The following is a 243,793-nucleotide window of genomic DNA, read 5'->3' as shown; positions in this document are numbered from 1 at the left end:
ATACATTTTTATCCCATTATATTGTTAAGTTGTTTGCATATTTGATCTAGATGGTCAAGAAGCCCTAGAAGTTGACTGTAGCATTGAAAGGAGGTCTATTTTCAGTTTGGCAACTGACCTGGCTAGGTTACAAAATGAATGTAACTTGCCTTGAGGCACAAGGAGTGGTACATTAACAAATCACTGTAGCCACTAAAATGGTCCATTGCATACGGTTTATTTCACTAGATTGCAATTTTATACACAGTATGAAGGGGTTTCCTGATAGCACATATATAGTTTACTTTCTGTACTGCTGAAGAACCAATTGTTTTTTACATTGTATCATAATACCCTATCATTAAAACATTATTCAGTGAATTTTTTCCAACTACATATAAACGGAGATTTACCACACACATTCTTTACCATGGTGCAAGAATGCCTTTATAACATATTTGAATCACAAAATGTGAGTCTAAAATACATCACTGTAATTAAAACACTACTTTAAAGTTACAATGCCCCATGTTATAGTAGCCAGATTTGATTAATCCCTGTATAAATCACAAAGCAATTTGGTGGATAATGTCTTGGCTAACTGGCAGCAGCTTTTAACCGTGATATTAAAAAAAAAATTCTTTAATTAAGAACCAGACTTTCACAATTTAGAAAACTTCTTCCCTTATATGTCAATATTCTCAGTCAAAATGGGATATTTAAAAATTTGTAGTCTCTAAAACAAGGAAAATAAATCCAACCCTCCCTTAGCTGAAAGGATGCGGTTCTAACATTAGGTTTCGTAGAAACCTAAGAATAGCATTGTACGAGGAGTGGAAACAAGTCATAAGAAACATAACATTTCTTTTAAAACCTCTTAAATTCCTCTGCCCCTCCCCATCTCTGTCAAACACAGAGAAAGAATACTGCATTACAAACAAAGATGTGTTTCCGTGAAATGATGTAAACAAGTCAGAGAGAAAGATTTCTTCATTTTCCTATTTTGTGGAGTGGGGCAGTGGGATATCAGTTAAATAAGAAATAGAGCTCCTTAATCAAAGAACCACTTCATTACACACAAAACAGCTCGGGGCAACTGCTGAAAACTTCTCCTGTGTTTCCTTTCCTTTTCCCCAAAGTTTGAGAATGTTTGAAAGTTCAATAAATAGTAGAAAAATAATCCTTTACTTAGAAATTCTGAGATGCATCGTTTAGAGCATAACATGAGTTCCATACAGCAACTGTGGTATCCAGGTACCGCTAAGAAACAAAGCGAAATCTTCAATGCACACATTTGTATCTGCATGTGCCACATTCCAGTCTCTGGGTGAGCAGATTTTTCTCTCTTCCAGTTAAGGAGAGCTGAATGCTTCTGGCTCTTTGGAACATTCCTCTGGCTCAGCTTCACTTGCAGGTTCCGTCTCTGTGTTTGGAGGTTCGCCTTCTGTTACCTTCCATTAGTGTTATGGCAGGTCTGTTCATCAGGCTTATTTCCCCTCCATTTCAGAACCAGCCTCACATCTTCACAAATGTGACTGTGTTGTTGTTTCTCTCGTTTTTAACCATGTCGACAGGCAGGAAATGACTCAAACAACTCTGCACAAAGCACAAACACAAGGGAGGTCTCTTGCTGTGGGTTTTAAGCCGGTTCTTTTTCTTTCCAGAACATTCTGTAGCTCCCAGATCTCATCTTGGCGTGGAGGTGAGGAGATTGTTAGCATTCTGCATCGACAGTGTGTACCGTGACGGCCGCCTGTAAGTGGTGGCTATGATGAAGTGTAGGGTGGTGTGACCGGTAGTGGTGGAACTTGTGACTTAGTAGGGCAGCAGTCTGAGGGGGGGTATCCAGGTCTAAGTCCTCATCATGGTTTCCCACATCGACCCCGGCTGACAAGGGGTCATTGTTGCATGGAGGATTTTCACTGTCCTCCTGTGGGCTCATGGTGCTGTAACCTAGAAAAAGAACAAAACAAACACACAGCTGAGAGCTTCAAGACGCAGACAGAAGATTTCACCTACAATTTCTAGGGCACTGGGAGGTATTCCTGTCTTTGCAATACATAGGTGCAAACACTGGCAGACTGTCAGCAGATGCTAAAGTAATTTATTTTTAAAGAGATTTAGTGATAACTCTTTTTTTCCCTTAAAAAACAATGACACAATAAATACATAACCACTTCAGACAGCTGAGAAAGTACAGAGGAGAAAAAAAAAATAAACAAGAACCCTTATCCCAAATCCCCAAACCAGCAACACAAAAATGAAAATCACACTACATCCCATCATCCATGGCGAGCCACCACTGGGGACCTATCTTTCTACACTTTTACCTATGATAAAGATAATCTTTTTTATTAAAGAAATCCAAAAAATGGACAGCTTCAAGAAGAAGATCTGAACAGGATTCAGATCAACTGGGGCTGGTGCGGAAATCTGGGCTTCCGCCTGAATGCCTGAATGTGACGCCACAATAGAACAAAAAGAACCATCACCATCACCTGCGTGCTTGCTTGGTAGCAGGCACTTGTGTCAGGCAATTCTTGCACACCAATGGTGATATATTTTAATATACATTTTACAATTCAGGGAAATGATGATCAGAGAGGTTAAGGAATTTGCCCAAAGTTCTAGTGCCTAATGAAACACTAACTCCACATATACCCAGGGCAACTAGCTGTGCAATCAGCTATTCTCTGTGTTAGCTGCCCCCCACCCCATTTAAATTTAATTTCTTTTGGTATTCTAAGTAATACATGTTTCAAAGGCAAATGCCCTTGCTGATCAAAGGATTCCATTCTGAGATTCCTGGCATGTTTTTAAATATTGCAAAAATCTCCTTTAAACATTTTAAGAAGCAACAGCTCATTAATATTTCCATTGCATCTACAGTTAGCGTCAATCAGCACTTACCCGTGGGTAATGCTAGTCACATTCATGGCTGCAAAATTGATGTTCTTGCATGCAGCCAAGCAGGAGTCATTGGTGGTTGAAATTGTATGCTCTGTGCAAAAATTCTGTCCTCAATGAAACATTACTCAAATGATAGAATTATTTAGCTGTCAGTCCAACTTAACAAATATTTACTGCGTACCTATAATATACAAGTCACTGTGTTGGGCACTGGAAGACATATAAAGATGAAAGCCTGGTCCCTGCATAGGGAGCTCAAAAGCTAATGTTTGAGAAATGAAACAAATATCAGCATTGGTCATTCACTTATTCATTTATTGGAGACCATTATGGGGCTGGAGCGGGAGAAGAGGAAACACGAATAAGAGACGTCATCTTTCCCTAATGATTTTACAGTTGAGTTTGAGACAGATGCTCACAAAACAAAGCCTCCTTTTACACAGATAATGGTAAGTGCTATAACTGAGGTATAATTAAAATCCAGAAGAGGGAATATCTAATTCTGCCTGGGGGAATAAGGAATCTTCAGAGAATGTATATTTTAGTTGGGCTTAAGTGGATGAGTAGGAGTTTGATAAGTGGATATAAAGAAAGGAACAGGATGACCACAGCCATAGAGGTGTGGATATAAAGGCCATCCCTGTTCCATGTGGCTTGGATGAGTGCTAGCAGGTAGCTGGAGGGTAGGGCAGGTGGGAGGCATGAAGTTAAGTCAAATCATAAAGCCCGTGCCGAAGAGTAGCAAATGGAGAGACCACACAAGATACTGAGCAGGCCAAAAAATGGCATGATCATTTGTGTTTAGAGGATGGTGGTTTGGGAGATGAAGCGAAAGGAAAGACAGGGAGCAGTTAGGAGGTTATTTCAACAGCCCGCGTGAGGGATAGAGAATTAAACTAGGGCAGTGGGATTGGACAGATTTAAAAGCTATCTCAGTGGTGGAGGCAAGAGAAATTGGTAAGTCATCAGATGTGGGGGACTGTGGGGGTGAGGAGTAGTGAAAGGTGACTACAACTTCAAGTTATAAGGATAAGAAAGGACAACTCACAGATTGAGTCTCAGGAAAGAAGACACATTTTGTTTATGCACAGCTTGATTTTGAGACTCTGTTGGTCACATATGTGGAGATGTCTAGCCAGAATCTCAGAAGTGTCATCTGCAAATTCAGGGCAGAAGAGGAAGTGTTCACTGACATATGTGTCCACCATAAGCATGGTCGGGCCTGGTTAGTACTTGGATGGGAGACATGTGTGTCCACCATGACTGAGTGCCTTCTTGGTGCCAGGTGCCAGGCTAGAGGCTGGACAGGAAAGGGCTAAGGTGAGGCCTCAGCTCCTGAGAGGCCTACCTTAGGGCAAGAAGGGGAAACACCCATGTGCTAAAACAGAGGCACACAAAAGGAATTCCAAAGCCAATGGACTTGGCTTAGATCCTTGAGGTGACAATTGGGTAGACCTGATGGGAGAAAAGGGGCTAAGTAGGTAAAGACAGGGGTGTAAAGGTACCTCCAGCAGGGCCCAAGCACATGCAATGGTACAACAGCTGGAAGGGCTCTGGTGGCTTCTGGGAATGGTGAAAGCTTGGTGCTGGGGGTTGGGGCGGTGGGAGATGGCACTGGACAGATAGGCTAAGACCAGGTCAAGAAGGCTGGCTGAAGCTATGAGCTATGATCTAGTAGTGGACAGTGGGAGTGGTCAGGGGGCAATGGGGAGGCTGGACAGAAGGAAGGTGGGATCAGAGGCTCAGAGGACAGGGTGCTGGAGCATGGGCCTCGAGGAGATGGCAAGGACATAAAGTAGGGCAGTCGCAGTGTGTGGACTGTTCAAGTGCACAGTAGGCTGGATTTGGTGACCAAATGGACTTGCCTGGTGAAGATGCCAGGGAGCTGACATCCTTGGAAAAGGTCGAGGTTTCTAGGTTCAGATACTGAGCAAATAGTGATGCCCTTACCCAGGATTAAGAGACCAGGAGCCAGAATAGGTTTCTCAGCTTTAGCAGTGCTAAGTCTGGAGTGTTAGATTGGGTGCTAGGCTCCAGAATCTAAGTCACAAACTGCTGTGCATATTAAAACCACCTTATGCTATACATGTAAAGGATTAAAGTAGAAAACAGGATTTTAGCAAAATCCCAGTGATTATTCAAACACTTCCTGGATAGCTTCCCGTCTCTGCTCATTTACAAGCACCCACACACTAACTGATAATTCATGTTAGCATTCGAGGTGTTAGATTCATGGTGGCCCTTCTGCTTGGCTCACCCTCCCACCTTCCTCATCTTGCTATTGTGCCTCATGCTTCAGTTGGAAAGTCTTCTCTGGGAAGCTTTCCCAACCTATTTCCCCCACCCACCTCCAGTCCTGCCAGCCCACATGGGGGCTGGTGCTCCTTCTGTGATTTTACATGCATTCTGTGCACATCTCTTATATTTTGCCATATTATAATAAAAAATATAAGGCTATCTATTCATTAGCAAATTCTTTCTTAAATTGTAAGTTCCTGTTTATCTTTGTATCCCTAGTATTTAACACAGTGACTCACACAAAGCAGGAACTTAAAAACAACTGCTGCCCCACCCCCCACCAACGCACACTATACTCTCAAAGCAACAGCATCAGTGAATTTTGTAGTTACCTGTGGCTTTGCCTGGTACAACATTCACTAGTCTCATCTAATAATGCAGACATTCTAGGATACACTGGACTCTGTCCATGGGTTATGACAGAGTCCAGTGACACTCTGAACCTGGCTGGTCACAGGTCCTGGGTTCACATCCAGGACGGTAGTGATGGTGCAGCTGTCTCCAAGGCAACTCAGGAGGGCACCCATCTCTTCATCTCAGGATGGCACCCCCATCTCTTCTGCTACTGCTTTCTGATAGGAACCTCAACAGAGGTGCTTTCAGAGTAAAACTCTCATACTAAGGGCATTCCATTTAATTTCCTTACTATGATACCATTGCTCAACTCCTCTGTAACTTCCTCTTATTTCAATCATTAATGGAAATCTGAAGAGGTCAGGGGAGAAGGGAATAGCAAGTTGTGGAAAAGCAGGAGAAAGACAAACACATTTTCGTATTCAACAAATTAATTGTTTACTCAGTGCCAGGCAGTTCTGCTGAGCACTGGGAAGGGTGATGAATTAAGACAGACATAGTCCCTGACTCATGGAGGAAGACGCACTATTTGAAACACAAAGGATATTTGCAAACACTTTCAAGGAAAAATTTATTTACTATCCAAAGGCTTATGTAGCAAAGTGTCTGCAAATACAATCTCAAGTGGGAAATGGGCTTTAGAAAGGAGGTCAGGCATCTATCAAAAAGAGCCGAGATTAGGTTTTTGTTCTTTGACAGTCTGCTTATATATTTATCTGATAGTTCCTAAGAAACTTTGTTTGATTATAAGGGGTGTGACGTCCCTCTGGGGACTCACTCACCATCTCGTGGCCACAGAGAGTAACTGCAGGAGAATGTTTGTGCACCTCTAGAAAATGGTCTTACGTTCATCTACAAAGTTTTTTGACCAGGTTTTTAAGGTTCAGCATTTGCTTTTTAAGTATTTTGGAATTTGCCACAAACTAGGGAGAAATCTTCCTCTACAAAGAAAAAAATGTTGCCTAATATACACTTACATAAAGTTTCTGATGAGATAGTAACCAAAATACAAATTCACAAGGAACAAATAACGTACAGGTGTTTTTTGACTTAAAAATAAGCCAATAGATGATTGGACAGAACATGATATTTTTAAGAGAAATGGGCAAAGCAGATAGATAGTTGAAAACACACACAGGTAGTAATTGTTTCTAACCTCCACTTGTGAGGGTAACACTGCTGAAAATCAATCATTCTAAGTGGTCTTAGACTATGGGCCAAAATGATTCTACTTTCAAAAAACATTCTCAATTGGAGTAGTTTTTCTTAAGATACAACAATTAAAATTAGATTCTTTTGAAAAACGAAATTCTGTTGGCCACATAAAATATTTCTAAATAAAAATACACCCTAAAGTTTCTAAGTTTAGTTTGGTAACATTCAATTTTCATTCAATTCTAGGATCACAACTCTGAACTCATACCATGAGAGCCGAGGCCGTTGTGTAGTCATGTATTTATAGACTTAATTCTTTTGAGTTTCCTTTTGTGTAACACACTCAAGGATTCACATGGAAATACGCTTATCAGGGAGCAGAGAATCATGACGCCACAATCCTACCAGTTCAAGGGCCAGTCAATGCCATGTTCCTCCATGGGGTTTCCCATAATTTACTCGCAGATAAAAGTGAACTCTCACCCCTTTCCTTCTTTGTTTTACTCTTTTAAGGAAGCTGTCATATTCCACCTTTTATCAAGCATATGAATACATGCATTCATTTATAGCTTCCTCCTAGACTGTAAATTTCTTCAGGGCAGGGTGGGCACAGAGGTAGGGAGGTCAACCCTGAGCACCGTGCCTATCATATGTCATTTCATTTCATCCTCATTGCAACTCCACCCAGCATTTTTTTTTTCTTTTTTTTTTGAGACAGCCCTGTCTCAAAGAGCTCAAAGAGTTCTTGGCTAGAGTGCAGTGGTGCTAACATGGCTCACTGCAACCTTGACCTCCTGGGCTCAAGTGATCTTCCCACCTCAGTCTCCCGAGTAGCTGGGACTACAGGCACGTACCACCATGCCTGGCTAATTTTTTTATTTTGTAGAGACAGGGTCTCACCATATTGCCCAGACTGCAGTAAAAATTTTTAATCCTACCTTAAGTGTTAGGAAACTCAGGTCTAAGGTAGCTCACTAAGGTCTCAACAGCTTGTGGAAAAAAAAGGGGGAGAAGTAGGCTTCAAAGTGAACTGGCTTTACCCTATCTCCTAAGCTCTTCCTCTACACCAAGCTGTCTTGAGGAAGTAACAACTCCCATCTGTAGCCCCCTCCACCTCCACAGTGTACAAGGGTACAGTCATGTCTTGTGTAATGACAGAGATACATTATGAGAAATGTGTCCTTAGGTAATTTCATCATTGCACAAATGTCACAGAGTGTACTTTCACAAACCTAGATGATACAGCCTACTACACACCTCGGCTATATGGCATAGCCTATTCTTCTAGGCTACAAACCTGTGCCACATGTTACTGCACTGAATACTGTAGGCAACTAAAACACAATTGTACACAATACTGTAGGTAATACTATAGGTATTTATATATCTAAACATAGAAGAGGTACCAGAAAAATACCGTATAAAAGATTTTTTAAAATGGTACACCTGTGGCCGGGCGCAGTGGCTCACGCCTGTAATCTCAACACATTGCGAGGCTGGGGTGGGCGGATCACCTGAGGTTGGGAGTTCGAGACCAGCCTGACCAACATGGAAAAACCCAGTCTCTTCCAAAAATACAAAATTAGCCGGGCATGGTGGCATGTGCCTGTAATCCCAGTTACTTGGGAGGCTGAAGCAGGAGAATCGCTTGAACCCAGGAGGTGGAGGTTGTGGTGAGCCGAGATCGCACCATTGCACTCCAGCCTGGGCGACAAGAGCAAAACTCTGTCTCAAAACAAAAAACAAAAAACAAAAAACAAAAAAGGTACACCTATATAGAGCACTTACCATAAATGGAGCTTGCAGGATTGGTAGTTGTTCTGTGTGAGCCAGTGAGTGACTGGTGAGTGAATGTGAAGGCCTAGGACATCAGTGTACACTACTGTAGACTTTATAAACACTATATATTTAGGCTACTCTAAATTTATTAAACTTTTTTCTTTCTTCAATAATAAACCTTTGCTTACTGTAACTTTTTTGCTTTATAAACTTTTAAACTTTTAAAACTTTTTGACTATTTTGTAATAACAGGTTAAAATACAGACACATTGTACAGCTGTGCAAAAATATTTCCTTTTGTTATATCCTTATTCTATAAGCTTTTTTCTAGTTTAAAAATTTTTACATTTCACTTTTTAAACTCCTTCATTAAAAAACTAAGACACAGTGTCTCCAAAAAAAAAAAAAAAAAAAAAGAAGAAGAAGAAGAAGAAAAAACAAAGAAAATCCACGAATATGACTAAATGGCGATAAAATACCAAAAAAAATTTTTACCACAAATGAGATCCTTGATATGTAAGGAATGATACAGTTTTGAAGTGCAGTGAGCTGAGATCGCACCTTTGCACTCCAGCCTGGGTGACAAGAGCGAGACTCCGTCTCAAAAAATAAAGCACACACACAAAAAAACTAAGACACAAACACACACATTAGCCCAGGCCTACACAGGGTCAGGATCATCAAGATATCACTAGGCAATAGAAATTTTTCAGCTCCATTATAATCTCATGGGACCCCTGTAGTATATGCGAAGTGTTGTTATGCAGTGCATAACTGTGCATAGCAGATGCCAATACATCCACCAAATAGGAGAGTAGAGCATACACAGATGAGCAAGAAGTGTGCCAACAAAACAATTAGATTTCCTTGTTTAATGGGTGTATGTAGCTTTGCCTCTAGGCATCACAGGGACATTAACTCAATGTCACCATTTTTAGTGACCCACGTACTGGTTCAAAGGATGCCAACACGCATTTAAATTCTATTGATTTTATGATGCATTTGGAATATGGGGAGTGTCAATGCCTTCCCCTTCTTTTGGTGTTGCATTCTGTCTGCATGAGAAACTATTTTTCATACCTTGGGGATAACATGGATCCAATTATGGAGAAAAATGAAAGGAACCAAGCCCTTAGCTGGATGCCTTAGTGTTCAGATACTGACACTGCACCCTTCCTTTTATCTAAGCTGTTGCTTCATATGCCATTTTACTGAGACAATGGGAGAGGCTAATGGAACGTCATAAACATCACTCAGAATCCTAATTTGGTATTGATGCAATTCCTATTGAGGAACAGAGAGAAAAAGGATTCAGTATTTCAGAGAGAGAAAAGGATTCAGTATTTCTGCTGAATAAGAAATTATTTCTGTTGAACTTTAGTAGCCTCAAACCTGTTTTATTATTCAAACGAGAAGGCACAGAACTGCCTGGCAGCAGGAATTTATGCAAGTTCAAAGGTTTGTAGAGAAAAAAGCAAAAAAGTCAAAGAAACTGAGAAATTTAAGTTCTGCTGTGGTTCTCCATAGAAACCTGAAGTTTCTATTTAGTTGGTGGGAATAATGTCATTCAAAGCCCAAATTAACAGTCTCCAATTTATAAAACAGAGCTTTAGCTGCTCTTATTTGCCAAAGGGAGTTTGAAGACCTGGCTGTAGTGTAAATGGTGACGTTGGTTGCTCTGAGGAGTATCTATTTTTGCATTTTTTAGTGTAGATACAGGGAATACAAGGTTTGAGGACTTTTTTTTTCCAGGATAGGTGTGGAAAAAGCTAAGTCAAAAAGGCTTAAATACACTATTTATGTATTTAAAAAAGGACTTGATTCTAGGAGGAAAATACAGATTTCTGGAAAATTAAACAGCTATCTTAAAAAAAAAAAAAGATTTTACAATGGCAGGAAAAACACTACCCACATCTGTTATATTTTTGTGGAACTGTGGCAGTGATGCTTATAGACTGGGATACATCTGCTGTTCTTTGCAACAATGAGCGATATGGACTCTGAGAAGGAGAGAAGCCATGTGGGATGGCCAAGTCTTTGGCAGAGTAGGTGGATTTCATAAGTTACCTAGCACTCGGCGCCTCTTCATGATTTGGCCTTGACCCTTCCTGAGCATCTTACAGGCACTTACACAACTCCATGACTTTGTAAACACTGGTCCTTTGGCCTCTAATATTCTTTGCCCCTACCTTTTCTTTAATCACCCCCTCAAGGCTCAGTGCAAATGTTGCTTCTTGCTTCTTTGGTGAAGCCTTCTCTGAGCTCCCCAGACCATGCCAGAGGTCAGGGCAAGAGAATGCTGGAGGACAGCACAGATTCTTGTCATGCCCCAAGGGGACATGACTGAAAAAGCCCTTAAAGATCCTGCTGTTTGCCAGCCAACACTGGAGAGCGGGACCTAAGAGGATGCTGATTTTATGGAAAAGCAAGTGGGATGGCAAGCAGGCTCCATTTAAACAATATGAATCCTTCTGTATGGAGAAAAACTTGAAAGCAATCTGTGTGCCCAGAGGAGTGCTGAGACATAAGTAAAACTGTCCTCGGGCTCTTATAAACCAGTGGCATGCTGGGGTGTGTCTTTTTGGAAAACCATGTCAAAATAGGGTGTGAGCATCATCCCACAGGAGTACATGAGGTTCCTTGGGTCTTCAAATGCAGGAAGCTAGACCTTACCATGATCACTTTCTGTTCCTGATCGACCCCAGTAGCGGCGCCTTCTTTCTGGACTGTGTGCATGTCGTTCGATGACCGCAGCTATAAACCGAGTGTTGCTGACTGTAGGAAGCCAAGGACAGTTAATGTCACTCTTATGCCAGTATCTCCATTGTTTCAAACACATTTGCTCTGAGAGGGCTCATTTACATGCTGGGAGAATTCTCTTTGGAAAGCCAGAATAAATCATTTTTTAAACAATTCTGGGGATTGGGGTGCTGATTTTAGAACTGGTGCAGTGAGAGGTATTTAATTATATATCTCCAACGTGCATCAGGAAGCTATGGTCTAGTAGCTGAAGGCCAGGGTGTCTTAACACTAATGGAAATCTCTTTTGATAAAGAAAATGCTCTTTTTTCCTCCCTGAGTTGTACATACTAGTTAAGGGATTTTTTAAAAAATGCATACCTGAAACTTCCTTTTCTAAAATACTATGGTTGGAAAATAATGAGCAAGAGAAACAAAGGAAAGGGTGAGCTGTTTTAGGCCAACACACTTAATGCAAAAAAAAAAAAAAAAAAAAAAACACAATAAAATCTTTTGAGATTCTCTAAAACAAAGACCTACACGTACTCCTAACAAAAAAGGATGGAAAAAAACAACTAAAAAAACCCAGCCACCGTGTCAAAGCTTCTTAAATTTTAATACAAGCCAAAAGGATATAAGAAAGAATATTTATTCTGGATTAGCCTCCTGCTGACACATTCTGCAGCAAGGCAGCTGAATACTCACTGATGCCTCTGTCTTCGTGGCTGTCGTCGTCCCTTTCATCTCTGTCATTCTCCAGGTTGGACATACGCACTGACATTTCTACCCATCATTAAAAAGAGAGAAACATGACTATTTAATCAAACAAAATCACCCGCTTTAATACCCTGCTGAGCACTTGTTTGATGGCTGGGTGACAGCATTCCATCAAGAATGAATCCCATCTTAGAAGGGAATGAACTGATGCCCCATGTTTTTTTAAAGGAGGAGGGAGCAGGAATCCAAACAAGAAGAACAAGTAATCAAGAGACATCTGAAATTCATTTCTGAGAAAGGAGGAGAAAAGAAGTTGATTGAGGCCAACAAATCTTTAATCCTCTACTAAAGTACTGAAACAGAAGGAAAGGGATTGAAAAATGACTGACTGTGTTGGTGAAATGGTGCAACAAAAGCCTCCAAAAGGCCAGGCATAAGCTAACACTGGATGACGGTCATCCTCAGTCTAGCTGAATCTCACCAAGGGAAGCACATGGTGATTATCCCTGTTACTAAATCAGGTAACATTACTCCATGATTCCCCTTCAGGCTTGTGGCCATAGTGAAATGCTTTAACATCAACCTGTCATTACAGCTGTTAGAGTGAGCTAAGTGGCCAGGAAGATGAGTTAACTTCACCTCCAAAAAGGTCAGGTCAACACATCCCCGGGGACTGGGGTTTTAGGAAGGATGGAGATGGCCATTAAACAGTTTTGTTCCCTGCAAACAGAGTACAGATACTGCACTTAAACAGAGTATAGATACTGCACGTGGTATTGAGGCCATGATTATAGGTGAATCATTTTGTACTTGGCTTCGATGACTTTTTTTTTTTTCAGATGGAGTCTCACTCTTTCGCCCAGAATGGAATGCAATGGCGCGATCTTGGCTCACTGTAGCTTCCATCTCCTGGGTTCAAGCGATTCTCCTGCCTCAGCCTCCCAAGTAGCTCAGACCACGGGTAGGTGCCACCGCACCGGCTAGTTTTTGTATTTTTAGTAGAGGCGGGGTTTCACCATGTTGGCCAGGCTGGTCTTGAACTCCTGACCTCAAATGATCCACCCACCTCGGCCTCCCAAAGTGCTGGGATTACAGGCATGAGCCACCGCGATTGGCCGACTTATCCTGTTTTAAGAGATGTGATTATTCAAATGTGTGTTTATTCACACTACATAATGGCAGCTGCAATCGAACAGATTATATTCTTGCCATTAGTGATCTGGGGTATCTTTGATTTGCCTGTCTTTTTGGAATTGCAAGGGCAGCACATCTAACAAACAAAATTTCCCACTCAGCATCCCAGCTCCCCTGACTGGCTTATTGCAGAGGCAGGCCACTGGGGGCTAATGCTGGTAAGGAGAGGATCCAGGGATTTTTCCGGGGATCAAAATAGAGCTTGTAGGGTTTAGGCACTGAAGAAGAAAGCAGGCTTTGGGAACTTCCAAAATGACTCCACAGAAGCTGAAAGTATAGCACTGTTCTGACAGTTCCTTAGAGGCTTACACAACCCGCCACTGTCCTTCTAGCCTGGCTGCTGCCTCCCCTGTGGGGTTCATTTTGAGCTCACCTTGGGCAGCAAGAGGAGACATATGCTGATGGCTCCGGCGATGAATCTGGTGGCGGTAGGCATACACCGCCAGGACCAAGACCATGATGCATCCCATGATCCCTCCAGCCACAGGACCCACAGGGGCGCTTTTAATCATGTTTAATGTGATCACCTCATCACCTTCAGTGAAAGAGCAAGAAGATGTTTCTTGTTAAGATTTCCCAAGTGGGGAAGAAAGTAAGGATGGTGAGATGGGAGGGAATACAGTGGGAAGGGGGTTGGCGGAAGATAAACAGATGCTTAGTTAGGCTTTGAGTTCCTCAAACATGACGCATGGGAACGTGGGAGCGGAGGCTACATTTAATTCCTGGTTCTCCAGTGTTGGTTGCTAGGCAGAGCAGGAGCACAAATGGCAAGGACTGCTGGGAAGAGTGAGCAGACCAGAAGAATTGCTTACACAGGCAGCATCCAACACCAACAGAGTCCTAGCTCCCTGGGGTATGAGTTACTCTTGGAAGAGAGGAAAAGTCACCTAGTACAGAGTAACCACTGAAATAAAAGGCACCAGGTCCAATAAATATGCGCTAACCGGATCAAGTTTCGAAGCTTATGGGTTTCCTTTAAAAGGCCATTTGTGCTTTCCAGATAGGAAACTGCAGGTGAGCATAGAAAGTGATTTCTCAGAGCCAAGTCACTTTCACATATGTACCCTCACCTAGTTCAGCAGTAACATACAAGCTCAAAATCCTTCCCCACATATGAGCTTTTCTTCTAGACAGGCTGATGTAAGTGATGTTAAAAATCAAGGTATTAACTAAGGATTTAAATATTTGACTCTACTGCCATCTAAGAATTAGGCCTTGGTGCTAATTCTGGAAAGACTGAAAAAAAAAATCTCAGGTAAGCAATCTAATCTTGGCAGTATTTTTGAGGTCTTGGAGACTGATCCCAGGGGCTGTCCACCCTGTGGTGTCCTTGTGCTTCATCCTAAGCTGTCCCAGATGCACTGGGTAGCTCTGGCTTCTGTTGACTCCAAGGCCCCAAATACTGATTTGTAGCTATAAGACTTCTACCTTGCAAAAGTTGTGAGTGAAGGTTTTAGCAGGCACTAGACATACAGTGGTCACTCCGTACACGGCCCTGTGCTTCTGACAGCTGGCGTGCATATCCAAACAGACTCCAGAGTTTGGCCATGCAGAAACCAGTCCTTATATTTATCAGAACAAGCTTTATGGGAATGAATTCCAGGCTTGTAAAATTTGGCAGCACAGATGGCCACTCACTCTCTCTGCATAGAATATTTAGCCAGTTCTGAAGGTAATTATCTGCCTTGGTTTTGTAACTAAAGACTACCAGCAAAGGAATCAGGGAAGTTGGGAAGAGGATTATTTTAAGATGTCCTAGCATATAGGCAGGAAATTGTATATTCAAGAATCAAATTGTTGGGGCATCTAACAAACATACCTATTGCTCCCATGTCATCAACGTAGGGACTTTTGGCTCCCACAATCCCCCCGAAGCATTCTTTCTGGGGGGCACAGTAGGGTTTGTCCAGGTGAGTCTTTCCATCACTGTCCACCATGCACCATTCACAATCCAGCACCCCAAAACAGTCCCTGCCAGAAAAACAATACTTAGTCTTCTATAAAGCAGTGTGGGGCAGGGGACAGCACTTAAGTGTGGGCATCAGACAGTTCTCAGGATCTCCATTACTTACTAGTGCTGTGAATTTCTTGAGCTTTAGTTTCCTTTCCTTATAAAATGAGAATAGCAATAGACTGCCAGGGAAATAACTGTTTTATGCCTCTTAACAACTTGGAAAGGAGAGAAATAAAACTGCTCTCTGTGAATTAAATAATGACATCCACACATCATGGGGCTATTCAAAATCATCTTACAAGACCAAACAGAAATGACCCCAATGTTTGTTAGACTCTGGCTTAACATCCCCCAAGTGTGGGGTCATTTAAAAAAATAAAAAAAAAAGTCCAATAAGTTTGGAAATACTTGGCCAGTCACCACAGGTTTCCTCACTGCCAATTTCTCAGAGCCTTTAGTGTATTACATGCATTGTGACTGTCTCAAGAGAATATATGCAGTGTCAGCATTTCCCAAACTTAATTGACTTGGGGCTACTGTATAACATCCCAAATTAATCAGTTTGATGCCACAATTCCTTTGCTAAAATACACACGCAAAGCAGAGTAAGCTATCCCTCTAAACACTGTTTAATAAAATGGCAAGCTACAGCTACAATAAGCTAAAAACCAACTCCCCTTTACTTAGTCTACCACAGCCACTATTTCCATAATGTCTAGTCCCAAACTCCTAATCCCACCTGAGGAGTGGGGAGAGAGCGGGGAACATGTAGTTTTTAGTTCTCAAAACTATCATGAAGCAGATGTGTTTCCTAAGAAAGGAAAATAAATGAGCTTCAAAATATCACACCTAGAGCCTTGACCACTGGGTTCTGCTTCTGGACCTCAGGGGTTCCTCCTCCCTTGCCCTGCTGCTTCATGCCATGGCCCCTCACAAGTCTTTTATTTCAAGAAAAACTCCCATTCACAGATGAGGCTACTAACATATGGTACACACGCTAAATACGGGTAATAAGTGGGAACGAGACAACATTTAATCTGGTGGGTAAAGGCTTATGGAAATCAGTTTCAGATCTGAAAAACTGACATACCTTTTTAAAACACGAAGAGTAGGAATAATAAATATTAGCTGGAAAACCTCAATTCTTTACTAGATTCTGCTTACCCACTTTCCAGCCTCTGACTGCACCTGCTGTTGACACACTGGTGAAGAGCATCTTGCAGGCCAGGGTCAATAGCTGTGTATGTCACCGGCTCCTGGTGGACCTCGCAGCTGGGGTTTCTGTGCAGGAGGTAAGTCTGGAGGTTAAGACGACCACCGCCCACATTCCAAACTCATGCTCCTGGTCCTTAACAGCAGTCAGACAGATTTGGGTTTGAATCCTGGCTTTGCCACTTAGTGTGTAACCTTGTATCAATCACTTAACAACTCTGAGCTTCAATTTACTTATCTTTATATACAGTAGAAGTAATACAAATAACCTAGGCAACATGATGAAACCTCATCTCTACGAAAAGTACTACTACAGCAACAAAATTTAGACAGGCTTGGGAATCACATGCCTGCAGTCCCAGCTACGAGGGAGGTAGAAAGGTGGGAGGATTGCTTGAGCTTTGGAGGTAGAGGTTGCAGTGAGCCATGATCGCGCCACTGCACTCCATCCTGAGCAACAGAGTGAGACCATGTCTCAACAAACAATTATACACACACAATACAAACACACATGACACTCTTAATTTCTAGAGAAGGGGTTTATTACAATTTATTTTCCTGGTGTTAAAATCTGTCACTGATATAAATAATGCTGTAGAACACATCATACGTGTGTAAAAAACACTTGCATATTTATCACAGGGTTAATTAGAACACTAAGTGACTTAATGTGCATAACGTACTCAACACATGGTAGACACTTAGTAAATGCTTGAAACATTCTCACATTTTTTTGTATGTAGCACATACACTCTTAATACTTTTACAGCAGTTAAATTTAAACCTTGAAACAGGCATCATTTTATGGCACTACGGAGCTTGAATTCTGGCTCACTGAACAGTTAGTTCTATCATTAGAATGAATCATCTTTATACGCCCTAACTCAAAACAAATCTATAAGAGACTCACAGTATTACATATGTATTATTATTATTATTATTATTATTATTATTATTATTATTATTATTAATTATTTTACCGGTTCTCTGCATTGGTGAGGTTGCCAGTGCACTCATTGACCTCTAGAGGGCACTCACAAGGACATTCACATTCATTTTGTTCCATTCTGAAAAGCAAAAAGAAAGTTACTATGCAGAAGGTCAATGGCAAACTGTAAGTTGTACATGTGCTGGGGAAGCAAAATAATGAAGCTCTGAGCTAGTTTAAAAGAATAGTAAAAAAGAAGTTACAGCCAAAGGTTAAATACATAAATGGCCTTAATCCATTGTTCTTTGGACAAGGATGCTGCAAACGGCACAGCTCTAAGTGGCTTTGTAACTGTGACTTTTCTTCAGGACACACACCAGCACTTTCTGTTTATTTTGCACTTCAAAATGCCTGACATCAGTTGAAATATTAAACAGTGTGGTGAACACAGAATATGACCCATTGCATTTTTACCGGTGACAGTTGAGACAGAGTCGGTCCACCATGCTGCAGGCACAGAAGGCAAGAGAGTCGCAGGTTTCGTTGACAATGCCAACAAACGCGTTGGTTCCTGGGATCCTTGCTAATCTGTATTTGGAACAGTGGCTGCCATGCACAAGGTTCGTCAAATCCCCCTACAGAACAATCAAGGTATCAGAAATGACAGACAGCAATGCAAAGACTCAGCCCTACCTTGGTGAAAACAACTCTTCAACTACCTACGAAAAATAGCTTAAAATAAAATGTTTCTGATTACAAAAGTCACTGTTAAAAAATATATAGTCACTGTTAAAAATTTAGAAAATAAAAATTATTCATAATCAGAGATATCTCCCATTGAACAGCTGTGTATATATTATGAATTCTTTTATCTGTGCTTATACAAATGTAACTTTTATAACTGTTATTAAAATCTGTTTTTTCTTAACACATAACAATATACCAGGAAAATGAATACTTCAAGAAGCAATAAAAGACAATTTTCAGGGAAGGAATAGTTTAAAATTTATTCACATGCAAACCTAGTTAACCACAAATTGTGCATTCCCCTTTCTTTGGGTGATGAACCTTTTTCCTTTTATAATAATAAAATTATTTAAAAATCAAACCTAACAGGCAAATTTCTGCTTCTAGAATATTTAAATAATCCAACTAAAACAAGTATCCCTTTTCTTCATTCCATAACAAGAAAATGTGATAGCAAGTTTCTTGAATTGCCAATTTTGTTTATCATATTAGAAAATCAAAGATTCCAAAGTGGTATTGTAGAGTTGCATGTAATCATTTTTCTGCATGTGTGTCAGATACACTAGGCAAATTATTTCACCTCAAGCTTGTTTCATGCCATTCACCCTGTATATATGCTTGGTGAGGATTAGCTTAGTTCTGAGAATCATAGCACTCAATGGGTTTTTAGAGGTCTACATGAATTTCTAACTGTCTGGAAGACACCCACCTCTAGAACATAAGCAGTAACATAGGCTTGGAGTCCTGACAGCCCCAATACCCAGGAATGCTCTAATTCCATTTGGGGATAACTTGGGCCAATAAATTATTCGAATTTGCCTTTTGAGAAGTATCTACCTGAGTATCCTGGCATTGTGTGCTGAAGACTCCAGAAATCATTGCATAAATAATAGAAGATACACAGAATAAGTCAGACTTTCCTATGACAACCTTACTTGGCAGTCTCATTTGTCAATGTCTCCTTTAAAAACAGTGCTTCTCAAAATGGTATGGGGTCTGAACAGGGTAATAATGACTTCCCTTGCTTTGAACACACCATTCTATTAACATATTCATGTTTTAAACTACTCTTTTCCACCAGATAATTGCTTTCTGCAATAGAGTTTTTGAGACTCAGTTTAGGATTTTTAATTTAACCCAGTACATTTTAAAAATTAATTACATACTTAATGACTGACATAAATGCCTATTCTAAATAAAAAACCTACTTCCTGTAAATAGCTTTTTGAATGTTCTTTCATTCCCCATTTTAGCTTTCTCCCAACTAGGATTATTTATAAATTAATGAGAATGTCCTTAAGATCTTTAACCATAACCAGGTAAATTTGCAGCAACTCAAACTATACAGAGTACTCTAAGCTAAAAAAAGACATTATTTTCAGATGATTTACATAAGAGTTCCCATCTCATAGAGCAAATGATCAAGAACTGACCTAACTTGGCCTTGGGAATTTAAGGAGCCCGAGTGATCTCTAGAAGACAGGAAGAGAGGAACACATGGTGCCACATATATTTATACAAGACTGTGGGAACCAACTTCAGCAGATATTTCAAAGGACTTACATTGGGAAAGTCTTTAAACAAATAAAACCAAAACAAAATACCAACTGAGAGACCTTAAAACTTTTACTTTTCTACTCTGAGCTTTATATCTCCCAATTGTCAAACTGGGAACTGGAACTAAGCTCCTGTCTCCTCCTATCATTCTATAGTTCTAAGGCGATGAAACAGGTAGGAATAATATTCAGACACTAGCCATGATTCCAATTCATGTTCCATAATGGGATGGAAAAATGAGAGTGTTAAGGAATCAGATCAACTTACCGCAAGGCTGGTGTTGAATTTATAAAACCTCTGGACCGTTCTGTCACTGAAGCTGTTGCACAGGTTTTTCTTTACAAAGTTGGGGTGGTTGAGGATATCATTTGCTACCAGGGGCTCCTACCAAGGCCAAAGAGAACAGAAGACATATGCCATGTAGTGAGCTGCAGGAGGTTGGAGAACTGAGCAGCTCAGCTTTGTGACAAATACCTTGTGGGTGATGTGCTGCTGCTCCACAGGTGCATGTCCTTTGGGGTCGATGAGAGTCGGGTGCGCCACCAGATAACCCCTGTCCTCCATTATGAAGCACCTGTACCAAAACAAGTTATGCCCCTCATTCATATCAGCTGTTTTTTTTTTTTTCAAACGTATTCAGAGAGCATTTATCTTGCTAGCCCTGAAACAAACTGCATTTATCCCAGGTTCTCAATAAATACTCATTGGAAAAATGAAGGGAAGCTGGCAGGCAGGTAGACAGGTACATGATTTTTGAGGTTGCGGGTCACCTAGAGTAGAGGTTAAGGTAAGAGTTACACCTGACTCTGTGGTCACCTACATAGTGTATACAGAATGCGCTCACCCAGTCCGAGTAAGATGGACTCAGACCTTTTGCAAAGATGTATGAATGGGAAGTTTGTTCTTTTTTTCCAGGCAAGCAGATCCTAAAGGAAGTAGACTTGAGTATTTCTACTGACAGATTTGAAGTAAAGCATATAATTTCTTCTTTCAATGATAAATATACACAAAATAACAACACGCAGGGGATGTATAAAAATATACAGTAGTCCTTCTCCCTTATCTGTGGAAGATATGTTCCAAGACCCCCAATGGATGCCTGAAAGTGATGATAGTACTGAACCTTACATATACAGGTTTTTCCCTATATATATCTACCTGTGATAGTTTAATTTATAAATTAGGCCCAGTAAGAGATTAACAACATTAACTAATAATAAAATAGAACAATTATAACAGTAATAAAAGTTATGTGAATGTGGTCTTTCTGTCTCTATAAAAATATCTTATTGTATTATGCTATGGGTAACTGAACCCTCACAAAGCGAGACCAAAGATAAGAGGGGGACTACTATATTTGATCTATATTTGATAGAAACAATAAATGAAGCTAGAACTGCTTTAATCAAGACTATATTTTGCTTTATTTTACTTTACATTAGTGATATCAGTTTGCCAGGAATTCTGCATTTCCCCATAAGGGCCAATGACACGAAGCATGAACCATGAGGTGGAACTAAGAAAGCTATTTTTAAAAGCAGCCTGCATTAAATCAAGGGTATGCCCTTGCTTTGATCAGACAAGTTCTTTTGAAATTCAGGAGGCAGAGACTTTTGGTTCCATGGTCTCTTTCTGGGGAAATGTAAAAGGAACAGTCTAAGCAGCTGAAAATGTCACAAAGACTTTGGTTTAATGACAAAGTTAACATCAAAAGTCCTACCCAAGAGTCCTCTCTGGTCTTTCTAGTACCAAAGATATGGGAAGCCTCTAATTACTGACTTCCAGGGAAACAAGAGCTTTTGGTGCATTCCATGCTACAGTTATTTTTCTTGTTGTGTGCTGAGTCTGTCTAAATCATAAACAGTATGCATCTCAGAAAAACGAAAGAAGAGAAAAAGAACAAAAACCTTCTTAATAGGACACCCAGGCCATAAATTAGATTTCTATTCCTGACCATAACTATGCGGTTCCCATTCAACTAGAGATACCTGACATCTATTTTTAAACTGCAGCTAGAAAGGAAATAGCATCCCCAAAGCACTTACCTTATTTTGTTGCCACCATCTTGGTTACAGACAGGTAATAGGTCCATCAGAACTTTGTAGAAGTATCTGAGTGTGAAGTCAATGCCCATCACAGCCACAGTGTGCCCAGAAGACAGCTGTGTACTTTAAGTGAAAAAGATCAATGAGAACAATAGGCATGGCTTATTTAAGGATAAAAGCTATGTTCAGTCACAGGGACATTGTTTGGTATTAGAAATACCTTCCCACTGTTCCTCCCTACTTTTCCCACCTACAAAAATGATCAACTAAGTGACTGATTTAACACAACATGGAAATTTTATGAGAGAAAAAAATTTAAGACTTAATGTAGGACTGTATAAATAAGAGTGGCCCAAAACCTGAGCAGCTGTGAAATATGACGTTCAGAGAGTGGCTCGACTGACAAAAATATGGGCACAGAGGCATCAGGTGGGAGGTTGGATGCATGACTACTACAGTTACTTCCAACAAACCTCTAGATAAAAAAAAAATCCCCCTTAGCAACACCCTTATTATTTACTTCATTTTTTAGATAAGAAAACTGAGATCTCACAAAGGTTAACTGAGTGGCTAAGGTCATACAAAACTTAGGAGGAACAATGTCTAGTCCAGTTTTTTTCCCACAACATTAAGGTTGACTCTACTCAGAGCACAGCTCATATTCTAGAACAAGACTCTCCTGGTCCATAGGCCAGTGCTTTCTCCATTCCACCCTGCTACTCTCAACAGCCAAGGAAGAGAAAATTGGGCAGTAAAACACGGTGCTAACTTGTTTGGCTCTGGAATCAGCAGATCTGAAGTCAAATCTTGGCCCTGTTGCTTTCTATATATGTGGCTTATGGAATGCTGTTTCACCTTTCTAAGTTTCAGTTTTCTCACCTGAAAATGGATTCAATAATAGTACCTACTTTATAAGGCTGTTATTGGGATTAAATGAGATGGTGTATTTACAGTGAACACCTAAAAAAATAGAAGCTAAGCTAAAGAAAACTAAACAGTGAAGTTGAGCCCTCAGGCATGAGTTGACAATAAACTTATTACTCTTTCAGAGAAAACGCACTTCAAGAAATTGCTAGGTGTGTCAGAAGTGTGGACTTCTCACTTGGAACCTTGGCTGTTTTTAATCTATGCTCATGGGTAACTGGGAGGGCATGTGCTACTTGACCAACGAACTCCCCATACTCTTGTGGCTGAGAATTTGCAGTTTACCCAACATAGGACTTTCTAAGAGCCTATTATTTAGCATCACCCACCTGCCTAATTTCTTTAATCACAAAAACCTTAATTATTTCTCATAGCAATCTTAAAAGGCATTATAATTTCCAGAAAACTAAAGCTTGGGGAAATTAGTTATTTGGCCAAGGTCACATAGTGAATAACTAGTAGAAGCAGAAATGTATTTATCATTTTTGTAAGAGATGGGGTCTTGCTATGTTGCCCAGGCTAGATTCAAGCTCCTGGGGGCTCAAGTGATCCTCCTGCCCCAGTCTCAAGTAGCTGGGACTACAGACACACAACAATGGGCTGGTGGAAGCAGGGCTTTAAACTTAGTGTCTTCAACTCCAAAGCATATACCATGAAGTTGTACTGCCTTCTTAGATCTGCAGAGCATTCAAGCGTTTCCAAGCAACTTTACACTATTTAACTATCTGTGAAAAAGCCATAAAGGAATCATAGTTCCCATTTTATAAATAGAAGATTAGGCTGAGAAGGGCAAAAACACATAAGATAGATTAGACCAGTACCCACACCTGGCTCTTTCTACAACCCTACAGCTACCTCGGTGAAAAATAGCACTTAGGTGTTTTGGTATAAGGTAATTTTATTTCTAAACTTCTCTTGTATAACTGCCATCTGCTTCAAAATGATAAACATGCTAAAGCAACAGCACGTATATTGCCTACATAAATCTAGGATTCATATTTTCACCTGCATTTCAGATGGGTACACTGTTACCATAGCAACTCATAAAGAATGATACTGGAAAAAAAAAAATCACACCAAACCTATATTTCTAAGTACAACAGACCAGGCTGTTTGCAATACTTCCGTGAGATTTTCACAGCCAAAGACACATCTAACCAGTCCTTTACTCAATGATTGTACTTCATCTCTAGCAGCACCACCCTTCTCCAAAGAATGCAAACCCAGATTCTCAGGGCACTAAAAATGTGTATGAAAGAATCACAAGAAAGCTTACTATGAGTAACTGATAAGTGAGTGTTGAATTAGAAAATGCCTCTAATTCTCAGCCAAACCACTGAAAACTGAGTTCATGGGACTGCTTCATGACAAGCTGAAGATTAGCTTAAGCTTTCTCTTCTGACCTGCTAAAATGTCAGAACTTTAAAACAAAAATAGCATGATAAAAATAACTGCCATTTATTTGGGACTCGACCTCTTAAGTACAGTACTAAGCACTTGACATGCATGCATCATCTCTAATTCTCATCCTATCAGTTCAATGCAGGTATTACAGCCTCTGTTTTACATATGAAGTCAGCGAGGTCACAAAACATTATTATAAAAGTGCTTAACATTTATTGAGCCCTTACCAGATACCAGGCACTGTTCTAGGAGACTGACACATATTATTTAATTTAATCTTTAAAAATAATCATTTGAGATAGGCTCTAATATCTCACTTTCCTAAGTGGGGAAACAAAGGTGAAAAGGAGTTTGTTTATAGTCATGCAAACAGTAAATGGCAAATCTACTTTTTGGGAGTAGAACCATGTGTTAGGAGGGATGAAGTTCTCAAGCTGGCACCCAAGGCCAAAATCATCAGTAATCATTTGAAAAAAATACCTTTGCAAAGCCTATCTATCCGTGCATCCATCAAAGTCATAGTTACTCTGAGCACCATAAGAGGTAGTTGACTTGCATTTTAAACTCTGTTGATTGAAAAATACACAGCTCTAAATAGTAAAATCACACTCTGCTAAGCAAAATATTCAAACGACCAGGTGCGTGGGATTTCATATTGCACAGGGCAAGAGCACTTATTCTGGGGAATATACACTCACTGAGTGACTCAGGAGGCAGAACCCAGGACTTCAACTGCCATTTCTTGCTCTTATTATATTCTAGTTAAACTTGTGTAGGTTCAACCCATGATGTAAAAGTAACCAAATGAGGGATTTGAATCTGGAGTTTTCTCTTTTTTTTTGAGACAGAGCCTCACTCTGTTGCCCAGGCTGGAGTGCAGTGGCACATTCTTGGCTCACTGCAACCTCCGCCTCCCGGGTTCAAGTGAGTCTTGTGCCTCAGCCTCCAGAGTAGTTGGGATTATAGGCATGTGCCACTGCATTTGGCTGAACCTGGGTTTTTCTTTTTTTCTTTTTCTTTTTTTTTTTTTTTGAGATGCAGTCTTGCTCTGTCGCCCAGGCTGGAGTGCAGTGGTACGATCTCGGCTCACTGCAACCTTCGCCTCCCGGGTTCAAGCGATTCTCTTGCCTCAGCCTCCTGAGTAGCTGGGATTACAGGCATGCGCCTCCATGCCCAGCTAATTTTTGTATTTTTAGTACAGACGGGGTTTCACCATGTTGGTCAGTCTGGTCTTGAACTTCTGACCTCATGATCCGCCTGCCTTGGCCTCCCAATGTGCTGGGATTACAGGCATGAGCCACTGTGCCCGGCCTGAACCTGGGTTTTTGTAACTTGAAAGTCCATCATATTTCCATTGTGATTCACTTGGACCAACACGATAAATATTTGTAAACAAACCAAATCAAAATTCTTCCACCCATTTGAATCCCAACAAAAACATGTAAACGTACATACACAAGCATAAACATCTGCCCCTACCCTTGCCCTCTTGAACAAAAAGAATATGTCTAGACAGAAAAGCAAATGGCTCTTGATGATAAGCTGCCAGGTGAGAGGAGTCAGTTGGGTCACCTAATGACTAAGGCACACCTGGGTTTTGATTCCCTGCACTATAACAACATCTTTAACAGCCCAGTTCTGGCCCATTTCATTGTAATCAAAGACCAAGGTGACTGCTTCCCCTCAAAAGAAACAGTCTTTGTTTACTTTTTCTCAACCCATTAGAATATATGGGAGGCATGACAAGTCACTCTATTTAGACATCAGTAGGAGTGTGCTTCACACATGGTCTGTTAATGAGAACACTGAGGGATGTGTTCTAAGTAAGTGTTTACTTGTTTGCATATGAAATCTTATATGATGGGAGAAGCTGACAGATTCAGACAGATACCATACCCTACAAAGGAGTCAACATTTGGCTGGCTGCAGGGCCCCGTTTTCCACGAGACATAGGCCATGATATTGAAATTCCACACCTATGGCCTCCCAATTCTTGCTCCCAATGAACTTCCGTTAAGAGGAATTTTACTGAATGTCAATCATTTGACACACAATGAGCACCAGTGAAAAGCATAAACTTAAGCAAGAAAATCTGCCTCCTATAAATGTTAAGGCATCATTACAGGTACCAGTCAAAATATGATCTTTCTTGGTTGCTAGGAAAAAATAGCTATTTGTATAATGAAGGGATTAAAACAATGTGTGTGACTTGCCTCCCCACCAAACATTTCCCTGACATCTGTAGCTTAAATATTGAAACCTTAAAAGCAGGAAGCATAAAGCACTCTAAATATATTTCCAGTGATATTGATATAGCATTCTGGGAAAATCAATTTTCAAAAAGCCTTTTAATTTTTCAAGAGATAGTTTCAAGGACAATTTTTTTTTAAAGAAGAAAACCAAACAAACAACTTATTTAATTCTAAAGAGTTAGACTCAAATACAAGAGGCAGTAAGTTTGATATCTTGGTACTTTTTCTTTCTCGTTTTTTTTTTTTTTTTTTTTTTTTGAGACAGGATCTCACGCTGTCACCCAGGCTAGAGTGCAGCCTCAAACTCCCAGGGTGCTAGCCTCCTGCCTCAGCCTCCTGAGTTACTAGGAATACAAGTGTGCCCCATCATGCCTGATTAATTATTTTATTTTTGTAGAGCCAGGGTCTCGCTATGTTGCTCAGGCTGGTCCGGAACTCCTGGTCTCAAGTGATCCGCCCATCTCAGCCTCTCAAGGTGCTGGGATTACAAGTGTGAGCCAATGAACCCACCCCGTTTTTCTTCATTAACAATCCTCCTTTTCTTGGGAAACACTCTCTGGCAATCATAATTGTCAGGCTCCTATTGATATTTCTTTCATCAGTTTAAAGTGGATATTTCTTCAAACTGCTCTTTAGACTCCAACATCTTTTCTTTTTCATAAACATCATCATGGCTGCCAAGAACAGGGCTAACAGCCTTTCACTGACTCAGTTTACATGACAACCATGTGAGGTAGGTATCATTCCCATTTTATAGACGGCAGGAGAAAGCTACGGAATTGAAGGTGACAGAAAGAGAAGATGTTCAAATCCCAGCTGGCCTCACTTTAAAGGTCATGCTTCTGCCTCTAAGCCTTGGTGCGCGTACTCTTCTATTCAGATTTCCAAAATATCCTTGATATATTTAAGAAATGACTATAAAGTTAGTTAAAATATTACCTGGATGAATGAATTGTGTGACTGATTGTCACAACATAACCAGCTCCTCCAACATCTAAGTAAGGACCAGTCAAAGAAATCAACCCTGGATTAGCTACTGCATGGAGATACCTAATGGAGACCAAAGAAAGTCATGTTATTTTATTTTTTATTTATTTTTTTTGAGATGGAGTCTTGCTCTGTCGCCCAGGCTGGAGTGCAGTGGTGCGATCTCAGCTCACTGCAAGCTCCGCCTCCTGGGTTCACGCCATTCTCCTGCCTCAGCCTCTCCAAGTAGCTGGGACTACAGGCACCCGCCATCATGCCTAGCTAATTTTTTGTATTTTTAGTAGAGACGGGGTTTCACCGTGGTCTCGATCTCCTGACCTCGTGATCCGCCCACCTCAGCCTCCCAAAGTGCTGAGATTACAAGTGTGAGTCACCGCACCCGGCCAAGTCATGTTATTTTTAAGTATGCACCTCTACTCTGTAAATTTCAAAGAAAAGTGAGCTTATAAGTCTAAAAATATTTAGGATGAATTTTGTTTGTGTTACACTGAAATGCAAAAGGATTCTCATCTTTTGTATCTGACTGTAGCATCAACACAAGTAGTAAAGAGAATCTGAAATTCCTTCTTACTTTAAAAAGAGACATTGAACTCAGTATATATCTGGGCATTTACTAAGATATGTAGTATAGTTGTTTTTTTTGTTTTTTTGTTTTGTTTTTTGACAGGGTCTCATTCTATCGCCCAGGCTGGAGTGCAGTGGTGTGATCTTGGCTCACTGAAGCCTCAAACTCCTAGGCGTAAGCAATTCTCCCACCTCAGCCTCCTGAGTAGCTGGGACTACAGGTGTGTACCACCACACCCAACTAATTTTTGTATTTTTTTTTTTGTAGAGATGGGGTTTCACTATGTTACCCAGGCTGGTCTTGAACTCCTAGGCTCGAGCAATCCACCTGCCTTGGCCTCCCAAAGTGCTAGGGTTACAGGTAGAGATGTTTTAGAGGCTAGGTAGATTTTCTGTTCTTATGTCCAGTTGACTCCCCTGCTATGCTATAGCACATTGTTAGCTCTTGCTTTTGAAAATTAAAGTAAAAAAAAAGCCTAGAAGTAAAAGAATGTTTTTGAATTTGTGTGTTCATTTTTCACAGGTCATACATAAGCTGTAACTTGATTCCATAATCATGTGTAGTAAAATGAAGTCTATCCAGTAGGGACACATTTTGCATAAGGTAGGAATCAAACAAACCACTAGGAATTAAAATTGCCAAGCATAAAGAATTTCAGGCTCAAAATTTCAATGAGATAAAAACATTTTAGATAGAAAAAACCCCACAAAGCTGTTGTTAATGCTGCACTGAAAAAACTATTCAGGAACATTTTTCACCACCATGAAAGTATCTTCTTTAGTTTAATGCCCTGAAGTTGCTTTATTGTATGTACTTACCATGTCTCTCCAGGATTTGGGGGAGAACCTTTGATAACGGAAGCCCCTAAAACTCACCATTGTCTCCTAGTGGGATCAAATGCTTTGTCCATGAGGGAACCAGGATAAATTCTGAGGACGCCATTGGGTGTTGCTATGTAACGGCGGACAATGTAAGTGTTCAGGCTACTCATTTCCATTTGTGTCATCCATTCATCTGTGACGTGGCTGGTAGCCATTACTTCATTTCTGACAGAGAACTGGGAAACAAAGGAAGACATAGCAGGGATCCTTTAAAACTCACATGAAAAGAGAGTGGGCTGCTGGCAGTGTTCCCAAAGCTCTGTTGCAGAGAAGCCAAGCCGAATTACTTTTTAAAAATCTTTCCACAGCAGATGGATGCAACCAAACTTGGTGAAAATAAAAGCTTGCAGAAATACAGTCAGCAGATGCGTGATCACTCAATTGTTCACCCTACCTAGGCTTTCTGAGTTTAAGAAGAAAAATCCTATAGCGAGTCATTAATATACACATATATACACACTAACCCTAAAGCTTTGTTCCTTAAACTTTATACTTATATTTATCTCGAGAGACAGCAGGGGCACTTTACTTCTTCCTCTGGGTAAGACAGGGCTGGGAAAGTTTCACTAGTCTCTAAATCACATCCCTCTAACATCACTGGAAACCCCCAGTGCTTCTAAGGCCTGTAACAGATTCTCCATGTGGCCCACGGGGCTTCTTCATCCATCAGAAGAGTCACTGCTGACCAGCCTCCCCTGGGCCACACACTCTGCAGCTCTCCAGCTGAGAGGCACAGATGCAGAGCTGGGTTTCCTACTTCAAAGGTTCACTGCCAGCACCCCCTGCTGGGCCTGTGGAGGGGGACACCAGAAATGGAGCTCTGCGCCAATGCTTACTTTGAGGCCCGGGTTAGCAATGAGGCGGGTGTTGTCGCTGAGATAGGCGGTGTAGTGCTCTACCATGCGCTTTGTCTCTGGCTGGCTGAGGTGCTCATAGGGGGAGGAAAAGCTGCCAGCAGACAGCATGATGGTGGGACTTTCTGAAAGAGAAGCAAACAAAGCAGGCCTGAGAATGCGGAGACTCTATCTCATCCCAAACAAAGGCATCACTCGGGCTCTGCCAATCTGTCAGCTATGGTGGCTTAATGTCTTTTTTTTTCCTTTTTTTCTTTTTTTTTTTTTTTCAGATGGAGTCTCGCTCTGTGGCCCAGGCTGGTGTGAAGTGGCGCGGCTTCGGATCACTGCAAACTCCGCCTCCTGGGTTCCTGCCATTCTCCTGCCTCAGCCTCCCCAGTAGCTGGGACTACAGGCAACCGCCACCACGCCCGGCTTATTTTTGTATTTTTAGTAGGGACAGGGTTTCACCGTGTTAGCCAGGATGGTCTCGATCTCCTGACCTCGTGATCCACCTGTCTCGTCCTCCCAAAGTGCTGGGATTACAGGCATGAGCCACTGCGCCCGGCGGCGGCTTAATATCTAAAGGGCCACATTCTCTCCCTTCAGGGAGCTTACAGTCCTAAGAATGAACCAGTAAAGACATGCGCCAATAAACACAAGTGCTGGGAGTAGAAATTCTTCAAACTATCTGAGATCTACATATAATATCTTATGAGGAATGAGGGGACAGCTTATGACACACATGAAACCAGTCTGGATTAAAGCCATTTTCTGGCTGTGTGATGTTGGGCAGGTTATAATACATGTAGTGTTTCTCTCATTTGCATAGCAGCAATCTTACAGAAATACGGTGAGAATTCAATGAGTTAATATTTGTAAAGCAAATGAGTATTAACTATTATTCATATTAGTAGTACTATTTAAGAAAGAAAGATGGAACAGTGAAATCAATGCAAAAATCAAATAAAAATTATTCACTCAGATGGTGGCAGCAAAACTTGACACAAACAAAAGCTTCTAGAAATATAGTAATTAATGTATACATGTTTCATTATTGGTCTGATCTAACAGGAAAATCCTAGTTCTCTATTTAAGATAAAAATTCTCACAGTGAATCACAGTGCAGAACAAAAACACTAAATCTTCGTCTTTGAGATTTTCTACCATTCAACCTTATAGTATTTTTAAAAGCTTTAGAAAGCATGATCATGTGTCCTATCTCATTTAATCACATAGGGCATCTTCTACTCCTTTTGTTAGTTCTCACACGTCATGTCTTGTCTCCTGGTAGCCTGGTGATCTCTGATTGTGCTGGACATTGCACTTAAAAAGTAATCTGTAGAAATAGCTTGAGGCCTAAGAAGATGGGGGATCCTTCTCCAGAGAGGATTGTTGTTTCATCCTGTCCGGTGCCACACTGCAAGATGTAGCAGGTGGGGTGTTGGAAACAGTTCCCAATTAGGAGCCAGGATACTGACCTAAGCACTGCATGACTTCAACTAATCCTATTTCAAAGGCTAATGCTTGAAGTTCCCCAAACCACTCAGATGATAGGAACCCCAAGTCAAGGCCTGATTTAACTTCAGGCCTTCCCCTAAAGATGTAGTCTTTTAGAATCTCTGCCAAAAGCATGTATGTATGTGGGGCTGGGAGTAAAAAATTTATTAGAGTCTTCACCTTTTGTGGACCCTGGATTTGATTTTTGCTTCTCTTCCTTGCCTGAAGTAGCTACTTAAAGCACTGTTTAATTTCACAGCTGTTTCTTCTGGATTGGTAGACATGTGCATTGCAAAAGTGGCTTTGAGTGTTGGCTCTCTTCTCTGGGTTCTTATTTTCTCTGAGATTTTTGCCCAGTAATTCCTCTCTCTCATGTTAGCTCTGATGCTTTCCAAGATTTTAATCCAGGATTACGTTTCAATCCAGGAATTTTATTAAATAGTTGTCCTCAGTAGGTTGGGTTAGAATTACCTAGTCTGCCATTCCCAGAAAACATTAAATAATGTTATGTTTCATTTAATTCTGATGATATCTTCATTGGCTACCCTGGGAGATTATTATTATATTAATTAACCAAAGCAAAGACAACCAGAGGCTGGAAAAGGTTAGGGTGCCTAGCAGCATGCTGTGGATTCATGTATATATTCTTTTGCAGGCCCTCCATGCAAGGACCTGCCAAAAAGAGAGAGGGTAGTTCCTGAACTCAAAGAAGTTAGGATCTGATTGGAGTGACAAGGAATAAGGAAAATAGAGAAAAATAACAGTGTAAGAATAACACAATAATATAAGAAGTGTCAAAGGCACCCACTTCAGAGACAGAAGAGTCACCACGGGGCTGGAGTAAAGAGAAGAAGAGGTGGCTTGGGGTCTCTTTTGTAGTGACAGAGACTGGCGTTTTAGAAAAGGCTAGTGCAGTAAGATGGGGTGAGCACAAAGAGACAGAAGGAATCAAGATACAGGACCCAAAGCTTTGTGTCTAGGAGGTAGACATGCTTATTTATACACACATATACATATTTAATTGCCTTAGATGATGCACTCTTAAAAATTTTTTCTTTGTCTCTTTGTGTACCAAGAAAGATGATGTCCTTCTATCAGCTCACTTGAACACAGGTGACATATATTTAAGACCTGGCCTCTAAACCCCCACATCACTGAAATCAAATGGAAACCACTTCTTTGCCATTGCTTCCCATATTTCCTATTCCCTTTTTATTGTATTTTAATTACCTTGGTTCATTTTCATTGCCAACTGATCCTAACTAAGATGCCCTTGATTACCTCTCCACCTTGTCCTGGGGCCTTACCATCAAGGTGAGGAAGGGTGCCAAGACCTCCCAGTGAAAGTCAGACACTGGCCTATGGTCTGCTTGTTAATCATATATGAAATAATTAAGTTCATACATTATCTGAATAATCTCTATGAGGCAGTGCTTGCTGTCCAACTGAAATGCAATGCGATCCACAGATGTAATTTAAAATTTTCCAGTAGCCACATTAAGAAAAGCAAAAAGTGGCTGGGCACAGTGGCGCCTGTAATCCCAGCACTTTGGGAGGCCAAGGCGGGAGGATCACCTGAGGTCAGGAGTCAAGACCAGCCTGGCCAACATGGTGAAACTCCATCTTTACTAAAAATACAAAAATTAGCCGGGCGTGGTGGTGCGCAACTGTAATCCCAGCTAATCAGGCAGCTGAGGCAGAAGAATCACCTGAACCCAGGAGACGGAGGTGGCAGTGAGCCAAGATCGTGCCACTGTACTCCATTCTGGGTGACAAGAGCAAAACTCCCTGTCAAAGTAAAAATAAATAAAAAAAAAAAAGCAAAGCAAAAAGTAGTATTAAAGTAATTTTTATAATATGCTTATGGAATCCAGTATATCCACAATAGCATTATAATTTTAACATGTTATCAATATAAAAATTAAGTATGAACTTCACACTTACCATACACCTCAATTTGGATGAGCCATATTTAAAGTGCCCAATAGCTACACGTGGCTAGTGGCTGCCATATTGGAAACTGTAGCTATGGGAGATATGCAAAGGAAATAAAAAATCTAGGCTTGAGCTTCTTTTTCATCAAGAAAACTATTGTAATTTATTGTCTCAAATTTCAAAACAGTGACCTAATTTTCACCAGCAGTAGCTTGCTCACACAGAACTTAAAAGAGGCTTCTACACATCAGTGTTTCAGTAAAGCATTTCTTAAAAATATGAAATTTTTAAACATACTTTTTTGTATAAAAACAAACAAAACCCCAAAGACCAAATCAAAACAAAGAAATATAAAATCCTGCCTTCTTGGATCAACATCACTGGCTCTATCCAAATTGTCAACACTGCTGGGAGGTATCCCAGAAGAGACCACTTAGTCCAGCCTGCTCTTCTGATCTCATGTCCAGGCAGAACTCTCGAGGATGGAATTTAAGAGAGGAACACAAACACGAGTGCTATCATTTGGAATCTAGAGACTGCAGACTTCTAGCCTTGATTTTATTCCCATCTGTTCCCCTTCTTCTCAGTTGGCCAGTTGTGTGATGATTCTTCGTTATTAACTGCTTTGAACCCTAAGTCTTTTCAACAGTGAAAAAGAGAATACCTGTTTTACTGTACTGTCAGTATACTGTGGTTTGGTGACAACATAGACCACGAATGCCTAGTATGTGTCTGGCACATGGCAGAGCAGAGGTGCATGGGTCAAATCTCAGCTTTGCTATATTTTATGTTATCTGGGGGAAAATTATCTTTGGTAAACCCAAATCAATCACATGTCAACTCAGGTGAAAAATAAAAAACATCTGGTACGTAATAAATGTAAATTCCTTTTTGCTTCCTTTGAATTATCTTCGAATTCCTAAGCCCTTTTGAAGATAGGAATCTGTGGTAGATTACTGCTGATATGCTACATAGATTCCTTTGGAGGCCTTTTACTGTTATTCTACCCCACCCCACCTCAATATCCCCATACTTACATGTTTACCTTTAATGGGCTGTATCTGTGCCTCTCTCTATGGACTTAGGGCTACTGAAAACTCTGTACCTAGCACTAGAAGAAAGTTGAAAGTGACTAAGAAATGTGAAAGTTGAGCTCTCTTTAGAGTCTGGGCAAACTCTATTGGTGTAATTTACACTCCAGAGACCCCCTAGAAGACCAGGCTGAACTTAAAACTTCACTCAACATCAAACTTGTCTTTTTTGCCTTCCTTGTCCTGTTTTTCTCACTTCTTCACTGGTTTCTCAAAGCCCATCCTATATAAATCGCGAGCACACGAAACCTTGTCTCAGAGTCTGCTAGACGATCTGATTTGAGGCCAGGCTTCAAATCGTTTTCATATTTGTATCCCCAAACCAGCTGACTCTGCAGGCATTCAGTATCTTTTTTGGAGGGGTGGGGTGGATGGTATTCAAAAGGATATTTACAGTGAGCTGCTAAGAGTAAGAATGTGAAGGAAGTGTAAGGGCTTTACCTAGGGTTGCCAGCTGTTTGAAGTGGAGGCAAGCACTGGGCTGGCCAAGGAGATCCAGCCGGTGGTACAGCAGCTTGCTGCTGGGAACAGTGTTGAGGTTCTTCAGTTGTTTCACAGGTATTTCTGGTTGTATCACCACAATACACAGAATAAAGGAAGTGTCTTGTACCTGTAAAAATCAATAAAGAATTTCTGACCTAGAAAATGAGGGTTCCATGGGGACAGGGACTTTGCATACATTATTTTCTACTGCCTCTACCTTCTATCTTCACGTGGAAGGTATTCATTAAATATGGGATGAATGAATGAAGACATGAGGATAGGGTGATAGAAGGTATCTAATTTTGTATTTTCTGTTTTCTTTTCTTGTTGAGGAGACCTGAAGTATGTAACAGAAAATCATGGGGCTAACGAAAGGATAAGAAAGGAGTCCCTTTGAAACTGTGACCCTAGTCTTTTTTTGCTAATGTGGGTTAATGAGCACAAGCTAGAACAGGACATAATAATATAACACTTATTTCTATTTGGATTTGAAATGCACTTAAAAATACATAATTGGTTTTGCAATAAGTGTTCTGAGAATTGACTATTTTTCAAGCCAGTAGTGAATTCTCACTTTAAAAGAAAGGACTGAGGAGCAGCCAATACAGAATCCAGTTCATTCATTCTATTCCAACGAATGCTTTCTCTTCTCCTGGTTGGAAATGACCAACATCACTACTTAAACTCATGAAAAACACAAATCCTATGGCATCCCTGCAGAGTCAGCCTGATTTGTCATTGCAGACCATGGTAGGCAAGTATGCCATAGCTTAAGTCTAACTTATTAAGCTCATATGTAGAAACAGTAGTATTTTCAGATTCACTTTGTGCCTAGAAATGGATGCTTCAACAAAATTTAGTGGGGACAATGTCCACCACAGAATCAAAAGCCAATCTACCTAGTTCTAGCCACTTGAGAAAGACTTAAAAGTAAAAGAAATTTCTCGATTATTATCCTATTAGAAGAAAGACTGAACCTATTTAAAGATGGTTTATAAATAAATGAAGAAGTTGATGACTAGCGAAATCAGAACTAAAGAACGGTGCCTTATAAAGCAGCTCATGTGACTTACTTAGTGAAATAAAAGTAAAAGATGAAGGATAAAATTTTAACTAGGCAGGTTAGAGTTAAGTGAAATTTAGGATTTGTGAGGATGGTTGTAGACTCTTAAACACAGAAGCAATTTGCATCTTCCTGGAATTGCTTTCAAGTACTGCTGGCAAAGATATTCAATTAGATTAACAAATTTAATCCTTTTCCTCCATTCCCCAAATTATAAATTGACAAGGTGCTCTGAAGTGGCATTTACTATTTTCTCTCTTTTCAATCTCACAGTCATCTTTTAAGTTTGTTTTCCTATGTTGTGTGTTCCAAGGAACCAAAAGACAAAACCCTACCAGAATGACTAGAAAATAATTTTATAATTGGGTCTATTCTGTAAGAGAAAAATAAAGTTACCGTAAGCTTCTAAAAGTAGCACTTTATAAACAGTTCTTAGGAAAGCAGATTTCAATATAGGTCTTTCTGTCATGTTCTTAGCTGAAAAAAATAGTCTCTACATTAAAAGGAACTCTATTTCTAGAAGGGCTCTCTATGGGTTGGGAGTGGGTTTTTTTCACTGATTATAACATGGGATCCATGTTTTGAAGTGAAGCAGGCCTGTGTAACATGGGAACATGTGAATACCTTCTAATAGTCAGTACTTCTATCAGAGCAAACAGCCTCCTAAAGTGCTAAAAAATGCACTTGGGTTACACAGTGATGGAGTAATCTCTTAATGCTGCTAACATAATCTCTCAAGTTATATTTAAATTAATTCAGTGAAATAATCCCTCAATATCTGCTATATCTATGAGTGCTAAGCAGTTTAGGCAATTGTCCTTAGGATAAGCTAACTCTATTTGGATTATATTAGAAGAAACCATTTTATTTTTTAGGACAAGATAAGTATCTACCCTCCTCCCCAACAAAGTAACTAAAGAGATCTTAAAAATATTTGCCCTTATTACTGGGTAACCAGCCTAGCCTTTTTTTTTTTAAGTCTCCAATCTCATTATTTATTATCTCCTTAAGTTTTCACTTACAGGGATCTGCTCAACAATTTTAGAACTCAGAGAAAGCTAACACTGCTACCTGAAGTGACTACCTGATTACTACCTCGAATTTGCCTAAGAAGAATAACCAGAATTTACTAGCATCGTTGAAAAAAACCCCACTAACATTGAGGCTCTTTACTGTATCAAGAAGGTCAGACAAATGCCTACATTTCCTTCTTTCCCTTTTAATGCCAGCAACCATGCAGATATTTTCCCAGGATGTAACTGAGTTGCTTTCAATCAGAATATGTTGGAGGTAAACAATCTCTAATTTCAAACACAAAAGTCTGTTTTCTAATTGAGAATTTTGGTGGCCGGCTCACCCTTTCTGATATGAAAATTAAATAATTTATCTTTAAAAATGATATAAATATAAGGGCAGATGGTGCTATCATTCTAAAGAAAAATCTGAAAATAAGTCAGCTAAGAGAATTTCAAAATAGGCTTTGACCTTCCTCAAATGTGTATTACCAAACAACAAACTACCAGTAGAATTAGGCTTGTAAACATAAGTTTCTCAAATAGTTTCATTTATTAATTTGTTTGCTTCATTTGCATTTTAGTAATTGCTATTGCCATAATGATATTTTAAGAACCAAACAAGAAGGTTGGAAGAGACTCCTGCCTAAAGGCATTCTGGCTACTCCCAATTCCTATCTTTCCTGATCCAACTGATACAGGCACAGACACTGTATCGAGTTGCTGTTTGTCTGCATCCACCACTAGGCTCGATGCTCTATGAAGGCAGAGAGAGTGTCAATCTTCTTTATCCTTCTTAGTACACAGAAAATGTTCAATAAGTAGTTTGTAAAGGGATGATTAAATGGATCTATTTGGAGTCAACAGGTTAAACATCTGATTTGTCCATCCAAGAAAAATCTCATGTATGACTGCATTTTATGTTCAGCGATTAAAATTTGATGATAAAAGTAAAACTCTACTCCCCTTTTGGTCAGTTATAGTATTTAGGGTCCTTCAACAGCACTGCTATGCTACATTGGGAAGGAAGAGGAGAGAAGAGAAACACAGGTAACATGAACAGTGTGTGTTAGATACGCTTTCTCTATGATTCTTTGAAGCCTGGTGTCTGAAAGAATCTGGTAAGAGAAAGCAGAAATGGGTGCCACAAGTTATGGCCAAACTATCCATCTGCTTGTGTTGAACATGAATAATCCAATTTCTAATCTAAAATTTTCTTTTCCTTAGAGAATGTCGGAAGGTACTTATGCTTTCATGTCTCCTTTTAAACTCCCAACCTCCACAATCTGAGTTGAACTGAAAAAAACCAACTGGATGTAATCTAAATGTGCATTAATAGGGGACTGTTTAAAGAAATTTGGGTTATCTACACAATGCAATCCTATATAGCCATTAAAGCCGTGGGTGAGCGTATACACACACACACAAATATATATACCTGCCTGTATATACACATTTTCTGGAAATTGATTTAAGTGGCTACTTATGGGGAATGAAAAGTCAAAGGAAGGAAGGAAGTAGATAGTTTTGGTGCTAGCATGGCTCACTGCAGCTTCAACCTCTCAGGCTTAAGCAATCCTCCCACCTCAGCCTCCTGAGTAGCTGGGAATACAAGCATGTGTCACCACGTCTGGCTAATTTTTACATTTTTTTATAGAGATGGGATTTTGTTATGTTGTCCAGGCTGGGCATAGTTTACTTTCTACTTTACATCCTTTTATATGGTTTGATGAATTCATCATGAACAATTATCAGTTTTATAAACAAAAAAGGAAAAATAATTATACAACACCTGTGGAATGTCTTCTTTCCCAATCACTTTAAAAACTGATTAGTCACATTACGAGACAAATTATCAGACCCAAGTGCCACCCCCTGGCTGAGAATTCCAACATGAAGAAGAGCACTGTACCCTGTAGCTCTTCAAGCAAACACAACTTCCTCTCACTCACCATCTTCCAGGCATAGCTAACATTGTAGGCTTCCTTTCCAGTTTCTCTCAGCTTGTTTATGTGCCAAGACAGGGATGAGTTCACAGGGACTGCGATAATCTGGCTGCCCAGAGGGAGGCTGTGTTGGCAAACAGAATTAAATATTTCAGGCAAAAGATAAAATTAAGCACTTAATTAAAGGCAAGGAAGAAGCTGTTGAGTCAATGGCCACCTCCTGATTTCGAATACCAAAGAAGCTCATCAGTTTTGAAAGGATAATGTGAGATTTTCAATTGCGTAAAAGCATTATGTCAGCTCTGCATTAAAAACATCCCTTACTCTCCATCCTTGCTCCCCAACTCTAATTCTTTCCAGAGACTAACTTGTCTCAAATCACTCAGTCATTAATTTTCAACCAATGAGCACAAAGACCCATTCCTCTACAGGTTACCATCTGCCAAAATAATGTATCACAGTTGGAAAAGATCCAATCTGTTTTTTATTTGAAGAAAAAACAATGTATAAGATTGTGCTGTCAACTTGGAATGGACGCTACTTTGCCAGGCTATTTTTTGGCAAATGCAACAAAGCTGGTCCTCAACTTAGCCTTTTATTTTGCCAACATTTTTCAATTTGGTATCATTGGAACTTTTTTTGAAAATGAGATGAAATATATCTGATTTTACAATGAAAGTCAATGTGAACATAAAATTTGATTTACAAGACATTATCGTCAAATAATAGTTCTAAGACACCTTATCTGTGATACAAAGTAAGCAAAATCTTGGGTGCTATTCTTACGGAAACATTACTGAGAATACTTTTGATAACATTAAAATAATTTATACACTTGTTTTATACTCTGTAGTAAATACTCGTATGTGGCTTTGATGGGTCCCATTCTCAGGGAAAAACAATCCTATGACCCTCACCTTTTCCTTACCTTAGGATATTTTGCCGAACTAATTCAAATTTTGGAATATTTTCATAATGTATGATGTCAGTATGAAGTGGGGGCTCTGACAATAAATATGGCCTGGTAAGAGATGGGTGCATAAGTGTATATCCTGCAATAAGAAAACAAAATGCATGTTAATAAGAAACATGTTGTAGGAAGTTCTGAATCACTGTTTTGAAATATGGGGTACTCTGGGCTGGCTGCCCGATACTCAACTTCTCATTCTGCAACTCACCAGTCCAGTAAAAACTGAACCTGTTTTATATGTGCTTACATAAAACTCTTGAGGCGTAGAAAGATGTCTTAAATTATCAAACATCTGTCTCATCAAGAGTATTTTGGAGGTATTGGTTGTTTTGTTGTTTTATAAAACATTCTAATCTACCACATAAATCTTAATGCCAATAAATCTAAGATAACAATTTAATAAAAAAAAGATCCAAAGGATGACATTCTTCTTTTTTTTTTTTTTTTTTTTTTAACTTCTTTTAACTTCAGGGGTACATGTGCAGGTTTATTATATAGGTAAGCTTGTGTCACGGGGGTTTGTTGTACAGATTATTTTGTGACCCAGGTACTAAGCATAGCACCCAATAGTTATTTTTTCTGCTCCTCTCCCTCGTCCCGCTTTCCACCCTTAGGTAGCCTCAGTATCTGTTGTCCTCCTCTTTGTGTCCATGTGTTCTCATCATTTAGCTCCCACTTATAAGTGAGAACATGCAGTATCTGTTCCTGAGTTAGTTTGCTAAGGATAATGGCCTCCAGCTCCATCTGTGTTTCTGCAAAGGACATGATCTCATTCTTTATTTATGGCTGCATAGTATTCCATATGTACCACATTTTCTTTATCCAGTCTACCACTGAGGGGCATTTAGGGTGATTCCATGTCTTGGCTATTGTGAATAGCACTGCAATGAACATACAGGTGTCTTTATGAGAGAACGATTGACATTCCTTTGGGTACATATATACACCCAGTAATGGGATTGCTGGGTCAAATGGTAGTTCTGTTTTCATCTCTTTGAGGAATCATCACACTGCTTTCCACAATGGCTGACCTAATTTACATTCCCACTAAGAGTATTCAAGTGTACCCTTTTCTCTGCAACCTTGCCAGCATCTGCTATTTTTTGACTTTTTAATAATAGGCATTCTGACAGGTGTAGGATGGCATCTCATTGTGGTTTGGATTTGCATTTCTCTAATGATCAGGGATACTGCGATTGTTTTCATAGGCTTGTTGGCTGCATTATTTCTTCTTTAGAAAAGTTATCTGTTCAGGTCAAAGGATGACATTCTATGTGTCATTCAATCCTCCAGTCTAATTTCCTGATGTTACAAATAACCGTTCCCTACCCCTCAAAGAACAGAGAAACACATGTGTAATTTGGAGATCCACTCTGCCATCTTTACGGTGTTCTACTACAAATGAGCAATCTTAGTCACAATGCTCTTCTTTACACTATCATTTTCCTATTTTGTTTGTAGAATATCTATACCTTATTTTCTTTAGGTTTCTAAAAAAGTATTCTTAGGATGAACATTTAGCAGATTACCTTTGTCGTCTATGAGAAAAGTATAGGAAGCCAAAGAGTCTTGGTAATACGTCACGTCTTCAAGAATGTAAGCCAGATTCACGTCCACACCTACAATTCCCAGAAGTAGGTTTCCAAAATAACAGGGTTTACTCACAGTCATTATCAAACCTATGGGTTAAAAACAAAATAAATCTAAAGACCAGCAGAGAAGGAATTGGACAAAGACTGGAACTGTGCTCCGGTGAATCATGAAGGCTTCTATCAGCTGTCTCAATTTTGTTTGGAAGAAAAGTTTCCCATGTGGTCCAGTAATCAAGCATTGCCTTTGCAGACAGCCTAATAAATGAGTTAGAGTGGGAGGGAAAGAGCGTCCTTTGGCAGCTCAGATAGCGCAGTTAATTTAAAAGGAGGCAATTTCTATGTTTTCCACTACTTTTTCACCTAAAAAGATAAGACCTTCCAGATCAGTGCAAAACATCAGCAACACTAAATACATTTTTCTATTTTGTGAAGCAGTTAGATTCAGCTGAACTTGAAAGATCAATGGACAATGAATCTAAAAACTGTACTTAATAGTCCAGCTGTACCCCTTTTGTATTGTACAGGTGACAATGGATATAACTACTCTGAGCCTTGGTTCACACATCTGTTAATTTTTTTAATTTTAATATTTCGAGATGAGGTCTCACTCTGTCACCCAGGTTGGAATGCAGTGGTGCGATCATAGCTCATGGTGGCCTCAACTGCCTGGGCTCAAGTGATCCTCCCTCCTCAGTCTCTCAAGTAGCTGGGACTATGGGGATGAGCCACTGTGTCTGGCTCACACATCTGTTTAAAGGACACAGCATTAACTGCTTTACTGATTTCTAGGAAATGTTAGATCAAAAGAGACTATGGATAAAGGAATGCTTAAAAGGTATTATTACTATACCCCATTAATGCATCCTTTAAAAAAAGGTGAAAACAAGGGGAAAAAATTTAGAAAGGTACAGTATCTGAACATACAGAACTTCAAGCAGCTGAAGGAGAAATTAAGTTTCCAAAGGAATGTATTTCCAGTCATTCGGGCCAGGAGTTCCTAAATTTTTATGTAAGGGGTCAGACAGGAAATATTTCAGGCTTTGTGGGCTACACAGTCTCTAGTGCATAATTTTTGTTGTTGTTTTTTTATAAAAAATAACCTTTTCAAAATATAAAGACCGTACTTAGGTAACAGGCCATTAAAAACAACAACAACAATAGGATAATTAGGGAAAGGGCAAAGCACACAGGAGGAAAATGTAGAAAGAGAGGTGGGTCAATGCATGGCCCCGAGATCGAGACACCTGGTTTCTCCTCCTGGCTTCCCTGCTGGGTTTGGTAAGTTGTGCCACGTCTTGGAATGAGACTCTCCATGCATCAGATGGCTGGGGTTGGGGGCGGGGGGAGGTGAGATAAAATGATCTTTACGATCCCCAACAATTTCACAATCCTATGGCTCTAAAGAAAACTCTAAACAAAAAGATGGATTGTTTATCTTTATCTTGATTTTGTTTTTTCCTGCGCTTGATGTCTATCAGCCTATCAGAAAGCCATTCTTCTAGAAACCCCCAGGAAAGGGATTTAAAACTCCTGAAGGCTTCTACAAAGAATGAGCTTCTACACAGAGAATTGCATATGATGTCCACTTGAGGTATTATTGAGTTGCTATGGTTGCATAGGCCAACTAAATGCATCACTTGATAGGAAGAAGTGGATACATCACTGAAAAAGCATCTGAAAAGTCATGCAACGGGTCTCTATTTTGGTCTCAAAAGCATTTTTTAAGCAGTTCACATTTAGAATGCTATCTGTTTTAAAATGTTTAAAAATAACATGTATTTAAGGAGGTTTTAGAAATGCATTTTGGAGAAGGTTTTTCCCAGGTCTCCCAGGATAAATAGGTTGTAAGCGGCAGGAGCAGGCTGTGAGGACCAGCATGGAGACAGAGGTCACAATCTGCCCACCACAGTCCCCTGAGCTTTAGTCTAGGATTAAAGCCATTTTCATAGATCAGTAAAGTACAACAGAAATACTCTGTGACTGAGATGCCTGCTCGCTTCAAATTTCTATTCTCCTCTGGACAGGTTGAGAACAAAGTCTTAAAAAAGAAACACAATCTTACTTTTCAATTATCAACTGGGACAGAAGACTCTTGATCCCATTATGGCAAATAAAGTATGCTAAGCTCCTGTTATATTGACAAAATCCTCAATCACTCTCTGTACTTTAACCTAAAGCACATAGATTTACTTTTTAAAAAGAAATATGTTCAGTAACTGATATTTTAATCTGTGTAGGTTTTGAATTAGAGCCACATAAACATGGGTTTCCCTAGAATCAAGCCTCATGTCATGGAGTCAGAGGATGTGGCACTCAATAATTCTAGGGACTGAAAACACAAAGATGAAAAGACAGACACACTCTAGTAGAGGAATTCAATAGATCTGCAAACCAATCACTGAAATCCACTGCACAGGATTCATAACACAGGCCCCAAGGAGCAAAATTTGGATGGTATCAGGCAACAGGTGGCCAAAGTTCTACATGTGATTTGGTTTAAAGCATTCAGGGTAGCTCTCTGGATTTAGGAGGGAGTTCCACTCTACCTGATACCACTATCAGTAAGAGAATTTGGCTATATGATCTGAGTTTGTGAAAAACTGGATCTCTACGTCATCCTTTGTCCCTTTCACACAGTATTAACGGGAATTACTGATTTGTCTTTCTCTTATCAGACTTACGCTTACTGAGGGTAGGAGGTGAGCCTCACTCATCACTGCCTGGCACAATGCTTGGCTGGCACTCAGTAATGTAAGCTACATGCATAAAAGGTAACTTGCATTCAGGACTTCATATTTTCACTAAAAAGGGAAATAACCTTATCTAAAAGTGGGAGTTTCCATTCTATATACATCTGTAGTCCCTGACAGTAATAGGAGTGATTAAAAAAAGCAAGGCTGGGGATGGTGGCCCACAACTGCACTTTAGGAGGCAAAGGTGGGAGGACTGCTTGAGGCCAGGAGGTCGAGGCTGCAGTGAACTATGATCACACCACTGCACTCCGGCCGGGGTGAGACAGGCCCTGTCTCTTTAAAAATAAAAATTGAGACATAATGGCAGTTGGCTTATTTCTTCCTTATAGAAAGAGAATGTCTACCTAGTTTCTAGAAAACACCTTCTCTATAGGCTTGTTACTTTTTACACGTGAGTTTTAAAAAAAATCCGTATTTGTAAGAGTTCCTAGCTAACAAAACATAAATATAATATCTCAAATGGCAATGGTGTCTGTCTGGCTAATAATTAGCTACTTCTTCAATTTTCTTCTGTCAAGGAAGGAGAAAGGGGAGGATATAGAGAAAAGGAAAAGTAAGAACATGGAGGAGGAAAAGAAAAAGATTGTGCTTTTACTAAAAATATACTGTTAGTCAGGCATTGTTCTAGATGTTTTATTATTATTGCATTTAATCTTCACAACTGCCTTGAGGAAAATGTTGTATTTTCTGTTATATTTTCCAGATTCTATTTTATAGGTCAGGAAATTGAATCCTGTGAAGGTTCAGTACTTTACTCAACATCCTGTTATGGGTAACTTAGGCATCAGGATGACGGTGATGCTGATGTTAGTAATAATAACAATGATAACAACAAAGGTAAAATACATTTAATAAATGAAATAAAAACAGTAATTATAACTGAATGGTATGCCGGTCATGTGTTATCATAGATTTTATAATATCTAGGTAATCCTAGATTAACTAGATAATGACAGGTCATATATGTTATCTAGTTAATCCTAATAATCTGAAAGATTTACTATCCCATTTTACAGGTGACCAAATGGAGAATTAACACCATTAAATAACTTACCAAGGACAACACCTCAAGTGGAAGAATGGAATTTGAAAGCCCACCTGAGGCCAGGCCCATGTTTGTGCGATGATGCCACGTTGCCTTGTCTCTGAGGCTGAATCCTCAGCACTTCTGAGCTTCATTTCCCATGTGCCATGATACAAAGCTACCCTTTAGTTCTAATTCACAAACTTTTGGATATTCGAGAATCCTCACAAAGCCTCCCCAGAGGATACATCCATTATGTGTACTATGGCCAGGGTAATAAGGAAGAACCTGGGCTGGGGATTTCTGCTGTACAATACAGAGATATAGGACAGGTGGCAGGGGTGCTAAGAAACCCTATGATCCTGAGAAAGAGGTGCCATTTCTATCTGCCCAGTTCTTTTCCCCTTCCTTTAAAATGACGTTTATCCAAACTCACCATCTCCCATCTCATCAGAGAAGGGCAGGCTGAAGACGGCTTCATCAATCATCCGGTTGGGAAGGTTTGTGTAGAACCTGCCCACTGTGGTCTCCAGGTTGCTCAACTGATTCAGCACCATCATGCTGCCCTTAATCACAGGCAAGGCCATCCGGTCTGGCACACCGTACTTCCCTGAATTCTGTTCAGCTAGATCCCTCAGAAAAGCCAGCTCTTTCAAACCAGTCACCCCATCTAAAATGGAAAGCCGAGAGAAGACCACGGAAAGCAAAATGGTTTATATCCATTCAACCTCTTGCCATTTAGATCAAATACGGGCATGGATGAGGTCTTGTAATACCAAAGGGGTTTTTGCAGAGACCACATAGACTCTGGACACAAATACCAGTTCCTGCTGAGGAAACAAAGCCTGAGGCATAGTCTTTCCTGAAATAGTCAAGAGGGGAAAGGGACTCTTCACAGGGCGATAATGAAAAACAAATGAGCAAATAAAGGAGTCCCATTCAGTAAGAATGTGTTCTCCCCAAAAGTTAATTATAAAATGAAAATTCATTTTCTGCATTTAATATTTAAAAGCAAAAGTAATAATCAACACGTCTGCATTTAATTTAATGTAGTAGATGAAACTGTAAGAGTTTTAAAGAACAGAGGGTGATCCTTTCATTCCTTACTTCTTCACCTATAAAACCACTTGCCAAAGTCTAGCTGCCATGCAACTAAATGAAAGAATTATGGATTGCATTTACTGATGCCTCCAAACCCTGTTTCTTTAAGCTCATTTTAATTATAAACATATTCATGCTTGATATTGTTAGGATAATACTGAACTTGATTTACTTAATACAAATTTTTTTACATTTAGAGGGTTTTGAAACTTTGTACAAAATTTAGGCATACTGGGATGTATTATTCTACAACATCTGTAATTTATAGCACAAAAGTAAATTTAATACACTTTTTTTTTTTTTTTTAGTTTGCTATTGTTGGAACATAGTCAAAAGGATTAGAAACTGATTGCATATGGGGACTGTTGTAAACAAATTCAAAATGATTTCAGTCACTACTGAGATTCTACCACTGCCTTTTTAAAAGGTTTTGTCTCATGTTCTTGCAGATTTCAATACCAAACCATGAACTATTCAATCATTAAAAAGAATCTGAAGCTTTCATGGTTCATCTACCACATATGTCTTTAGCATTTCTACATAGAGAGTGTACATACTTGTAGCACTGGAAGTCCACTTCTAAAATCATGGCAGAATAAAATAAATATTAATTTCTTTCTCCCACCCCCCACCTTTTTTTGAGACAGTTTCCCTCTGTCACCCAGGCTGGAATGCAGTGGTGCAATCTTGGCTCACTGCAACCTCCACCTCCTGGGTTCAAGCGATTCTCATGCCTCAGTCTCCCGGGTAGCTGGGATTACAGGCATACACCACCATGCCTGGCTATTTTTTTTTTGTATTTTTGGTAAAGACGGGGTTTCACCATGTTGGCCAGGCTGGCCTCGAACTCCTGGCCTCAAGTGATCTGCCCACCTTGTCTCCCAAACTGCTGGGATTACAGGTGTCAGCCACCATGCCTGGCAAATCATTTCTTTCTTAAAACACATTATATTTAAATAAACTTGACTTTTGCTCCACTCATGCAATGCTAAAGGAAAGCAAAAAATACCTGGGCCAAATTAAGTCAGAATCAGATTACTGTTCCCTTTGCACGGCACAGAGCTGAGATGGGGAGTGAGGGGTACACTCCAGAGTAAAAGTTAACACCAAAGACACGATTGGTACCTGACCTTATATCCTTGAGAAGCTCACAGAAGTAAAACAATAAAAGAAGAAAACTCGAGCAATAACTAAATTTCCCTTCTTTGTCATGTATTGCTTGAGTCTCTCAAAACATAAAAGAAAACAATATCTACTAGGCAAAGAAGAGTAGCGTGGGATGGAAGGTTATGGAGGATTGAGTATGAGGTGTTACTCCATCATGAGATGTTATGTAGGGATGGCAGGAAGGTCAGTAGGGTGGCTGATTGGTAAGTACGCTGGGTTGCCTATTATCAACATGGTCATGCTAGAAACTACATTTCCCAGGATCCTCTTTTCTTGTATGCTACCAGGTTAAAGGTGCAAAAAGTGAGGGCTGTACTGCGAGATTTAGGGGACAGTAAGAAGTGGTCAGAGACAGACACTGAGGGGCCAGAATGCTCCAGTTTGTCCTACTCTTCTCTGTGTTCAGCTCCCTTTCCCAGCTGCTGACCTGCTCACTGATAGCAACCCCAGCCATGTTCCAGATGCTTCACTGAGCATGCACGGGGGCTGGCAGCCACAAAAAGCCAACAACCTTCCATGGACTTCTACACCAGGTCTCCTAAGTAATCTTCCATGTTCCTAGCTTCTAGACTTCCCAGCAGGCCCCAACCTGGTTACTAAACTTTCTGAGATGTCACCTCCCCATCTTGGGTCTTTTATTTTTTTTTCTCCCACAGTTTCTCCCAGTTTCTCCCACAATTGTGTGCATTCTAATTCTGACAATAAACTCTTTTTTAAATTTAATTTTTATGGGTACATAGCAGGTGTATATATTTATGGTGTACATGCGATGTTTTGATACAGTTGTGCAATGTGTAATAATCACAGCAGAGTAATCGAGGTATGAATCACCCCAATCATTTATGATTTCTTTGTACTATTAGAAACATCAAACTTCCACTGTATTAGTTATTTTAAAATATATAATAAATTACTATTGACTACAGTCACCGTTATATTATCAAATACTAGATCTTATTCCTTCTATCTAACTATATTTTTGTTAGATAGAATGTAACCATTACCAATGATTACCCATCAACCATTCCCAATCCCCCCAACTTCTCTGGTACCCTTTCCAGTCTCTTATCTCCTGTAGTTCAAGTGTTTTATTTATTTTATTTTTTGAGACAGAGTATCACTCTATTGCCCAGGCTGTAGTGCAGTGGTGCCATCTTGGCTCACTGCAAACTCTGCCTCCCAGGATCAAGCGATTCTTGTGCCTCAGCCTCCTGAATAGCTAGGAATACAGGCATGGGTCACCACACTTGGCTAATTTCTGTATTTTAGTAGAGATGGGGTTTCACCACGCTGGTCAGGCTGGTCTCGAACTCCTGACCTCAGGTGATCCGCCTGCCTCGGCATCCCAAAGTGCTGGGATTACAGGCGTAAGCCACTGAGCCTGGTCCAAGTGTTTTAATTTTTAGCCGACAACAAATTCTTTATTCCAGTTCTCTTAGTCAATCTGTTTCCCTATTTGTAAGTAAGGTTAATTGTGTCTACTCTAGTGAATTACACTTAGAAATAGGGTTCTGAGAAAGAGAGAGAAAACTGGCAGTGAGGATGTGTGTCTGGTTAGATTAAAGGAAGAAAGAGAAGAGAAAAAGATGCTGAGATGGAAGTAACTAGAGACTCTAAAGTACGGAATTACTGTAACAGAAAGTGTGTAAGAGACTCTGGTTGAAGAATTTAGGACCAGTGAAGGAATGGGTGACAGCAAGGAAGTAAAGAAGTATCTGCCCAGGCAGACCTTCAAATCTAATGGAAGAGAAGTGATCCCTTCCTTTTGGGCCTCCTTACTCCTCTACTATTGAATTTCATTCATCTTCCATGTCTACCTATCTTCCTCACTGGGTCATAAGCATCTTGCAGACAGGAACTTTGTATAATACAGCTCTGAAACCTCAGTACCCTGTGTTGTACATGGTAGGTGGTCAGTAAATTTTATTTTCCTCCCTTCCTCCTTTTCTCCCACCCTTCCTACCTCTCATGAATGAAAGAATCCAACACAAAGGAGAAAAGAGCAACAGGTGGTCAGAGATAACACTGATGGGCACGTGCCCAGGCACCCTCACCCACTTCAGCTGCTTTCAGTCCTGTGCTAAGCGCTCAGAATGCAAAGAAAACTAAGACATAGTTCATGCTTGAGAAGTTCACATTCTTGTGGAAAGTGGAGGGAGAAGAGAGAGAGGACAGTATGTGAGCACCTTACTATAGTATAATGGGAGACATGCTTGTCAGAATTAGGCAGAAAGTGCCAGGGGACAAAGAGGACTGGACAGAGATCTGGCCCTGGATGGCAGAGCTCCACCTCTGAGCTATACTGTCTGAGACAGGAAACCATATAAGCTTTCATAAACTCCTTATGCTGGCTTTGAGGACCATTCTTTTGGAGTCTTGCTCTGTCGCCCAGGCTGGAGTGCAGTGGTGCAATCTCGGCTCACTGCAAGCTCCGCCTCCCGGGTTCTAGCCTTTCTCCTGCCTCAGCTTCCCGAGTAGCTGGGACTACAGGTGCCCGCCACCACGCCTGGCTAATTTTTTTTGTATTTTTAGCAGAGATGGGGTTTCACCGTGTTAGCCAGGATGGTCTTGATCTCCTGACCTCGTGATCCGCCCGCCTTGGCCTCCCAAAGTGCTGGGATTACAGGCATGAGCCACCGAGCTCGGTCTTTGAGGACACTTTCTTTACCAGGTACTACATTAAGAACTTTAAACACAATCATATATTGCTTATTTATTATTACAACAACCCTATGCAGTAGATTTTACTATTTTTCATTTCACAGCTAAAACTGCAGTCTAAAGAGATTAAGTAACTTGCCATAAGCCAAACGACTAGCAAATGTGGACAGCAGCTAAGGACCACTAGACATCAGAACCTGTGTTCTCTCAAGTGTGGTCTAGAAATCATTTGGAAGAGAATCACCCTGGCCAAAAAGTAGATTCCTGAACCCCTCCTAAGAGGATCTGAATAAGAATCTGAGAGCAATGCCTGGAAATCTGCATTTTAAAGCCATTCCCCAAGGAACCCTTAGCACATCAGAATATGAGGCCCACTGTCCCTGAACCACATGGTTCTGCATGGAAATTTCACAGTTGACAAGAGAAACAAAAGATAGTAGGTGGGAAAGACTGCTTGATCAAGACATGGCTTTTTTTTTTTTTTTTTTTTTTTTTTTTTTTTTTTAGACAGAGTCTTGCTCTGTCACCAGGCTGGGGTGCAGTGCTGCAATCTCAGCTCACTGCAACCTCTGCCTCCTGGGTTCAAGCGATTCTCCTGCCTCAACCTCCCGAGTAGCTGGGACTACAGGCGCACACCACCACGCCCAGCTAATTTTTGTATTTTTAGTAGAGACGAGGTTTCACATTGTTGGCCAGGTCTTGATCTCTTGACCTCGTGATCAGCCCACCGAGACCTCACAAAGTGTTGGGATTACAGGCGTGAATCACCGTGTCCAGCCAAGACACGGCCTCTTAAACACAAGAGAAGATGGCCACTTTGAATACTGAGGGCAATGGGCCTAAAGATGTCATGGGAGAAAAGCAATGTATTAACAGGCGGAGAGATACAATACAGCTAGAAAACTGTGCTGCACTCAGACTAGCGGACAGGTTGAATAGCAGAAGGGAAAAAATGTAGTAGTAGCTTGAATTTACCAATTTACTAAACCCTTTTACATTCTGTCATTCGACAGCAGCACAATCCATTTTAATAAGTTGTTTACTGTACATTAAGGCTAATCCTCACAACAACACTGCAAGGTAGATAATGCTTATCTCCATTTTACAGCTAAGGAAGCTGAGGTGGAGAAAGTGGCAGAAGAGGCTTCAGGTGGTGATTCTGCAGGAAAATGTGATATTCACAGATTGGGTTGTGCAGAAGAATCTAGGTCAGTGCTTTGGCTTCCTGCAGCTTAAACCAATGAGATAAGCTAAAACCTTAGATAATCCTAGAATATGAAGGAGAACTGAAAAAAAAGGTGGGGCAGGGGGACGCTGTATAAAATCCTCTGCAAGACCACGTAAGTGGAGAAGAGGTTTAGAAACAAGCAGTTCACTGGAGAGACAGATGAAGAGAAAGGAACCTCCTTACACACCCTAAATACCAACATCAGGTAGAGAAAGAGCCGCCTGGTTGCCTTTTCCCGTAGCCTTCATCCAAGCACACTGTTATGATTCTTTTTCTTCTTTTTAAAGCAGCATACACTTAGAGGGATCTTTGATCTGAAAGGAATATCTTGAAACTCTACCTACCGTTCATGAGGGCATAGGTGAGAATCATTACAGAGTTGTTTAGAAAGCTATTTTCTTCATTGATGACTTGGAGAGTCGCTTTTTTATCTTCTTCCGAAGAGTCCTTTGATGTAATGCCAGCTGACAGGTAAATGATGACCATGTCTGTATCTAAACAAAAACACATCAATTGAATGCTCTCTTTGGATTCCAGCTAAAGGCAGCAGTTCAGTTTCCTGTTCATGTCCTTGGACTTCCCCACCTCGAGGACTTGCCTAGCCCACGGTTCCTAGTCCCTCCTGTTTGATGCTGTGGCTTTCATCCCCCTGCTTCTGCCTTTCTTCCATTCCACCCTTTCTGGACAATGAGGCCACATTTATGCAGCATCAGGTAAGGAGATGTTCCTAATATATTTATCAGATGAAAGGAGGCGATTTCCTTTAGGCACCAATGGTTATAGTAATTTAAGCCAATCCAAATGGAAATCTCTCCTGCCTTCTGAAACAGATGATGCAGAACGCGACTTATCCTTTCCTCTGTGATGCAGGAACATCACCATGAATGCTCGTTTCTTGAGGACCAGGCTTTAAAATGATGACTCTTTCGGGCTCTTCAGGCACATAATGTTATTTGCTCCTAGACTAAATATCTTTAGGTAATTTTCATTTAAAAATCTCATCAGTAGAGCAGTGAAACATGGACTTAGAAGCCAGGTAACTGTGTTCAAAGCCCAGCTCTGCTACTTACAAGCTGTGTCTGGGTAATTGAGGCAAATTTCTCAACCTCTCTACAACTAATTTTCTTTGTCTATAAAATGGGAGTAATGACAGGACTGACTTAGTAGTGTTGCTGTGAAGAATAATTGGTTATTTTACGTAAAGACTATCAGCAAAAAGGTGATAAAAAAAGAAGGTAAAAGAGAAAAAAAAGAAACTACAACACACACACAAAATGAAAACAAAAACCATGCCATTGGATTGAAGGAGCACCCCTGAGTTAGAAGTGAAATTATTTTCCAAATAGGGCTGCGAGGTAGAATAACTGAGAGTTAATTTTGGTCCCGTAGAACTTCTGTCAAGTGGGTTGACTAAAAAAAAACAAAGGTGATTAATTTCCTACAATTAGAGATAAATAAGCAGAGGCTAAATGACCACAATAAAAAGAGGGAAGTCAGAGAGCTGGACTTTTACATCTTCTTCCTAATCTGTAATTCTTTGATTTAACATATATATATATATATATATATATAATGTTGAGAGTGTGTGTGTGTGTGTGTGTGTGTGTGTGTGTGTGTGTGTCTGTATATATATATATTTTAAGACTGAGTCTTGCTCTGTTACCCAGGCTGGAGTGCAGTAGTATGATCTCAGCTTACTGCAATCTCCTCCTCCAGGGTTCAAGCGATTCTCATGCCTCAGATTACTGTAGTGGGACTACAGGCACGTGCCATTATGCCTGGCTAATTTTTTGTATTTTTAGTAGAGATGGGGTTTCACCATGTTGGCCAGGCTGGTCTTGAACTCCTGACCTCAAATGATCTGCCCGCCTTGGCCTCCCAAAATGCTGGGATTACAGGCGTGAGCCACCACGCCTGGCCTCAATAAAAATTTTTAGGACATCCTACATATTTATCTTTTTACTGAGAAATATTTATATAATATGTTATACACTTACTTCTTCAGGTTTCTGTTATTGTGTTTTAGTTGAGGTTGCTCTAAAGTGACTGCGGCAGGCAACCTCAAACTTGGTCCCTTAGTGATTCCATGTCTTGACATTCATTCACCTCCTGGGGTAGCTGCCTCCCTTGAGTGTGGCTGGATTTAGTGAGTCACTTATAATGACTAGAATGCGGCAGAGGTGATGGGACATCAAGACAAAGACTAGGTTACAAAAAGACTGTGGCTTCTGCAAGGGGGGCTTTCTCACTCTGAAGAAAGCCAGCTGGCAGGCTGTAAGCAGTCCTATGGAGAGGCAAGGAACAGAGGCCCCTGGAACTGAAGATCCTGCCAGCAAAAGTGTGAGTGAGCTTGGAAGCAGCTATTTCCCCAGTAGAACTTTGAGAAGACAGCAGCTCTGGGCAATAGGCTGACTGCCGTCTCAAGAAACTCGTTGGGCCAGAGGCACCCAGCTATGCTGTGTCCAGATTCCTGAAGTACAGAAACTATGAGACAATAAAGATGTATTAAGCCACAGAGTGTTGGAATAATTTGTTACACAGCAATAGTTAATGAATATAGCTACCCTTTAAAAAATTATCCTAATGGTGAAGACACAAAACTTGAATTTCCTTCAAATTATACATTTCCATTTTAGATTTAAGTATTCTTTATTAGGCAGAATTTAACAGTTAACTTATAATATATGAATGTCATAGATAACTGAACTGAGTTTAACAAAATTTGACTCTAAGAAATAAATGCATTCAAAATTCCTCTTATTTACTCCTAATACTTAATACCAATTTTGATACCTGAACATTCTCTAGTGAACATTAACTGCACATTTAAATTTCACTATTTAGTTATCAGAGATTAGGAAGTGAATGCTGATGCAAAAAGAAAATCCACACTTTAGGAATATTCTTGTCTTAAATTAGATGTCAACAAACCAGATGTCAATATTTTTTCAGTTGTATATACAGTTCAGTAAATTATTTTATAAGGACCCTAAACAGTTCATTTAAACTTCAGACTGAAAAATACAAAAACAAAAATTGCTTGAGTCCCTAGTTGGAGGGAACATATATACATAGATACAGCATGAGGAGGATCTATGGTATGACACAAACCATCTCCTCATGGCAAAAGTATATGTGTGATAAATTCCTGGACACATCTAGGGTGACCTAAAAGAGAACCCTAGTCTCTAAGTTGTCTCACTTAGCCTTATGATTCTGCATAAAATACACTGTCATTTAGAGCTGTTTCTAGGGCAAAGGTCCATGTCTGGAAGGCCAGAAAGCTAGCAGCCCTTGAGCTGCTTTGGTAGCCAAGCACATTTTCTTTCCATTCCAACAATAAGACATACACTCTGTAAGAATCCTCGCTGGCTCTGTCCAACCCCTGACTCCATTCCCACCTTATCCTCAAGAAAAATTGAGTTATTTTTCCATTCTTATCAGATCTGTCAAATTTGGTTTGATTTGTTTTTTTAATGCATTGGGATATTCCCTTTTTAGTCACCCACTTAGAGCAATTTTAGGGGCAAGCAATTACAGGGACTTGGGGTAGAGCAGAGATGCAGCATGTAACTGGAAGAAAATGTAATAGCTCTCCATTTGCTGAGTCTCTCTATAAGCCACCAGGCATGTCTTGGGGTCAACATCAAAAGGGGAAGAGCGACTCATATTTAGGCTTTGCCCATACCATTAGATCTCCACTCTTAACCATCTTTAATTGAGGTTCATTATGATCCTCAACTAATCAGCTCCAAAACAAATTCAGAAGAAACAACTCCAGGATGTTAATGCTGTCAGTTAAAGATCTACCATAAGACTGAAAAAAGGGTCAGAATTGGACAAAAGTTTTAGACCTTCTGGTTGATATAAGGCAAATTAGTGTCAACCAACAATGATTTATGACATGTAGCTTATTTTTATATGGCTACCAATGTGGGCATACACTTTACTTTCATGTACAGACTAACCCTTACAACAATCGTCAAGAGTAGGTCTTATTATTTGAATAACCTCACATGTGGCACCTAAAACAGCACCAGATATACAGTAGACATTAAATAATTGTCTGTAGAGTGAAGAGAAATAGTGATGTATAGAGTTTACACTAGAATAAACTTCTAGGAAGTGTATACAGACCCCTTGCTACACTGTTGCCTAGGCCTTGGCCATCTTTGGGCCTGAGGTCAACTTAGGACATCTAGGGCATCTGATCTAGTTTAGCTGGAGCTAGAAGTCTTATAGGAAACTGAATATCATAATAATCACAGGAAATATGCATTGGATATTTATGATGGAATCCTGGATATTATCACCCCTCCATTTACAGGTGAGGAATCCAGGTCTGGAGAAAATAAAACAATATAGACAAATCCACAAGGTTAGAAAAATTTCAGAGTAGAACACTAGTTGAAATCTATAACCTGCATAACTCCTGGGCAATATTGCCTGAGAGTACCCTGGGACTGCTCCTTAATAAACTGGACAACGCTCATTCCTGAAGTCTTTTCTTTATACAAACTAATCTAGGTTATTTTTTCTCTAAACTGTCAGTAAAAGCTATAAACTAGAGGCCAGTGAGCTAAGCCTTAGAAACATCTTACTTGGGCTAAAAAGGGCTCCTCTGAGTATTTAGAAAACTGTGCCTTCAAAATTTGTCCAAGTCTTTAATGGTCAATCTTCTTGCCATGTTTTTGTTTGCCAACATTAAGAAAAACAACACAGAAAAATCCAGAGGAGAAATGCCTCTCATCAAACCAGCCTCCTGCTCATGTGCAGTGCAGGAATGTCTGTGAGAAGAGATTTAATGAGGTCTCTATTCACAGTTTTAAAGCTGGAACAAATGTCAACATTTGAAAATCAAGGGATTTCACATGAAAATCCAGATTTCTGGCATCTCTTGAAACAGAAGATCTGGCAGCACTGGGCAGACATTCCTGCTCAATGGACTGAACAGAGGAGCAGCTACCCTCTGGATGGTGCATGTGTCCATGTGACCATGTTCTCCAACTCATCCTCATTACCTTCCCCCAGCTCACTTGACTCAAATGCGCTGCCTGGCCACTGTGGACATCTGAGTTTGCAACTGCTAGTCTAACATTTCTCTCCATTATTTGAAAAGTATAATAATCAAAACTAGACTTTAAAGATGGTCTGATGACAGAAGAATTTGGTAGAAAGAACACTTCTAGTGAGGAATGCTGACAGGTGGGTGGCATTGACAAACAGGCCAATCTGCCTTGAGTACTTGAATTCAGCCTTGTTAACTGACCTTACTGAACCAAGGGCAACTTTACGCTCAGCCACCCCATAATATTGGCTTGTGGATAGCTGATGCTTGCCAAAGCTGGTAGGCCAAATTCTAAGATGATCTAAATGAGCAACATCCTGTATACTGCTGAATATACAGGATGTCCTGTATACGGGACATAACCTGTAACTTGCTTCTAAGAAGAAGAATATGGCAAGTAATGAGCCATTACTCCTGTGATGGTGCTTGCAAAGATGGATGGATGTTTGCCGAGGTCCCTGATAAACTTACATTGAGTTAATCACAAGCGAGAGTAATCTGATTAAATAAATCAAAAGGGAAAGTGGGGCTGATCTAATCAGATGAGCTTGTTAAAAGAGGGCCCAAACCTTCTCTGAAGCCAGGGATTTGAAGAGATGCTCTTCTATTGGCCTTGAAGAAGTAAATGAAATGAGTTTTACAGTTGCAAGGAAATGAACTCTGCCAACAAACGTGTGAGCTCATGTTTGTTGAACCTTAGCATGAATGAACCTTAGCATGAACAAACCTTAGCATGAACCTTAGGACTCTGAATGAACGGTAGTCCCACTGACACTCTGACAGTAGCCTGTGAGACCCTAAACAGAGGACTCAGCTAAGCTGTACTTGGACTCCTGACCCACAAAAACTGTGAGATAACAAATGTATATTGTGCTAAACTGCTAAGTTTGTGGTAATTTGTTATGCTGAGACATAAAACTAACACACCATGTACCATCATTAGTTATAATTACAGTAGCTTCCTTCTTTTGAGGATCCATTATGTGCGAGGCACTATGCTTTGCATTAATCAGTGCTTAGTTTAAACACAGACACAATGAAGGGCTTGGAAATGTATTCTTTAAATTTATCTCAATAGGATACATTAATATTTTCAAACAAAGAAAAAAACTATAAACAGATTTTTTTTTTTTTTTGAGACTGAGTCTCGCTCCGTCACCAGGCTGGAGTACAGTGGCGCAATCTTGGCTCACTGCAACCTCCACTTCCCGGGTTCAAGCAATTCTCCTGCCTCAGCCTCCTGAGTAGCTGGGATTACAGGCGTGTGCCACCATGTCCAGCTATATTTTTGTATTTTTAGTGGAGATGAGGTTTCACCATGTTGGTCAGGCTGGTCTTGATCTCATGACCTTGTGATCCACCCACCTCAGCCTCCCAAAGGGCTGGGATTACAGGCATGAGCCACCGCGCCCAGCCTATAAACAGATTTTTGAAAATAAAAGGGAAAATGAAATAGATTCCTTCAAGTAGTTTCAAAGCATGAGCCCCATTTCAAATATCTTTTCCCTTACTTTAGGATGCATCCTAATTCCAGATTTTCTTTAATACATAAAAATTAAATTAGAGGCCAGGCGTGGTGGCTCACACCTCTAATTCCAGCACTTTGGGAGGCCGAGGTGGGGGATTACAAGGTCAGGAGTTCAAGATCAGCCTGACCAACATGGTGAAACCCCATCTCTACTTAAAATACAAAAATTAGCCAGGCATGGTGGCACATGCCTGTAATCCCAGCTACTCAGGAGGCTGAGGCAGGAGAATCGCTTGAACCCGGGAGGTGGAGGTTGCAGTGAGCCGGGATTGCGCGATCACACTCCAGGCTGGGTGACAAAGTGAGACTCTGTCTCCAAAAAAAAAAAAAAAAAAAATTAAATTAGAGTGCCTTTGTACATCTGAAGGGCCATGCTCATCTAAATGACAGCTGGTTAGAAGAAGGAAGGATCAAGGCAAGAATTCCTGCTGCCCACTTCACGTCCACATGTGCACAAGCAGACTTCCACTCCAAGTCAAAGAGGAAGCAAAGCTGACAATCAGCATTAGAAAGGATGTGGAGATTCCCTTGGGACATAAGTGCAGACATGATCTAAATAAAGGGGCAGGAAGGGGAGGCTCTAAGAGTCAAGAAATTGTACAGACTGACCATCTTTGATTGGAAAAGATGAGAAAAACGCAGTTAACACTCTATAATTAGATGATGACGAAGACAACATATGACAATTTTATCCCAAATCTTTTTTTTTTTTTTTTTTTTTTGAGACAGAGTCTTGCTCTGTCACCCAGGCTGGAGTGCAGTGGCATGATCTTGGCTTACTGCAACCTCTGCCTCCTGGGTTCAAGTGATTCTCCTGCCTCAGCCTCCCGAGGAGCTGGGACTACAGGCAACCACCACCATGCCTGCCTAATTTTTTTTGTATTTTTAGTAGAGATGGGGTTTCACCATATTGGCCAGGCTGGTCTCGAACTCCCGACCTTGTGATCCGCCTGCCTTGACCTCCCAAAGTGCTGGGATTATAGGCGTGAGCCACCGCACCTCGCCCCCAATCAATTTTTTTTTAATCCCTCTACGCTGGTCGCGGTGACTCATGCTTGTAATTCCAGTACTTCGGGAGGCAAAGGCAGGTGGATTGCTTGAGTTCAAGAGTTTGAGATCAGACAGGTCTCAGCCAGTGAAACCCTTTCTTTACCAAAAATATAAAAATTAGCTGGGCGTGGTGGCATAAGCCTGTGGTCCCAACTACTTGGGAGGCTGAAGTAGAAAGATTGCTGGAGCCCAGGAAGTCAAGGCTGGAGTGAGCCATGATCACACCACTGCATTCCAGCTTGGACAGAGCAAGACTCTGTCTCAAGGTAAATAAATAAATAAATAAATACATACATAAATAAATAAATAAAATCTCTCTAAACATCATTGTGTGATCAATTTACAATATATTCCTATTGCCATCTTTATCTACTATGCCTCTAAGTCCTCTGAGAGAACGCACTCACTTGCTTGGAACTTTGTGTTATTGTTTGTACTTCGAATCAGCTGAAATGCCTTTTGGAATCCCACTGCGTGCTGGGTAGGACTGTCTGAAGACTTCACGCTGCTAACAAAGGTGGACATTTTCCTTTTTGTCTCACTGGTGGCTGGAGACAAGAAGGTCTTATAGCACTGGTCTAGTGAGCAAGTCCGGACGGTATCTGCCACAGTTAACACAGAAATCTGCAGGAAAGAAAAAAAAAAAAAACCACCAAACTTGTTATCCTACCGTCTAAAGATTTATTTATTTATGTAACAGAAGAGGCCAAGGAGTAAGAAGGCCTACAGAACAGATTCTGAGAGTTTCAAAATAAATCCCTGGAGCCATCCATCTATCAAATTTGAAAAGGATCCATAAGGATTGGTAAAGTGGGGAAACCCCTAGAGTTTGGTTTTTGTTCCAACATGAAGTGGTAGTATTATGTTCATACATAACATTAAACACACACACAAACTATTTTATGCAGAGAAAAGTCATAGCAAGAATGAACTATCCTGTTTTTCAACCTGGAGGTGAGGGGTGAGGGTAAGAGAGTGAGGTGTGTGTGTTTTAAGCCACTAGGTTAGTGAGCAAAACCTCTGGAGTTGGCAAAGTCAAAATGATGAAGCAGAAAATGTCCACAGGCAATAGATTATCATTAGCTGTACCCACACCTCTCTCTGAGGTGTCCCAGAGATTAGTCAGCCACTAGCGGCTTTCCCTTCTTCCTGACTTCCCAACAATCTTGCAATAAAGTTCAGCCATCCATCAGCATCCAAATCTCCCACCCCTCTCCTCCTCAGCGTAACCTCCAGTGTGAAAGTCATGGCTAATTAGAAACCTTACCATGAGCCATAAAGAAGTATAAGACTAAGCTTGGTGGTAGTTACGAAAGGGATTTTTGGATTTGTGGCTGCTTCCTCAAATATTAGAATAATACTCTTTTCCCAAAGTCTTTTCTTTTCCCAAAGTCCTTTTAAAGATGGATTTAAAAAAATATACAGATGGTCCCTGACATACAATGGTTTGACTTTATGATGGTGAGAAAGCGATAGGCAGGCAGTGAAGCTGTACTTTCAATTTTGGATCTTTTCCCAGGCTCCTGATACTTTCTCATGGTGCTGGACAATGGCAGCGAGCCGCAGCTCCCAGTCAGCCATGCAATCATAAAGGAGAACCGCTGATATAGTATTCTGCAGTGTACTGTATTCAATAAATTCTACGAGATAGCCAACACTTTATTATGTTATAAAATAGGCTTTGTGTTAGATGATTTTCCATAACTGAGGGCTAACCTAGGTGTTCCGACTGTTTAAGGTAGGCTAGCCCAAGCTGTGATGTAGCTCAGGTGTATTAAATGCATTTTCAACTTATGATGGATTTATCAGGATGTAACCCCATTGTAAGTCAAGGAGGATCTGTATATCACAAAACAATAAAGTACTTTAAAAAAGGCATTCAAGGAGAACCTGATGCCATAGGGGTCACAAGGGTCATGGTCACCTTGTCATGTTCATCGATGGCGCTGAGGATGACCTGAGCAGCGTCCTTGGCAATCTGAAGCTGAGTGTCTGTGACTGAAGCCCCGTGGTCCAGAATCACTACTATGTGCTTTGACTGCGGCCGGACTGTAGAGACGTAGATGGGTCTGGAGGGAGAAGAAGCTCTCTGGGGTCAGTCTTGGTTTAGGTAAAGGGCCTCAACTTAACACAGCTGTGAACACTACAGTGCATGGGCATGTTGGTCTCTGTGTTCTCCCAGGGATGGCACAAGGATGGAGAAATCCACATGGAAGGAGAAACCATATTGGTGCATTGAAAATAATACTTAAGACAACAAGGTGTGTCTGTAGAACAGGGATGGGTAATTTATGCCTTTAAAGATCAAAGCAGACAAGAGAAGTTTTTCAGGAGCAAACCCTTTCAGAGGTTGGCTTTTTCAGCATCACTAACATCCTGCTTTTCTCTCTTTTTTTTTTTTTTTTTTTTTTCAGAAAAAAGCAGGATGTTAGTGTTCTTTAACCCAATGCTTTCTGCACAGCTTAAAACTTCTAGTAGTTAAAATCCTCATATAAAATATGCACAACCTCTGCTTGGTATTGCCCAGTGTACCTGTTTTGCTAAAGGATGTGGATGTAGTGGTCCCTTGGGCTGAGAGACCAGCCAAGGAGAAAAAGGTCCCATCACCAGGGTTGGATTCTCCTCTGCAGACTTGCAGAGTGGGGCTTGGTTAGAAGTGAGGCAGCCTATAACCCGTGAGCATGCTGAGCAGCTTTGAATGGCAGGTTTGGTTTCTCTCTTCTCATACAAAGGCTCCTGCTAAGAGGCCCCTTTCCTTTCTGGACTGAAACAATTCACATAGGTCAGCCACCAAAAGGCCCCTTATCTGAGCATTTAAAACTGTGCCATCAAAATTTGTCCAAGTCTGTGATAGCCACTCTTCTTGCCAGGTTTTTGTTTGCCAACATTGAAAAAAAGGGGGTTGGGGGCAGCCACAAAGGAGAAATGCCTCCCATCAAAGCAGCCTTTTGCTAATGTGCAGTGCAGGAAGGTTTGTGAGAAGAGGTTTAATGAGGTCTCTATTCACAGTTTTAAAGCTGGAACAAATTAGAAGGAGTTTAAGAAAGCAAATCAGCCTCAAGAGAATTCTCTCCTTTACTGACATCCTTAAAACACTAGATTTTCCTGTGAAATGTTAGATGCCAGCTGAATCACAAAAGCCTGGGCACAAATTAAGAAACGCAGGCAAAGTACCAAAAAAACTCAAAATCTGGCCAAATTTACACTAGTTGTTCTCAAGCCCAAAGTCCTGCAGTAATTACTAAAGTACCACTATATTTTCATGAGTCGATACCATTGAGCCACTAGGGAAATGCAATAAAAAGAATCCAGGAGAGGTGGCTACAGAAATGAAACAGAGTACAGAAAAGAAGGAAAATTTGATCATCTCAACACTGACAAGTAGGTCAAATATTTAACTTTTTAGATTCTCCAAGCTAGATGGGTGGATTTTCTTTAAAATGACACACTTCCTTTGTTAAAATTCAATTCACATAAATGAAACTTGGGATATGTGTTGGCATTGTCACATTAAGTTGTTAAACGCTGCTTTAGTGGGATATATAAATAGTGATGTTAAATGTACAAACTGGGGGGCAGTCCTCATAGAATGACTGGTATCTACCACTTCCTTTCTTGTGTTGCTATGTCCTGAAATCCATTCCATACTTCCAAAGAATGTAGAGAACTTGGAAAGGCATCATAGGAAAGCAGTTAGGACAAGAAATGTGAATCGCAGTCTATCAGAGAGAAATGTGGATCATTTAGCCAAGGGAAAAGAGGTTCAAGGGCTAATTAGTGCAGATTTAGGGTGGAGATACATGAAAACTTTCCGAATTGCCTTGTGTAGGTGAATGCTGATTTTGACAAGGTTTCACTTTCCTTTTTAAACTTTTCTTCACAGGTGCTTCGTTAAAATCAGCATGCCATCTAGCCCATCTCTTCTTAGAAGCAAATGAGAATTAGATGGTTCATGGTGGCCTTTGTTCTCGTGAGAAGCCATGATCATGGCTTCTGGTCCAGTCTCCAAGACACCCAAGTCTTCACCAGAATGTGTGGGGAGGGAAAGGAAGAAACCACACACACAATAAAAATATCTTAGGACGACTGGGCACGGTGGCTCATGCCTGTAATCCCAGCACTTTGGGAGGCCTGAGGTCAGGAGTTCGAGACTAGCCTGGCCAACATGGCAAAACTTCGTCTCTACTAAAAATACAAAAATTAGCCAGGCATGGTGGTGGGTGCCTGTAATCCCAGGTACTCGGCAGGCTGAGGCAGGAGAATCGCTTGAACCCGGGAGGCAGAGTTTGCAGAGCTGAGATCGTGCCATTGCACTCCAGCCTGGGCAACAAGAGCAAAACTCCATCTCAGGAAAAAAAAAAAAAAAATCTTAGGAAAAGCACAGATGAAGTATTTTCCTTGGGGAAAAATTCTAGATAAAATTTAAAGTGAAGATGAAGGGAAGCTAAAGTAATTGTGTAGACTCCAGAAAATGGTGTGAAAAGTGGGTGCCCTGCACTAGAGCTCCAGATGTTTTGGCATCAAACATCTAACACTGCAAACAGGAAACTGTCAGGATTAAATAGGAAAGTATATTTGCTTCGGGGGGGTTCTATAATTAATGAGTCTTGTCATACAAAGTATCTCACCATTATTGCCCTTCTGGCTACATGGTAGAATCTCAAGTCATGTCTGTGAGAGAAAAGCAGGATGTTAGTAATTTTTAATCCAATGCTTTCTGCTCACCTCAAAACTTCTAATAGTTAAAATCTGCATGTAAATTTCATGCAGTATGGCCAAGCATGTCATCATAGAAAGGGAAGTTGAGTATAACAAACTACTCTGAGATATGTTATAAAGTTATGTTCAAGGGCTGCACTATAGATAAGGTACCATCATTTACATTTCAACAAAGAATTCTGAAACTCAAAACACTCTAGGTGCTTCACACAATTTGACTTCACGAGTAAGTACCTTTTTATATTTGGCATATTAGATAGCTATAGGAAAGCTCTGGGTTTTGTAATTTGCCCTTGCCTGGAATTTCACATCCACATATACTAAATGGTGAATTCATTTCAGAACAAGTACAAATTTCTGAATCCACAGCTTAAAGGCATAGCCATGAGTAGAAATGAGAAGTTTTATATTTCATGTAGATCACTCTTAAGCAATAATTAAAAACTTTAGCATGCAAGTCAACATACCTACTGCGGTGTTCGTAGCTGCCCTTACACCGGAACTTGTGTGCTGGGAAAACAGTGAAAATTCCTTCTTCTGAACTGAAATATTGCCACTTAATTCCAGGGTTGGATTTCAGGTTGTCTGCAAGAACTAGAGGTGTAAGGAAAATGAAATATAACCACCAAATCCACAGGTGCATGCAGGCACTGCTCCTCAGGCATCTGTTTTGCATAAACTGCTTCTAGTATGAAGAAATCCCACTAGATACAAGATTGTAAATTTTCTATGAAACATTTGCTTTCTGCCCCTTAAAAAACACCCCAAGAACAGAAAATACAATGTTTCAGCTAAGTGAAGTTATTACTCTTAATATTGTACCATGACATTATATGTCTTGGATTGTTTTTCCAGTACAAATGATTCATTTGCATTAATCTCTCCCTGCACTGAGCTGGTCCCTGTTGGGCTAGCACACACTAGTTGGCTTGGGGTACAGTCTGTAACTGTAGAAAACAGTGATGTTAATAGGCTGATGTTAATAGGCCTCATCACCAGAGGGACTAGACCTGTGACCTTAACCTTGCCTTTACTTTGCAATGAAGGAAACAGCATACATGGTACTTAAAAAGACAGGCCATAATCATTCAGTAAAGCTGTTACTTATGGAATGATTCCTCTGTGCCAGTGCTGGAATATAGGCTTCCTTATGTTATCTCATGTCATCCATAAAGCAACCCCAAGATGTGGGTGGTATTGTTATCACTACTTTGGAGTCGAGAAAATATGCTTAAGTGATTTATCAAAGACCTCATCAGTAAATGGCCAAGCTGGGATTCAAACCTGGCTGCCCTGACTCCTGTGTTCCTTACATCATGCTATACTGCCTCCCTTCATCTACACAGCATCCCTACCACTGACCTGCGTCTGCCATTCCCTCAGCCCAAGTGCCAACCACCTTGTTGTGTGCAATCCTGTCCCACGACCTCCATGAAGTCTTTCTTACCCTCTCCCGCAATCAGAATTTCCTCTTTTCTGAGCTCTTAGGATCTTTTGTTCTGCTCCATTCTGACTCAGCTATTTATTACACACTTACTATGTGCTGGTCACTGCTTTACATTTGGCAAGATATACAAAGACGAGCACAAAACAAGCCCTATTGTAATAATTGATATACAAGCAGACTTATACAGATGGAAATGGAACAAAAAGAAATTCAGTGGGGGGAAGATTCCGAGCTAAGGTAAAAAGGAAGGAATGCATGAGGTGTATTTGACCAGAAAATACATTAAGCTTTAAACACCCATGTGATCAAATAAGGATCTGTTTATATGACTATAAGGGCTGAGATATGACTCTAACAATGATGATGGATCTTCACCTCTACTGTAGACAAAGAGCTTTCACACAGGATATTTAAGTTGCACAAAATAATACATGATATGTGTTCTTATCTTCAGATTGCATTGAAGAAACTGAAGCTCAAAGAAATTAAATGGCCCTTTATAACACTGACACATTTTATTTTCTTCATAGCATCTATCACCATCTGAAATATCATTTGTTTAATACCAGTTAATTCTTCTCTTCTCCCTCCCCACCCCCAGTTACATTTTAAGGTCCATGCAATGAAGAACTTGGTTGGCCTTGTCCCCCGTATAGCCTAGAAAAATGCATGCACAGTGAGTGTAAATAGTTCCTACACAAATGAATATCCACAGCTAGTAGGTGGTAAGATCATGTCTTGAACATAGCTCTTCTGACTCTGTGTTTCTCACTAAATCCCTCGGCCTCAAATAAAAGTGGGTGGACTAATTACGGTATTATGTTTTTATACCATATGTAGCATCAGGAATTACATTATGAAATGGGAGCTGCAAAGATTTGCAGGATATTGTGGGGGTGATGGTTCCCTGTGAACTCAGGTGCAACAGTCATGTGCCCGCCTCTTCTCCTCTAGAGCATCATGAACTCCAAGAAGGTAAGACGATGGTCTACTCTGTCTCCTTGGCACTCAGAACAGTGACTGTCCTGTTCTGAAGGTTTGTTATATTAGCAGGACTGAATTCCTATTCTATTTTTTTATTTAAAAAATTTTTTTGAGACAGGGTCTCACTCTGTCGCCCAGGTGGGAATGCAGTGGTGTAATCACAGCTCACTGCAGCCTTGATCTCCTGGGCTCAAGTGATCCTCCTGCCTCAGTCTCCTGTGTAGCTAAGACTATAGGTGGGCACCGCCACACTCAGCTAATTTTTTTTATTTTTGTAGAGACAGGGTGTCACTGTGTTGCCCAGGCTGGCCTCAAATTCGTGGCCTCAAGTGATCCTTCTGCCTTGGCCTCTCAAAGTACTAGGATTACAGGCATAAGCCACCATGCCCAGCCCTGAGATTTTATCTGAGACAGACAGGCCTTGCTTCCAGTCTCTGCTGTCTCTAGTTCACTGTATTTATATCCACTATTATTCTGATGTCTGCTTGGCTTTGATCAACTTTTCATGATTTGTTCTTGGCCTACCACAGGCAGGGAATGGCTTTTTGGAATGGAGGTAAGGAGAAAAAAAAAATACTAAATCCTTACCTACAAGAGAAAGACTAATTGAGGGAGATTGGAAATACACACTAAACTTTCAATTAATTATCACAGTATCTGATTAAGAGCTTGCGTGAGGTACAGAGAAGGGCTATGGAAATCCAAAGATAGCAAAGATCTACCTGTTGTCATTGAGATGGTGTTGGGAACAAGTGCTGAGTGAATGCCTGTGACCCTCTAGGCATTATGCTAGGCGCCTTCTACAAAGTATGGTGGACTTTTGCCATTTGGGTATGTACCTTGAAAACATACCCACCTCCCAAGATGACCAATGTGCAAGAGGAGGGGAGTGAGAGCTTTACAGCAGGGTAACTACAGAGAGTGCTCAATTAGCAAGACAGGAAGCCAGAGGCCAAGTTCCTCTCAATGACTTATTAAAGGACAGTGTACATAAGTGCATAGCATTTGCTGTTGCCATCTACATATGATGTAGAGTGCGGAGTGACAATATATTCAACTCCTTTCCCGTTTTCCATCCGAGTGAGGATCACCATTTTTAATGTTTCATTTACTTTGCAGAGGTCTTTCTGCCAGTAGCAATATGTTATCTGAGGACTATCTTTTTGATCTATGGCAAATATTTTGATTGCTTTCCAAAAATTAACACATGTGACAGCCATTAAAATTTGTGGTTGGCGTTAAAATGCCAGTTTCGTCTTTATTTCTAGCATGTACATACTCAGGTATGACTTTAGTGCTGGCTCCGCCTGTCACTGGAACAATTTCAAAGCATGAGGCAAAGATAAAGACATTGGTCAATAAACCTCATTTTAGGCTAATTGTTAACAATAACTTACATAGAAGAAAATACTGGAACAACATGTGACTATTCCATAAAAGTGCCCCATGGTGATGCCTCTGTCAACCTGCCCACTCCCAGAAACTTATGCCCAGAGCCAAACAGGGTTATGCCTATGTGGGGACTGATGAAACATAATGGAGACTCGACTCTAGCAAACATCTCGACTTAGCAAACATCTACCTGGCATCTGCATGTGACAGCTTTGTGCTAATGCTCCCACATATAGCATTTAATTCTCACCTCAACAAACCAGTCTTTTAACATGCACTAAGGTTTCAGGTGTTTAAATCAGAATAGAGCAAAATCCATAGACATTTAGGAACACTTTAAAAAATTTTTTTTTATTTTTATAGATGTAGGGGGTACAAATGCAGTTTTGTTATGTGGATATATTGTGTAGTGATGAAGTCTGAGCTTTTAGGGTAATCATCACATGAATAGCGTACATTATACCCATTAGGTAATTTCTTTTTCTTTTTTTTTTTTTCTGAGACTGAGTCTCACTCTATCACCCAGGCTGGAGTGCAGTGGTGCAATCTCGGCTCACTGCAACCTCTGCCTCCTGAGTTCAAGTGATTCTCCTGCCTCAGCCGCCCAAGTAGCTGGGATTACAGGCATCTGCCAACATGCCCAGCTAATTTTTGTATTTTTAGTAGAGATGGGGTTTCACCATGTTGGAGAGGCTGGTCTTGAACTCCCGACTTCAAGTGATCCGCCTGCCTTGGCCTCCCAAAGTGCTGGGATTACAGGTGTGAACCACCACGCCCATCCCCACTAGGTAATTTCTCATCCCTCACTCCGCCTCCCACCCTCTCACCTTTCCAAGTCCCCAGTGTCTATCATTCCACTCTTTCTGTCCAAATGCACACATTATTTAGCTCCCACTTATAAGTGACAACATTCAGTATTTGACTTTCTGCAGGAACACTTTAGAATTCCCACTCATCCCCTATCCCTCACTGCTTTAAATGACCAGATCTCTGTATAGAAACTTTCCTTCAGTCTGGTACAGTGATCGACCAACTTCTGTAATGGGCCAGATAGTAAATATTTCTGGCTTTGCAGACCATAAGGTCTTTGTCATAATGACCCAAATCTGTCTTTGAGAGGGCAGACATAGACATTTGTAAATGAATGAATGGGCTGTGTGCCAATACAAGTTTATTTACAAAAATCACTGGCAAGCTAGATTTGGTCAGCGGTCCTCTAACAAAGATATGCAAAATATACTACACATAGGACTTAAAGCATTTCCAAAGCCTTAGACTTTTAGCTATTACATCCCTTGCCCTCCCCAGGTCCCTCATGCATACCAAGGGGCTATAACACGTTTTATCCTCACAAAAGTCCTAGGAATAAAAATTATTATCTCCAAGTGACAGCTGAGGAAACAGGCTCAGGGAGCTTGTTTTTGACATGCCTGAGGTTTCACAGTGGGCAAGAAGGGGCCATGAGAGTCAAGGCAGTCTGTGACCACAATGCCTGTCTTCTCGCCTCTCTGCCAGGAAACTTGCCCTTTGTGAGACATCTGGCTGACATGAGTGTGTGTAAACATGGAAGAGGCTTTTTCTCCACCTAGTCTCCTGGGGTCTGAAGCTTTAACCTTGATCTCACATTAGCACTGTTCTCCAGACAGCCCTGCCAACCCCTTAATAAAAAGGCAAACATTGCCTTTGGAAGTAAAGGAAAGCTCAATGACCTCATTTAAAAGTAACATCTGTAACAATAAACAGGCTACAGAAACTATTAAAAGGGGAGCCAATGGGAGCAAGAATGTTTTAAAAATAAATCAGAACTCATATAGTGCATGATACATTTAGTCTCACCACAAAAGATCATTCTGGTTCATTATAATCATTCCAACACTATAGCACAGTTTCAGGCAAGGTTTCTCCAATTCTCCTGCTGAGGACTCCTTTGGCATCTGATTAAATTACATCCATTATTTGGTACTAGCAGAAGATGATGGATATGATGGTAATGAGGCCCCGTGGGCCCAGAAGTAATCTATCAATGTGCTGTGCATCCCAGGCGGCCCCTCTCTGACCTAGATGTGGAGGTGAATGAGAGCCTTATTATCCACACAGGCAACCCAGAGGGGGCTTCCCCCATTCCTATGAGTCAGTTAGGTGTCTAGCCACCGGATAACTTGGGCTGGTGTCTAGCCACAGGGTCCTTCACACTCACTCTTTCCTCAGAAATGTTGGAAGTGGTCCAGGAAAAAAGCTGGGCAGATGCCCAACCCATTAAGCGGTGATGCACAGCATTAGGATTTAAGTGATTAATGGGCAGGGTCTGTATCTGTCTGAATTGCTCTATACACCTACACCTACCTCAGACAGACACATGTGCAGGAGGCAATAAATGGTTTTTTCCTCAGTGAAGTGCATCCCCAAGCTAGAAGTTACTGCACCCTCTTAAATCCTCCTCCGGTGTTTTACCTCTTCCTACCTTCCACTCCGCATTATCGGTGTTATAGGTACGTTCCAGCTCCTCCATCCCTAGATTCTAAGATCCTCGAGGGCAAGATCTATACCTGATTCATCTCTGTATCCTAAAGCAGAGATTCCTAGTTCTTTTCACATTGAGGCACACATTCTCTGAGAGCTGCAGGATTGGTATCTGTAGCACACAGGCCACAGGCTGGGATGATCTGTATGTTTGTGTGTTAAGTTCTAAAATCTTATTTTCTTCTAATGCCATTTTTTTTTTTTGAGGCAGAATCTCACTCTGTTGCTCAGGCTGGAGTGCAGTGGCATGATCTTGGCTCACTGCAACCTCTGCCTCCCAGGTTCAAGCGATTCTCCCACCTCAGCCTTCAGAGTAGCTGGGATTATAGGTACCCGTCACCATGCCCAGCTCATTTTTTTATTAGTAGTAGAGACGGGGTTTCACCATGTTGGCCAGGCTGGTCTTGAACTCCTGACCTCAGGTGATCTGCCCACCTCGGCCTCCCAAAGTGTTGGGATTACAGGCATGAGCCACCAAACCCAACCTACTGCCAAATTTAATTTAAAAAATTAAATATTGTGACATCAATATAGAAGCAATGATAATTTTAAATATGTCTTAAAACCTAGACACTCCCTTCTCCGAACACCACTGCCTTGATTAAGAAAGTTTGCCAATGCAACCAGCATAGAAATAGATAAATGGAGAGATAAAAAGTCTGCTTGTGTGATTTCATGGGTCTATACATGTCCAAATCTACTAACTGCACATGTTAAACATGTGAAGTTTATTGGATGTCAATTATACTTCAATAAAACTGTTTTAATAAAACAGTGAAAATGTATTGAGCATCATACAAAACAGTTTCACATATGGTGTACTACTTTTCACAATTACCTTATGGGTTTGTTATTTTATTCCTATTTTATAGATGCAGAACTAACATGCTCAAGGTGGCAAGAGCACAGCATGATTTGATTGATTTAGGTGTGCTTGCCTTTAACACTACATATAGTACTTCCGTATTAAGAAATACATGCTAGATGAATTAGCAATCAACAGATAAAAAACTTACTGAGTATTCTTGAGAGGCAGAATAAATATATAAACATGCAGGGGTTTCTCAATCAAAATAACAGATTTATTAGTTTGTACATACAATGTAAATAAGTACAATTAAGCAGAGGTGTAACAAAACGAAATGATTTCATAATTGGAATAAAACCTAAGGTGAAACTGACCACTTAATCTTATAAAGAAAAACAAACTGCTGAACGGCTAAAGCTGGCAAACATTAGCTGGGTAGTTCAGGCTGGTTTACCTGGAAAATCGCACAGACACAAGCTACTGCTTAACAGGCAGAGCTGATAGTGCATGTATGACTCTGAGAAACCTTAAACACTAAATAGCATATGTTAGATAAGAGATGGGGTTTTTATATAACTGAGAAATGGTATAGTTGTGATCTCTTAATTATTTTGAGTTGTTCAACAGGTTAGAGACATGAGCCTTAGGTGGCTTTTATTTTTCACTGTCAACCTGAGCAAGTATAAGGAAGCCACTTGGAAAAGGCCTGGTGCTATTTTGCATTTTCTATTTAATTCGGATTGGTACTTATCAACTAGAAAAAAGACCCTGGTAAATCAGAATGGACTGGGAATGAAAAGCCACAGGTTCAAGTCCCATCTCTTAAGACTGGCAAGCTGTCTGACCTTAAATTTACTCAATATATAGCATCCAAAGGCTTCTTTCTAAAATGTAAATCAAATCCCCTGTTGCTTTGCTTAAAACCTTTCAAAGGTTCCCTACTGTACTACACTTAGCATTAAATTCAAACTCTACAAGGCCCTGCATGACCTGGCTCCTTCCTATTCTCCAACCTCACCTCTTCCCCCTTCAACTCAGTACACTGTACATCAAGAGCCAATTCTTTCAGTTCCACAAATGTGCCCTTGGTACAAGGTGATCCTTAGGCCGGGGAAAATTCTTTCTTCACTTTTCATAAAGCTCTTTTTTAATCCTTCAGGTTTTGCCTGAAATTCCACCTTCTAAGAGATCCTCCCCTGACCACTCTCGATTCTTATCCTCTCTTATAGTACCTGGTATTTTCCTTCATAGCAAAAACTGGTAACGTCCTGTGTATTCTTTATGTAGCTATGTGTTTAGTATCTCTTACATAGGAAGCCTTAAGCTCCATGGGGAAGGAAGTATACAGATTTACAAATAGAGAGGAAGAACAAACTTCCAGCTGGCTTTGATCAAGTTTATACAAAAAAAGGGGAAGAGGGGAGCATCCTCACTCCTACTGACTTAGAAGATATAAGTCAGCACTATGAGACTACTATCAATGGCCCAAGACCATATATATGGAATGTCCCAGTGGTACCAGGGAAAGGTTATTTAGACGAACATATGGAAAAAATTTAATGTCAGTCTTTTAAAAACACAGAGCCATCACAGGTAGCTCACTGTGACCACTGATGAGCAAGGGCAAGAGGAAGTGTTTTCTCATTTCAAGTATTCTCATTACAAGCATTTCAAGTATTTACCATTTTAAGTATTAATTATCAGAGCAACCATAAAATCTTTTACTCTAAAGCCCTTACAAGCAGGAATGATATCTAATAATTTAAGATTATTTGGATAGAGCCCAGCAGACTATCAGTGGGCCAGTGGAAGGTGAATTTGGTCCCACTAAAGACTGTGTAGTGGGAATCTTTTTAGTTGGCTGTAAGTTAGGGCCATTCCTCCTCCAACCAACTCTAAGGCACAAGATCTTAATAGTTTCTGTTCCATAAATGCATTGGTAGTCTGGAGAAGACAGAATCTTTGTAAAGCATACAAATAAAACATTTAAGATTACAAAAGAAACCTATTATAAAAATAGTTTCCAAAATATTACAAATGTAAGTTTATGATAATATATGTGCTTCCTATTAATGCATTGAGAAAGATTAATGCATTAAGAAAGAAAGAGTATGGTAGGTCTCATACCTTCCATGATTTGGAAATCATGATGAGTATACACGATATTTCAAGACATTCAACAACTGTTATGTGAGATGAAAATGGCCATGATTTCTTTGATGGCAAACATCGCTGGCATGAAAAGTACACTGTGGATTGTTACATTAATTTATGATTGAATTAGAGATCAATTAAAATAAAGATCTAGTTTATTTAACATCCAAATGGATGAATCTCTTAATTCTATCTGTGAACCCCTTAGGAGGGGATGAGGTCTGTCTCTAAGGGACAATGCACTCCTGTTGATATTAATATTCATATGAATTAGAAATCTGCTTACAAAGGATGTTTCACTGTAAGGATAGTCTCTGTGGTGATCACTATTAAGTCACATTTCTAAACAGCTACATGTAGGTAGGGAGGGAAGATATATAGATATTCACTGTTTCCAAAGTCAATATGGTCTCTATTTTATATTAACAAAAGTTCACAGCAGCTCAGAAAAATCCAAACTGCTTTAAAAAATTAAAACATTGAAGGCCTATGATGCCTGGATGAAAAAACTGATAAGATATGGTGCTGCCAGCCCACTTCTCCTTCTCTAAACCTTTACCAACGAAAAATTCCCAGGGTGCCAAGCAGATAATAAGTAAAGAGGGAGATGAGATTTAGATAAAAATAACAATAAGAGACCAGGTATCATTCTAGATATTTTGCTTATATATTTTTGAAATCTCTTAACAATTCATTTTATAAAGTCAATATAATTACTGTCATTTTACAAAGCAGAAAACTGAAGCTGAGACAAGTGAAGCAACTTATCTATGTCCATACAGTTATTATAACTAGAGGAGGCAAATTCTGATCAATGGATCTAGTAAGTCATCTTGCTTTTTCCCCCTCCTTCTTGCCTTATCAAATATTTATTGAGTCCTGACTACGTGTAAGGCACAGTGCGGGGATCACGCCCTCTGCTTTTGGGTCTAGAACACTTTCTACTAAACCAAGGGAAGATTCTTGGCATGCAGCAGTTAGAATACAGATGAGGGTACCTGAGAGAGAGGTGCTCTTAGATCCGACCTCCAGTGCCTACCACCATTCCAAGATGCTTTTGCCCAGAGCATCCCAGTATGTAAGGCTCTGCAATACAGGTTCTATTTGATCTCCATACTATAAAATACTGACAAAGTAATATCATAAAATGCAAGGAAACAGTTCTTCTGACAAGCTCTATTTCCTCCATCACCCTCCGTGTAAGGACTTCAACAAACTGACTACTTCTTAGAGTTACTATGCTAATTCTAAGCAAACCCCCACAATTTTGTAATAACCATTGGCTTATTTTTCTTCAGCCACAGCACACAAACTGTTGTCAGATACGCAGCTGAAAAAATATGCCTTCTCCATTTCAGGCATTCTCACTTCCCATTTGTTGAGTCTCAAGACCCTCCAGCATATAGTATACTAAACTCTCCATGAATAATTCTAACAGATGGGCCCCAGATTCTCTGACCCCCAGACGTTGTCCTTCCAATTTCACCATCTACATCTAACTGGTTCTTATGTCATCAGCCTCTGCAGTCAAAACAAAACCAACCATGTCCCCCAAACTCCTTGCCTGCCCTCTTTAATTCTTAAACCACCTCATCTATGGGAAAAAGATGGATTTTTGTTGGGTTGCGACTTCTGTTTTTCTCAACAATATTGTCCACCAGAGGTAGGGACACACAGAACATGTTTGTAATGGAAAGCTTATTGCCTCCCACCTCAAGGAAATCTGGGCTTCCTGATGACCAGCCCAACACCACTCAGAAAAACACACCAAGCTGTCCACCTCCCGCGCTTGCCAAATAGAAAATACAAGAGCTATCCTAAATACACAGAGACACAGACAAACGAAAACACACATACTTCCTCAACAGAACAAAACTGACTTAGCACCTCTCAGTAATGTTCTGTACAACAGCAAACATTTTGGAGGAGAAGAAAATAAATTAACATTCTGAGGATTCCAAACAAAATTTCTGGCATCATACTGTGTCCCACCTTCCCAATTCCCACTTCCCACTTACATCTTGAGTATTGTTTTGCCATATACTATTCTGCAGGGGCCATATATTTCAGGGATCACTGGATACTCTTTATGCTGCTCCAGGGGTGGTAAGCATATTGAACACTTGACCATGTACCAGGTAAGGCTTTTATCTACATTACGTCAGTTAATTACTACAACAACCCTATGAGAGATTTTAAGCAGGGGAGGCAAAAGAGCTTTATGGAAAATGGAAGGAAGTGTAGTTAGCCTGGAAGAAGGAGTACCTGGGACCACACTATTGTGGAAAGGGGCCATGGCATAAACAAAATGACTAGATGCAGGTTGAGTGGGATGGCAAGAAGTAGAGAATCGGTGTAGACCACTCTTCTTAGTTGTGTAGCTGAGACAAGGGGAAAGATTACTGATAACTTAGGATACAGGAATGCCTTTCATTGTTATTGCTATTTGTTTTGAGGTAAGTTTTATTATCCACTGTTATTGCTATTTTTTTTAATCTATGAGGTAGGTTTTATTTATTATTCAGGAAACCAAGGCATAGACAGGTTACTTTTTTTTTTTTTTGAGACTGAGTTTCACTCTTGTTGCCCAAGCTGGAGCGCAATGGCATGATCTTGACTCACTGCAACCTCTGCCTCCTGCATTCAAGTGATTCTCTTGCCTCAGCCTCCAGAGTAGCTGGGATTACAGGCACATGCCACCACACCCGGCTAATTTTTTGTATTTTTAGTAGAAATGGGGTTTCACCATGTTAGCCAGGCTGGTCTTGAACTTCTGATCTCAGGAGATCCACCCACCTTGGTCTCCCAAAGTATTGGGATTACAGGCATGAGCCACTGCACCCAGCCATTATTACCACTTTCTAAGCTGAGGATATTCTGCTTCAGAAAGGAGGGAGTGACTTAAACCCTGTGACCTGAATGGGACATAGGCCATGTTGCTCAGTGATCTGCCACCACATTGATCATGCCAGTTAAGGCCCATTGCAAAAGTTAAACTAATGACAGTTGACCAAGCCTGTTCCTTGGGGCAATTCAATAATCCTTTCCTATCTCCTTGTTATTATTTTAGTCTAAGACTAAGGAGCAGGCATCCTCAAACCCCTGATTGTGTTCTGAGCTCATAGCTCTTTGTGTCCATTTTAGGTTGATTATATAATGCAAAAATAACCAGTCCATTCTGTCCTTGATTCATTTGAGACAGCCTGGTCATGGGTTCAGGGAATCTAGAATAAACTTCTGGGATAAACTTCTGGGCTCCACCACTCTCTCTTCTTCCTATCTAGTAGACCATTCCCAGAGGACCCAAAGGTCAAGGTGATCTTCAAGCATTTATAAAAGAAATAACAGAAAATTAACAAAAATTTAGTTCTCAAGCCTAGATGATCATCACAGTTTTTAGAACCCACAGATTACCAAGCCAACATTCTGATTCACTAGGTCTGCATGGCGGCTGAACAATAGTTTTGCTGGTTTTTTTTTTTGTTTTGTTTTGTTTTGTTTTTTTTTCACAAAGCATCCCAGGTGACTCTGATGTTCAGTTTGGTTTGGGGCAACTAACCTGAGACATTAATCTCCATTTTCCCATCCGTTTGCTTCACTTCTTTCTCTGTCTTTGGCATGTAAACATTTTTAAGTTTCTCTAACTTAAAAAAAAAAAGCAATAATGATGAAAAACATTCCTATATCCTAAGTTATCAGTAATCTTTCCCCTTGTCTCAGCTATGCAACTAAGAAGGGTGGTCTACACCGATTCTCTACTTCTTGCCATCCCACTCAACCTGCATCTAGCCATTTTGTTTATGCCATGGCCCCTTTCCACTGGCTTCCTTTCACTCTTAGATGACCTTAATGGTCTGGTCCCAGGTACTCCTTCTTCCAGGCTAACTACACTTCCTTCCATTTTCCATAAAGCTCTTTTGCCTCCCCTGCTTAAAATCTCTCAGTTGGTTGGCTTCAGGGTAAAAAACACATAAAACACAACCAGACAAACCCAAACAAAACACCTCAGACTGATATAAATGATCCATTAAAATCTGGCTTAGCATTACTCTTATTTTCTGATACTCAACTACCTCTTAAACAATGATCCATTCTGCATGCATATTTTATAGATTCCAAAATGCATGCTTGCCACAAGCACATCACCTGGGTAATTCTTACCATTTTTAAAAGACCCAGCTCAGAGCTCACAACCTGGGTCAAGTGCCCAGGGTTCACCTTTATCATCACAGCACTTAGCATGTTATCATAATTGAACTTGTCTGTTGATTTTTCTCCTCCTCTCCCCTCTCACCAATACACTTCATTATCTTGGTGTCTGGCACGGTAACCACCACATGCTTGTCACTTGAGAGAAGCTCTTCACGAGGGAGAGCCAGGAAGGAGTCAGAACTTATTCTGGGTCTCAAGATTAGGTAACTAGTAAAATGAAGCTGCTGTTAATTGACATACAGAACATGGGCCAAGGAGGAAGTCTGGGTGGGTAGAGAGACTATTTATAGGTATGGTTTTAGATACAAAGAGTTTCAAGTGTCAGTAGGCAGAATACAGTGATGGAAATACATCTCTTCATCTTAAGCAATCTATCTCAGGGAGGCCATTGACTAGGAGTCAGGACACATAATGTTAAGCCACGTCAATACCAACAATTGCTCATTGACTTTAGGTAGATCAGAACTTCTCATCTGTAAAATGAAGCTTATAACTGCCCTTGGTATCTATGGTAAGAATAAAATGAAAGTATAAAATGGTTTATGAGGTACTAAGAAGGAACGGACTGATTGTTTTGGATATATTGTGTGTCTGGGCTCATCATAGATGGTTTCATGTGACTCTGGAATACATTATTCATTTGTATAGTCTGTGTCACTCCACATCATGGGACATTTATGTGTGTTGATTTGCTGCTTAGCTAAGGAAACCACTGCCAACTAATAGCAAATCACAATCACAATCCTTTTTTCACCGAAGTCCTTCAAAAGTCTTGGTTATTCCATTATACAGAAGAGGAAACAAAAGCACAACAAAAATCCTAGTGACTTTCATTCTTTCTTTCAATAAGAATTTACTGTATACGTGCTATGGGCAAGGCACTGGATTGGGCACTTGGCATACAATAAATAAATAAAAATAAGCACAAGGTCAAGTAGGCATCTCACTTAAAAAATCAAAAATCTGCAGTAAGAATGTGCCATACAGTAAAGTCATAAAGAGTCATAGCTGAGCCAACACAACCCTGGAAGGCCACCCCAGCTTCCAAGCAGTCCTGGGGTTGGCAGAGGCCTTTGCTGACACTGTGTAGAAGCCCTGCTCTCTCCCATTCTCAATTCTCCTTTCCTCCCTTTCTTCATAGGCTGCCAAGGTCCATCTCAGAGTCTGCTTACTCAGAAAGCCAACCTGTTACAACAAACAAGAAATTCTTATCTAGAAGGGTGAGGGGAGGTGACAAGGAAGCTGGATCCTTAGGAATAAGCAATGTTTTACATGTCAGAGGCGGCTGGCAGCGTGCTGTAGGATGAAACAATAATGTGATCAAAAGTACGGAGCGGTGATGGAGGTGGGTGATTCTGAAGAAATGAAAGGGATTTCCTGAGGCTAGAGCCTGGAGGACTCAAGGAAAAGGAGCAGAAGATGGGGGTGCAGGGTCTCCAACGTGAGCTTAGATGTAAAGGGAGCCATCAGAGGCTTTTGAGAAATGCAGTTACAGAGGAGATTTTTTCAAAATACTCAGTGTGTGTTTAGGATGTGTGGAAAAAGAGGGAAGAGAAGCAGGGAAACCTTTTGGGGGGTCTCTACGTTAATTATTCTTCTAGAAGAGAAATGAGGATCTAAATTTACCACAGTAGCAGGGGAAAAAGAAAGGGGATTCAAGACTCATTTTTAGCTACAGAATCTGAGCCAAATTTCCTTTTCAATGAATAGAGGACAATGAGACCTATGTCACAAGTCAGTGTACCAATCAAGAGCCACTCATAGGCAGATGCCCAGCCGGTATCTAGACCAAACAAGAGCAACACACAGGCAGATGCACAGCCGGGTATCTAGGCCTAACAAGAAGAGCAATGCACAAGCAGGTACCCAGCGGGGTGTCTAGACCAAACAAGAGTAACCTATAGGCAAACGTCCAGCCAGGTGTCTAGACCAAACAAGAGCAACCTATAGGCAAATGTCCAACAAGATGTCTAGACCAAAGAAGAACAACCCATAGGCAGGTGTCCATCCAGGTGTCTAGACCACAAAAAGAAAAGCAACACACAGACAGGTGTCCAGCCAGGTGTTTAGATGAAATAAGAAGAACAATGCATAGGCAGATGCCCACTCAGCTGTCCAGACCAAATAAGAAGAGCAACACATAGGCAGATGTCCAGCCAGGTGTCTAGACCAGGCAAGAAAAGCAATCCATAGGCAGATGCCCAGCTGGTGTCTAGACTAAAGAAGAGCAATGCACAGGGAGATGCCCAGCCAGGGGTCTAGTACTTAGTGAATACTTGACAAATATTCACTTATTTATTCATACCCTTACGTGGACAATGACTCGTATTAGGTCAAAATGGATAAAACCTGGAGAAGTACTGAGCGGAAAATGGTGAGGAAAAATTCCCAGTGTAACCAGAATGAAGGTAATACTGAATATGACAGGGAACCCAGACTGGGGAGCAAATTCAAAGGAAAGTTTGTTTTGTGGTACCTACAGGAAAATCACAGTGAGATGTGTGTCCTGAAGGTGGTTATTCAATAAATAAACTCAGAAATAGACCAGGTCTGGAGCTAGAGATTGTGAATTCACCAGCATGTGGCAGGAGCTGGGAAGCTGGCTAAACTTAGAACATTCAGGAAGATAATGATTAGTGAGGTGAGGAGGATGGTAAGAGAGGATATGTGGGGACATCTACTCTGAGCTACAGAATAAAGAAAATGGAGCCCCAGAGGAAAAATAAGGATTAAACAGAGACATAAGAGGATAAATAGCAGAAAGTAATTTTATAGAAACCAAATGATAAGAGAGTTTCAAAAAAGAGGTTTACATGTCAACTACTACAAAATAGTCAAGCAAAACTGTAGAGGAGTCACTTGAAACCCTTCCAGGGAGCAATGAGAGCCTGACTTTTAAACACGTAGCCATACCTTGGAGATACTGCAGCTCAGTTCTCGACCCCTGGAATAAAGTGAGTAAGGCAATAAAGTGAGTCACACGAAGTTTTTGGTTTCCCAGTGCATATGAAAGTTATTTTTACACAACACTATAGTCTTTTTATATTTATATTTTTATTTTTTTATATTTTTATATTTTTACACTACACTACACTATAGCTGCTGTTTCATCAGCTAAATTCATGTAATATTCTAAGTCCTTTGTTGTTATTTCAACAATGTTCACAGCATCTTCACTAGGAGTACATTCCATCTCAAGAAACTATTTTCATTGCTCATCCATAACAAGCAACTCCTCATTTGTCTAAGTTTTATCATAAGATTATACCAATTGAGGCACATCTTCAGGCTCTACTTCTAATTCTAGTTTTCCTGGTATTTCTACCACATTTGCAGTGACTTCCTCCACTGAAATCTTGCCCCTCAAAGTCATCCATGAAGGTTAGAATCAACTTCTTCCAAACTCCTATTAATGTTGATATTTTGACCTCCTTCCATGAATCCCAAATGTTCTTAATGGCATCTAGAATGGTGAATCATTTCCAGAAGGTGTTAATTTACTTTGCCCTGATCCATCAGAGAAATCACTATCTATGAAAGCTACAGCCTTATGAAATGTATTTCTTAAATAATTAGACTTGAAAGTAAAAATCACTCCTTGATCCATTGGCTGCAGAGTGGACACTGTACTAGCAGGCATGAAAACAACATTAATCTCCTGGCACATCTCCATCAGAGCTCTTGGGTGACCAGGTGCACTGTCAATGGGTAGCAATATTTAGAAGGGAATCTTTTTTTTTGAGGAGTGGGGCTCCAGAGTGGGCTTAAAATATTCAGTAAAATATGCTGTAAACAAATGCTTCCAGGTTTTTTGAAAAGAGGGAGAGAATTAATTCTAAGCAGAAAGCCAAATGCATGTGACTCATTTTCCCTGAAAACATCTGAGTATTGTTCTATATACTACTACCTAGACTTATCCTTCAATGACCTAGGTATTTTCCTTACATACTCATTATAAAATTTAGCAACAACGACGATAAGTAACCACCAACATTAATTCAATAAACATTATATAAGCACCTATACAGTGAAGACTGAACAAGATGGTTGCTCATGAGGATATAAAGATAGATAAATGCTTCTGTGATCTCACAGTATGATAGAAAAGGTAAATGCATACAAAAATGGTATTGATATATGGAATCCTATAAAAAAACTTCTATTAGAGATACTTTGTATTAAGATAATATAATAACTTTCATTTGAATTATGCTTTTATGGTTCATGATAGGTTTTGGCTCTGTGTCCCCACCCAAACCTCATCTTGAATTGTAATCCTCACATGTTAGGGAGAAACCTGGTATGAGGCAATTGGATCATGGGGGCAGTTTCCCCCATGCTATTCTCATGATAGTGAGTTCTCACTAAATCTGATGCATTAAGTGTTTGGCAGTTCCCCCACCCCAATCCCCTCCTGTTGCCATGTAAGACATGCCTTGCTTGCCCTTTGCCTTCCAACATGATTACAAGTTTCCCGAGGCCTCCATAGCCATGTGGAACTGTGAGTCAATTAAGCCTCTTTTCTTCACAAACTCCTCAGTCTCATGTAGTATCTGTATAGCAGTATGAGGATGGATTAATACAGAAAATTGGCAATGAGGTAGCGAGGCACTGCTATAAAGATACCTGAGAATGTGGAAGTGACTTTGGGACTGGGTAACCAGCAGAGATTGGAGGGCTCTGAAGAAAACAGGAAGATGAGGGAAAGTCTGGAACTTCCTAGAGACTTGTTGAATGGCTTGGACCAAAATGCTGACAGTGATATGGACAATGAGGTCCAGGCTGAGGTGGTCTCACATGTGGATGAGGAACTTATTGGGAACTGGAGCAAAGGCCACTCTTGCTATGCTTTAGCAAAGAGACTTTTGCTTCTGCCCTGGCAATCTGTGAAACTTTCAACTTGAGAGAGATGATTTAGGGTATCTGGCAAGGAAGAAATTTCTAAGCAACAATGCATTCAAGAGTTGACCTTGCTGTTTCTAAAACTGTATGCATATATGCATGAACAAAGAGATTATCTAAAACTGGAATTTATATTTAAAAGGGAAGCAGAGCATAAATTTTGGAAAATGTGCAGCATGACCATGTGGTAGAAAAGAAAAACCCATTTCCTGGGGAGAAATTCAAGCCAGCTGCAGAAATTTGCCTAAGTAACAAGGAGCCGAATGTTAACAGCCAAGACAATGAGGAAAATGTCTCCAGGGCATGTCACAGACCTTCAGAGCAGCCCCTCCCATCACAGGCCCAGAGGCCTCAGAGGAATAAATGGTTTCTTTGGCCAGGCTCAGGGACCCACTAGTCTGTGCTGCCTCAGGATGTGGTGCTCTGTGTCCCAGCCACTCCAGCTCCAGCCATGGCTAAAAGGGGCCAAGGCACAGCTTGGGCCATGGCTTCAGAGGATGCAAGCCCCAAGTCTTGGCAGGTTCCATGTGGTGTTGGGCCTGTGGGTGTGCAGGCGACAAGAGCCGAGGTTTGGGAGCCTCTGCCTAGATTTCAGAGGATGTATGGAAACACCTGGATGTCCAGGCAGAAGTTTGCTGTAGGGGTGGGGCACTCATGGAGAACCTCTGCTAGGGCAGTGTGGAAGGGAGATGTGGGGTTGGAGCCCCCACACAGAGTACCCACTGGGGCACTGCCTAGCAAAGTTTTGAGAAGAGGACCACCATCCTCCAGACTCCAGAATGGTAGATTCACTGACAGCTTGCACTGTGCACCTGGAAAAGCTGCAAACACTCAAGGCTAGCCCGTGATAGGAGCCAGGAGGTGGGCTTACCCTGCAAAGCCACATGGGCGGAGCTGCCCCAGGCCGTGGGAGCTCATCTCTTGTATCAGCATACCCCTGGATGTGGGACATCTAGTCAAAGGAGATCATTTTGGAACTTTAAAGTTTAATGACTGCCCTCTTTGATTTTCGACTTGCATGGGGCCTGTAGCCCCTTTGTTTTGGCCAATTTCTCCCATTTGTAACAGGTCTATTTGCCCAATGCCTGTACCCCCATTGTATCTAGGAAGTAACTAACTTGCTTTTGATTTTACCAGCTCATAGATGGAAGGGACTTGCCTTGTCTCAGATGAGACTGTGGACTTGGACTTTTGAGTTAATCCTGGAATGAGTTAAGACTTTGGGGGACTCTTAGAAGGGCATGATTATGTTTTGAATTGTCAGGACATTAGTTTTGAGAGGGGCTGAGGCAGAATGATATGGTTTGGCTGTGTCCCCACCTAAATCTCATCTTGAACTGTAGTTTCCATAATCCCCATGTGTCATGGGAGGGACCCAGTGGGAGGTAACTGAATCATGGGGATGGTTACCTTCATGCTGTTCTTGTGAAAGTGAGTTCTCAGGAGATCTGATCGTTTTATAAGGGGCTTTTCCTCCCTGCTTCACTCTTCACTTCTCCTTGCTGCTGCCATGTGAAGAAGGACATGTTTGCTTCCCCTTCAGTCATGATTGTAAGTTTCCTGAGGCCTCCCCAGCCATGCTGAACTGTGAGTCAATTAAACCTCTTTCCTTTATAAATTACCTAGTCTCAGGTATGTCTTTATTATTAGCAGCAAGAGAGTGGACTAATACAATATGTCTACATGTGGGAGCTTAAATAAACAAATTAAGATTTGTTTTATTGATTTTACTGCATAAAATCTTATTTTATGAAAATAAAAAAGTTCAGGATACATTTGCTAAGTTAAAAAAAGGCTATATCCATTATGATATGTAGTATGAGTGTGAGTGTGTATATATATTTGTATTTATATACATATGTTGTGTATATATGTATATATGCCAGTATATGGCTAACAAAATCTTCTGAAGTCAGTGTAATAGGGTCGTTATGAGAAACTATAAGAAAGACCAAACTTTGATATAAGTTTGCAGTATAGGAATAGAGTTTGAAGGGGGAAGCAGGTAAAGAAAGAGACCTTGTTTGTTTAGTTCCTTAATTCTGTGTATGCATATACATAAGTATACACACATACATACGAATATAAACTGAATCATACAAGCTCAAGAATCTACATTTCTGAGTGACTAAACAGCTTTTAAATGTTATACAACTAATTACATATTTTATGACACTAATGCAATCATGAAGCTGAAGCAATTGGGCATAAAAAGGAATGAGAAATTTCTAGCTTGGTTGATTTTTCTTCTTTATTTCAGGTAGAACATGGCCTTTTCATTGAATTGTTACCAGGATAACTTTTCTAATGCATATTTAAAAGGTAATTTTCATGGTATTTTAAAGAGAAAAACCTATAGCACATAGTACATAGCTACTCATTATCATTCATAGAAGGAAATGATGAAGCCACAACAATCGACAGCCTCTAAGGCCCACCTGTACATCCTATCCTATAGCATTTACCTCTGTAACATGACTTATAAATGCCCCTTACACCCCGTGAATCCCGTTTCTCAATGAAGACTGCAATGTTACCAAGATCGAAGTTTGCGACTTCAAATGCTCTTTAAAATCAAACGCAATAAAGAAAGTCCAGACGCTTTTTCTTTCAGTGAGAAAGACTAACTCCTACTTCACTCTCACCTCAATTGCATAACTCAAGAGAGCAAGAGGCAACTTCTCTTGGACTCTTCAAATAAACTCTCTTTAGGGATCAGGCCATGCACAAGAAAATAGCTCAGCAGGAATTTAAAAGAAAAAAAAGAGAGAGAGTGAGAAAGTAGGGATAAAAGCAGGAAAGAACCTGAGCAAAACATTACCAGAACCATAATATAACACATGCACTGTCAAACTTTAGTTATTTGAATAGACTCAGGGACAAGGAGTCAATTTAGAAAGTAGGGATCTGGCTGGGGTGGTTTTAAGAAAAAGAATACACATATGTGTTGGATGAATGGACACACGACCCAGTTTTGGACAAATGAAGTTAAGAATGGTTTATAATTTATGTGAGTCTGCTTCCAGCTAGTCTGAGAGGCAATCTGAAACTGTGTTATCAATTAGGGGCCCATTGATGAATTATATACAGTATGAAAGAGCCTAAGGCTGGACATCTTGCAGATGTAAATATCAGACATGTGATAACCTACAAAGTACATTAATTCTGCTCTGAAAAGGGGCATGAGCTGTACAGGAGGAAAAGGGGGAACTCTGAGGTCACCTTTCACCATGTCCCACTCCTCTCATATTACAAATAACTGCTCAAGTATGTGGACTTTGGGATGTAGCCACTGCCTAGTAGAATGTTGCAAAACTTCAAATGCAAGCAAGTCAGTTCTTAAATACCTGAATATTGCCAAAATCTGCTTGTAAATCTAGCTGTGTCAACTGTGCTGAGAACAACTCTTGTTATGTAGTAGGTTATACTTGAGACATGCTCACAGAAATATAAAAATTCAAGATCTGGTCTTTATATTCTACTTACCTCTGCCCTCTCCACACTCTTCTTCCCCACCCTCTGAATTTTCAAACTATCTGAACTCTCTTCCTTCACAAATAAACACTGAAATACATCAGCATTTTGTTGGGATTATTTGTGCACTGAGTTTCAGTCTAAACCTCAGTAACAGGAGGTAATCTTAGTACCACTAACAGGTCTTTAATGCTTATTCCCTGGTCCTCACTCTCAGCTGATGATCTTGCTTTCTAATTCTCTGAAAAAACAGAATCACTAAGAAGGGAGTGTCCCCACGTTCATACCCATCATCATATGAGCATCTCCATCCATGTACTCTTCCTTTCCTCTTCTTGCTATGAATGAATGCTCTGTGCTTCTAGGTCCTCTACTGGTGATGCAGTATCTCTTACCTAATCAGGGAAAAAGCTCTAGCAATCTTCTCCCCTTGCTCTTGTGTCAATCTCTACTGGATTATTCCCTTTGGCACATAAACTGAGTATAATTTCTCTCAATTAAAAAATATCTTCTTGATCTCATCTGGCCTTCTAACTTTCCTTTGAGCAAATCTCAGGAGTTCAAGTCCTTATTTCCTCTGACTCCTCTCCTCCGTTCTCCAGAGCTTGAACCCTCTAGGATCAGCCTATGCTACTATTCTACCAAACAACCCTTGACAAGCTCACCCATAGCCTCTACATTGCTAAATCATATGGCTGGTTTTCTGGACCCTCAGCATACAGGGACTAGGTGACAAAGTTGATCTCTCCCTCTTTCTTGCAACACTTTCTTCACTTGGCTTCAGGGAGACAGTCCTCTTGGTCCTCTTTCTACCTGCCTGACTGCCCTTCTCAGCTCCCTTTCCAGCTTCCTCTTCATCTCAGTGTCACCTCAGCAGTAAAGCACCCCAAGACTCAGTCCCTGGAGCCCTTCTCTTTTCTACCCACAGTCACTTGCTACGTGATCTAAATGAGCCTCATGATTTTAGTACTACCTATACACAATGAATCTCTAGCCTTGGCTATTACCTAGACTGCAGACTTGTATATCCAACTGCTTATGAGGCCCTTCTACTTAGATATCCAATGAGCATCTCAAACGTAACTTTTAATAACCTGCCTCTCACACAAACCTGCTCTTCTCCCAGCATTCCCCATCACAATAAATGACAACTCTGTCCTTCTCCTTGTAAGGCCAAGGATCTTAGAAGTCTTTCTGGACTCCTCTCTTACTCTCACATACCTGGTCCCCTACCCTGCCCACCATCCAATGGACCAGCAAATCCTACTGATTCTACCTTCAAAACATATTCAGAATTCAACTGCTTCTCATCACCTCCACTGTCACTGCACTATTAATGCTATCATCATCTGCTGCCTGGATTTTGGAGTAACTTTCTAAGTTGTCTTCCCCTACTTCTACCTTTGCCTTGTCCAGTCTAGTCTTGGCTCAGTAAACCTTTTAACCGAAGTCAAATCATGTCACTTCTCTATGTAACTACCCCACCACATGATGGCTTTCTATCTCATTCAGAGCAAAAGCTAAAGTCCTTATAATGGCCAGTAAAATAAGGCTCTTGGTGACCTGGCCCCCGACTGCCTCTCTGGCCTAATCTACTCCCAGCTCTTTCACACCACCACAGTTACAGTGGCCTTCTTGCAGTTTCCAAGCACACCAAACAGTCACTCAATTCAAGGTCTTTGCCCCAGATATGCTGCCCCCAGATAAACCCATAGTCTACAATCCCACTTACTCAGATCTCACCCACAAACCCTTAGATGAAATAGTAAGTCATCTGCTCCTCCCCCCGACAGCCAACCGTATTCCCTATGTCTCATCTCTGCTTTACTTTTCCTTGATAGCATTCATCATCTTCTAACATATCACTTGTTTCTATGTCTCCTGGCCCCTGGCCTCCAGATTATAAGCTGTGTGCGTGTGTGTGCGTGTGTGTGTGTGTGTGTGTGTGTTTACAGCTCCTGACCTAGAACAAAAGAGTACTTACTATGCAGAAGGCATTTAATAAATATTTGTCAAATGACTTCTAGTTGTACTTATTCCTTCCACTTAACAGGTAGGAGACCATTCTTCCAGGTTATGGCCATATACTAGAGAGGCCACTCCCCAGATTCCCCTGTGTAAAGTCTCCCAATGGCCTTCTAACTCATTCAGAGCAAAAGCTAAAGTCCATAACCTGGAAGAATGGCCTGAGTATTCACTAAGAAAAAGTAACACTACTTCTAACAATGAAGCCAGATCTCAACAATGTGCTCATTATCAGAAACAATACAATAAATAGACAAAAAATAAGGCAATGAGGATGAGGCCCTGGCTGCCACAGCCTCCAGATCCTCCAAGATCTGACCGACCCACTGATGTGGGTGGTCTTGGCAGGGGACCATCATTCTGGACCCCAAGTGAGCACACCCCCCACTCAGTCTGCCCAAGCCTGCCCTTTCCTACTGTCCCAGTCACACAGCCAGGAGGTTAATGGAGCTTCTAGAATCTCAACACCAGACTTAGGATCTATTATCAGAAATACGTTAAGGAAGGTACTGTCTACTAGAAAGGAGTGAAAATGCATTTGAAAGTCGTCCATAATTCCTTCTTTTTTTATTTTTTCCCTGATTATAAAAACAGCAAATGCTTAATTTAAGATTAAGAAAATTAATAAGGAAGTAAAAATATCCCACTGTTTCATCATTAAAAAATAACTATTAACATTTATGTGTGATCCATCTAGATCTTATTTAAATACACACTAATATTTAAAACTTAATTATTGTATAAATGCACACTAATTCTTAAATCTTGGTAGGCACGGTGGCTCATGCTTGTAATCCCAGAACTTTAGGAGGCCGAGGCAGGTGGACCACCTGAGTTTAGGAGTTCGAGACCAGCCTGGCCAACATGGTGAAACCCTATCTCTACTAAAAATACAAAAATTAGCCGGTCGGTGGTGGGTGTCTGTAATCCCAGCTACTTGGGAGACTGAGGCAGGAGAATCGCTTGAACCCAAAAGGCAGAGGTTGCAGTGAGCCAAGACTGCATCACTGCACTCCAGCCTGGGTGACAGAGCAAGACTCTGTCTTTAAAAAAAAAAAACAAAGAAAAAAAAGAAAAAAAGCCTAGGCGAGGTGGCTCATGCCTGTAATCCCAGTACTTTGGAAGGCCGAGGCGGGTAGACCACAAGGTTAGGAGTTCGAGACCAGCCTGTCCAACATGGTGAAACCCCATCTCCACAAAAAATACAAAAATTAGCTGGGTGTGGTGGTGGGCACCTATAATCCCAGCTACTTGGGAGGCTGAGGCAGGAGAATTGCTTGAACCCGGGAGGCAGGGGTTGCAGTGAGCCATGATCACGCCACTGCACTCCAGCCTGGGCAACATAGCAAGACTCTATCTCAAAGAAAAAAAGAAACAACCCATGAGTTACCATGACTTGTAAAAAATTTAACTACATACAATGTTGGATTACAGTATGTATTTTTGGAACGCTTACATCTGATCCTATTCAGATTGCTATTTCAACCTCAAGTCTTCAGAACAAGCAACATCTCTCATGTACCTGGGAATGTTTTAGGGAAAAAACTGAATTTGGGAACCTGGAGACTCGATTTCCAGCTTTGCACCCTGTGCCAGTTGTGGAATCCTCCCCGTTAATTTACCTGCCCATTCCATGCCCTTGTCTACCCTCTTTTGTTATTTTTGTAATGAAAACCATTCTCATTTAGCTTCCTTTCTAGTAGTAAACCTCACTTGCTACAGAGGGTTCCAGATGATCTGACCAATGAAAAATGATATGCCTAGCAGATTTGCAGATTTAGGTTGGATCATTTATCTAGCAGCTATAGTTTTATTATGCCTAAGAAACATGCAACTTACAGCTTATTCTTTTCAGACCTAATAGATTACATGATTTGTGTATACAATTCCCAAAGATTACAATTTCTGCCCCAAACTGAGACCTACTGGGGCCCTAAAAGTAAATATTCTGGTCCTCTGCCTTTCTCTTCGGCTTTATGTGTCTACATGAGACCTGGAATTTGGGAAGTATGGTTCTTCATGTTTAAGGATGCTTTGTCTTTCCAGCAATAAGGAAAGTCTTTGGGGGGGTTCCCGTGCTTTAGATTTTTTTCTTGGTAAAATCTGAGGATTGGAGATGGTATTATTTCTTAAGTTCCTTCCAGCTCTTAAACGGTGAACCCTCTAGGTTCTGAGATGTATCAATCAACAAGAGTACATAAGACAAAAAGAAAGAGAAATATGGAGTGGAACTCTAGGGCAAAAAAGTGGAGATATCAGGTCACTTTGGAGCTAACCAGTAGTTATATAAATATGAGTACCCAGTAGTTATTAACACCACCTTCAGCTGAGTTCCAATGAGAACAGGAAGAAAGTTCAACCTTGGTATATGGTATTATGGCCCTAAGTTTATTAATAGAAAAGCTCTCACAGCATTTTTCCAGAAAAATCCCAAAACAGATTAAAAATTGTAACTAGGGAATGCAAAGAAAATCCAATACCTCCTATTGCAAAGATAACTGGGTCTCTAAAATAACCTTTAAAATAACAGATGTAAAATTCATGATAAATGAGTTAATAGATTGAAGAGCATAGAAAGGTATTTGGCATGTACCATATATAGCTATCTAGTAGAAGCTTAAGATATTGGCCGGGCGTGGTGGCTCACGCCTGTAATCTCAGCACTTTGGGAGGCCAAGGCCAGCAGATCATGAGGTCAGGAGATTGAGACCATCCTGGCTAACACAGTGAAAACCCGTCTCTACTAAAAATACAAAAAATTAACCGGGTGTGGTGGTGGGCGCCTGTAGTCCCAGCTACTCGGGAGGCTGAGGCAGGAGAATGGTGTGAACCCGGGAGGCGGAGCTTGCAGTGAGCCGAGATCGCGGCACTGCACTCCAGCCTGGGCAACAGAGTGAGACTGTTTCAAAAAAAAAAAAAAAAAAAAAAAAAGATGTAAGCTTGATTTTTTCTTCTTCCTCTCCCTCTCTTGAGGGTTAACTTTCCAGCAAGAAATATCCAATCTTAAGTATATAATACTTCTCTTCAAAAATTAAAAAAAAAAATTGAAGCAATATGTTTATTCAACTTGAATGCAGTAGAATACAGTTCATCTTTATAAAGCCAATGGATTACTGACCTGAATTTAAGTCTCGTCCTGGATTGAAGGCCCGGCTATTAACAGTAGTAGAAAGTCGATCACAACTAATTGTTCTAGACACATTGGTATTAAAGTTCCCATCGAATCTGAAACAATAGGAGAGAATTAGCAATACTTATTCAGGCCAGAAAAACCAACCAACAAAAATAATGGTTTACATTGTGTACAAGATAGGTCAGCCCGTAAACAGTACAACTATGATTTAGATTTAAATATTCAAAAAAATAATTTCGGAACTCTGTGTGTGGTGGGGGGAACACCTGCCTCTAGAAGGTTTTAGAAATCAAATTCAATTCAAAGATAAAAACAACCATTCTTCAAATCGACTTTTCTCCAATGAACTTAAGTCAGTACTACTGATAAAATCATACAGAAAATAGATGACAAAATTCAAAATAGAGCTACAAAAAAAAAAAAAAAATCAGATGGGAGCTCTGATGTTACATGTAAAACAGAATTCTTTAAATTATCCTATTTGAAAACCAATGACCAAGTACAAAAATAGACAGTAGTGAAGGTTGAATGGGTGTGGAGTAGGAATGGTCTAGATGTGAAACCCTGCTCTGTCACTATTAGAAAGATTATTCAATTTTTCTGGGTCTCAGTTTTCTTATCTGAAAAAGATAATAAAACTTATTTTCCAAAGCCATAAAAAAAATTAAAAATAATGTATGGAAGTTCCTCTTATAGTACATGACACAGCTTGTACCTGCTAGGCTGTCATGCAAATAAGGCAAAAGTCTTTTGATTTCCAGTGGTAGTGTAATGCTAGTACTAGAGCTAGAACAATGCTATTATTCTAGCTAGTAGCTTATCAATAAATATTAGTGGAATCAATGATCCATTGCTATAGCAACCAACAATCTGAAAGAATATAATAGGAAAACATACCAGCTTATTTACATATAGTCATAAAGAGTATTTTTAAGTGAATTTCATCCAGGAGTAACAAAAGTGAAGGATCTTGAACTTCTAAGTAAACTATTTAGGATTTCAGACCCTGAGAGGACTCTCAAAGTTTCTAAGAGATCCTCACATAAATGCAACTTGAAATAAGGTTTTAAAAAAATTTGTGTTAAAATGTAAACTTCAGGAACCACTAATGCAACTCCATGAACCCAAATAGAGAAGCTATAAAGCTAGGAGAAATATTCCTAAAAAGCAATATCCATTTGACCACTGGCATGAACTTTAATTATCTGTTGATCACATCTCCTAACACATAAGAACACATAAGAACACGTGGAACTGATTGTACAAGCAAGGGGACTAGGTTTTCACATGGTATGTTGGTTTCAACAGCAAAAGCTAAAAACAGTCTTGCTTTATTTCATACCATCTCAAAGAAGGAGATAGCTGGATTTTACTGTTAGTCCAGGCTCTAACCTAGTGCAGAGTTACACCGACAATGTCAACTGTGCCTCAAAGGACACAGTTGCTTCACCAACGTGGCTGCCCTTCCTTGGACCTGCTCCAGTTTGTCTAGACGAGAAGACTGCTGCCTCAGAAGCCACAGATGGAGGGAAAATAAGAGATTAATACAGCAGCTGCTGCTGTGTCCATGCTGGCAAGGCACTATCACTATAATCTCACTTCTCTCTATGCTATAGCTAGCCACACTAAGTCTATTCCCTCCCTGATGTTTTTATAAAAGGATAGATAATAGTTTAGGCTTTGTGGGCCATAAAGACTGTTGCAACTGCTCTGCCATTGTAGTGTGAAAGCAGCTACTGAAAATACATAAAAAATTGAGTATGGCTGTGTTCCAATAAAACTTAATTTTCAAAAACAGGTGGTATTCCAGACCTGTTTCACCACTGCTGGTCTAGACCAGGGCAATCCAAGAGAAGTCTCTGGGATGATGAAAATGTATTATATTTGCACTGTCCAACATGTTAGACACATGTGGCTACTGAGCATTTGAAATGTGGCTAGCATAACAGAGACACTAAATTTTCTATTTTATTTCGTCTTAGTTTGTAAATAGTCACTGAAGAGTGGCTACCATATTGGAAATGGAAGGCTAGAAGGTTCTCCTGATTACTTGTCTAGTAATCCTTCAGGTCTCTCTTCACGTTTCCCTTCTTCAGAAAGGCCTATCCTGATTGTGATGACTTCCCAAGTCTATGTCAACTGCCTCCATATTCTGTCAAGGCATGTGCCATAATTTTAAAATTATTGTTCTATTCATGTTTTTTATAGATCAGATTCCATAAATAGACAAGAGTGCCATGAAGGGAAGCACCATGTCTTGTTGATTTTGTTCACCACTGCATACATTGCTTAGCATTGTTCTGGTCATAAGTAGGTGCTCATATTACCTGGTCTTTTATGACCATCCACACCATCCAGGGTACCTACTCCTGTTCTGGGCTCCCCTGAAGGCTCCAAGAAATCTTGGCAAGTGAGGACCATGACTCAGTCGAATGGTTCCAATACTAAAAGTCTAGCTACTTCAGAACCACCTGGGATGTATGTTAGAATGCAGATTCCTGGGATCCACCGTTAAGAGAGTCTGATTTAGTGAGTCTGGGGTGAGGCCAAGGAATCTGATTTGCACAGGCTCTGGAGGAATGAGAAGTACCCTCCAATCCTGCTATGCAGATTCTTTTAGAAATAAAGCAAAGTAATGGCTTTCTGCATGAGCACTGGTACTTCCCTGTAGGTCTCAAAGAGACCGAAGACACCGGATCTTCTGATTGGATTTAGATGAAGAGAATAGGGTAGTTCTGAGGTACATCTGCAGCTGACATCTGGACTTTGCTCTCCAAGTTATGAACCCTTTCTCCTACCCATTTCACAGTTGAGAAAAATGACACCAAAGATCACATAGCAAGTCAGGGACCTAAGAGAGACTTAAACCCATCACTCAACTCCTTTCCAGAGACAAACCACATACGATTCTGCATAAGTGATAAATAAAGAAGAACTTGCAACTCAAGAGGGTTACTGACAAATCTTCCCAGGAAATGTATAAACCTGGAGAGAGCCTTTGTCTATCTGGATGAAGTCTCCACAGAGAGCACGTCGCTTTCAGCATCACCCCTTGAGAGAGCTGAAGTCCAATGCTGAGGATACATAGATTTTTCTGGACCTTTGTGAAATGCAGGCTGGCTCGTGGGACCAGGGACATCAGGGAACTATTATTATAGGTTGTTTTACTTCCTTTGCTGAAAAGGTAATCTCTAACAGCATTAAAGAAAAACATTTTTATAACAATAAAAATGACAGTGACTCATTAACAAAAGTAGGTGCTTGATAAACATTTCTCCATCATAAAGTAGTTTCACCATGTGGTACTTGTCAACAATAATCTATCCGACCTTCTCTTCCCACCAACTCCTATCCTACACTTCTAACGAAACTGGCCCCTCCCTATGTGCTCTTCTGTTCGACCCCAATTGTGATGCTCTCCAGTGTCCACTCCACCCTTTCTTCAAAGCCCAGCTCAACTCTTCTTCCTCTTTCAAATTTCTCCCTAGTACTGGCCCATGATGAGTCCTTCCTCCTCCAAGCTGACTAATGCCATTCTGCTTCTTAACTATATGCCTATGTCTTCTTCCTATTTTTCTTATTTTGTAATCAAACAACATAATATCACAGTCCTATCTATTAGATATAGATTTTTTTTAAGATTCTGCTTATACCAACAAAACACTAATCAATTGTCTTCGTCCATTTGGACTATAAACTAGCTGGTTCATGAACAACAGAAATTCATTTCTCACAAGTCTGGAGGCTGGGAAGTCCATGATTAAGGTACTGGCAGATTTAGTGTCTGGTGAGGGGCCACTTTCTGGTTCATAGATGTGGCCTTTTCACTGTGACCTCAGTGACAGGGGTAAGGCAGCTCTCTGAGACCTCTTTTGTAAGGGCACTAATGCCATTCATGGGGGCTCTGCCTTCATGATCTAATTATTTCCCAAAGGCAATGATATTAATATATATTAATATTAATATATAATAATATTAATGATATTAATATATCTAATCATATTCCTCCTAATATGATCACATTGGTGATTAGTTTCCAACACATAAATTTGGGACAGAGAAGGCAAACATTCAGACCATTGCATCAATAAAATTTAAAAATAAGATTTATTATAAATAATGAACAAATTATCTTATTCATTTTGCCTTCCCCCTATGCCAAATACATGTGTGTTACAGTTACATGGGGTTGAAATTCCAAAAGATGATTATCATGGAACCCCTATTTGACTAAACCCTATCCATGTAGCTCTTGAATTCTCAATTCTCTCTAAAACCTTTTATGCACTTGAGAAATTTTAGCTTCCCCCAATGGGACTGTAGGTTACTGGAGGATTTATATTTCTCTCTCACGTCTAGCACAGTTGCTGGAAGGTGGGGCATTCCATAAATTCTTACTGGTTGACTGAGTAACGAGAAAGGGCAGAGAGTTAAGTCACCAGAAAGCTCTGGGCATTTTATTTCATAATATTCATTGAACATCTACTGTATTTCATAAGAGTCTCAACTGCCGTGAGTTCTCTCACATGTGCTGAATTTCAGCCGTGCAGCATTCACTCGCCAGTCAAGTTAGCATGAAAAGCCTAGAAATCAACCTCACTCTGCTGCTTTTCTCACTACCACTGATGTGCCGGTCAGATAAAGAAGGAGGTGTCAATAGGGGCTTAAGATATACAGGGCTGGTGGACTGGCTAGGCTAGCAGGAGTAACTACTGGAAGCAAAAGTGAAGAGTGCTTATCTTTCTACCCTTCACTAACACTCCAATGCCTGCCGCTTTTTCTGGACTCCGGACTCCACACGCAGGGATAAAACATGCTCAGCCATCCTTGTTACTTTAGCTACCTCTGGTCCCCAGAGGAAGAGTCACCTTGCCAAAGACAGGAATGCATTTTATGCCCATATGCCTTTGAGAAAAGTGACTTATAAAAAGAAACATGCTATTCGCCCTGATTTGGAGAATGTGAGAAATATAAAGCTCATACTTAGGACACTTTATAAAAACATGTCACTTATTCTTAGGGGTTACCTAAAAGATTTTTCATTAAGAAGTACATTAGCTGCCAGTCACATTTATATAATTCCGGGTTTATGGAAAGGCCAAGAAGTGGTAAAATCATAGATTTTCATACAAAATGAATGGGCAATTCAACTTAAGAGGTTTGGTTTGCTTCATTCCTCATGCCTGTGCTTTTAAAAAGTTAGTAATGACAATAGAAAACTCTGATCTAAATCTCCTTTAGACCCTGACTCTATAACTGCATTCTATGCTCATTTTCATAAGATAAAACCAGTGTCTGAAATTCAGTTTCAAGAGAAATAACTCCATCTCTCCAACCCCTGTAAGTTAAAAAAAAAAAAAAAAAAAAAAAAAACAACAAAAAAAAAACTTCCTTCTGGATTTACTTTCATGAACAACTGATCGAAACTGCATCCCGAGGGAGAAAACAGAACTGTGACTCCCACTTTGATCTCTTCCCCATGGAGAAATTCACTCCCTGCCTGGCTTGCAAGATGTTCACTTGATTGACGTTTGCTCTGATGTGCAAACTGCTTTGAACTTCAGACATTTAATTCCCATCAGGCTGCAGTCATTTTTATTCTCCTTCAACAGGATTTACAAGCAGGAGATCAGCAAATGTAGAAGATAAAATAAATTTGCAGAAGCTTTGAATCTTACATCAAAACAGTGTTCAAGTGAGTTCCAATTGGATTTCATTCAGCCTCGATTCACAGTGTAAATCAACTTTTCAGTGGAGTCCCAGTTTAGAAAGAAAGAGATATAAAGACCCCGCCTCCCCTCCAGCACCCCCCCACTCACACACCAGTTGGGGTTTACTTCCTTTCTTGGTCTTTGTTTAAATTTCCTAGGGAAGGTGATTTGCCAGGCAAATCACTCAGAAACCTGGGTTTTTCTCAATATTTCCAGAGAAGTCTGCCTCATTTATCACATAGCATATAAAAATCACACCCACAGTGTCAGTTCCAAGGGCAGTGATGAAATGTGGAATTGTTCATGGATGAATTTTTAAGGTAATGATTAAAAAGCAAATCCCTGTGGAAACTGATCATCAAGTCCACACACAAAGCCAATGTAATGATAGCTAATAGGGTAGGGAATATTCTTTACTTGTTTGCTTGTTTTTAATCACTGCTAAAATGCTGAGATAAGTGCAAAAGGTTAAAAAAAATCATTTCTTCTGAAAGCAAAACTTGGTATCAGATCAGAAGTGGGTATGGAAGAAATGCTGAGAGGCTTCTGATGGGAGGTCACAACACAAGCAGGCCTTTGCTGCCAGTGCCACTGAATTACCAAGCTTTGTTTTTAGAACAGCACACGTTTTTCTGGAAAACAAAGGCGGCAAAAACCCTTCACCAGTAGCTGCAGGAGCTGCTAAAGGAAGGTTCTGGACACTGAGAAACACTCAGGCCTACTAAGCCCCTGGGCCCTAGTAACAGCCTAACAGGGTCTGGTTTACTGTGATATGACACGGAGACATATCTCTTCACCTCTATTCAACCAGGTTCCCGCTCATTCTTTCTGGGAAGCATCTGCTCTCCAAATATTTGAGCAACACCAGTTGAAAAGAATTAAACAAGAACCTCCTTATCGTCCACTTAACCACCCATGAGAATAAAGTTAAACAAAGAAAGAGCTAAGATAAAAATCAAACATCTGCACTGGCAAATATTTAAACTCTGTTTGAATGGTAGAGGAAAGGGGCAAGAGCAGGATCACTTCAAAAAGGAACTATCACATTTATAAAGTAAATAATACTCAACCCCCCCCTCGACTGAGTTTACTTATTCAAACACCTAAATAGATGGGCCAACCAAAAAGCTGTCAAATAACATGTAATCACATTCCGAGAAATAGTTTTTCCTTCCATCTCTGCAGAGATTGGAGTGATAAGTCACATTCTTTCTTTCTTATCAGTAATAAGGATTAAACCTTCAGGGTTCAGCAACTCAGCCAGATTGGAAACAAGGGCTGGTTTCAAATGCCCTTGGAAGGTAAGGCTTTCAGAGCAATAAAGTGTCTCCCTCTCTATTAAGTCTAAGTATCACACAGACCAACCATATTTCTTTTTCGCCATTTCCCTACCACAACAGATTATGGAGAGAAGGCCCTGCTGTGACCTTGTGTCTCACTTCTATATTCAAACAGATGGTATTATCATTCAATTCACTTTCTCATAAAAGCTTGGAAAATTGCACAGGTGACATCTAGGGTGAATTGGAAGTGGGCGCACAACCACATTAAATATTTATCCTTATCTTCCTCATCACCAGGTTGGACTGGGGCACATGAAGAAAGACGGGTATCTGGAAAAATCAAAGAGAGAACAGGCTGGGGAGAGCAGCTTGGTGGGGTCTGCAGGCTGCCTCTGTGATGTTCCATAGCACCCCTGTCCATCCTGCCACTTGACCTCTAATAGGGACTTGACACACTTTACAGTTATTTATTTATATACCCTTCTCCCTTGCTTGGTAGACACAAAGGGAGAGGTCTTTTCTTATGTTTCTTTATACCCAGGGCCTAGCTCAGAGTCTCCTTGTGAAGAGCAAAAGTTTAGTCAATGTCTGCTGGATAAATACACACAGAAAGCCCAAGAGGTTGAGATTTCCCAGGACTAGAGACCGGAGACTGTAAATTGGGTGTGTTCTCTCCCCTCACACATACTGAGTATTCAGTACACAGCAGACAACTGTGAGTGGTATGACACAGACACAAAAGAGAGGCACTAACAACTAAGAGTTAGCAGATGACCTTGGAGATTAACTGGTTCCATCTACCAGCACACATGCACCGAGGAGGGAAGAGTCCTGTCCATACATCTCCCTGTTCTGTTAAAGAAACAGAAAAATATAAGATGCAGAATACTTATGGCTGATTCTACAAAAGGAATACTATCCCAATGTTAACAAGTTAATAAAGCTAGAGTGTAAAGACAGATATCTACATCATCGTACCAGATAAGTCAAGTCCCCAGAAAGAGATTATAGATAGATTTTTAAATCTGGGCCTTCTTTGAAATTGCTTTGGTATTTTTCACAATAAAAATGCACAAAAAGGTTGCTTTTCAGCTAAGACAGGTTCTATTTCTTAAAGCTGGTATAGTCTGCTAGGCAGTTTTCTACAGAGATCAGATTTTAAAAAGAAAGAAAAATCACAAAACCATCTCTATTTAAAATCCATAAAAGGCAGCTGGTGAAATTCAATAGCGTAAGCAGTGAGGCAGGTTTCCCATTCTTCCTTCAATGAAGGTCACACGAAAAACGCAGGAAGCTAGATTCTCAGCAGATCCAAATGCAGGCGCTTTCTGCTATAAGGGTACTCATCAAGACTCCTAAAGATAAAGACATCTACCTAATGCACACACACAAGCACACACAGGGAAATGGCACAAATTGCTGCAGGTCAGCCAATTTAGCAACTTTGGAGGGTCATCTAGTTACCTCAAGTAGAATTCTAAGAAGGAACACATAGTTTAGCATTTCACTTGGCAGATGAGCCATTCTAATTTTACTACTGGTCAGAGTACCATTAAAAGAAAACAGCATTTGGAATCAGAAAACCTAAATTCCAAACCTGGCTCTCCAGTAAGTCCTGCCATAACCTTTCTTTCTTTTTTTTTTTTTTTTAGACAAAGTTTTGCTCTTGCTGCCCAGGCTGGAGTGCAATGGCACGATCTCAGCTCACTGCAACCTCTGCCTCCCGAGTTCAAGCGATTCTCTTACTTCAGCCTCCCAACTAGCTGGGATTACAGGCGCCCACCATCATGCGCAGCTAATTTTTGTATTTTTTGTAGAGATGGGGTTTCACCATGTTGGACAGGCTGGTCTCGAACTCCTAACCTCAGATGATCCCCACGCCTCGGCCTCCCAAAGTGCTGGGATTACCCTGCCATAAACTTTCTAAGCCTATTTCCTAATCTGTAAAAGTGGGGATGAGGGAGGTGGGCAGAGACAGTTTCTACCCCACCAGGTTGTTCAGAGAAACATATGAAGAATGTAATGTAAGTAACACATTGTTTAAAGAGGAACAGGCCTAAAAAAGTATTTCACTGAAGTATAAACATATGTAACTAAGTTTTCATAAATACAAAGCTTTCTGTAATATCTTTGTTAAATTTGAGCTCAACTCCAGTCCTCTGGTACCAATATCCAGAAAGGCTATCAGTAACATTTAGTCGGCCTGCAGGTAATAATAATTTTTAAAGGCATTGGAAATGGAAGTGTGAGATAAGGCAGTGAAAATGACTTGAAAGACTAAGACTTGCCATACAACACTTCATTGGGCATAAACACAAAACATATCTTCATGGAGAAATAATATGACTTGCAAAAAATTTAAACTCAGTTGTTCAGGACCAAGCTTGTCACATTATTTGACCTTGTGACACAGAGATAACAAAGGAACAAAAGTTATAAGCACCTAAGTCACATTATTTTATTTCTCATAAAAACAGTAATAATAAGAAATAAGATGTATATAAGGTTAAACATTTTATATCATATTTTCCATGTGCACTACCTTAAAATTGGATTAGAAAAAAATAGGAGTTGCCAACTTATGGGTCAGCTGTATGTCTTGAAACATCATTCTACACAAAACTGTACATTAATACAACATTAAAAGTAGACATCTCAAATTTCACCTTCACCTGAACTGCCATGCACATGACATAGTTACAGGCGTAAAAATATTAGTGGGATGATAATAAAATGGTGCTGCAGGTTAATCTCAGCTGCTTAGCAAACATCTCCCAAGAATGATCTACGTGCAACTCCAAATCAGCATGTTTATACTGGATCCATCATTTTTCTCCTAAAAGTTTTCTTTTGCTCCTCTTTTCACCCTTTAGTTAATAGATTCCCATCTCCTAAAATGCTCAATTTAAAATTTGGAGCTGTGATTTCTAATCTTCCTCCTTACCAAACTCTCCAAGAAAACCTAGTTGCCAGATTCCACATACTGTACATCCCTATTTTGACACTCTATATAATACACCAGCCCCTGGACGTCTTTGCTTTTGTACCTTTGTACCTTAAGGTGTCATTACTTTGTCTGTGATTATCTAACTGGCCCAACTTGACAAGCAACTTGCCCTTCTACCGTAATTTATTCTTCATTTGCCAACTAATTAATTTGCCCAAGACCTGACCACAGCCGTTCCTTGCTTTAAAACTACTGCTTACCGAGAGAAATTTGTGTAGCTGACCTAGTGTTTCAAGCCCACCATGGTGTTTCTCTTTTCCATTGTGCCAGCTGGGTCTTCCACCTCCCCATCCTCAATTGCTATATGGACACTTGCTGTTTTCTGGTCTGAAGCATTTTTCCCCTAGATCTATCTGTGGAAGTTCCACTCTTCAAGGCCTTGACTACCACTTTTTCACCAAGCTTGAGCATTACGAGGCCTTTGTTCATAATCTCTTCCTCCTCTAAAAGTCTTTGGATTTCTTTTATGACATTTGCCACAGACTGCCTTAGCTTACTCTACATGTGTCCTATGAGCTCTTGGAGGTACATACTGTGTTATTCATCTTTGTCCATCAGACAGTACCTAGTACAATGTCTTATACATTAACTGCCTTGAAGATGGTACAGACAAGTTGAGTCGAAAATGATATACATGTATGTCAGCATTTGGGAATGTATATTTTTTAAATTCATCATGCATATAACAAAACTGTTAAGCATAACTGATAACTGAGATAACTAAATCAATATCAAACATGTTTCACATCAGAGCTTGTAATAACACTGTTCAGATTAAAACAATGACTATCATGAATAGGCAAAAAAGTATTTAATAATATTGTTCAATTTCTGCCCAGAAGGTAAGTAGCTTGTTAATTCTGACAGCATCATAGTGACTGAGACTCAAACACTAAAAACAAAGTCAGTTTTGCTACCACAAACTAACTCCTTTGGCAAATATTTATCGAGGACCTATTTAAGCAAGGTATTGAATACAGTTGTATCTGACAGGGTCCCTGAACTAAAGTAACTAAGAAAGATGAGAGAGTACATAAAGAACAAATATGCCTTAGCACCTGGTACCATCACTCTCAGTTACCCAAAATCAACTTTGGCCACCTATGATTCCTCCCTCTTCCAAAACTCAAGAAGTAGGAGCCAACATCCAAGTCCAGGCCTCCTCTTGCTCTTTGCTTACATAAATGAAATCAGGTTCTAGTTACTTCTAGTTGTTACATGATTAAGAAGTGGAATTCCCTTAAAGTTCAGGTCTCATCATTTTACTCCCTTTCTCAAGAACTCATAAATTAATTCCCTCATTCAAGCAACCAATATTTATTGAGTGTCTACTATGTATTAGACCATAGATACAGAAGCAAGAGAAAGATAGACATTGTTCTTTACTTCACTTATGGAGCCTAAACCCTACTGAACAAAGTTTAAATTCTCCAGTCTAGCATTTGAGGATCCTTATGATCTAATATTGATCCAACTTCTTAGCTGCCTCTTCCATCATTTGCTCCATATGCAAGTCCCTCTTCAGTGCTCCTGGTCATTTCTACGCTTGGGGTTTCTTCATATTGAGCTTCCTCTCCTGGAAAGCTCTTCCTCCATATCTCCATATATTCAAATCCTCTTCCTGCTTAAATACCCAGCTGAAATGTTTCTTCCATAAACCATTCCACAAGCCTTTATTTTTTCAAACGAATGGATGAGTGAGTGATTTAACCTCTGTAAGTCTTGCTGCATATCATCTTTTATCCCCCCATAAGGTCACTCTCAAAAAGATAAAAACAAACTCTCTCATGGAACCCAGAATTTATTAATTTGAGCAGTAGGAAAAGTTGCCTATAATGGCAAATGGCTCCAGTTTAAAAACAAACAAACAACCAAACAAACTTCTAAGGAGTTTGAGGAAAATTATATCAGTCTTCAAAGTTGGAAGAGTCTCTGAAATATAGTTCAAACTGCTCATTTTACAGTTGAGGAAACTGAGGACCAAAGATGTTAAGTGAACGTCCCAAGATTACATGGCAAAGTGGCAGAGTGGAGGCCCATCCACTCTTTGTACTACATGACTCAGGTATAATTTACATCACAACTGAACTTACTGCTTATGATACTTCTTTTGCACCATAGTAGCTGCAAATAAAATAAAAAGACTTGCCTCTTCTTAGAAATGATAGAAGCTCATGCTTGAGTTCAGTTTAAAAACAAATAATTAAAAAACAAAACAAAACAAAACAAAACAAAACCCTTGACTTGAAGCTAAGTCCCTTAAGAATGGAAATTGTATCTTTTAAATCTACTATAAATTCCTAAAGAGCTAAGTACAGGAATCTGAACATTATGGGTCAGCATGTTAATCATCAAAATTAAAAACAACCCTCTGAGTAAGTTACCTCTGGCTCATATGACGTCAATAATACTTAAAGAACTTGAAATCCTATTATAGAAATGTATACAACATCTAAATCATGCCACAAAATACACAACCAATTTACAGGGAAAAAAGAATTACTCAAATGCTGAGATTCCTTTCCAGGCAGCTCAGTTACATGAGCATTAACTTTTTTTTTTTTTTTTTTTTTTGAGACAGAGTCTTGCTCTGTTGCCCAGGCTGGAGTGCCGTGGCGCCGATCTTGGCTCACTGCAAGCTCTGCCTCCCAGGTTCATGCCATTCTCCTGCCTCAGCCTCCCGAGTAGCTGGGACTACAGGCGCCTGCCACCACGCCCGGCTAATTTTTTGTTTGTTTGTTTTGTTTGTTTTTAGTAGAGACGGGTTTTTACCATGTTAGCCAGGATGATCTCGATCTCCTGACCTCGTGATCCGCCCACCTCAGCCTCCCAAAGTGTTGGGATTACAGGCGTGAGCCACTGCGCCCGGCTGAGCATTAACTTTTTTAAGAGAAGCTGTGTAGGAGAATACGGTAGAAAGTTCTGTGAGAGTTTAGCCTTCTCCAGTCTAAATCCGAAGGTTAACAAAACCTTAATTTTAATGATAGGTTTAGTAGTACACTTTTCTATCCTTTCTAAAGATAAAAGGGGTAAAAGGGCAGGAGGGATAACTTTATATCAACTTGGCTGGGCTATGTTACCCAGATAGGTTTGGCCAAACACTATTTTAGATGTTTCTGTGAAGAAAATGTTTTAGATGAGATTAACATTTAAATAATAGGTGATGAGTAAAGTTGATTATTCTCCATAACATCAGTGGGCCTCATCAATTGAAGGACTTAGTAGAACAATGACAGACGTTCTGTAAGCAAGAAGAAATTTCCCTAGCAGACTGCCTTTGAACTCCAACTGCAACTCTCCTTTGAGTCTCCAGCTTGCCAGCCTACCATGTATTTTGGACTTGTACCTCCACAATACTAATTCCTAACAATAAATATCCATCTCTCTGTATGTACACACACACACGCACGCACACACACACACGCTATTGGTTCTACTTCTTTGGAGGACCCTATCTAACACAAGGTTATAACGGTGCTATTCATGAGAATTATTATAATCAGGAGCCTGTGTTCTTGTATCAAAACCTAATGCTAATTGCTTTGTCTGCAGCACAATACCCTCAAGAGGTTGAATAAGATGGGATTCCTGAAATCATATAATTCAAGTGGGTGCCAGCTGGAAATGCACTAAATTTGTGTTCTTAAAAGATGAGATGAGTCCTATCTGCCTTCCACAGTGACTATATCAATCTCAGTGGATGCCCCAACTCAAAGAGCTCCCTGTAAAATAGCAGGAATCCAATTTGACAATGGTTCCAAGAGTTTCTTCATTTTTGGAATCAGTGAAGCTTTTTAAGTTTCCCCTGAGAGAATATCTATTCAGCTGAAGTCTTCCAGCTCCAGGTGGCTGGCTTCAGAGAACCTTGGAAACAAGTTGCTTACTTACTCTAACTCCATCAGAGCATCCATTTGCTCATCAAGCCAGACAGATGCCTTAATGCCAGTTCTAACCATGATTAGCCAATTAACATGCATTAACTAAATGAGGATAACAGCACTGAACCCCACTTGGAGACACAAAAAAGAATAAAAATCTAAATTCATCTTTCCAGTATTTCCTCCGTAGCTTATGCTCCCCTTTGCCCCCTTCTTTTTAAATAAAGACACCAAAAATTAAAAAAATAAGAATACCAACAGGTAGTAACGTCTATAGAAGAAATTGGGGAAAGAAATAGATAAATCAATTAAGTGATGTGGACAATAAAAGTATTGATCTGGGCCCAGCATGGTGGCTCATGCCTGTAATCCCAGCACTTTGGGAGGCTGAGGCGGGTAGATCACTTGAGTCCAGGAGTTCGAGACCAGCCTGGCCAACACAGTGAAACCGCTTCTCTACAAAAATACAAAAATTAGCTGGGCGTGGTGGCGCACCTGTAATCCCAGCTACTCAGCAGGCTGAGGCATGAGATCGTGCCACTGCACTCCAGCCTGGACAACAGAGCGAGACTCTGTCTTAAGAAAAAAAAAAAAAAAAGTATTGATTTGTTTATATAAAAGCCAAGGATCAGTATGGCCTGCTGAATAAACAATAGCTTTAGAAGCACACATCAGAACCTCATCTCTGTGGCAAGCTGGGTTTCAGGGATAGCTATTCTTAGTGTTATGCCTAAAGGAGTTATATTCTTTAAAACTTGAGAGAATGAGAATGGACATTTTTAAGTTGGCATAACAGGGAAGGCACATGGATAAGACATTTTTCTTAAGTCAAATCTATTAATATCGTATGGTCTTTTAAGGTCAGGAATTGCAAATTCACAGCTAAGGTGGGCCAAATAGTGATATAAATCAGGAAAATAGGTTGGGTATAACACATCAGGTCAGGAACTCATCCCCTGTCCTGAAAGGGGAGCTGCTCTTCATGAAAGCAGACTGTTACCAAGTAGCAGTGTGGATCCAGTATTGCCAAATCTTCTGATTTTTCAAGAGAGGAGAGATATTTGGATTTCTAAATTGCTAATCTTTCAAAGTTTAAATGTTGGCAACAGATTTTAAAATTTACAAATTTAAAAACCTTTAAAACACTGAGGGCCGAAAAAAATATGCCTGTAGATCAGATATAGTCCATAGGTGTAATTATGCATTTGTTCACTCCTTGTGGGAGAGCCCAGGATCTCCTGTGTCCCTAGCACCTCACCTAAAGGAACACAAAGGGAGCTGCGAATTAAATTATATAAATAAATGAGCCCACTCTCAAAACTATGTTGTTTTAAGTGATACCGTTGAAAATGAGTTTGTTTTTGATTAAATTTAGCCTATTTTTTTCCATATTGAAGAATGCAAATTCTTTAGATCATTCCTTCAACAACAAACATTGACAGAGTACCTAATCACTAGGCAGCGTCTTGTGCAGAATAATTAACTTCTAAGGCTCCTGTGCAAGAATTTTAAGAGTTGACTGGTCTGAGAAGGAAAGTATGAAACCCGTCTGAAAAATGAATTTTCTGCCACTTTGCAGGTTCTCTCTGTTGTCGTCATACTATAGCCTAATGCTCTGTAACAAAGGTCTTTAAAGCTCCTCTCTCTTCAGAACTAGGCATTTTATTTTTAAAAAATATGTACTATTAAGCACTACTGGAGAAAACCAAATATGGATTATAATCATTAAAAATGAAAAGTTAGGCCTGAGACAAAAAGTAAAAATTAGCCATTAGTTAAAATTACTTATAAAAACATTGTCTAGTTCTAACTAATCTTTAGTATATTTGGAGAAGAAGCAAGGTCAATAGGCCACAGGCACTTAAAATGTTAGTAACAAACAGCCATCATACCACTGGGTCAGTGCTGAGTTTAAAAAAAATGTTCATAAGGCCCAGATGACTTAAGAATGAAGAAGATTCAGAACTAAGACTGGAGGTCTCTTATCTGAGGTCCAACTGCTTATATTTATTATAAAGGCAGTATTAATACATATACATATGGCAAGATACAGTCCATAGGCATAAACGGTTTTAAAGCGTTTGCCTCATAGAACTACAATATCTTACAGTTTGGAAGGACTTTAGCAATAATCTTGAGCCCATTTTTCATGAACTTCAGTCACTACTACATGTCTATCACTTTCAAACATTTGGTCACATTCACTTAATGTTTTCATTTAAAATAATTCAATTTTATTTAGCTACATTTACATTAAAAAGAAACTTTGTTATTGCCAGTAGAGAAAAAAAAACTGTTGACATAGTAAATATTGAAGTAAATACTTAATCAAATTTAAAAAAATGTCTAAGTATAACCTAAAAACATCTCCTCTATAACAACCATGTGAGGTGGGTACTCTCATTATCCTCATCTCACTGATGAGGAAACTGAGGCTCAGAATAAGTGACTTCCAAAGGTCCACATATGAGTTCATGAGATTCAAAACCAAATCTCCCTAGTATTAAAAAAAAAGTTTTTAACCACATCCTTAGACTGCTTCAAAAGACTAGGAGATCTTCCTTTCCTCACCTAACTCCAACATGAAGTTGTTAAGATTCAAAATAGAGACATTTTTGGAAGGATTGGAATATAGGAAAGTGTCAGCTGGGTGCAGTCGCTCAAGTGTGGCTCAAGCCTGTAATTCCAGCACTTTGGGAGGCCAAGGTGGGTGGATCACCTGAGGTCAGAAGCTTGAGACCAGCCTGGCCAAAATGGTGAAACCCCATCTCTACTAAAAATACAAAAATTAGCCGGGCGTGGTGGCACGCCCCTGTAGTCCCAGCTTCTTGGGAGACTGAGGCGTGAGAAGCGCTTGAGCCTGGTAGATGGAGGCTGAAGTGAGCCGAGACGGTGCCATCACACTCCAGCCTGGGTGACAGAGTGAGACTCTATCTCCAAAAAAACAAAAGGAAGGCGTGAACTGAAAATGTGTTCAGCAGGCACCCCAGCTGTTAGAATATGCAGATAAAGCACTTTCTGAGGGGTTGGAACAAAGGTGGCTAGCTGAGAATTTGTACCCTTGTTCACTGCAACAACATACTACTAACTCTTTCCATTTTTAAATCTTCATTAAAAAACTGAGGAGTTCCTGTAATTTTACAAAGTGCTTGTGTTCAACCAAAGTCTAGAAAAGTATCAGCTCAGGGTTCACTCCCAAAATTCCTTCACACATTTCACTGGAAAGTGGGCTCCATTCAAAGCCAAGTAGACACAGTATAATTGAAGGGAGTCCTCACAGGCCACTTCCTGTTGCAAAAGATCTCTCTGTTGTCAGGTATCTTTAAAATTTGTTGAAGGAGGTTCATTGTATTGCTTATCTGTACATTCTCTGATTGTTCAGCTTTACCTTCAGAACTGCTTTGGTTTTCCAATATCCACCCCAAGCAGTTCTTGGCTCTGTCAACTACTCCTGGTCAGGAGAGAATACTGCATCTTCAGCATTCAGTGCAGAGGTCCCACCTCTGAAGGAGGAACATTCTCTCCTACTAATCTGCTTACTTGGTGTGTATTTTTCTAGGGGTACAGTTAAGGTCTCATGGATGTTCAACTAACTAAATGAGAAGTTCCTAAAGGACAGAAACTACATTTTATGCTTGATTGTATTAACAAAAAGGTTGACCACTGGGTTTTACCAAATTAGATGGCCTCTATCCCAGACCTGAACCCTTATCTCAACATATTCAAAATGGAAATCACTGTCTTTACTCCCAAACTTAATGCACACATGTGTGTTCTTGGCTTTTTGGCTAATATCAAGTGTAATGTATGCATGTGTGTATGTATGTCTGACCATTCTCACAAGTCAGCTTCAACAGCATGGCTGCATCTTACCATCTCATATATATGGATGTGATACAATTTTCCTAACTAATCCTCTATTGCTAGAAATTTAGAGTATTTATAATTTTCTCTATTCTAAATGGTACTGCGGTATTTTTCTTTACATGTTTATATTATATATATTTTTGTGATGTTCCTCCTAATGGCCAAATCAAGTAAGAGGCATATTTCTGAAGTTCATAAAATCATTTCCAATACAACCTATCTGGTATAGTTCTCTGCTTTGAGGAACCACAATACCTCTCTGCTATGTCACATTTTGCCCTATTAATTATGCTCAATATTTGCCACTCCACACCCAGTAACTTATACATTTCTAGAGAGTAGACACCTTCTTACTCGTTCCTATATCAATTTAAATCAATTCAGATTCCAACAAATAGTATAAAAATTAAATACAATGGCCAGGTGCTAGGGGTAATAAAAGATGAGGTGTAATTCCTGCCCAGAACAGAAGGGGAGGCCAACTCACAACAAGGTCTGATACATTAAGTTCTACACTATATAGAGATGTATGGAAATTACTATGGGAATAAAGATGAGAGAGCAATAAATTCTTCCAGGGACAAAAGGGAATAAGGAGAGGAAAGAAAGAGGTAATTGGAAGCTATGAAGAAAGGGCAATTGTTGAGTTGCTCCTTGAAACATTCATAGAAATTCACCAGGTGGGCAAGTGACTGGGTAGATTCACCAGTAGCAGCCAGCCAATTCAAGTTTCAGGTTTTTTCCCCTCTAGAGCACTAGTTCTACTTAGGAATTTATGAAGATCCCCAATGTGCTAAGCCAGGGTTTTTCAACCTTGGCACTACTGTCATTTTGGGCAAGGTAATTCTTTGTCTTGGGGAGCTGTCCTGAATGTTATAGGATGTTTAGCAGTATCCCTGGACTCTACTCACGAGATGCCAGGAGCTTTCTTCCAGCCTTTTAAGTTGTGACAACTGAAAATGCGTCCAGACATTGCCACATGTCTTTCCCTAGGAGAAAAATGCATAAATCTAGCTCTAAGAACTTCTCCTTACCTTACTATCTGTTCTTCCTGCCCTGAAAATGGTTTCTTCTTTGGGCCTAAAACCCAACTGGACCCTCATTTTATTTTTAGATAGTGGTAAGGTTGTCAAAACATTAAGTTACAGGTGCCCCACTATAAAAGATAATCTTTGATTATACCTAATATGGTTTGGCTGTGTCCCCACCTAAATCTCATCTTGAATTGTAGCTCCCATAATCCCCACATATCATGGGAAGGACCCAGTGGGAGATGATTGAATCGGTGGGTGGGTTTTCCTGTGCTGTTCTCGTGACAGTGAGTAAGTTTCACGAGATCTGACGGTTTTATAAAGGGCAGCTCCCCTGTACACACTCTTTCCTGCCACCATATAAGACGTGTCTTTGCTCCTCCTTCACTTTCCGCCATGATTGTGAGGCCTCCCCAGCCATGTGGAACTGTAAGTCCACTAAACCTCTTTTCCTTTATAAATTACCCAGTCTAAAGTATGTCTTTATTAGTGGTGTGAGAAGGAACTAATACCTAACAAAAATTGAAATGTTCACTCTGATATGAAGGTATACAAATATGCAATATTACAGCTAATACTTGTTTAGAACATTACAGTTTACAAACTACTTTCACATTTGATTTCACTGAAATGTTCACAACATCCTGGAGTATTAGTTATTGTTCTCATTCCAGAAATAAAGACAGGGTTGCTCAAAGACACCAAATATCCAAAGACCATGTGGGTATTGAGTGTTAGGGGTAGAATTCCTATCCAGACAGTCTCATTCCAAATTATATATGCTTTCCATTTAGTTTAGAGAACAACTAGTATGAGTTTCTTCAGGCCACAGACAGGGTAAGCCAGACAAAGGCACATCTTAACATCATATAAATGGAGAAATAAAATGACTTGAGGATGCCCTGCTACCTAAAAGCCCAGCAAGAAATCATAATAAGTAAAAACTTGCTTATGGAAACAAAGCATCATTTAACCACCAAAAACCATTATATCCATCCTTTGCCTAGCCGCAAGAGCACTTGTCATGCAAAGAGAGGAATAATAAATACTAATTTACATTTACACTCATATTTTAAAAACATATTAACGTCTTTTATTTATTCTAAGTAGCACTAGAAAATTGGTATAAGATTATTTTCCACATTGGTAGAAAACTGAGCATAAAAATAAACATTAAGTAACTTGATGAAGGACACACAGCTAATTAAAGACCAAGTCAAACTTAAAACTAAGCTCTTTGCACCTCCAGATAAGTGTTCTTTCCACTACAATTTCCAGCATCCCATAGCCCTATACCCCTCCAGATATAAGTATCACTAGGCCAATAAATAAAAATATCCTCAATCATGCAGATACAAACCTGTTTCAATATGATCTGAAAACACATTTCCCATAGGAGTTTTAAAGATAGTATCTACTAAAGTAAGGAATGGGAATTTTTGGTTACTCTTTTAAAGACAAAAGGCACTCCCTTAAATTAAGCAAGTGACATGGCTTAATAGTTGACTCATGACAAAGCATTTCCAATTTTCTAGATTTAGATTCTGTACTCAAATAAATAGTTGATACTCCTCAACTTGCATTTCATCAGGAGAAAAAGGTGAGTAGGGAGGGTCCAGGAATTTCCTGGCTATAGAACACTGAATCACATTTTCTTTAAAAATCACTTATCTAAAGATAAAGGGCTTATCTTAAATAGTGGGAAACAAGCTACACAATTTGCAATAAATAAACACAGGTATTTTGAATATGAAATGAAATGTATAAGCAATTCAATGTCTGGTTTATACAACAACAAAAAGTTTTAAAGTCTTACTCCATCATGGAAGGTGGGATAGTACAGCAGTCTTGAATTGCAGTTAGGGGAGAGGTTAGGTGAGCCGTATAGGATGCTTCTACAACTTGCTTGTTCCGATTGACCACATCCAAGTAACGGTTGAACTTCTCTCGGATTTTTTTGGCTAGCTGTGGGATGACAGTGAGCAAAATAAATCGAAAGTCCAAGACAATAACTCATTGTATTTTTTTCTAATAAACTAGTAATCTGTGTCACAAGCTGCATATATTAAAATTCAAGTAAAACAAACAACACACACCCAAGTCATATTCCCCTGTGTGGGTTGAGATAAAAATTGCACAATGCCCAGAAGTCATAGAAGGATACTCAGACAACAGTAAAATTATATCTTCTTGTAACAGATGACGGCACGTTAAATAGAACAATACCTATCCATAAAATACCTTGCTGGAAAAAGGAAAACAAAGACTGTTGACATTATTGTCAGCATGACAGTGGGCATTGTGTGTTACAGAGCAACGACAATGACTGGGAGAATAAAGAGGAGAGACATTATCTGTTACTTGTGGTTCTGGGTTCACGGTTTTTCAAGGGGGATAATAACAGAAGGAAAGGAAACAACATTCAGTGTCTCCTGCTACACAGTCCCAGGGGACACCATTCTCAGTCTTCCATGTGAATGGCAATTCCTTGGAGTTGTACAATCCATATAAATGAAATGCACACTTAGAAATATACTTGTGTTTGGTCTGCTACACCTTTAAGATGAACAAATGTCTTTCTTAACTGCTGTGAACAGAACACTTCATCATGATTTACTTTCATGCAGGAATAATAAAAGCAAATTGGTAAGCATACTGCTTTTTCCTCCATTGTTCCCATCAAATACCACAGCTTCATCAAAGATCTCCAAGGAAAACTGTGTTGTTTTTTCTTCCCTTTAAACAAAATGTTACCCAAAGGAAATGACTGATAGAATTATAGCTAATTGGTTTTGTAGTGCTATTCATTATCATCACACTGGAGGAAAACTAATCATCTCCTTTGGGTCATGCGTCTCACACAATCCAATAGCTTCCAGGCTGAGAACATGGAGTCAAATCAAAATATCTTCATTTGTTATTTTCAAGCCAATTTTAAATCTTGATTTTGTTCCAGGGATATTCTATAGCTTTCAGGGTCTCAATTAAATAACTGAGGTTCTCAGCCTTGCTAGAAATTATATAAACTATAAAGTTTAGAAAAACTTCCAGACATAACAAAGGGATATGAGTATAATGTTTAATTGGATAATGGGTTGTCCAAATTCATTTTATCATTTTCAAAGGAGGAGTTGTGGGTCTTGGAAATGTACAAAATGACTCACAATACTCCCTGACCTAGACTTCTTACTATTAAAATAAAGTAGGTTTTCCTCATTGAGGTCATTGAATTAAAACATATAAACCCAGTTTAATTTAGACAACTGTTGGTTTTGCCACCCTCAGGGGACATTTGGAGAAAATTTTGATTGTCACAACTTGGTGGAGAATGCTGCAAAGTAGATAGATAGAGGCCAGGGATTCTCCTAAACATCCTACAATGCACAGGACAGCACCCCAAAACCAAGAATTATCTGGTTCAAATGCCACTAATGGCCCAGATGAGAAACCTTGAAACCTCGATTGATTGCTTTTTTAACAGGTGTTGGAAAATCACTTTTTAAGCAAAAAATTCACATTTTATTAAGGATATTAATATAACCCTTTCAGGGGTCCTCTAAAAATCTTTAGCAGTATCCTCTGATTGCAGTCAAATAATTATTAACCAGATGTTTTATTTAAGGGCTATTCTTGGGTATGATTCTGACCAATTTATTTTTTCTTTTCCAATTTTTATTTTAGGTTCGGGGGTACATGAGCACATTTGTTACATGGATAAATTGCACGTTACTAGGGTTTGCTGTACAAATGATTTTGTCACCCAGAAAAACTTTGATTGAGAGAAAAATCAGTAAATTATCCCAATTTGTAATTCAGTCAATAGGTTCCAAACTGTTCTTCTATTTGAATTCTCCACCCATCCAAAATGATAACTTATCAGGGAAAAAAAATCCTGTACATTTCAACAACTGCAATTTTTTTCATTCTTTGTTTTTCCTTCCCCAAAGCAATATTAAACAGGCCATCACACGTGGCCTAGATATGGAGAGAGGACTATTCACTCATTATCAAACGTGTTAACGTGGTTTTTAAACAGCAGCTTGCAACTAATCTAACAACCCTCTTTTCCTAGACTTTCACATTCAGTGGGCAGTAGAGGGTGTCAGAGCAATAGGCCCAGCTTGAAAACCTTATATTCTCATAATGCCCTGCATAAGCCATCTCATAACACACATTAAATTTGATGCTGTTTTTTTTTTTTAACATCTGGCTATCTCATGAGACTACAAGCACTGTTAGGACATACAGTCTCGTGAGATAGCCAGATGTTAAAAGATAACATACGATATATGTTTTTGTTCACCACTGTATCTTCAGGCTCTAGCACACTGCCTGGCATTATAGACATAGAAAAAATATTTAATGAAGTGATAAAGATTTTAAAAATTCATTCCTGAGAGTCATCAACCTTATCTTCTGTTCTAATAATCAACTCTTTTAAAACATACTTATTTTTAAAATATACAACAATATGTATTTCTGGAAGCTCCATCAAGAAGCAAGTTCTACCTTTTCTTTGTAGGTCCTGACTTCTGATAAAGTAAATATCATTAATTTCCCACATAGGAGTATTAAGTGCATAGTCCTTTATTGCCCTTGGGAATAAATGTTTTGTAACATAATGAACATAAGATGTAATTAAAAGAACTAAATTTTGAAATATCTTCACAAATTCACTTTAAAATAAAAACAAAATTTGTAGTCATATGTCCTTCTCTCTCACACACACACTCTTAATTCCACTTGAGAAATACCCAAGGGTTTCTTCTACACATTTGGAGGATTCTAACTTTGAAGAGTCAGATCTAGCTAAACTCAAGATATTCCAATCTGGTCCACTGCCTCTTTCTACATAGGCCATGAGCTAAGAATGATTCTTACACTTTTAAATGTTTTTTAAAGGAGAATATTTTTAATATTTAGTAGTTACATGAAATTCTAATTTTACTGTTAATATTTATTGGAACATGATCATTTGTTTACATATTGTTTACGGCTGCTTTCATTTTACAATGGCAGATTAAGTAGCTGCAAGAGTCTGTATGGCCTGCTTTGCTATAGGTAGAAGCCAGCGGCCCTAATTTATCCCCAGATGGAAACATAATCCCAGTGTGGTGCCATAATCCTAGTGTAGTGGTTTTATAGAAATTTCCTACAAATTCTTTAACAGGTCTACCCTTTGGCAGGTGGGGTCTACATGTCCCCCTGTCCCCACTGCTTAAATCTGGGTAGGCTTATGATGGCTTCTACTAGTGGAGTACAGAGAAAGTGATACTACGTGACTCCTAAAGCTAGGTCATAAAAGGACATGCCTGTCTCTTGGAACGCTTACTCTTGGTAGCTGTCAGCTACGCAGCTGTAAGAAGTCCAAGACACATGGAGAGGCCACAGTCAGTGCTTAGTTGGCAGCTCCCCAGCTTAGCATGTCTTCCAAGTCATCCCAGCCCAAGTTGTGGCATGAACCAAGAAACTTCCAGATAATTTCAGCCCCCAGAGTAGCCCCTTGATGAAGCCATGGACATCATGAAGCAGAGATAAGCCATCCTTGCTGTGCCTGGTCAAAATCCTGACCCACAGAATTTGTAAGCATGTTTGTTTATGCCACTAAGTTTTGGGTGGTTTGTTATGCAACAACAGAAAACTGGAAAATGCAGGATCAGCTGAATTCCATCCTAGGATATACATATTGAAGCAGGTGAAACAAAGCTCCTAAATGTAGGCACTGCATCTAAATCATCAAAATTATCAAGATTGTACCCTGTGAGTTGTAAATCTGTTGCAAAGAGATTTCAGGGTTCTTCAGAAAATTTTAATAGCTACCAGGACCTTACAGTGTGGGTATTCTCATTTTATATCAATGAGTTAAGTGATGAGCCCAAAGCCACAAAGTAAGTGGAAGAGCCATTCACTTATACAAATTCAAAGTCTGTGTGCTCATGCACTCGCTGCGGTGCCTCAGACAAACCAAACCTAAAAGAAGCTGCAATGGTGGCTTGAAATATTAAAATATGACAAATCACACAGGCTGAGAATTTCTGTTAACATAATCAAACAAGGCAAAGAGCAGAATGTTAAAAGGTCCTCAACTCTGGGCTGGCTGTGGAACTGAATCTTCCTTGGGATTGCAGGGTGACTGGTTGATGGGAGAGCAGCCCTGGCAGAGGTGTGTTTTACTGGGGGATCGGGGTAGAATGTCTGCCTTTGCCTTCCTGGTTAGGGTGGGCCTTCAGCTGCATTCTTCATCAATAGAGACAGAAAGTACCAAGAATACAGAGTCCAAACACCTATGGCACTTCACAAAAGGTGTCAAATCCATGCTCTGTCTACTTGGATTCACAGCTGTCAGTCAGAAATTCCCCAGTCTTTCATGTAGCAACATTCTATCTTGCCTTACTAAGAAAAATGCCAACATCTGCTGAGTGCCAACTATGTACAAGTCACAATTTTAGGCCTCTCACATGCATATACCAACTTAATCCTTTAAAGGACCCTATTAGGTGCACACTTCCATTTTCCAGAAGTAGACACTAAGGGGTAATTTGCTCAAGGTTACAAAGCTAGTAAGTGGTAGGGCTGGGATTCAAACCCATATTCTGACTTCAGAGCCCAAACCTTCAACCTTTACTCAACATTGCTTCTCTTTGTAATATGGAGATCAACCCTCTCCCCACATTTCTTTTCAAATCAATTTTAACAAATGTTGTGAAATGCTTGGCAGGATACCATAAGCTATGCACAGTCTCATTACTTTATAATAAGAATTAGATTTTTAAAAATTAATATGATTTCTAATAATATTCTTCAAAATTCCTATGAAAATCAAGTACTTTGAAGAAGTTTAGAATTATTAAATTTTACCACAAATATAAAAAAGGGGCCAGGAGCAGGGGCTCACACCTGTAATCCCAACACTTTGGGAGGCTGAGGCAGGTGGATCACTTGAGCCCAAGAGTTCAAGACCAGTCTGGGCAACATAGCGGGACACTGTCTCTTCCAAAAAATACAAAAAATTAGCCAAGAATATTGGTGTGCATCTGTAGTCCCAGCTACCCAGAGGGCTGAGGCGGGAGGATCACCTGAGCCCAGGATGTTGCGGCTGCAGTGAGCCTTGATCGTGCCACTGCACTCCACCCTATGATACCCCATCCCCACCTCCCAAGAAAGAGGTGGGGATATGATCAAATTTGTTATAAAGAATTCTAAAAAAAAAAAACAAACAAACAAACCCACCAAAACCTAATATTACCTGAGTACCATGGAATAAATTACATTAAACTATTTTAAATTGTTCAAATTACTCAAGGGGTTTTTGTTGGTTTGCCACCTGGCAAGAGAACAGAGTGCTAGTATTGTTCCTTTTCTTCAGAATTCAGTATTTTCCTAAAGAATTTCACCTTGACTATGTACCATTATAGGATAGTAAGAGAACACTGTGATGCCCAGTTTACAAGTGAAGAAACTGAGGCATATGGAGCATACAAGTCTCTTGACTACTGGGGGTGCTCTTGCCTCCCTCCACCTCACTGCCTGAGAGGAGCTCCCTGTGTGCTTCTGACGAGGAATGTGATGGTGACACACTATGGAAACCTCATCTTGTGCTCCACTATCGCGTCTTTTTTTTTTTTTCTTCCCTCTAAAAGGAATCTCTGTTAGCACGCCAACCAAACCCAGGCTGCTCAGCAAGCATAACAGAACCTCAGAGTAAAGACAGCCCACAGAGAGGTTAATCCTGAATGTATCCAATAAACTGAAGAGGACCGAAGGGCCAATGTAGACCCTTCCAAAAAGCCAGACAGATTCTGGGTCTGTATCCTGCCATGATCCCTGCAGACAGAAGAAAACAAAGACATTCTCAACAGAAAGCTACAGGTGGACCCACAATCCTCCTCAGTGTAATTAAAAACATTTTTCTTTCCACAGCTCAGCTTTCATCTTTTATCCTTCTTTATCCTTTCCCCTTCATCCCCTAAGGGGTTCCTGAATACGGATGAGACAACAGGACTAAAACCATCTTGTCATCTTTTGGGTCAATTCTTAGGCTAGCCAACATCCAGCCACGGGTCAAATGATCAGTAGGTAGCGTGCGGTCCCCATGGGAACGGATTCTAATTTGTCATTATCTCCAGTGACAACGTTTCATCACAACATCAATGAATTTCTTTCTTGCTGAATTTCTTTTCCCTTAATTTTCCCATAGACATTTCTGTCATTTGCATACTTCCCCAGAGCCCTTTTTTAAAAGCTCTTTTTACCTTAGCTTTATACTTCAGAAGATTGGGGGTGGGGTGGGCACATAGTTAGAAAAAGGTAAAAGAAAACAAAAATGCAAAGGCATAGTGGGTACTTTATTTATGTCTGCTTCCTAAAAGGAAGGGCCGGAAGGAGTTTTGAATGTTAGGGAAAGCTTTATTTAAAATACGTAACAATGAAGCTGACAGGCACAGACAGGAAATATATCCTAGGGGACTGAAGATTCATAGCAAAATTCCTATTGAACCTAGAAAAGTTTAACATTTGACATTCAAAAACCTTTGTGCCATGGTAAGAATTTAATAGTTGATCCTTATTTCCTTCAACTCTAGCCTTACCACTAAAGAATAAACCTTGCATTTTGTTTTCTAGTAAGTTTCAGAGTTTAGTTATTTGAATGTATGTGACATAAAAATAATTTTAAGCACAAATATTTAACATCTCTGAACCTCACACCACTGCATTCTGAAGTTCTTCGTAGAAAATATTCTCATTGTTTCATGTTGCACATCATATACAGGATATAAGAAATGCTCTCACTCTCTGCTATTCTTTCTATTAGTAATAGTCATAATGGTTCAGACAGACATAGAGCTCTCTCGCTTATTAGCTGGGAATTTGGGCAAATTCCTTGACTTCCCTTAGCATCAGTTCCTCATGAGTAAAACAGAAATGATATCCCTTAAAGGACTTATTGTGATGTTCAAATGAAACACAGTGAATATACAAAGGCTAGGACAAATACAAGGGATTATTCTTACTATCATAGTGGACAGTCTCTGGCCTAGAAAGGTAGTAGTAACTGGGGAAATATTGTGGGGTCTAAATTTTCTAACAACAGAGCTAGAAGTAAAAGGATAAAGCTATAAGTAATAAACTGAATGTTAACTAACCATTTTATTCATTTAACTCATCCATATGGTTAATTCTACATGGGAAATCTGGCACAAGGTCTTGTGGGGGAAAGCATTTTTTCTTAGATTAAAAGCAAAATGGCACAGAGGGCTGTAGTCAAAGAAGTTTCAGTTAAATTCAGCTGTCATTTACTAGCTGAAGGAGACGAGGCAAGTTATTTTTCTAAGCCTCAACTTAATTACCTCTAAATTGGATATAATAATAGCTGCTTTGTGATGTTGCTTGAGAACTAAGTGGGATAAAGTTTGTAAAGTACTTAGCAGAGTATCCAATGTATTATAAGCGCCAAATAAATGGTAGTGGCTGTTTACTATTACTATTATTGTAATGGTTATTATTGTTTGAGGAACTTAACAATGGCTGGGTACAAATGGAGAATCCAAAGAACATTCTCTGTACGTGGAGAAGGGTGAGTAGTCAACACAGTCAGGATAGATGTGTCAGCAGTAGGCCATGACCTTACTACAGCTGTCAGTGACTCTTCTAAAGCACTGTGTCATACAGGATAGGTAATTACAGTCTCGGGCAGCTCAGACTTTTTCTGGGATCCTCTTTTAAGACTCTAATAATGACCTTACTCTTGTGTTGTTGCATTTCACCATTTTCAAAGCATTTTTACCTGAAGTGTCTCATTTGTGCCTTATAACAACCCTGGGAGCTAGGCGGAGCAGATATTCTCTCTGTCCCAGTTTTACAATCAAGGAAATCGAGGCTCAGTGGTTTGCCCAAGCTCGTGCTGAGTAAAGGTAGAAAACAAAAAGACCTTTTCTTCTAATCTCTAGCTCAATTCTCTTTCTGCTAACAAGCTCCCTCAAATTGAAGAAAAATGTGAACTCTCCCAGATCAAATTATCTAAATTCTACTCATTCCTTCTGGTTCCAGCCCAATTTCAACCTCTTTGAAGCCTTCTCTGTCCTTTTCCAGAATTTCCTAGGACTCACCATTTGTTCCACTCACTTTCTGCTTCACACTGTTCTTGTTCTTACCTCATTTGAAGACCCTGTTTATCCCAACAAACCAATAACACAACAATAATTAGAACTAATTGATTGCTGATTATGTTTAGGGCACTGTGTGACATGTGACTTTACCTGATGCCTTTTAATCTTCACAACAGCCCTTGGTAATCACCCTATGCTATTTTTACAGGTGATTCCAATGGACTGACTTGCCCAAGGTCACAAAGCTAATAAACAGAATAATTAGATCACATTCATCCTCTTGAACCACTGCACTGTGCATTTTTATTTGTTGCCTGGCACATAGAAGAGACTTAAAGATGTTAATGTCACATGCCCCCACACAATATACCATTATTTGCCATATTGGAAAGATCTTCCTCTGAGTGTAGACAAAGGCAGATAACCTATGACTATTACTCATATCTGGTTCAAGCCAATCAGAAGCTTCAGGGCCTCTCCAGTTCCCTATCTTGATCTGCTTCCTAGGTAATATCAGCTGCTCTAAAGCAAGTCTTGCTGTCTTAGCTCCAACTATTCTACAAATACTATACAGTGGCATAAACAACAAATATTTATTTCTCATAGTTCTGTAAAGTGGGAAGTCAAAGATCAAGATGACAGCAGATTCAGTGTGTGGTGAGGGCCCTCCTTCCTAGCTTGCAGATGGCAACCTTCTGGTATCCACACATGGCAGACAGAGTGTCTGTCTCTTCCTCGTCTTATATAGAGTACTCTAGTGTTTCTGTCTCTTCTTACAAAAGCTTAAATTCCATCATGGGGGCTCCACCCTCACGGCCTCATCTAACCCTAATTACTTCCCAAAGGCCCCACCTCCAAATACCATCACATTGGGGGTTAGGGCTTCAGCATATGAATTTGGGGAAGACACAAACATTCAGTCCATACTTGCCCCCAAAAGAGCACCTGTTCAGAAAGGTATACTGATAGCAACTGGCCGCTGTCATGATATGGCTGCTCATCACCACTAGTTTGGGCCTCATGAAATTACTCAGTAGGACAGAGCCTGGGCATGGCAGGAAACGATACAGGACAAGATAGATGAAGACCTGGAGATGCAGTAGGGCCAGTCTGAATTTCCACTGGCCTGTGGAGACTTCAGGGTAGTCTGACAGATGTGAGGGAATAGCCCATCCAACAGAGAAACAGGGCAGCTGCTGACAGACGATCTGCAGGTGGACCAGAAAGATTTATGTGCAAGGCTGTCTGGGCTCCAGGGTCACATACCCTGATCCTGCGAGAGGTGGGGCCCCTGTGCTGAGCTGGGAGGAGTACAATGGAAAAAACAGGAGGCAAGTGCTGACATGCCAGAGAACAGGGGGAGGCTGAGCCCTGGGAAACAGTTGAGACCAGCAGCTTAGCTTCTTTCTTCATGCAAAATGAACATTTGCTTTAAAGGTTATAATGGGGTTGGTTTGGATAACAGTTTGTGTTGGGTATTGCAGGAGAGTCACTGCAATACACACCCAAGCCTCCCAAAAGCCAAGGTTATCAACTCAAGGGCTCAATGGACTCTTGCCCTGTTTTTCACCCCACTCTACCCTTAACAACCAGATCATAACAAAAGAAACAAAGGGAAAGGCAGGCTTCAACCCACTTCTCCTCACTTCACTCTGTAACAGGAGCCCCTGACCCGAGATTCTTTTACATCTGAAATAAGCCCAGGCCTTGAAAGTTTACCGTCTATTCCTTCACAAGGAAAAAGAAGTTCCACCTATTCTTGACCTTAGAAAAAAAATCGAGAAGCTGAGAATTGGGAAGAGGAGAGAGCAGGAGCCACAGAATAATCTCCAACATTTTACGTCACAACTTTTTGTGTAGAATATTAATCACGAGGGAAAGGGGAAAATACTATGGGTTCGTGAACTTGGGAATTCTCTGGTGGCCTGTGAAAGACCAGGCTTTCTACACTCAACTGTAGAAAAGAAAAGCAAACCCAGTCACTTCCTACATAAAACTCTTACTTGAAGAACAAATATCTGTGCATAACTTATAAACACTAAGTGTAACATAGACGCATTTCAAATAAAAGGGAGGCCGCTAGACAATGGGGATGGATAGGTCAGAAAGGCTCTGGGAACCTGAAATTTCACAGAGCCCAGACTCTCTTCTCCAGACCCAATGCAAATAATATCTTGTCACAAACCAACCTTGTGACCTGGGCCAGAGCCTGGCACACTATGCAGAAACTCAGAAAAATGTTTGCTGCATAAATGAAGGACGAAACCTGACCTAGCCTCCCGTTAGAGGATAACTGACCACAGCATGTTAGGGTTCTTCAAGGGCTTCTTTGAGAGAATATCGATCAAACATTTGCCAGCAAGCGTCAATTAGCTCAGCAGTGGAGTGGAAAGATGACACTGGCAAGGAAACAAGTATCTGTTACCACTAAGCACTTCCTTACCCTCACACTGGCCAAGTACTTACTGAATCCAAGTCCTGGGATGACAATCTTGAGACACAATGACCTTCTCTAAAATTTTTAAAAATCTAGATGTTTCTATTTCCCCTTTTAAAATAATATTAACTTAGCATGCCTTTTGAATGAAATATATCATTGTGCCATTTTAAGATTTCATTGATACTATGAGCTCAATTACAGTAATTGCAAGGTCTCTCCCTCCTAGTGCCTCATTTAAAAAGATAATTGCAAGACACAGCCTCATGTGCAGTGGAGTTCTATATTTAGAGTAACAAATTTGTACAAAGTAAATTCCTTTTAAAACTAAGGAAAGAAAAACAGTACAAAAGGAAGCATCTTATGAATGTTTGATTTCTTCAATTGTTAAAGACTGGCCTTGAGTATCCACATTACCTGAGTCTTGAGTATGACGTGGCATTAGGAGGCAGGAGCACTTTCTCTTCTGGTCCTACCTTTGAACAATGAAGCCAGTTGTAATGCGCTAATATCACTCAATAGAGAAAAGGCCTTTCTAGGCTTCAGTTTCAAGATACTTTAGCAGTGGCAAAGCAACTCTTGAGATTTTGGGGTCTTTACAATGCAGGCATATAGCTGTAAGTGTTGATCCAGAGGTACAAGTTTTTTTTTAATATCATTGGGAAAAAAAATTTTTTAAGCCAACAGTAACAGCACCCTCACCCCCGCCCGCCCCCCACAACTTAGTGAGGTGCAAATGTTGGGTGCTGCTGGAAAGTACATTGCCTGCTATTAAGACTTGCTAGAAACAACAACAAAAAGAAATGTTTCCCGTATGGGTTTCCAACCAGAGGAATGAGGATATTTGCCTGAACCGCAACAATTTTATTATATCCTTCTCTGAACTATTCTGTGTGTTCCCTTGCCAAGCTGCATCTAATATCACTCTCTAAGTCACAGGTGGATTTAGGAAGGTCTTCTCATCCCCTATCTGATGACAGGGCGAACTGCAAACAGAAGAACTGGGGCATGCCTGCTTTCTATTGGCTGTTTGGCTGCAGGATTCACCGCTAACACCTTCCTTTAGAGGCTGGTGCCATGGTAGGCCTGACATGCATGTCAGCGGATGTGACAGTGACACTTCCTCATGACTCCGCAGCATGTAAAAGGACTAAACTAATGGCTGCTTAAGTGACACCCAGTGTGAATGCCCATGAACAGCTATTTCAACATGATCCCTACCTCCCCAGAGTCTTTTAATATTAAAATAAAGCTATAGTTCTTGGCAGGTTTCCAGTTTTACCACACCACATGTTATTTCATGGGTCCAGATTTTCAAAGCATTTACTGAATTCAGGGGTTCCTGATATGAGCAGTAATTAATTCCTTCACATCATTACCAAAATATTTCCTATTGCACCATGGGATATGTTAGGGATGAGTGGTCCCTGTTCTTGAGTTGCTCGCCAGGTTTTATAATATGTTCTCAGATGAGTTTATGTTTACTCATTCTGCCAGTACAGATAATTTGAGGTTATTTTATTTTTCAGTGGGTGCGGCCATTTTAGGTGGAGGATGGAGTCAGGTAGGGCTGGGGTAGGGAGAGGGCTGGAGAAGTCTTGGCTGTTCCCTTAGCAGCATTTCCAAATACGATTCAACCTTGAGATATTGGAAATGCATGTAAAATGGGCTTACTTGTTTCCATTTTTAGTGGAATGTTCATTTCTCATGATACAGGCTTGCTGGCCTTTAAAATGAGGACTTGGACTCAGTCTATTCCCTTCTAGTTAAATGAAGTTTGACTATTTGAGTAAAAAGCCCAGATCCATGTTTTTTTCAAGGGTCTGCTTCACTGAAAGAAGACATCTGCACATACATAGATCGCAGAGCTATGTGAAAAGCTGACTTTTATAAAACTAAACTAATGGCTGCTTACGTAACACCCAGTGTGTTTCCTTCAGCTGGAACACAGAGAGAGGCACACCAGAGTGGGAGCTTACATGTCTCTTCCTGCCCTGCCGCAAGGCCCCCGCTGCTCCTCTCCAGCTGGGCCTGCCTGCAACACCCATTCCCCCTAAAGAAGCAGTACCAGTCCCTTCATTTGTTTCCTTAGAGTGGGAACACAAACTATGAGAATCAAGGGAATGAGGAAATGGACTAATCTGTGGTTTTGCTCAAACAACACTACCACTAAAAAAAACCTGTAACCAGAATTTCCAAGACTTAAATGTGTGTGGTGGTGGCAGTGATGGTGAGAGATTTAAATATTCTATTTTCTATAGATGGCATAGGTGTATATTTTTAAATTTGTATATTTGTGTGTGTTTATTTTTTTATTTGTATTTCTATTTTTACAAATATAAAAATACTGTGCATAAGGCTGGGCGTGGTGGCTCATGCCTGTAATCCCAGCACTTCGGGAGGCTGAGGTGGGTGGATCACCTGATGTCGGGAGTTCGAGACCAGCATGACCAACATGGAGAGACCCCATCTCTACTAAAAATAAAAAATTAGCCGGGTGTGGTGGCGCATGCCTGTAATCCCAGCTACTCGGGAGGCTGAGGCAGGAAAATCGTTTGAATCCAGGAGGCGGAGGTTGTGGTGAGATGAGATCACGCCATTGCACTCCAGCTTGGGCAAGAAGAGTGAAACTCCATCTCAAAACAAACAAACAAACAAAAAAACCAAAAAACTGTACATACAAAGAGTAAATATGTGCCTGGAGTACAATTAATAACTGTAAACAATAGATATATATTGCTTTTGTGTGTACATGGTTAATACAATACATAAAACATGTGCATACACAGGGTGTGTGCATGAGTGTATGTAAGCAGGATTATCTCAGCTTACCTCAACACCAGGCACATACATTGACTAATGTACTATACATACCCCTGAAGTCAATGGGTCTATATTTAGTACAGAAATTTAAGCTTTCATGCATGCATTCACATATATTTTAACTTGCAAATATATATATAAGAATACAGAACAGAGGTTACATGTATGTTTTCCTTAAAATAGAAACAAGATGGCTCCAAATCCCAAATGGGGGGTGGGGAGATGGGGAGCTATCAGGTGGCTTCCTCTCTCTGTGCCCATCTCGTTTTTTCCTAGCTGAACAGTACTCCAAGCATCCTGACTATTGTCCAGGCTTCATATGGGAAGAGAGATCCGGGAGTTCTGAGAGGTATCTAAGGGTTGCTATATCCTCCAGGGAAACCATACTAACAGAAGCTTACCAACCACAGTTCTACACTAAGAATGCCAAGTTGTTATCAGCTTCTCCCGTGTGACAGAAAGGGAGAAAGCGTAACAATGTTACGCTTTCATCCCACAAACTGGTCCAACAGCTGCAGTTTTTCACTCACTCAATTAGCTAAAAGTTCTTATTTAGGAGGTACTTACTTTAAAACAAAACAAAACAAAACAAAACCCCAATAGCCCAACAGAAATTCCATGAGGATACAAATTATAACCAACTGTCTTAAGGTTATGTTAATAATGGAATAATGATGAATTGGGAAGAAAGACAAAAGAGTCATCAAGGACTTCACTTATTTTTATGTCTTGTTTATGTTCCTGCAGGATGATCCATTAGTAATATAACGCGCTTCCTCCTAAGGCTCCAGTTATATCCTTGTGATTTATGAGAGCTAAAAGCTCGTCGCTAACAGCACAGAAGGCACCCTCCACCATTGTTTTACCCCTGACAACTGAGCATTTAAACTTGCTTTTCCTCATTTAGCAGCTAAGTTTTCATCATAGTACTTACATTGTTTAGACATATTATTTATCTTATATCAGCTGATGTAAGACTCTCAAGAGAAAATAAACCACCTTCATTTTAAAAATTGAAAACGTACAGATGAATTTGCAGCAGAAAAAGTATGAAAAACAACACAGCATATGTTTTTAGAACATGGTTAAGAACATGGGTTTTAGAGTTAGACCACTTTGGCTAAAATCCCAATCCTATCACCTAATTCAACCATGATTCTAGGAAATTACTTAATGTCTCTGAGTCTCGATTTCCTCAAAATGAGGCGAAGAACTGTATTTGTATCAGAGGGTTGTGGCACAAATTTAATGGGATGACTTATGTGAAGCAGTGTTTGTTAAATGAATACAAACTATCATGTTGAATAAATAAAATCTTTTCCAAAATGCAACACGATTTATATGTGTACTAATTCTTGCAACCGTCTGGCATTTGTTAGGATTCTAGGGACACATACATAATTTGAACAGAAATGAAGGTAATGCCACACTAGATGAGATCCACAGTCCATCAGGGCATCACCCTCAAGAGATTAGCAAGAAATATCAAATGCATGAACAAATGCTCCTGCAATTTAACAACGTCCTTGGGATAAGCTCTTTGTTTCTCTTCCTACAATGCCAAGTATAGAATAAGTACTCAACAAATGTGTGCTGAGTTCATCACCTGCCTACCACTTACTAGAGGTATGCTTAGAATCTCTCCCTCAAAGAGATCATAATCTAGTTTATCCACTCATTCCCCAGTATCTACAGAGCACTACAGTGTGAACTATTCTGTCATGGTCCCTATACTCAGGAGTTTAACTTCCACAAGAAACCTAATTTTGGCTTTTAGAGGAGGCAACACATACCATTTACTCTCTGCAATAAACATATACATACCCCTAATAATATTTAATTCTAAATATTATTAGAGCTAAAAGCTCTAACATATATGTGAATATATTATCTATTAGCTCTAATAATATTTATTTTTTTCTTGCCTCTTCCAAACTTTAAAGAGCATCCCAATTACAATATTGTTGCATGTTTTAAAAAGAAATTCAGATTCAGCTTTGCATAATTATTGCTGTAGTATAATTGTTTGTAAATCTTCCCTTTAAAAAAAAAAAAGTGATAGACCATTTAAAAAAAAGCCTCATTCCAAACAAATAAGATGAATTGCTGGGGGAAAACGAAAGACCATTAAAAAAAAAAAGCCTCATACTAACCTTCAATATACCAAACAAATAAGAGGAATTGCTAGGGGAAGGAGTGAGGAGGACAGAGTCTAGCCCCTTCCATTCTGTGGTAAGACAGGCAGTACTTCCCCCATACCTTGTGGGGGGGGGGGAATTGAAAACATACAGTGGAGCACTGAATCTAAATACACTTGAATTTCAAATCAGTTCTCTAACCCCCTACTTGGGTGACCCTGGAAAGGGAATTTCTTTGTGCATAATTTTTCTTGTCAGTAAATCTGGAAGAGTTGTTTTTGAGGATTATTAATTCATGCAGCAAATTTTTACTGAGCACCTGCCATATACTACATGGACAAAGTTTTAATAGTGCTGGGGGCACATCAAGACATGGAACAGACAAAAATCCACGCCCTCACGGAGCTTCTATTCTATTAGGGAAAGATACACAATGAAAAACATAAATACATACCTATGTCCTACATGATAAACTGTAAGGAGATAAAATAGAGAAGGGGGTAAAAACTAAAGAGAGATGCAATTAATAAAATTTATAAATGAGTGGTCAAGGAAGCCCTCCCTGAGAGGTATCATTTCAGCCAAGAATAAAAGGATGTAAGGGAACTAGCAAGGGAACCAGCCAAGTTATGTGAGAAAAGATTTAATCATAGTGCTTAATTAATCATACATTCAATACGTAATGCTGATTATTATCACGGCCAGTACAATATAAATAAAGAAAACACTAAACTTGGATTAAACATCTGGTCACTGCCACATTCATTTCTGAGGTCTTGAACAATTTATACTTATTACCTCTCTGAAATAGTTTACTCCTATGGAAAATAGGATAATAATACCTGCTCTTCTTATGTCATTAAGAGGATAAAATGAGAAAATATGTGTAGAAGCACAAAGAAAACTGATAAAGAAACATAAATATTAGAACAATTATGTCTCCTCTCAGGCTCTCTTTCAGAAATGACAGACCACCAGCCTCTTTTATTCACAGGGAATACAATGATTTGATAAGAGGCTCAGGAAGAGGGTTTCTAAGATGATAAAAATTAGCTTCTTTTCTGTAGAGTCAGACCAACAACAGTAAGAGCTAAGACGGACAGAGATTGATTTCCAATCAAGGAAACATAAACACTAAACCAGGTAAACCTGCCAGGGCTCTGGTTGGACAGAACAGCCCCCTGTTTACTCTGGTCCTTGCTTGATTCATTGTAAATTCTCCATCTGGGTGGCATCAATACCTCTCAACCTTTCTTTTGCCTTCCTACAGATTTAGTGCCTTCCATTCATTCATTCAATGAACATTTAGCAAGCACAATCAACACAGAGCCAAGTGTGGATCTGGGTAAGAGGGTGAACTAAACCAGGACCCAACCTGAACAAATTCCCTGGGTACAGATGAGGGAAAAATTGGGGACAAAGAAAGAACGGAATTCATCCACCCCACCTTCCAGATTCCTGCAGCCTGGACAAGTCTGAGCCTTTAAAATACTTCAGTAGGTAAATTGTAAACAAAATGAGAGCCCTCAGGCTACCACCATACTAGATTACACTTGGCAAGGCAACCCGAAACAAATCCAGATCCTGGAAATATGAATATTGAGGTGCCAGAGTATCTCCAGTCATTATTCAACAAATATGTATTAAATACCTGCCTAGTGCTCAACTCTTCTGTACCCGCTCTTGTCTAACCATTGTCCCTTTTCTTCCTGTGGCTCAGTACACAATTCAAGAACACACTCAAGCTTTCTTATAGTGGAAAGTGTTTGGGAGTAGAAATACAAAAGTAATACAAATGCAAAGCTAATATAATGTCCAGTCTCACACTTCTCAATTAGTTTTGCTTCTATTAAAAGCTTCTACTAGCTCCTTCCAGGGCCTTCTGTGAACATTTTCTCTTGAAAATTCCCCTTTTAAAGTTTACAGATTTACAGATTTTTCCTTCTAGGCCTTACCCAAGAGGATTAAATAACAAATTAAGAATAGCAATCTTCTCTGTAGCACACTGCAGGGGAGAGAAAATGGCATCCCACTACCCTTCCAGGTTCCTTGGCTGGGTTACAAATTAAACTGACATAAGACAGGAGAAAGACTTATGTAAATATTTAATTACATAAGTATGCACAGGAGTCTCACAAAATAGGAGCCTCAAAGAAGGGTCAGATGATTGATGCTGATACAGCATCCCAAGTTACAGAAAGGCATCAGGGCTTGGGGCTTCTGGGGAAGGGGGTGGCGACACAAGTTATGGGAGGGTGAGGGGAAGAAATGCACGGGGAATAAAGGTTGTCTTGTTATACAGATAAAAAGTCGGTAATAAAAGTTGTTTCTGAGCAGCCCTTAGAAGAGGTGATAGTCTGGGCATAGGGTCAACCTCTAGTCTCCCCTCCTGTGATCCAAGTTAATCTTCCCTGGTTGATAAAATTCCCAGGGAGGGGATTCATGACAATTGAGTTCCTTTCGGAGGATCCGTCTTTAGACAGATAAGAGGAGCTCAGAGAAAAGGCTCTGCATGCAAGTGGTGCTCAGAGAAAGCCTCTACTTGCACCTGCTGTTCCCCAAGTACCCTCAGTTCAAAGTAATATTTTGGGGTGACATTTCATGAATTCTTTTGGTATCCTTATATTGACATTATATCACCCTTTTGTAATCTGGAAGCAGAACACAAAATACTGAATGCCTACTACAGAGTAGGCAACCACCTAATCTTTTAAACAACTTTTATCTACATTTTATAGATAAAATTGATGTAGACACTGAAAGGCTAAATACCTGTTACAAATCAAACAGTAAATGACAGAGTCTTGCTTGGACCTTGAGTTTTCCATCTCAAAAGATGAGGCTCTTTGATTCTGTATCCCACACTACCCTTACTGAGGCTGTCCAAAAAAGACTAGAGAAAAGTTTCCTAACCCCTTTGGCCTTGTCTCCATGGTATCTGAGTATACCAGCTCCAAAATTCTAAAACATCACCTTAGTTAGGACTGATGATTCACATCGGGGCACATAAAGTGCTGTCTCTTTAAGGTTCACCCTCAATTCAAAATTTCTTTAAAGAAAGAGCTATTCTGTGTTTGTAGGCCACATGTAAGTTGTTCTGCTACCAGGCATCTTTATTCTCATATGAACAAAAGGATAGAATTTCATGCAAGGTCTACATCTGGAAGTATATCTTGCTTTCAGGTGAATTCTAGTTCATTGCTTTGACCTTTTCCAATTCTTCATGTCTAGAGCCTTGAGTGTATACTTGAGTAAAATAATTATTTGGAGTATTAATACCTGCTAAGTATCATTTTCTTATAAAACCAAACTGCTTCTCCTTTACAATGTCCCAGCAGATATTTGGAGAAATAAAACATCAAATTTTAAACCTTTCCTGTAAAATTCTCATTATCAAATAACAACTCAGAAAAATACTCCAAAAAACTGTCTGTCAGAATATATTTTAAATACTAGAGTACTGGGTGGGGGTGGGGCAGAAAAATTCTTAAATCCCTGAACTGTATGTGTGCAGGGCAAACTCTATCTAAAGATAAACTGAGCTGAGTTTTGAGCAGTTGTCTAAAAAATAGATTAGCAGTTTGATTCCAGTCAAGTTAATTGCCTGCTAAAACAAACAAACACTCCTCACAAGAATATAACAGAATCCAGATTTTTCCACAATACCAGGATACAACCAAAACTTTTTGATATATGAAGAAAAAAGCAGTGTGACCAATTCTCAAGAAAAAAGACAGTCAACAGAGATAAACCTCAAACCATTTTTAGATGTTAAAATGAGCAGACGAAATGTTAAAGCAGCTATTATAACTATGCTCAAGAATGCAAAGATAATACGCTTGAATAAAATGAGAAATTTCAGTACAGAAACAGAATTATTAAAAAGAAACAAATAGGGCCAGGCACAGTGGCTCACTCCTGTAATCCCAGCACTTTGGGAGGCCAAGGCAGGCAGATCACAAGGTCAGGAGATCGACACCATCTTGGTCAACATGGTGAAACCCCATCTCTACTAAAATACAAAAAAAAAAAAAAAAAAATTAGCCAGGTGTGGTGGCACATGCCTGTAATCCCAGCTACTTGGGAGGCTGAGGCAGGGAAATTGCTTGAACCTGGGAGGCGGAGGTTGCAGTGAGCTGAGATCATGCCACTGCACTCCAGCCTGGTGGCAGAGCAAGACTCTGTCTCAAAAAAAAAAAAAAAAAAAGGAAATTCTGCAGCATAAGAATAAACCATCTTTATCTTTATCCAAGAGAAAAAAAATTTAAAAAGAGAAGAAAAAGACACTGTCTCAGGGATTTGTAGTAAAATATCAAAAGATCTAGCATACCTGTAATCAGAGACCTACAAGGAGAGCAAATAATGAGACAGAAAATATATTTGAAAAAATCATGGTCCCAAAGTCCCCAAATTTGATGAAAGACACAAATTTACAGATTCCAAAAGCTCAACAAACACCAAGCAGAATCAATATTTAAACCATTATGTCTAGGGAGGCATAATCATAGTCAAATTGCTGAAAACGGAAGCAGAGAAAAATCTTGAGCGCAGCCAGAATAATTAAATGAATAAACAAAAAACATTGCATACAGGGTAACAAAAACTTTCACTGATTTATCATCAGAAACTACAGAGTCCAGCAGACAGTGGAACATTTTTAAAGTGTTCAAAAAACAAACTGTCAATTCAGAATTCTATCTAAAGCAAAAATATCTTTTAAGAAAAAAGGCAAAATAGAAACTTTTTTTTTTTTTTTTTGGAGACAGTGTCTTGCTCTGTTCCCCAGACTGGAGTGCAGCGGCATCATCACAGTTCACTGTAGCCTCAACCTCCTTGGCTCAACCAATCGTCCCACCTCAGCCTCCTGAATAGCTGGGACTACAGGCATGTGCCACCACTCCTAGCTAATTAAAAAGAAAAAAATTGTAGACAATGGGTGTCTCCCTATGTTGCCTGGGCTGGTCTTGAACTCCTGGGCTCAAGCGATCCTCCCATCTCAGCTTCTCAAAGTGCTGGGATTACGAGTGTGAGCTACTGCATGTAGCCAAGAAACATTTTCTGTATACAAGAAATAATAAAAAACTAAGAGGATTTGTCACTAGGGTATCTTCACTACAAGAAATATTAAAGGAACTTCAGATTCAATATCAGCTGTTATCTTTAGAAAGAAACAAAGAGCATAAGAAATATAGTAATTATGTGAGAATATACAATATTTTTTCTTTTAACTTCATTAAATATGGCAATTTAGAGCAAAAGCTATAACATTTTCTTGTGCAGTTTGTAATATACGCAGATGTAATAGATATGATAACTAGCATAAAGAATAGCGTTAGAGAAATGAACCTGTAAGTTGCAAGGGTTTTAGATTTTGTGTGAAGTTGATAGAATATTAACAGATAAAATTCAAAAGTGGGTTGGGAAGGAGGAGCTAATGAAAAAAAAAACAGAAAAAAAACCCAAAATATTAATTTATTAAACATTTCCCCTAAATATTCCTAATAATAAAATCAGAAATTTTCAGAATAGATTTAAAAAAAAACAAGTCTCATCTATATGCTATCTATAATTGAAAGTAAATGCTTCTGAAAAGGCACACCATGTAAACAGTAAGTATATAAAGGATGGAGTTGCTATATCAATATTGAGTAAAATAGACTTTAAGGAGAGAATAATATTACTGGAGAATAACATTTCATAATGTTCTAATTCACAACTCATCAGGAAGACATAATCTTAAATGTGTATATAAAGACATATCAGGCAAAAATGAACAGAATTAAATGGAAACAATACTATTTCACCATTACAGTTGAAGATTTTAACATCCCTTTCAACAAATGATAGAAAATAAAAATCAAACAAAATAAAAATCAGCCCATACACAAATGATGTGAACAACATTATCAACCACCTTAATACATAAAGAACACCTAAAAACTGCAGAACACATGTTCTTTACAAGTTCACTTGGTATATCCACCAAGACTGATCATATGTAGAGCCATAAAACCCAGGTCTCAATTAATTAAAAAGGATTGAAATCAAACAGTATGTTCTCTGACCATAATGGAATTAAATTAGAAATCAATAACAATAAGATATCTAAAGACCACAACGTTTTGAAAATTGAACAAAATACTTAAAAATCCATGGGTCAAAATTTAAAAATCACAAGAGAAATCAGAAAATATGTAAAACTGAATGATGATAGAAATACATCATGTCAAACTTTGAGGTATATAAAGTGTACTAAGAGAAACGTTTATAGCTTTAAATGCATCCATTTGAAAAAAAGGTAAAAAAATCAGTGATCTAATGTTCCAACCTAAAACACTAGAAAAAGAACAAAACCTAAAGTACAAGGAAGGAAATAATAAAGAACATAAATCTGTGTAATAGAAAACAAGAGAAAATTAAGGAAGCCAAATTCATTTTTTGAAAAAATAAGTCATCACTAATATTTTACCATTCATTCTATCTCTGATTTTGTCTGTCTAGCTAGAAGTTGATCCATTTTATTGATCTTTTCAAAGAACTAGCCAGCATTTGGTTTTATTGACTTGGCTCTATTGCTCTTCTTCTTGCTGATAGATATTAAAAAGATACAGATTATTACAAACACCTTTATGCCAACAAATTTGACAGCTTAGATGAAAATAGCAAATTTCTTTTTTAAAATATCAACTTACCAAAATTGACATACTAGGATACAGAAGATCTAAAAAACAAGGAAACAAAAACAAAAGGACAGCAGCAAAAACAAAATAAGAAACTCTATCTATATCTATTAAAGAAACTGGATGCTCAAAAACCTGCTCGCAGAGAAAATATCAGGTCCAGATGGTGCTCTCCTGAATTCTATCAAACACTGCAGGAAGAAATAACACCTTTCCTTCAGAAAGTAAAGGAGGAAGGAATACTTCCAAACTTGTTTTTTTGGTTTGTTTGTTTATTTTGTTTTTTTAATTTTAGGTTTGGGTGTACATGTGAAGGTTTGTTCATAGAGAAACACATGTCATGGGGGTTTGTTGTACATATTATTTTATCACCCAGGTATTAAGCTCAGTACCCAGTAGTCATCTTTTCTGCTCCTCTCCCTCCTCCTATCCTCTCCTGTCAAGTAAACCCCAGTGTCTGTTGTTTCCTTCTTTGTGTTCATGAGTTCTCATCATTTAGCTCCCACTTACTTATAAGTGAGAACATACAGTATTTGGTTTGCTGTTTCTGCATTAGTTTGCTAAGGGTAATAGCCTTCAGCTCCATCCATGTTCCTGCAAAAGACATGATCTTGTTTTATGGTTGCATAATATTCCATAGTGTACATATATACCACAATTTCTTTATCCAGTTTGTCATTGATGGGCATTTAGGTTGATTCCAAGTCTTTGCTATCGTGAACAGTGTGGCAATGAACATTCGCACACATGTGTCTTTAGAGTAGAATGCTTATATTCCTCTGGGTATATACCCAATAATGGGATTGCTGGATCAAATGATAGTTCCATTTTTAGCTCTTCGAGGAATCGCCATACTGCTTTCCACAATGGTTGAACTAATTTACACTCCCACCAACAGTGTATTAGTGTTCCCTTTTCTCTGCAACCTCGCCAGCATCTGTTAATTTTTGGCTTTTTTGATGATAGCCATTCTGACTGGTGTGAGATGGTATCTCATTGTGGTTCTGATTTGCATTTCTCTAATGATCAGTGATATTGAGCTTTTCTTCATATGCTTGTTGGGAAGATGTATGTCTTCTTTTGAGAAGTGTCTGTTCACGTTCTTTGCCCACTTTTTAATGGGGTTGTTTTTCTCTTGTAAATTTGTTTAAGTTCCTTATAGATGCTAGATGTTACACCTTTGTCAGATGTATAGTTTGCAAAAATTTTCTCCCTTTCTGTAGGTTGCCTATTTACTCTGTTGATAGCTTCTTTCGCTGTGCAGAGGCTCTTACCTTCAATTAGATCCCGTTTGTCAATTTTTGCTTTTGTTGAAATTGCTCTTGGTGTCTTTGTCGTGAAATCTTTGCCTGTTCCAATGTCCAGGATGGTTATTGCTTAGCTTGTCTTCCAGAATTTTCATAGCCAAACTGGTTTTATCAAGTCAGTATCTAAATCCAAAAAGTGATAAGTGATAGGGGAAAAAAGGAAATATGGAACAAGGAAAAGGAAAATCAGGAGCATGGAAGCAAGGTGGGCTGCAGCTTTGAAAATGGTGCTCACCTCATTGAGAAGGTGACATGGGAGAACAGACTTGAAGGAGGTGAGGGCCCATGGGGATCTTCGTCTGAACAGCACCTTGTGCAAAGGAATGTGCCTGGAAAGGCAAGGAGGCAAGCGTGCTATTCCAAAGACCCAAGTTAGGAAGATTTATCAAGGAAGATGAAAAGGATCAACTGTTCAACACTAATGTTAGTTAAGTAAATGAGGAATTAGCAAAGTAGTGGTCCTTGGTGATCTTAAAGAGAGTAGATTTGTGGGATGGGTAGGACTGAAGTAGGCTTAAGAGAAAATGGCAGAGGGCCTGGTGTGGTGGCTCATGCCTGTAATCCCAGCACTTTGGGAGGCCGAGGTGGGTGGATCACAAGGTCAGGAGTTCGAGAAAAGCCTGGCCAACATGGTGAAACCCTGTCTCTACTAAAAATACAAAAATTAGCTGGGCGTGGAGGCACATGCCTGTAATCCCAGCTGCTCGAGAGGCTGAGGCAGAAGAACTGCTTGAACCCAGGAAGCGGAGGTTGCAGTTAGCCGAGATCGCTGCATTGCACTCCAGGCTGGGTGACTGGGAGAGACTCTGTTAAAATAAATAATAATAATAATAATAATAATTTTTTAAAAAGAGAAAAAGAAAAAGAAAATGGCAGAACTGGATCTAATGAGTGTGGACACCTCTTTTGATGGGTTGTGACTCAAAGGGAAACAAAGAAATTAGACAGCAGTTGGAAAGGAAAGTGGGGTCAAGAAAAGGGTCTTTTGTTTGTTTAATATAGGTGAAATGTGTTTACGTGGTGATGGATATGATCCAAAACAGATCAAAAACCGCAGAAGAGCAGGGAGAGCTGCTAGAGGAATGCCCTTGACCAGATGTCAGGTACGTCTCCTGTATAAGGAGTTCTCTCAGTTCTCTCTGACCCATTTCAAAGGAATTCTGAAATCCTCTAAAACCATCACTGCCATCAATTCAACAGTTTCTGAAACACTATGAAAATATGTTTGCAATTTCATTGAGTAAATTATTAATATAAATAATTACTAGAGCATTTGAGAAAAAGTTAAGAGTAAACTCTTGAAACAAGTCCAAGGTGGCTCTGATCCATTTAATGATCCAATCAAGCCCCCCAAGAAGCTCCTTCTCCTTTTGTTTCTTCTTTGTGTTTTGCAGACCATATTTTGCTACTTTCTGAGGCATTTGCTCAGAAATTTATTTTTCTTGATTCAAGTTCAACTTTATATAATACCCTTAAGCAAACACACAACTTAATTTTTTTTTTTTTTTCGAGATGGAGTCTTGCTCTGTTGCCCAGGCTGGAGTGCAGTGGTGTGATCTCAGCTCACTGCAAGCTCCGCCTCCCGGGCTCACGCGCCATTCTCCTGCCTCAGCCTCCCAAGTAGCTGGGACTACAGGCGCCCGCCACCACGCCCGGCTAATTTTTTGTATTTTTAGTAGAGACGGGGGTTTCACCGTGTTAGCCAGGATGGTCTCGATCTCCTGACCTCATGATCCACCCGCCTTGCCAATTTCTTAAAGTATTAAAAAATGAAGTCTATGAGAGGTGTTCCACACAAGAATGTGTGCGTGGAATTTTAATTTTTCCAAGGCTGTTGCCATAGTTTCTTTGGCAGCAAAACTACATATAGTGAACTAATTAAGGATTTAAAACACATTGTTAGACAATTTAGACCCACACTCTCTGAAGGTTAGTTTAAAAGAAATGAGTAAAAGCAAGTAAAACTGTATACCCAAGAGTAAAAAATCACAAAATGTTTTTTATTAGTGTTAATTCCTTTGCTCCCCTAACCAGAGGACATTAACAACATGTTAGATTTCCTGCCAAGTTAGATAGTATGCACAAGAAAGATCCAACTCTCAACAAGATTTGATTAGTAAAGAGGGAGGGCAAGAACCCATGGGCATCTAATTTTCATTAACCCAAAGGAGAAATAATGGATAGAAAATGCAAGCCAGAATTCTAGATAATACAAAATATACAAAACCAAGCATAAAGAAACGGTTCCCTTTCACCTAAAGGTTGTGAGCTAAAAGCACACAGGTCAATAATCTGCTTTGAATAACTAACCTATTTTTACTTTATCAAACAAATCCTATAAGCGGTTACAATTGTTCTTATAACTATTAAGAAGTGGGGAAACTGGTGAATTGCTGTTAGGAAGACTGAGTCCTCAAACAAAGTGAAAGCAGGAAATCTAGGAGGTAAGCCCATGTCACACCCTGCTTTCTTCCTGAGAATGTGGGCATAATCTGGAGACCTTGACCTTTTACTTTAATGACAGCACAGAGCACCAGGGATAGGAGATAAACCTCAGGGTTTGAAGATGGGAAACCAAGGAATCTAAATGCAGGGAGTGGTATTACCCAACCAGATTTCAAAACTTGTTATAAAACTAGTCACTAAGATAATGTGGTACTGGCACAAGGATAGATAAATAGACTAATGGAACCAAATCAAATTCATACATACACAAAAACTCAACTAATGACAGAAAACACACTGAAAACAAATGAAGAAAGTACAGATTGTTTGACAGAGATAGAATATTTGAAAACACATATGGGGGAAGAAAAGGAAATTGGATATCTACTAAAGAAAAGGAAATTGGATACCTACTTCACATCCAACACCAAAATCAATTCCAGGTGGATAAAATACTTAAATGAGGCCAGGCGGGGTGGCTCATGCCTGTAATCCCAGGACTTTGGGAGACTGAGGCGGACAGATCACCTGAGGTCAGGAGTTCAAGATCAGACCAGTCAACATGGCAAAACCCCATCTCTACTAAAACTACAAAAATTACCCGGGCATGGTGGTGGACTCCTGTAGTCCCGGCTCCTCGGGAGGCTAAGGGCAGAAGAATCCCTTGAACCCAGGAGGCGGAGGTTGCAGTGAGCTGAGATCGTGCCACTGCACTCCAGCCTGGGTGACAGAGCAAGACTCCATCTCAAAACAAACAAACAAACAAAAAGAAGTCTTAAGTGAGAGAGGCAGAAGTTTTAGAAGGCAGTATAGGAGAATATCTTTATGTCTAAAGATCGATTTTTTAAAAAACTGAGTTAAAATTAAAACGTTAATTCTTTAAAAGATAAAATGAGGCCAGCTGCAGTGGCTCATGCCTGTAATCGCAGTACTTTGGGGAGGGCAAGGATGGTGGATTGCTTGAGCTCAGGAGTTCAAGACCAGCCTGGGCAACGTGGAGAAACCCTGTCTCCACAAAAAATACAAAAATGAACTGGGCATGGTGGTGCCTGCCTGTGGTCCCAGCTATTTGGGAGGCTGAAGCGGGAGGAATGCTTGAGCCCCAAAGGTGGAGGCTGTAGTGAGCTGTGATTGCACCAAGCACTCAAACTGGAGTGACAGAGCAAAACCCTATCTCAAAACCAAACAAAACATAAAAACAATAAAATGAGATGAAAAGACAAGGAAGGCAAAAACTAAAAGGACTTATTTACGAATCATAAATCTGCACAGCAACCTAATATGGTAACTACCAGCCACATGTAGCTATTTTATTTAAAATTTAATTATCAGTAGCTCTAGACACATTTCAGTTACTCGGTAGTCATACATGGCTGGTAGCTACTCTACTTGCCCTAATATGGAACATCATCATCTCAGAAAGTTCTCTTTGGACAGCACTGATCTAGAACATATACAGCATTTTTAAACTTCTAAAATAAACAACTAAAAAACTGGACAAGGAGCATTCATAGATATTTGACAAAACAAAACCACAAAAATTTACTATAAGCATGCAAAAAGGTGTTTCAACTTCATTAGTAATCAGAGCGAGGCAAATGAAACTCGCCTGATACCATTTCAGACACCCCACATTTGGCAAAGGATTAAAAATCAGACAATATCAGATATTAAAGGAGATGCAGATAAGCAAGTGACCCATGACAGCCACTGTGGAAGCAGTCTGGCATTATTCAGTCATGTTGAACACTGACACCCAGCACTTCTACTCTAGAGAAGTGATTCTCCACCTGAGCTGAATAGTGTCACCTGCCCCACTATTTAGGGCAGTGGTGTGTGGAGACACACATACAACACACAGTTCTACCATCATTAAGTTGGCAGGAGGCCAAGGATAATAAAATTCCTGCAATTAAGGGAATTATTCCTTCTGTACTATGTACGGAGGTATGAACAAAAATCAAAACATTAGAATAAAATTTTAAAAATTAGCCAGATTTAGTGGTGTACATGTAGTCCCAACTACTCGGGAGGCTGAGGCAGGAGGATTGCTTGAGCTCAGGAGTTTGAGGCTGCAATGGGCAATGATCGTGCCACTGCACTCCAGCCTGGGCAACAGAGCGAGAACCTGTCTCTTAAAAAACAAAACAACAACAAAATTAGAAACAGCCCAAACAATGTCAGCTATAAAATGGATACATAAATTGCATATAATGGAATACCACAGAAATGGAAATAAATGACCCTTAATTACAGATGTCAACATGGGTGCTTCTAATGAATATGAAGCTGAGTGAAACTAGCAAGATATGTGAATATAAACATATGCTTAAAATTTATATAAAGAACAAAAATAGCCAAACACAAAATTAATTTGGGGATAAGTACATATAAAACAAATCAAAACAAAAAAATGCAAGGGAATTGCTAACAAAAAATTAGGATAAGGCTACCTCTGAGAGGGAGAGAGGAAGATATTCTCTTTGGAAGGTCATACAAGGGCCTTCTAAGTTTGGTAATGCTTCATTTCTTTAGCTGGGTAGTAAGTTAAGATGTTCATTTTAATATATTTATTTATATGTATGTTTTACACGTCTCCATATATTTGATAAATTTCACAACTGTTTTAAAAGCCAGCTTAATTACCTACTAGCTGGGATCCGTGGCCTTTCTGAACATTGCTAATAACAATACTGCCACCTACCTCATGGAGTTGTTCTGAAGTTCAAAGGACATAGAAGTGTGAGTGATTGTGATGGCGGATATTTTACAGAATAGGAAACATACGAGGTAAACATGTCCCTAAAGATTTCATTCTGGGTACTGTCCAGGACCACAGAGTCTAGAATGTCTAAGCAGTTATTTAAGTCAAGAAGGTACTGAAGTGTCTGTGTTCTCATTGTAGAATGAGAAATCCCGTGTTCAATTCAACCCATGGGAGAACCATCATAATGAAGTGATAGCAAATTTTTCAATAAATGCGTAAATATGAGCTTTTATTGTTATGTTGTTGTAATAATGACCACAGTACTGAAAGGATCTGGAAATCATGTCACAGAAGAAGAAATTATTTAAGACCTGTTTATACTAAAATTTAGGCTAAATGATAATAACAACGACACAACTGTCCTCATTTTTGGGATAAACAACAGACACAGATCTATTTGTTAAGTGTTCTTCCAGAGGATGGAGTGGAGAGACTGGAGGAATTTAAAAGTCAGTACCCTTCTGGTTCAAATAAAAAAGAACTTTTTGACAATCAGTAATAAGACACACAGAATAGATTGTACGATAATTCCCTTGCACTTGAATTATTCAGATAAAGACAGTTTAGCAGAGACTCCTGTATCTGATGAAAACATGTATTTTAAAAATAAACTATGTTAAATTAAAAATACAGATAATAGGCTGGGCACAGTGGCCCATGCCTGTAATCCCAGCACTTTGGAAGGCCATGGCAGGAGGATTGTTTGCGCTGAGGAGTTTGAGACCAGCCTGGGCAACATGGCAAGACCTCATCTTTACTAAAAACAACAACAAAAAATCAGCCGGGCATGTGGGCATGTGCCTGTAGTCCAAGTTACTTGAGAGGCTGAGATGGGAGGATCACTTGATCAAGCCTGGAAGATAAAGGATGCAGTGAGCTATGATCCCACCACTGCACTCCAGCATGGGCGACAGAGCAAGATCCTGTCTCAAAAAAAAAAAAAAAACAAAACAAAATAAAAGTACAAATAATAAAACTTTCTGTCATATTTATTTCAAAAGCTAGCTGTCCTGCTTGATATCCATCAACTACAAATAACTTATTTTACCTCTTGGAGCCCCAATTTCCTCATCTGTAATAAGATATCTTTCCTTCAAGGTTATTTGGTAAAAATCAATGTGATATACATGGAAGTTGCCTAGCCCTGATGTTCCATAAGTGCTCAGTCAGCAGGTATAATTTCTAAAATTATTGTTAAAGGCTTCTAAACTTGTTCCTAGCTAGATAAATAAAAAATGACATCAGTGCAAAGGGGGTGGGGGGAAAAAACTTTCACATTTGACAACAGCCTAAGTAAGAACTTGTATCTGTTACTTGAAGGAAAGTGGCAAAACTGATATCCCTGGATCAGTTTCTTTAAAATGTTATCAAATGGCCTCTGGTCTCCCAGAAAGTTTCCTTGAACATGCTTCGTTCAGAAATCTTCGCCCACAAAAAATCTCTTAAATTTCACGACCATAAAGAACTTTCTAGTTTGCTGAAATAAAAATAAGACAGGAATTATGAAGATAAGACTTAGCACAGCAAACTACATCCTATTTACTACAATAAATAAATACTCAGGCCATCAGCTTTTAAAAATATCTAAAGCTAAGAAAAAGAACATACATATACATGACTATTTATATCCTCTATATTTAACCTGCAGAAACTCAATCTTTAAAAACTCAATGTCTATAAACAGGAAATGCTGCACTTCAAGATTAAACCACGGTAATTTATTATAAGTAAATAAGTATCCTACAAACAACTTTACTATAAGGACACTTGCAAATGTCAAGCTGTTCTCCATGAACATAATAATGGCGGAATCTCAGAGAGTTCAAAATCGTATGCAGTTTACTATAGTTATCTTTCTATTCTGTGGAAGCAGTCTGCTACACTCTGGTTTTTAGCTTGGTTCTGTTTTTTACTTGAGTTTCAAACCTAGCTTCAAATTACTAGTTGATGGTGTTGATGGTCACATACTGTAATGAAGTTGGTGGATTCGCTGAAATTAAAACCAACTCCTATTTACCACCCTTCTTTTCAAGCACAGATCAATTATTTACGACCAGGTTCATCAACACTATATTTTAGGAGGCAGTTCATCTGAAGCCAGCTATAAATAAAGTAAATAGAATCTGACCTCAAAACTTCTTGACTCCACAGAGAACTGAAAGAAGATGGGAGGGGAGAAGCAAAGGAAAAAAAAAAAGAGGAAAGAAAAAGAAAAGAACAAAAGAAGCCAACATCCAATGAGCTGCTTCTATGCCAGAATTACAATTTTATTTCATTCTTGGTCAATTTGTCATCATTTAATTCTCACAACCCCATAAGGCAGTATTATGTTCCTCTTATTTAAGATTGAGAAACTGCAGCTCAAAAAGGCTAAATTGCTTACTGGGGCTACAAAATAAGGAGGAAAACCAGAATTTGACGTGGGGTCTGTCTGATTCCAAAGCCTGGACACTTATTTTCTACATCAGATAAAATAATTTTCAGTGTTTTTAGGTGTGAGTCATTTAGGAATTTTTAAAACAAAAAGGAATTAAATAGTTCCAAATTATAGCGTGGATAGCAGAAAACCATGCATATAAGTTTTTAACCGCCTCTAAGAATCTGAAGTGTAAGGTTGTCACCATTATGCATGAGATGCACGTGAAATTATACAGAGAGAAAGAACAGGAAACCTCAAGTGGAGATTGCTTGGAAAGAGTGACGAAGCCACATCTAAAAGCAAGACAAAGACAGGGAGTGTCAAGTACTCATTGCCTCTTACCTGCTGTACTTCACTTTCTCCATTTGAGATTTTCTCAGTGTAAACAAAGGAGTTGAATATCCGCTGCAATGAAAAGAAAATGAACATGAGATTTTCTAAATAAGTCATTTTCTACATGAGTGTGTATGTGAATAATTTGTTTACAACAAATAGAATCTAGTAGAAAAAAAATTTAATTAAAATGCAGTAATTTTACAGAGAGAAACCCAAGTATCAGCCAAAGTCAATCACACTTATGTAAGCAATACCCAGGCACCTCTGTAGCAAAATAAACCAGGTGTTACACTATATTTTTCATTTTCAAAAATACATTTAATTATAGATTTCTGGAGTCCATGCCATTTTATCCGACTAGTATAATCTGACCAAGTTGTGTTTCTCATTTAAATCCTGCGCTCCCTGAATGCTGTAATTGTTTACGGACACTAACATCTAATGCAATAAAGATCTTTAAAAGGGATTCTTTCCATATTCTCTCATGTCCCTGTTCAGTCAGTACCTACCCAATATTATCTATCACCTTCGTTACTCAAGTACCCCGTCAGGAGAGTAACATAATAGGGCTTGCCAAATATGTGTGGACTTAAGAGAAGATCCAGTTCTTACATGCCAGGAAATATGACAGCTGTGCCAAGACATTAGGCCAAACTACAGCACACAAGCACACACATTCTTCCACTGGTCCCTGCCTAGATGGTACCTACTCCTCCATACATTGCCTCTATTTAAAATGTCTCTGCAGACTTATGACTTTACCAAACTGTACCGTTACTGAGTAATCACAAGAGATTAACATATAACAAACTAAAAAATGAGAATCTAAGTTATGTATCTGCTAGAGGAGCAAAAAAATAAAAAAAATAAAAAGAGCAGCAGCCTTATCATTTATCTTCAAGCTTTAAAGATACCACTGAACTCTCCAGATGAGTAAGGAGTCAGACCTGGAGATGTCAGCCAAAATTTCCTTCTTCCTTTCCATCCTGCTGCCAAGGGTTTGTCAGCATCTGGGACAGCTTCCCAGACGGCCTAACACACCTGCATGGTTGTGGTACAGAAGATAAGTGAAGCCAAGTTCATCATGCAATGTACATCTAAACAGACCAAATGGAGGAAGATCAAGCTGCTGGGGCTTAGAGGGAGGTTTGGTCGGGGGGTGGAGTGCAGGATGGAGGGAAGCAAACAAACTTGAGAAGGACTAGGATGAAATTACAGTCTGGAAAATTATTACAAATCATGGTGCCTCCCATCATTCTCCAATGTGTCACTCATTCATTCAACAGATGTTTACTGTCATTTTCTTTTCTGAAAATGACTCTGCTGGTATGAAAGTTCATTACAGGTCTCTAGTAATGTTCATAATGATATTATCATTGGCTAATATCTACTGAATACTTACAATGGAGTGGACACTATTCTAAGCACATTACATTTATTTATTTAACTTTCACAAAACACCTTTGTGATAGGCACTATTATTATCCCTACATAGATGAGGAAACTGAAGCATATTTACCAAGTGCCTAGGGCAATCCAGATATTGTGCCTCATGTGTATATTTTATTTAATGTTCATTTCAAAATTACTGTAGCTTTAAAGATGAAAAACTAAGGGTCTGGGAGATTAAATAACATACCCCCAAATCACTTGGCAAGGCTGGAATCTGAACCCAGGCAATATGACTTCAGATCTGGCGCTCCTAACTCTATTGTCTTATAAGAATTTGCTACCTGATTGCTTTACATACATTAAAAGATGCTGCGGTCATGAGCTAACACCTGAACATAATGCAGATCAACAATCCCTATGTGTAATTTCAAAATTCAAAAGGCTCTGAAAATCAAAAGTTTTACATAACACATTTGTTAGCAAAATACGGAATAGCCTGAACTTATTTGGCAGTGAATCCTAACTTGAACTGATGTGTATGTATAGTCCTTGTTAAACCACTTAGTGTGCTATTTATACATTTTGATGCAGATCTCAACCAATGTATTTGATTATGGGGCTCTGCTCTAGATACCACTACCGGTGTTTTACATTCAGGGGGCATTAGGATTCTAAATCCTGAAATACTCATTTTGGAAGAAGGATTAAGAACCCACAGACCTCTCCCAGATCTTTGGGGGACATCTTAGTTCACTACATTATAATGCTCTTAGAGGCCTGGTCAATGTCATTACCACCCATGCCCCCCAGAATATATTCTCTATTCTCATACAATTTGATTTCCAAAAGCTGTTAAATAGTGCCAACAGTACATTTGTATTAAAAGTAACATAATTCATATAGTGACTCCAGATCTTGATAAACATGGTCAATTTCTTATTTCCTTTCTGGCAGTGATATTCCAATTGATACAGTATCTGTTCTATCTTGGCAAATGCTTCCACCAGAGTTGACTGATGAAGGAGGCATGAACTACTCCAGATGCACCCTGCTCAAGCCAACACCCACAAAGGGCCAAATCAGATACTTCCTTCTCCTTTTTGTTAAAACAAAGGTGAAGTCCTCAGTAGTAATAAAGAATATATGCCCGGAAGGGTTCAGGAGGCTGTGTTTTGGTCCCTATTTTACTCATTTATTATCTTAACAGGAGTGATTACTAATACTTTTATCTTAGTAGATCTTTTTATGACATAAGCATTTTTATATTCTTCATATCTAATAAATGTGGGTGGGCAAAAGAAAATTTTAAAAGCAAGAAAGATGTTTTAAATGTAAGCAGTAGTAATTCTATAGACTACTTATTTTGTATAAACCCGTATCGATCCCAGAAGTGAAAGGGGATGTGTTAGGTTATAGTTCGGGGCTATCACCAAAGCAAAACATTTTTTTTACCCCTTCTCCTTCCTCAAGTAGTTGGGGTGTGGGATGGAGAGGAGCTTTAAGAACTTTAGTGAGATGCCATGGGAAGCCAGTAGAACTTAGACAAGTAACTCATGACTTAACCAATTAGCCACATTTGGTGCAAGGTTAAAAGTTCAGGCTTAGGCTGGGTGCGGTGGCTCATGCCTGTAATCCCAGCACCTTGGGAGGCTTAGGTGGGCAGATCACCTGAGGTCAGGAGTTCAAGACAAGCCCGGCTAACATGGTGAAACCCCGTTTCTATTAAAAATACAAAAAATTAGCCAGGCATGGTGGTGCACACCTGTAATCCCGGCTACTTGGGAGGCTGAGGGAGGAGAATTGCTCGAACCCAGGAGGCAGAGGTTGCAGTGAGTCAAGAAAGCACCATTGCACTCCAGCTTGGGCAACAAGAGCGAAACTCTGTCTCAGAAAAACAAACAAAACAACAACAAAAAAGTTCAGGCTTATGTGTGTGCACAAGATCTCAAACTACAGGGTGAATTTTCACTATGCTCTAGGTCAATGGACAGTAATCGTCTTTCTTAAAATGCAGGACCTGCTAAGCCCAGCTCTCAAAGGCTTAGTACTTTTATACTTTACAATTTCACATAAATTATTGCATTTGATCTTCATAACAACTGTATGTGGTAGGCAGGGCAGGGGTCTGAAACCACATTTTACAGACTAAAAAACTACACTTCCAAAGGTAGAAAATATATCCCAGGTAAAAAGTTAAAGCATTGAGGCCTAAATCTAGACCTTGAGTTAAAAACAGGCACTGTATTTAGCAAAGCTATTAAACAAATTCATTCATATCACCTTCTTCTTCTGTATAGCCTAGGAATCCTAATACTTGCATGTAGGAAAAAAAATGAGCATTTGGGGGTTTTTTTCTATCCATTTTATTTTAAGCAAGATATATTGTCCAGGGTAATTAAAGAATCCCAGACAAAGGTTTTATATTTTTTATTACTTCTATTGCTACGTAAAATTATAAAAGAAATAGAGTACGGGGCTTTTGGGAGCTTTTGATTTTAATGCAAGAGCCAGGAATTCAAAATGATACACCTAGCCAACATTTTTGTGACTTCAGGGTAAAGATTTTCCTGGTTAATAGAGGACTTGGAAAATGGAAATGGAAAGGAAAATTTTTCCTAAAACATGAAAATGATCAGCCACTGGGAGTGGTGGCTCATGCTGTAATCCCAGAATTTTGGGGGGCTGAGGCAGGTGGATCACTTAAGCTTAGGAGTTCAAGACCAGCCTGGCCAACATAGCAAAACCTCATCTATATGAAAAAATATAAATATTAGCCGGGTGTGACGGCACCCACGGGTAGTTCAGCTACTCAGGAGGCAGAGGTGGGAGGATCACTTGAGCCCAGGAGGCAGAGGCTGCAGTGAGCCAAGATTGTGCTACTGCACTCCAGCCTGGCTAACAGAATCAGACCATGTCTCAAAAAAAAAAAAGTAAACGAAAAAGAGAAAAGAAAAGAAAATGAAGAGCCATCATGACAGGTCTGATCCTTCAGTCCTCTTGGATGATTTACTCACAGTAACAGGGTTAGGGTAGGCAGGGTGAGCATTCTGCTTTCTATTCCAAGTTGTCACTTTCCTTTATCCCAACTCCCCGGAGGGCTAAAGGAATCCCAGAAATCTGAACTCTTACTGTGAACACAACCCCAAGGGAGTCAGAAGTTAACTCTCCTCACTTTGCAAATCCCTGGAAATGAAGCCAAAGATACTGCCCAGCCCTGCCCATTACTCTTTCTTGTTTTTAAAATTCTTTATCAAATACTAAAACTAAAAATATATTTTATTATATAGTGAACAGATTAAAATAGGTGAGGAGTTTTAAAATGTTATTTTAAATAGAAACATTTCACAGAATCTTCTGTTACATTTATTTCTGTAATTAAAAGAAAACAAGAACAAAATGTCTTATTCTTATGTGCATGGTAACCAAGCACTCTGATTTAGAGACAAAACTGACCTTTCTCTCATTAATGCATGCACCTTGGAAAACTGGCGGTATCTTCTCAAGTTAATTATATGGATATTTATGACTCAGCAATTCCAATCCTTGGTATACACCTTGCAGACACATGGTTGTGTGTTCATCAAAAGACAAGTACAGTACACAACAATGTTCACACAGCAAAACTACTCGTAGTAGCACCTACCTAGAATACTCAAATGCCTATCAGCAATAGAAAATTAAACTGTGGTGAATTCGCATAACAGAATATTCAGTGATGAGAATGAAAAACGATTGCAACATGCATCAACATGATGAATCTCACAAACATGATACTGAGTGAAAGATGCCAGACACTAGCATACAAAGTATATAATTCCATTTACATAAAGTTCAAAACCAGGCAAAACTAATCTAGCCTGTTAAAAGTCAGGATAGTGGTTATTCTTTGTGGGAGAATGAATAGAATAGGGCATAAAAGGAGCTTCCGGGATGCTGACATTTTCTGTTTCTTGATGTGGTTGCTGGTTACCGGATGTGTTCACTTTTGTGAGAATTCATCAAGATGTACACTTTGTGCATTCTTCTGTATGCTATGCTTCAATAAATTTACTTTAAACATACATTCTAGGTAGTCTCTCTAAAATATACTCTACTCAAATGTTTTTGTAAATACACAAATGTTTTGTATATTTTTAAAACTATTGATGCATTCTTAAAAAGGAAGGGCAAGACTCTAGTAACTGGGCTATTATAAAAACTCAAAGAAAAATCTAAACCCCAATCCATAATCCAGATAAAACTGGGGCTATGCTAACTGAAGAGTCACCTAGCAATTCACAGATAAGGTCTCCTGAGCCTTCCCCGAGGCTACATTTTAATTGCTCCCTCACACTTTAAGTATATACAATATTGCTTAGTTCTCCAGCTTCCCAACTAACAGTACTGTACAAATCTGAATTTTCAGCAAGAAAAGGGGTATCTTTACTGAGTTTCATCCAACCTAGATGTTCTAAAGGTATGTTACATTATTAAATCAAATCTCTTTACATATTCCTTTCTTTTATTCCCTAAGCACTGCCTCCCCGCTCCCTCCCCAAAAGAGCAGGTTCAACACAAATGAAGTTAAAAATTAGAGTCACATAATAACAGTTGAATACAGTTCCCCCTACCTCTACTCCAAGGGGAAGAAAAAAAAAAAAGACAAACATCTTGGTGTGTGTGTGTGTTTGTGCGCACGTGTGCATGGGTAGCCTGCTTTCCCCACCTTGTACTGGCTGCACCTTAGTCCTTCCCTCTCTCCATCCACTGACCCACCCTCCCAAACCATCATCTCCTCCCTTACCAAATCTCCCAAATTAATTGAGCCTGCTTGACAGATAGCAAGAGAATTCCACTTTGCTGGAACAAGGACAATTACATGTGTGTTTAATAAGATGGTCAGTCCAGACAGTTGGCCCAACCTTCACGCCACCAACAACTCTGCCAAATTTTAACTAGATATTGAAATGAATGCTACAGCAGAATACCACAGCAAAGAAATAAATACCTTTGCAAGCCTAATGAGATTCTCTGGGTCTCCCTCCCTGATATTTGCTAAGAAAATGTGGACTGAGTTTTTATTCAAAAGCTTATTCTCTTGCTATTTATGGGTCTCTGTGGCAAGCACATATGGCTGACAGTTCAGTAATGGCTTCATTCAGCTCTGGATCTGTTCCTATGATTCCAGGCATTGTGGTTAAAGGGGAGGAAAGTATAGATCACCACTGTTATCGCAAGAGGCTGACCAACACTAACCCCTAAAAGACAAAATGCTGTCATTTAAACAAATTTTTTTAAAAATCATGGGGCTGGGTGTGGTGACTCATGCCTGTAATCCTAGCCCTTTGGGAGGCCGAGGCCGGTGGATCACATGGCTGACATGGCGAAGCCCTGTTTCTACCAAAAAAAAAAAAAAAAAAAAAAAGCACTGAAAAGGTAATTAATGAAAACCTAATTTAAGTATTTTAAGAAATAAAATGTGTATGACTGTATTCTTCCCTAAGTATACCCCATGAATAATCTTTTACCAGGTTTGAAGGGAACCCTCCTGTCCAGATTAGACCTCATCTGATTTTTACCAGACTATTTAACCTCATACTATTAAACAAATGGAAGGCCCAATAAAAACGGCATTCTCTGATGAGGCTAATTATTCTGCATTCTGAGGTCAAAAATCTGTTGCTATAGATCTTGGTCACTTTTAAAATTATTATTTTAGAGACAGTCTCACTGTGCTACCCAGGCTGGAGTGCAGTAGCATGATCCTAGCTCACTGCAGCTTTGAATTCCTGGGCTCAAGTGATCCTCTCGCCTCAGCCTCCCAAGTAGCTAGGACGTGTGCATCACCACTGCTGGCTAATTTAAATATATATATATATATATATATATGTATTTTTTTTTAGAGATAGGATCTCGCTATGTCACTGAGATTGGTCTCAAACTTCTTGCCTCAAGCCATCTTCCCACCTTGGCCTCCCAAAGTGCTGGGATAACAGGCATGAGCCGCCATGCCTGGCCTTTGGTCAATTTTTAATCTCAGAATTTGTTCATTTTGGATACAGGTGGTTCAAGAAAATAGTTTGCCAAGAGTATGGAAAAGGTTACCACTAAAAAGAAAAATAGAAAATAACCTAAGTATCCAACAATAGGAAACCAATTAAAAGACTCTTCATCCAATCAAAAACATTGTGCAGCTATTAAAAGCATGTTTATATAAAAAATTTATTGTTAATATGTGTAAAGCAGCATTTAAATATATAAATATTATTCTAATTATGCGTGTGTGTGTGTGTGTGTGTGTGTTGATGTGTGTGTGGATGTACTATGTATCATAATGTTGCCATGTATCCCAAGGGCCTGGAATGCACTCAGGTGCTTTGCAACATATTGTCTCATTTAATATTTACAATGACCTTTATAACTACATCCTCATTTTACAGATGAGGGAACTGAGGTTCTGAGAGATTAATTTGATAAAGCTGAATATTGTAAGTACATGGTCAAGTCTGAATACAAAGCCTGTCTTACTCCTAAATTTATCTGTAATCCCCTATGCAAAGATCATCTTTAATAGAGTTTAATAGAGAAAACTTACGTAACACCTAGAAGTTGATCAAAATAGTAACAGGGCTTGCCTGTAAATAATATATATCTAAAATATATATTTTTCCTTTCTTCCCCCACAAATCTTAAAATTGAATATATAACAGAGAAAGACAAACATTTTTCAGAGTTGTCAAACTCACAAAAGCACATACATCCAAAGTTACAACTAGACTCTACACCACCTCAAGAGCTTTCTGAGGAGAAAATAAATTCAGAGGCTTATGTTTGATGCTCACTATAAAAACTATGTCTTGAATGGCACAGTGACTTGCGAGAAACCAGGGCTATTCCAGTTTGTATAACAAAGGGAAATGCTTAGTTACTGAAAACCATGGCAAAGGAAGAGGCTTACTTTGGGAATTAAAAAAAAATGCATCAGTGACACAATAGACGACCTTGTGCAAATCAAACTGTACGCCCAGGTACACATGACCCAGGTCAACAAACTTCCTTATTTTGTTTTAATGTTGCTATAAATAATGATAATAGCTAATGCTTATATAGTGCTTACTATCTGTCAGGCACTAAGTGCTTTACATAACTCATTTATCTCATAAACGAGAAGATGAATTCATATAGAGCGCACTAAAAATATTATAAATGTACTTCACACACCATTATGATAGTTATCTACTATTATTCTATTTTACTATAGTTAATCCTTTAAGACTATAATAACATTCTATTAATGATAGTTGTTCTATGATAGTCTACTATTATTCTATTTTACTATAGTTAATCCTTTAAGACTATAATAACATTCTATTAATGATAGTTGTTCTATGATAGTTGGAGGTATGGGGGGAACAAAAATACCTGTTTAGATATTTACTGACTCAACTCCCACCTCATTCTGTTTTTGTTTTCTTATCACCCAGGTGGATGGAGTGCAGTGGCATGATCACATCTCATTGCAGACTTGACCTCCCAGGCTCCAGTGATCCTCTCGCCTCAGCCTCCTGAGTAGCTGGAAATACAGGAGCGTACCAGCACGCCTAGCTAATTTTTGTTTTTTTTGTTGGTTTTGTTTTGTTTTGTTTGGTAGAGACAGGGTGTCGCTATGTTGTCCAGGTTGGTCTCGAATTTCCGGGCTCAAGCAATCTGTCCACTTCAGCCTCCCAAAGTGCTGGGATTACAGGTGTAAACCACTGCTCCCAGCCCCACACCTCATTGTTAACAACCTCCTACCAATGGCAATTTCTCCATTTTCTAAAGTTCTATAGCAAAGACTGTCTATGCTACAATCAAAGTAATATGTCCATTACAAAACATTTGAAAATATATAAAGAAGGGAAAAAAATCTGTATCTGACTACTCCATAAAAACCAATATTGTTTACATTTTACTTTATTTCCTTCCAGTCTTTAGAATTTCTAGGTCCTAACCTTATTGTTAATTCCTTGACAACTGGCCCATGCCATGATTCCTTAACACAGTGGATTGTACACAAAAAGCATGAATAAGCATTGTGTATCCATCCACTAGCCTAAGCATTACATTATACAGATCATTATTTTATTTTGGTTGGGTACTCAACCAGCTAGCAAAAACAGGAAGATATCCTTTCTCCCTAGGCTAAAAAATGTTCCCCTTCTCTCAACAATTAACAAGTCTTTCCTTCCATTTTTCCTTCCCTCTCCTCTTTCAGCTTTAAGTATTCGTATGTGCGTGTGCACGTGCGGGCGTGCACACACACACACACACACTCACAGCCACTTGGATACTTCAAGTTTGCCAAAGAACTCAAATTATGAATTCCTTAGTCCGGTGGCATTTAACTTTAACACCCTACAAACCAACATGAGCTCTGAATTTTAAGAAAGCATGTGGGAGAGTCACAATTTGCTGACAAGTGTCACCTTTACAAAGGGCTGCCTATTTTGGTTCACTCCATCCCTCAAAAGAAATTACAGGGAAAAAGGGACAGCCTGCACTCTGATTTAGCAGGGAAAATCTAAAGCAATCATCTCAGCGAGAAGAGTTTCTAGTCTTGATCACTTGATTTCCTGTTACAGCATTCAAAACCAGGAGAGCGGGTGAGTAAACATGAACCCAGAGAACAAAGGCAGGCAAACCAAGACGGAAACACTTCCCTAAATGCAATAAAGGTTCTGAAGGGTTACTGAGTTTTTGTTGTTGTTTTGGCTTTCAAAGTGGGTAAGAGGAAAAATGTCAAATAAATTAGTTCCACATGTTGGAAAGAGTCCGCTGTTAGCCAATATAACTTGACTAAAAGTAATATTCATGACAATGCACATGGCAACCTCTCAGAAATGGAAAGTCGAGTTGCCCAAACTCTTTGCAGATGGTGCCAAATTTCCACTCCCCTATTTTCACTCTCCCAACACCAAACGCCTCCACCCCTACCCCCTAGATCTCCATTAAGGCAATTTTTGTTTCACTTTTAAAGGAAAAAAAAAAGGAGGTATTTAGCGGCCATACATGTATTCTTGGAGGGTGGTGCTTTATATAAGCCTTCAATATTCAGTGTTCTGTGTGTACACGAATGCACACAAATGCTTAGGTCTCTGGGAATCTATCCATTAAGGACAAAGGGAACTGGAAAACCTGAGATGCTTAATCTTCCAGACTTAAGTGACTGATGTTTAATTACTGTCTCACGCAATCAATCAAGTCCTTTCTAAAGGAGTCAGAAGCTATATAAAATATGGTCCCATACCCTTAAGAAACTCACCCTTTAGTTGGAAAGAGAAATTAGGAATAAAAAAATAAAAAGCAACAGTGAACAGTGCAATACAGACTCTGGTATGAACTCAGTATGCTTGGCACAGGCCCAAGGTGCTGTCAGAGTTCAGCAGAGGAGAAACTTGGACTTGCCTTTGAGGTAAGATTTAAATAGGAAAAGAGAAAAAAAGCTTGGGTGAGAGCATTTCAGAGCATTCACTAAGAGGGTCTGGCGCTTAGTATACATTCATAAAGAAAATATTTATTAAGCCCCATTTTGGGCCAGGTACTGTTTAGACCCTAGAGATACAAGAGAGGGTATAACAGGAAAATCCTTGCCCGTTTGGACCCTACATTCTAGCCCCATTGGCCTCAACTTACAAAGGACTCACTACACATTGGCCTGCATATTTGGAAATGGGGTGTTCAAAGATAAAGACGCTGTTTCTTGCCTGAAAAAGTTCACATTCTAGAGAGGCCCTGAAGCCAATAATTATGATACAAAGTCACATGTGGTAACAGAAAGCCAAGCTTCATAAGGGGCACTTTTGGAAACAAAGCTGAACTAAATGGAATACATAGACTGTGCAGGGTTTTCAAGCCAGGGAGAGGAGCTGGCTTTTATGCATGTGGTAGGCACTTAGTAAATATTTTTTTGAATGGGTAAATGAATAAATGTATATTTGCCAAGAAATAAATAGCCGTTAAAAGGATTTTTAACTGGGGAGTGACATGATAAAATAGGTGCTTTAAGAATGTTTATATTCCACATGCTCAGGGCCAGGCACCCACTTTCCTAAACTGTTCCTAAGCCTTTTCGCAAAGAAAAAAATGCAGTCCATTTAGAAATCCATTAGCATCCCAAGGGTCTGTGACAACTCTAAGAACCAAATGAACAGCATCATCTTCTAGTATGATGCTTGAGAGGCTCTGACGTTGAGTTTCCCATGTGTCTTACCTCCCCCAAAAGATTATAAAGTCCTGTGAGGGGCAGTTTTATTCAGTCTTGCAATCCCTATAGCACTTGCATGAAGTAGTGTTGGAGAATGAGACTGAGAAATACTTGTTCAAAAAATAATTTTAAAATAACTTAATGGAAAACAACTGTTGGGGTTTAAAACACAGTTGCAATGTTGCATTCTGAGATGAAGATAAGTTTTCAATACTTCGAAATATGCTACTAACTGTGAGGCTGTTTTGGATGTTTTTCTGAAGAAGTGTTCATTTATATCACGTCCAAAGAGAGAATTTTCATAAATACGATTCTGGTATATTCCTTTATTCAAATAAATACTTTTTCAGTACAATCATCAAGTACAGAAAGTATAAGTCAAAACATCACAAAACCTAAATAACTAATAATATCAAATTGCAGCTCTGTGCGAACTAGCTCTACAGTCTGGTGAAGTCATTTAGCCTCCTCCCTAGGCTTAGTTTCCCTCACATAAAAAACAGGAAATTGGGTTAGATTCTATAAAATACTGTGAACCTAAAATTTCTACTCTACCATTGTGCTAGAATTTTACTGACATGCCAATTGCTAGACTTTTGAAAAGCTACTAATGCTAAGAGTCTTTCTGTCATATGATGTCTCAAGAAAATTATATTTGCTGACTTAAATTGTTTAAAAATAATTATAAATATATCTCTGAAACTGCTGCAGGGGGGAGTACCCAAATACTGATGCGCTGAATTTTTTAAGATGAAAATTTAAATAGAATCAATCTTGAAAATGATGAGTTTAAATGTGGAAATTGAAGCCATGAGTCAAAGTAGTGAGCCTTTATGGAATAAATGTGATGCTAATATGATTACATAAATGACTCCCAGGTCCTCCTGACTATATCGTTTTTCAGGCTGTCACAGCCAGGGTGCCTGTCACGCATATCGAATGCCATGGTAACAACCCTTGCCTGTAAAGGCTGCAGCACCACATGCCATGACTCTCAACAATAATTATTAACTAACATCTTGACTGAATGATGGATTTCTGGACTCAGATGCACAATATAATCTTAATAAATAAATGCTGGGTAGAAATTTTCTTAAGTTTTTAGGGTTAAAAATAAAGGAAACATAAAATGGGGAGTTAAAAAAAAAATCTTTGCCACTTACCAGCAGGGTGGCCTTGGAGAGGTTGGATTTGCCTCCATTTGCTTATTCATAAAATGTAGGTGATAATAGCTACTTCACTGGTTTTTGTGAGGCTCAATGAAAGTATAGCACTTATTTCTTGCATATAGTAAGAGCTCAATAAATAGTAACTTTTTAAAAATCCTTCAAAAAGAACATGTATTCATAGAAATAATGTCATTTGGGACTACCTGGGTCCCATTCCTAATGATAGGAACTCCTCCAAATCAGCATTTCTGAAGCCTTCGGAAGTGACAAGACTTTTGCAAAGCTATACATTTTCAGGAAATGGCTGTGGTATTAAAGATCCAGCTATGACACTGGTAGCTCCCGGTGCCTTTATAAGCTCCGCTCCCAGTCTCAACAAACTGGCCTCTTCAAGTTCAAGTTGGGTCCTTGAGAAAGTGATTTTTTCCCCCTTGTTTATAAGACCTGATGGGAACACCTGTCTGAGAACAAGCCAAATCTCCAGTTTACTTTAGCCCAAGGTTTTGGACGCACACGCCAAGGAGGCCAAAGGAGTAAACTGAAGTTAAGAAATATGTTGCAGAGGTGCTGGTCCCTCCCAATCTAGCACCGCTCAACAAACAATTTTTTTTTTTTCTGGGCAGGGCAGCATAAGTACTGGGTGAGGGGAAAACGCAATCATCGGCTAACCTTTAAAGAGAATAGGAGGGCTGGTCTGAGACACCTTCCCAGACCTAAGCAAGCAGAGTCAAAAAAGATTAAAGCCCTTTTGGTGCTGTCACTGAATATTTACTTTCACATCATGCTGCAAATACGGTGACCCTCACAGAGGGCAACAGGACTCCTGCTCACCTAGAGAGGCAGTCTAGTGTGGGGACAAAGGTCTGGGCTTTGGATTTTCCAGACTTCAGGTATGTCAGATGTGTGTAACCCAGAACAAATTATCCAAACCGTCTGAGCCTGTTTCCTCACGGGAATTTCAGCAACATGCCTCCAACCCCACAGAGACAGAATAGATTTATCATAGCCACCTATTAGGTTTGCTCTTCAAATTAAATGGCATGACCAGCTAAGACAGCATCTGGTATACTGTTTTTGCCCAATTAAATGTAGCTGGTATTAAAACTGTTGTGGTTTTCTCCGAACATCCAACATCCAGTGTTAATCACCCATACATGTTCAGTAAATGTTTAATGACTAAATAAAAGATTTGGTACAACTACTCATTTGACAGAAGAGGAAATCAAGCGTGCAGGAGGTACGTGATAAGTGACCAACCAGAGGCAGGACCGAATACTTCTCCTAACTCTCAGCCTCCCACTATTAAATTTTTTACCATGCTAATTCGTCATGTAATTTTCAAAATCTGGCTGTACTGCACACCGAACTAGAAACTAAACGATATTTATTTACCCCTCAATGCCAGTTGGAACGGAAAGGGAAAATTTATTATCCCAAACTACTGAACAAGGACAAAACCAGAACATCAAATTATTCTCCCCACCAAGTAAATATTTAATTTGGCTTGAGTTCCTGGATGGGAAGCATTGTGTAGTGGAAAGAGCATGGGTTCTGGAAGCAAGGAAGTTGGACTCTGGCTGCTGGCTCCACATTTACTCTAGAGTTGAAGGCATATTGTTTAAATGCCTGGAGACTCCATTTTCCTATCTCCAAAAATGGGTATAATAAATCTATGTTTGGGGAGGGACTACTAAGGGAGGAATACAACATTTCTTTATGGAATGATGAAAAATGTTCTAAAATTAGATCATGTGATCATTGCATAACTAGAAACTTACTAAAAACCACTGAATTGTACACTTTATATAGGAGACTTTATGGAATGTAAACCATCTCAATAACATCAACCTTATGGTCACAGCTTTGAGGACTTAATTAGTTATTACCTACGTGAGGAATACGATGGGGAGCACAATGTAGGGGCTCAATAACAGTTGCATAAATTGGATTTCTGACGCAAAGGTGGTGGTTATCAAACTTAAGGGTACAAAACACATCTTGGATTGCTTGTTATAAAAGGCAGATTCCTAGGCCCCCCACCACCACAGATGAGTCCAGAGGCCCAGAGGAAGCCAGGGGAGGTCAGCATGTGTAAGACTCATGGAGGTGGCCCTGAGGGAGGTGGCCTACTAAACATTGCTTTAAAAGTCCTTTACTAGGGGACGTTTCAAATGGAGACATTTCTACTGTCAATTTCTTGAAATGTCAGTAATGGTCTCCCTATATTGAATTTCTGTACAAATCCAAATTCCCAGAGCTGGCTGTGGTGGCTCATGCCTGTAATCCCAACACTTTGGGAGGCTGAGGTGGGTGGATCACCTGAGGTCAGGAGTACGAGACCACCCTGGCCAACATGGTGAAACTCTGCCTCTACTAAAAATACAAAATTAACCAGGTGTGGTGGCACATGCATGTAATCTCAGCTACTTGGGAAGCTGAGGCAGGAGAATCACTTGAACCCAGGAGGCAGAGGTTGCAGTGAGCCAAGATCATGCCATTGCACTCCAGCCCGGGCAACAAGAGCAAAACTCTATCTCAAAAAAAAAAAAAAACCCTCCAAATTCCCATCAAGTATACTTAAAAGTAAGCTCTGGCTAAAAGAAATTTCTTAACAAAGAGGTGGAGAAAGACGGAGGGAGAGGGAAGAAAGAAAAGCAATATCTACTACTGCTAAACCACTTAGAGGGGGCAAAAGGGACATATTCCCAATCTTTAGATATTAACCACTTTCTACTTGTGTCCACCAAGTTCAGAATTAGAGATGAAATAAGCTTTAGTGGGCTTCCTGAGAGGACAGGAGAAAGAGAAGAAGGAACGGGCACTTTGATTTGTAATGTCTCTGCCTTAACCAACCTGAAAAGTATCTACTGGTATCCCTGTTCTACAAATGAGGAAACTAAGGCTTGGCAGAATGCATGACAAAGCAACTTCCACCAAAGTCTCACATCCAATATGCAGCAGAGTGAAACTGCAATCCCACAACTCTAGGCTTCCCAAGGGCAAGGCCAGGGGGCTGGAATCTGGGATCTAGATCTCTTGGTCCTTCCAGGAGCTGAAGAAGGTGATCAGCTTCCATTGTCCTAGCTTCAGCCTTCCTTAGGTGAATGTCCTAGAAATGCTCACTTGCCAGTCATGGCCCAACTCTGTTTCCTGTTACTGAGCACAGGCTATGGGCCAGCCCCAAGCTAGGCTCTGGAAGATGCAGCACTAAGACAGTCCTGCCCTTGAATTGCTCAGAGTGCAAGGGAGAAGAGGCAAGTGCAAGCAGATACTGCAGGATACGTAGTGGCAAGTGTGAGGAAGGGACATTCCATCCAAATATTATGCAAAGTCATCAAGAGCCTCAGGCTCAGCATTCAACAGGGAATATTATTAAGGCCTGATGTGCAGAGTTGGGGATATAACAGGAAGGCTTTTTGTTTGTTTACCTGCCCTTCATATTTATCAAGAGCCCCAAATCTATACTTTTGATCTTCTCTCCTAATGAGATTTTACACACAGTCAGAGATAAAATAACACAACAGAAAGAAAAAGATGGCCGGGCGCGGTGGCTCACACCTGTAATCCCAGCACTTTGGGAGGCCGAGGTGGGTGGATCACCTGAGGTCAGGAGTTCAAGACCAGCCTGGCCAACATGGTGAAACTCTGTTTCTACTAAAAGTACAAAAATTAGCTGGGCATGATGGTGCACACCTGTAATCCCAGCTACTCCAGAGGCTGAGGCAGAAGAATTTCTGCAACCCAGGAGGCAGGGGTTGCAGTGAGCCAAGAACATGCCACTACACTCCAGCCTGGGTAACAGAGTGAGACTCTGTCTCAAAAAAAAAAAAAAAAATGCTGGGCTCACGACTGTAATCTCAGCACTTTTGGAGGCCAAGGCAGGTGGATAACGAGGTCAGGAGGTTGAGACCATCCTGGCTAACACTGTGAAACCCCATCTCTAGTAAAAATACAAAAAAATTAGCCGGATGTGGTGGCTGGTGCCTGTAGTCCCAGCTACTCAGGAGGCTGAGGCAGAAGAATGGCGTGAACCCAGGAGGCGGAGCTTGCAGTGAGCCGAGATCATGCCACTGCACTCCAGCCTGGACAACAGAGCAAGATTCCGTCTTCACAAAAAAAAAAAAAAAAAAAGAGAGAGAAGAAAAAGATATCTATTATTCAATTTTGAGCTTGCATTCCACTAATAGAACACATCATGTATAGTATTCTCTGAATTAATGCTTTAAAAACAAATGCTGAAATTAGTTCATAAATGGCACAATTGTACTGCATGTTTACATTGAGTTAATTTGGTAAACAGATACGTTTAAAACATTAGTGTTGGTAACTCTGTTTGGCATTTCTTCACTTATTAATATACCAACAGGTTCAAAAACTAGAGGTGGGCTGGGCCACTCTCAGCCTCTGAAAAGCCCAGCTGCTATAAATACATATGGATGAATCCTAGTTACCCAAGTATTTGCAATATTCCCCATCTATAGCCACAACAGCTCGGTGTCTGAAGGGCCTCTCTCTCTTGTTTTTGAGACAGGGTCTCACTCTGTCACCCAGGCTGGAGTGTGATGGCACAATCTCATCTCACTGCAAACTCTGCTGCCTGGGTTCAAGTGATTCTTGTATCTCAGCCTCCCATGTAGCTGGGGCTATAGGCCTGCACCACCACGCCCGGCTAATTTCTGTATTTTTAGTAGAGACGGGGTTTCACCATGTTGACCAGGTTGGTCTCAAACCCTTGGCCTCAAGCAATTCACCCGCCTCGGACTCCCAAAATGCTGGGATTACAGGTATGAGCCACCATGCCTGGCCCTGCAAGGCCCCTCTTTGGGGCTCTGTTGGGAACTCCAGCCTCACATATTCAAGTAATTGTCCTAATCCTACAGAATTCACTCATTCATGTCCTGCCTCTCGTTATAAAAAATACCAATAAACAGTAACAAATCCTCCTGAGCTGTTACCTTCTACCACTACTGCTGCTGCTGCTACTACTACTAGTACCACTACTTTACTCCTCCTCCTCCTCGTTACAAGCTTTCAAGTAAGAACAACAAGCCCTATTTTATAGATGATGAGTCAGACATAGACAGTAGATTTGAACTCAGATATGTCTGACTCCAAGACTCTAAGTCTCTTGCCACTTCCAGGCCCAAAACTCTCCAATGGCTTACCAATGAATTCACAGTAAAACCCCAAGTCCTATCTTGGTTCCAAAGTCTTTACCTATCATGCACACCCTTTGAGCTTCTCCCCAGTCCTTGGCCCTTCTTTTCTTTCCCCACCCCTCAACATACCGGCCTCCAGTTTGCCACTCAAACTTGATGAGTGTTCTCCAGCTGCAGGGCCTTGGTACTCCCCATTCCACTTTCTGAAACACATCTCCTTGGGATGGGCTTGCTCCCAGCCTACCTCCAGGCCTCTGCTCAAATGCCATTTTATGCAAAATAGCAACTCCAGTAGCTCATCACATCCATCACACCTGATGCTCTACTCGTGTCTGCAGTCTCCACAATACGTATGCTGCATGAGCACGAGGGCTTTTTGTTGTTGTTGTTGTTCCCAGTGTCCTCAGTGCCTAGAACCAGCCTATAGTAGGCATTCAATTAATTAATTCACAAGAAGGGCCCAAGTTGTACATCTGCTATGAGTCAGCCATACCCCACTGGAAATTCAAAACACAGAGAACCACTCGAAGAGTCTCTCTCTGCTACTTAGAATGTAATTTGCCTCTAATTTCCCTGATAAGTTTTATCATTAAGACTCCCTTAATTTTCACCTCCTTGGAAAGTATTCTGATCTTTATGCATTGGGGGCCTCACGCTATTCTAACACTTTACAAAAGGCATTGCAATCATTTGTTTACATATCTAGTCCTCCCCACCCTTATCCCTATCCTGTGAGTTTCTAGAACACAGGGACTCATTCTTTCTCATCTTTCAATTCACAGTATATAGTGGCTTGCCATATTTTAATATACGGTGTAGTGATACCTTCTAATACGTCCTACAGAAGCTTCCAGTATTCAGGTAACGGAATGAGTCTGGCATTAAACTGTAACATGGAAGATTTTCCCACCACAAAGAGCAGTATCACCAACCAAACCCGTCAGTGTATAAACACACACAGCCTGTGCTGGTATAGCAAACGCTTCTCCATGTTTGAGCAACAAAGAGACACCAGGGGGTAATGTGCAAGTTAATAAGCTGAGAATCAGTCTAAACACATCTGTAGGTAGATATTGGTTCTTTCAGAGTTTATGGTCTTGTTGACCTTGTTTACTTTCCCAGAATAAGTTCTTCAAGACAGTCTTTTTTGTCATTGTTCTGGTTCTCCTTCTCCTCCCACCCCTACACAGACACACACACACACACACACACACACACACACACAACCACATTCATTCTAAATCATTAACTAATGAAAAGCAAAGGTACAGAAAGCAGAGTTATTCATCCTCAGATTAAACTCTTGACTTAAATTAGATGTTTGCTGGGATTTCTCCCTTCTCAATCTCTTCAAGCCTAATTAATAATCAAGAAACCTGGAAGAATCCACAAACACTATGCAAATACAGGCAGGTGAAATCAGTTTGCTCATTGTCAGCACTGGAGAGGAGGACTGCATCCAAACACAATGAATTGGACTCCCTGAAACTGTCCAACTTACAGACTCTAGAGTGTTTCCTTTAAAGGGTTTTGGGCAGGCAGGAAATAAGAATGCTTTTCATTCTATCCACAATACATTAATTTCAAGTTTAAGGAATGAAGCCAGCAGAGAAGCATTCCATGTAATGAACAGACTTGTGCTGTATTATAGAACTGGCTGAATCTGATATACAGTTCATTGCCAATAAGGTTTTCCTTGGATTTTTAAAAACAAATTCCTAGAGAGATTGAGGCTTAGGAAATAAGTACTTGTGAGAATTCATTCTTCCTTCTAAAAAAAAAAAAAACAAAAAAAAACACGATGGAATGTTGATACACATCTGAGCTCATTCTTTTTCTTTTTTTTTTTTTAGACAGAGTCTTGCTCTGTTGCCCAGGCTGGAGTGCAGTGGTGCCATCTCGGCTCACTGCAACCTCCACCTCCTGGGTTCAAGTGATTCTCCTGCCTCAGCCTCCCAAGTAGCTGGGATTACAGGTGTGCACCACCATGTCTGGCTAATTTTTGTATTTTTAGTAGAGACGGGGTTTCACCATGTTGGCCAGGCTGGTCTTGAACTCCTGACCTCAGGTGATCCGCCCACCTCGGCCTCCCAAAGTGCTGGGATTACAGGCGTGAGCCACCGCACCTGGCGCTCATTCCTTTTAAGTAACCATTCCAGGGAAGAGTCAGCTCGTTAATAATGGCCAAAAAACAAAAGAAAAAAAAAACTCTTCACCATGACCAGGTAAATAAGGCTAAAGGTATGTTTCCCTTTATATCTGTACTGCTTTTGAACTTGATCCTCCAACTTTTTTTTCCAGATGTGTACACAAAGATTTCTAAGATCTTGTCAACGACCTTAGTTTCCATCTCAACTATTATTTCTTAAAGCTATGTTTTCACTGACTATTTAAGAAGTTGCTATTCTTAAGTCTCTAGGGAGAAGATGGGAATAAGGCGATAGAACCAACCTCTATTGTTGAGGTTGGGATTTGCAAAAGTTAAATGGCCCCGGGTAATGCTAAACTGTTCAAGCATCAGGAATCAGCACTGAAGCAGGTGCCCAGTGTTCTTCCAATTAAACTATAGGGCAAAACGCTAAACATAATTTTCAGTTTCAAAGGAAGGGTTCTGTGTTATTAAATCCTGACCATGAAGGATGCCTTCCTCTTTTATTGCCAGGCACTGTGCTACTTCAGTAAACACTAAATGATCTTCACTATAGAATCATCAGTGTTAGCTATGAAGGCATCTTTTGTTTTGTTCTAGCCAGTAAATCTTTACCAATCGTAAACAACTAGAAGGACGAAAAAGTAGATTTGGCCAAAATCATAGAAGACCTAGAGGCAAGACTTAAGATTTGGAAATTATAAAAACCCTCTAAAGTAACATTATAGAGCAGGGGAATGAATTGATCTGATCTGGGCCTGTAGAATAGTTCTTGGCAGCAAGACCTATGCAAAAATGAAAACATAACATAGGGTCAAATATGGATACAAGGACCAAAGGCAGTTGTGGATTCAAATCCCAGCTCTGCTGAATACTAGCTGAGTGGCCAAGGGCACATTACCTAAGCCCTAAGTTCCTTCCCTTCCACTTCATAGGACTGTTGTGTTAATAAGATAATTCATTTATCACTGTAACACAGTAGCCAGCATATGGTAAGTGTTCAATAAGTAATAACTTTTATTGTTGCTAATGTAATAAACCAAAAAAGAGAACTGGAAGACTAGAAGAAGATGATGATTCTAGTAGCAAAAGAAGGAAAATGGATACAAGGGGCATTTTTGAGCTCTCCGTTGTAGATTGGTTGCGAAGTATTGAGAATAAATGGAGTATTGAGAATAAACATGCCAAAGAGGTTTGAAAGCTGGTTAATTACAGGACCAGCAATGATAGGTTCCATTTTGAGTGTGTTAGTTTTTACCTAGTCAAAATGAAAGACGCAAGAAAGAGAAATAAGCAATATTTTTCTATGGTTACTGCAAAGGTAGAAAAAATTAAAAGCATAGTTACTGAAAGTTATCCCATCTTTTTTCAAACAGGGTACAGACATCAAGCCACTTCTCTTAGAAAAGGAGTTTCAAGAAAAACTAATGGAATTTAATTAAAAACATTTTTTGAAACATGTAATTTACACTCTTTCATAAAAACAAACACCAGACTATAGATTCATGAATTCAAATCCCATTTCTCCAAATTATAACAGATACTTAAAACAGTTTGCAACTAGAACAGAATATAACCCAATGAAAGGTAGGAAGTATAATAATATAGGTATAAATTTTTAAAATGTCAGATGTCAGCACTGTAAAACAAATTCAAGAGTCTTGCATTTAATTCCAATGCCATTAAATTGGGGGACTACCATCAGGTATTAGGATATTTTTTAAATGGAAAAAAAAATGTGATTACAAATATCAACATCAACCAGGTTATTCTTAAATAATAATACACTAATTCTTCTTTTCAGAGATCCCACAAAAAAAAATGTTTATAATACTCTAAATCTCATGAGTATATAAAAGTAACCCACTACTTTTAGCAAAGCAACAAACCTAGGAAAATTTCTTTCAAACAAAAGCACTTTATCTGGTCATTTGATTTTACTCTTAACATTAAATAAAAAATAAAGAGGGTAGAGTGATTAACCTCCAAAGACAAAACTAATAATTTATTCAAAGTAAATCTCTGCTGTGATATTATTCAGAAGGATTTTATTTATATTAATTTTGTTATTTAGGATGGCCCATGCTGATCAAATATATAATGTCATCTTCATTAAAAATAATTAAGATTCCCTAGGCAGACACTCACACTTGAAATGGGGTTGTGGGGATCTCAATTTTTTATGCCACTGCAAGGTTTTCTAAAACTCATTCATATTTAATTTTTAAGGATGCTTTGCAGCACATTAAATATTTAACAGTCAGAGGGTTTTCAAACCAGAATGCTAAATGTCAACCTATTCCTCCAAAATACTTCTTATTTCATTTGCAGTAAATTAGCTGGACCTCCTTTCAGAAACAGTAAAGAAAAAGGTCTTCAAACTTAACTCATATGAGGATGTTGAGATAATAATATCCATCTCCATAATTAGACCATGCAAGAGATTTGATTCTAAATACCAGGCTTATTAAGAATGGTAAAATTCTCAAGTAGTGCTGCTCACATTATAAATGGAGATAATCTTTCAGAAACTCATCCCCCCACTCCTTTCCAGAATTTATTCTGCATTGTGCAACATACATTAACATGAAGAATGGATGTGAGAAGTCAACATTAGCAGCAGCAGAAACAGTGAGATTCCACAAGCACTGGGCCAGTTAGCAACACAAAATGACAACTGAGAAACATACTCACTGTTGGACCCTAATTTACAAGAGGCCTTAGAAAACACATTTTGATTTTTGTACAAAGCAAGTACTCTAAGATCACAGTACTGGCAATCAGATCAACATCAGTACTTGCTGACCCCTACTACAAAAAATAAAATATAATCTTTTTATAGATTTGTATATTAAGTGCAATATTATCCATGTTAGTAATATCTGCTTTACTTTTAAACAGAGAGAAAGGAAATTGGTTTTAAACTATAATCGTTAGGAAAACAGATGAAGTTATAAACAAAAGGAAGAATATAAAATTTTCAGGAATTTGTGAGACACCAGCCTGCCTCAGGTCAAAATTCACTTCCTCCAGACCCTAAAAACGCAGCAAATGCCATCACACAAAATGATTTCACAACAGGACCGCGTGAGAGCGTGTCCACACTGTTACCGCACAAAATACATATCACAAGACTCCCCGAAGAAACGCCTACTGTCTCACCTAAGGTTGGGAGGATGAAATACAGATGTGCTGTGAGAGCTCACATCAAAGAGAATGTGGTGGCTTCACAATGTTTCAGGACTGAAATGTAAACAGCACTCTTTAGAAATGCCAGCAAGAAGTCACATGGGCCGCACTGAATGATCTGGGGTGTCCTTGATGGATCCCAGCTTCAAGGCAATCAGCACCCCATTTCTTGAAAGCAAGGGGATCTGCAACTGTCCCTGTGCCGCTCCGTGGTCCTGCACTTGCACTCATCCATTTTACGCCATAGTAAGAATCAAGTTATTTTTCTGGACAATTTTACCAGATGCCCTTAAAAAGCAATGCTGTCTTTAACTCCCTATATTCTCTCTCTACTCAAGAGAAGAAATCAGGTAGGATCTACTGACTCCGAACTGCTCGCTACAGATCAAACGTATACTAAGCGTCTGGAACCATTACACCAAGGAAATCTTTCATGACCCTCTGGCTAGATGGCTCACATGGTTTTCCTTTCCCTAGAGGAATAAATGGTTTTGCGAAAGAATCGCAGTAATAAATTGAGGCCTATACTCTACCACTCAGTGACAAAAACCAAACCAGAGGTGGGTGGAGAAGAGGAAAGAAGGAAAGGAAGATGGAAGAAATGACCCCAGCAAGAGCTGAGACTCTCATACGGCAGGGCGCCAGACGCCTAGAAGGAAAAGTACAGGTTTCTGACTTACAGGGAAAAAAATAAATAAATCTGCAGAGTTTTCTGCGTTAGCAGGAATGGGAAATTGCTTCATTTCATCAATTTTGAAATTTTAACTTAATTGCTTCTTTCCCTGACATGCTCTCCTCACCCCCCTCCTCAAGTCTTTTTAAACCTGAGAGTCTAAAAGAAACCCTGTTATGGAGCAATCAGCCCTCTCAGGACTTTTCACAGATTCCAAAACAAGTCATAGCAGGCTGGAACCTTTTCTTCCGGGAATAACGTTGTTATTCTTATTACCCATTTTTGTTTGTCTCTTTCTCAAATGGCTTTAAAAAAAAAGGCACTTGCAGTCCTAATGGCCCCACAGATTTGGGTAGACATGAATCATTTTTTAGACAGTTTTCACTGTTAAAAGATGAATGAAAAAGAAAGGGCCACAGAGAAGAGAAACCATCCATAACTTAGAATCTTGCTTGCACCTTAACTGTGGCTCAGGAATCCATATCTCATAGAAAACCTTTAAAAAAGACAGCTTACACAGTCATATTTGATAGGTGGACACCATTGCAATTACACCTACTTTACCAACCAACACACGGGCTCTGAGGGGCTGTGGCTTGTCCAAAAGGGGTTGAGCTCAAACTCACCATCATCTGACCCTAAATCCCAGGAAGCTGACACGGTTCACAAATCAAATAAAGCAATGCTGGCATAGATTTTTATTTGGCCCTAATAGTAGCACTTAATATGGATTCAATTCTTTCCAGGTCCTGGATCATCTGTCCATTTAAAAGCAATAATAATTTTTAAAGTAAGCACACACCCAGAACAAAAACAGAAAAATTGTTGCTTACATTCCTAAGAATTTCATAACCACATGAAAATTGTGTAGGCAGTGTGTTCTTCCTCACCTACAGTTTTCTGGGAGAGCAATAAAGTTAGCAATCCTTCATAGGCAGGCTGAAGAATGCAATGTTGCCATTACCTAAAGAAAATGTTGCCCTTACCTGAAGTGTCTATAGAGAAATCTAACCAGTTAAGGCCATTGCACCTGTGGAATCAATTAGGTGGAGATGACCTTTATATTTACGAAAATACTGAAATGCCACCCAGTCCCCTTAATGTCTGACCTACATCTAAAACTGAACATGAGAAATAATTCTAAAGATGTAAGTACTGCAGGTTACTGTATTTGATCATCAGTAATACAGTGTGGGAGGAAAGAAGCCAGGATAAGAAGTGGGCTGCCTTGAGAACCAGCATGTCAAAACTGGATAAGATTTTTCAGAGCATCTAATATGAACTGCTCATCTTACCGGGGAGGAAAAGAATGTCTGATAGGTTATTTTTCAAATCGGGTAAATATCAAGTTGACATTTTTTGAGTATGTATTAATCATTGAGAAATTCTTTTGCAACTTCTGTCATTTTAAACCCTTGGAGGATCACATTTTTATTTCCTGTCTCTGATCTTGAGTACTAATTTCTCAATGTCATTCTTGGCAAGATACCTAATACCAAACTTTTCTTGTCCAGATTTCTAGGAGCTTCAGAAGAATTATAATATAAAGCAGAATACAAACAATATTATAATATTTTAATATGCTAATAAATATTAGAAGCAAAGAGAAATGAGTGGGAAAATATTCACAGAGATGGTCCACTGGTGGTATTATGGAAGTACTGGATATGGAGGTACAAAGAAATAGTTAAGGCTCTTCAAACACACCAAGTTCAAAGCTCGGCTCTCTACTCACTAGCAATGCAACCTTGGGCTAGTGACTTGGCCACTCTTACTCAGTTTCCTCATCTGAAAATGGAAATGAGTCTCTCATACATGGGAGTGCTATATTAAGGGAGGAAAAAAAGCAATATTCGGAAAGCAGTAAGGAAAGGGCCAGAAATATAGTGAGCACACTAAAGCTATCATCATCTTCATCATCATCATCATGTGTCTTTGCTTCCAGAGTTATTTTTGTAACTTAAAAACATTTCAAGGATACATTTGCTTTTTCTAATTCTGCCACTCAATTATTCTTGCAATCAAAAAGTCATCTCTGGAACCATCCTTTTCTAGAACTTCTCTTTGGATTTTGGTAATGAAATACTTTTGTCATTACCCTCGCAAATTCAGTGAGGTAGATAGGCAAATATAGTGTACCTGAAAGTATTTTTATACAGTTAAGTGCTACATATTACATTATTCCTATATCCCTGGTTAGGAAAACTGAGGCACAGAACAGGCCACTAATGTGGGTAATGTCACACAGTCAAGAGTTAAAAACCCAGTAAGTGGTGCTATTTGATCCTGAACTGTGTTTCACAAAAGCAGACATGGAGCCAACACACTACAATGGGCTCACTTCTGGAAAAAGATGAAAAATTGTCCTATATACAAATTATTCATACAGTAATCAATATTCATTCACATACTTGCTTGTCATTATTTAAAATATTAAAATAATCCAGAGGTACTCAAAGCTGCTCCTCCTTTTATCTAAAGCAGCACAAATAGTTTCATTGAAAGCACATAAAAACAAAAACAAAAGAGTCAGCAAAACCTTTACAAGCCTATTCAGAGCCTGGCACCATTTACATCACAAAGTTTAACCATTACGGGAAGTTGGAATGCTCACGTTTCATTACTAGTAGAACCAAGAATAAAGCATAGAATAATTTCCAGATGGTGTCTCTTTTTTTTTTGTACAGATTTTTCAATTTAACATTGTTCTGAAAGCTTTAGTCACCTGAATACAGAGCTATAACAATTCTATGCAAGAATCTTGTTCTTGGATAAATAAAGACTCATCTACTCCATTTACTGAGGTCCATAGCCATTAGAAAAAGGAAGCAAGAAAGAATAAAGCATGTGAAAGTCTCTTCTACAAACAGCACAATCATTGGAAAAGAATATCGTTCGACCCCAAGTGAGCAGATTCTCCACAGACTATTTCTGACTTTTTCTAGTTATCAGCTTTATACATTTTATATGTCAACTTACATTTTAAAAAGTACAAAGATTTACAGAATCACAGGCTTAAAAAGCTTCAGAAAAAGACTCACATAACCCTGCAACCAAGGGCATGGCTGATTAACATCAATAACACATGAAGGAAAAACGGCACTGTGAGCCACAGGTTTATTCTGTCAGGGCTCTAGCAAGCCTCAGATGGATCCAGCCTCCTAAAAGTGTTTGTTCCAGGAACTGTTTGTTCACAGGTCTGTCAAAATGCTCCTCCAGACCTAGATAGCACAAGCATCCAAACTCAGAAAGACTCACTTTTATGTAAAGCAAAGCCAGCTCCAAATGGAGATGCCACTCAAATGCCTCAATGCTATATTAAAAACAACCCCCTAGAAAACTTATTTTTTAACTATGGAAAACCTATAAAAGAAGACAAAACAGTATAATAAACCCCCACATACCCATTACCTAGTTTCAGTAATTTCCAACTCATAGTCAATCTTGTTCATCTATATGCTCACTTTCCCCAACCTAGATTATTTCTGAATAAAATGAAAGATACCATATTGTGTCATCTACAATTAGTCTGCATAAAACTCTGAAAGATAAGGACTCTTTGTAAAATAAAAGTAACAATACCATTGTCACACTAATAGCAATTCCAGAATTTCACCAAATACCCAGTCAGGTTCAAATTCTGCTCTACTGGGGAAGATGGAGGCAGCAGTAAACAGAAGGGAAGGCCATCATGGCTACTTATGCTTTTGTTTTAAAACTGTGCCAGCACTTATGACACAGTATGGTCTACTTCCCTGGACTCAAATCATTCCAAACATTACTGAGGATCTTTTCTTTCTCTTGCAGCCAAGATGCAATGTTCTTTCACCTGGAAGGGATACCACACCAGAATAAAATACAGGAAGCCATTTTTCTCACTGGGATTTTCATCATTAGGATTTTCCTAAATTCATGATTAGGAGGAAACTATTAAATGAATCCAAATCTACTAAATTTTGCCTATGCCTCAAGGACTTTTTTTTTAAGTTTCTTTTGAAAAAATTTCAGACTTACAAGTTGCAAAAATAATAAAGTGAGTTTCCCTGTATCCTTCAACCACCTTCCCCCATTGATAACATCTTACATAACAGAACTTTAGGAACTTGCTCCGACCAGGGCTCATGCCTGTAATCCCAACACTTTGGGAGGCTGAAGCGGGCAGGCGGATCACTTGAGGTCAGGAGTTGAAGCCTGGCTAACATGGTAAAATCCCATCTCTACTAAAAATACAAAATTTAGCCGGTCGTGGTTGCATGTGCCTGTAATCCCAGCTACTCGGGAGGCTGAGGCAGGAGAATTGCTTGAACCCAGGAGGCAGAGGTTGCAGTGAGCCGAGATCATGCCACTGCACTCTAGTCTGGGAGACACAGCGAGCTTCATCTCAAAAAAACAAAAAAAAAATGTGGGGGTTGAGAGGAAAAGAAAAGAACTTGTTTCAACCCATACATCTATGGCCATCTATGGTCTTGAAGGGTGCCAAAACCATTCAGTGGGGAAAGAAGAGTCTTCTCAAAAGATAGTGCTGGGACAATTGGATATCCACATGTAAAAGAATAAAGTTGGACCCTTACAACATATGTAAAAATTAACTCAAAATGGATCAAATATCTCAATGTAAGAACTAAATCTATAAAAGTTTTAGAAGAAATCACAGGGACAATCTTCATGGCCTTGGATTTGGCCAATGATTCTTAAACATGGCACAAATAACATGAGAAACAAAGGAAAAATAAACTTTGTCGAAATTAAAAACTTTTGTGCATCAAAGGATGCCATCAAGAAATTAAAAAGATGACCCATAGAATGGGAGAAAATATTTGCAAATCATATATCTGATGAGACTTGTATCTAGACTATATAAAGCATCTTTACAACTCAATAAAAAGATAATTTAAAAATAGGCAAAGAATCTGAATAGACATTTTTCCAGGGAAGATACACAAATGATTAAACTGTTACCATATGAACCAGCAATACCACTCAAAAACATATACCCAAGAGAAATGAAAATGTATATCTATATCAAAACTTCTACACAAACACTTACAGCAGCATTATTCATAATAGCCAAAAGGTGGAAACAATCCAATGTCCATTAGCTGAAGAATAAACAAAATACAGTATATCTATACAATAGAATAGTATTGTCATGAATAAGAATCAAGTAATGATATGTGTCACAGCCTGTAAAAAGCTTGAAGATATTAAACTAAGTGAAAGAAGTCAGTCACAAAAGACCACATATTATATATGTTACATGGCACAGCAACTTTCAGAAAGTTAATTCAGATAATTCAGAGATTATCCAATGGGCCTAAACTAATTACATGAACCTTTTAAAAGCAGAGTTTTCTTTGGCCAGGGCCAGAGGGGATCAAAGACATACTCTAGCTGGCCCACAAGCAAACACCACACATGTTGTGAGCCGTCTATGGTAGCCACAGGGCAAGACACAAAATAGCCTCCATGAGCTTAGTGCAACCCCCAGATGACAGCTAGGAGGGAAACTGAGACCTCTGCCCTACGACAGCAAGGACATGAATCTTATCTACAACCAGTGAGCCTGGAAGAAGACTCCAAGCCCACAAGGGAACTGAAGTACCAGCTGCCATCTTGATTTCAGTCCAGTGAGACCCTGAGCAGAGAACCTAGCCCAGAGTTCTACCCTAAAGAAACTGGGATAGAATAAATTTGTGGTGTTTTAAGCCACTGAGTTTGTGGTAAGTTGTTATGCAGCAATAGGACTAATAGGAAAGCCTTACCTGCAGAGATAAACCTACCTGTAGAGATAAACCTAGGTTTAGATAAAGATTCCCACTGCATGTCTCAGTTTTCTCATCTATGAAATGGAGCCAAGTCTCTATTTCACACAGTTGATTAGAGGGGGAGTAGAGACAATGTACAGAAAGGACTGCACACATGCTACGTGCTCAGTAAATGGTAACTAATATGTTTTCCCACCCAGTGACAAGACATGGTTCCGAGTATGTGGAAGTTAATCAGTGCTTTTTAAGCAAAAGAATCCTTACAAATCATTTCAAAGTCTACTCCTACAGCGTGACATTAGTAACAGTGGTTTCCACAGTGGGGTTCCAAAGGCAATGTTAGGATGCCTAATTAACTTAACAATAATTCAGTATAGGTAATGAGATATTGCATGTGAGTTAATTAGTTTAAACTACAACTCAAATGTGGTTGGCATTATATTCAGGAATGCACTCTAGGGGTAGGCAGGTCGTGTTCTAAGCATGAAGCCCATACTCCAGAAAGACACACTGCAAATATTTCCACCATCCATGTTCATTAACACCAGGCCCTTTGCCAATTAGCAAAGTGAATGTCAGAGGTGGATTTGTGTGGGTGTGTGAGACGAATGGCTTCTTTGCTAGCAATATAAATGTGAGAAATGGGCCATCCCTGGTAAACTTAAACATATATTCAAATTATGAGAATTGGCCAAAATATTCTAGAAATACCTCTACCCTTGTATGAATAAGAGTGTAGCCTTGATAGGCTTGTCCCCTAAGTGGACATGAGTCCGGCACAGTTGGAGGACTTCCAGTTGCTTGATGCTGACTATTAAAGATAACAGAACTCTCCTCTGGAATGTTGTAATGTCTACAAGTACAGCTTTCATGCAAAGTGGTGAGCAGAACAACTAAAAGAAGACAGCTGGGACTTTATCAAGCATAGAGAGTAATGTTGCAGAAATATTTTGTGCCTACTGGCTGATATACGGCTGTTAATCAACGTCTGTATGTGCAGCAGAATGTCTCAGACTTGCACTAGCTATAAGTAGGTGGCAAGGTTGTGGGATAGTAGCAAAACCTCTCACCTCAAATAATCTGGCAGCTATCAAAATTCACCAGAAAAAAGCACCTAGGAGTTGTGTATAACCGAACTGGCTTAGATCAGCTTACAACAGGTGGTAATGACCGAGAGCTGTTTGCAATATTTTATTTTTTAAAAGAAAAAAACTCAAAATGTGCTCGTCATAAGACTAACTAAAACATCAAGTTTTTTGGCTTGAGCCAGGAATTACACCAGCTTAGTAACTCTGGTTAACTCTGGTGAACTAGAACTGCTCAGAGGATCTGATTGATAGTTAATGGGCAGTCACTGGTAATGCTTTTCTTTTTATTTTTTTTGCTGGAAGGAAAAAAGTTAATTCAGACTTACCAGATAGTTTGGTAGGTATTTTTTACATTATTAGAATAAAATCAGTTCCCTATTACTAAGTCAGTCAATCTTTTCACTTTAGAGACAAGGAAACTGAGGCCTGGGACAGATCAATAATTTTTCTATGGTACTCCTTTCAGAAATCAGACCTCCTTATGGTATCTGTTGTGCCTCTCCCTTGCAGCAGTCCTGGGCTGTGCCTCAATCGAAAGGCTCCACTACCTCAACCTGCTGGGTCCAAGCCAGATCATTTAGCATCTGGAATTTTCCCACATTTCCATTGCTGGAGGCAAAAAGTTTATCAGTCAGGCCCAAGAAGCTATTACTGTCTCCCAGAGATTTTTGAGCAAATTCTTCCTTGAAGTCTTTGTTATCAAATGGGTAACAAGGGGTTAATGAGATTAAAAACAAAACCCAGGTCCTGCTAATGAGTAACCCCTCAATTGTAAAGCTTTCACTCAGTTAAATGGTACCTATCTCTAAAATTACCTCAAATAATTAACATAATGAGGAAGGGAAATTCAAGGTATTGTGAGGGACACAAAGATATTGATAGAACCACTAAGGTTGGAAGGCACAAGCTAAGGAGTCACTAAGCCCTTATCTATGGGGTTCTAGAACACAATAGGTTGTAAATAGCCTGACAGAAAGACAAAGGCTCCAACTCCCAGGGAATAAGGCAGCAGGAAAATACCCACACTAGGCATGCTGATGTTATCCAGAAAAGGCTAAACAAGGACTGTCCCATCCTCTTTCCCTTCTCAAGCAATAACTTCACCAGAAAAGTGATTCCCATCATTTGGAGTCACAAAACTAGCCATCTATATACCTTACTTTCTTCCTATCCCATGAGGCACAAAGAAACTCCAGCTTAGACATGGCACAATCACACAACTACTTTGACAGAGCTGGGCATGGACCTTGATCCTCTGACTCCACCAATCCATGTGATTCTGTGTTAAATTTTGCATCTTAGACCTGCTTCCATTTTCTCTACCATTCCCTGATATTGCCATATTCCTGTACATGCACTAAAAAAACAGATTTCCAATTAACTTGATTGAGAATAATAGGACATAAATGAGATAATGGAAGACCATCTTGAATGTTGAAAGCCAGGGCTTAAAATCTAGATGATGGGTTGATAGGTGCAGCAAACCACCATGGCACATGTATACCTATGTAATGAACCTGTACATTCTGCACATGTATCCCGGAACTTAAAGTGAAAAAAAAAAAAGTCATTGATTTTCACTGGAGAAGTAGCACAGAAATGTTTTCCATCCCCATGTGTGCTGAGAGTATGTCCGCTGCTATTATCTTAGAGGAAAGAAGTTAAGCACAGGTCATGAGCTGACAAATTACTACACTTAAGCTCTTCCCCCTGCTCCATAATGGATCCCTCTCACCGTAAGGAGATACAAACATTTAGAAAACACTAAACCAAACCAACACCTCCCAGGATCCTCTACAAAGGTTTCCTGGTTCAGTAAGGGAAGCCTGGAAGAGATCAAGTCATGTTCAAAGAGGATCACAAGCTGTGCTACCACAGGATTCTACTTTCTTTCCCTCTTAAGATCTAATCATTTCCTTTGTTTCCCAAGGAATACAACCATTACAGCCACAGGACTGCCAAGTTCAATCAATGACATAGAGTAGGCAGGGCAGCTACCCTGGGGTGGTGGAATATACTTTTCAAGTGTAAAAGGTTAAGCTAATAGGAGAAAGAAGAGTAATCGGGTAAAGGTGCTACACTGTCCAGGTCCCTCCTCCTGAGGAGAAGCTCATGGTGATAATGATCACAATTTTAATCTAAAGTCAATCACGTCATTCCTCAGCTCAAGATTCCCCACAGGTTCCCCTTACCCTTACAATGGCCTTTAAAGCCCTAGTGATGCTCTTACTGTCTTCCTGCCCCATCAGCCTCCTTGCTCTTCATCCCACTGGGCCAAGCTCTGCCCAGAGAATCCACATGGCATACTCCTTTGTCTCCCCTTGAGTTCTTGCTCAATTATCATTTTCTCAATGAGGCCTCCAGTGACTACTTTATTTCATTGCAACCCCACAGCTCCCTGCCAACTCTCCCCTGTCCCACACTCACTTAATTCTCCTTTATTTCTTTTTTATTGAATAGTACTAGCCATTCTCCAACATATGATATCATTTATTTCCCAGTATTCATGATGTCTATTGTCTAGCTCTCCCCAATGGAATGCAATTGGAATGTAACCTCCATGCAGAAATGGATTTTTGTCTGTTTTGATCACTGATGAATTAGTAGAACTAAAAGCACATAGTATACACTGAAAAAATATTTGCAGATCACTTCTTGGCCTTTTGGCTAGGATCAAATGTAATGAATAATATTTGTTGAATAAACGAGATGTCACTTATTCACTAACAATAACAGCAGCTAGCATTCAGTACCTACTATGTCTCACACATATAACAAGTGCTTTCCCCGCTTCATGTCATCACAAGCCCATGAAATAGGTACTAACAGCATCCCCAATTTACATGACAAAACTGAGGCTTAAATGACTTGCACAAGATCACATTGCTAGTAAGTGGAGAAGTCAGAATGAAAACCCAAGTCTGTCTGACTCCAGTTAATTGCAATGCTGAATTTCCCACTCCAGCTCTGCTAGACAAGTTTTGCAATTTTGTTTACTAGGAGGAACAGTTTAAAATACAAGAAAGAATTGCTCCAGCAAATTCAGAGACAAGTCTCCAGAAAAAAATTTCCCTAGAAATGTTTCTATATTATAGAATATGCTTTATGGTATAGTAGAAAGAACAATAATAAGAAGATAAAAACCTGGGTTCAGATTCAGACTCTTCCCCCTAACCAGCTCTGAGGTCAATGTGTGAGTAATAAGCTAAACCAAGAGATAATGATGCCTATCGTGCAAGACTGTTTTAAGGATTAAATGAGATAATATTCATGAAAATGCATAATCGAGTCTGGCTCATCATTTGGTCATTCCTTTTTTCCAACGTGACAGCCTCACTGACAGAATCTCATAAATGAGTAAACATTTACTAAGTACCTAGCGTGTGCCAGGCATTATGCCGGGTGTTTTGTTTATGAACACCGTAAGCTGGTCTGTTAGGCAGTACGACAGGTTCCAAGTCTAGAGATGAGGCAGATCAGCAAAACAGCTGTTCTAGAACCACATGAGAAATGCTACTGCAAGTTATGTACTGAACATCATAGGATGCAATGCTAACATTAAATGCTGAAATTGCTTGCTTTGGCTAAAATGAGAATGGAGAGATAGCGATAATTGATTGCAGAATCACCAGGAGAAAAAAGAAAATGTTAAACGGACAGGTATATTTAGAATTAGGACTGCATTGCTGAAGAAGAACCCATGTTACTTTGTCCTTAACTTAAAACTAATTTGAAAATGTTGCATGTTGGTCTAGTTTATGTGCTACTTATCAAGAAAAAGACTACTTGAATATACAAATATTTTTTTCAGATATTTGCAACCTATATATGAAAATCCTATTAACAATCTCTTCTACCACTTCCTTTCCAAACTATGAAACATGCCCTGAATTCCAAAAAATGAAAGTATCTGATAATCTCAAGTTTTATACATGCTTCAAGTTTAGGAAGTAGAGCTAGGCAAAAGAAGGAGTCAAGTCAATGCCCTTCCCAATTTTTAAAATTAATACCAAGAGTTGAAACCATGAATCCCAGCCACCTTTCTATAATCGTAGAAAGATTAGCATGTTAGTTTAATTTCTGCACACCACTTCAGACCACCTGCATCCCCAAATAGTGTCAGATAACAGGCCTTTCTTCATACATTAATTTTACATTACCCTCTCTCCCAGGCAGCTAGGGAGCTAACAAGCAGTCCCTGTGGCTCAATCTGAACAGAACTGGCATGCATTCAGGCAGCACAACTACAGCTGTTGCATAATAGCATTTCTCATGTGAGGAAGCCATATCAACACAAATACTAATAGTCAAAATGATTTAAGAAGGGAAAAAATGCTTTGAGATACTTTGAATTTGCAAGGATAGGAATTCATTTTCATTATTAATTGCATATGCTTATATTCTAAAGAACCTGAACAAATGTCACACCAATCATACTGGAAACATCTGAGTTGAGGAGGCTCTTAGGGTAATTTAAATTCAGTCTCTTGCACAAAGTAGTAGGGTTTGTATTATTTCTTGTCTGTTTTTGTCATAACCTGAACATAACTTCCATAGCTCCCCAATTGTGTTTTCCAAAGGACACTCCAAAGCAATTATTTTTTGTAAGTATCTGGTTCAATTAAAATTAGTAGAAATTGTTAAATAGTTAGTATTAATGGGGATTCGGGATTTGCTGGAAGGAAAATCTAAGAATTAATACCATTTGGATTAATCTAGATCCAAAATTTTCACTTTTCTATGCCATAAGCATATACATTTATTTCTCTGTATTTTCCTCCTAAATAATCCAATACTGTATGCAGTATGACCAAAATCACATGGATGGCAGCATACCAATGAAGAGATTTAGAGATTACACATAGTCAAGATGTCTCCATTATGACCAAGGGGGCAAATATGAGCTCCGGAACCTAGGAACCAGTCAACTTTGCTTCTTTCTCAGCATATTATAGAATAGGTTATTTAATTGTAATTACTAAAAACAAATTTGGATTCTGTAAGAACAAATCAGGCCAAATTATGCCACTTAATTTAATATACAGGTAGAAATTATAAGAATTAATACATATCTTATTTTCACCAAGGCATTTGACAAAGTACTGCATGTTCCATTCTTGAGAACAAGAAGGCACACTGAGTTAGACTGTCAGACTTGGAACTTTGACACCATCATAAAAAGCTAAACTACTGCTGGAGACTAAAAAGAATATAAATAGGAGTTATCACATAGCTTTGCTGCTGTGGTAAATACCAATGATCCTATGGTCAACTATGCATCTAGCTCAGCTGCCTACAACTGCATTCCTCCCCCACTGCCCAGTTCAGTTTTTCAAAACCTAGAAGTGAAACCTAGGAATTCCTTTGTTACAATGTTAAAGCTAGAAGACTTTTATATCGAGCTACAAAAAAGAAAACTCACAGTCAAGCTGGCAAGAGTCCTTTTTAACTAGATAGCCATATGGACACCTCTTGAAAAGAGCCATATGGTTAGACTTGTTATTTTTGGCCTCTTTAACTCCCTTCTTGTATATAGAGGCCTCCAGTTATTACCAACAAGTGATAAATCACTCTGAATTTCCAAGGCCACAAAAAGCATTCACTGGCAATCATTCCAGGTTTCACTTTTAGCTGAAGACCCTGGAGAATTCTTAACTGGGGGATGTTCACAGTTTCCAAAACGTTATTTTACTTAGAGCAACACTTCAGATCTAAACTTTATCTTGATAGCTAAGGTTCAAACAGAGAAAGTAAAACACGGATGGAAATGAATTGTATAAAGTATGAAGGAACATACCAATTTAACTTTTCCTCCAATTGTTTTTTAAGAGACAGGATGAGAGAAGTGTCCCTCCTAAAAAGATTATCTGGAACAGAAACCGCAAACTGGCAACCTAATTTAACCTGCATAGGTGTTTTGTTTGACTCACACATGTTGTTGTTTTAAATTGAGCTAATGTTTAAAATTCAGGAAATTTTACATCTTATAAAAATCTGGATTTCCAACATCTTTAGAAAAACTAGCAGATCTGGCATCCCCAGACTAACATTCCTGCTGCCAACAAGTGGCTTCCATTGAACAGCAACTGTTTCTTTTAGGTGGCTCCTACCATCTCCAGCTGTGTCACAGGCATTCAAGGCCTACTTTACTCATTTCCATTTTCTGACTGCCAGCCCATTAAAAAACTAGAAAGTAAGCACTCTTTCCTTTGAGTCCTTTTCATGGCTACCATTCCTGGCAAGATGCAACTCAAATGTCAAATGCCTTGTGTTTGAAATATCTCCTGAATCTTACAGATTTATCAAATTCTACCTGTATCACTTCCACCCACCATAGCTGCTGGGAAGCAAGGATGCCCTTATACATGATTACTTCCTCCTTTTCTCCATGGCATTCGCACAGTGCTTTACATAAAGCAGATATTTAATAAAATATCTAGTAGTTATCTTATAGCTCTATGGCTTACAGCAGCCTTTCAACATAAAACAGTGTTTCACCTTAGAACAGTATTTCTCAATTGGGGAAGATTTAGCCCCCCAGGGGACACTTGACATTTTTGATTGTCACAGCTTGGAGGAAGTTACTGCTGGTGTCTAATGGGTAGAGGCCAGAGAGGTTGTTAAACATCCTAAAATGCACAGGACAGCCCCCTCCCCTGCCATCGTCACATGTCATTTGTGTTAAGGTTGGGAAAACCTGACTTAGAATGACCCAGATGAACACAGAAATATTGCTGTAAATTTGCAGATGGATAATCTTGGGCTAGAAATTAATGTGGTTTACTCAAGGTAACCCAGCTTGCAACAGAATAAAGATTTGGACTCTGGTGGCAGGCTGTCAGAATGTGACAATAGAAATGGAGAATGGAAAAACAGAACAAGGATGGAAATTTGTGCCTCTGTTTGGCATGAACTTGTGTGAAAATATCCAGAGGTCAGAGATTAACATCCACTAATATAAAGTATATCTTACCTGATAATGAAAGAGTCCAGAAGTCACTTAAATGGTGGCAGAAAAAACTTAACCACATATCAAACTTACATGCATATACTGAAAAACCAAGTTCTACCCCGCCAAAAGATTTTTTGTATCAGCTATTCAAAACAACTACATGAAGTTACAACTAATCCATGTGCTGATGAGCAGAGAATACAAATGACTGAAATAACAGTTTCAAATGAAAATTCCTCTTTAGGAGAAAGAAAAGAGGAAGGTACAGCAACTTGAAGAGTGGAAATGTTGAATTTAGCCCGAAATTGGCAGGGGTGTGTGTGTCTGTCCCTAGCCACACCTGCAGACTGTTATTTTGTCTTAGTTACTCCAGTTGGCCTGCAGTAGCCTCTCTCCATTCAAAGTAAAGGAGGAACAGCAGGAAGTGTTAAAAGGGGAAGAGCAGAAGTTGAATCATTTGCCCTTGAACTCCAGAGGGCTTCTGCTTTTTTTTTTTTTTTTTTTTTTTTTTGAGACACAGTCTCACTGTGTCACCGAGGCTGGAGTGCAGTGGTGCAATCTCAGCTCACTGCAACCTCTGCCTCCTGGGTTCAAGCCATTCTTGTGACTCAGCCTCCCAAGTAGCTGGAATTACAGGTGTGCACCACCATGACCAGCTAATTTTTCTATTTTTTGTAGAGACAGGGTTTCACCATGTTGGCTAGGCTAGTATCAAACTCCTGACCTCAGGTGATCCACCCGCCTTGGCCTTCCAAAGTGCTGGGATTACGGGCTTGAGCCACCATGCCCAGCCCTGCTTGCTTTTTCTGTGACCATCAGGCAGGTGCCTCAGTTTCTAAGATCTAGAAAGTGTGAATAATAATTTCTACCTCATAGAGTTATGGAAAATAATAACAATCAGTAACTTTATATATAAAACCTTATTAAAAAGTCTTACTATACATGCCAGTGACTATGCCAAATGCTTTATCTCATCTGACTCTCAAATCAACACTGTGAGATGGCCACCATGTTCAGATGAGAAAAGGACACAGCTGATAAGCTGAGAAAGCCCATTTCAAGTTCAAAGGAAGGCAACTGTAGTTCAAAGGAAGGCAATTGTATTCTAGAGCTGGGGTTCATAACCACTTTGCTGTCTAGCTTTCCCAACTCAAAGTGCTAATTATTGCTTTGTAAACTTGGAGCCAAAGGAAATCCTGGGGTTCATAGGGAATAATTTCCTCGTGGCCAGAGCTAAATACAGATGGAACAGATTGTCTTCTGCAGTAAGACACTCCCCATCATTGTAGCGGGAAGCGGCTGGGTGACCACTTGGAGATGTTGGAGAGAGAGATGAGCTGGAGAGGGTGGTGAGCTCTACTTCTCTAAGGTCCATTCTAATCTTGCAATTTTATGATTCTTTGTCTGAACTCTAGATTTCTAATAACCTCTCTCTGGAACCTGATGGTTGTTTATTTTCCTAGGCAATTCCTACTCCTTTCTCTGGTCTTTCTTCCACTTCTTTATTTTCTCATGATCCTAGCATGCTATAATGGAAAGAACCAGGGATTTGAAATATAAAAGCCCTGGATGTGAATGTTCAATCACCCTTATAACAGTTAATTGATACTTGACAAGGTACTAAGACTTCCTCTCGTGAGGATTTCCTCATCTATAAAATAAGAGGAAGTAACATCAAATAAGGAAAAAAACAGATTAAAGTACAGTGCCTGCTCTACAGCAGAAGTACGATTAGTCTCCTTCATTTGCAAACCTACTACATACCGTACTCCATCTGCTTTAATGTCCTATACCTGTAGAGATCTTAGGTACACTAAAAATAAGCACAGTCCAAAATATCTATGATCTAAAAGGCGTTTTACCTGCCACATAGATATCAGCAAAAGGAAAATGGATTCTCCACTACAAGGACCAGAACCATTACCAAATCCAGTGGCCTTTGACACTCTAAATTCCAATGTACCCACAGCCATATTAATCCCATAGATATTCCCCTCATTACAACCTCCAGGAATAACAATTATACATGCATTGAACTTTCAAGGACCCACAGCACTCCAATATGCAACATCTTATTTAAATCATACCACAATCTTGCAAGAGATTTACAGGAGCACTTGGCATTGTCTGCATGTATCTGAATCTTTGTCCCAGTGACCCAATCTCTCTGGCAATTTCTGGTTTTGGCAATTTAAAAATTGTGCAAAACTGAATAATGACCACCAGAACAACAAAATAAAAGACAGAAATGAACTTAATCAGAAAAAAGAAAGAGTTATTAGAAAGACACTAGAAACACAACAAGAGGCAGAAACTTAGTGGTTAGGTAGTTGAGAACATTGCCCAGGAGATTAAGCTACCTAAACAACCTTGCTGAAAGGCGACTGTGAATACCTGGCTGTTCCGTCGTCACTGGACCCTCTTTTTTTCTCCATAACCTTAAAATTATTGACTGTCCCATTTCTATTGCTGCCTAATGCTCAAAGTCCCAGGTAACAGTCCTTAATGGCCTAGTGTATGTAACACACATACTGCCCCAGCTGCCACGGCAGGAGAGAGGATCACTTGCCTTCCCCTGTAGCTCCCATTGGCTCCTAGAGCTGAAAGGGTGCAAAGATGCAAGTCAGCTGAAACAGCAATAAATGTCCAAAACTTCACTGAATCTTCATCTTAATGCTGTTGGAGCAACTCTACTTTACCTCCGCATCCCTTTTTTGTGACAAGAGAAGATACTGATTTGCTCAGGTTCACGCAGCTGGTCACGTACCAGCACTGAGAATTCACCTGAGGCTCCTGGCTCTTGACTCCCATTAAAATTTTCCTTAAAAAGCAGTTTTAACTAGCACTCTAAGTCATCCTAAATGTAGGTTTTATATGAATGTTGTAATATCTCTTCACTATTCTATCATAAATGTGAAATGTATGTATGTGGGGCATGTTCTATCTGGGTTGCCAGTTTTTCAGCATTTAAAAAATATGTTTTTCTGAAAGGTATTATTTCTTCCAAATCCTAAACTGAAAAATCTTAACAGTAATCGTGCAAGACAAAATACATCTAGGAGTATTCGTTTGAGAATCATTGTCTCTGCTATGTCTTAAATAAATCTCTCCTATTGTTAATAAACTGAGAAGGGATGCAAATGTCACAATATTAAAATAGGTATCTAGATTAGGTTTTGAAAAAATATCATAAAATCTACTTCACAGTCTTAATTTTGCATTTATATATAATGTTGTAGTGTTTTCCTTCTATCCTTGGAGATTTAACAAAACTTCCCTACTTTAAAAAGCACCCTAGGGCTGATTTCATGGTCAAAGAAAAATAAAGACTTATAAAATTACTGAATAACTTGAGTGTTTTACCCTGAGATCCTTTTCCTTCCTACCATTTTTTTAAGCCAAGAAAGACAAATGAACTAAAGCTGTTCATCTTTAGTTGATTCAAATACACCTTTTTAATAACAAGTGGCTGAAGCCAAAGAAAGGATTAAAGATGGTGCTCTTTCATCAATTCCTTATTATGGCCTGGGATTTACTTTGCAATTAGTCCCTCCTGGGCAGAGCTGAGGCCCAGTGAACTTGTTATTAACAAGTCTGGAGATCTCTAAAAAATGAAAACTCCACACTTGCTACAAGGGGCGGGTAACACAGGCATGAAAGATGCCAAGGTAGAGGGAGTTATAGAGCCTTTTGCTAATGACAGTTCAAAGAGATGAGCAGCCCCAACCCTCACAAATAAAAGCAGAGAGCATTTTTCATCCATACTCATAGTTAGGAACAAGCTAACAGAGAAAAAAAGAGAGTATGAACTTCATTAAATTTTCAGTCCTGTGGCCCTATTGCTTTTTCTCTTATAATTAGCAATAAAAGCCTTAAAAGGAAAAAAAGACCTTTTTCCTTTGTGCTTGCCATCTGGGCAGCAAAGATGAGGGGAGTAGCAGCCAATCATAGAAAGAGAAGAACCCTGGGGGTGGGGAATGGCAGGAGACACCAAAGAAAAGAAAATGCCTGGGAGCCCTGGGCCTTTTTCAAGGATAAAAAGATGAACTAGGGAGGCAACTTATCCAGACTGCAGAAGTTGTCTTGGGCTTAAGAGTAATAAACAGCCTGCGGCAGTAAGCCAGTGTCAGACCTGGTAGTGTCTTAACAGAAGACTGAGTATGGTTCTCTAAATGCACTACGTCTCTATCTTACTTAGCCCTCTCACTCTCAGGCTTAGTGAGAGAACAACTTAGGGACTTGAGAGGAATATATCTAAATAAGGGCAGCAGGTGTTTAATGTCAATCACTGAAACAAGTTTTCCAGGACAGACCCAACTCATATGTGCTTTGCCTGGCAGGTCCATTTCATTTAAGGTAGGCATGATTATCCCCATTTTACGCATGCGGAAATTGAGGTTTAGACAGATAAATTTGCTAATCCAAGGTCACACACACAAAAAAGATCATATGCTCTCATAGCCCCTGCTAAATCCAGTGCTATTTCTTCCACCAGAAGCTCTCACCCACCTTCACACCAGCATTTGTGTAGTGCGTTACACTTAATACAAGAATACCTCTCCAGGCATTCTCATGTAATTCCTATAAAAACACATCAAGAAGGTGATATGGTTTGGATTTGTGTCCCTGCCCAAATCTCATGCAGAACTGTAAACCCCAATGTTGGAAGACGGAGGGGCCTGGTGGGAAGTGATTGGATCATGTGGGTGGATTTCCCCCTTGCTCTTCTCATGATAATGACTGAGTTCTCACAAAATCTGGTTGTTTCAAAGTGTGTAGCACCTCCCCCTTCTCTCTCTTGTCCTCCTGCTCTGGCCATGTGAAGATTTGCCTGCTTTGCCCCCTCACCTTCCACCACGGTTTTAAGTTTCCTGAGGCCTCCTCAGCCACGTTTTCTGTACAGCCTATGAAACCCTGAGCCAATTAAACCACTTTTCTTTATAAATTCCCCAGTCTCAGATATTTCTTTACAGCAGTGTGAGAATGGACTAATACAGAAGGAGATGAGACACATTCATTTTTCTACTTTAAGATTTAAAGATGAGGACATGGAGGCCCCAACTTTAAATGATTTGCCCAGGCAACATACTGGTGGTTTGAACTCAAGTCTTCTGACTCCTAAAGGTGTATTTTTTCCACTAAATATAACATTTTTGACAAATCAAAAAGAAGCTATTTTCTGTCTGAGCTGAATTTCCATTCTCACTCTCAGCTCCTGAAAACTTATTCTTACTTCTTCCTGGCTCGTGTTCCTAATACAACCTGAGTTTCCACATTCTCTATCTCCTGGGCTGTCTGCGGATTCCTACTCCAGTTCTCCCATTTTCCTGCCCCTGCTTCTTCCCTGGAGGCTTTAGAGCCCATGCTCCACCTCTACCTATGCAAGATGTTCTTTTTACACCCCAGAAAGTAAAATAACAACAACATCAACACAAGTAAAAAACATCACCTTTCATCTCAACATTAACCAGGCAGCCCACTAGTTCAACTCAATTGGCATATGCTGTGGTCTCAACTGTGGCCTCCAACTCAAGGACAAAGCAAAGATGGGTAGGGCAGTCCCTGGCCCCAAGGAATGTATAACATAGTGGGGCAGGCAGATTGGATACAACCAACTATAAGGCAAGACTCCAGTAAGGAGTACAACAGAGGCACGAAAGTAGGGTAAAAGGAACCCTTTCTAGCTGGGAGAAATGAGGAGAGGTTCCGGGGAGGTAGCTGTGATCCTAAAGTCAGTCTCCTGGTCCTATCCTAACACATCAAGAACAACCTTCAAAGCATGATGTGTGAAACACATACTAATTTACGAGTCATGAACTTCCAAGGCCTTTTTCCTTGGGACCTCAAAATATTCACATCTCACAAGAGATGGTAGAGTTTATCATTAATCTCGTTTTACAGATAAGTTGAAATCCCTACCTAACAACAGTCACAAAAACAACTGAAAAGCAAATTCAGCTCCTATCTACCAAAGGTTTTCAATCACTTTACAACTATAGGTTCCTAACTGTTCCAAAAAACATGCTCTAATGGGGGAGCTACTTGAACGAAGAACAGGCAATTTGATGTATTACACAGAAAAACGCAAGTGAAAATACCGAACAGCTTTAACTGTATTTAAAACAATTTTCTAGGTACTCTTTGAACATCTTCTCTAAACACAGTAAGTAACGGGCAAGAACAAAACCGTGACACAAGATACACCAGATACTTAGCATAAGAATCACGTCCTCTGAATCTTTCTTGACACATCCACTTAATTCCAGCTAGGAAAAAAAACACGTATTTTCTCTCAGTATACCCACTACAACCTGCCTGGTTTTGACTCCTGGCTCTGCTGTCATGAGCATGTGGCTCTGAGTCATTTAATCTCTGTCCCTCCATAATCCTCCTCTGCATTAAAATAACAGTACTTACCTCATTGGTGGTTGGGAAGATCAAACAAAGTAATACACATAAACTGTTTGGAACACTGCCAGACACCTAGAGAGCATTCAATAGGCCGTCGTTGAGTGTGGTTGTGAGGATTACACAAGATAACGCAGGTAAGAGTATTTAGCACTTAGCAAGTGCTCAATAAATGATGGTTCTATCACCTGTCTGCATCCCTGAAGAACTTTGGCCTCTCTGAATTTTTTATTTCTGGAGCCCAGCAAAACGCCAAGCACAGCGGCAGTGCTTATTAAAAGTTCAATGAATGTGTGGCAGGTGGCAGTCCAGTCTGACAGGTGAAGCCCATCGGCAGTTCCTGGTCGGCCTTGCTCGCACCTGGCACTTAAGAAGGCGTGCAGACTGCAATGACTGGGCAGTTCCTCCACACACCATCGGATTTTGCGTGGGGCTACCATTTCAACCTTGGTTGAAAATAAAATGCAGGCCAAGGCAGGCAGGTAGAAGTGGAAGGGATGTGGAGGTGGCGACCCGGGGTTTGCAGGGCAAGAGGAGTTGAAGGGGCAGGCGTGGAAGACAAAGGGGCAGAACAGCGAGGGGAGAGACAAGCGGGCGGCCGGGGACGAAGCGGGGGACCCGGCGGGGCGGGGCGGGGCGGGGCGGGGCGAGGCCGGGGAACAAAGAGCTGCCTCGCGGGCCGCGGGGTCCTGGCGACCGGGAGGAGGGTCAGGGAGAAGGCAGACCGGGGAAGGAGGGCGCCCGGAAGGCGGGGCGGGGCGCAGCCAAGAGGGGGAGGGGCGGCGGGGTCCAGGGGGATGGTCGGGCGTGGATGGGGTGCGCCCAGGGAGGGGGAAGAGGTGGAGGTGTTGGGGTTCGCCCAGGGAGGGGGAGGAACGGCGGCATAGGGTGTGCCCAGGGAGGGGGAGGGGCGGCGGGGCGGGGTGTGCCCCAGAGGAGGGGGCGGGGCGGGGCGCGGCCCGGGGGCGGGGAGGTCCCTTCTGGCTACAGCGATTTTATGCACCTAATCAGGCTCCTGAGCTGAGGGCCTTCGCTGAGCCGCTCTCCGAGGCCCAGGAAAGCCCGCAGCCTCCAAGGGTGCAGCAGGAGGAATGTCCCCTCCCCTCCCCTCCCCTCCAGACCTCGCAGCATAGTGACAGTTGCAAGACGAGCAATAAGGAGACAGCCACCCTGACAGTAATGCCTGTGGCTCCCGGGGCTGAGCAGGTACCAGTACAGGGGCTCCCCAGAGGCTCTTGACTGCCCTCCTGTATCTTGTTCCTTTCCATCTGCACTGGGGATGGTGGCCTTGGGAAAACAAAAGCAGTTCCTGCACGGTCATCCGGAGCTTAAAATTGGGTGGTGGTATAATAAAAAGTTACCTCTATACCTCTAGTTTCACACCAAGTGAGATAAAGTTTAGAAGAAATCTGAACTACATCCAGAAAATAAATGTTCTTCTGGGTGAGGAAGAAAAAAATTATTTCCAGAAAAAAGTTTGGAAGTCTTGGTCTCAAAGACTGCTGTTATCAATATCAAAATATCAATTCATGGAAATGAAAATATAAACAAAAACTATCACCATTTCTTGAACAGCCACTGTGTGCTCCTGGTGTACATCCTCGCACCGTCTTCACAATCCATTCAAACATCTGATCAGTGTCTCAATCAGATAGGCATAGATAGCACTACACTGCCGGCTTTGTAAAAGGGTTGCAGGGAGGTCCCAGGCCTCATAGAACTTGCAGTCCACCTCAAAGTAGGTACAATTTGCAAAGGAGGGGATTTACAACAGGTACGTTGCCCATGAGTATGCCCAGGTCAGTATATCTTTCCATTATACCATAGTGGAAGATATATTTATTTATTCTTCCTAAATATAGTAGAATTTCAGTCTTAACATCTGTTTCTACTCCCTTGCTTAGGAAAGCAAAATGAAACCAAGCAGAGGTACCTATATACAAAATGAAAGAATTAAACCCAACAGGTAAATCCAACTAATGGAAAACTGACGAGAGAATTCTGGTACACCCAAAAGAGAAAGGTTGAGACTTGCTAGAAAATTCATTAAGTCAGAGACTGTGTTCCTCAAGAAACAGTTCTAATGCATACCATTAAGTTCCAGTGATTAAATGTTGTGTCACATTTAAGTAAAATAGGTGTCTTCTCCTTTTAAGACATTTTCAGCAGCTGGGTGCAGTGGCTCATGCCTGTAATCCCAGCACTTTGGGAAGACAAGGCAGGTGGGATGGTTTGAGCTTAGGAGTTTGAGATCATCTTGGGCAACATGGCAAAACCCCATGTCTGCAAAAAATACAAAAATTAGCCAGGCATGGTAGCACACGCCAGTAGTCCTAGCTACTTGGGAGCCTGAGGTGGGAGGATCGCTAGAGCCCAGGAGGTGGGGGTTACAGTGAGCCATAATTGCACCACTGCACTCCAGCCTTGGTGACAGAGTGAGACCCTGTCTCAAAAAAATAAAAATATTTTCACCTTTTCATGTGCATCTCCATTGTGTCCACCAGGATTACCTTTATATTAGAAGAGGTCAGTGCTTGTCCTACATTTCCAAAGTAGGCAGAATGACAAGAGCTATTATATAAGGACTATCCCCAACCTCTTCATTTACAAAAGGAAGGGAAACAGCGTCACAGGTCACTATGCTGATGGCTAGCAAGGCCTAGAATTAGAGCCCAAAACAATGATCTCCCCATTAGTATACAGGAAGTTTTACCCATTAGTCTAACAAATCCCTGGCTTATTCACATTTAATTCTCTAAAGAAGCTCTACAAAATATAAACAATTGGAACCTACATTTATGTATGTATGGGGGGGATCATCAGTAAAAACACTTCTAACTGTATGCCTCAAATTGTTTAACATGAGTTAAACAAAACTTTTTCATCCTTCTAACAAAACTCTTCAGGTCTACCCACCATGCTACACAGCATTTGAAAATGTTGACCGAAAAAGTAGTCTAGCAAGTACTCTCTTTATTCACATGTAAGAATTCATCTTAAAAATATGAAATCATACTTTGTATGAACAAAGATGATTCCTAAAAGGCATGACTTAGTATCTTGGCTCTGTAAATTTTTGGAGTTTTGTTTTGTTTTGTTTTGGGTTTTCCATGTAAATATATTCTGTATTTTCTCTAAAGTAAACCAGTGCTTTGACAGATTTTAGATTTTTCCCCTTAACTAAAGGCATTATTCAATTTCAATGTCCTTGGAGTGTTTTATCTGGGGATTAGACAACTGTACCAAAACACAGCTGTTCCAGTTTTTTCTCCTTTATTTTTCACATTAAAAAACTCCCACTATCAGCCAGTCCAATTAGTTACTCACTATCAAAAGCCGGCTTTGGTCTTTCATCTTCTGGAAAACTGGATCCAAGTGACAGGGTGTCATGGAAACTGTATCTTGGGTCATTTCCTGTTTCAATTGTTTAACCACAAAAAAAAGTTCGGCTCTATCAGATGGAAATTAATGAATACTTGCTGTTGCCTTTTGAAGAGCATGCAACTAAATAAAAAAAGTAATTATCCTTTTTGACCAAGTTTTTCCAGCAACCCCAGGGAATACAGGGAGATCAATGCACCCAAAATGGGAAAAGAAAAATACTTCGATGCAATGAAACAAAGCCTTTTTCCGTTCAGTTTCCATAATTCAGTGGTCAGTTTTAAGGCTGCCACTTGGGTTTGGGAAATGTAACTACAGGTTAAGTGGTTTTAATTGCAGTTAACTTTATTCATACTCTTCTACTTACCACAAATTTTCAACCTCTCCTCACCTACTTCACCTAAATTTTGACATTAATTAGACAGAGTTGGTATTTTCCTTTTTAACCTGAAATTCCCCCACCATAAGAGAATGTGCAATAGAAACAAAAATTATAATCTAAAAAGATTTTATGCTGTACCTATTATCTGAAAACAACACACATGCACACACACACACATAGATGCATGCACATACACATACACACACAGAGAGAGGGAAAAGTAGAGCTTAAAGCTTACAAGCAATACCAAGCAGGCACATGTGTTTTTTAGGAATGAAGTCGTGGCTGGAATTCAGTAATAATGAGCCCCTCAGTGATCTAATGTACACCAGTGTACATTATGGATGGAAACAGAGTGCCAGACAGGACAATGGGGAACTCAACCAGTGTTTAATATGTTCAGCTCTGTCTAAATAACTGTTGGCAAAAAATGTGGAAGCAATACAACAAATCAATTTTAGGGCTCAGGAGGATTTGCTCAAATAAGACAGCTATGAAGTGTACATTACAGGATAAGTTCACAGCTCCATTGTGGGAAAGGCATCTACTTGCAATGTTTTCTGTCCTGTTTAAGTTGTTATATGTCTTCTCTATTCAAAACAAGGAAAAATCTCTGTTGCTTCTTTTCCTTAGCCTTTAAAAACAACAACAACTGGGAAAACATCCAAAAACAATTAACCTTAAATATTATGTAAAGTAAAGCTAAGTCTTCTATCATATCCAACTTGCTGTTGGGGAATTTCTATGGAGAAGAAAGTGAAGGGGAAAAAGAGAACACTTTTCAGTAATGACACCTGAGTTCTAGACCTTTTACCTATCATTTAATTACTCTGTTTATTTAATAGGTGCCAGCAAAGAGGCATCTAGGCCAGGCTCAAATCTACACGTAAGCCCCTAAAAGATCAACTGTGTTTTATTCAAAGTGAGATGGAGCTGATGATTTTCAAGTGGAAGTCACTTCCATTTCTTTTTCATCAGCCTTGGAAGAAAGTGGAATAGCCATCCTTCTACACCTTGCAGAGAGAAAGGTACTGATAGGTAGTATTTCAAGGTGTTTGTATTACACTTACTATGGTTGGGTATTTTTGTGCACAAAAACACCAGAAGTAGAAGTAATTTCACCAGAAGCAGTTTTTGCCAGAAGAAGATGTAATTTCTAGAAACTGTTCAGATAGTATTTTCTTATAGAAAAAGTAGTTAAACTATGAAATTAACTGCTGAAGGCATCAACACAAAAAGGCATAAATCAGTTCAAAGAGGGGAACCTAGACTAAAATAAATCCAAGAATACAGCTGCCAATCTGACTGGAAGGCCTCTGGTCATGATGAGTGAAGTTGGTTTTATCCCGAGAGAAATGATACATAAAATAAAGATAGAGCTGGTAGAGGGAGAGGTTGTGAACTCCAAGAGAGGCAAGAAATAGTCAGTGTATCAAAACCACTTTATTATTCTGGCTATAACTATTTTTCTTTTCACTTATTTCCTAGAAAATATAATGGTAGTAAGTTCATTGCACTTTCCTCTTAATTTCTTCTGTATTAAAATGCAGGAGGAGGGAATAGAGAATCTTCACATTTGCAAGAAGTAGCTTAATTATATAATAATTATAATAAACTGTTACTATCTGCATAGCAATAGGTTAAAATAGGTTAATTTTCTCTCTGTCTCTCCTTTTTTTTTTTTTTGAGACAGAATCTCACTCTGTCACCCAGCTGGAGTGCAATGGTGCAATCCTGGCTCACTGCGACCTCTGCCTCATGGATTCAAGCAATTCTCCTGCCTCAGCCTCCCAAGTACCTGGGATTATAGGCACTTGCCACCACGCCCAGCTAATTTTTTGTATTTTTAGTAGAGACGGGGTTTCACCATGTTGGCCAAGCAGGTCTCGAACTCCTGAGCTCAGGTGATCCACCCGCTTTGGCCTCTCAAAGTGCTGGGATTACAGGCATGAGCCACCGCGTCCGGACTCTCTCTCTCTCTCTCTCTCTCTCTCTCTCTTTTTTTTTTTTTTTTTTAAGAGACAAGGTCTTGCTACGTTGCCCAAGCTGGTCTGGGTCTTGCTGTGTTGCTCAAACTGGTCTCAAACTCTTGGCTTTAAGGGATCCTCCCGCCTCGACTTCTTCAAGTGCTGGGATTACAAACATGAGCCACTGAGCCCGGCCGCAGTAGGTTAATTCTTATAATTTGTGTATGAACTTAAATACTGGATTTTATGAAAGTTCTATTCTGGGTTTCATTTGTTTTGTTTGCATGCCCAATCAAGGATACTATTTAGAACATAGATATTTATTAGGCATGTGAGAAATGGGAAAGTTCTTCGAAGATTATAAAAAGGCATTCTTTTTTTGCAACACCAAAAACTTCATTCCCAACAGGCACATATGTTGAAGACACAAGGCCAAACACTACTGGCAAATGAAAAACATACCATTGTGAAACAGGTATGTGTATGCTGCCTACTGGAATTCTCAAGTGCTCTCCCATAGACTCCAGCTCCCTTGCAGGTAGGTGGAGTCATGTGACCAGTCATGGCCAATGGGCTGATCAGAAGTAACCTGTGTCATTACCCAGCCAAAGCCTACATGAATGAGGGTGAGCTCTCCATGCCTCTCTTGCCCTCTTGAGGCAAATCTTAACGTCACAGTTTGAGATGGTAACATCTCAAGATAGAAGAAGGCCACATCAATCCTTAGAAGACATATTAAACCAGAAAGATGTGTAGAATCACTGAAATAATAAGGATTCATTTGTTACCACAGCCTATCCTCAGCCAGGTGTTCTTAGCTTCTTCTGTGTTACACAGCTCAGGGACAGGGCAGTGAAGTATGAGAATCTCCCAGAATCATATGTTTAAATGCATAAAACACACAAGATTGTAAAGAACACCCACTATAATTTTTTAAAGCTGTAACATAGTAATATGTGCTTCTTTATTATTAATCAACAACATCTCTAATGATGGGTCTAACAACTACTGTAATTTCAAAGTACTGAAGATTATGCCATTTCAAGTTATCTGTAGAAATCTACAATTATATATGAAATATTTGTTTCTGTGATAAAGTTCTCCATGGGCTGCTAATACTGTTAGGCTCTGTTGTCTGCAATGTAATGGAAAGAAATGATAGATTTTAGTTAGAGGTTTGTGTTGTAATTTTTTTCCTCATCAAGTTCACGGACTCCTTGAATTCTGCGGAGCCCAGAATAAGAAGCTCTGAGTTTCACCATCTCCTAATACAATCATACTCTTAACTTCTCAGGCAAAAGTTCTACTGAGCTCCCTAGGGTTGCATGTTTTGCAAAGTGTGTGGCAGACTCCTTTCTGGCCTGTCTTCTGCCATTGAGTTTCAGTCACTGATTTTGTGTACTGGCAAACAGTTTTGAACATGAATGCAGTGAACTAAGGAAGCGTATTGTTCCAGTTGCTAGAATCCAATTTTATGGAGGCTTAGGTGCCTTTAACGCAATGGTGAAGAAAACTGATAAGAATCAGCCCATAAGGGGCTGGTCAAGTCCTCTAACATGATAAACATCATCCAGTCTGGGAAAAACAACCAACAGTTGTACAAAATGCTGCTGGTAAAACACCGTGTCCAGAGGCTTGTCATGACTTCAAGAAACATCAAGACACCTGGAGATTGCTGATACGAGATGCTGGAGCCGCTGTATCAGAATGCTGTCCAGTTCGCAGCTGGTCAGCACTACTTCAAGAATGTATACTACCCCAAACTAACTGGGAAATCAGTTCTATTTAATAAATCTAGGAAGACTGGCTACAGCAAGGCTGAAATAATTAATACTGTTTTAGATGGTTCTCCATTCTGCAAGTTGCAAAGAGAGAAATGACCAATGTACTTTAAGCACACGATTATTGCACTTTCTTTCTGGTCATTTTCCCAGGGGAAACCACCAAGTCAGCCCAGCAAGGTAGTCAACACCTTACTCAAGAATAGGAGACAGAGTAGACAACTGAGTTGTAGATGTCAGTCCTGATAGAGAGACAAGAGATCAGAATATCAAGAAGTATTTGAAATTAAGACTCTGCATGCAAGACTTGAAAACCAAGAAGCTGGGGCTTGAGACTCAATCTTTTTTCACATTTCAAATACTGAGAGATGCTGTAGTGTGGTAGAAGTGCCACTGGATCAAAAGTCATGAAACTGAGCTTTTCATCTAGGCCCCATCACGAGTTATTTCAGCAAACATGGGCAAGAAGCCACATTGCGCTGAGCTTCAGATTCCTTCTATAAGGAAGGCGCCTCCCTGCACAAAAGTAAAGATGCAGTAAACTTTAAAAATCTCAGAAATATGATGATACAAGGAATATAATCAAATACAGTTTTAAACTAAATGTTTTAGAAAACACAGTATTTCAGTTTCGAATAGTGAAAAAATAAAGAGAATAAGTAGTTCTAATATGCTGGAGCACGCACTGTATTTGGTACTGTACATGAGTGATTTTACAAGTTGCATGAGTTAGCATCTATATGCTGTTGTGAGTCCCCTATGCCTTCTCTCTGGTAGCTCTCTCCGAGCTTTGGTGAACCTCTTGTTTAATTGTCTGTTAGCTCCATGAGGATATGCCACACTCTTTTGTTTTGTTTTAGGAACAGAGTCTTGCTCTGTCACCCAGACTGGAGTACAGTGGCACGATCTCAGCTCACTGCAACCTCCGCCTCCTGGGTTCAAGCAATTCTCCTGACTCAACCTCCTGAGTAGCTGGGATTACAGGCACGCACCACCACGCCCAGCTAATTTTTGGTATTTTCAGTAGAGACAGGGTTTCACCATGTTGGCCAGGCTGGTCTTGAACTCCTGACCTCAGGTGTTCTGCCCACCTTGGCCTCCCAAAGTGCTGGGATTACAGGCATGAGCCACCACACCCAGCGTGCCACAGTTTTGTTTAAGGGTATATTGCCCCACTGTTGGAAGACTCTGGAAAGGTTTTCTGGAGAAAGGAGGAATGCCCAAATGCCTGTCAAAGGGCTTGGGATCTAGTCTGTGCTCACTCTTGGCCCCTGATAAACTCCCTCTGCCCCTTTTTGATATGCTGATGTGTCCTGTTGTTATTTTGATTATATTCCCGCCAGAGGCTGACTCATTTACCAGGAGAACAAGCCAGGGTTTAATGCCTGCTGATTCCTGGCTCTCTCTGGGGTATTTTTTTTCCTGAACTATATGACTCCAAATAGCTGCAGTTCTCATAACCATCACATTAATTTCAACAGGCCTTGAAATCTCCTAATTCTTTCTGGTTAAGGGGCTCTTCCATCTTTCCCTACTTTCCTTGCCAACCATTGCTGGCTATAATTAATTGAAAGTGAAATTTCAAAACTAGGAAGGACTGTCTTTATTTCCCCCAGCCCACAAGCACAATAAGCAGATGCAAGGCCTGTGTCCTTTTCTTTATCTACCCTAAAGCCTCCCAAGGCACGATGGAAGCACAGAGTAGGGACTGAAAAAATGTTAGCCGAGTGACTGGATAATCAAAGGATGACCACTGCAAATCAAAGCCCTGTAGCATCCTTGGCAGAAAGAAAAAAGCTCTGCCTTCATTTTAGTGTTGGAGGCACTATAAAATTACAGACTATGTCTCTTTCTCACTCTTTTTTTACTGCAAAGCTAATAATCAGTAGCCAATGGGCTAATTCCTCGGCATTTTTTTGAAGAAAAAGTAAACATGATTTTTTTTTTTTAAGGACCAAATTCCCACCCTGCTTTGAAACATAAATCTGAAGACCCCTCGGGTTAAAAATGACAGCTAGACTCCTTTAATCTTGAAAATGTTCTCTCCATGGAAACCTTAAGGACAGGAAACCACTTAGGCAAAGCTTTCTTTTTTCTTTTTCTTTCTTTTTTTTTTTTTTTTGAGACAACTTCTAAGGAAAATCTAGGTTTTGAGGAAATTGGGCTTCCATGCACGAGTGTCCTGTAGGAAGGCAGTCCATGTCATGTGACTTCATTGACCCATAAATTGACCCATAAATAAAGCTTTCCGAGGTTGGCTCAGCTGGAAGAGACTTTGACTCACTTCACCTCTCTAACAGATTCTTATTCTCAATTCCCAGTGCACCGTCTCCACTATTAAGTTTCATGTTAGGTAGAACACACTCTAGTTTCACCCAAAGGCTGTGAAGTTTGTAAGCTATAAGTTTCAAGTAGGATAAGAACCTCAAGTGGGATGCCATTGGCTACAAGACTGGAAAAATTTGAGTCAGCAAATAATCCTAGAAAATTAGACTGGGAAGGTTGTTTACTAGATTATAGGAGGAAACTAGCACAGAGAAGCTAAGTTATTAGCTCAAGCCTTCATCATATATATGGCCAGATGTAGAATAATTTTTCCTACCTCAAAGATGACTAGATTTTTCTTGACACTCCAGCACATCTCCTCTTAAATATTCTAGGTTGGCTGAACTTAAATACTACAACTATTACTACTACTAATAATAAGCTAAAAAGCAATCAAAATATTTTCAGTAAGACTGAGGTGGGGCAATTTTGCACAATTTGACATCCTTTATAGAACCTTGAGCCTACTACCAGAAGTGAAATACACCACAAATTTCAAAGGATAGGCCTGAATGTAGTTCAAATAAGCACTAAACATACATCAAGTCACTTTCACTACCACTCATGTTCTAGGATGCATTGTCTGGGACATGGGCCAGGTTGGCAAACAAATCATTATAAAATGCAAAGGTATTAAGTGCCCTCTTGCCTTTGGCAGCACATTCAAAGCTAATCAAATATATTATAATAAAACGAAAATATAGCTACCAAGGTCCCAGCCAACAAAGGAGAAAAGTCCATACATGTTCTTTTTTCTTTTAATGGATTAGATATTCCAACTTTTGTTGTATTTCTTTGTGAAAGACACGCCTGGGAAGAAATGGGAAAAGCAGGAGACACAGCCATAACTTGAAGAAAAAGAAGAAAAAAAAGTAGGCTTAGATGAAGAAATTTGAGGACTTTGGTGCTAGGGCTCTTTGAAAACTCATTACAGCAACTCAGGTTCAAAAAGGGTCAAAAAAAAAAAAAGTAATTCTCTTAGCTTGGAGTCAAATAAAAAGCACTGTATTGCTCTCTTTCTGCCCATGTTTATCTATCATTTCATCTCTCTCCCTATCAAGAACTGAGGGCAAAGTTTATCTGCCAACTTCAATCCAGGCAGACAGACCAAGTACATTGGGGACATACCCTTTTGTGTGGTCATTCACACTTGGAAGATAAGGGAGAACTTAGTTTTTCAAGTACATAAGAAGAGATGGTAGCCATTTATTTCAACAGAGAAGGTCAAAAAGAAATAAATTAAGATTATATAGGAGAGCTTTTCCTAATACATGAGAAAAGAATTCCAGAATATAGCATAGACACTGTATACTGTAATAAACTTACCTAAGGCTGGAATTTAGCATTCTATCCTCAGGTTTTCTTTCCTTTTCTCTTTTTCTTCCTCTAATAATGATGACAATAATACTTTGCATTTTCATTCATTTCCAGTTTTCAAATTAATTCTATATATATTCATACATTCCATTCTCCCTAAGCAGGGGAGGGGAGGTTGGTTTCCAATACATGCTTACTTGGAACAGAGGAATGATCTAAACAAATGTGTTTTCAACCACTGGATCTGTAAAGTATTTCCTGTTGACCGAACTGTAACTAATACCAGTTCCTCTCATAACCCATGCCCATATTCTCCAGAGCCCCCCACACAAAGAGACCACTACACAAAGAAACAAGATTTATGCCAACAGCAAATATTATGGGGCTCACTAAATGCTGAATCAATTAATGTAATAATCCTAAGTGCTCAAGCAGAAGCTGACATGGGTTTCAACCCCACATCTACCACTTCGTGGCTTTCACATCTTAGATAAGTCATTTCTCTTTCTGAAACTAGTAGCTATCTGCATTAGAAATAGAACTCTAACCCTTAGCATAATGCCTGGCACATAAAAAACACTAAAAAAAGTGAGCACTATTTTAAGTTCTACTTACCAATAAAACGTGGTTCTTAGGAGATTTTCCCCCCTTTCCTAGCAATTTAAGCAACCATATCCTGTCAATTTAAGCAATAAAGAATTCCACTAGCCTTGTGGTTTCACTGGTAGGTAACAGGTAGCAAATAAAAGCAGCTACTACATGGTTAAATTCTAGATTGGAGCTTCCAAATCAGACTAAAGAAAGAGAAATGTAAATTCTTTGTCGTTAGAACCATCCCAAAGCTTTGGGATGTTGTTGGGGAGCTCGAGAATTGCTATCCTATATAAATAAATCTCGTCCGTGACAACTGCTGGAGATATGTCACTAACACAGCTTGATTTGTCCACATTTACCAATGCAGAGATTTCTTTCAAATTAAGAGAAAACAGGGGAGGGAAGATAGTTAGAAAAGATGAGAAAATTTCATGTGTCTTACCAGGCAAGGCCAGAGCCACAGTCCCACTTTACAAGCCCCTACCTGGTCTAAAAGAAAAGTTATCTAAAGCATTAACTAAGAGGATAAGAAGCCACCATTGTTGTGGGCTTAAAGTGATCCACTTTCACTAGGGCTCAGAGAAGTGGGGCCCTCATTGCAAATGCAAAGTCCCCAGCTGGGGGTAAGAAGAGAAAATGTTAAGATGCTCAGCTCTGAAGTGCCAATACCCTGGTCTCCACATTCCAACGCTGGCCGCCTCCTCCCTCCCTTGTCCCACCGCTCCCTCCCATTATTCTGGAGCAGGTCCTTCCCAGCTCTGCCATTCGGTGACAGAGAGACTTGGGAAGCGCCCCAGGAACTGCTGAGATGGAGAAATACACAAAGGCTCCCTTCCACAAAGCATTCTTTCACAGAGGCAGCCGTGTCTATTAAATAGGTCCCCTTAATGTGCATACACTTCTATAAGGAGATTATGAGAACCACGAGCTCGCTAAATCAGCCCCACAAAATGTGTGTAAATCCACTGCAGGGAGGAGAAAAGGTGTGTGTGGCAGGGAGGAGGGAGGATTTAAAATTAGTGGCAGGGGGCCTCCACTCTTCTTGGTAATTCCCTGGGGAAAAGAAGGTATAGACAAAACTGTCCAATGAGGCTGCCACAACCCCTGGGTTGAGCCGTTTGGTATCTGCACAATTCCTTTCCTCCACTTGCATTGTTATATTGTCCAGCTATGGGCCATAACTCTTGCAAAAATATTCCTTCCTCTAAGTTGTAAGAAGAGAGGCATAATAGTTCCCTATGTGGTAATATGCACTTTCCACAGTCTCCCAAATCTTTAGAAATAGGAAGCACAAAATGTAACAAGTAATTTTCCAATAAAATGTGTGATGCATTTTCTCAAAATAGGTAAGTGAAGTGCTCGACTATATATTTATTAAGCCCCTCATGGGTCATCACACTGGCTTCATGAAGGATTCAGCTTTTCACCTCATTATTTCTTCATGATCACCTCCTCCTGGAGAAGAATTAAAGTTACACAAAAAGCAAGTTTACCCATAGTAATAAGTGGAATGTCCTTTTATTTACCTAGCTATACATAAGATAAAATAAAAAATCTTTCACTCAAAAAGCATTTCCAAACATTTATAAGATATGCAAATGATTTCCCAGTTCACAAACGGATTTTAGAGACATTTCGTTTGATGTGACAACAGCTCTGTGACACAGATATTAACAACTCCCGTGTTACAAAGTCCAGAGAGATTAAGTGGAGCCCCAAGTCTTTCCTTCCAAATTCATTCATTCATTCCTTCAGCACTTACTGAGGGCCTAGTTTTGGCCTGGGCACTATTGAAGGTAGGGATTCAGGGAAAGCAGATGTAGTCTCTACTGCTAAGTATCTCACAAGGGCAACCCAAGCTTAGGTGTAAGAAAACAGGCATCTTTCTAGAGAAGGCTATGTCAGAGCTGAATTTTCAAGGATAAATTTCCTGTTCTTTTCACATCAACATGTCCTCCATGAATCACCAGTATTAAACTAGGCTAAGAAAAAATGAACCTGATAATCACCTTTGTGCCAGAAGACAAAAATAACTGGACAGGAAGCCCAGGCAGTCCCAGTGGCGGTGCTGTCTTTTACACTGACGTTAACTCTAACGATCAGCGGAGTAACCGCACAGCGCTGCTGGGCACCTGGAGCTTATTGTTTCCGTGTGGCATATGATGAAGTATCAGAACGGGGAGGAGTATATCTCCAAGAAGGAATGTGATGAGCAGAAAAACTCATCCTGTGAGATTGGCCTAGAGAGATCTGAAGCCAGGAGCCATTTGGTCTTGTCCAATGGCATTAATGTACCCACAGACAAAGGCCAAAGGGGACATGGAGGCCAGAGCTGCTGGTCAACGGCTTGTTTTAAGAAAACAATAGGGGGACCCAACTCCATGCTATCAGAATAAAGGCCATCCTTCCCCGTATTTTTCTCAAGTTATACAAGTGCCGTTATTCTTCAAGCAACAAAGAATTCCACTAGCCTTTTGCTAAGGATAAAACATTTCCAAAATATAAGTTGTTTAAACTGCAGGTATAGAATAATTTCTTCAACTGTCTTCTTTTTCCCAAATGAATAATGCTACCTAGATGAAAACAATTTTTTTCTTCACCTTTTATTCCAAATTTCTTTTTTTAAAAAAAGCTTCCATCTTTTAAAATTCAAACAGAAATACTGAGGGAAGTTCCAGTTTCAAACCATCTTTTGTCAAGAAAAAAAACTAGTGAAAGGTACTTTCAGGAAATCAAGTACAGTATATGATTTCAACACAGCAAAGCTAGTGTCTCACTGTTAATTTTTATTAATAAAAAAAAAACAAAAAACAAACAAACAAAAAAAACCGCTGGGTGCAGTGGCTCACACTTGTAATCCCAGTACTTTGGGAGGCTGAGGTAGGAGGACTGCTTGAGTCCAGGAGTCTGAGACTAGCCTGGGCAAGACAGTAAGACCCTGGCTCTACAAAAAACAAAATTTTTAATTAGCTGGACATGGTGGTGCATGCCTGTAGTCCCAGCTACTCAGGAGGCTGAGGCAGGAGGATCACTTATGCATGAGAGGTCAAGGCTGCAGTGAGCCAAGCTGGGCAACAGAGGGTGATATGGTTTGAGTCTGTGTCCCCACCCAAGTCTCACATCAAATTGTAATTCTCATGTGTCAGGGGAGGGTCCTGGAGGGAGGTGACTGAATCATGGGGGTGGATTTCCCCCCTGCTTTTCTTGTGATAGTGAGTTCTTGAGTTCTCATGAGATCTGATGGTATAAAAGTGTGGCACTTCCCCCCTTGCTCTTCTTTCTCTCTCCTGCCACCATGTATAAGGCATGCCTTGCTTCCCCTTTGCCTTCCACCATGATTGTAAGTTTCCTGAGGCCTCCCCAGCCATGCAGAACTGTGAGTCAATTAAACTTGTTTTCTTTATAAATTATCCAGTCTCAGATAATTATTTATAGCAGTGTGAAAACAGAGTAAAACAGAGGGAGATCATTTCTTTAAAAAAAAAAAAAGAGAGAGAGAGAGAGGAAGCAGTCCTTGAAGAAAGGTACTGCTTTTCCCAGTGCTTTGGGTTAGTTACTATATACAGGGACCCTGGCATTCATGGACTGCATGTTTATAGTTTGGACCATTTGAGAGCAACCCCTGACCAAATTTAAGCAGGGTAACAAATTCTAGACATTATTAATATTAGTCATATCATACTGGTCTCTCGATTTTAGACAGGTTCAATTATTTATTTACTTTTTCAAAATTATTTAAGCAAAGATTTTTCTAGATTTTTATCTTTTAATTTTTACATGAGAACCCCACAGGATGGGGGGTTTTCTGAAAATTAAAGGGCAAGAGTTTTCAGTCCATGTTTGGAGAGAGAAAATGTTGCTCTGCATCTATGTTCCCACCAGCATTTGCTGACTTCCCTGAGAATAAAAGGTTATAACTGAAAAAGCATGATACAAAGTACTTTTATATAAATTCTTGCTTTTGGTCTTCACTACAACCTTTGAGGTAGGGTAAAATCCCTATTTTACAGATCAAGAAATTGAGGCTTGCTGAAGCCAAGTCACTCTGCCTTTGCACGACTCCTTTGTAATTGTTCTTAAAAGGCAAGCTATTTTTGAAACTCACTGAAGGGAGAACATGACATTAGCAAGGCATTGCACCACCCACAAAGTACATTCTCTCCCCTCAGATGTCTGAAGGGTACACACATCTTCTGAGAAGACAGAAACTCATCAGCTTGAGGAGAAAATGCCAAGTTTAAAGTGAGGCTTGTTAGAGAAGAAGCTATCACAGTTTATTAAATTAGCTTTCTCTCCCAGTGAGTGTTTGATGTAAATGGCAAGGGTTCGAAGGTCAAACAGGAAGAAGTATGTGCTTTAATTTCTCCCCCCTAGAGGTGCATGAATGTTTTCTATTAACGAAAACCCTGTAGCCAACAAATCCTAGGCTTGGATCAAACAGCCCTCCATCTTTTAAGTTATAACATCACAAGGAGACATTTCAAGAGGAAACCATGCCCAGTCAGACCTGCAGTACCAGAGAGAGGGCTGCTTCTGCCCTTTGGGAATTTGAAAAATATCTTCCTTTTTGCTGAAAATGCTTAGTGACAGACAAAAATATCCCCAAATAGTTATTCCTGATCGGTGGACAGGGGCGACATTGAAAGTGGGCAGGGGCTGAGATGGAGCTATTTGTACCTCTGGCCAAGGGAATTAGGTAACTTTGTACAACTCCCTTTGGCTAAGGCAATTAGGAATGGACATTCTGTCATCCAGCTTGGTCCACTGGGGTATGTATAAGTTAGGTAATAATAGCCAGTACTTAACTTGTGCTTAGCATGGTATGCAGTGCATAGTAAATGCTCAATAAATAGGAACTAATAATATTATAACACTTCCCCTTTTCCTCATCCTTAATAACAGGAGATTCATCCTCCTCATCTATCATCCCCACACACCCAGGACTCTTCCTGGCTGCTCAAATCTAGAAGTGAGGAGTAGAGTATAAAATTCTGAAGACTTAGCATTATGTATCCTCACATGAAGAAAAAGCAAACACTTCCTGAGACCTCTGGCATCAGGCATTGTGCTAGATATTCTTACAAACCTCATCTCATTTAACTCTACAACGACGGTGGAAACAGCCCTGATTTTTACAGTAAGAAACCTGAGGTTCAGAAGGATAGCAAAAGAGCTTGGATTAAAATCCCATTTCTCCTAAACAGGCTTTTGTGAGTTGGCCTGAGAGCGGGGTCTGCTTTTATAACCCCTCTATGTGAATGTTGTTCCAGACAACAGACTCTGAAACGAGCTTTGAAATCCAGACTCTTTGTAAACTGGGGATTCCTGGAATCATCCATATCTCTCGCCTCCTTTGGGGAAGGTCTCTGCACTACTTAAAAATGGCTTTTAGTTTGGAGGACTCACTCCTTCTTCAAAATCACATCCACAAAGCCCACAAAGGTAAGCATTCCTGGGAGATTGGAAAATGGAAAAAGTCTCAGGGCAACTGGCAGCTCAGTTATAAGACGGAAATAAAAAACCAAGTTGAAGGTTTATAGAAAACACACAGAGGAAGAATGAAGCATAGTAATTGTTTACAGGCCACTCGTGGGCTGTCTAAAAATGCCATAAATAAGAAATACAGCTTGGGACAGACTAGCTTAAAAAGAGTTAATCCCTGAAACACAATCCTCCAGGGAACATGACCCATGGGCATCCATCAAGCAAAAATCTCCACCATTGCTTATGAACAATCTCCCATGATTTCCCAGAGCTGACCCTCATCCCCTGCTGTTCCCAGCTTGCTTACTAACTAATCCCCCAGTAGAATGTTCACTCCAGGAAAGCAGGGCTGTATTTGGTTGACTTTTCTATCCTAGGTATCTACCAGAGTACCTGGCTAGTAACAGACTTTAAATATATGTTAAATAATTATTTAGTTTCTTATTTATTTAATTTTCCTGGTTAAATTGTTTCAACATGAGAATCATTTCTAATGTTTTAAAGGTGTTCTACAGTGATGTGAATGCTTTGAGGAAAAAGACATTTATAGAATTCTAATGTGATGATAAAAGTAAGAATAGCTCAATGTTTATCTACACAATTTTGATCTCAGTCTTGTAACTAAGAGAACCAGTGTATGAAAGTCAAATTCTAACGAAATGGAAGATACTTGAATTCACTGGATAAGACACACAGCTTGGCAGGCTGTATGCACAATGTGTATTGAAAGAAAGAATAATGGAGGAACATACTGTTATGTTAGTAGACCTCCCACCTCTTCATTCAATGTCAGACATTTTGGAAAATAGTACCACAATACTCTCACTTCAATAATTTATGAGCAAAAAACACTAAATGAAAATTCAACAAGAAATTTACCAGGTTACATGCAAGTCCTATATAATCTTGATTTGCATCAAATAGAAGACAAATTTTTATGAGGAAGATAAACTCAAAAAGGATGTTTTCATACTTCACCTCAATAATATTTTACTATGTCATAATGAGATTCTCTGTACAATGAATTCTCTATAACTGTCCCGAATAGATTTTAATTTTTTGGGAACTAGAAACCTCTCAAAAATCATTTATAAAAATCATGTATTTTAGTTTCACTAATTAGATGAAACAATTGCAGGCTGTTTAAAAACCACATCCAAAAGTACCAATTCTCTTTGTAACTTTTCTCAGTATCATCATAGAACAGACACAGCCAACCAGAAATTAGAGATGGACAAACAGAGATTGGTCAAAGAATTGAAACTTACAAAACATAAATCATAAAAGCATCTACCACCAGCTACTTAAAAACCCAGTTCTATCTATAAAACATATTATATTTTGAAGCTGTATCTGTAGTAATATGTTTGTAAAATGTAAACCCCACCAGCATGGACAATTCCAAACCACAATCACATCACCTCACAAAAAGTTGAAATTATATTCAAATACATAAAGTATTAGAATTGCCTTCTAAACTAATTGATTTGAATTCTTCTACTAACCAAATGAATTAAGCAGTTCCTGGCACTATGGTTGACGTAACACCACCATGCATTTCCTTTGTTTCATGTCTGTCTTGAAATTAGGTATGGCAGGTGCTAAGTAGATAATCAGTTACATTTTTTTTTTAAAAAAGGAGGTCCAGCATAACCAAGACACTAGCCAAAATGATCAAAATCATTCCCTGTAGTCTACTGCCAGTGGAATGGTAACAGTGATAATTGTAGTAAATATTGGTGTCACCTCTCTGCTATCCAAATCACTGGATTGTGTAGGTCATAAAATGTGAGTAGAATCAACCCAGCTCTAGGAGCTTTGGGCTCTAGGAGTAGGTCCTGATTGGCATAAACTAATGTAATCCCATTCTCTTGTATTCCACTAAGGTCCAATCAGAGTGAGCCCAAGGCATCCTTCAAAGCCTGGGGGGAGAAAGGTGCCCTCTTCTACTGAATGTACTCATTTTACTACAGGCAAAACCAGCCTGAGGATAAACTGACAGCCAGGGGGTGACAGAGCCAAGAGAGTAAGAGAAAAAAATGGAACCAGCCAGAGGGATCCTTCTAAGCAAAAGCCAACTCCCTTGCTCTTGTGCCTAAAACCCTCCAGTGGCTTCCCATTTCAGCCAGAACAAAATCCAAACTTGTTCTCCACAGTGATCCTATCCTCGCTCATCTTCCTTTATTCCCACCTTTCTTCAGTGCCTTCTTTCAGCCCTTCACACACACTGATCTCCTTCCCTCCACAGGTCTCTGTATGCTTTATTCCTTACTCCAGGTCCTCCTAGGCTGCTACCAATCATCATTCATGCCTCCACTCAAATATCAGCACCCCCAAGAAGCCTTCTTTGAACTCCATGTTAACCTACTTTATGTCCTTCACAGAACTGGTCAGGGTCCAACATTACATGTACTTAGCATTTACATGTTTAAATATTTATCTCCCTCTTATAAGAATGTAAGCTCCTTAAAGGCAGGGACTCTGTTCTATCCATCAGTGTGCTCCCAGCTCCCAAAGCTGTGCTTGTGCATAACAGAAGTTCAATCTACAGTTTCTTGCAGATTGACTAACTAAACCCAAGATTCTACACAGGCCACATTGACCCAAAAATCCTAAATAATGCTTTGTTTTTAGCTGAAAACAAGAACTGCAAAACTCACAGCTCTCTTGAAGATTTCTATACACCCTGGATTACACTTTATTATTTCTAATCCTGGATGTCATTATTATTTAAATAATAAAAGCAAATTTCCTTTGAGAACAATGTCACTCGAAAGAAAATCAATTTGTAGTAGCAGAACTTAGTCCACATCCGGAAGATAAAAAACACATCTGAATACGTGTGTGTGTGTATGTGTGTGTGTGTATGTGTATGTGTGTGTGTGTGTGTGTGTGTATGTGTGTGTGTGTGTGTGCGCGCGCTCTCAAAACTTGACAATAAATGAATATGTGAAAACTTTTTTGGTTATGGAAATGTTATAAAACCAGATAGTGGTGCTCATTGCATAATGCTACAAATTTAATAAAAATCATTAAATTATTTAAAAATCGATAATAAACAGCCCAATTTAAAATTAGCAAAGGTTTTGATATTTCACCAAAAAAGATATACTAATGGCAAATAGGCACATGAAAAAATGCTCAGCATCATTGTTCATTAGAGAAATATTCACTAAAACAACAATGAGATACCATTTCACACATTTTACAATGACTTATATTAAAATGACAGATTCTACCAAGTTGTGGTGAGGCTGTGGAGCAACCAGGACTTTCATACATTGCTGGTGGGAATACAAACTAATATAGCCCCTTTGGAAAATAGACTGGCAGTTTCTTATAAAGTTTAACATACACTTAACATATGGCACAGTAATCCCACCCCTAGAAATATGAAAACTTACATTCAACCCAAAACTACTATTAAACCCTGAATGTTTAATAGTAGATTTGAAACATCAAAAAACTCCCAGCCTAGGCAACATGGTGAAACCCTATCTCTACAAAAAATACAAAAATTAGCCAGGCATGATGGTGCATGTCTGTGGTCACAGCCACTCAAGAGGCTGAGATGGGAGGATCACTTGAGTCCAGGAGGTGGAGGCTACAGTGAGCTGTGATCATGCTACTGCACTCCAGCCTGGGTGACAGAGCAAGACCCTGTCTCAAAACAAAACAAAACAAAAAACTACAAAAACTCAAATGTTCTTTAATTAGTGAATGGGTAAGCAAACTGTGGCATATCTGTACAACAGAATGGTACTCAGCAATAAATAGGAATTAACTACTGATACATACAACATGGATGAATCTCAAATGCACTGTGTTAAATGAAAGATGCCAGACTCAAAATGCACACCATAATGTTTCCATTTATCCTCTTCTGGAAAAGGCAAAACTATAGATATGGAGAATATATCGATGGTTTCCAGGAGTTTCAGGTGGGGAAAGGACTGACTATAAAGGAGCAGCATCAGATAATTTTGGGGGGTGATGATACTGTTGTATATCTTGACTGTGGTGTTGGTTACATGACTGCATTTTCAAAATTCATGAAACTTCAACAAAAAGTGTATATTTTCACTCCCATTAGGATAGCTACTGTAAAACAAATAAACCAAACAAACAAAAAACAAGTATTGGTAAGGAGGGGAAGAAATTAGAACCCTTGTGCATTGCTGGTGGGAAAGTAAAATGGTACACCCACTATGGAAAACAGTACGGCAGTTTCTCGGACAAACAGAATTACCATATGATCTAGCAATTTCATTTCTGGGCACATGCTCAAAAGAACTGAAAGCAGACCCAAACAGATATTTGTACACTCATGTTTGTAGTAGCATTATTCACAGTAGCCAAAAGGTGGAAGCAAGCCAAGTGTCCATTGATGGATGAATGGATAAACAAAATGTGGCACATATACACAATGGAATATTATTCAGCCTTAGAAAGAAAGGAAATTCTGACACATGCTACGCATGGATGAACCTTGAAGACATTATGCCAAGTGAAGTCAGTCACAGAAGGACAAATGTTGTTTAATTCCACTTTTATGAGGTACCTAGAGTAGCCAAATTCAGAGAGATAGAAAGTAGAACAGTGATTGCCAGGAACTGGCGAGAGGGAGGAATGGGGCATTATTGTTCAATGGTACAGAGTTTGGGAAGATGAAAAAGTTCTAGAGATGGATGGTGATGATGGTTACACGACAATATGAAAAGTATTTAATGCCACAGAACTGTACACTTTTGGCCACGCCTAAAAGAGCTACTGGGAAATATACCTGAATTGAAGAGGAATAAGAACCCAAATTCCTCCCTTCACATCACCCTTCTGCTTGTATGCTGTCAGCCGCCTGGCTTTCTTTCAGTTCTTAAACTACACCAAGGTCCTGTCTCTCAAGACCTCTACAAAGCCTCTTCCTTCTGTTGGAATGCTAGACCCCCTAAACCGCTCCCCTGGTTGGCTCCTCCTCCTTCTGCCAAGTCCCCTCCCAACCTCTCCGTTGATTGGTTCCTCCTTCTACTAGGCCCCCAGCCCCTCCCCTGATTGGCTCCTCCTTTCCATCACTGCTTCAGATTCCCTTTTAGAGTTGTCGCTCCCGCTAACCCTTGTCCAATAATGATTTATGGGGTACTTCTAAGTGCCAAGCACCATTCTACAGGAATATAGCATTGAACAATACAGTGCTTACCTGTGAGAGGTTAGGGGGCATGACGAACACTAAAAGAAACAGGGTAGGAAACAATGAGGAAGGGCAAGGGACGGTGCTGTTTCAAAGAGGGTTGGCAAGGATACTTCTTGCTGTTCCCAAGCAAGAGGAGCAGCAAGTTCAAAGGTTCTGGGTCAGGAATGTGCTTGGAGTGCTGAAAGAACAGAGTTATATGCAAGGGGGGGGGGGAAGGTAAAAGATAAGGTCACAAAGGTGGCAGGGGCCAGATCACATACAGCTGTGAAGGCCACCAGTAATTCAGGATTTTACTGAGTCAGATGAGAACCTTTAGGGAGTTTTAAGCAGAGGTATGACATCTGACTTGCATTTCTAAAAGATCTCCTTGGCACTTTTTTTTTTTTTTTTTTTTTTGGTAGAGACAGGGTCTCACCATGTTGCCTACACTGGTCTTGAACTCCTGGCCTCAAGGGGTCCTGCCACCTCGGCCTCCCAAAGTGCTGGGATTACCAAAGTGAGCCACCACACCCAGCCCAGCCTGCCCTTGGTACTCTTTCTAAAGGCCCCATGTTTCCTTCAAAACATTACTCAAAATTTACAATGTATATTTATAAGATTATTTGTTTAATGTCTATTTCCCCTAGCAGGCTGCATATTTCATAAGAGTAGGAACCAAGTCTCTTTGTGACAACATAAACTCAAATCCAAGCATAATACCTGGCACATAGTCTGTGTTCAATAAAGATTTGTGAAATGAATTAACTAATGAAGTCTAACCTCTAGGATAAAGCAGCTTCAAGTATATAGTTTGCAAGTACACAATCATTTTTGTATGTTTTACATTCCTAAATGTAGCCCAACTTTCTCTAGGTGAATATATTAAACATTAGAACCAACTAATACTTAGAGTCTACTTAGAGTCCTAATGTGCTTGATACTGTAGCAGATACTTCTACTCACCTGAAACATTCTTAATCTTTAGTAGCAGATAAAGACCCTAGACATTTCCTGGTAATTCTAAAGTAATGAAATGGACACATTAAACACAGTAGTAAAAGCTAAATTTGTAACAGTAACTACTAAAAAGTTACAAAGTCTACCATTTAAGGGCTGCTGGGCAATGTCTGTGGTCTAGACATTTTTTGAGTCCTCATGATGTGACACAGACAGGGGTAACCATACCAGGACTACGCAGATGAGTAAGTCTGTGTTCTTTCCTGCAAGAGCTCATGCTCTAATAAGTAATCTCCAGGATGTTTTACTGCTTGTAACTCTTGCCTACATTTGTTATCTGAATATGTGCAAATAATGTATTTGCCTCTTTTATGGTCATCTGAAATTATACTATCTCAAGTTTAAAACACTCCTAACAAATGTGTTTGGTTCATAATTAGCACACAGGCTAACCCCCCTGAAGACTACAGAAGTGGCAAATTTCCCCTTTTCATAAATGGTTCAGTGAAGCCAATTCTGGATCAAATAGCCAAGACTGCAACAGAAAACAAACAAACAAACCCAATCTATGTTCTCCAGGTTTTCCCCCAAAACCACTCAGGGCAGCAACAACAGCAGCAACAACTCTGTGACTAACAGTCCCCTAGAAAGGGAGCAGAAAAAGCGGCAAAAAGCACTGGCTGTCTCCTGCAGTGGCCAAGGGCAACTCTTGTTCAGGCACCACCAAGCAAAGTTATGGAAACCAACCCATTTCAGCACATCCTGTCTTTGGGCTGTCATGAGAAATATAGGCTTTAGAGAGAGCCAATCAATTAAAGCGGATTGTGTTAGAACAAAGAAGGCCAGTATTCTGGCAGAGGCACACGGAGTAATCCAAGTGGGGAAAAAAAAAATCCCATGAAGTTTCATGTGAGTTAGCAAATGATAGAGGATGGACAAGAAACCCAACAGGTCTTTCTACACCTCTAGTCCCTTAGAAATGAATGCAATGATCACAGAAAAACTCTTAAAATATTTAAATACACAGACATATGCTACCAGTAATACAGACATGAAAATATCCTGAAACCATTTATAAATATTATACATTTATATCAGAGATGATATACTTCCAATTTTCTTCTTCAAATATCTTTTAATGGTAATATACAGCACAGTAATTGCCATGGGTTCACGGCTTCTCTGTAATATATTTTTTCCTATATAGAATCCTTACCTTATTTTCAAGTGACATGGAAATAAAACTACTGTAAGCTGGTTAAATTTTTATATATAGAGTCAAGCAGACTGATGAATCTATATTTCAGCATATTTATAGATCATTAATTTCCAGCAATTTGTTTTTTGAATTAAGATTTTATTTAAAAGAAAGCAAGAAAAGTTGGCCACCATATACTAGACTCAGTTTCTGTTTTTCCTTAACATAAGCCTTATCAGCTCTGCCACAGCTGAAGTGATTCCAAATTGCTTTATGACACACTTGGATTTTCTCCTGCTAATAATTCCTCCTTCCTGCCCATGACTGGCAGGCTTCTTCCACACTGCAGTAATGTGGGACAGCTAATTATCTACCAATCCACCTTGCTATTCCATACTTGGCGACTTTTATCTGCACAGGACAGCTGCACTCTCTGCGTTTGAAGTAAAATGTCAGTCTCTGCTAATGCAACAAGACTTACATCCCTAATGATGTGTCCACACTTTGAAGAAACAACTCAAAGCCTAATTAAAAATTCAGATTCATTTTCACTGGTTTGCCAATTTTCACCGTCCTTCCACCAGGGCCTTGAATATCTTTAAAAATACTCCATGCAAAAATAAAATAAAATGAAAATCCAAGGGGAAGCAAGAAAAAAAAATGCTGCCGTCTTGGGCTTTGACTGCATCTTTATAATAACTGTTATGGTTGGAAGAGAACCAAGACATTATCATGTACAAGATAAGAATTTACTCCCCTGGCTTCCACTCTACAATTACAATAAAGCATACTATATCCAGAGAAATATGGACCATAAGCTACTTTTTACATTCCCCACTCTGGTGTTTAGGTGTTGGAACTTTTCAAACTGTAATTAACTCTGAAATCATTTGACTGTGCAAATCTGAAGTAGAGAAAGCTACCTTTGAACTCAGAAAAAAAGAGGGCAAGGTAAAGAAACATTTAAATGACATTTAGTTTGTTCCATCATCAAATTAAATGAATGATTCCTCCAAAGTAGTAATCCTACTGCAATTTTCACCCAAAAAAAAAAAAAGGGAGAGAGAGAGAAAGAAACAACTTCATATCCCCTTAATGACTAGGGAGAGAGATGTAGGTCATAAAATCCAATTTCAAAATAGAACTTTACCTGAAAATTACAGGTGGAATTTTCTTCTGTGGCTTTTACATAAACAAACACAAAACAAAGTCATTCCTCCTCTAAAGTATTTTTAAATAACTTACCTTTTCAGTAAAAAAAAAAATAAAAAAATAAAAATTGTTTGGATGGTACTGGTTCGCAATGATAGTTATTGACCACTTACCTTTGCACTTAAAAAAAAAATCTAACAACATTCTAGTAAGTCTAAGAATTTTTTAACTTTCTTCACTGGCTCACTGACTTCTAGGTATTTAACAACTTAAAAATCTAGTCAGCTGTCAAATGAGACCATCAGCTTTAAGTTTACAGCCATTAAATCATTAAGCCAAACTTTCTTTTCAAAAGAGGAATGTATACTACTATGTCAAGTTTTCTTTTTCATTCTAAGAGAAAAATGCGGAAAAAAAAGGGGCCCCCACAGTATAATATCACGAAAAGGGTCAAAAAACAAGAGTCTAAAACCAAAACATGAGTTCTGAATCTGTCACTTACTACTGGTGTGCTCTCCAGAGAGCCACTTCCTCGCTGGGCCTCAGTTTCTGTAAAATGAACATTTGTAAAACAAGCAGGGCAGATTTGACTGTCTCTCTGGTCCATCCCTGTTCTCATAGCAGCCAGTGATCTGTAGATCTGAGAGGTCAGGGAGAAATGGCAGGCCTGATAAGCCTGGATTTGCACAACTCCACAGGAGGGACCACACTGGGCAGCCAGCCTGTCTTTGGAGCAGAAGCAGGGAGTCCACCTTGCAGGCTCCAACTGGACTTGGGGAGGCAGAATCCAGAAATGTAGCAGGCCTTGGCAACTGGTGACTGCTGAAGTGTCTGAGTCTGAAGTCACTTTGGCTGAGTTTTCTAGGTTCTAAGCTTTCTCCAGATTTTTGTTTCTTCTCCTCAGAGCACACCACCTCCAAATACAAGGAACTTGGGCACAAGCAGCAGCTAGTTCCCAACTCAAACACTGATAAGCTACTGCCAGCCATATTGAAATAGAGGGGAGAACCTATTTAAGAAGTAGGCAAGCAAAGGGAGAAAAACAGCATACTGGCCACATGCTTTGAGCCCCAATCCAGTCCTGCCCAAAGATCTACCCCAGACACTTCAACCGCATAGGGTGGTAGCTTCCTTTCTTGCCAGTGTGAGTTGAGTGTTCTGCTGCCCGCAGAACAAGTCTTTACTGACATGAAGGATCCAAGAAACAGCCCCCAGCTTGACCTCTGCCTATTTCTCCCACCTCTATTTATGCCCTTTCTTCCCACTAGTTCTCTAAACTCCAAAACCATAATGCCATCTTTCCACTCATCAAAGGTGCTATGCTTTTCCTCAAAAAGGAGCCTTCTGGGAGGTCCACTCTTTCACTAACCAACTCCTAATTCATTCCACTTTCTTAGGGAGGCCTGCCAGAATCCCTCTGTGCCCTTAAATAGGTTAACATCCCTGACACTTTCTCCAAGCATCCTGAACCTCCTCTCATAACATTCATTACATCAGAAATTAACTGATGGGTAGGTATCTCAAACCTAACATAGTGCCTGGCACCAAGTAAACATTCATCTGTGTTGAAGTCATTATGATGACAAGCTCATATCTCAAAGCAATCCATTCTAGAACTCTTCTATCAGAAAGTTCTCCTTTGTATCACAAAGAAATTGGCTTCCCCATAACCTGCACACAAGCACTGCATTTTCTTTTTGTAACCCGCTGAATAATTCTAACCCAGACACTGCAAATTGGTGGCCTTTGGCCCTATCCAGCCTGCAGACATGTTTGGTTTGGCCCACATAGTGTGTTTTTCTTTTTTTTTTTTTTTAAACTGAATTAGTTGCCAAAAATTTAAAGATATTTTATGGAAAAAACAGACACCCAGCTTCTCATAAAAAACAAAGTCATGTGACAACATTGGACCCACATGGCTACTGGGCAACAGAGTAACTGAGTGGTCCTGCCCCCCTTCACCCTTGGCACATGTCCTCCAGCTTGCAACATCCAGCACCACTCCCTGCTTACCTACACCTGGTCCACTTCATTCATTGTGTTGAACTGACCTCTAGAAACATGAATTCGATATAGCAACCCTGGGTGTACTCTAGATCCCATATTTTAGCGTTTATTTCTATATTGTCTTGAGCCATCCAAGTTGGTTTAGCCTCTCTGGATAGGACAGAGCTCTGGGGTCTTAGGGGGAGGCACTGGATGTCCTGTATCACTCTCAGCCTCCCTGCAATAAGGAATCCAGTGAATATTTGCTGACAGACTGATCAGAAGACATTATATATTAGTCCAGCTCTTCCTCTTCAATCTGCCTCTCTTCTCTCCCAGTTACAGCTATCTCGCTTAGTCCTTTTCTGACTCTTGTCTCTTCTGGAAGGGGGAGAGAACAGGGACAAGCAGTAGATGCAGTTCATATTGCAGTAGTCCAATGTGTGTGCCTAGACTATATGCCAGCCTTTAAGAAAAACAAGGACCCTCCCAGTCTTGTGGAGAAAGCCAGGCATGAAATCAAGGGCCAGACAGCACAATTAGGGACAGACCCAGAGGAGCTTCCCCAAAGAAGCTTGGCATTACAACTGGAAGGCTGGGGAATTTGCTGGGCAAAGGTATTAACTAATTTGTAAAAATCTAGGAGAGTCACCAATGGTTTTATTCAGGCACATCATTGTTAAAAAATGTAGCCTAAACAACCTCCAAAATATTTATATTTATTTGTGAATTGTAAATTTTATATACTAGTGTACCAATATATTATACATATTATAAAACATTACAAATATAGAAATTAAATAAGGATACAATAAACATGTCATAGATGAAATTATGTGATATTTGGAATTTGCTTCAAAATAATCTGGGGGGGCCGGGCGCGGTGGCTCACGCCTGTAATCCCAGCACTTTGGGAGGCCGAGGCGGGTGGATCACGAGGTCAGGAGATCGAGACCATCCTGGCTAACAAGGTGAAACCCCGTCTCTACTAAAAATACAAAAAATTAGCCGGGCGCGGTGGCAGGCGCCTGTAGTCCCAGCTACTCGGGAGGCTGAGGCAGGAGAATGGCATGAACCCGGGAAGCAGAGCTTGCAGTGAGCCGAAATTGTGCCACTGCAGTCCGCAGTCCGGCCTGGGCGACAGAGCGAGACTCCGTCTCAAAAAAAAAAATAAAATAAAATAATAATAATAATAATAATAATAATAATAATAATAATAATCTGGGGGGAAGAGCAAGTGGAGGCAGAGGTAGAGATGAAACCAGCCTGACCATCAATTAATAACTGTCTAAGCTGGGTGAGAGGTATGTGGATATTCATATGCTATTTTATTTACTTTTGTATATGTTTTTAAATCTTTGTAGTTTAAAACTAAAGAAATAACTATGACTAGCCAGGTCTAGCATTTTCTTCAGAAAGCCCCAAGCATGGCTTTGCACCACATCCAAAGGTCCGTGAACCATATCTTAAAAACCTGGGGGCAGAGGATTGACCATATTGAAATCTGCAGGTCTACAAATTAGATTTCAGTTTCATTCAGGCTTAGGAGCTACATGTTTACCACCTTCCCGGTTCTGTGCCCTGGCACTAAATGAACTGCTCTCATATTTACATTTCTGTTTATTGACTGCTCCTACCTTAGGCCCTGAGCTAGACACTTGGTTATCCTTTAAAATATATTTACTCCCATTAGCTACATGAAATACAAAGACACTAAAGTTCAGAGTGATTTAATAACATGACAGAAGTTACACAGTTAATAACTAACTGGCTGAGTCAAAATTCTTGTCCCTGTTGTCCCTTCATATTTTGACTTTCAATAAATTCTTACTCCAAGGTCCAAGCATATCTAAAATAAATCCCACTCCATCTAATACCAAAATTCCAGAGTTCTGCAAGGTTCCTGCCTGCTCATCCACTTAAGCTCAAGGAAGGAACTCCTCAAGCAGCAACCAGAAATAGCAGCAACATGTTACTAAGTGTAAAACCATCTCCTCTCCCTCCCCCAAGCCCTTCCAGACTCAAGTACTATTGGCAGGAAAAACATAATAAGCACAAGGAATAAGGCCAGCAAAGATAGGCATTAGTGAGAAGGAAGTCCAGGAAGTGCTAAGCACAACAGAGACAGTTTATCAGAAGTCATTCAACATGCTTTTTCTTGGGCTCATTCCTGACAAGTTCAACTCAGAGTCATCCGTCAATGGACAGTTTTCTTCTATTCTAAATATCCATTTTCAAAAGAAAGCAACACAGCAGTTTTTCCACTAAGGCTTATATGGTACACAAGGCGTAGAATCAAATCACATTATTTGCATATACAGGTGATTTTTCCTTCGAAAATATTCTATATTGCGTAATTACACATTCAAATCATTCTAAACCAGCCCTGTCCTGTTATGATGCATGTGATTTAGAGGAAATTACACATCTTACCAAACATGACTGCAAATCAGCTTGCAGTTATAATAGAGCCAGCAAGATATTTATGTCCAATAACCACAGAAGCTCTAGGATAATGGCCAAAGAAATGAGACATGGGAGCCATATGAAGGGGCACAGGAGTCAGAGTCCTGTTCAGGTGTTCAAGATACACGAGCTACCTTGTCCAGTGCCACCAAAGGAATCAGAAACATCTAATGAACTACTGATTTGGCTACCCTTCATGTGTGAAGCTGCTGCTGCTGCTGCTGCTGCTGCTGCTTCCTTCAGGACTGGCCTGTGTGTGTGGACATTTCACTGAAAAGGACAATGGAGAAGTAGCTAACTTCCTTGACTTCACCAGAGGGGCTTGGGCAAGGCTCCTCTATGCTCCCATAATATCCTGTTTCTCTCTCTACCACTGCACTAACCTACTGCAGTGTAATGCCTCTATGTCTCTCGCTAACCACCTGTATCATAATGCCTCTTTTTGTGTCTATTTCCATCATTAGTTGACAGATTAAGGGCATGGACTAGGCTTTAGTCACCTGTGATTGCCAGTTTAATCTAACCCCACTTTGGGAGGCCGAGGCGGGTGGATCACGAGGTCAGGAAATCGAGACCATCCTGGCTAACATGGTGAAACCCCGTCTCTACTAAAAATACAAAAAAAATTAGCCGGGTGTCGTGGCAGGCGTCTGTAGACCCAGCTACTCAGGAGGCTGAGGCAGGAGAATGGCGTGAACCCGGTAGGCAGAGGTTGCAGTGAGCAGAGATCACGCCACTGCACTCCAGCCTGGGTGACTGAGCAAGACTCCATCTCAAAATATAAAAAATAAATAAATAAAATCTAACCCAAGACCCTTCATAGAGCAGAAGCTCCCCAAAATTTTGTTGGATATATGCGAAAATGAATAATGCAGGACAGGCACAGTAGCTCACATCTGTAATTCCAGAACTTTGGGAAGCCAAGGTGGGAGGATCACTTGAGGCCAGGAGTTCAAGACCAGCCTGGCCAACAGAGTGAGACTCCATCCCTACAAAAAATTACAAAATTAGCAGGGTGTGATGGTATGTGTGTGTAGTCTCAGCTACTCAAGAGGACTGCTTGAGCCCAGGAGTTTGAGGTTACAGTGAACTATGATCACATCACTGCACTCCAGCCTAGGTGACAGAGCAAAGATCCTGTCTCTTAAGAAAAAAAAAAAAAAAAAAAGGAAGGAATTTAGTGCATTGTTGTTTTACTGCATACAAAGAAGCGTTGCTCTTTAATTCCAGCTGTAGTCAGTATTTACAACATTGCTTTATATCTTTGACACTTCTGCCCCAGCTGAGTCCTTCAGTTCCTGAACATGCCTCTGTTCTAGCTGCTGCTTTTTCTTCAATTGGAGTTGAAGCTCCAGTTCTTGCTTCTGGTATTTCTTCTGCCCTGACTGGAAGAAACCCTGCTCCTCCCTCCCTCCCAGGCCTCATCCAGCAGCTGTCTGACCAACCTGCTGGTCTGTCTGCCAAGTTCATAGTAAGTGTGCCCAGCCCAGCAGAGTTGGGCTAACTTTAAGGCAGGCACACTGGCCTTGTGCCAGGCCCTTGCTGTTAGGAAGCCTGTACTGTCCTATAATGTTAAATGGGCCTTATAAGTGCCTGGCGAAATGGCTCCCAGAGCCAGATATGCCTTCTAACAAGCAGGCATTGTTACTTAGCTGGTTTACCTGTGCAATCTTATCTCCTCCTCGAGAATGTAAACTCCTTAAGGAGTTGTGCTGGAATACGTCCTTGTAAAATCCCCTGAATACCCAGCATAGAGCTCCATGCTCAGTAAGCTTCCAATAATCATTTCTCCATTTGAGAACAACCACATCCATCAATATTTCTCAGCCCTGGCTTAACATTAACAGATGCCTTTACATGCACTATTTCCTTTAAGTCCACAGAGCAAATCTTGAGGAAGAATCACCATCCTCAATTTTACAGATAAAATCACCCAACTTGCAAATGGCAGAGCTGGAATCCAGGTCTCTACCTACCCAATGTGGGGCTCTTTCCACTCCACGATGCTGCTTGATAAAAACTTGTTGCATGAATAAATAGGCAAAAACCCGTCTCCCTGGACACAGCCACTTACTGCTCCCAGACCTCAATGCCACCATGGCTCCTCTGCACCAGACCCATGAGGAGATGATGATTAGGTTTTTGACTTTTATCCATGATGTATGATGTCTGCTGTCAGGGGAACAGTATTCAGTGACAGCTTTCCCAGAGTACTGGCAAAATTGGTTGGCACAACTTATTTAAAGATTTTTTAAAATATATTTTGTCCATTATTAAAAAGGAACAACAAAAATCATGAGTAGGCAGCCCCCACTGGAGAATTTTCCAAGAAAATCTTCAAGGTAGACGCTTTTCAAACTGTCTTCTCTATCAGCAAGTGCGAAAACTACGTCATGGGAAACTATAGTGCTAAAAGAAGCCTAGGTTTTTGTTTTTGTAAAATTACCCCCTTGCAACTCCTTATAAGCAGTAAGTGCTGCCACTTGAAATGCTGCAAAACAACAGGCCTGGTTTGAGGGCTACTTTATAATTTCTCAAACTTTAAAATCGTCTTTCGAGAATTTCAGCAGCAGAAGCAATATAAAAGTCTGAACATTGGCTTTTTACATATAAAGAGGCCTATAGAATGTTTCTCATAAAGTGAGATGGTGTCCTGAAAGGCCTGTACTATGCTCAAAATGCCAAGGTCAAATGAAAGGAGTCAATCCCTTAAGCAAGGGAAGACATTCTTTTCCAAAGAGACACAACTATCCCCCTCTCCACCCCCACCCTGACCATCTTCGTAGGAAGTCACACCTTAAAGCCTATGTGAGGCTTACCTCTGAAAAACAGATTAGCTCCACCTCTATAAAATCCATCATGCTGCAGGGAGGGCTATATAACCTACACTTTAGGTAACTAAACCCACATAATTTCAGACCCACTGAACAAATCCCAAAGGTTTACAGATGAGAATGTGGGGCTCAAAATCTTTGTTCTAAGGCCAAAAATCTAACCTGCATTCGACTTTTTTTTTTCCGACCAGTCTAACTAAATTAAAAAGAGACACTTTCTGCAATTTTCCCAGTTAGAAGCAAGTGGCAGATCAATGTACAGCTCAAGAAGCAGAATTTAAATACAGTATGTGTGTCTCCTTTCAAAAAAGGAGAGAAGCCACTTCACATTTTGCCAGACAAAACCCTGTCCACAGGAGGTCCGTTTCCACAATGAGGTTGCAAAGGTGTTAGAAAGAGGCCAGTTGGGAGGAGATAAAGGACCATTTGGGCACAAACCCCCCACCGATCAGAGCTTTTTTTCGAAGTGTCTTTTTCAACAGGGCAGCCTTTTAAAACTACATTTGCTTAGGATCCCTACCTGAATGACAATGTGTTGGGATCCAATTTCACCTTTTGTCAAGGACTGGGTGAGAAACAGTAAAATGGCTGTCAGCATCTTAGAAAAAGCAAGTCCTTAGCTTACAAGGAAAAGGCGTGGGGGGGCGGGATAGGGGGGAATCCTAAGATTTCTTGTCCAGCCCTAGGGATGGAGTGAAGGTGGCAAGTGCCTACAAATCCTACAAGCAGAGTCCACAACTCCAATATATTAAGTTTCCTTTATTAAAAGAGGTGCCTCAATGCAAAAATACAATTGTGCTCTGAATGGAAATATTCACCACTGTTTTTTTAATCCTAGTTTTCTATCTTTTCTAAAAGTCACTTCACTCCTAAGAACTCAGCAATAATCAGAAATCAGAAAATGCATATGGAAAAAATTGCAACTGAATCTGAACCTGAAAGATCGGCATAGTTGAATGATGCATCTTAAAAGCTTATCTATTATTATGCAAATCAAGAAAACCCAACTCCATTGCACTTCAGGGCTGGGTGTCTGCAAATAAATGCAAAATTACCTTTCAAAATCCATCCACTCCTCAGTCCTCATGTCACCCTTTAAAAAATTCCGGTGGTCTTTCCCCACAGTAGAGAAGGTCTGTGGAACTTTCCTCAAGAAAATTGTAACCTCTTGGGAGGAGATTGGTGTGGGGAAGTGGAAAGAAGAGGAAGGAAGAAGGAAAAAGAAAAGAAAGAGGAGGAGAAGAACGAGAAGGAGGAGGAGGAGGAAGAAGAAGGAAGAAAGAAGAGAAGGAGAAGACGAGGAGGACGACGCGACGAAGAAGAAAGAAGTAAGAAACCTAAATCCCAAAAGTGACTTAAACACCTCTCCCGGTGGGAGGTGGAAGGAGTGGTCACAGTAGGATGGAAATCAGAAACCTATTCCAAGAACGCATTCTTGGAAACTTCAATCTTTCGAAGACCACATTCATCCCCATGATTGTTAGAATGTGTAAGAGAATGGTGTTATTTTATCTAAGAATGTTATAGCAAAGGTTTCAAGCTGGGAATGTCATCTCAACCTCTCCTAATCTAGTGGGCCTTTATGGCCAAGTGGATTAAAATAACAGCGGGGCAGAATCTCCAGGTGGTTGGTGTTCAGCAATTTTTACTACTGTTGGTCGTGAGTAACATCATCAGGATTCCTTACTAGCTGCGGGCAGTTTTTCTGTCAGCCCTCCTTCCTCTCCCGAGGAGGACGGACATGATAAACAATCTGGAGAAATGGGAACCTTATTCACTTTGCTCCCTTTTTCTTCGACCCAAAAAGGCACACACGAAACAAAAATCATACAGCAGACAGCACGCAAACTACAGCAGGATATGCGGAAAGCAACAAAAAGAGTCCCCCAGCAGGATTAGAGTCGGGAGTCTACCCAGAATCTACCAGGCCAGCCCCTCCCCCCATGCTCCCGGGAGGGGAAAGGAGCGCGGAGCCCACTCGGAGGGCCGCTCTCCGCCGGGACCTAGGTGTCCCCGGGGCAGCTGCGTACTCTGCGGCGCCTTCCCTCCCGGCGCCCATTGGTGCGCCTCGGTAGGGAGGACGCGAGGACGCGAGGACGCGGTCAAGGGGGTGGGGTGGGGACTTCGGAAAATCGTCCGAGCCAGACGGGGCTGGCTGCTCTGGGATGGGGACACAAAGGGGGAGTTTGCAGGCGTGGCAGGGTGAAAACAAGCCTACATGGGAAATGTGTGCAAATTAGAGAAGACGTGCGAGGAAACTGGAGAATCCTTGACGAGATGAAGGCGCTGGTACTCAGAAGAGGGGGGCTGTGCAGGGTCAAGTGGGTTCCGTGCAGAGGGCAGGGGATTCTCCAGAGAAGGGCAGGGGTAGACGAATGCATGGAAGAAGAGTTGGTGTATTGTCAGGGGGTCTGTGCAGAGGACAGAGGGGTCCGACGGGAAGCCGGGCTCTATGTATGCAAGGAGCCGATGCACACAGTCCAGGGGACTTGTACCGGGAGTGGGATGGGAGTTTGAGCAAAGGAGAAAGGCGGGATGTCTGGCCAGCTCGGGGGCCACTTACCTGCATGGTGACGACCCCCAGCTCCTCGGCCGCCAGCCTCCGCATCTGGCTCGCCAGCACTTGCGCCTCGTCCAGGATGGAGAAGTCGGCTTCGGCCCCGGCGCCCAGGAGCCAGCACGCGACCAGGCAGAGCAGCCAGAGGGGCGGCCGCCGCGCCCGGGCCACGGCCGTCTCCTCTTCCTCCGGCTGGCGGGCCATGCTGCCTCCCCCCACTCCCCGCCGACGGGCTCCGGGCGCGGGGAAGCGGGCCGCGGGAGGTGCCCCCCGCAAAAGCGCGGCGCACCCCGCAAAAGTTTCTTCCTCTGTTGCAGGCTCTGCTCCGCGCCGCGGTGGCGAAGGCTCCCAAACTTAGGGGGCGCCCGGCTACAGCGCGGGAGCGCGGGCGGCCACCATCGCGGGGCTCCGCGGCGGTGGGGGTAGGAGGCGGCCGCCCGAGCGGTCCCCGGAGCCCGGCGCCCACACGGGCCCCGCGGCGCAGAGGGCGTCTCCGAGAGCAGGGGCGCCCGCAGGCCGGGGTGCGCGGGCCCCGGGGCTGACAGTCGGAATCGGAGTCGGAGTCGGAGCCCGAGCCGAGCCGCGCGGCTCTCGCTTCCTGCGAGTCCCAGCGCAGCGAGCAGGCGGCGGCGAGGACTGACGGCGGCCCCCGGGGAAGAGGAGCGGCGGCCGGGCTGCGAGACTGGGGCAGCCACCCGAGCGAGGAGGGAAAGGGGAGGCTTCACAAACCCACACAACTGAAAGAAAGAAAGCAAGCGGTGGGGAAAGGGAGGCGTCTGGTGCCACCACGCTGCGCTCCGGCTCTGTGCACTTCCCGGCTGGGCCGCCGCGGCGGCTGCGGTGATTTATGGAACCAGCAAGAGAGGCGGGGAAATTCCCCCGGTTGCCCCTCCTCTCTCTCCCTGGCTCCCGCCTCAGAACCTGCCCCCCGGGACGCCGGGGGCCGGGGGACCAGCCTCTCTCTCTGCTCGGGGACCGGCCCAGCCCGGGCAGGGGAGCCCACGGACCTTCCCGTGGCTGGAGACGGAGACCCCCGCCAGCGCTCCCCGCCTCCGTCCGCGCCAGGGAGCCCACCCGGCCCAGGTTCCAGCCATCGAAAAGTCCTTTAAGTTCTAGGACGCTGGCTGTCTGCCTGGCAGCGGTTGGGGAAGAAGGGGACTGCCATGTGTAGGTCCACTCCCTCTCCTTGATGTTATTCATCACAATGGCTAGCTAGCGTTCCACCCACAGATTTCTGTTGCAACCAGCCACCGTGTGCCCGGCACTGGGCTCGGGGGTGTGCACATTATCCTTTAATCTCCGCGACATGCCATAGGAGGTACGTATCTTTATCCCAATTTTTTAGGTAACAAAGACTGAGGCTTAGAGAGGTGGAATAAATTGCCAGAGGTCACCCAGGGGATAAGAAACAAATCCAGAGTTTAAGCACAAGTCTTACTCCAAGGCTATTGCTCCTAAATACGATACAGTTCTCTCTGTCTCTCTTTGGAAATGAACCATCTGATCCCATCAAAAGCAAGAAAAAAGAAAAAGAACGACTGAACCGGAGTCCACCGCGCACACACCTGTTCTCCCAAGCATGGAGAGGCAAGGTTAACCTTCCTGTTTGTCCCTGACTACTGGCTCAGGCTCGCTGAGAAATCACCTGTTGGAAGCACCTGGAACAAGTCAACCTGCTGTGTGTGGAGAACAGCCACTCTCCCTTCCAAGCCCTGTGTGGTTGCTGCTTGCAGGTTCCTGGAGAACAGAGCCAACACTGGAAGGTTAAAGGACTAGTCCAGGGTTACCTAGCAGAGGTGGTAGCAGGATTAGAACCTGGATTTAGGACTCTTTTCATTTTACAGCAAAACCTTCTGTTTTACATCTTTGACTATATTGTATTAAAAAGTCATCTTCTCTTGTAAGCTCTCCCTGGCCCATTTTTACCTCATTGAGATCACTTCTCCATTCTCAACTCCCCTGCTAATTTTTGTATTTTTAGTAGAGACAGGGTTTCGCCATGTTGGCCAGGCTGGTTTCAAACTCCTGACCTCAGGTGATCCACCTGCCTCGGCCTCCCAAAGTGCTGAGATTACAGGCATGAGCCACTGCGCCTAGCCTGTGATGTTTGTTTTACATACTAAGGCAAGCATGTTGAGTGTGGGGACCAATCCCTTCACCTCCACATCATCCACACAAGCACATAGTAGTACTGGAAAAATGATTCTTGAGTTAATAATGAGGTAAAAACCTACCTGTATGTCTTCTATTCCTGGAGTTGAGCTGACATTTGTTAGAAAGATGATCCTTTAACTTCCGTTTTTTAAATTGTTGTACCTTTGACATGACACTCCGCAAGAGAAAGCATATTAGTCCATGTGATTAGTGGAAGAGTAAAGAACAAAAATAATAATGACATATAGCATTATTTTTTTATTTGATTCTTCAAGGTTACCATCACCAAGGTGTCACACATCTCTAAACTCCTTCTGAAATGCCTTCACAATAGGCATTTATTGCCCATCTTTTATATGTTGGTATTTCTTGAGGTCCTATTTCTTGGGATGCTAATCCAATGTCACCTTTTTTTCACTCTAAGGTTCTTCTTTTTGAGGACTCTCGACCACATCTATGCCTTCAATTATTACCAAACACGAGTTTATCATACTTCTAAATAAAGCTCAACCTGGATCTCCATTTTTTCTAGCAAGTTCCTGACTTCTCTAGTAGATATACCTGAATGAAAACTCATTACTGCTTTCCCCCATGTTCCACCTAAATCCATGTCTGGCTGCAAATCTAGGTGGATGTCACCCACTCTGCAAGCTAGGTACGCACTCTCCATCCACCCCAGCTCCCAACATATCTCCCGTGTCCATCCCCCGCTGTCCATCTGCATCCTATGGCCTGACTTCAGTTCCTCATTGCAGCTTGCCTGTATTATGACCAGTCTCCTCATGGGTCTCTGTGCAGTCTCTCTGTTCCCCCTCATTCTGTTCTTCACATGGAAGTCAAAATCAACTTTCTAAAAGTCAAATCTCAACTTGTCATTCACTAATCTAAACATTTCTGATGCCCCATCACAGATAAGTAAACTTAACAAACAAGGCCCTTTGTGCTCTGACCCTGTTTGCTCTTCTGGCCTTTTTGTAGCCACTGTGCCCCTCAGTTGCCTCACCACTCCCAGAAAACACCTATATGGCAGCCTCAAAATTCTTCCCCTTCTCTCCACTTGCTAGGTCCCCTATTCAGCTGAGGTGTCATTTCTGTGACACCTACCCCCACAGAGTTTACGGCTCCTCTTTGGTGCTCCAAAGCTCTTGGTTCTTCTCTCAGCACTTAATGTCCCCTCAGCGCTTAACAAGCAACATTGTGATTTTCCACTTGAAAGCTTTGATTTCTCCACCTTGTTTCTCAAAGTGTGATCCACCAAACACACTAGCCTCAGGACACTTAATAAACTGCAAATCCTGTGCTCTATTCCAGGTCTACTAAAGCAGAATCTTTGGAGGTGGGGGGTGGGTCCTGGAATATGCATTTTATAGACCCCCCTTCCCCGCCCTGACATTAGTCTTATGAACTAATGCTAGACTGCAAGCAAGCTTGCCAGGATGGTAACTCATGCATCCTGGAGCTCTATTTAGCCCAGTGTCTATAGCTAGGAGGGTCTCAGTACCCGGAAAGGAACTTATGGCTATTCCTATGTTGCCAATAGAGAAAAGCCTCAAAGAAATAAAGTTATTTGCCCAAGGTAATACAACTTTTAGATGGTGGTGTCAGTATACAAACCTGGGCCTTCAAACACCAAAGCAAAAGCTCTGAGCTACTAGTCTGACGTCAGAGAGAACATTTACCCACATGTGTACTGGTACATGATAGACCAATAAAAGCTTATTGTGTGATATACTGCCAATCCTTAATGTTCCTCATCCATATAAGTGAAATTGTCCTACCCATCAATCTCTGCTCAGTACTAGTTGATTCTTTCCCAGGGGGGGTCAACTGATGGGACCAGGATAGATATGTGACATCAAGGCAACCAATCTACAGCACCTAAGGCATGGCAGAAATATTAACTGGGACAAGACTTCATTCTAAAAAATTTTAGTTAGGAAATACTGAGGAAAAAGCAGTTAGAAGTAGTAGTTAAAACTATAAGGATATGAGAGGGGGCCATAGGAACCATGAATCTCATAATGTATATAGCAGAAAATATATAGGCATATATATACACACATATATACATACACACACAAACACACAAATATATACACAGATGTATATACATGGCTATATATTCCCTGATATGCACACACATATATGTATGTATACACCTCTGTATACATATATATGTACACAGATATAGATATAGAATAAATATAGCTATTAGATGGCTGTATATAAATACATATACATATATATGCGTGTGTGTATATATACAAATACATATACATATATATGCATGTGTGTATATGTATACGTGTATATATGTATATATACATATGTGTATATATGTGTATATATACATATGTGTATATATACACATATATACATGTGTATGTATATACATACACATATATACACGTGTATGTATGTGTATGTATATACATACACATATATACATGTGCATGTGTATATACACATGTATACATGTGCATGTGTATATACACGTGTATACATGTGCATGTGTATATACACGTGTATACATGTGCATGTGTATATACACGTGTATACATGTGCATGTGTATATATACACGTGTATACATGTGTATGTGTATATATACACGTGTATACATGTGTATGTATACATATATACACACACACACACATAGTCATATAGCAAAGCTGAGAGTGTGAATCTTGGACAAAATCTGGGTTTGGATCCCAAGGACAATACTTCTTAGCTGTCGTCTCTGTAAAACTTAACTTCTCTTAGCCTCAGTTGCTTCATCCGTACAATGTAAATAATGCGACCTAAAGTTTTTGTGAAAAGGCACATAAAACACTTTGCAAAGGACCTGGTACATTGACACACTCATTAAGTAGCAGTGTGACTCTGCAAGCTGAAGCTGTGAAGGAGCAGACCCCATGAATGAGCTAAGAAAGCCAATCACAGACAGGGGAGAGTGGAGTACATAGAACCTATGGCCTGTAACAGAGACTGTCACCAAGAGCCAGAACTGACTTGATTTCAGAACTTTCTCATTCCAAATCCAGTCTATATGTTCTATTAATAATAGACCCTTTTCTTCTGTCTTTTGTCTTGATGTAACTCTATAGATAAGTTCAATCATCCATTCTATACAGAGAGGACACTATTGACTGTGCAGTTGTTTGAACTACAAAATAATGAAAAGACTGGTAAGTGGGTCACAACTGTCCCTAGAAGACCACAGATCACCATGAAACTTGTCTGATGATTTTATATTCTCCACAGAGTAATCCTCTACCCCTTGCTTATGACTGAGTTGGACACTTGTTCATTATCTGCTTCCTTTCCAGAAGCTCCAGCAATTAATATTGCAATTGTCCATTTGCAAGTCTGTTTTCTCCATCTCAATGTTTCTCATGGTGTGTTCTATTAACCACCTACAGAGGAATGACCTATCAGGAACTATGTCTGTTTTATTCACTGCCACAGAGTCTAGCATAGTTCTAGACCCAGAGTAGAAATCCAAGAATTGTTGAACCAAATAATTGGGGGAAAAATTAGAAAAATCCATGAATCAATAACTCTCATGCAAGGAGCTACAGTAACAATTTTGCTCCTTGACTGCTAAAGAATAACCAAGAGTCCTCATCAAACTGGCTGCTCTTCCATATTTTGGGAATTATAAAGCTACTTCAGTGATAGGCCGCCTCATGGTACCCATTGTCCAAGATCTTCATCACAGAAAAACTATATATGAAATTGTTTTGAGGAACTCTTGGCCAGAATTCCAGAAATGTGGTATGGAGTTCCCAAGCTACCGTGATTCCCTTTACATGCTCTGAGGTGGACATAAGACCCAAGTTAGCAACAAATTCTCAGCCTAATGCTACAGGCAGGTCTCCTATTCAAAACAATAACTGGGCCGGGCACAGTAGTTTAAGTTTGTAATCCCAGCACTTTGGGAGGCTGAGGCGGGCGGATCACTTGAGGTCAGGAGTTCAAGACCAGCTTGGCCATCATGGTGAAACTCTGTCTCTACTAAAAGTACAAAAATTATCTGGGCGTGGTGGTGCACCTATAATCCCAGCTACTCGGGAGGCTGAGGCAGGAGAATCGCTTGAACCTGGGGGGTAGAGGTTGCAGTGAGCCAAGATCATGCCACTGCACTCCAGCCTGGGTGACAGAGTGAGACTCCGTATCAAAAAAAAATAAAAAATAAATAAATAAAACAATAACCAGCTGCAAACTATATCGAACCTGTGAACTCAGGGAGCTCAGGAGAATGGAACTGGTAATTCCTAGGGCAGAAATTAACACTCACTTGTTAATTTCTAGCAGACTACAAATCTCAGCCAGTGCCAACTTACGATTTTTTTTTTTTTAATTTTTAAGTTAAAAAAATCTTTTTTTGAGGCATGGTCTCCTTCTGTCACCCAGGCTGGAGTGCAGTGGTGCAATCCTGGCTCACTGCAGCCTCAAACTCCCTGGCTCAAATGATCCTCCCACTTCAGCTTCCCAAAATGCTGGGATCACAGGCATGAGCTGCCATGCCCAGCGACTTGTTGTTAAATAAATGGAAATGGTTAATGGTCTAGACTGAATCTTAGAACACAGACTCTCTCTGTTTTTCACATTCTTCTGCTGATTTAAGAAATCATCAGGTTTCCCATTTCCCTTCAAACTGGGAGACAGTAAAGGTTGAATAACCATGAGAGGTACAAGTTACTAAAACCCTTCTATGGTTAGGTGCTGTATATGACACACAGCATATCATTTCTTTCTTTCTTTCTTTTTTCTTCATTGAGATGGAGTCTCACTCTGTGAGCCAGGCTGGAGTGCAATGGCAGGATCTTGGCTCACTGCAACCACTGCTTCCCAGGTTCAAGAGATTCTCCTGCCTCAGTCTCCTGAATAGCTGGGACTACAGGTGCCTGCCACCATGCCCATATAATATTTTTAGTAGAGACAGGGTTTCACCATGTTGGCCAGGCTGTTCTCGAACTCCTGACTTCAGGTGATCCACCTGCCTCGGCCTTCCAAAGTGTTGGGATTACAGGAGTGAGCCACCATGCCCGGACTCATTTCTTAATCTCTTAGTATGTTTCCTATATTCTATCATTTAAGCATCAAAATAGGGAAGACAAGATCATTGCAATATTATACACAGGGAAAAGGAGGCTCAGAAAGGTAAAGTAACTTGACCAAGGTTACAGGCTAGTAACAGCAGAGGTGGGATGGAAACCCAGGTCTGTTTGACTCCCAGCTCAATTATTTTGCAACTCTATCATGTGCCTCTCTCTGAATGAGAAAAAAGAAAAGAAATTATATTATTTGGCACCCCATGAATCGCTGCCCAAGAAACATCCTTATTTCCAAAGCAGCAATTATTTTTTCCTGTTAATTTCAACAAACATTTATTGAGCATTTGCTATATGCCAATGATTTTGCTGGGTGCTAGGGATATAAAGATGAATATGATTGGCTGTCCTTAAGAACTTTACAGGTATCAGAAAGGACAGAGAATCAAGACAGAGAATATTACGTCCAACAAGTGCCTTACGGCCTTTCCTGTTGCTGTTCCGTCTTGAACGCTCTTCCTTCAAATATCTGCTTTCACTCTTAGGAACTGTGAAAGGTTATGCCATTTGCAAGCCAACAAGTCAACCCACCACAGCCTCATGATGCTGGCAGAAGATATGAGACTCCTGAATTAGAGACAAAGGGCTTTATTGCTCAGAACGATAGCAGTAGCCAGAGTGTCAGCGTTTGTGCCAGTCCTCCAAGACCCAGTTTCCACAGGGCAATATGAAGAGAGCCAGGTGACACCTGCATACAACAGGTAGTATTGAAAGAGAGAAACCCCAAGCTTAGATAGCCCAAATCTTTTATGATGAAATGCAAACAAAACTGCCCTTTGCCCCAGAAATATATATGTTTAATATATTGAACAGAAAGCAAATTTTCCCTTTGCTCTAAAGAAAGACACTATCTCTACCTGCCCAGGCTGTTCAGTAAGCAGAAGTCTTTGAAAATATAGTCCAGAACAAAAGAGTGGTTAACATCTTGCTCACAAGGCATGCAAAAATGCAAGAAACCCATAGAGAATTGTGGCACTCACTCACTGGCTAGGGAGGCAAGACATAGAAATATACAAAGTGAATTAGCAATAAGAGATTTAAACCACCTATTGAGGCTGCAATACAAGAGATGGAACAAAACAAATAAAGCAGGCAGGCCAGGTGTGGAGGCTCATGCTTGTAATCCCAGCACTTTGGAAGTCCGAGGCAGGAGGATCCCTGGAGCCCAGGAGTTCGAGACCAGCCTGGGCAACATAGTGAGACCTTATCTCTACAAAAAATAAGCAGAATTAGCCAGGTGTGGTAGTGCATGCCTGTAGTCCCAGTTATTCTGGAGGCTGGGGTGAGAGTATTGCTTGGGTCTAGGAGGTTGAGGCTACAGTGAGCTGAGATTGTACTACTACACTCCAGCTGAGTGACAGAGCAAGACACTGTCTCAAAAAACAAAACAAAACAAAACACAGACAACAATGATTATATATGGAAATAATATTAATAATTATCTATTAATACTAGCTATTTATATTAATATTATAAGGAAGAGTTTCAAGACATAGGGAACAGCAAGTGGAAAGGCCATGAGGCACTTGTAGATAGATAGCTATTAATATTAATAGATAACTATTAATATTAGCTAACACTTTCTGAGTGCTTACTAGGTTCTAGGCATGATGCTGTATTTTGTGTGTGTGTGTGTGTGTGTGCTGAAACATTTTTAATTATTTCATTACAGTAAATATTTAGAAAAGCATATTATGTATTTCTCTTTGAAAATGTCTAAAACAATACATAAGTTCAAGGAAATTAGAAATAGCTAATTACATGGTGAATATTTATTAGCTAATTATTTACACCCCACTTAATTTTGTTAAAAACTAATTTGAGGTGGCAAAACATTTTTTTAATTTATTTTTTATTTTTTTTAATTTTATTATTATTATACTTTAAGTTTTAGGGTACATGTGCACAATGTGCAGGTTAGTTACATATGTATACATGTGTCATGCTGGTGTGCTGCACCCATTAACTCATCATTTAGCATTAGGTATATCTCCTAATGCTATCCCTCCCCCCTCTGCCAATGCCACAACAGTCCCCAGAGTGTGATGTTCCCCTTCCTGTGTCCATGTGTTCTCATTGTTCAATTCCCACCTATGAGTGAGAATATGTGGTGTTTGGTTTTTTGTTCTTGCGATAGTTTACTGAGAATGATGATTTCCAATTTCATCCATGTCCCTACAAAGGACATGAACTCATCATTTTTTATGGCTGCATAGTACTCCATGGTATATATGTGCCACATTTTCTTAATCCAATCTATCATTGTTGGACATTTGGGTTGGTTCCAAGTCTTTGCTATTGTGACTAGTGCCGCAATAAACATACGTGTGCATGTGTCTTTATAGCAGCATGATTTATAGTCCTTTGGGTGATGCTGTATGTTTTAAATGAAATGATCTCATTCAATCCTTAAAACTCTATGAGTCATAATAATAATAGTTAACATTTATTGTGCTTTCACTAGGTCCCAGGCACTACACTAAGTGTTTTAAATGAATTATTTTATTTTATTCTTGCAGAGAACATATTAAGTAGATATAATCATCCCCACTTTATAGACCAGGAAACTGAGGTTTCACAAGATTGAGTTTTTTACCCAAGGTTTCAGAAGTAATATGTGTTAGTGTTATTATTTAAGTCCAGGCTATCATTCTTAATTAAGTGCTATCCTGACTCATAATAACAGCTTAGGTATTATGATCAAATCCATTTTGCAAAGGTGGAAACTATTGTTCAGAAAAATTGGGCTATCTAAACATTTCTGTATGAAAGCCAAAATAGAGGAACTTAACCACAAAATGTTCTGAAGGATCAGAAGCACTAATGGTATAAATGCTATAGTTTATCAATGTCATCCAACTGACTTGACCTTGAATTAGTACATAAATATCTTAGCGGTTAATGGGGCAAACCAGATTCAGATTTTATTTTTATTTTATTTTATTTTGAGATGGAATATCGCTCTGTCACCCAGGCTAGAGTGCAGAGCCGCAACCTCCGCCCCCGGATTCAAGCAATTCTCCTGCCTCAGCCTCCCAAGTAGCTGGGATTATAGGCACCCAGCACCATGCCTGGCTAATTTTTGTATTTTTAGTAGAGATGGGGTTTCACCATATTGGCCAGGCTGATCTTGAACTCCTGACCTCAGGTGATGCACCCGCCTCAGCCTCCCAAAGTGCTAGGATTACAGGTGTGAGCCACCTCACCTGGCCTCAGATTTTAAAATTGTTTATCATTCACTCACACCAGGAACTTGGCTACATACTAGAGAGCAGAGATGTGGCAGGCACATTCCCTTTCCTTCGGCACTTACATCTTGGTGGCAAGGACAGATACTGAACTGGTAATTGCAAGAACAAGTAACTACAAGTGAGGAATTTTATAAGAGGCAGACATTGTGCTAGGCATTTTCAGATCAGTGTTGCTATTGTACTGATGTCCCCACAACAGTGGAGAATTCCAGAATTCCTACGCAATGGGTGTGCGTACTGAGCATTGCAACTTTACCCTACAGTCCCAGGGGTCAAGAACCCTTAAGTACCCAAGCAAGCCTTTTCTAGTGCGGTACTAAAAACATGCAGTGGAAACATCCAAAACAAGTCCAGAAGACCTCTCATTCCACCTGCCATCTCTAGTTTTCCCTGGCCTATTTCAGTTCACTCTTGACCCCAGAGTCTCTCCTTCAGTGCCCTTGGGTTTGATGATCCATGTTGGACCCACTACTTCAGTGTCATCTCTGACACATTTGGATTAGTCACTCTCAGGCATGAGGCTTTTTTTTTTTAATCTTGCTCTATCGCCCAGGCTGGCATGCAATGGCATGATCTCAGCTCACTGCAACACCCACTTCCCGGGTTCAAGTGATTCTCTTGCCTCAGCCTCCTGAGTGGTTTGGATTACAGGTGCGTGCCACCACACCCGGCTAATTTTTTGTATTTTTAATAGAGATGGGGTTTCACCATGTTAGCCAGGATGGTCTCAATCTCCTGACCTCGTGATCCGCCTGTCTTGGCCTTCCAAAGTGCTGGGATTACAGGTGTGAGCCACCATGCCTGGTCAGCGTCTTAACATTAGTATTCTTCCCCTCAGCTCATAGCACTGACTGGCAGACCTACTTCCTGCCTGACCACCCTCAGGGGTGGGGACACACAAGGGCAACTTGAGCGTGTCAAGGTTGAAATAAAAAAGTCATCCTTACAATAGACACTGAGGGCTACTCGAGGAGGTAGAAAAGGGGTGTTGTGAGCTGTAAAACTACCTACTGGGTACTATGCTCACTACCTGGGTAATGGGATCATCCATACTCCAAACCCCAGCATCACACAATATGCCCATCTAACAAACCTGCGAATGTACTCCCCTAAATCTAAAATAAAAGTTGAGATTATTTTTTAAGTCATCCATGAATGGTCTTTTCTTGAGCCTGATCAAGTCATTTCATTTCTCCTGTATTTATTTATCAATGATCCCACATAATCTTTAGAACGAAATGGAAATTCTTAAGCACACAAAGATTTGCATGGTCTGGACCTACAGGCATCTCTCTGTCCCCACCCCTCCCCACACCCTCCTCCAGCATGCATTTACATCCTGTGCACCAGCCAAAATGAGCTACTAGAATCTCTGACTCCCTGGTGCTACACTTCCCTGCCTTCCTTACCTTGCCACCTAGCTAAGGCATTCTAAATTTTGAAGATTCAGTTGGAATCACCTCCCTCTAGGGGACCTTTCTTGACCACTCTGCCCTGTACTCCAGGTGGAGGTAGAAGCCACTTCCTGATGCTCCCATGATGCCCCCTGTGCCAGTCTTTGCCTTTGTCCATCTGCACTGCAATTAGTGGCTCTTGACTGTCTTTCTCAGAGGGCAGACATTCCCTTTAGGGGAAAAGCAATTTGTTTTTAGTCTTTTAATATTTTACTTCTCAGTGGCATAGGGCACATAGTGGGGACTTTATAAACATTTACTGAATTGAGGAATACATGAATGAATAAAAATGAATACATGAATGGATGAATGAATGAGTGAATGAATACATTCTGGAGACTATCAGATGTTTGTAGAAATATCACCTTAAATACTGACTGGGACCAGGCAGGTAAAATAAATGCATTCACTGGCCATGTGGAACACGTGTCCTCCCTAAAGTAACCTCTGGTTTAGGCACATGATATTCCTTGGAGATGAAGAGGGAACCTAGACAAGCCATTTACTTTCTCTGATTGCAAGTAAGTGTGGCTTATCTTTTTCTCATATGTCCAAATAAGGTTGTTTCACAACTTTCCATGAAAACACCATGCCAATATGACTAATATTAAAATATCAAATTCACCTTCATCCTTCCTGTGGAGTTTTCTACCCAGTTTCTCTGCCCATCACCATGAGAGCACAAACATCATTATTCACATATTCTGTTTACCACTTAGCACATGGCGGGTGTTTAATTAGTGTTACAAGAGTAATCATAACATACAGAAGGTGGAAGAAAAAGTTATGTATTTTTAATAAGAGTGCGACAATAATTTTATTTTTGGAAACACACTCAACTTAAATGTGATTTCTTGTTTATATTACCTTTGTCTTTTCCATTTCACATCAGCAACAGGAAAAAAAGTAAGTTTGTGTCATAGTCAAAAGGTATTTTTTCACAATTCTACTTTGGTCATTCATTCAACAGCCAACAAATAATCTAGGGCCCACTATATGCCAGGTACTGCGGTTATTATTACTCCAAACTTAGTTGAACCCTGAAAGATGCACTCATTGCCCCTCAACTTCCTTCCTCAAAAGTTGCAGAGTGTGATGCTATTGTCTACTGTTCCTCGTGGCTGGCTAGCATCTCATTCCTGGCCCAGTTCTTGTGTGCCGCTATGGAGCAGAGGTGATTTGCCATATATTTAACAACGGCTTCAGCATCAGAATGGACATTGGCTGGACACAGCATGCCTTCCCCCTGCCACCCTCCCATATGCCCTGCCTCTGGGCTCCGGTGCTGACATCTACACCCAACATCACTAAGGGCTCACACAGGGACCACGTGTCTGCTCAACTCTCATCCCCATTTAGTCCTTCCAGAAACTTGGAAGACACAATTATTATCCCCATTTTAGAGAAGAGAAAGCTAAAGGACAAAGTGGGATTCACACACAGACTGTGTGGATCCAGGCACCAAACTTGTCATCACTGTGTTAAACTGCCAAGAGTCACCCCCTGAGTGGGATGGCTTTCTGTCAATAATAACCATCAATAGTAACAATAACAACAGGTGGTGATAACAATGCCTGTGGATGTGGCTGAGACTCCTAGTTATCACTGAATATGGAAACTCTCTTTCTTTTATACTAATAAAGTCTTTAATTTTTGGTCAGACAAATGGCTCCCTGTCATAAAGGGTACATTTCCCAGCTCTTCTGACAAGTCTGCACAGTCATGTGACTAAGTTCTGGCCAGTGGGATGAAACAGAAATGTAGTTTCCAGGAACTTTTTGCCTAACAGTGGCCTTGAACTTTTTGGACAGCATTTCAACCATAAGAAATATGTATTATGACCAGGCATGGTGGCTCACGCCTGTAATCCCAGGACTTTGGGAGGCCAAGGCGGGCAGATCACGAGGTCAGGAGTTCAAGACCAGCCTGGCCAACATGGTGAAACCCTGTCTCTACAAAATATACAAAAATTAGCTGGGCGTGGTGGTGTGTGTCTGTAATCCCAGCTACTCAGGAGGCTGAGGCAGGAGAATCACTTGAACCCGGGAGGCAGAGGTTGCAGTGAGCCGAGATCACACCATTGCACTCCAGCCTGAGCAACAGAGCAAGACTCCATCTCAAAAAAAAAAAAGAAAGAAAGAAATATTACATTACATATTTATCACTTACACACTCATCTATTTCTGAAACAAAAGTTTTATGTAGAAATATCTTTACTCGGTGGTACAGTCTGATATCTTCTATTCTATTCCATTTCATTTATTAAAGTTACCCATCATATTGACTTGCCAACACACTGGTAAGTCATGACCCACAGTTTTAAAATCATGGCTTTACCAGACAATGTCTATGTGCTCCTCTCTCTCTTTTTTTCTTTGTCCATTTTACCATCTGCCTCCTGAAACACAGATGCCCCATTTGGGACCATGAGCTCAAGCCACACGCAAAGGAGTATAAAGATGGAAGATGCCTGTGGTTCTGCCAGGATAAAGTCCCATCACAGACCTAACTCGCCTACCTGGGCTTTTACGGGACAGAAACATGAGCTTCTTCCTTATTTAAGCCACAGTTATTTGAATTTTCTGTCCCTCATGGACAAAACTAACTCTAACTGACTGTGTAAATGAATAACTGATTGTGTAAATGAATTGTGCATTTGTTTTGAGATTCATTTCTCTCTATTCTCCTGCTTTACCTTCTGTTGCAAAGCGGCTGAGTCCTGGGTTCAGATAGTGGCTTGTGGTGGTGGGAGACAAGAGGGCAGAGGGAAAAGAAACCCAGGTGTTTCGCCCTTTCCTTTCTGCCTTAGGTGCAGGTGTCTTCCCAGCAATAGCCACGTCTCCTCCATGGTCCCAGTTCCCGCTGGACATGGTTTCACCTTTTCTTGGGTCACCTCAGCTCTTGGTGTCTGTAACACCATTCCCTCCCTTTATCTCTGCAGCTTAGGGACAGCAGTGGCTTCCTGCTGTGGCTGATCTTTGGATTTCCTCACTGTACCTCTTTGCTTTCAGTTCTCCCAGACCCCACTTAACAAATTCCCTGCATTAAATTTCCTCTGGTCTAAATACTTGGAAATAGTTGAAGTTTTCCTGACCAGGCCCTGAGTCTCAATAATATATTACACACAGCACGTTAGGTGAAATTTCTCATTTCTGCCTCACCTGGCAAGGTAGGCACCATTCTCCCTCCCCACTCCCTCCTTAGAAGCTGAGTTCCAGAAAAGTGATATGGCCTGCTGAGGTCATGTGGTAAGTGGAGGAACATCCATCTCCAAAGCCACTGCCTGTATAGCCAACTTTCAAAGAGCTTGACCCTCTTTAGAATTTTTCTAGCTTTAGAAAAGTAATCATTATATCATGTTAGTTTGCAAAGGCCTAGACACAAAAGCTATTCATATGACATCACTCCATGTCACCCAAGTAGGTGGTCTCCATCCTCCAAATACCTTCCCCAAGCAGGCTGATGTCCTTTAACTTCTCTCTGCCTTAGAAAGTTTCCAGCCTTCCTCAAGGTCCCTCCCCAGTCTGGGTTAGGAGAGAGCTTTATGTTCCTTCACATCAAAGTCTTAATTATTATTCAAGGACTTCATTTACTCATTCATAAAATGTTTATTGAGTGCTTAGTATGTGCCTGAGGGTTAAGGTCTGGGGCAAAGCAAACATGAATGAGACCCAGTTCTTATACTCAAAGAGCTCATTGTCTAGGAGAGGAGACAGGAATATACAATAATGGAAGCATACATATAAGAATTTGGTGGTGGGGCATGGTGGCTCACGCCTGTAATCCCAGCACTTTGGGAGGCTGAGGCGGGCAGGTCATGAGGTCAGGAGTTCAAGACCAGCCTGGCCAACATGGTGAAATCCTGTCTCTACTAAAAATACAAAAAATTAGTCAGGCATGGTGGCAAGTGCCTGTAATCCCAGCTACTCAGGAGGCTGAGGCAGGAGAATCACTTGAACCCAGGAGGCAGAGGTTGGAGTGAGCTGAGACCACGCCACTGTACTCCAGCCTGGGCAACAGAGCAAGACTCCATCTCAAAAAATAAAAATAAAAAAAGAAAGAAAGAATTCAGTGAAATCTAGCACAATAACAGCATAATGGGGAAGTGGATCTTGAGCTGGTTCTTGAAGACTAAGGAGTTTGGGAGGTGAAGGGGATTCAAAGAACATTTCAGGCTGAAGGAAGCAACCTATGCAAAGGTGCAAAGACATGAAACATTTTATTTGTATCAAATGGGGATCTGTAGTTTATACCTCAATATGGACTTCAGTACTTTTATATTTACCCAAATGTGTGTATATATATATTTATGTATGTTTTTCTGCCATAGATTCACACATATTTAACTATATACATATACTTTGTGTCAATGTTATGTATGCTATATGTTTGCATGCAGACATGATACATACTATATGCATACTAGGTATGTAAATAGACACATATATCTTTTGTGTTTTTTTCCCCTTTTGCCATTATATTAACCTAACTCACGGAATAAAAGAATAAAGACAAACAGAAGAATTAATGTACATCATCAAAGTAAGAAAATCTAATTGCATGGAATATATCTGTTACTGCATTTACCAGACTAAGAAATATCCAAGGAAGAATGATTGAAATATAAGCCATAGACACATAGCTTTGTAAAAGGACATTCCTTCATAGGGAAAAGCCTAAATTGACCTTGACGGAGCAAGTTCCTTTCTGGAATACTAGTGAAGAATGTGTCCCATACTTGTTAACATTTCAGCTGAAAGTAAGGTGTGAATAATAAGGGATATTTTCCATTAAGGCTAGAGTCAGTTCAAATCTATGAATTTGCAAAATGATAGTCTGTCCAAAATTCTTTTTGCTCAGAGTAGCACAACTCAGGCAGAAAAAAAGAATCAACCCAATATAATGCTGCCCAGAATTCTCTATGGAGGCCTTTTGCTAACTTACTCATTTCCACCCACCCCTCATGTTAGCCTAGCCTTCCATGCTGGTGCTAATTCAGGGAGGCTTCCCTGCTGCCTTCCGTCTAGCTCAGCTCTCCAACCAGTTGAGCTGGCCTCTGGACAGATGATAGCATCTGCAACACGGCAGTAGCTTGTGCATTATCTATTTTTTACATATTGTCTTATCTTTCCAATTAGTTTGCAAGGTTTCGAAAGACAAGCAATCTCTCATATACTCAGTTCTTTTGAAACAATTATGGTGTTTTCTGAAAATACTTCCCAGTGGGTTCCCCTCCTTGGTTTTCTAGTTTTCTTTTCTTTTTTTTTTTTCTTTTCTTTTTAGAAGGAGTTTCACTCTTGTTGCCCAGGCTAGAGAGCAATGGCACTATCTTGGCTCACTGCAACATCTGCCTCCCCGGTTCAAGTGATCTCCTGCCTCGACCTCCTGAGTAGCTGGGATAACAGACACCCACCACCACACCTGGCTAACGTTTTGGATTTTTAGTAGAGATGGGGTTTTACTATGTTGGCCAGGCTGGTCTCAAATTCCTGACCTCAAGTGATCTACCCGCCTTGGCCTCCCAAAGTACTGGGATTACAGGTGTGAGCCAATGCGCCCGGCTAGTTTTCCAGTTGTAGGAGAAAGCCCTTTCAGACAGGAAGAGAAGAAAAAGATAGTTCTTTGACACCAAGAAGTAGGGCTTTGGAGGAGAGAAGGTAAGGAAAGGAAATGAGACATACGTGCCTGGCTGTCTTCTATTGGCCTAAAACCCCAGAGGGCGAGGGTGGAAAGTCACTGGAACATAAGCAGATAGGTTTGAAGAGACATAAAGCTGTGAGACTTGTCCTTGCTTCTCTGGGAAGTAGCTCTGTGTTGATGACAGCACCACCAAGCTGTAAGGCAGAGACGGCAGAGAGGCATAGCAAGGTGGAAGATGAGCGATCTCGCTTGCTTCATAAGAAGCCCTGATTGGCAAGGAGAGAATTCCTAGCCTTCCTGTGGACCCAGAAATGGCTGTGGAAGAGAGCAGGAAGGTGAGCCATGTCCACGATCTCCCCACAATCTTGTTGGATGGACCTGTACCAGGAATCAGAAGCTCCCTGGAGTTCCTAATGCCTAAAGGATGGGGAGGAAAGTCCCAAGAGGGTGGTTGAAAATGGGCCATCTGATAGAGCTGGCAGCAAGATGCCACCAGCATCAGAGACATGAACATATGAAGACACCCATAGCTAGAGCTATCATGGAATAGACCAGATGTTTCTTTAGCTGACAACTGTAGCAGTGGGTGCAGGCCAGATGCCAGGGATGAGAGCAGAACAGTTGTACCATGTCAGAGGCTGTCAAAGACCCAGAGGACAGGATGGGGACCAAGTACCCCTCTATCACCAGGAGGATAGGTGAGTTATCCTTCAACCAGCTAACCCTGGAAGAAGAGGTAAAAAAGAATACCCCGAGTGGTGAGTATTTACCTGAAAGAGAGCAAATTTAAACTAAAGAGACTAATTTAATGGAAAAATATACCGTTCATGTATGCATTTAAGCAAATTTTTCCTTTTGCCTTGTGGGACTAAGGTTGCTGAAGAACTTTAAATTCATCAGAGATAATTTAAAAGTTACAAGTCTCTCATATACTCTGAGTTTTGTGTGACAAAATGATTACCTTGGCCGGGCACGGTGGCTCACGCCTGTAATCCCAGCACTTTGGGAGGCCGAGGCGGGCAGATCACCTGAGGTCAGGAGTTTAAGACCAGCCTGGCCAACATGGTGAAACACCGTCTCTACTAAAAATGCAAAAATTAGTTGGGCATGGTGGTGGTGGGTGCCTGTAATCCCAGCTACTCAGAATGCTGAGGCAGGAGAATTGCTTGAACCCAGTAGACAGAGGTTGCAGTGAGCTGAGATCGCGTCACTGCACTCCAGCCTGGGCAACAGAGTGAGACGCTGTCAAAAAAAAAAAAAAAAGTTTTCCTTGGCTACATTTACTAGTAGGGCATGGCTCAGAAACCTTACATGTAGTAGGCATCCAATAATATTTTAGTAAATGATTTGGACAGATAGATAGGAATCCACAATTCACTTTTCCCTAGCAATTGCTAGCTGGATTATCAAATTTACTATCCACAGCAAATGGAAGTCTCCATGACTTTCTAATTAGCCAAATTGTAATGTCTGAAGATAACAAATTATTGCTTACATGTATACTTGGACCTACAAATGTACAAATTTTACATTCAGTTATGCATGGATTCCATTTTGAAGATCTGCTTTTCTTCTGCTTACTACATTTGTCAACGACTCCCAGCTATCTCCTAAACAGATTTGGAACAGAGGGAGAAAAATTGTTTTTGCACCCTTAATGTGTTCTTAAGACATGACTCTGTCACCATCTGTCATCAGCTGACCATCTTTATCTACCAACCATTCACTTATCTACACCAACAAGTCTTAAGTACTAAGGTTAAGTAATTTTCACCATAATGATCAGTTGTGACAAAATTATCATTGTATGCATGGCATTTTACAGTTCACAGAACTCTTTTAACATTTTATCTCTTCTAATTTTAACAACTCCAGATCTCTTCTTAATCCACTCTTAACCAAGCCTTTGTAGTTACTATGCCACTGATAATGCTCTTGTCCAGGTAATTAGTGACCTCTATCTTGCAATATCCAGTGGTGAATTGAATGTTCAGCCCTTATCTTATGAACCTATTGATACCACTGAGAGCATTTTCTTCACTTTGTTTCAGATCATCTACTGCTTATATTTTCCTAATTTGGTGGCTTCTCCTCTTCTCTTCTTCAGTGTCCTCCACTTTTTCTTCTCTTCTTGACCTTGAAATGTTGAAGGGCCCCAGGTCTCAGTCCTTGGACTTCTCTACTTTCTAGGTTATCTTATTCCATATGATACCTTTACATATTATACCATAGGTCCTAACTTCACTTCTCTAGCTCCAGCCTCTTCAGTGCTGAATATCCAAGTCTACTTGGCATTTCTACTTGGATTTTCAATAGGCATCTCAAACCTCTTAGGTCCACCTTAGCCAGCCCTTCCAAATGTGTGTTTTCCTGACTGCCACCTGTCTTCCTAGGCTTTGGCCTAATGACTATCTTGACTCTGCTGCTTTGATATGCCCTGATGTGGGCTTAACTTCTTGTTCTGACTGTAGCCTTAAACTGACCTTCACTTAGTGGTCTTATCCTTGCTTCACGCTGCTCTGGACCTGCAGTTTTGCTTTGCCTGTTGTTTTCCAGGTTCTGCTCCTTATAGGCTTCTTTTTCCTGGCAAGGCCTGCTTAGCTGCAGCTTTTCTAAACCACCCCAGCTCTTCGCCCTATATCCAAGGCTCTGGTTGCCAATGACCCTGGTGTTACTATCTACTTGGCTACTTAATTTTAATGAAAACCTGGTACCTTTCAACTTTGGTTCTTTATACTTTTCTCTTTAATGAAAATCATTAATCACATGATATACACAGTACACATTATAGGAGCATCATCAGAGAAGGTTTATCAAACGTTTAATCGCATATTGCCTATTCTTGCCTTTGCCTTTAGGTGATTATAATCCAGCATCGGCTAAAAGTTTCAGCTCTATTATCACCTCTGGTTGGTTGGTGTTAGCTGCCTGGAGTTCATTTGGGGAAGGCTTTTGACTCATTAAACTCCCCAGGAAAGAATGCTATGATCAGTTGGTAATGCTCATCACCTATGTTGCATGAGGAAATCTTGTTTTATGTATTTCTTATCCATGTATACTCTAAGGTATCATTCTTTTGCCCAAACTCTTTTTCTGTTCTTGTATCAATAGAAATGATTTAAGATAACAATTCATTAATAATTCTGAACAATATTAATGCTTCTACTAACTAATAATAGTTCATTGATAATTGATTAACTTAGGAGTAGCAACAGTATTTTAAAATAATTTTTCTTAGAAAGTAGAGACAGAATCTTATTATGTTGCCAAGGCTGGAGTGCAGTGGCTATTCACAGGCATGATCATAGCTCACTGCAATCTCAAACTGCTGGCTTCAGGAGAGCTTCCCACCTCAGAGTAGCAGGGGATACAGCATGTGCCACCATGCCAAGCTCTAATAATTGATACAATTTCTACAATACTTCACTGTTTGCCAAATAATATACCAAGAATTTTGCATATAACTCATTTAATCTTTACAGTTACCCCCGAGCATTACTATTATCTCCTTTTACACACAAGGAAACAGAGATAGAGATATGAAGCAATGGACACAAGTTCTTTTAGCTGGTATTTACCATTTGGTAGAATTTGAACCAATAATTATCTGGCTCCAGAGCCATGTTCTTAAAGACTCTGCTAAATTGTCAATGTGACTTTTGTTTTAAAAATTTTAAGAATTTGAAATGCCCAAATCTTAAGTATACAACCCAATGATTTTTTTTTAAGACATAGGACCTTGCTCTGTTGCTCAGGCCAGAGTGCAGTGGCACAATTATGGCTCATTGGAGCCTCGAACTCCTGGGCTCAAGCAATCCTCCCACCTCAGCATCCCAAGTAGCTGGGACTACAGGCATGTGCCACTATGCCTAG

The 243,793-nt window shown here is 40.2% G+C and overlaps 1 protein-coding gene, 2 long non-coding RNA genes and 1 other non-coding gene across 8 annotated transcripts, besides 10 other annotated features; 1 reads left to right on the top strand and 3 right to left on the bottom strand.

The window, feature by feature from the left end:
* Positions 1 to 201: 201 nt before the first annotated feature.
* CACHD1 (cache domain containing 1) lies at positions 202 to 223,126 on the bottom strand. 5 transcript variants are annotated; one of them, NM_020925.4, is made up of 27 exons: positions 222,313 to 223,126; positions 142,599 to 142,661; positions 110,951 to 111,099; positions 90,343 to 90,449; positions 63,774 to 63,900; positions 60,512 to 60,656; positions 58,995 to 59,211; positions 51,286 to 51,435; positions 45,221 to 45,454; positions 40,945 to 41,094; positions 39,374 to 39,497; positions 38,452 to 38,569; positions 34,382 to 34,550; positions 29,418 to 29,560; positions 28,576 to 28,757; positions 27,088 to 27,198; positions 21,569 to 21,691; positions 19,998 to 20,097; positions 19,791 to 19,907; positions 17,694 to 17,854; positions 17,272 to 17,358; positions 16,244 to 16,360; positions 14,945 to 15,096; positions 13,499 to 13,660; positions 11,920 to 11,997; positions 11,149 to 11,250; positions 202 to 1,932 (listed from the first exon to the last, which is right to left on the bottom strand). In NM_020925.4, the coding sequence occupies exons 1-27, from the start codon at positions 222,508 to 222,510 to the stop codon at positions 1,694 to 1,696; spliced, it is 3,825 nt and encodes a 1,274-aa protein (NP_065976.3). In that variant the 5' UTR covers positions 222,511 to 223,126; the 3' UTR covers positions 202 to 1,693. The 5 variants fall into 5 exon arrangements, with proteins under 5 accessions (NP_065976.3, XP_047282190.1, XP_047282191.1 ...); XM_047426234.1 differs by lacking the exon at positions 110,951 to 111,099; XM_047426235.1 differs by lacking the exons at positions 110,951 to 111,099; positions 222,313 to 223,126 and adding an exon at positions 220,805 to 221,079.
* Positions 29,322 to 29,497: a silencer, noted in NCBI's record as "fragment chr1:65129441-65129616 (GRCh37/hg19 assembly coordinates)". NCBI's record gives its function as "represses an EF-1alpha promoter that drives an FKBP-Casp9 reporter gene in an ReSE screen in HepG2 liver carcinoma cells {active_cell/tissue: HepG2}" and the evidence as "EXISTENCE:reporter gene assay evidence [ECO:0000049][PMID:32094911]".
* MIR4794 (microRNA 4794) lies at positions 113,332 to 113,408 on the bottom strand. The gene has a single exon (NR_039957.1). It is a non-coding gene; the product is annotated as a microRNA 4794 (primary transcript).
* LOC124904195 (uncharacterized) lies at positions 113,411 to 140,501 on the bottom strand. Its single transcript, XR_007066150.1, has 2 exons — positions 134,861 to 140,501; positions 113,411 to 134,748 (listed from the first exon to the last, which is right to left on the bottom strand). It is a non-coding gene; the product is annotated as an uncharacterized LOC124904195 (long non-coding RNA).
* Positions 120,386 to 121,091: an enhancer, noted in NCBI's record as "NANOG-H3K27ac-H3K4me1 hESC enhancer chr1:65037847-65038552 (GRCh37/hg19 assembly coordinates)". NCBI's record gives its function as "activates a minimal SCP1, AML or CMV promoter by ChIP-STARR-seq in primed H9 embryonic stem cells {active_cell/tissue: H9 hESC(primed)}" and the evidence as "EXISTENCE:reporter gene assay evidence [ECO:0000049][PMID:30033119]".
* Positions 146,787 to 147,288: an enhancer, noted in NCBI's record as "NANOG hESC enhancer chr1:65011650-65012151 (GRCh37/hg19 assembly coordinates)". NCBI's record gives its function as "activates a minimal SCP1, AML or CMV promoter by ChIP-STARR-seq in naive and primed H9 embryonic stem cells {active_cell/tissue: H9 hESC(naive and primed)}" and the evidence as "EXISTENCE:reporter gene assay evidence [ECO:0000049][PMID:30033119]".
* Positions 174,822 to 175,635: an enhancer, noted in NCBI's record as "OCT4-NANOG-H3K4me1 hESC enhancer chr1:64983303-64984116 (GRCh37/hg19 assembly coordinates)". NCBI's record gives its function as "activates a minimal SCP1, AML or CMV promoter by ChIP-STARR-seq in naive H9 embryonic stem cells {active_cell/tissue: H9 hESC(naive)}" and the evidence as "EXISTENCE:reporter gene assay evidence [ECO:0000049][PMID:30033119]".
* Positions 175,636 to 176,451: an enhancer, noted in NCBI's record as "NANOG-H3K4me1 hESC enhancer chr1:64982487-64983302 (GRCh37/hg19 assembly coordinates)". NCBI's record gives its function as "activates a minimal SCP1, AML or CMV promoter by ChIP-STARR-seq in naive and primed H9 embryonic stem cells {active_cell/tissue: H9 hESC(naive and primed)}" and the evidence as "EXISTENCE:reporter gene assay evidence [ECO:0000049][PMID:30033119]".
* Positions 187,996 to 188,495: an enhancer, noted in NCBI's record as "H3K4me1 hESC enhancer chr1:64970443-64970942 (GRCh37/hg19 assembly coordinates)". NCBI's record gives its function as "activates a minimal SCP1, AML or CMV promoter by ChIP-STARR-seq in primed H9 embryonic stem cells {active_cell/tissue: H9 hESC(primed)}" and the evidence as "EXISTENCE:reporter gene assay evidence [ECO:0000049][PMID:30033119]".
* Positions 198,712 to 199,357: an enhancer, noted in NCBI's record as "OCT4-NANOG-H3K27ac hESC enhancer chr1:64959581-64960226 (GRCh37/hg19 assembly coordinates)". NCBI's record gives its function as "activates a minimal SCP1, AML or CMV promoter by ChIP-STARR-seq in primed H9 embryonic stem cells {active_cell/tissue: H9 hESC(primed)}" and the evidence as "EXISTENCE:reporter gene assay evidence [ECO:0000049][PMID:30033119]".
* Positions 219,426 to 220,211: an enhancer, noted in NCBI's record as "OCT4-NANOG hESC enhancer chr1:64938727-64939512 (GRCh37/hg19 assembly coordinates)". NCBI's record gives its function as "activates a minimal SCP1, AML or CMV promoter by ChIP-STARR-seq in naive and primed H9 embryonic stem cells {active_cell/tissue: H9 hESC(naive and primed)}" and the evidence as "EXISTENCE:reporter gene assay evidence [ECO:0000049][PMID:30033119]".
* Positions 220,212 to 220,997: an enhancer, noted in NCBI's record as "OCT4-NANOG hESC enhancer chr1:64937941-64938726 (GRCh37/hg19 assembly coordinates)". NCBI's record gives its function as "activates a minimal SCP1, AML or CMV promoter by ChIP-STARR-seq in naive and primed H9 embryonic stem cells {active_cell/tissue: H9 hESC(naive and primed)}" and the evidence as "EXISTENCE:reporter gene assay evidence [ECO:0000049][PMID:30033119]".
* Positions 222,797 to 222,916: a silencer, noted in NCBI's record as "silent region_955". NCBI's record gives its function as "represses an Ori minimal core promoter by ATAC-STARR-seq in GM12878 lymphoblastoid cells {active_cell/tissue: GM12878}" and the evidence as "EXISTENCE:reporter gene assay evidence [ECO:0000049][PMID:35858748]".
* A 103-nt stretch (positions 223,127 to 223,229) lies between the features above and the next one.
* Positions 223,230 to 224,982, top strand: LOC107984966 (uncharacterized). Its single transcript, XR_001738100.2, has 2 exons — positions 223,230 to 224,069; positions 224,885 to 224,982. It is a non-coding gene; the product is annotated as an uncharacterized LOC107984966 (long non-coding RNA).
* Positions 224,983 to 243,793: the final 18,811 nt, after the last annotated feature.

This window comes from Homo sapiens, chromosome 1 (genome assembly GCF_000001405.40).
Source record: "Homo sapiens chromosome 1, GRCh38.p14 Primary Assembly".
NCBI classification, from domain to species: domain Eukaryota; kingdom Metazoa; phylum Chordata; class Mammalia; order Primates; family Hominidae; genus Homo; species Homo sapiens.
The sequence above is the reverse complement of the archived record's forward strand: the minus strand, read 5'-3'. Positions and strand labels throughout refer to the sequence as shown.

Excerpts from the sequence above, each read along its gene's own strand:
- CACHD1 (NM_020925.4), bottom strand. The coding sequence starts at position 222,510 with ATGGCCCGCCAGCCGGAGGAAGAGGAGACGGCCGTGGCCCGGGCGCGG. Across the intron at positions 29,561-34,381 it reads CAAACAGCTGGCAACCCTAG|AAAGTCCCACCATCATGCTG; the intron begins GTAAAGCCCTTA and ends CTTCTCTTTCAG. Across the intron at positions 27,199-28,575 it reads GATCCCACTAGGAGACAATG|GTATCTCCATGCAGTAGCTA; the intron begins GTGAGTTTTAGG and ends GGTCTCCATTAG.